Raw genomic sequence first — 288358 nt, 5'->3', positions numbered from 1 at the left:
AGCCATTTGATTAGCTGTTCAGCAGTCTTATGGCTTGGGGGTAGAAGCTGTTAAGAAGTCTTCTGGACTTAGACTTGGCGCTCTGGTACCGCTTGCCGTGCGGTAGCAAAGATAACAGTCTATGACTAGGGTGGTTGGAGTCTTTTGATCACGTTGAGGGAGAGGTTGTTGTCCTGGCACCACACTGCCAGGTCTCGGCCCTCCTCCCTATAAGCCCGTATCATCGTTGTCGGTGATCAGATCGACCACCGTTGTGTCGTCAGAGAACGTAATGATGGTGTTGGTGTTCCTTTTGTCCAGGTGGGAAAGGGCAGTTTTGAGAGCAATAGAGATTGCGTCATCTGTGGATCTGTTGGGAGGGTGTGCAAATTGAAGTGGGTCTAGGGTTTATGTGATGATGGTGTTGATATGAGCCATGACCAGCCTTTCAAAGCTCTTTGTGGCTACAGATGTGAGAGCTACGGGTCGGTAGTCATTTAGGCAGGTTACCACGACTGTCTTGGTGTGTTTGGAACGTCATAGTTTGTTTGTGATGTGGACACCAAGGATCTTGAAGCTCTCGATACGTTCCACTACAGCCCCGTCGATGTGAATGTGGGTGTCTTCGCCCCTCCTTTTCCTGTAATCCACGATCGTTGAGGGAGAGGTTGTTGTCCTGGCACCACACTGCCAGGTCTCTGACCTCCTCCCTATAGGCTGTCTCATCGTTGTCTGTGATCAGGCTTACCAACGCTGTGTCGTCTGCAAACGTAATGATGGTGTTGGAGTCATGCTTGGCCACGCAGTCGTGGGTGAACAGGGAGTACTGGAGGGGACTAAGCATGCACCGATGAACCGCCCCCATGTTGAGGATCAGCGTGGCAGATGTGTTGTTGCCTACCCTTACCACCTGGGGACGGCCCGTCAAGAAGTCCAGGATCCAGTTGCAGAGGGAGGTGTTCAGTCCCAGGGTCCTTAACTTAGTGATGAGCTTTGAGGGCACTATTGTGTTGAACGCTGAGCATTCTCACATAGTTGTTCCTTTTGTCCAGGTGGGAAAGGGCAGTGTGGAGTGCAATAGAGATTGCTTCATTGCGAATTGTAATGGGTCTAGGGTTTCTGGGATGATGGTGTTGATGTGACCCATGACCAGCCTATCAAAGCACTTCATGGCTACAGATGTGTGCTACGGGGCGATAGAAATTTAGCCAGGTTACCTTGTTGTTGGGCACTGGGGCTATGGTGGTCTGCTTGAAACATTGAAAATGTTGAAAATGTCAGTGAAGACACTTCAAATCACATTTTATTGGTCACATACACGTGTTTAGCAGATGTTATTGTGGGTTTAGCGAAATGGTTGTGTTTTCTAGCTCCGACCGTGCAGTAATATCTAACAAGTAATATCAAACAATTTCACAACATATACCCAATGCACACAAATCTAAGTAAAGTAATAGAATTAAGTATATATAATTATATGGACGAGCAATGTCAGAGCGGCATAGACAGATACAGTAGAATAGAATACAGTATATACATATGAGATGAGTAACGCAAAATGTAAACATTATTAAAGTGGCCAGTGATTTCAAGTCTATGTATATAGGCAGCAGCCTCTAATGTGCTAGGGATGGCTATTTAACAATGATGGCCTTGATAGAAGCTGTTTTTTAGTCTCTCGGTCCCAGCTTTGATGCACCTGTACTAACCTCGCCTTCTGGATGATAGTGGGGTGAATGGGCAGTGGCTTGAGTGGTTGTTGTCCTTGATCTTTTTGGACTTCCTGTGACATCGGGTGCTGTAGGTGTCCTGAAGGGCAAGTAGTTTGCCCCCGGTGATGCGTTGTGCAGTCCGCACCACCCTCTGGAGAGCCCTGTGGTTGCGGGCAGTGCAGTTGTGATACAGCTCGACAGGATGCTCTCAATTGTGCATCTATAAAAGTTTGTGAGGGTTTTAGTTGCCAAGCCACATTTATTCAGCCTCCTGAGGTTGCTGTTGCGCCTTCTTCACCACACACCTGTGTGCGTGGACCATTTCAGTTTGTCAGTGATGTGTACGCCAAGGAACTTTAAGTTGTCCACCTTCTCCACTGCAGTCCCGTCGATGTGGATAGGGGAGTGCTCCAGCAGCTGTTTCCTGAAGTCCATGATCATCTCCTTTGTTTTGTTGATGTTGAGTGAGAGGTTATTTTCCTGGCACCACACTCCCAGAGCCCTCACCTCCTCCCTGTAGGCCGTCTTGTCATTGTTGGTAATCAAGCCTACTACTGTTGTGTCGTCTGCAAACTTGATGATTGATTTGGAGGCCCGAGTGGCCACGTAATCATGGGTGAACAGGGAGTACAGGAGGGGGCTGAGCATGCACCCTTGTGGGGCCCCAGTGTTGAGGATCAGAGAAGTGGAGGTGTTGTTTCCTACCTTCACCACCTGGGTCCAGGACCCAGTTGCACAGGGCAGGGTTCAGACCCAGGGCCTCGATCTTAATGATGAGTTGAGGGTACTATGGTGTTGAATGCTGAGCTGTAGTCAATGAACAGCATTCTTACATAAGTATTCCTCTTGTCCAGATGGGATAGGGCAGGGTGCAGTGTGATGGCGATTGTATCGTCTGTGGATCTGTTGGGGCAGTAAGCAAATTGAAGTGGGTCTAGGGAGACAGGTAAGGTAGAGGTGATATGATCCTTGACTAGTCTCTCAAAGCACTTCATGATGACAGAAATGAGTGCTATGGGGCGATAGTCATTTAGTTCAGTTACCTTTGCTTTCTTGGGTATAGGAACAATGGTGGCCATCTTGAAGCATGTGGGGACAGCAGACTGGGATAGGGAGAGATTGAATATGTCCGTCAACACACCAGACATCTGGTCTGTGCATGCTTTGAGGATGCGGCTAGGGATGCCGTCTGGGCCGGCAGCCTTGCGAGGGTTAACACGCTTAAATGTCTTACTCACGTCAGCCATGGAGAAGGAGAACCCACAGTTCTTGGTGGCGGGCCGTGTCGGGGCACCGTGTTATCCTCAAAGCTGGCAAAGAAAGTGTTTAGCTTGTCCGGAAGCAAGACGTCGGTGTCCGGGACGTGGCTGGTTTTTCTTTTGTAGTCCATGATTGTCTGTAGACCCTGCCACATATGCCTGAACCGTGTCTGAGCTGTTGAATTGCGACTCCACTTTGTCTCTATACTGACATCTTGCCTGTTTGGAGGGAATAACTACACTGTTTGTATTCTGCCATGGTTAAATGCGGTGGTTTGTGCTTTCAGTTTGCGCAAATGCTGCTATCTATCCACGGTTTCTGGTTAGGGTAGGTTTTAATAGTCATATTGGGTACAACATCTCCTATACACTTCCTGATAGACTCAGTCCCTGTATCAGTATATTTGTCAGTATTATTAATCAGAGGCTACCCGGAACATATCCCAGTCCGCGTTATCAAAATAATCTTGAAGTGTGGATTCCGATTGGTCAGACCAGCGTTGAATAGTACTTAGCACAGGTACTTCCTGTTTGACTTTCTGCCTATAGGAAGGGAGGAGCAAAATGGAGTCATGGTCAGATTTCCAGAAAGGAGGGTGGGGGAGGGCCTTGTTGGCATCCCAGAAGTTGGAGTAGCAGTGGTCGAGTGTTTTAGCATTGAGTACTACAGTCAATGTGTTGATAGAACTTCAGCAGCCTTTTTCTCAAATTTGCTTTGTTAAAATCCCCAGCTACAATAAATGGAGCCTCAGGATATGTGGTTTCCAGTTTGCATAAAGTCCAGTGAATTTCTTTGAAACCGTTGTGCTATCGTCTTGAGGGGGGATATACACGGCTGTGACTATAACCGAAGAGAATTCTCTTGGGAGATAATATGATCAGCATTTGATTGTGTGGTATTCTAGGTCGGGTGAACAAAAGGACTTGAGTTCCTGTATGTTATCGCAATAACACAATGAGTCATTAACCATGAAACATACACCCCCACCCTTCTTCTCTATTTATTCCTGTTTGCGCAATGAACTGAGAACATAACTGGCTGGTCTGACTCAGACAGTATATCCCAAAAGAGCAATGTTTCCATGAAACAGAGACTGAACATTGGCGAGTATTATACTTGGAAGCGGTGGGTAGTGTGCACGCCTCCTAAGTCGGACTAGAAATCCACTCCGAGTACCTCTTCTTCACCGGCGGTGTTTTGAGTAGGCTTCTGGAATCAGTTCAATTACCCTGGGGGTTGCGAACAAAGGATCCGATTCGGGAAAGTCGTATTCCTGGTCGTAATGTCGGTCGTGCTGGCGAGTTACCGCCGCTCTGATATCAAATAGTTCTTCCCGGCTGTACATAATAAACACAAAAAAATCTGGGCTAATAATGTAAGAAATACACAAAAAACTAAATACTGCAAAGTTTCCTAAGAGCTATATGCACGGCAGCCCTCTCTGTCAGCGCCATTTTCAGTCAACAAAATGGCGCTGACAGAGAGGGCTGCCATTTCCTTGCCAGTTGGTCAGCGCAAGCTCTAGGTACTCATCCTGGATATCCATCTGGCCCTGCAGCCTTGTGAATTTTGACCTGTTTAAAGGTCTTATTCACATCGGCTACAGAGAGTGTGATAATACAGTCGTCCGGATCAGGTGGTGCTCTCATGCATGGTTCAGTGTTGCTTGCCGCGAAGCGAACATAGAAGGCATTTAGCTCATCTGGTAGGCTTGTGTCACTGGGCAGCTTGCGACTGGGTTTCCTTTAGTAATCCGTAATAGTTTGCAAGCCCTGACACATCCAAAGAGCGTCAGAGCCGATGTAGTAGGATTCAATCTTAGTCCTGTATTGACGCTTTGCCTGTTTGATGGTTCGTCGGAGGGCATAGCAGGATTTCTTATAAACGTCCAGATTAGAGTCCCATTCCTTGAAAGTGGCAGCTCTAGCCTTTAAATCAGTGCAGATGTTGCCTGTAATCCATGGCTTCTGGTTGGGATATGTACTTATGGTCACTGTGGGGACGACGTCATCGATGCACTTATTGAGGAAGCAGGTGACTGATGTGGTATACTCCTCAATGCCATCGGAAGAATCCCGGAACATATTCCCAGTGGTGGGAAACGTAACAAATTGTGATTCTTAAGTAAAAGTATAGATACCTTAATAGAAAGTCACCCAGTAAAATATTACTTGAGTAAAAGTATTTGGTTCTAAATATACTTATTATCAAATGTAAAAGTATAAATCACTTATAATTCCTTATATTAAGCAAACCAGATGGCACCATTTTATTGTTTTTAAAATGTACGGATAGCTAGGGGCACACCCAAACATGCAGACATATTTGACAAATTATGCATTTGTGTTTATTGAGCCCAGCCGATCAGAGGCAGTAGGGATGACCATGTGTTCTCTTGATAAGTGCATGAATTTTACAATTTTCCTGTCCTGCTAAACATTCAAAATGTAACGAGTACTTTGGGTGTCAGGGAAAATGTATGGAGTAAAAAGGACATTATTTTCAAGGAATGTAGTGAAGTAAAATTAAAAGTTGTCAAAAAAATAAATAGTAAAGTACAGATACCCCAAAAAACGACATAAGTAGTACTTGAAATTTACTTTACACCACTGCATATTCCAGTCTGTGCTAGCAAAACAGTCCTGTAGTCTGACCACTTCCGTATTGAGCGAGACACTGGTACTTCCTGCTTTAGTTTTTCCTTGTAAGCAGGAGTCAGGATAGAATTACGGTCAGATTTTCCAAATGGAGGGCGAGGGGGAGCTTTGTATGCGTCTCTGTGTGTGAAGTAAAGGTGGTTTAAAGTTCTTTTCCTCTGGCTGCACATGTGACATGCTCGTAGAATTTAGATAAAACTAATTGAAGTTTTCCTGCATCACATGTATATTCCATTCTTTATTATATACTCAGGGCTTTTTAAGAGGAGATTTGGCTCTAAATTATTTTGTCCATTTGTTACTTTTGTCATATCAGGACAACTGACAACATATCACACTCAACTGATGATTGATAAGAACCACAAGTGTTTAGCAATACGTCTAGATAATTCCATCTAGAAATAATTAGGATATTGACCCGTTTAGGGAACATTAAAAAACAGAAAGCAAAAATGTGCCCTATTTCACCTCCCTCCTATCCGGCACTAGTGAAGAGGTTCCAGATCCCAAAATAAAAGATCAATAGAAAACATCTAGTTCACAGTCGTTAATGTTATTTTTCTATTGTTATTATTTATTTGTTTACTTTAGTTTATTTAGTAAATACTTTAACACTTATGCACAATTGGCCCAGCGGGTTTGGGCGGGGTAGGCTGTCATTGTAAATAAAAATTTGTTCTTAACGGACTTGCCTGGTTAAATAAAATAAAAAACCTACAGAGCCTTCTAGAACTAGGTAACTTGACGCTTATTTTACTCGTCGTACTCAACGCGAACTAGCCTCTGGTTTGCTGAGATTTCCTCGATTCACTAAACTGAACCAATCATACATCGTAACGCAATATTTCAGAAATATATGGGAAGGCACTGGCGTTACGATGCATACCAGAGTGATCATAGGATTAGTGTATGAGCACAGTTTGGTTCTCAATCAAATCTATAAAAACACTTTTTATATTGATACATGTTCTAATACATAGCTACATACCATATAAATAAGACAAACCAATTAGAGGAAACTGAGACTGTTGGATAGATTTAGACAAGTAAAGATTATCTTGCAAAGAATCTGGCAACCTAGATTCATATTCTGCAGGGGGTGGAGCTCATCCTGTCGTCTCACAGTAGTTTCTGGAACCTCATGGTTACAACATGGAGAAAGTGAGTATCAATTGAGTAGCAATTGTCATCAATGTTATGGTCAAACTATTTTCTCTGCGAGATTTACAGTATTGTGGCACCGTTTATAACGGTATTGGTGGTCAATAAGTGGTGTTTGACTTATTTTAAGATTGACAGAAAGCAGTAGCTAGATATTTTACTATGCGGACTCAAGTGCTATTGTTAGCTAACGTTAGCTAACCGGTAATGTTACTATAATAGTAGCTGGCTAACAATTGAGTTCAATTGTATCTACAATCGAATCTAATTTAGACGGCAAATATTTTTGTCCAGAGCGTGTGTCATTTACAGTGAGTATAACCAGCCGATTAGATAGTTAGCTAACTAACGTTACTGATAGCTATGTATGTACCTAGCTAATATAACGTTAACTAGCTAACATAGGCCTGTTCTGTCGATCCGGTGCAGCCACGATGATTTTATGCTCTGAAATTGCTAACATTACTGCTAGCTAGGTAGCTCGCTAATTCAAGTTTACTAACGTTAACATGACTATCAAGCTAGCTAGGGTACTGGTTAGCTAGCAAGAGGACATGGCTGACAAGTTAGCTAGCTAGCTAACAGTTCGCGTTGGGCAGGACTACAAGACAGTCAGAAATCAAATTTACTAGCTAGCTATCATATAGCAGCAGTTCACCTCAGTAAATCATCTTTCAAATGTGCGTTAACCTACATGGTTTAGCTGAAACATAGCTAATATGCATCATGGTAAAGGATAGGTTTCTGCGTTCATCCTCATGGCATATAAGTGTCAGGAACAGGTGACTGGCTTGGGACGGGTTAAACCTTACAGCTAGTTCCTACAGACCTTGTCTGCTTTAGGAATCAGATTGTTTACAGATCTCAAATAGGCGTTTTTTTCACTAAACTGACAAGTAAAGAAGTACTATACCGGGCAATATGTTTACAATTTTGTTAAAGTGAATTTATCAAAGTCCATTTTTCCACTCACAGGTGTCACAGTTGAAAGATCAGGGCAACAAGGCACTGAGTGCAGGGAAAATCGACGAGGCCATACGCTGCTACACCGAAGCATTGGCCCTCGACCCCTCAAACCATGTCCTCTTCAGCAATCGCTCAGCTGCCCATGCCAAGAATGGTAACTACGAGAGGGCTCTGGAGGACGCCTGTCAGACCATCAAGATTAAACCTGACTGGGGAAAGGTGAGACGACATCACAGTTGTCCAGAGGGCGTCGTAGATTTGTATTAGCTGTTGTCAAAAGTGATATGCCTCCATTGCCATGACCTTTGTTTGCACAGGGGTACTCAAGGAAAGCAGCAGCCCAGGAGTTCCTTGGAAGGTTTGAGGATGCCAAAGCGACTTACCAAGAGGGATTCAGACAAGAACCCACTAATCAGCAGCTCAAGGAGGGACTGCAGAACATAGAAGCCCGGCTAGCAGGTAAAAACATTTGAACGGCACACTCCCTCACATGATTATAAAGAAAACAATGGGATCTTGTTTGCGCACCATTCTTTATTTGGCCTGTGGTGAATTTCACCTCATCTTGCCTCACCAGAAAAAAAGATGATGAACCCCTTTGCCATGCCCAACATGTTTGCGAAGCTGGAGAGTGACTCTCGAACCCATGCCCTGATGAAAGATCCAGAGTACAGAGCGCTACTGGAGCAGCTCAGGGATAAACCGTCTGAGCTTGGCTCGTGAGTGTTTCCATGGATACCACTGGTCTTGTTGCACTACATCTGTACATTTAGAAATATACTGCATACTTTGATGCAGTCCCCTTCCTAATGCAAAATTAATTCAGCACAAAGATCATCATGCCAGACTGTCTGACTCTAGTAATATGCCCCAGAACACTAAATTAATTTGTGGCTCCTATTACTTTTCTGTGATCTGAATCAAATACTCTTTGCCTCTGTCCCTCTTCCTGTAGGAAGCTCCAGGACCCGAGAGTAATGACCACCCTGTCAGTCCTGCTGGGGTTAGACTTGGCAGGCATGGATGAAGACGACGAGCCCACTCCACCCCCTCCTCCCAAACGCAAAGAGACTCAGCCACCTACTCCCAAGGAGGAAGACTTACCCGAGAACAAGAGACAGGTAAATAGATGGACCAGGGGTATTCAACTCCTACCCTACAAGTTCCAGAGCCTGCTGCTTTTCTGGTCTACCAGATAATTAATTGCACACACACCTGGTGTCCCAGGTCTAAAGCAGTCCCTGATTAGAGGGTAACAATTTATTTAAAAAACAACCTAGTGGAACTGGCTTCGGGGTCCAGAGTTGAGTTTGAGGGCTATAGACCTTCAGTCTGAGGGAAATAGTAATTCATGCATGCATCTCCTCTCTGCACCCAGACTGATTTGCAATATTTATTGCCCTCTCAGCACTTTGTCTTTTACAGCTTAAATGTCCATTCTGCTTTCACAGGCTCTGAAGGAGAAAGACCTGGGGAACGAGGCATACAAGAAGAAAGACTTTGCCACTGCACTGAAACATTATGAAGAAGCCCTCATGCACGACCCAACCAACATGACATATATTTCAAACCAAGCAGGTATAGAAACATCACTACACACAGACAGACCATAGTGTGCGAGTGAATTCTAGAATCTTCTACAACTCGCTCTAGCTGCCGCCTTAGGTTAAAATATGGTTTTAGGAGAGGCGTTAATATTTCATGACTTAAACTGTAGTTTTACCGTTTTAACTATCCACAGTGATGCATTTCTCTGAAGTCTGTATAGTTAAAAAAAAAATCATTTTATCCATGATAACTAATTGGCTGTGGAATTATTTGGCTTAATCAGAATCATGTGATTAACTGAGTGAACATTTCTACCCCTTAATAAAAATGTATATTTCCATACGGTCAAGGGCAGATAAAGCAGCATAACATTTAATAATGTCCTCAGCAAGTGATTTTGCAGAATAGTTTTGTCCGGTTTATACGAATTATTGTCAAAAGGCTATACAGTCTACTCAATAACACTCCAAGTGAGAGCTTTTCCTACCACGGAAATCTCATGGCAGCATCATGCAGTCAATGTAATTGACTTTGATTTCATGATCTTTAAAATCGGATTGATAATGAGCTAGTTGCATTGGTTTCTAAAGTGTCTCCTCTCTTTGTGTCCATCCCAGCTGTGTTCTTTGAGAAGGCAGAGTATGAGAAGTGTAGGGAGCTGTGTGACAAGGCCATCGAGGTGGGCAGAGAGAACCGGGAGGACTACAGACAGATTGCCAAGTGAGTTCCTTCTCAATTCACTGCAAATAATTATACATGTGAGTCACCCTCTAGGGTATAAACTGCTAGGTGTCTGCTGGGGACAAACAATCATGGGATTAGGGAAGATGAGGTCTCCTGAATAAGCAGCCAATTAAGTCGTATTCACCATTGCCAGGTCACATTTGAGTAACGTTGGGCTCTGCTACAAACCAGGGAAATGTACATGTCAGCATGAGTCATCCAGCTTTCTAATTTTAAGTGCATACACTCCATGCTTAATGTCTCTTTATCCCTATCCTCCTCTCTCAGGGCCTTGGCTAGGATTGGCAACTCGTACTTCAAGCAGGAGAAATACAAAGAAGCAGTCCAATTTTACAACAAGAGTCTGACAGAGCATCGCACCCCTGATGTCCTTAAGAAGTGCCAGCAGGTACAGAAAGTGTTGCCCGTATTGAATGAGGGCTGACGGGATACATTGTTCTGGGGTAGATGACCAATCCGACCAATCGTTGCTCACTATCCCGTCGTTGTGTCTGCAGGCGGAGAAGGTATTGAAGGAGCAGGAGAAGCTGGCCTACATCAACCCAGAGCAGGCCTTGGAAGAGAAGAACAAGGGCAACGAGTCCTTCCAGAAAGGTGTGCGTTTTGAGCTACAGTTGTTGAAAGTGTGTCATTCCTATTGGTGCGCTTATGCGAACTCTCACGCATTGGCCGTGACACACGTTTGACCGTTCTCACGCCACCTCTTATAATCGCATGCATTGGAAAGTACTGCTTTTTTATTTGTCTCATTAGTCCATTGTATATAGTGCGTTTAACTTTTCAACTGTGCTCTAAATCGTTGCGTCTGCTCCTGCAATTTAACATCACGAGCGGAACCTCATTGTCCTGTCTTGCCACAGCATTGTGAACCGCGGCACATTGAAGGATATGATTGGTCTAGTTATGTAAGGGATCAATGGGATTGGAAGCATGTTTTAAAGAAACGCCCCTCAAGATTAGAGTGCAGTTTAATGGAGAAAATGAAAACGTTCTCTGCTGAGTTTATAAAACTGTAGAAAGAACAGCACGGTAGCTCTTTTATGTACAATGTTGTAAACAAAATGAGGTTGCTGTAACTCCTGTCCCTATTGCAGAATGCAGCATGTACTAAAGCCCATTTAATACACATTTACATTAGTCCCCTCGTTTCGAGATTGGCTTTTAGACTGTGACAATGAAAAGGCATCAGACAGACCTACAGTACGTTTTAGCAGGGAAGTTTGGCAGGGTGACCTGATTTGGAACTATGAAAATAATTTTGTCAAACATTGTGAACCCAAAAGTGTAAGTTTGATTATAGAGGGAGAGGGATAAATGGACAAATAACTTGGTTAGATGTAGGGGAAGATTGGTAATCTTGTCTTCAGGAGATTTTTATCTATACTGAACAAAAACATGAACGCAACAATTTCAGTTAAAGTTCACAAGGAAATCAGTCAATTGAAATAAATCCATTAGGCCCTAATCTATGGATTTCATATGACTGGGCAGGGGCGCAGCCATGGGAGCCAGACCCACCTACTGGGGAGCCAGGCCCAGCCAATCAGAATGACTTCATCACCACAAAAGGGCTTTTTCCCCACACTTATTCCCCACACTTGTCTTATTATTCCACTACTCAATTTTGCCAGTGTATCAGCTCATACACACATCATATTTTGTCTATGTAGAGTACGATGAGGACAAGGATCTTTAACTTAAAGGCATCAGCCACCTGAATATTGATATTCATATTTTCTCGAATCAAATCAAAGTTGTCACGTGTGCCGAATACAACAGGTGTAGACCTTACAGTGAAATGCTTACTTACAGGCTCTAACCAATAGTGCAAAATAGGTATTAGGTGTACAATGGGTAAGAAGTAAAAAGACAGTGAAAAACAACAGTAGCGAGGCTACATACAGACACCGGTTAGTCGGGCTGATTGAGGTAGTATGGTGGGTGGCGGGACAATGCAGATAGCTCAGTTAGCCAATGTTCGGAGAGCACTGGTTGGTCGGGCCAATTGAGGTAGTATGTACATGAATGTATAGTAAGTGACTATGCATATGATAAACAGAGTAGCAGCAGCGTAATAGAGTTGGGGGGGGCACACAATGCAAATAGTCTGGGTAGCCATTTGATTACCTGTTCAGGAGTCTTATGGCTTGGGTAAAAACTGTTGAGAAGCCTTTTTGTCCTAGACTTGGCACTCCGGTACCGCTTGCCATGCGGTAGTAGAGAACAGTCTGTGGCTGGGGTCTTAGACAATTTTTAGGGCCTTCCTCTGACACCGCCTGGTGTAGAGGTCCTGGATGGCAGGCAGCTTAGCCCCTGTGATGTACTGGGCCCTACGCACTACCCTCTGTAGTGCCTTGCGGTCAGAGGCCGAGCAATTGCAATAACAAGCAGTGATGCAACCAATCAGGATGCTCTCAATGTTGCAGCTGTAGAACTTTGAGGATCTCAAGACCCATGCCAAATCTTTTGAGTTTCCTGAGGGGGATTAGGCTTTGTCGCACCCTCTTCACAACTGTTTTGGTGTGTTTGGGCCATTCTAGTTTGATGTGGACACCAATGAACTTGAAGCTCTCAACCAAGGTTGGGTTGAGTGATTGAGAAAGGTTGGTCTGATTGAGAAATGTATTCAAACACCCAGCACTTCAGAAACAGAGCAGGGGTGGCCAAACCTCCTGGAGAGCTAGCAGGATTTTCTTGAAGCCTGAATTTAAGAGTTCAGCCAAATTACTAAATGTTGAAGGCAGTCTATGGACAAGGAGACTGCAATCTATGATTTGGTTACCAACTGCCATCAACCATTAATGATTTTCCTGTGCAGAGCCTCAGTGTAGTGGTATTACATTCCCCAGCAAGAAAACCAAATGTCTCAAACAGAAGAGGGGACTAAGTCACAGACCAAAATGAAATAGATTTTAAGTGTAAAGAAAGTTGACTAGCAACAACTGGGAGTGGAAAGACATCCACCATGAGCACCCACTAAATCTGCCCAAGAAGAGGCAAACAAAAGAAAAATCCACACCAAACTTAGACAGGAGAATTGGGAGCAACAGAAGACATCAGATGAAGGATTTGTTTTTCTAGAAATCAAATGGGGAGAGCCAACTAAAGGTGTTAATCCTCCACATCTCTCAAGACTGGAGCACTGGCCAGCCACTCTTAAATATCCTCTGGGCCAGCGCAGGTGAAACACCTTCCCACTAATGAGATGACAAACCAGCACAGGTGTAACACATACTGACTAACGAGGTAACACCAATTGTTGAGCTCCGAGTGATAATGTCCAACCAAAGCCTGTAACAGTGGTAACACTGCCAGGACGTGTCGCATACAACTTTCCACCTGAGAACAGGGATCAATTCCTGCTTCCAACCTTCCCACTTTTTCTAGCATTTGCCGGTCTACCCCATCTCATTACTATCTGAATAAAGTGTCAAACCACCCCAAAAAATTTGGGGGGAAATTTATCCAACAAAAATCTAAAAGTAACAAGGTTGTCAAATGTTTTTTGTTCATTTATTGTTCAAAGTATCCTGAATACACCTGACCTGTGGTTAAAAATATAAACTCAGCAAAAAAGGAAGCATCCTCTCACTGTCAACTGCGTTTATTTTCAGCAAACTTAACATGTGTAAATATTTGTATGAACATAACAAGATTCAACAACTGAGACATAAACTGAACAAGTTGCACAGACATGTGACTAACAGAAATGGAATAATGTGTCCCTGAACAAAGGAGGGGTCAAAAGCAAAAGTAACAGTCAGTATCTGGTGTGGCCACCAGCTGCATTAACTACTGTAGTACATCTCCTCCTCATAGACTGCACTAGATTTGCCAGTTCTTGCTCTGAGATGTTACCCCACTCTTCCACCAAGGTACCTGCAAATTACTGGATATTTCTGGGGGGAATGGCCCTAGCCCTCACCCTCTGATCCAACAGGTCCCAGACGTGCTCAATGGGATTGAGATCCGGGCTCTTCGCTGGCCATGGTAGAACACTGACATTCCTGTCTTGCAGGAAATAACGCACAGAACGAGCAGTATGGCTGGTGGCATTGTCATGCTGGAGGGTCATATCAGGATGAGCTTGCAGGAAGGGTACCACATGAGGGAGGAGGATGTCTTCCCTGTAATGCACAGCGTTGAAATTGCCTGCAATGACAACAAGCTCAGTCCAATGATGCTGTGAAACACCGCCCCAGACCATGACGGACCCTCCACCTCCAAATCGATCCCGCTCCAGAGTACAGGCCTCGGTGTAACGCAAATCCGACCATCACCCCTGGTGAGACAAAACCGCGACTCATCAGTGAAGAGCACTTTTTGCCAGTCCTGTCTGGTCCAGCGGTGGGTTTGTGCCCATAGGCGACATTGTTGCCGGTGATGTCTGGTGAGGACCTGCCTTACAACAGGCCTACAAGCCCTCAGTCCAGCCTCTCTCAGCCTATTGCGTACAGTCTGAGCACTGATGGAGGGATTGTGCGTTCCTGGTGTAACTCGGGCAGTTGTTGTTGCCATCCTGTACCTGTCCCGCAGGTGTGATGTTTGGATGTACCAATCCTGTGCAGGTGTTGTTACACGTGGTCTACCACTGCGAGGACAATCAGATGTCTGTCCTGTCTTCCTGTAGCGCTGTCTTATGCTTCTCACAGTACGGACATGGCAATTTATTGCCCTGGCCACATCTGCAGTCCTCATGCCTCCCTGCAGCATGCCTAAGGCACATTCACGCAGGGACCCTGGGCATGTTTCTTTTGGTGTTTTTCCAGAGTCAGTAGAAAGGCCTCTTTAGCGTCCTAAGTTTTCATAACTGTGACCTTAATTGCCTACCACAAGTGCATGTTCATTAATTGTTTATGGTTCATTGAACAAGCATGGGAAACAGTGTTTAAACCCTTTACAATGAAGATCTGTGAAGTTATTTGGAATTTTACGAATTCTTTGAAAGACAGGGTCCTGAAAAAGGGACGTTTCTTTTTATGCTGAGTTTATATATATTATATTCCACCCTGGTCTTGGGCCTAAGCCATGTCAAAATACATAGCATTGCAGGAAATTAGCTTTAACACAGTAAAATATTCTGGTCTAGGGGTTGTGCCAGGGGGCAATGAAATTCACATAGCAAATCTCACTCCAAACTTTCTTCAAATGTTGGCAGCCCTGAGTTGTGTGTGTATTCCAAAGATTCCCTGGTAGTGTGAGGATATCTGACATGCTGTGTTTATCCTCTCTGTTCTACAGGAGACTATCCTTCAGCCATGAGACATTACTCAGAGGCCATCAAAAGGAACCCCAATGACGCCAAGCTCTTCAGCAACAGAGCTGCCTGCTACACGAAGCTGCTGGAGTTCCAACTTGCCCTGAAGGTACAGCACACTTCACTACAGTCGTGCCATGCATGTATGAGCTTCATCCTCGCCATTACTAATTTATAAACACCAGCTTGATTTTCTTGTATATTATATCCACTGTAGTACTTCATCAGTCAAAAAGGACTGACTGATATTTTCTTCTATCTTTTAGGATTGCGAGGACTGTATCAAACTTGACCCTGCCTTCAGTATGTATTGAGCTTTGAAACTGCTTTATATTTGTGTTAAAGATGCGTTATTAAGGTTTTGTCGACTTTCAAGCCAGTAGTTTTGAAAGTAGCACTCAAGACCCAAAAAGGGTCTCTGAAAATTGTGAATTTTGTGTAACACGTCGTGGCTCTCTAGCCCTGCCAGTGTGTGCACAATGAGATGTTTTGGGCCCACCCCACAACCTCATTGGACAATACTCGGCCGACTTTAACCTTGCAACCTCATTGGGCATGATTCCATCAGGTTAGGTTGACGTAGGGTACTAGCCAGCGAACGAGCGAGGTGACTGGGAGTTGTCAATGTGATAATGTAATTTTGTAGGCTACATTGGAAAAGGTATAGGCTACTTCTATGTTTGCATCAAATACCCTACTCTCTGCAAGTCTGGTAGCCTGTATATTATATATTATAGAAGCCTTAGGCTACATGATGGACAGCTGGGGCAATCGATAGCTGCAGTGTGTTTTGGACTACCATTGGATAGCCGTTTGGTGTTGATAAACTCACAAAGGACAAATGCAATTATTGATTTGGGTTATTGACATTACAGGAAGGTAGGCCACAATGTTATAATCTATAAAGGGGGGAAACACTTCTATAGCCAATACATCTAAATGGATGGAAGTAAGCAAAATCCTTAGTACCCAAATTCATCAAGACACGTCAGTGATACCATTTAGGAAGCAAGATTGTGACCACAATGCTTCTGATCGGGTTGAAATTATCTTTTAATGTATTTGCGGCTGAAATGCCAACTCATCTGTAGCCTACATATTTGCTGGTCCAAAAAGCATATTTTTTTTGATTGGGCTACTTTGTGTCCGGATCAATGCATTGAAAGATGAGTGACATTAACTGTCAAGGTCTACTATATCCAACTGTTAATTTGTGATGCGTTCAACTTTGGATGCATTCATATAGTTATATTGATTTTTTTATCACTTTCATTTAAAAAAGCATGCAAGCAACTCCGTTTTGCAGAGCGCGCAGCAGTAAATTAAGGAACGGGCTTAGCTAACGTGCACGAAATCCCGGAAGAATTGAATGTACAATTTTGGGGATTCATAGGCTAGGAGATGACTACAGATGGTTTATAATGCATGTATGGACCATACAGCGTCAAGTCCAAAATGGGGGGGGTTTGAAATGTACATAAGTTGATTTCAAACCTCGATAATACCTCTTTTGAAGGAGTATTTTACTCAAACTCTTGTCAGTCCACCATTCTTTTACTTTGCACATACAGGTCTCATAGCTTTTCTAATAGCAGGCCTGTTTACTTTTTTGCTCTTACTTGATTTTGGGCATCAGGAGACTGAAAGCAATAGACTGTGTCTTGAGTACTTGAATGCTGACGTGCAGTTGTTTTGAACTGTATCGAACGTGGGCCCTTTAAAAGCATAGACCTCATTTAACTTCTCTCTCCACAGTAAAGGGATACACACGGAAGGCAGCAGCTTTGGAGGCCATGAAAGATTTCACTAAAGCGATGGTTGCCTACGAGAAGGCTCTGGAGCTTGACTCTACCTCCAAGGTACAGTATGACAGATTTATATTGGTACACTAGCAGGATCTCCTTTACTCTATTTTAACAAACATAACGCAATGGTAAATCTAAGCGCTGGCAGTAGCGTTACAGGTCTGGGGGTGTGTCAGAAATATTTTAGTAGTTTTCACAGACGTTATTATGAGCACAATAGCTGTTGGTGGTGCGAAAGAGCTGGGTTTTGATGAATAAACAAGTTGTAGGTGTGACGAGGGCTTGGCCACTCACTGGCAAATCAAGGTGCTCCATGGCTTAATACTGCATGTGCTTGTCTCAAGTTCTGTAGGTTATTGACGGGCTTTGTGTTGTCATCAATTTAAATTCGGCTGGGGGCACGGAATTTTCTCGTCCTAGTCCACTGTGGACTGATATGACAGTTTATTAAATAGCATAGGTTACAGTAACAAGTGATTTAAAGTAAAAAAAAACATCCAGTGTTTGGATCACTACTGGCTGTAACCGAACGAGTAATGCGTGTTTGGAGCAATACTAGTGGCTGTATCCAAGGCTCAGCCAATCGTTCACATAACAACAGAATGCAGAGCAGCACTCGACTGAAGAAAGAAGAGACAACTAATTTACTAGTTACAGCATAAGTGCGCGCTAACTTACTTTTGTACATCACGCTGGTCCGTACAATTGACCTTTATTTTAGCGCCCAAAAAACGTAATACTTCCAGATCAACTGTAATATCAATACCATTGTAAAGCACAATTTCTCCCCTTTCCAACAAAATCAATGACGAGACCTTCATGATGCCCATCGCTTTTTAAAAATGGCGGGTGGGGAAGCGAAACTAATGCGTGATAGTGAGGAGAGATGTCCTGAAACAGCTTTTTTTCACTAGATCTGTCCAACTTATCACCTTATCGCCTCTAAAATGTAAATAAAACACTATAAAGAGTTTATATAATGTGTCGTTACATACCTATTTTAAGGTTTGTGTCGAATTTGAATCGAGTTTTTAGGGCGGTGCTAAAGTGATCTTCAGAAGTAAACGGCGGCTTTTGAGAGTCATGATAGCTTGCAGTGATGACGCAAAAAATTACTAGGTATCCCCCTTACCCTGTTCCTTTTCTGTTTTTAAACGGTGAGAGAAGTGCTACACCTGGTGGAGAGAGGCTGTAAGCAGAATTTGTTGCTTTATGCGTGCTGTACGTTACGCCATGACACGTCACGATGTAACGTACAGCGTCGGAGGGGGCAGTTTTCCCCCAAACTTTTCTCCAATACTATAGAGCCATTACCATGTCAGTCAACGCTTGAATAGAAACGTAGTTCACACCCCAGATCTTTAAGTCAACACAGTCGCTACAGTCCCATTTAGTTTTCTTTGCAGCCTCGTTTGAATGTCGCGGTTGCGCACATTTGTACGGAATGGGGTTAGCGTACGTTACGTCATGAGCTGTAACTGAAAAACAACTGGCATTTGGAAAGTTTGAGGTGAGGGAGAAAGTATGGTGGAACAAGTATTAGCATTGTTAAGTATCTTGCTAGCTGGATTGATTTATCCGTTAGCTAGTCAGAGTAATGTTGAGCAACATTAGCCAATTTAACGGATCAAATAATTGAGTTTATGGTGTGAAATTAGCTTGCTAATAAAGTCAGATGGTTCAGATGAGCTAACGTTAGTAACCTAATTTTAACTAATGTTTTCCCTCAACAGTATGTGGTTAATTTTCAATCCCGGTAATGGGATGATATGACAACAGCCAGTGAAAGTGCAGGGCGCCAAATTCAAAACAACAAATCTCATTATTAAAGTTCCTCAGACATACATGTGTCTTATACCATTTTAAAGGTAATCTTGTTGTTAATCCCACCAAAGTGTCCGATTTCAAATATGCTTTTCAGCGAAAGCACTACAAACGATTATGTTAGGTCACACCAAACCACAATAAGCACAGTCATTTTTCCAGTGAAAGATAGCAGTCACAAAAAGCACAAATAGAGATAAAATGAATCACTAACCTTTGATGATCTTCATCAGATGACACTCATAGGACTTCATGTTACACAATACATGTATGTTTTGTTTGATAAATCTGAGTTTACATTGGCGCGTTACATTCACTAGTTCCAAAAACATCTAGTAATAGTGCATAGCCACATCGTTTCAACAGAAATACTCATCATAAATGTAGATGATAATACAAGTTATACACATGGAATTATAGATATACCTCTCCTTAATGCAACCGCTGTGTCAGATTTCAATTTTTTTTTACGGAAAAAGCAAACCATGCAATAATCTGAGACGGAGCTCAGAACAATAGTCAAATTAGCCGTCATGTTGGAGTCAACAGAAACCAGAAATTACATGATAAATATTCCCTTACCTTTGATGATCTTCATCAGAATGCACTCCCAGGAATCCCAGGCCCACAATAAATGCTTGATTTGTTCGATAATGTCCGTTATTTATGTCCAATTAGCTACTTTGTTTAGCGCGTTTGGTAAACAATTCCAAAGTCACAAAGCGCGTTCACTAAAACGTGACGAAACGTCCAAAAGTTCCGTAACAGTCAGTAGAAACATGTCAAACGATGTATTGAATCAATCTTTAGAATGTTGTTAAAATAAATCTTGAATAACGTTCCAACCGGAGAATTACATTGACTTCAGATGAGCGATGGAACGGAGCTGCCTCTCGTGTGAGCGCGCGTGGTCAAAGAATGTTCACCTCATGGCAGTGGTGACTCATTCCTGTCTCATTCGGCCCCCCCTTCACAGTAGAGTCATCAGACTAAGTTCTACAGACTGTTGACATCTAGTGGAAGCCATAGGAAGTGAATACTCATTCATATCTCGCTGTGATTTCAATGGGATCTTGGTTGAAACTCGACCAGCCTCAGAATTTTCACTTCCTGTTTGGATTTTTTCTCGGGTTTTTGCCTGCCATAGGAGTTCTGTTATACTCACAGACATAATTCAAACAGTTTTAGAAACTTCAGAGTGTTTTCTATCCAATACTAATAATACTATGCATATATTAGTAACTGGGACTGTTTACTTTGGGCACCTTTCATCCAAGCTACTCAATACTGCCCCTGCAGCCATAAGAAGTTAAACAAGTGGATTCAGGGATCAAGTGTAGCTGGAGCTGGGCCTGGCTTAAGCTGGATGCCACTATAGAGGTGGAAGGAACACCACACACTTTCCCTCTTTCTCACTTCTTCAATACAGTGGCTAAAAAGGGGTATGCCAGGTGTACACTCTGCCTGAAAGAGATCAATTATGCCAGCAAAGGGTATCATGCTCTGCTGGCACATTGTAGAACAGATGTCCACAGGCAGAAAGTGTATAATGTGCAGTGTAGCCCAAAGACATTGTTTTTGTTGTGTTGAACTTGACAGTAACACGTGTGAGTGAGGGGGGATTATAATTTAAAAAACTCTGTGACCTTTATTTTTGCACACATGTAGCCTTGTGCACTTGATCGACGTCTACTATAGTGGCCACTATAATAGAGCAAAAATAGAATGCCTGTTTGTTTCATTCTATTTCTACTTTAAGATGGTTTTTTCCCAAGTGAAATATTTAGATGTGTGTGGTCACAAGCGTTCTATTATAAAGGCTGTCATGTCTAACTGCAATATTAGTGTGTTGTTTTTTCTCAAGACTCGAGTGTCATTTGCAGTAAAGTCTAGAAAACAAATAACATCGGGTTGCTTTCTTTACATTTTTTAGCTGTGAGTTAGGTTCACATTAACCACTTTTTATTTTACACACAGACTGATCATGTAGATCATATTCTTTGTTGTTTAATTAGTTAAAACCTGCATTTTCCCCCTAGCAGTTTTTTTTTTTGCATGTGCAACAAAATAGTGTCACCTTTTTTGGGCCCTCGGCAGGTTACATCCCTGTCTATTGTTCCATGTGCATATGGGTACTGTGCGTCGCGGCTGGTTAGGCTGTGCTTCTGTTGTCAAAATCCATGCGTTACCTCAAAGACCAGCTTTTGGTTGGTCTTTAAAAAAAACACCAGCGCGTACTGAAATTGGTACTTTGGCGCATGATTTTAAGGACACAACTTAGATATTTCCACCTCAGCGCAAGCGAGCTCATTATAAAACAAGTAAAAACAAATCCTGACACTAGGGTTTGAAATTAGCGAGCGCCGGCTTTAACTGGTCGAAAATTGCAAACTAACGTGCGTTTGACAATTGCGCCGACTTAACGCCAAAAGTAGAGCCCTAGAAATATCTATTAAGGGCCTCCCGGGTGGCGCAGTGGTCTAGGGCACTGGCGCAGTGGTCTAGGGCACTCCCGGCCGCGACCGGGAGGTCCGTGGGGCGACGCACAATTGTCATAGCGTCGTCCGGGTTAGGGAGGGTTTGGCCGGTAGGGATATCCTTGTCTCATCGCGCTCCAGCGACTCCTGTGGCGGGCCGGGCGCAGTGCGCGCTAACCAAGGGGGCCAGGTTCACGGTGTTTCCTCCGACACATTGGTGCGGCTGGCTTCCAGGTTGGAGGCAGTGTGTTAAGAAGCAGTGCGGCTTGGTTGGGTTGTGCTTCGGAGGACGCATGGCTTTCGACCTTCGTCTCTCCCGAGCCCGTACGGTAGTTGTAGCGATGAGACAAGATAGTAATTACTAGCGATTGGATACCACGAAAATTGGGGAGAAAATGGATATATATATATCTATTAAATATGAATCCATGGATTTTAGTTCTTCTACCTTTTTTGTTGTTGTTGGTGTCACTGACAAAGCTGAGGCTAACCGTTGAACTATCTGGCTCTCCATTCCGGGTGCAGGAGGCCACAGAGGGCATTCAGCGCTGCCTGATGAGCCAGCACGTGAGGAACGACGACAGTCCAGAGGATGTGAAGAGGAGGGCCATGGCTGACCCGGAAGTGCAGCAGATCATGAGTGACCCAGCCATGCGCATGATCCTGGAGCAGATGCAGAAGGATCCACAGGCACTCAGCGAGTAAGCGGGCCAGCTCTGTGCATCATCACACGCACATGTACACACTCACTACACAGTATACAGCACATGCACCACAATCACACACTAATTGGCGAAATTAGTTTGAAAATAAGTTAATTGGTTTTCCCTCCCTTATTTCTCCCTCTCAGTCACCTTAAGAATCCAGGCATTGCTCAGAAGATCCAGAAACTGATAGATGTGGGACTTATAGCCATCCGGTGATGAGTAAGGAGAGAACAGGCCCAGACCCATGAAGAACAGCAAGACCACAGTGGATCAAGATTCCATTCCCTCCAGTTATAACAACACTCCCCTCTCCCTTCCACCCTCAAAATTATACTGTACGCCATCTTAACGAAACTTCAACCAACAAAGGGTTTCATTTTTACTTTGTCCATCTTACGGCCTTAATGAAATTGTACTTAATCTATTCCTCATCAGAGAACTCTCTGAAACAAATAATTGAATTAGGAAAAGGTATCAAAGCCCTGTTAAAGTAGCTGAAGACAAGGCTAGAGCTTTGTTTGGTACGATGATACTGCAGCTAATAACAAAAGTACTTCAGCTAATAACAAAACAAGTAATGCTCTATTTTGTGGTCTCTGTTGGGTGTTCGAACAATGTCAAGGTGCAATATGACTGCTTCGTTTTTCACTTCCTTTGCGTATTTAAAACTGCTGGTTCCTGCTTGGATCAGATAGCCAGTCAATATCTATGTTGGGCGCCTGACTATGATGACCCACCCCCCCCATCTTTCATAACTTGAGGTCAATGTAATTTTGCTACCGGTGTACAGAGACGGGCTTACAATCTCACATTACTGTGCTTACCAGATCTTTAGAATTAAATGTTGTTCGGTCTTGTAAGTACTGATCTTGGGATCAGGTGTTCAAACTGGATTAAAGGTGATTGAACGTTGAATCTCTTCTCCCTTCATTAAACCCCTTTGACTGACAATACAGAGCTGGGGAAAGTAGCCTCTGTAGTTGGTGTTTTGTATAAAAGCTCTTCTACTTCACACGGTGCACAAAATGGTTGCCAGCCAAGAACCGCAGGACACCGTTTCCTGAAGGTCTGCGATGTCATACCCATGGATGTTTTGTCTGGTTTCAAAGAGTAATGGGGGGAGGGTTGTGTTTAAAATATATGTACTGTTCCCTTCCAAGCTTTTTTTTCTTTCATTTCTGCATCTCACCATAGCCATTGGTCTGCTGGAGTTCATGACACTGGATGCCACTAAATTGAACTAGAGTAGAAATATGGGAGATTTGATCATATTTTAGTCCTATGATTACACAACCAGCCCATTCTCAGAAGTGGCACTCTCACACATGATGTTAGTCACACACAAAGCCCAATAAGTGCAATGTACAAGTGAAATTAATCCTGTTATGCAAAATCTTTCTCAAAGGCAAAGTCAGCAAAAAAAGAAACGTCCCTTTTTCAGGACCCTGTCTTTCAAAGAATTCGTAAAATTCCAAATAACTTCACAAATCTTCATTGTAAAGGGTTTAAACACTGTTTCCCATGCTTGTTCAATGAACCATAAACAATTAATGAACATGCACCTGTGGAACGGTTGTTAAGACACTAACAGCTTACAGACAGACGGTAGTCAATTAACGTCACAGTTATGAAAACATAGGACTCTAAAGAGGCCTTTCTACTGACTGAAAAACACCAAAAGAAATATGCCCAGGGTCCCTGCTCATCTGCTTGAATGTGCCTTAGGCATGCTGCAAGGAGGCATGAGGACTGCAGATGTGGCCAGGGTAATAAATTGCCATGTCTGTACTGTGAGACGCCTAAGACAGGCGAGGGAGACAGGACGGACAGCTGATTGTCCTTGCAGTGGTAGACCACGTGTAACAACACCTGCACAGGATTGGTACATGCGAACATCACACCTGCGGGACAGGTACAGGATGGCAACAACAACTGCCCAAGTTACACCAGGAACGCACAATCCCTCCATCAGGGCTCAGACTGTCCGCAATAGGCTGAGAGAGGCTGGACTGAGGGCTTGTATGCCTGTTGTAAGGCAGGTCCTAACCAGACATCACCGGCAACAACGTTGCCTATGGGTACAAACCCACCGCTGGACCAGACAGGACTGGCGGTTTTGTCTCACCAGGGGTGATGGTCGGATTCGCGTTACACCGAGGGGTGATGGTCAGATTTGTGTTTATCATCGACGGAATGATTGTTACACCGAGGCCTGTACTTTGGAGCACGATCGATTTGGAGGTGGAGGGTCAGTCATGGTCTGGGGTGGTGTGTCAGGATCATCGGACTGAGCTTGTTGTCATTGCAGGCAATCTCAACTCTGTGCGTTACATGACCCTCCAGCATGACAATGCCACCAGCCATACTGCTCGTTCTGTGCGTGATTTCCTGCAAGACAGGAATGTCAGTGTTCTGCCATGGCCAGCGAAGAACCCGGATCTCAATCCCATTGAGCACGTCTGGGACCTATTGGATCGGAGGGTGAGGGCTAGGGCCATTCCCCCCAGAAATGTCCGGGAACTTGCAGGTGCCTTGGTGGAAGAGTGGGGTAGCATCTCACAGCAAGAACTGACAAATCTGGCGCAGTCCATGAGGAGGAGATGCACTGCAGTACTTAATGCAGCTGGTGGCCACACCAGATACTATTACTTTTGATTTTGACCCCTTTTGACCCCTCACGGGCACATTATTCCATTTCTGTTAGTCACATGTCCATGAAACTTGTTCAGTTTATGTCTCAGTTGTTGAAATCTTGTTATGTTCATACAAATATTTACACGTTAAATTTGCTGAAAATAAACACAGTTGACAGTGAGAGGACGTTTCTTTTTATGCCGAGTTTATTTCTATATTGATCTGTGTCTGTGGTTATGCATCCTTCTGCTTCTATTTTCTTCCTTTCCAAACTGGGAAAACCCTTCAAGCATGTTCCACTTTTGCTAATCAGCATGGCTTTGCATACTTTGTTTGTTAAAGTTAATGTACTTTCTAAATGTACGAAAAGTATTTCCCTACAAACCTTGCATCTCATGATTAACCTGTAATTGACCACTAGAGGGTCTTCCTCACAAGCCCTCAGGAGTGTCTAAACTCCACCGACCCATTAACAGACTACGTTAGTGATGCACTAGAGCTTTGGTATCATTTTTTGCCAGTAGTTTTGTAAGTAGTGCTCGAGTCAAAAACGTGTCCCTGAACATTGTGTACTACGCCATCCATTTTGTATGATATGTTACGTCCTGCATAGAATATGTTACAACTTCCAATTCGTACAATATTTTAAATGTATAAGCGCTTAAGATCCTGGATTGCATCTTTAACTATCCATTATTTTTTTTAAATCAATTTTTATTGTAGAATATTTTTTTTTAGACGGCAACTAATCAAGTTGTTCTTATAACTATCCCAATACCAATATGTGTTTACACATATGGAAAATGATTCTTGCATGTTTGTCAATACAATAGTTGCTCAGCAACAGTATCTGATAACTCCCCCTTTAAAACAAGCACCTACAGCCCTGATGGTATGTGAAAGAGGAACAGTGCTCCATCTCTTGACATTTACACAGGATAAGACCGCAGACACTAAGACCGAGAGGGAGATAGACAGGAGGAAGTGACTGAGATATTTCACAAGCTGCAAAGACCACCAAACAGTGGTAGAGACTGAGGGCACCTGGTGTTTGACTCTGAAGAACATTTTGTTTGCGACTACAACTAGGTAAGGGAACAACAATGTCCTCCCAGGGCAGAGACTATAGAGACACTGATAGAGATACTCTATGAAAATGGAGACAGACAGGGTGATGTTGAGGCACAGAACAGAACTAGAATTGCCCACACTGAATAGTGGCTTACTGGGGTAACGTTTTATTATTCCTATGATAATCTAACAGTCCAATTGGTCTTGTCCTAAAAGGAGGGGCAGATATAAAAGCTTGGATAGGGGGTATTGGGGTTATTGAACAGATGAATATGAAAGGGCTCATTAATTTACAGGAAGTAATATGATCTTGGTCTTATTATAATGTGTTGGTGGAGTACAATATTACAATATATTTTAATGTGGGGAATGGCCAAGACTAGGGTCAGCCTAATATTTGACCTGTAGTTTGATTCAGGGCATTACCATGTTCCCCAGATTTGTCTGTTTATAAATAACCGTACACTATCAGAGTTCAGCATTTTACTTTCCCCCAAAAGTATGAATTTTTGCTTTAATTGAAAAATGTGTTAATGTGTGTTACTATCTTAAATGTGGCATAACCCGATGGTTGTATTACCACTTTGCAGTACAGCGTCTTCAAACGAGAGTTTATTGTTAAAGCCATGATGTAGCATCACTTATCACAATTAATACCAATAATAAAAGATGAGTGATATATTTTCCCTCTGTAAGTATGGCTGCGTGGGATCTGTCTGTGACAGTGGAGGAGCTTGGCCCAGAGGCCACACCCTTCAAAGTTAGCGTGACCTCAGACCTGCACATTGGTGGTGTCGTACTCAGAATTGTGGAGAAGACACGTGAGTTCCCTACCAACGTACACTTCAACGTCCATCTTGGGACTATATTTAAGATACAGTATATTTTTAGATTGTATATGAGTATCTATTTTGTAATTTCTCAGGGTTGTTGATATCTTAATCGTGGGGTGTAGTAAGTTATTATAGACACGTACTCCACAATATCTGTAAATCAGAACATGAATATTGATTTCAAAACAAGATTCAAAGTATCTATGAGACACACCATAGATGTGTTAATATAAATCACCGGCAGACTCCTCTGTCCACCCCAGAGATAAAGAAGGACTGGTCAGACCATGCCCTGTGGTGGGAGCAGAAGCAGCAGTGGCTGCTCCAACTATCCTGGACCCTTGAGAAGTATGAGATCCATGCCGATGCTCGCCTGAGCCTCACCCCCCAGCACAAGCCCCTGAGACTGGGCCTACCCAACGGCACCACTCTGAGGCTTCAGGCCTGCTTCTCTCGTCCAGTCTTCCAAACTGTTATGGGGGTCTGTCGTCTGCTGAGTAAGTACATGTATGAGAAGTTCCTACCTAAATAAAAGTAAGAAGTTATTGTTGCAGATATTATTGTAATTGGAACACATAAAAGCGGCGCATTATCTACAGTAACAAACATAACACAACATCAGGTACAATAACTAAATTCCCCTGTTACACTTGGGCGCATCAATTAAGATTACATGGGTACTATCCTATGGAAGCGCTGGTGGAAATTAAGGACAGAAACAACACAATAGAATAAGACATGGGGGGGGGGGGGGTGCAGGGGCTACATTAAGTTCTCAGCAGAGAGGGTACTCTCAAAGTAGTCGAGGAATGGCTGCCAGACCTTATAAAACTAACTTTTGAGTGGAGCCACGGGTGAAATATTTTAGCTTTGAGATGGCCCATAACATTACATAACCCAGTGAGCTTGTGATGGCTGGGTATCGGACTTCCAATTAAAAACAATAAGGCATAAAAATTGTGGTAAAATCAATGATGTATATAAACCCTGGATTGCTGATGCTATGTATTGGCCAATTAGTTACATATAAAACATACTGGTAAACGTTTTTATACACTGAACACAAATATAAAGGCAACGTGTAACAATTTAAAAGACTTTACTGAGTTACAGTTCATATAAGGAAATCAGTCCATTAAAATAAATTCAATAGGCACTAATCTACTGTGTGGATTTCACATTTCTGGGAATACAGATATGCATCAAATAGTCACAGATACCTTTAAAAAAAAATGGCTTCAATGGCTTTGTGAAGTTGCTGGATATTGGTGGGAACAGGAACACGCTGTCATATACATCTATCCAGAGCATTCCAAACATGATCAATGGATAACATGTCTGAGTAAGCAGGCCATGAAAAAACTGGGCCATTTTCATCTTCCAGGAATTGTGCACAGATTCTCATGACATGGGGCTGTGCATTATCAAGCTGAAACGTGAGGTGATGGCGAACAGATGAATGACACGACAATGGGCCTCAGGATCTCGTCAAGGTATCTCTGTGCATTCAAATTGCCATTGATAAAATGTAATTGTGTTTGTCTGTAGCTTATGCCTGCCCATATCATAACCCCACCGCCACCATGGGGCACTCTGTTTACAATGTTGACACCAGCATACCGCACACCCACATGACACCATCTGTCCGGTACAGTTGAAACTGGGATTCATACTTGAAGAGCACACTTCTCCACCATGCCAGTGGTCATCGTAGGTGAACATTTGTCCACTGAAGTTGGTTACATTGCCGAACTTCGGTCAGGTCAAGACCCTGGGTAGGATGACGAGCACGCAGATGAGCTTCCCTGAGACGGTTTATGACAGTTTGTGCAGAAATTCTTTGGTTGTGCAAACCCACAGTTTCATCAGCTGTCCGGGTGATTGGTCTCAGACCATCCCACAGGTGAAGAAGCCGCATGTGGAGGTGCTGGGCTGGCGTGGTTACACGTGGTCTGCGGTTGTGAGGCCGGTTGGACATACTGCCAAATTTGCTGTTTAATCAGCTTCTTGATATGCCACTCCTGTCAGATGAATGGCTTGTCTTGGCAAAGGAAAAATACTCACTAACCGGGATGTAAACGAATTTGTTCACAAAATCCAAGCAAAATAAGGTTTTTGAGCATATGGAACATTTCTGGTATCTTTTATTTCAGCACATTAAACATGGGACTAACACTTTACATGTTGCGTTTATATTTTTAGCTCACATAATATAATTTGTATGTTTTTTCATGTATTATTTGTTTGTTTAATATAATGTAAAATTATGCATTAAGGTGTCTAATAGAATAAAAGTGGCAAAAACAAATAGACATTAATAAATGCATTTCCATAGCTTGATGGGGGAGTGCCAAGATGGAGGCGCGGTGGCTTCAAAACAGCGCTGTCTGTCAGAAATCTAGTGTATATATAAAACATTGGGTAAAATAGACACAATAAAAATGAACATTCTTCCACATGTTTTTTTATTTTATTTAACCAGGTAGGCCAGTTGAGAACAAGTTCTCATTTACAGCTGCAACCTGGCCAAGATAAAGCAAAGCAGTGCAATTAAAAACAACAACACAGAGTTACACATCAACAAACGTACAGTCAATAAAACAATAGAAAAATCTATGTACAGTGTGTGCAAATGTAGAAGAGTAGGGAGGTAAGGCAACAAATAGACCATAGAGGCAAAATAATTACAATTTAGTATTAACACTGGAGTGATAGATGTGCAGATGATGATGTGCAAGTAGAGATTCTGGGGTGCAAAAGAGCAAGAGGATAAATAGCAATATTGGGATGAGGTAGTTGGATGGGCTATTTACAGATTGGCTGTGTACAGGTGCAGTGATCGGTAAGCTGCTCTGACAGCTGATGCTTAAAGTTAGAGAGGGAGATATAAGACTCCAGCTTCAGTGATTTTTGCAATTCGTTCCAGTCATTGGCAGCAGAAAACTGTAAGGAAAGGCGGCCAAAGTAAGTGTTGGCTTTGGGGATGACCAGTGAAATATACCTGCTGGAGCGCGTGCTACAGGTTGGTGTTGCTATGGTGACCAGTGAGCTGCGGGGCTTTACCTAGCAAAGACTTATAGATGACCTGGAGCCAGTGGGTTTGTCGACGAATATGTAGTGAGGGCCAGCCAACGAGACCATACAGGTCGCAGTGGTGGGTAGTATATGGTGCTTTGGTGACAAAACGGATGTCACTGTTATAGACTACATCCAGTGTTGGAGGCTATTTTGTAAATGACATCACCGAAGTCAAGGATCGGTAGGATAGTCAGTTTTACGAGGGTATGTTTGGCAGCATGAGTGAAGGAGGCTTTGCTGTGAAATAGGAAGCTGATTCTAGATGTAATTTTGGATTGGAGATGCTTAATGTGAGTCTGGAAGGAGAGTTTACAGTCTTACCAGATACCTAGGTATTTGTAGTTGTCCACATATTCTAAGTCAGAACCGTCCAGAGTAGTGTTGCTAGTCGGGCGGGCGTGTGCGGGCAGCAATCGGTTGAAGAGCATGTATTTAGTTTTACTAGCATTTAAAAGCAGTTGGAGGCCACGGAAGGAGTGTTGTATGGCATTGAAGCTTTGTTAACAGTGTCCAAAGAAGGGCCAGATATATACAGAATGGTGTCGTCTGCGTAGAGTTGGATCAGAGAATCACCAACAGCAAGAGCAACATCATTGATATATACAGAGAAAAGAGTCAGCCTGAGAATTGAACCCTGTGGCACCCCATAGAGACTGCAAGAGGTCCAGACAACAGACCCTCTGATTTGACACACTGAACTCTATCTGAGATGTAGTTGGTGAACCAGGCGAGGCAGTCATTTGAAAAGCCAAGGCTATTGAGTCTGTGATTGAGTCTGTGATAGAATACGGTGATTGACAGAGTCGAAAGCCTTGGCCAGGTCGCTGAAGACGGCTGCACAGTACTGTCTTTTATCGATGGCGGTTATGATATCATTTAGGACCTTGAGCGTGGCTGAGGTGCACCAATGACCATCTCGGAAACCAGATTGCATAGTGGAGAATGTACGGTGGGATTCGAAATGGTCGGTGATCTGTTTGTTAACTTGGCTTTCGAAGATTTTATAAAGGCAGGGCAGGATGAATATACGTCTATAACAGTTTGGGTCTAGAGTGTCTCCCCTTTGAAGAGGGGGATGACCGCGGCAGCTTTCCAATCTTTGGGGATCTCAGACGATACGAGAAGTTGAACAGGCTAGTAATAACGGTTGCAACAATTTCGGTGGATAATTTTAGAACGAGAGGGTTCAGATTGTCTAACCCAGCTATAACATACCTCCTCAGTGTAATCCCTCTCTCCTTTTCGGGAGAATGGTTCAAGAAGTTCATTACTTTTTTCAGGAAGTTTCTCTGGAGAGAGAAACAAACCCCCTTGAGTCAGCCATTCAAAATGATCAATGGACAGAAATAGAGGTGGCCTGGGCCTTCCTGATATTCAGAAAAACAATTTGGTATTTAATGCAAGGTACCCTCTTAAATGGGCTTATAACAACGATCCCACTCCTTGGGAGGTCATAAAACAAGAGGTCTTTGACATTAACATATGTTCGTTGTCTCTTCGGGCCCTGTGGTACAATCCAAAATACTGGGAAGGGATAAAGAATCCCATTTTAAAATGTTCCTGTGAGATTGCTTCCAATTTGCATACAACTTTGAGCTTTGTTGGAAGCATTCATCCCAAGCCCCTCTTTGGTAAAATGGGGGTGTGTTGAATAATGGAAAACCTTGTGGTAAATAGAGAATGGGAAGCTAAATGTATTTCCATGGTCTCTGATTTGTTTGATGACAACAATATGGGATCATTTGAACAGATCAGAAATGAATAAAATTTTCCCAATAAAGACTTCCTACTCTACTTACAAATAAGGTCACATTTTTCTAAACATGTGGGAGAGAAGATCTCCAAAGTCTACTGAATTAGAAAACTGAAATGTTTAAGTACAATAGACACTTAGCCAGTCAACTTTATAAACTCCTTACTAACTCCAGATCTTGTGTATGCCACGTGTAGAATTGTGCTGGGGCAATGATTTAGGTGTCCACCTTTCTTCTGAAACATGGGAACGTATCTGGAATTAATTTTTTTGAAAAATTGTATCCATTTCAAATGTCTGTATAGAGAGTATATCTGACCAGTAGGAAATTGAAACTCATGCGACCTTCTGTGTCTGACAAATGTTGGCACTGTAGTGGGGGCAATGGACAATTTATACACATGGTCTGGAAATGCCCTAAATTAATTCGATATTGGTCCTAAGAATTGAAATAAGTTTTAGTCATTACCGGTATACAGGTATACAGTGCATTTGGAAAGTATTCAGATCCCTTGACTTTTTCCACATTTTGTTACGTTTACAGTTGTATCCCCTTGATGATTACAAAACGAAAACAGGTTTTCAGACATTTTTGCCAATATATAAAAAAACAAAACAGAAATACCTCATTTACATAAGTATTCAGACCCTTTACTCAGTACTTTGTTGAAGCACCTTTGGCAGCGATTACAGCCTCGAGTCTTATAGGGTATGACGCTACAAGCTTGGCACAACGGTATTTGGGGAGTTACTCCCATTCTTCTCTGCAGACTATGGAATAAGGATGTAACGTAAAAAAAATGTGGAAAAAGTCAAGGGGTCTGAATATTTTCCAAAATGCACTGTATCTGGATACAATCTGGCATGTATACTCCTGCTAAAGTGTAGGCAATGAAATACTTTAAACTGTAGTAACACATGTCTAATGCAGATAGAGGATGAGTGTATCCTGTCAATTGCAGAATGCCAGGTGATATCAGAAATCTCACCTCCAATGAGTGCTTTACATGGTCAAGAGTGGGGCATATCATATTCTGAATAATGTCTTACACCATAGAAAGACTGTATGTCCCTTTACATACGGATCCAGGTTCAAACATTCATCAAGCCAGCTGGTGGGTGGGAGAGATGGGAAAGAGGGGAAATCTTTTTTGTAAAGTTGCGATTCTGCAGGTACCTGGAGAAGTGCGTCTGGGCTATACCGTGCTCTCTAACTAGAGGTTCATTGTTGCAGGTGTTAATCAGTATCCCCTCACACTGCTTGTTCTCAGACATGCGTCACCCAGAGGAGCTGTCGTTGTTACGGCCAGTGGAGGAGAAGAAAAAGAAGAAAGACACAGAGGAGGAAGTAGTAGTATATGATCTAACAAGCCTTCGGATCTCATCAGGCAGGTCCAGTGGAATTGGTGGTACACTTCAAATTTCAAAATGGATGGGCAACATTAAGTACAATAGCTTTCACTGTACAGTACATACCAAATATCATGTGACATATCCTAACTGCATGTGTAATAACGACAGGTCCAGCTCACACCCTGTCCAATGGCATGCCTGTGCACTTTGCTGACTCACCCCAGACTGAGGCTGTGTATAAGATGTTGTCTGTCAGCCTACCTGCTCCTGAGACTATCACCAAGACGCCCCGTCCCACCAGCCTTGTGGACAAGGCCCAAGTTCACAGCAGGTGAGTGTCTGTGTGTTCACAACACACATAGATATGTTTAGATATGCGTATGTTACTCTGTGTATTGTTAGTGAAAAATAACGGCGTGTAATTCAATGAATTACATGTGTTTTATTGTGGACTTTAGATGGCTGGATTCGTCTCGTTCTCTGCTCCAACAGGGAGTGCAGGAGCATGACAGACTGCTGCTACGCTTCAAATACTACTGCTTCCATGACCTGCAGCCCAAGGTAGGCCTGCAACATGCTCTCTGAGGGGCTATCCATTATTTCCTTCTTCTACCTCATGGTGGCCATGAATTGTGCTATGTGTAATCGGTCACTTTATCTACCTTGTCTCCGTCTCCAGTATGATGCAGTCCGTCTGACCCAGATGTATGAGCAGGCTCGCTGGGCCATCTTGTTAGAGGATGTTGGCTGCACAGAGGAAGAGATGATGCTCTTTGCTGCCCTTCAGGTAAACAAACAAGAACTGTCCCCAAAGGTTATTCTCTGTCTATGACACATTGCTTCCCTTCTCTTTCACACTGTTATACGTTTGTGTGTGCGCTATCCTCAGCACCACATTGGTAAGGTGTCTCTGTCAGAGCCCCGGCTGATGACATCATGTCCTGCCATGGATGACCTTGACTCCGCCCTTCAGTGTTTGGAGGTGAAGATGGATGCAGAGGAGTGCAGTGCTGAAGACATGCTGGTTAGTCCCTCTGATTCTCCACCATACTGTAGCAGTCTGTAATGTGAAGATGGATGCAGAGGAGTGCAGTGCTGAAGACATGCTGGTTAGTCCCTCTGATTCTCCACCATACTGTAGCAGTCTGTAATGTGAAGATGGATGCAGAGGAGTGCAGTGCTGAAGACATGCTGGTTAGTCCCTCTGATTCTCCACCATACTGTAGCAGTCTGTAATGTGAAGATGGATGCAGAGGAGTGCAGTGCTGAAGACATGCTGGTTAGTCCCTCTGATTCTCCACCATACTGTAGCAGTCTGTAATGGTGATCAGGGCTGATTTGTAAGGAAGCAAAAAAAGTGACATGGAAAAAGTTGAATTGCAACCGCACATGACACAAAATAGACACAGGGCTTTATCTCTTCACAGGAAACAATGAGGGTAGCACCAGAGCTGCATGACTACTTGAACATCTTCAGGTAAGATGGGTTGACAACATACATCACTACTGGCTGGCTGAACGCCCTCTGACTCACATCCATCTTTCTGCCGGTGACCACCTTTTCCTGCCATGGATTTTAGATTGGATATCGATCACACAAGATATATGAGACTCTGATAGTCTGGATGAGTGTTTATAGACACACACACCCACAAGCAAACACACACTAACCGCAGCTACGGTTTTATTGACACGCTCACTCACACAGACATACAACTGCGTACCCTTTCCAATGTTGCTGAAAACCCTTAGCATTCTAGTTTGCTTCATCTCACTCTCTACTAGACCAAAGAGACTGACACTAAAGGGCTATAAGCAGTTCTGGTTCACGTTCAACAACACATCCATCTCCTACTACAAGAGTAAAGAGGAGAGCCTCAAGGAGCCCATTCAGCAGATGAATCTCAAAGGTCAAATGTACTGACGTTCACTGTGGTGAAAATGCCCACCCACATGCACATACTCTACATTCAGCCCACATTTTCACATAGAACCACAACCACACAAGTTGACACGAAGATGTGTAGTACATAGAGCATCAGAAAGGACATTCTAGATATAATGACGTTTCTTCACTGGTGACTTTAACAAGCCAAATGAGTCCAAACTGGTCCCATAAGGAAGTGCTGTGCTCCCCAGGCTGCGAGGTGGTCCCAGACATTAGTGTGGCTGGTCAGAAGTTCTGCATCAGACTGCTGATTCCTGGGCCTCAGGGCATGAATGAGGTCTACCTACGCTGTGAGAATGTAAGGAACTCAACTCTCAGCTCACTCTGTTCGAAGCACTCTTCCTATAAGTAAAAAGCTATTCGAATTTGACCACTGGTTTGTGTACATGTATATAACATGTCCCAAGGAATAGACCCAACTGCTATAAGAACAGTTTCCTCTTCAGTGTCACCCTGACCCTACATATAAATGTACTATATCCCACTATGCTATGCTATGGTTTCTTTCCATCTTTCCATATGTCCATTCCTCCCCCTTCCACTAGGAGCTGCAGTACAGCAGGTGGATGGCAGCTTGCCGTTTAGCCTCCAAGGGGAAGAGTCTAGCAGACAGCTCCTTCTCTAATGAGGTGCAGAATATCCAGTCCTTCCTGGACATGCAGCGAACCACCCCCGGGGTCAATGCTGCTCAGACTGATGACATCATCAACACACACGGCCTTGTATCCCCACGCTACCACAAAAAGTACAAGTCCAAACAGGTAAGAGTCATGTGATCTGGGCGGAACTCGAATGTATGGTAAGAGAAGCAAACAATAAGATTCAGTCTCCAGTGATTCTAACCATTCCTCTGCTCTGTCAGCTAACTCCCCGCATCCTGGAAGCCTATCAGAATGTGGCCCAGCTCCCTCTAACAGATGCTCTCCTCAGGTTTCTTCAGATCTGGCAGGCTCTACCTGAGTTCGGGGTGTGTTATTTTGTGGTGAGGTGAGTACATGTCTTTTTGTCAAATAGTCAAATCAAATTGTATTTGTCACATGCGCAGAATACAACAGACCTTACAGTGAAATGCTTACTTACAAGCCTTTAACCAACAATGCTTTAAGAAGTTAAGAAAAAAATAAGTGTTTTGTAAAAAATAGATAAGTAGAAAATAGAAAATAAAAGTAACAAATAATTAAACAGCAGCAGTAAAATAACAAGCGAGGCTATATACAGGGGGTACCAGTACAGAGTCAATGTGCAGGGGCACCGGTTAGGCGAGGTAATTGAGGTAATATGTACATGTAGGTAGAGTTAAAGTGACTATGCATAGATTATAAACAGAGAGTAGCAGCAGTGTAAAAGAGGGGTCTGGGTAGCCCTTTGATTAGCTGTTCAGGAGTCTTATGGCTTGGGGGTAGAAGCTGTTAAGAAGCCTTTTGGACCTCGACTTGGCGCTCCGGTACCGCTTGCTGTGCGGTAGCAGAGAGAACAGTCTATGACTAGGGTGGCTGGAGTCTTTGACAATTTCTAGGGCTTGATATGATACTGCCTGATTTAGAGGTCCTGGATGGCAGGAGGCTTGGCTCCAGTGATGTACTGGGCCGTACGCACTACTCTCTGTAGTGCCTTGCGGTCGGAGGCCGAGCAGTTGCCATACCAGGCAGTGATGCAACCAGTCAGGATGCTCTCGATGGTGCAGCTGTAGAACCTTTTGAGGATCTGAGGACCCATGCCAAATCTTTTCAGTCTCCTGAGGGGGAATAGTTTACAGATATCTGCCTCGTCAACATAGCACTAAATCTGATCTCACTTGAAATTACCCAAATCCGACACATTTCCTGTATAAACACAGGTTTAAGGGATGCCGTAAAGATGAGGTCCTCGGCGTCACCAACAACCGTCTCATCCGCATTGACCTCGGCACCGGAGATGTGGTGAAGACGTGGAGATACAACATCATGAAGCAGTGGAATGTCAACTGGGATATCCAGCAGGTACACGTCTCACTTTTTACCTAATTATGTTTCTTCATGTATCTGTTACTTGGTCTGTATTATATCAAATATGTAATAATAATAATATTTCATTTGTAAAGTGAATTTCCCAGGCTCAATGCGCATAAGGTATAAAACAAAACACACAAAAATGAATGTGCAGGTAGAACATTCCAGAGCTGAGAGGCCACGTGAAGGCCCTGTCACCCATGCTGCACAGATTTGTGGACTGGTGTGACCAGGGCCTGGTTTCCCGATAGCGATGGAACTTAGGCTTACGAGTATTTTAACGATGCAGCTTTCCTCTAACGGCCAAAGATGTAACACGTGTTACCCAAAACACCATGCAGAGAGGACGGTCAGTCGATACGTGCGTCATTAAGGCATGTGTCGATACTGATAGGATCGAAAGAAAAGCAGTGCTTGTGCGCTAAGCAGTGAAGAGCTTAGCGCACAAACATCGTCTGTCCTCGGTTGCAACACTCACTACCGAGTTCCAAACTGTTTCTGGAAGCAACGTCAGCACAAGAACTGTTCGTCGGAAACTTCATGAAATGGTGTTCCATGGCTGAGCAGCCGCACACAAGCCTAAGATCACCATGCGCAATGCCAAGCATCGCCTGGAGTGGTGTAAAGCTCGCCGCCATTGGTCTCTGGAGCAGTGGAAACATGTTCACTGGAGTGATGAATCACGCTTCACCATCTGGCAGTCCGACGGACAAATCTGGGTTTGGCGGATGCCAGGAGAACGCTACCTGCCCAAATGAATAGTGCCAACTGTAAAGTTTAGTGGAGGAGGAATAATGGTCTGGGGCTGTTTTTCATGATTCGGGCTAGGCCCCTTAGTTCCAGTGAAGAGACACAATAACACTACAGCATATAATGACATTCTAGATGATTCTGTGCTTCCAACTTTGTGGCAACAGTTTCACGAAGGCCCTTTCCTGTTTCAGCATGACAATACTCCCCTGCACAAAGCGAGGTCCATACAGAAATGGTTTGTCGAGATCAGTGTGGAAGAACTTCACTGGCCTGCACAGAGCCATGACCTCAACCCATCGAACACCTTTGGGTTGAATTGGAACGTCAACTGCGAGCCAGGCCTAATCGGCCAACATCAGTGCCCGATCTCACTAATGCTCCCCACAGCAATGTTCCAACATCTAGTGGAAGACCTTCCCAGAAGAGTGAAGGCTGTAATAGCAGCAAATGGGGGACCAACTCCATATTTTAATGCCCATGATTTTGGAATGAGATTTTCAATGAGCAGGTGTCCACATACTTTTCGTAATGTAGAGTATTTTTGTGTGTCATCTGCATAAATATTAAAGTTTCATCCAAATCTTCGGATTAGTATACCAAGTGCTAGCATGTATATAGAGAACAAGAGTGGCCCCCAGAACTGAGCCCTGTGGAACCCCTTGAGTGACTGTGGCAGGGTTGGATTTATAATTACCAAGAGTTACACATTCTTGTCTGTCAGTCTCTGTGCCAGAGAATCCAAGCAAGTTCTTAAGTCTGCTGATGAGAATCTCATGATTCGGTGTGTCAAATGCTGCTGTCATGCCCATAAGTAAAAGGATGCTAGTGTCTCCATCATCAGCTGCCATCAACAAGCTATTTGTTACTTTTACCAGGGCTGTCTTTGTTCTCTGCCATGCACAGAAGCCGGACTGGAAGGGTTCATGCAGATTGTTGGTTGAAAGGTAGTTATGTAGCTGTATTGAGACCACACGTTCAAGGACCTTTGATAGAAATGGCAAGTTGGAAATTGGTATGTAATTGCTTAGGGTGTTGGGGTCCAGTCCAGGTTTTTTCAATGTTAGTATAATGGAGGCAGTTTTCTGAGAAGAATGAGGCTGGATTTTATGATTGCTGTTAGAATAGGGACCAAGGGGCAGATAGTTTAACTCATATTTTGGACAATTTCAGAGACAGATGTTGGGGTTGTCAATTAGAATGTGTTTAAACTGCAGCTGTGAGGCTCAGTATGAAGAAGAGGGGCAGGTCCTAAGCAAGGTGTAGTTTGTACAGTGCAGTAGATGTCCTTGATTTTGTATTGGGGAAATTAAAGAAAACTGTTGCATTGCTCAATGGAGGGGGTAAAGGATCTGGGGTTTTAACTAATTTCTTTACAACAAAAAAATCGGGGCTTAACTAGCGTTAGCACAATGACTGGAAATCTATGTTAACTGCTAGCATGGTAGTAGATACCATATACTTCTAGTAATTGTGCTAACGCTAGTTAGCATTGGCTCGGAAAACTACCTCTAACTTCCTTCATACTGGATGCAGAGATAAACATTTTATCCATGAGTTTATATGACTCTGGTGATGTAGAGAAAGGGCTTCATTGCCAAAATCCTCTATTCTTTATTCCAGGTGGCCATCGAGTTCAATGGCAATGTGAACATTGCCTTCAGCTGTGTGACTGCTACCTGCAAGATTGTGCACGAGTACATTGGGGGCTACATCTTTATGGCCACACGCACCAGAGAACAGACAGAGGTGTTGAACCAGGAGCTCTTTTACAAGCTGACTGGTGGCCATGAAGCCCTCTAAATATCCATGAGATGAACATCTGGATCTCTCTTTATGGTTTCATGATACTGTCATAGACAGCTAGCTGGTCTGACTAGCATGGTCTAGCTGGTTATGTTTGTTGTCCAGCATAGTCTAGCTGGTCTGACCAGCTTGGTCTAGCTGGTCATGCTTGTTGTCCAGCATAGTCTAGCTGGTCTGACCAGCATGGTCTAGCTGGTTATGCTTGTTGTCCAGCATGGTCTGGCCAGCATGGTCTAGCTGGTTATGCTTGTTGTCCAGCATGGTCTAGCTGGTCTGACCAGGATGGTCTAGCTGGTTATGCTTGTTGTCCAGCATAGTCTAGCTGGTCTGACAAGCATGGTCTAGCTGGTTATGCTTGTTGTCCAGCATGGTCTAGCTGGTCTGACCAGCATGGTCTAGCTGGTTATGCTTGTTGTCCAGCATAGTCTAGCTGGTCTGACCAGCATGGTCTAGCTGGTTATGCTTGTTGTCCAGCATAGTCTAGCTGGTCTGACCAGCATGGTCTAGCTGGTCTGACTAGCATGGTCTAGCTGGTTATGCTTGTTGTCCAGCATAGTCTAGCTGGTCTGACCAGCATGGTCTAGCTGGTTATGCTTGTTGTCCAGCATGGTCTAGCTGGTTATGCTTGTTATCCAGCATGGTCTAGCTGGTCTGACCAGCATGGTCTAGCTGGTTATGCTTGTTGTCCAGCATGGTCTAGCTGGTCTGACCAGCATGGTCTAGCTGGTTATGCTTGTTGTCCAGCATGGTCTAGCTGGTCTGACCAGCATGGTCTAGCTGGTTATGCTTGTTGTCCAGCATAGTCTAGCTGGTCTGACCAGCATGGTCTAGCTGGTTATGCTTGTTGTCCAGCATGGTCTAGCTGGTCTGACCAGCATGGTCTAGCTTGTTATCCTGGTTTACCAGCATAGTCTAGCTGATTACCCATATGGAAAATAATCATGAAAATCAAATAAGAATATTGTATGGCAGAAGAAGAGTATTTGTACCAATATCTAATAAGTTATCTAGGATCTGGTAAGATTTTGTATGTTTTTCCTTATATGTCAGTGATGTACTTGTATATGTGTTATATGCCTTATATGACATACACTATTGAATACATGATTGTGGTGAATTTCCAACATAGATATGGTATGATATATTTGAGTAAAATATATTAATTATGACTCATCTATGAATATTATAAGGTGTATGCTCTACAAAATAAATGCTTTCCTTATGGGTTTCACATTGTTTTTCTTACAAGTCAACATATAAGAAAGACTGAAAATTACTATAAGAAAAATACAATATTTGTATATACATTTTCCAGTATGAGTTTCCATAGTTAAAGCTGGGCAGCACCTCCTATCCAGGGTTTTAACCAAGCCCAGCTTAGCTTTGATATTTGTCACTGACTACTACCAATGTGCTATTGTGAGAATGATAGTTGAGAGATCACCACTATCTAAGTAGATTCACTGCTGCTATCAAAGTCATTCTTTCCCTTCCTCCTCCCCCTCCTTTCCCGTGTCCCCCTTCCTCCCCCTGCTCCTCCTCTTCTCCCCCTCCTGCTTTCCTCCTTCCTCCACCTGCTCCTCCTCCCCCTCCTACTTTCCCCATCCCACTTCCTCCTCCACCTGCTCCTCCTCCTCTTCTCCCCCTCCTTCCTCCTCCTCTTCTCCCCATCCTGCTTTCCCCCGTCCCCTTCCTCCACCTGCTCCTCCTCCTCTCCTCCCCCTCCTTCCCACTCCTGCTCCTCCTCTTCTCCCCCTCCTTCCTCCTCCTCTTCTCCCCATCCTGCTTTCCCCGTCCCCTTCCTCCACCTGCTCCTCCTCCTCTTCTCCCCCTCCTTCCTCCTCGTCCTCTTCTCCCCATCCTGCTTTCCCCCCTTTCTTCCTCTTGCTCCTCCTCGCGGCGGACTCTCCATCTTTCTTGAATTAGTGTGTCGTTGCGTGCACTAGTGACGTCAGACAGTGGCATGCAAGTACTTTGAAATGTGTATGTCCCATATGTGAGACATTAGAAGGCTAAATTAAAATGTCTCTTGTATGTTTTTTATAGAATACACTTCAAATGTATGTTATGTCTAAATGTTACCCACCCATATACTGTAATTCAGATATTACAAGAATCTCCTATGAATATTGTAAGTATATTTGCTGCCATATGTATTTCTTACAAGTTCCAGGTAGAACATATAAAATATTGTTAAATTCTTCTATATCTTTTCCATATGGTTATGCTGGTATGTCATTTATTGTCTTAAGTAATTCCTCTTTTAGATGTCTTCAGCTGTGTGACTGCTACCTGCAAGATTGTGCACGTGTACATTGGGAGCTACATCTTCATTGCCACACACACCAGAGAGCAGACAGAGGTGTTGAACCAGGAGCTCTTTTACAAGCTGACTGGTGGTCATGAAGCCCTCTAAATATCCATGGGATGAACATCTGGATCTCTCTTCATGGTTTCATGATACTGTCATAGACAGCTAGCTGGTGTGTCAATCTAAGTAACATAGACAGCTAGCTGGTGCGTCAATCTAAGTAACATAATAAAAAAATCCCCATCAAAATCCTTCAGTTTAAGCTACAGATATCAGTTTTACGTGGGCTGCGTCTCAATCCACCGCGGCCTCCTATGTCAGCCTTCCGCATCTGCGGTGGAAGGTGGCCGTGTGTCACGGGACTCGTCTGAAGGTAAGCCATACAGACAAATGGAGGTAGTTTTGTGTCCCCCAAAAATGTGGGTTAAATATGTGTTCAAAAAAAATATATACAGTATATATATTTCCTGAGCATTCACAGATGTAGGAAAGACACTTCAAAAACGTATTCCTTATGATAATTTTTTCTACTGTCTATTCTGCCATTTATGTATGTGTTATTCACCATTTATGTATGTGTTTCTATGGGCTATAGTAGCACAGACCAAATTCAATATTTCATCAAATAATTTAGTCATATTATTTTTGGAAACGTACCTTTTTGGATACCCCCCCCCTCTAGAGCTCTGACTCTTAAAGGTTAAACAATGTGATGCTGGTTTTGCTGGTGGCCAGTTTATGCTGGTACGCTGCAGAATCACCAGCATACCAGCATCAAAGTGTCTAAAACACAATGAAGGCTGGTCACCAGCAAAACCAGCACATGTTAGTTACCCAGCCTGGCCTCATAGACTAGACGTAACAAAGTAAATGAAAATCCAGAACATTCAAATGAGTATGATATGTTACGTTTGGTATTGTTACATAAGACAGAAGGTTACTTACGTGAAAGTCTACCAACCCAAAGGTTGCGTGTTTGAATCTCATCACGGACAACTTTAGCATTTTAGCTAATTAGCAAAAATACCAGCATCACCAGCTTATCCAGCTAGTCGACCAGCCTAACCAATCTACCACCCAAAGGTTGTGTGTTCAAATATCATCACAGACAACTTTAACATTTGAGCTAATTAGCAACTTTGCAACCATTGTTCCCTCTAAACTGTGTGCATGTCATGACTGCCATGCAAATAAATATCAGCCCGCGCAGAGAATCACAAGAACTTCACTTAGCTTTCTAGAGTTTTCCCACTATCAACGTTTCCCTTTACTGTGGCAATTGTATCGAATCAACATTAGCCACTTTCAATGCAACATACCGAAACAAAACAAACTATGCAAGACTTAGTATGCACAACTAACTATGCAAGAGATTTTGTTGTAAGCAGAGGGCATTGGAACAGGATTCTATTGCATTGACAGGCACAACTCATGCCTATACTCTACTACACGGACTAATGCGCTATAACCAATCAGAGCTGCAGTAGGCTTATATGCAAATAGACCATTGCCATATATGGATTTGTGCCATTCACTGGACTGTCTTACAGCATGAGCTGTCGTGATTATTACGCGCTTGTTTTGAGATCAACGCGAAAGCTGCATGTAGCCACATGCGCACATTTGTTAATATTCTTTGCTAGTTAGTGAATTATTAGCCCAGATACGAACTTCTACAGATGCACCATTGAGAGCATCCTGTCGGGCTGTATCACTGCCTGGTTTGGCAATTCCACCGTCCACAACCGCAGAGGGTGGTACGGTCTGCCCAACTCATCATCGGGGGCACACTGACTGCCAGGACGTCTACAGCACCTGCTATCACAGGAAGGCCAAGAAGGTCAATCAAGGACCTCAGCCACCCAAGCCACGGCCTTTTCGTCCAGCAATGTCAGAGTCTGTAATATATATTATTCCGGACTCTGACATTGCTCGTTCTGATATTTCTTAATTTTTACTTTTTGAATTATGTGCGTATTGCTAAGAATTATTACTGCACTGTTAGAGATAGAAACGCAAGCATTTCGCTGCACCTGCGATAACATCTGCAAATCTGTGTATGTGACCAATACACTTTGATTTGACTATGCATACTGCCTAAATGCCTAAAAGAAAGGTTGCTACAGCTGCAGCATTTGTGTTAAGGACTCACTGCTTTATTTATTCGTTTTAGTTTAAAACTGGGGACATGGTTCTTGTGATTATGTACATGTAGCCAGTACTTTTAGTAGTCTTCCGATGATAGTGAAGTAAACGACCAGCATCAATGCTGCGTAAACAATTGACTCCCTCGAACATACCCAGAACCATTGAGCAGGCCATTTTCCCATAACTACTTGCGCGCTTCTACATTGTACGTTCGCAGATGACCAAAATGGCGGATTCGTCGGTGGGTACTCGATAGTCCCAAATCATTATACAACTACAACGTTTATATCCAGATGTTTACCCTCAACTTTCGTGAATATATATTTTCAATATCTTATCTTTCGACAGGTCGGTGTTGTCGAGGGCTGTAGGCTCCCTGTTCTTAGAAAAAATCAGGAAAACGAAGATGAGTGGCGTGAGTATCGTCCTCTTGGCTACCACTAGGGTAGCTGGCGCAAACGTTAATAGCTGCTTAATAAAACAACTGTCATGACTGAATGTTTGAAAACACAAGCGGCTAGTTACGGTAGTGGCACATAGTAAACAAAGGCACTGGTGACTTTTAATGGAGATTTCAATTGTTTACTAATTGTCTATCAGTTACGAAAGCATTAACGTTAGCTAGATACATATTTTGATTCTGTAGCTATGCTGAAGTTAGCTCCATTTAACGTAACGATGTTGTGTTTTGTAGACAAAAACTTTGCTAGCTAGCTTCGTAGCCAATGTATAAATTCAGATAGCGAAGAGACCCACAGATTGGATAGGTTTCTAGATCTGTCATGTCGTGTGATGTTTTTCTTGCAGCCTTGGCTGAAATTCTCAGTGTGAAAGAGATCCCAGGGAGAAAGCTCTACTATGTCCACTATATTGACTGTGAGTATCCTATACTTCATCATGTAAATGTGAGTGTAAAACTCCAACATTGCCATCAGTGATATTGACAGAAGAAGCAGATATGTGTAAATGTCAAGTTGGCAAACATTTGACTAGAGATCAACTCAGGTGTGTGTATATGTGTTTGTGCCTCTGCTTGTTTAAAGTCAACAAGCGTCTGGATGAGTGGGTTACGCCGGACAGGCTTGACGTGAAGAAGCTCCAGTTCCCTAAGAAGGAAGCTAAAACGCCCACTAAGAATGGGCTTCCGGGGTCGCGGCCCAGCTCCCCGGAGAGCGAAGTGGTAAGAGCGGCCGGAGCTGGCCCCCAACATACCCCCAGCAGGCCCCCACAGCCGCAAGCCCAGCAGAAGTCTATACCCACCAAAACTTCTCTACCAGACTTTCAAGTGTTGCAACAACAAGCTCAGGTTTGGTAGTAGTGTCTTAAGCCCAATCCTGGCAATTGTACCCTGTTGCTTGCCATCTACATTATAACCAATGTTCTTTTCCTGCAGTTGTGGTTAATACTTAATGCTGAGATGTTGGAAAAGCTATTTTTGTTAAACAACTACTCTACTGTACAACCCAATTGTTATCACCACCACCATTTGGTCTGCAGTCTTTTGGAGCTATGATATTTTAGTTAAATTAGACCAATGAACATGATGAAATGATAGACCTGGCCATTTCTGCTTCATGAATCATTTCAAAGATCTGTGAAATGCTACTTCCAGTAGCTTAATTCAAGATTTATATGAAACAACGTTTCTCTGGTCTTGCCTTCTGTTGGCTGATATACAAACGCATTTACATATGTTTTAGCCTAAGGCCAGACAAAATTGATTCACTGTTTAACGGATTTTCCCCCAGAAAAGTGAGGCGAGCAAGCAAAAAACAAAACGAAAAAATAGTTAAGGTGATAAGGAATAACAGTACTTTACCACATTGTGGTAGTCTTAACAAATTCAAGAATAATTAACCATTACATTTGTAATTAAATTAAAATGTTGATGCATAATAATGAGTTCATTACCTGAATGCATCTCTATAGCCTATAGGTGTTATCAAAATATTCATACAAATATGATTAGGCCTCTCATAGACTAGGCCTTGTAGAAAGAGGGTCAATCAAGTTAGGTCTGCCAAATGAATGTAGCATTGGAAATATATACAGAAAGCCAGCCATAGAGTATAACCTATCATCATAAAAAAAAAGTTGTTTATAACATGCACAATTGGAAGCATCAATCTATATAGATCAAGCGTGACTAAATTCGAGCCCAGTAACTTCTCACCGCATCCTCCTTCGATTGTCTCGTCTGGCTGCCACGAAAAGCCCCCACCTGGTGATCTGTGTGCGTGCCACTGGCGATGTACTTTACTGGACATGTTAGTTGTTCTCGGCGGTTCATCATCACTTCAAACGCATTCCGTCGTGGTGTTATCGGTTGGCCTACTACTACTGGTAGTACCGGTAAAATGTAAGTTATGAATCGCAAATCACCATACAGCTGACACACTTCGATTTCATCGATCATTTTGACTTCAATTTGGTTGTCCAAAATACTATCAGCTTGCACTGCGTCTTTGCTGATGAATACCCTGATCTCTAGCCAGTCAATTGGTTAAATTATATTTTTTCATCTATTAATCGCTTCCGATAGATCTGAAAAATGATGCAATAACCATGGATTTAATTGACTGTTTGTTTATAATGAGGGATGTCCCACGTTTAACCTGGACACATAAATAGTAGGACTTTGCGCTGACTTCTGTCATGAGAGAGAAATTAAACATCTATACGTCGCCTGCATGTGCCAGCGTGTGTCTTTCACTGTCCAATCCGAGGCTCGAACATCTCAGGCTGTTTGGTCTCTTGGGCATCAACTTGGGAAAGCCTCAAGGGAGAACGGACAGTGCATTATAAACAAAGAGCCGCATACAGTTGAAGTCGGAAGTTTACATACACTTAGGTTGGAGTCATTAAAACTCGTTTTTCCAACCACCCCACACATTTATTGTTAACAAACTATAGTTTTGGCAAGTCGGTTAGGACATCTACTTTGTGCATGACACAAGTAATTTTTCCAACAATTGATTACAGACAGATTATTTCACTTATAATTCACTGTATCACAATTCCAGTGGGTCAGAAGTTTACATACACTAAGTTGACTGTGCCTTTAAACTGCTTGGAATATTCCAGAAAATGATGTCATGAATTTAGAAGCTTCTGATAGGCTAATTGACATAATTTTAGTCAATTGGAGGTGTACCTGTGGATGTATTTCAAGGCCCACCTTCAAACTCAGTGCCTCTTTGCTTATTATTTTTTTATTTTGGGGGGGTGTGGAGAAAAGTGAGGCGGGGCATCCGTTAAACAGTAATTCAACTTTGTCCGGCCTAAGTTTATTCTAAAACATAAACAGGTTTGTATTGTCTTGACCTTTTATTAGGTCATTCTATTTTTAAATCATGTTCAGTCTCTATGCAAACTGTATGTTTTTGTTTTGATCTACTCAAGTGTATGCTATCTTGACTGGGTTATTGATTAGGCTTTTATTACAATGTTCAATGAATAACGTAAATTGAAGTGATAATACAGCGCATTGTTTGAGTGTGACTGTCAGTTAATCCCCCTTCTTTCTGTTCAAATTCAGAGGAAGAGTCTAGACCTCAACCTTCAAACTGCCACAGCTCCTTCCAGAGGCAAAACTCTCCCCACGCCGGTACAGCATCAATTTACCCATTCTACACAGCCATGATTAAGACCTGTTTGGTCCACAAAGTCAGAATGGGTTCATAGCTACATTTGAATAGTAACGACAACAAACACATTTATGTAAGAACTCCTACAGTTGTATAATTCTAAAATGAAGGAGAAACATCTTAAAGTAGGTGATTTCTAGTGATATTGATAACTGTGTGGGGGGGTTTGTCCCGGACCTAGTATATAACTGTCTGGTCATGTAAAATATAGCTAGAACACCTGTTATGCCTGTGGTGGGGTTGGGATTTGAAATCCCATCAACATAATCTTTAAATATTCATTATTTTCAGTTGCTCCAAAGCTTTTTCTCATGTCTGCCCATGTCTCATCTCTCATACAGAAGAGGAAAGCAGAGTCTGTGTCTCTGGCAACACAAGTGTCCCCGGCAACCCCCGTGCCATCCTTGCCAGGTTCGGTTGAAGCCTCCCAGGCGTCTGTTTACCCTGCTGTAAGGGACACCAACACCTTCAACCTCAAATCCAATGCTCGCGATGACCATGAGCAGCTTACCTCTCTCACCACGGTAAACCAACATTTGATAACTTTGTGTTTCGGTAATGATCAATCGCTAGTCTCCCACTATTACTCTGTTGGTGTTTGATTTCTTAATTCCCCCCTTTTCAAATGATCCCAGAATGGTACTGCCCGTCGCCCCATGCCCAATCAGCCAGGCAGGAAGAGGAAGCAGCCCCCCAACTGCGGGGGAACCGATGAGGTATGGAACACTTTAGGGCTTATGGGCATGGCTTCTTTAACCAAGTCATTATTTGCCCTCATTTCAACTGTAGACCACCGTATCTTCTCCCATCATTCACATTTGTAGAGTAACACACTTTAGCAACATACTGGCATCAACAAGTCATTCTTCTGTTTTCAGAAATTGCGTCAGCATCCTTTTAGCTTGAACACGTCTAAAAGAAAACTGATTTTAATACAGGACAAACTTGTTATGGATGTCACTAATACCCAGTTAGCGATAGGGCCCTTACTATGCTAGACTAGTATGAGCCGGGATACTAGATTAGAGTTGACTAACAGGATCGTACTTTCCTAGTCCTATACGTTTACCTTTCATGGTTATATGCTTTCAGTTAGACTGATCTGAGCAAGTCAATTCAATGTTGGTATCAGCACAAGCACATTTTCAACCATGTTACTTGCAGCATTGTAGCTAGTGATAGTGTGAGAAGGCGAAACTGCATTTTACGTAATTGTGTGTGAATTCTGGAATTATTAACCTTTGTGAATTATTGCCTTCCCCTTTCTGTTTTAATGTTAAGATATCCCTTCCAAATTAACAAAGAAATAAAGAACAGGTCAATATAATATATGCAGAAATCTCCCTGGTGACCTTTAACTCCTGAATCTTCCCACATTGATAAAATTAGTATAAACAATAATAATTTTCCTTCCCTCTTAAATCAGTGTCCAAAAGCCCTCGTCCGCTTGTGTTTTTCTGCTAGATAATAAAGGTTTTCCAGTATAACAACAGCCCCCGATGTGCCAATGTCTATCTGCAGCCAGGAGAGGTCCGTCTCATTTCCTTCTCATTGCCTGTTTGCCTGTCTCTCTTTGTTTATGGAATTATTTTAAAGGTTATGGCCTTCAATCAGACCTTTGGTATTTCATGTGAAAGCTTTGTAAGGAATGCTCCCTATTTTTAATCAGTTATTTCATCTTTATTAGTTGCCTTTTATTTTGACAAGATTCTAAGCGATGTATCAGATAATGGAATAATATCGTTCTCTTCCTTTCTGCTGCTCCCTTCCTACCATCTTGCATCAGGACTCGCAGGACAGCTCTGATGGCATCCCCTCCACCCCTCGCATGACTGGCAGTCTGGTGTCAGACCGTAGCCATGACGACATTGTCACGCGTATGAAGAACATTGACTGCATTGAACTGGGCCGCCACAGGCTGAAGCCCTGGTACTTCTCGCCCTACCCACAGGAACTGACCACATTGCCTATTCTCTACCTCTGTGAGTTCTGCTTGAAGTACCTCAAGAGCCTCAAGTGTCTGCAGAGGCATCTGGTGAGACACTAGATTGGAATATCTCAATGAAATGTATGTAACACCAATACAAGAGCCAGAGGGGAGAGGGTTGCTGTGCAGTCGTAGTATTGCGTTTGAGCTGCAGAACATGTCATCACGTATTATTCTCCTCCTCTCTCATCCAGACCAAGTGTAATCTTCGGCATCCCCCTGGCAATGAGATCTACCGCAAGGGCACCATCTCCTTTTTTGAAATAGATGGCAGAAAAAACAAAGTGAGTAATGTCCATGATCCTCCCTGCTGCCTGGTCACACCTCGTCACTGTAATGAGTTTCTCGCTTAACAACTCTTGTTTCTTTCATGTTTGCCAGACATACTCTCAGAACCTGTGTTTACTGGCCAAGTGTTTCCTGGACCACAAGACGCTGTACTATGACACAGACCCCTTCCTCTTCTACGTCATGACAGAGTACGACTCCAAGGGCTTCCACATAGTGGGCTACTTCTCCAAGGTACATGAAATGCTTCTTATCACCTGGTGCTTGCAGTTAAACCCGTTGCTCATGAAGATAAGCAATAATACTGTGTAATACTTGACATTACAACCAACCCTTTAGACATGTTGAAAATGCACCCGACTTACTCTCTTTTTCTGTGCGCAGGAGAAAGAGTCGACGGAAGATTACAACGTGGCCTGTATCCTCACCTTACCTCCCTACCAGCGGAGAGGCTACGGCAAATTGCTCATTGAGTTCAGTAAGTGAACCAGTAAGAAGTTATTGACTTTAAAACGTGGATTTTAAACCCACTGGCTCCAGATTATCTATAAGTCTTTGCTAGGTAAAGCCCCGCCTTATCTCAGCTCACTGGTCACCATAGCAACACCCACCCGTAGCACGCGCTCCAGCAGGTGTATTGCACTGGTCATCCCCAAAGCCGAAACTTCCTTTGGCCGCCTTTCCTTCCAGTTCTCTGCTGCCAATGACTGGAACGAACTGCAAAAATCACTGAAGCTGGAGACTTATATCTCCCTCTCTAACTTTAAGCATCAGCTGTCAGAGCAGCTTACTGATCACTGTACCTGTACACAGCCAATCTGTAATAGCACACCCAACTACCACATCCCCATATTATTACACCCTCTTGCTCTTTTGCACCCCAGTATCTCTACTTGCACATCATCATCTGCATATCTTTCAGTCCACTATTAATGCTAAATAATAAAAAAAAATTGCCTCTAGGGCCTATTTATTGCCTACCTCCCTACTCGTCTACATTTGCACACACTGTACATAGATTTTTCTATTTTTCTTTTGTGTTATTGACTGTGCGTTGGTTTGTGTAACTCTGTGTTGTTTTTGTCGCACTGCTTTGCTTTATCTTGGCCAGGTCGCAGTTGTAAATGAGAACTTGTTCTCAACTGGCCTACCTGGTTAAATAAAGGTTAAATAAATAAAAAAGAAATCTGTACAAACAGTTTATACAGTGTGTGTGTGTTAAAATGTGGCCATTCATTATGCCATAACTGAAGGTGTTGTCTTTTGGTCATCAGGTTATGAGCTGTCTAAGGTAGAGGGGAAGACGGGCACACCAGAGAAGCCTCTGTCTGACCTGGGGCTGCTCTCCTACCGCTCCTACTGGTCCCAGACCATCCTGGAGATACTCATGGACCTCAAGCCTGACAATGGGGAGCGGCCGCAGATCACCATCAAGTACGCCTCTGTCCTGTTGTTCTCCCAGCTTGTTCTCTGTTATAGCTCAAGCTGCTGTTATTTCTGTAACCTAATATCATGCGTCTTGTGTATTTCCAGTGACATCAGCGAGATCACCAGCGTGAAGAAAGAGGATGTCATATCTACACTTCAGTACCTTAACCTAATTAACTACTATAAGGTGAGGGATACTAGTGCAGGGAACAGCACTTCACTTTTTTTTTTTTAAATGAAAGGGCAATCTTGATCAGCATATTTGAACCTCTTCTCTCCCTGTGGCTTCTCAGGGCCAGTATATCCTGACTCTTTCGGAGGACATAGTGGAGGGGCATGAGAGGGCAATGCAGAAGCGTCACCTGCGCATCGACTCCAAATGCCTTCACTTCACCCCCAAGGACTGGAGCAAGAGGGGCAAGTGGTAGGACCGTATCTGGTTCTCCTGGTCTCTTTCTCTCTTACCGCATACTTTCCTGAAGCACTCCGTGTGAAGAGCACCACACAGGTCTCCTCAGAGAGGATCAAAGATTTACAAATTAACAAGAACTGTGTTTATATTCAGCCTCATTTTTCTGAATCATGTCCATCCTCCTATTGCCCTCACCAGATTCTCTCTGTCATTAGCAACAGTAGATCCATTTGCTTAGTCTCAGTAGTAGGAGTGGTCATCTATTAATGTTGGATAGATGACTCCTACCATCTGTTTCTTTGCCTTCCTGGTATTTGTCTTACTCAGCTTTCAACACTCTTGGACTAGTCAGTAATTAGTTAGTTATTTTCACCTACAGAAGCACATAATACTATTATTGTTTTGGATGTGATCTTGAATAATGACTGCACATATCCACAGTCTCATTGATCCAACGCACTATGAGAATTACAGATCTAACCCCTAACTGCTTGTGACCAGTAGTAATTGTATATACTGTGATATATTGTTTTATAAAGGATTTTTTTTAAAGGTGTGATGCATTTCTGTATGTTAAATGAGATGTGCGGGGATGCTCAGTACAGAAAATAAGCCATGTTGAACTCTTACAAGAATGTATATTTGGATACCTCTACAGTTGTCTGTCCTTTAAAAAAATGGAATGTAAACAAACACGTTTGGCACAATAGCGTGCCATTTAAGTTAATGAGAGTATTTACTGTACATTTGTGTCTGTTCATTTGTAACAAGTGATTCATACTTTGTTATTGTGTTCAATGGTTAGACAGCTATTCTATTTCCCTTCATATTTAAGTGTAAATTCTACATAGAGTCGTCTTCTCTTTGTAAGTGGTTTAGAGTTAAGGAATGGGTGATTCAAATTGTTGTATTAGATGTTTGGCTATATATTGAAAAATACTATAAATCTGACCAACAGATGAGATTTGATATAAGAGCCTTACAGAGAGATGGCTTCACACATCTAATAAACCAGGACACTTTTACTGTGTTTCATGGCTTTAATGAGTTATCAAAGGATAAAATCTGACTGAGTTGTCATCACTCACATGGAGAAATATGGTTTCCTTTAAGTTTCACCCATGTTATTTCTCTATTTGTGGTCATTCCCCTGAATGTCCTCATTTGCCTGAAAAGGAGGTCAAAACAACGTAGTTTAGGAACTGAATCAGAAGATCTATTCCTGGGCTGTTTAGACATTCTTAGGCAGCAGACACATACATTTATATGGAAGTAAAATGTATCTAGTGTGCTCTGCTGTCTTTGTGTACAAAGAAAAGAACGCTTAGTCTCTTACCTCTTTCCATACTTATTGTCACTGTAGGTCAATTTGAGGAACTCAATTTCATAGAACTCTCGTCTGTGGTTTACTGGAGCTCTATAGGCAGGTAACGTGAAGGGGAGACAGTTCGGTCTTCTGCCTATTGGTTGCATTTAGCCTCACCCACGTGCTATGGGAGCCTTTTGAAATTGTAGGACCAACCTAACTTCTTCACTGACTGCATCTCGTCCTCATATAAGCTCAGCAAAAAAAGAAACGTCCTCTCACTGTCAACTGCGTTTATTTTCAGCAAACTTAACGTGTAAATATTTGTATAAACATAAGATTCAACAACTGAGACATAAACAGAACAAGTTCCACAGACATGTGACTAACAGAAATGGAATAATGTGTTCCTGAACAAAGGAGGGGTCAAAAGTTATAGTATCGGGTGTGGCCACCAGCTGCATTAAGTACTGCAGTGCATCTCATGGACTGCACCAGATTTGCCAGTTCTTGCTGTGAGATGTTACCCCACTCTTCCACCAAGGCACCTGCAAGTTCCCGGACATTTCTGGGGGGGAATGGCCCTAGCCTTCACCCTCCAATCCAATAGGTCCCAGACGTGCTCAATGGGATTGAGATCCGGGTTCTTCGCTGGCCATGGCAGAACACTTTTTCTTGCAGGAAATCACGCACAGAACGAGCAGTCTGGCTGGTGGCATTGTCATGCTGGAGGGTCATGTAAAGCACAGAGTTGAGATTGCCTGCAATGACAACAAGCTCAGTCCGATGATGCTGTGACACACCGCCCCAGACCATGACGGACCCTCCAAATCGATCCCGCTCCACAGTACAGGTCTCAGTGTAATGCTCATTCCTTCGACGATAAACGCGAATCTGACCATCAATTTTTACTAGGATTAAATGTCAGGAATTGTGAAAAACTGAGTTTAAATGTATTTGGCTGAGGTGTATGTAAACTTTCAACTTCAACTCTAGGTTATTTACTATAGGTTATTTACATCCATTGAAGTGCTATGATGAGAAATCAAACAGGGGTGGTCGGTCTGAGTAATGAGTTAAGGCTGGAAGACACTCAGCATCCTACCGGATGGTACGCAAGACCCGGAACGCTCAGATGGTCTAAACCCCTCTTTGAGGAAGACTGTGGATGCCTGGCCTCCACTGGAGCTCCCTACTCAGACTCAATGAGTGGCAGCAGTAAGTCAACAAGGCTCATGATAATGATGAAAAAGTCAGAGGGAGAGAGAGAAAGATAGGCAGAGTTCAGAGGAGAAAAATAGAAAATAGGTGAAACAGTGGGACACTCTTGTTGTAAAACATTGGTGAGGGTTTTGCGACTGCCCCCAATGCAAACAGCTACCAACCAGGTCATATCAGGGGCTTTTGAAGTAGAGTCGACCCCAGACAAGCATTTTCAAGCTTTCAGCACACATTCCATTAAATAGATTACCAGGGAAGCAGGAACTGGCTTGTTGTGAGCCTGCATAACAGATCATGAGTGATGATGGTCGTACAGTAGACATGCAAACACAACAGTGTGAGAGGTTTTATGACAGTGTGAATTGTAAATACTGGATTCTGAAGTCATTCTTCCATGTAAAAGTAAAATGTTGTAGGTGAGTATGTAAGCTAAGTGAGTGCTCACAGGGTTATGGGGAGTCTTGACCTTTCCAGTCACTGCCTGTATGTTAGTGATGGTTGACGTTCCATCTTGCACTCCAGGCTACACACACACACACACACACAGCAGAGAAGAGTACCAGAGTATCATGAAAACATGATCAAACCTGTAATCTCTTATTGTAACAACCTCTAATGCTACTGATGCCATGACCACCAAAAGGGTCATAGTGGGGAACCTTGAGCACTTTCTGATGGCGGCACAATTATATATTGTATTGCTAGACTTAGAGGAACTTCATTTTCCCCAGGGGAACATTACTTCATGCCATTACTACTTTATTTTCACAACAATTACCAGTTTCATTACAAACACTTGTAATTAAGGCATCTGTCAAATATTCATGAATACAAACAAGAAACTAAGCATTTACCCGATTGTCTGGGGAAAAAATGAAACCTTCAGCATGGAGGTATGGTACAGAAAGCCACTGGAATACATCAGTGCTTCATCAGGATGTATTTATTCTCAACACTTCTTTGACCATTCCTTCTATTCCATGCATTCAATTCTACTCCACTATGCTCAAGGAGTAGTCTTTGCCTTTGGCAAATGACAGGAGTGGCAAGGAGTGGAATGTTAGCAAAAAAGACTGGTGTCCAGGCTACTCAAGGAGAGGGGGAGTTCCCTTTTCTGGGGCGTAAAGCAAGCGGCAGCAATTTGTTTTTGTACCACAAGGGCGCGTGATGATACCAGTGTAGCTTACAACAATTGTTTTCAGTTGATATGAGAGGATCTCTTGCGGCCAAAATGGATGAAGGACTCCTCCCTGGCTTTTTATAAGCCATTTTAATTCCAACTATTTACATTTATTTTGGAATAGCGTTAAAAAAGTAGGGCCTACTTATGTGCCAGATTTCCAACATATTTTGAAATGGTAATATGGCTACATTTTCAAATGGATAATAGGCTAATCACTACGTTTTATGAAAACGTGCGTATTTTCGTAAATATAGGCAAAATACTTATTCCTGACTTTTTTTTTTTTACCATAAGAATGCCCCTTCTGTCTGTAGAACGCTGCAACCTGGTTTCAGAGCATTTCGTATTATTCTGTTCGTAAATACGAGACACTCCATTTAGTATGATACAGTATCATATACATTTTAGTGTCCAGGATTACGTGTACTATGTTGTTTCTAGTCTATAAGACTAGGCTGAACTAAAGACTAACAGTTATCATATTGCACCTTGCCCCGCTTCCCCTGAACTTGAACCTAATGACCACTGTCAAGGTCGATGCATAAAGTTGGAAATTGATTTGTCGGTTGGGCACATTCTATATCAAATGGGGACATGGCATTGACCATGTTTTTCAATTGTCTATCTATCATATCCCAAGTAGACCTGATCCATCAACTCTAAATAAAGGGCATATTTGGGGATTTGGTGTTGGCATGTATGGAAAGTAGATGTTGCAGAAATGGATGTAGCCTAACAAAAAGTAAACACAATAAGATATTTTATATAATAAATACACAATTGCAGAGTAGATTTATACTTTATTATTTTAGGAAGAAGTCGGCATGATAGTATTGTGTTTCAAGGAAAAGTATGACAATTTGGTCAGAGGTCATTTGAAGCAATGCGTAATTGTTTTTTATGTCATTGCTCACATCAACCCAGTCAAAAGCAACATGAGTAATACAAATCTGGGCAGATAAATAAATAAACAAATACATTATTAAATGAACAAATCAATAAATATCAAATAAATAATCGATTATAGATAAATATACATTTGTAAAAAATAAAATAAAAAAAGAGAATACATTTACACAAAACTGTACTATTCAGGAGGAACATTTTTGATTTCACATCAAAGAGGTTTGTCCGTTTGCGAGGTGAAACAAATGTTTACAATAACTCTGTCCAAACGGAATGAAGTCATTAATGCCGAAGCAAAAGCCCGAGGTCATTAAATAGTTTGGGACAAAACTATCACCTGTCTGCGCTCCGTTGGGTGATACTTGTTGATGTGTCTGGTGAGGCCAGGAGAGGAGAAGAAATTATCCCCACAAAATCGACACGGAAACACCTCTCCTGTCACCTTTGTGATGCGCTCGGTCCCTGCGTATTTGGCGGAGGGCTGGGGTGATTCCCGGCCGGACTCGAGCGGGCAGCTGTGTTGTTGGTCTGTGACTATGGCCAAAGGAGAGGAAGGAGTCTGATTCTGGGGATGACTAGCTGCTTTCCTGTTGTGCAAGGCCAGGTGTTTCCTCAGGTACGCTTGTTTTCTAAATTTCTTTGAGCACTGTGGGCAGCTGAACATAATTTCTTCATCAGAGCCAGAGTCTGAGGGTGGCGTGGAGGGTGGGAGCGTATATCTGACTGTTGGTGTATGAGGTCGACTCTCCTCTCTTTGTGACGAGACTCTCTCCACTTGGAAACCCTTTGGCTTGTGCCAACGTCGGTGGGAGGCCAGGTTAGCGGGACAACTAAAAACTTTGTCACACTCGTCGCAGCGATATTCGACTCGGACGATGCGAGAGCACTTGTGGAAGGCCAAAGTTAGAGGGTCCGCGTACCGCTCCTTGCAAAGCTGACAGATGAACTCTCCAAGCGGACTACTGGTGTTGGAGCGCTGCTTCACCTCATCCTCTGCCTCCTCCGTAATGCGCAACCCGAGGACAGGAGATGTGGTTACCTCATGTCGGACGCTGGACCTCTTCTCTTGGTTTGGGGAGCTTGAGGACTTGCGCTTTTTAGAATTAGTATGGGGAGATCTGGCGTTGGAGGAGGCAGGCCGCTTCACTGCTGCATATTTAGCATCCCCGCACATGGTGTCCAGTCTGGTGGTCATCTCCGGAAGAGACGGCGACACTGGGGAGCCATCAATGGCGAAGCTTCCCAAATTTGCCTCTGGAAAGGTATCTGCTGGAGCAGGAGAAAGAGAGCTGAGCATTTGATGAGCGGCGTCCGCTGGTGGGTACTGATATCCCTCGCTGTCAGGTCGGGTCGGGCTCAGCGAGGGCGCGCAGTGAGACTCTGACATTCCACCAAAAATAACCCGGCTCGGAACTCTGATAAAGTTGTGGCACACCGAGGGCTGTGCATGAACCGGGGCATTCTCGACTAGCGGTGAACAGTTGGCGACCAGCGCCAAGTCCTCCTCGCGCATCCTGTATGAAACAGGACCAGCCTTTTTAGAACGTTTTATAAGGAAACCCTTTGGCATGGTGACTGTCAGAAAGCACACACGACGCGTTATCTTCAACCTCAATACGTTTTCACTGTTAAAGTCGAGGCCAGGGATTGTAAAGAGGCGTGCGTAATCGTAATGCGTCCTGTTCTCTCTGCGGTACTTGTCCACACTGGCCCTCTGTCGTTTGTCTCGGTCTTTATAAAGGCCCCAAGCTGTCATTGTGCGTCAGTTAGGACGCAGATGGCAGCAGTCCAGCCGTCAATAGAAAGGCCCGGCAACATGATCCACCGGGAGTCTCTGAGGAGCACAGCGGCAGATGTCAGCCTCCCCCATTGCCTAGGCCCCTGTCTTCCCCCGCCCCACTCCCACCCCGACCACTTGCCCCGTCCTTGACGGTTCCTAGCCATTATGTAGATTACACAGAGCCATACCACACTTATCCAGCCTTTATCTTCCCATGTCCTCTGAGACTCTATTCAACACACACGTGCCACAGCCGTCCGTCCATTCATCGAAACGCACGAATCAAAAGGAGGGGAAAAGTGCCTGCGGGGAGTCAGGTTTGTGTCAGTTTGGGGGCAAAGAAGCAGAGCAGACGAGGCACAGCACCAGTGAATCTAAGCAGATCAGTGTTCAATGCTCTGCTCAAATGCACCTTAGCCTACATTTAGGCGTCCAGGGGCATTCAACTATTTGAACATGTTAATTTAATTTAAAAAAAAATGTGATTCAACATTATGAGAAGAAAAAAAAGCACACACAAAATAACTCCATATGATTTGTTCAGTCCCTGGTGTGAAGGGGATCCTAATTATTTTAATAGGCGTCATCAACTCTGCTTCATCGTTGGGGCAAACAGCCCAGAACCAATATCCTCACTATCAAACGTCTCGACTCAACAATAGAAACAGTCTGTCGTGTCACTGTCAGCGAAATTAACCATTTCCATCACATGCTCACAATCTGGCGCAAAAGCACATCACATATACAGACCCACCCAACCCCCACCTTTCTAAAACTAAATATTATTAGTGATACATTTGGAATAGCTGCAGGGCTATCTACATCAGGGTTATATTGTAAAGGCCAACAAAACGGTTGAAATCAATCAACGGTAACGGTCACAGACCAAACATCTTCCTGTAAACTATGGAGAGAGGTAATGTTGGCTCTTAAACAATGCACATCATTTTAAGAAGTCAGTTGCATTGATTAATGTTTTGTAGCTTCTTTTGGGCTTAACACCAACATTTTGCGTATGCATATTGTCGCAATTCTATAAGTTCCTGAAATAAAAGGCAATAGGATATGTTATTGCAACATCCCCATTTCCTGTTTTGATAGAGATATTAGGCCTGTCAACTCAGGCAAAATAATACATTTTTACCTGTTTTCTTATAGGTCAACTTTTCTTTAGCCTACAACTTGTCACCACTGATTTAAAATAGACATCAGATAATATTGTTATGAAAAATAAGCATGTCCCATGCAGAAACAGACATTGTCTTGTCCTCCGCAGCAAACTAATTTGGAATATGCTCAAGGCGCACACCCACAAACGCACGCACGCACGAACACACACATCCCCCAGCCGTTGTGCGGTGTCGCCCAACCGGTCTGTTGTCTCCGGGGAGCGTTGATTGTTATTGGATTTTTTTTCGTCCTTTGGGGATAGGAGACAAAAAAAGTTAGAGCGCGAGAAGGATTGCGGTATGGAGGGGCGAGGGGCGTGTATTTGTATATGTGTTGGGGGTCGAAGGGGGACATTCCCAATTCTTTTACTTTCCGCCTTTGTTGGAATTGGAAGTTTGAAGCGTGTGCCTTTGGAGGCACAAGCCACGCGCCCGCCCTGACCTCTGTGACACCCTATTTGCATAAAGCTGGAGAATTGATTTCGGTCCTATTCTTTGACGTGACCTGCCTGACTTACCCCATTACTGGCGGCTCAGACGCACAGTTCAGCAGCGGCATAATTAAACGGAATCACAAATGTGGCGCTTTTAAACTAACGGAATACCTATCTCCACTGAGGCATATGAAGAATAACACGTCTTAAAAAGGCGCCATGGCCACGCACAATATAGCCTATAGACTCGTCAACCTGTTCAAACGAATCCCGTTAATTTAAATGAAATACTTCTGATACAACTAGACAATGTTTTGAACATGTAGCCTAATCAAAAAGAGCAATGCGCTGCATGGCCCCTCAGGTTGTGTTTATGAGCCATATCTTGAGCTACATTAGACATGTGAATTCAGAACACAATCACAACCAGGGAATTAAACGTCTCAGACATGAGTCACAAATAGATGAGAGCAGCACCTTTTGAGAAACAGAAGTTATGAAGATAATGACTAACCACCTCTGGAATGTTAATCGTGGTCAGAACTTGCTCCATATTAGGCTACCGACTAGACCTGTAATAATAATATCGTCATAGCAGGTTGACGTTTATTGTCATGAATCTTGCCGTGGGGGCAGATCTGAGCGACTTGACGGGCCAGCTGCAAGTCAAAATAGGCTATTCCGTCAAAATTCATGAAAATAAAATGTACTTTTTAGTCTTAATTTAAGGTTAGGTTTAGGCATTAGCAGTGTGGTTAAGGTTAGGGTTAGGTTAAAAAAAATCAGATCGTATGCCTTTGTGGCTGTGCCAGCTAGTGACCACTATTCAGAGCTACCTACATGAGTCGTCCCAATAAATGCCAACTAGCATCATGCTCACGCACATCACTGATGATTCGACATAATAATCTCAGCAATTGCATGGAAACGAATTTCGAAGAATATCCTATCCATTGCCTGGCCTACAGTAGCCTACAAGAGAGGCACGTCACCGTATAGGACTACCCTCCCTTTGTTCAGTGCGCAGCCTGGGCAAGAGGATTTCGGAATGTGTAATCTTGTTGCTATAGGGAAGGATGCAGGAACGCCAGCGATTGGCCCGTATCGCTCGTTCCTCGGCCATGTGCAGTTCGTGCTGTCTTATTTACATACAGCTGTACAGTATTTGCTGAGGACGTGAATACACAGCCTCCCAGTCCCCAATAACAATAGAATAAACAAACATGCAGCTACAGCACCATGGTTCTCCAATCCCTTTTCAACCATTCACAGTCAGATTAAATTGGGTAAAGGCGGGGTGTATAGGGTGAGTATTGGTAAAGTGGGACACTTTCTGAAAATTCGTTTTCCGGAACACCTTACGCAGAAGCATCTCATTGTCTTAACCCCCAACATACAATTCTAAATAGCTTAAGAACTCTACTACACTATACATCAAAATTATAATATTAAACACAGAGGACTCTTCAAACATAAACCGTCCTGAGCCCAAATGTTTTAAGTCAATACTGGTAAATTGCGACACCTTGATTGGCAAAGTGAGACACAAATCTTTCTCGTAAAGAATAATAAATTAAAGAGTATATGAGTAATTTCAAAATGTTATTCATAAAAATGAAATGTATTAAAACATTATTTATGTGTTTTTGTGGAACATTAAGAAGGATAATTTATCATTATTATCATTATTATTATTATTATCATTATCATCATCATACTTGATTATAATTATATGATGCAGCCTATATGTAATTGTATAGCCTATTCATACAATAAAATGAACTTCATCTAGGCCTATCAGCTCAACATTCTCAACATCAAATCAAATCAAATCAAATTGTATTTGTCACATACACATCGTTAGCAGATGTTAATGCGAGTGTAGCGAAATGCTTGTGCTTCTAGTTCCGACAATGCAGTAATAACCAACAAGTAATCTAACCTAACAATTCCACAACTACTACCTTATACACACAAGTGTAAAGGGATAAAGAATATGTACATAAAGATATATGAATGAGTGATGGTACAGAACGGCATAGGCAAGATGCAGTAGATGGTATCGAGTACAGTCTATACATATGAGATGAGTAATGTAGGGTATGTAAACATTATATTAAGTGGCATTGTTTAAAGTGGCTAGTGATACATTTTTACATAATTTCCATCAATCCCATTATTAAAGTGGCTGGAGTTGAGTCAGTATGTTGGCAGCGGCCACTAAATGTTAGTGGTGGCTGTTTAACAGTCTGATGGCCTTGAGATAGAAGCTGTTTTTCAGTCTCTCGGTCCCTGCTTTGATGCACCTGTACTGACCTCGCCTTCTGGATGATAGCGGGGTGAACAGGCAGTGGCTCGGGTGGTTGTTGTCCTTGATGATCTTTATGGCCTTCCTGTGACATCGGGTGGTGTAGGTGTCCTGGAGGGCAGGTAGTTTGCCCCCGGTGATGCGTTGTGCAGACCTCACTACCCTCTGGAGAGCCTTACGGTTGTGGGCGGAGCAGTTGCCGTACCAGGCGGTGATACAGCCCGACAGGATGCTCTCGATTGTGCATCTGTAGAAGTTTGTGAGTGCTTTTGGTGACAAGCCGAATTTCTTCACCCTCCTGAGGTTGAAGAGGCGCTGCTGCGCCTTCTTCACAACGCTGTCTGTGTGGGTGGACCAATTCAGTTTGTCCGTGATGTGTACACCGAGGAACTTAAAACTTTCCACCTTCTCCACTACTGTCCCGTCGATGTGGATAGGGGGGTGCTCCCTCTGCTGTTTCCTGAAGTCCACAATCATCTCCTTTGTTTTGTTGACGTTGAGTGTGAGGTTATTTTCCTGACACCACACTCCGAGGGCCCTCACCTCCTCCCTGTAGGCCGTCTCGTCGTTGTTGGTAATCAAGCCTACCACTGTAGTGTCGTCCGCAAACTTGATGATTGAGTTGGAGGCGTGCATGGCCACGCAGTCGTGGGTGAACAGGGAGTACAGGAGAGGGCTCAGAACGCACCCTTGTGGGGCCCCAGTGTTGAGGATCAGCGGGGTGGAGATGTTGTTACCTACCCTCACCACCTGGGGGCGGCCAGTGGACATTTTGTAGAACGAAACCAGAAAGACCTTACCTATCAAACATTTCAAAGACTGTTTTATTGTTACTATAGTCAAATACGGCAAAATAAAAAATGTTAGTCATCATATACCTTTATAGTTATGAATATAGCTTGCTAGGATGTTTAATGTTTTTTTTAGCAAGCTAGCTGATTTGCAGATTTGAGGAAAATGAAATTGAACATTTGATCCTATTTAGAAAATAGATTTCTGTTTAGAAAACATGTATTTCATAATCCCCGGAAATATTTTTTCTGCATTAAAATGGCCTAGAGGGGTGTCCCATTTTGACAGTAGACGATTGGCATACTGGCACACTGTCACAATATCACTATTCTAAAAAGTGAGAGTAGTAAGAAAACCATTTACAGTCATTTTGATTTACAATTACATCCCATTACAACATATGTTGTAATGAGACACTGAAAATCATTTCTTAGTGTTTTATAACCTTAACATTATTTACCTCAGAACCCTATGTCAATTTACTTACCATTATGCCTCGAGACACGTGTCATTACACGGGAAGCCACGCCCACAACGATGATGCCATACCGATTTTTTTATCATCACATACTTCCTCACTAACACACAGGCGTTATGTTATAGTACACATTTAATGATATCAATTACAAAGCTTAAGTGTCCCACTTTGCCAGGAGTTCCACTAACCAATGCTCACCCTACTCTAAAGCCACAAATTGCATGATTTAGGAGGAGTAGGTCACATCTATAACACCCAGGCCTTCTCGACCCTGTTGTTTAAATGTTTTTATTTTTTATTTAACTAGGCAAGTCAGTTAAGAACTAATTCTTATTTACAATGACGGCCTACCAAAAGGCAAAAGGCCTCCTGCGGGGATGGGGGCTGGGAGTAAAAATACAAATACATTTAATTAAAAAAATAGGGCAGAACACACATCACGACAAGAGAGACAACACAACACTACAAAAAGAGAGACCTAAGATGACAACATAGCATGGCAGCAACACATGAAAACACAGCATGGTAGCAACACAACATGACAACAACATGGTAGCAACACAACATGGCAGCAACACAACATGACAACAACATGGTAGCAACACAACATGGCAGCAGCACAACATGGTAGCAGCACAAAACAGGGTACAAACATTGTTGGGCACAGACAACAGCACAAAGGGCAAGAAGGTAGAGACAACAATACATCACACAACTGCCAGTAAAAGTGTCCATGATTGAGTCTTTGATTGAAGAGATTGAGATAAAACTGTCCAGTTTGAGTGTTTGTTGCTGCTCGTTCCAGTCTCTAGCTGCAGCGAACTGAAAAGACGAGTGACCCAGGGATGTGTGTGCTTTGGGGACCTGACTGGCAGAACGGGTGTTGTATGTGGAGGATGAGGGCTGCAGTATATATCTCAGATAGGGGGGGAGTGAGGCCTAAGAGGGTTTTATAAATAATCAACAACCAGTGGGTCTTGCGACAGAGATGACCAGTTTACAGAGGAGTATAGAGTGCAGTGATGTGTCCTACAAGGAGCATTGGTGGCAAATCTGATGGCCGAATGGTAAAGAACCTCTAGTCGCTCGAGAGCACCCTTACCTGCCGATATATAAATTGCGTCTCCATAATCTAGCATGGGTAGGATGGTCATCTGAATCAGGGTTAGTTTGGCAGCTGGGGTGAAAGAGGAGCGATTACGATAGAGGAAACCAAGTCTAGATTTAACCTTAGTCTGCAGCTTTGATATGTGCTGAGAGAAGGACAGTGTACCGTCTAGCCATAGTCCCAAGTACTTGTATGAGGTGACTACCTCAAGCTCTAAACCCTCAGAGGTAGTAATCACACCAGTGGGGAGAGGGGCATTCTTCTTACCAAACCACATGACCTTTGTTTAGGAGGTGTTCAGAATCATGTTAAGGGCAGAGCAAGCTTGTTGGACACTAAGAAAGCGTTGTTGTAGAGCATTGTTCTGAAATTTTTCATTTTGAATTCCTTCAAAATAGAAGCCCTTATGTCTTTGACATGTTTTTGTGTACATTTATTCCAAAATACATGTAGGCCTATTCGACTTTCATGTTATTTTCATGTCTTAAAATCATATAGCTAGCTAATAGGCCTTCAGCTCACCTCGCCCAACTTTCAGGGCCTTATTCTAAAATTGATTAAATTCATATTTTTCCTCATCAATCTACACACAATACCCCATAATGACAAAGTGAAAACAGGTTTCTAGAAATGTATGCACATTTTAAAAATGTAAACAGAAATACCTTATTTACATAATTATTCAGACCCTTTGCTATGAGACTCGAAATTGAGCTCTGGTGCATCCTGTTTCCATCCTTGAGAGCTTTCTACAACTTGATTGGAGTCCACCTGTGGTAAATTCAATTGATTGGACATGATTTGGAAAGGCACACACCTGTCTATATAAGGTCCCACAGTTCACAGTGCATGTCAGAGCAAAAACGAAGCCATGAGGTTGAAGGAATTATCCGTAGAGCTCCGAGACAGGATAGTCTCAAAGCACAGATCTGGGGAAGGGTACCAAAACATTTATGCAGCATTGAAGGTCCCCAAGAACACAGTGGCCTCCATCATTCTTAAATGGAAGAAGTTTGGAACCATCAAGACTCTTCCTAGAGCTGGCCCCCTGGCCAAACTGAGCAATTGTGGGAGAAGGGCCTTGGTCAGGGAGGCTCCAGAGTTCCTCTGTGGAGATGGGAGAACCTTCCAGAAGGACAACTATCTCTGCAGCACACCGCCAAACAGGCCTTTATGGTAGTGGCCAGACGGAAGCAACTCTTCAGTAAAAGGCACATGTTTGTCAAAAAGCACCTAAAGACTCTCAGAACATGAGAAACAAGATTCGCTGGTCTGATGAGACCAGAGAAGATCCTTGATTAAAACCTAATCCAGAGCGCTCAGGACCTCAGACTAGGACCAAGGTTCACCTTCCAACAGGACAGCTTTAAGCACACAGCCAAGACAACACAGATGTGGCTTCGGGACAGGTCTCTGAATGTCCTTGAGTGGCCCAGCCAGAGCCCGGACTTGAACCCGATTGAACATCTCTGGAGAGACCTGAAAATAGCTGTGCAGTGACGCTCCCCATCCAACCTGACAGAGCTTGAGAGGATCTGCAGAGAAGAATGGGAGAAACTCCCTAAATATAGGTGTGCCAAGCTTGTAGCATCATACCCAAGAAGACTCAAGGCTGTAATCGCTGCCAAAGGTGCTTCAACAAAGTACTGAGTAAAGGGTCTGAATACTTATGTAAATGTGATATTTCAGTTTTACATTTTTTATAAATTTACAAAAATGTCTAAAAAACAGTTTTTGCTTCATCATTATGGGATATTGTGTGTAGATTGATGAGGGGGGGAAACTATTTAATCTATTTTATAATAAGGCTGTAACGTTTAAAAAAAAATGGAAAAAGTCAAGGGGTCTAATTTCTTTCCAAAAGGCACTGTATAATATATGCCTGCCTTTTAAACTAAGCAAATATGGGACATTATAACATCCCATAAAACGAGATCACCTCAGAATAATGTAAAACAAACAACAAAAACAAATCTTACACATTATATTTTTTTGTTTAATAGAAAATCAAATGAAAGTTTATTGACACCTGCCCAGAATACAAGTGTAAAATAGTACAGTGAAATGCATACTGGCAAGCTCTCTCTTTCCCAGCAATCTGTTGAATATCAAGGTAAGAGGAAATTATATAAAGTTTAAAAAAAACGTGAAATAAGAAAAACATGAATGTAATTTCTATACTGTACATGGAAGGTCAGTACCATAGTTTCAATGTGCAGGGATACTGGAGTAGTGAGGTAAATAGGCTATGTACATGTAAGCAGGGGTAAAAAAAAAGTGACTGTTAGCAGTAAGATAAAGTATAATAATAATAACAATAATAATAAATAGTAGCAGCTGATATGGTGAGTGTTTGCATGATGGTGTGTATGTGTGTGTGTGTGTGTTTGGACGTCAGTATGTGAGTGTGTGTGTGGACGTCAGTATGTGAGTTTGAGTGTGTGTGTGCAAGAGTGTCAGTGTAGGTATGTGTGAATGGGTGGGTGGATACCAGTGAGTATGCAGTCAGTGCAGATAGAGTCAGTGCAGATAGTTTGGGGTTGAGGGTGGGCAGCAATTGATTAGCTGTTTAGCGGTCTTCTTTCTTGGGGATAGAAGCTGTCTTGGAGCCTGTTAGTCCAAGACCTGATGCTCCGGTCCCGCTTGCAGAAAGAACAGTCCATGGCTGAGGTGCCTGGAGTCTTTGTACATCTTTCTGGCCTTTCTAGGACACCTTCCTTCCACGGAACCTTCTGAGAATATAGCTAATGATGGCTAATAGGCCTAGAGAATTCAGAAAGGTCTCAAAATGGAACTTCACAAATTGACTTTCGCGATTCGTTTAAACCAATATATAAATAGCCGCGGAAAGTAGGGGTGCTCAGGGTGGAGCAGCACCCCCTGAAAAATATGAATTACAAAAAAATATGAATAATAACATTTAAAAAATAAAAAAAATCCCACAAAAGTACTGGGCCTTTGCTATACCTGTATTAGCAGACCGATATAGACATCTGTAGGGCGGGCAATTTTTATTTTTCCCACCTCACATTATTTTTTAAGCTATACAGTTTTTGTGTACAATTAGGGTACATTGTTTACAAACAATGGAGTAAAACAATCTTATATTTTTGGTTGTAATGGGGTAAGACAGTTGAACTAAGCTAATGAGGCATTTATACTATTATATAATCAATGGCTATATATCATTAATTTAAAAGTCCAAAATGGATGTACCAACCACAGACTAGCTTTAACGGTGTGTCACGCCCTGACCTTAGAGATCCTTTTTATGTCTCTATTTTGGTTTGGTCAGGGCGTGAGTTGGGGTGGGCATTCTATGTTTTTGTGTTCTATGTTTTCTTTTCTGTGTGTTTGGCCGGGTGTGGTTCTCAATCAGAGGCAGCTGTCTATCGTTGTCTCTGATTGGGAATCATACTTAGGTAGCCTTTTCCCACCTGTGTTTTGTGGGTAGTTGTTTTCTGTTTTGTGTTGCTGCACCTTACAGGACTTCTTCGTTCTTTCTCTTTGTTATTTTGTTTAGTGTTCTGTTTTAATAAATATAACATGAACACTTACCACGCTGCGCATTGGTCCGACTACTCTTCATCCGACGACGAAAATCGTTACACGGTGCTACTATTAGGCTACTTACTGTCAGTGTTTTTCATAGCTTATATTTTATAGGAAATAATTCACTAGAATTTTGGTAGTGTAGGCTATTACCTTCCATGGTCACATTTAAAATGATAAGGGATCTATTTTAACAAAACGTATGCAATGGTCAATCTTAGTGCTGGCTGTAGAGCTATAGGTTGGGGATGTGTCAGAAATATTTTTGCTATTTTCACAAACGGAATTATGGGTGCAGTAGCTGGCGGTGGCGCGAAAGACTGAACTTCCGGCGCCGACAGAGATGGCCGCCTCGCTTCGCGTTCCTAGGAAACTATGCAGTATTTTGTTTTTTTATGTGTTATTTCTTACACACAAGCATTTCGCTACACTCGCATTAACATCTGCTAACCATGTGTATGTGACAAATACAATTTGATTTGATTTGAAAGACCTGGGTATTGAGGAGTAAACAAGTTGTAGGTGTGTCGAGGCTTGACCCCTCACTGGCCAATCAGAACATGGTCCATGCATGGCTAAATATATGGTCAACTCCAAATAAAATGTTAGTCCATTATGGAATAGTTTGTTAAATAGCCTACAGAAACAAAATAACAAGATGTATGTAGGCATATCCTATCTTTGCTAAATATCTTGGAACATGTTTGCAGTCCACATTATAAGAAGCCTAATTGCATGGCTTCAATATAGAAATATATTGTTAAACAAAGCATTCACACTGATATAGGGACTATGCTACTTTAAATTGCATTATGTCTGCCATGTCTGAGCCATGGACAAGCCAGAAGTTGTCAATATGCAAGATTAAATTAATTAAAAAGAGAATGATTTGAATACAATGTAATTAAAACTAAACAAAAACTTGTTTTAAATAGGCTATGTCTAAATACAGTTACAGGCACCATACTTGCCCCCCGTGGGCATATAATATTAATGTAGACTATGGATGCTTTTACGTACATCCAAAATAACAACGGGAGCACACTGTTTTGCTGCTCCCAAACTATTTAAATCAAGCTTTGGTGATTAATATTTATTTCAAAGCAGTCTCATGAGCCAAACCCTTTATTGATACGCTGCTATTTGGCCAAAATCATTGGGCAAGACAAAAAAACTGCCTTCATTAATCCTTAAAAGTCTATTGACGCATCCGTGCTTCAATATAAATCACATAATAAAAAAATCCCCATAAAAATCCGTCAGTTTAAACTAGAGATATCAGGTGTTTTGTATGGGCTGCGTCTCAATCCACGTCATCCGCTTATGTCGGCCTTCCGCATCTGCAATGGGAGTCATCTGAAGGTAACACATACAAACAAATGGAATTATGGAGGTAGTTTCAGGCTAACAAAAATAATGGGTTAAATATGTGTACAAAAAACAAAAATGTTTCCTGAGCTTTCTTATATCTCCTAGATATATGATAGACACATCAAAACCTTATTCCTTACGATACGTTGTTTGACTATCTTTATTTAACATTTACAAATGTGTTGTAATTCGATGCGTTTATATGGGCTATAGTAGTAAAGTCCAAATTCAATACCTTTTTTTATATATTTATTTCTATATTTTATTTATATTTTTCTTTATTTCAATATTTCTAAATCGGATGGGGTCAGAGGCATGATATCAAAAATCCCATCTCTAGTTCCATGGCACTGTGCACGAACCTAGGAGTACATCTCTCTATCTATCTCTCCATTCACACGTCTATACAAAATACATGGCTCCTGTCAATTGTATTGTTGCCTGTGTGCGAGGCACATTCTCAAAAAATCTGCCGTTGATATGGCATTATAGAAGGAGTGAATAGTTTGGTGGAGCACGTCTTTGGTAATCGGACGAGGGGCGCTCTTTGAAAACGGGAATGTGTAGGCTACTTGAACAAGCAAAATGAAATTGGGAATCATGAAAAAGCACGAGGGCAAAAACCTCCAAAATATTTCAAGCCACTGTCAGTAGACCATAAAAAACCCTCTTTATTCATAGGCTACTTGGCTAATCCATGGCCAGGATGAAAATACGCACAATGCAAAGCTGCTAAGCTAGCCTTGATTAAGGGGAAGGTAGGCTTGTTTTTTTAATCAAATCAAATGAAATGGGGGGAAACCATTCCAAAAGGCACAACTCTCATTCCATGGGCACACAGCTGGATAGGCTGCGCTTCCGCTCTCAATATCCATGTCATTATCAACTGCGTTACAGTTAAGGCCTGCTTTTGGTGGTTCCTAAAACTTCCCTTTAGCGCAGCATGAAATTATCACTTTTGTGCTTGTTTATATGGACACACCTCAAATATTGCCACCCTTCCCCCTCAGCGGAAGCGAGCTGATATTAGACAGGTAAATTGCTGAACCTGGCGTAAGGGATGGAAAATAGCAGTGCGCCAGTTTATACATGGCGAAATTGCCAGCCGAAAATAGAGCCCACAGTGTTGTTATTACTGTGTAATTATTCTTATAAGTGCTGTACAACAAGTATTGGTTTTACTCACCGAGATTTGGACATGAAGCTAGGCTTAGGGTTAAGGGTTAGGGTTGAACCGGGATGTGGACATGAAGCTAGAGTTAGGATTAGGGTTATTGCTAGGGTTAGGATTGAACCGGGATGAGGACATGAAGCTAGGGTAAGATTTGAGGTTATGGTTGAGGGGTAAGGTTGAGCCTTTTTTTGTTTTTAAATAAGAAAAACAGCTAAATTGGATGTTGTAAGTCCACAACAATGCTTAGACCCCATCAGGAGGCCACGTTTGAGGTCTGAGAATGTTTTATTTTATGTTTGTGTGTAGTTACCGTTTAATTCAAGTGGCACCTAGCAAGAGACTGTTGTTTAGCGGTGTTTTTGTAGCGCACATGCTTGATAGTAGAGTTTGCAAAACAAATACCCAAAGGATTGATTCAAATACTTATTACATCATTCTGCCAGGTAAGCATAGGCTACTTTGTAGTTAACGCTTAATTGACAAGGTTTTGGGGAAAGACTTTCCACTTTTCATTAGCATCATCGCTAATGCCTACACAAAGTGGCAGACGCTCGCACAAGGGGAATTCTCATTGTCTCTTCAGCAAGTTGCAGGAAATACGAATCACCAATTCATTCTGTTAATGTTTTATGATAAACGTGTACAAACTAATTAATTTCCAATACATTTAGTTGATTCCATACTAAGTTCAGTACATTTTCAATATTGTTGAATTCCGTTTTGATGTCTGGATTCCGTGATTCTGTCCGTGTTCTCCGTATCGCGGATTTTATAGGGCTCTACAGATGCAAAGTCTGGGACCTGGTCACAATTGCACACAAGGTTGTCTACGATGCAGTTTACCACTAGATGTCGCTGTATTACTGACTATTGCTGTGAGCTAGTATTGACAATTCACCAGAACACATAACGTGATATATGACAGCGCTAAGGACGTGGAAACCTTGTGTTAACATGTATTCACATGAAATGGGTAACAACAACCTATGCCGTTTACTTCAGTTCCAGAGCTGACTTTGTTTGGGCCTATAAGATCATTTGTATTCAGCATTCGGTGGAGTGTAATTATGTTAGGCCTCTATCAATGCTAAAGCAATCCATCTACCTTTTCTTGTTCACAAAACACACTGACCAGGGTGGCGTTGTTGTTGCGTTGTTTGTTGGCAACCTTGTACTTTACATCGTTTTTGGAACAGATTCCTGTTGGAACGTTCCACAAATTATACCCACCCCACTGGCCAGGCAGCTACACTTGGTAAAGCTGATAGATGCAGTAGGTTCTATCTAGCGCCATGGTCTTAGGTTGGATAGTGTGACAGCAGTTGGAATTCCATTCAATCATTTTTTATAATAGAGATATAAAGTGAAGCATGCAGCTTCTCAGGCAGTTCATGGTTCTCTTACAAAATAGGAAGGAGAAGTAGTGCTTAGAATAAATGAACTGGGGCTAGGCTGGTCTTTGACAATGAAAACCACTCATACCAAGGAATAATAGGAACTAGAAAAAAATCTTTGTCTGATCCACAATCACTACTTACAAACTATTTTCTGTTTAACTGATTGGACTTATGTATGGTAACAGATATTTTAAATATATATTTAATCTACATTATGTAAAATATAGGAATTACTGAGGAAAAAGTTTGCATTGCCATGTGTAAAAATGGTAGTATGAACATATCTCAAATGCAAAATAATAATGAATGATGAAAAATATTAACATCAGGTGTCATTTGATGTATCCGCAATGTCATTCTAGTCTTAGGCTATACTCCATGACCTAAACTGCTATCACATGAATCTATTGTCTTGTGTATCCAAAACTATTATCATTGTTTCCTTGTTTTAATCGGTTTTAGACTCACTACCCACAACACATCCTCCTAGCCCCCACCCCCACGCCCAGCTCTGCTGTGGGCTTGACCAGAGCTGGTGACCTTTCAGGGCCATATGGTCAGGCGGGGGGGGTGACTTCATACAGTAATTAGTGGATGGAGTCGGGCCCCAGCTCCAGTGCCACATTAGCTAAAGGGTTGTTTAAAGCTGAACTGGTAAGGCAAGTAGTCAAAACAGGCAGTCTCAGGCGCCTGAGTGTAAAGAAGCACATAACTGAGTATAGAAATCATGTACCAATGCCTACAATATACAACTATTTGTATATCCCATATGTGCTATTACGCACATATGGGATATGCCTATAATGTTATGAATCATGCAGCATACACTTCCACGGTGTTGTACTGTGCTTTCAACATAAGGATGCATTTGAGCGTGATGAGAGGTGGAGAATCTGGGATTAGGTGCCCAGTCTTGTTCTAGATTGAGATCCAAAATACTGTAGTTTGTGACTCTCTGTACCCCCTATTGAGAAAATCCATCTGAAAACCATCTGAAAAAATATATAAATATTACTGTGCTGGCACAACAAAGACAAATTGAAAGGACCACAATCCTTAATGATAACGCTTTAATTTGCCACAGTAAAAGGCTCACAAAGAGCAGCAAAATTCCCCTCTTTCTCATAAACATCTCCAGTGTTCAGTCTGTGACTGACACCTGTGCTTTTGTAGGGTGTCATAATCACACCACGTCATGGCTGGACTTAGGGAGCCACGGTAATGTCTATGGAAGTGCAGAACGGTTCATAATAATGCCTGGAACGGAGCAAATGGAATGGCATCAAACACATTGGAAACCATTTTGGAAGGTTAGGTGGCAGTGAACCTACTGGGCAGGGAGGGGAGGGGAGGGGAGGGGAACAGTGATGATGGCCCTCTTTTTAAAATTTTATTTAACCTTTATTTAACTAGGCAAGTCAGTTAAAAACAAATTCTTATTTACAATGCCGGCCAATCCCGGACAATGCTGGGCCAATTGTGCGCCTCCCTACGGGACTCCCAATCACGGCCGGATCTGATACAGCCTGGATTCAAACCAGGGACTGTAGTGACACCTCTTGCACTGAGATGCAGTGCCTTAGACCGCTGCACCACCCGGGAGCCCTCTGAATGGTTAGAGTCTAGTAAACAATGTACCCTCCTTGTTGGGGAACCATTTAATTGTTTAGTGTGGCCCCCACCCATTGGTCCATGTTTGGGGAGGACACTACACATGCTCCTTTGCCCCCCAACCTTTCCTCCAACCAAACACGTAGAATGGCACGTTGTGGCTGACAGGCTAGATGCACTCATTGGTCGCTTAATCTAGTCACCCTAATCATTCAACCATTAGTCTTGAATACTGATTAGAGAGAGGGAGAGAAAGAGAGCACATCCTGCCTAGTTTGCTGTCTATTGCTGCCTCAGCCTCTCTTTGACAGAGCGAGAAAGAGAGAGAGAGAGGAGGGGGAGGAGGGAGATTGGGGATGTGCCGTGTGTGAGGGGAGGAGAAGGAGGGGTTTGGCTTCAGTGTGATGTGAATGAAATAGAATCAGAGTGAGGGAGGGAGACAGAACAAATCAACCTGCCTCTTTAGACTGAACAACGGAATGGAAGAGCTGAGCTCCTAGGCACACTGACCAGAGAGGAGTTTTATTTTGGGAGAGGGGAAGAAGGGAGCAGACGAGGGAAATCGAAGAGGGAGGAGGAGGAGAAAAAGCCTCAGCGTGGGGATAGATAGATAGCAGAAAAATGCTGTCATGGGGAGAGGGGGGAGGGAGGCTACAGAAAGGAACAGGATGATACCAGGCAGGGTGGAGCGGAGCTGAGATGTGGAGGTAAGCACTGTCTTTCTTTACTCGGAGCCTTCAGAATGCACACATTCCTAATTCCTTATATCCTATGTCTGGTGATGAGGAATGTGATTGATTTGGTCAGGACACCCTCTATGTGAGCATGCACATGCTCTTGTTTCCTGTCGATTTCACCAGAGATTCAGATCATTCTGCCGTACAGAAGTGAGAGAGCAAAGGATGTGTCAACACAATGAACGGACGCTTTGTCAGGGGTAGAAAATGATGTCTGAGCGGCATTCCGCTATCTTCACGCTCGTCCGTCCCCCCCACCACCCCACCCCTCTGGTGTTCTGGGCTCGTTTAAAAACTGTGTTATGACATTGACATGAAGTCACTGCAGACCTTGCTGTAGGGCGCTCGGGGCTGCAGGACCCAGAGATGTGGGCCAGGTGGAGGAATGGAGGGAGGGAGGAAGAGACAGAGAGCACGCCAAAGACAGGGAGAATGAAAGAGGTGAATAGACAGGAACTATAGTGACACAGAAACAAAAAGGTAAGAGAAATAGGATAGACATATATATGTACTTTTTTTTTTACAGACTAATGTCTGCAGCCCCTGCCTGTTTTTGTGTGGGGGATGATAAAGAGGACTGAGAGGATACTGCATGTAATGTGCACAGACAATGATGGAATGGAGAACCAGAGCCGGGATCAGGGTGTTGTTTTCAAGGTGGCAAAGAAAAGGAGGGATGCGGGATATCCTTTTTTTTCTCATTTTGGCAGTGAGGGGGGTTGTGCTTTTTGGGGGTTGGGGATGCAAGGGATTGAGAGGGCTGGTGTAGAAGAGAAAGGGGGAACAAGGAGGGAGATGAAGAGGAGAGGGACGAGGGACAGCTTACATAAGCTAGTGCACTAAAAGGACTGGCCATTTCATTTCTTTTGCGCCAGATGGATCCTCCTATGTGGTGTTCACTGTGGTTGTCATTAATGGACAATGGTATTCCTTATGATGATGAATGCACCGGGACTTGACATGGTGAAGTCCTTGTTCTCTGTCCTGAAGAGTGTGGTAGGCCGTGTGCTTGTCTAAATTTGATGACAGGGACTTGGTCGTGGTCTTTGTGCGTTCCTGGCCAGATTGGCAGAGGGTGTGACGTTATCGGTCCTAGACTGTTAACCTAGATGGTTGGCCAGATGTGCCCATGGATATGTGTGTGTGTGTATGTATGTATGAAAGTCAATCTTCTGAAATCAAGCTTTATGAGAATGAATATACTGTATATGTGATAGGGGGTAACTGAAGCCAGATGATAACATCAGATTTCTTGGTGCCACCATGACACACAACCACTATCATTGCACACATAGCACATGGGTACAAGAGTCTGGTGACGCTTTGAGGTCACACTGCCAACGATGCCGGTTTTATCGAGGGAAACGGACCCTACCACAGTGCTTAAATTCTCATTAAATGCTTCTAAAATATTCAAAATAATTGATCATGTAATAATAATAACAAAGTAATTACAAAATAGGATTAGAAAAGGGCATTCAACTTGGGATCAAATGTATTGTTATTTTGAGTGTTCTTTGAGAAGGTTAGGCCAGATAAAATGTCCACTCTTAACAGACATTCAACTATTTAATGCAGCAATCCCAACCCGACAGTTATTTACTTGTCAGTCAAATGTAGGTTCATGGATATACCCGCCAGTATTTTAGTGTTAAATAGACTCCAATGTACTCAAACTACGAGAAAAAAAGGTATATTGTCTATTATTTGACAACATAACAGGAAAAAGCTTTGCCCTCAGACCTTTATAGTTTGTGGACAGTAGGGAGATAGTTATATTATTGTAGGTATAGAACAATCAGATGTGTATCTGTGACAGAAATATGTCTGTTCTAGTTAAAGTCGTGAAGCACTCAGGCGCTCTCAAAGAGAACACTTTTTCTTAGAACATGTTAAAAATGTGGCGCTTTAAATATGCTGTTTTGACCCAAATGATGGGAACCTGCCGTTGGCGTCAGAGCATGTACGTGTCTATATTTGTTCATCTAGCTAGGACTAGTATTGTCACAGTAGGGAGCTATAAAAACCTGTGGGTGTCTGGGACTCTTTTTAAATATGAGAGGCTCTCTGTCAGTCAGCAGGGACCTGTGGCACAAATTCTTCAGCTGAGTGGGAGGAAAGGAGAGGCTGAACAGCTAGTCTCTGTGATCGATCAGGCCCACTTGTATTTCCTGCACAATCAAACTGCTACATCACTGTCCATTCCTACACCAGCCCCTGACCACAGAGGACAGATCTATTAAACAAAATTGTGTTCCATAGTAAGAGGCATCTGATGAATCAAGGGTGTACGTACAGAACCACTTGACCTCTTAAATGTATAGATGAAATGTAAAGGAACTGTTACATGTTTGTCCTTTGCCAGTTTAATAAGTGGAGATCCTTAAAACATTGAAGGCCAAAATGACTTATATGATGTTGATGGAAATAATAGTGAGAGCAGCGGTAGTACACATTTGTGCCGCAGGATGCTAGCAGAGCCCCGGGGCTGACAGACCCTGCTTGTCTCAGAGGTACTAAAGCTGTGTGTCACCCAGGATTTCAACTCCAGATCACACCGCTGCACTCTTTGCATACCAAATTGTATTTCAATGTCAAAAGCAACTCCTCTCCATTGGACCGCTGCAGCGTATAGCCTCTCAACAGTCAACCAACCGTCTTCACACAGCACAACATAGACAGGCGCCTGTATGACAACAACCCGAGGCTTGTAAAAATGCTATTCAATCTACGTTGAGGCCTACTGTGCTCCACGAGAGATGAAAGTCACCATGGTTCTCCCGCCGTGCCGTGACAAACTGACCTATTTCTACTCTCATCTTTTATGCAAGGACAAATGACAAATCTGAGCGAGAATGACTAAGACTATAGTAAATAGATTTCAGTGGTGTCTTAGGAGAAATAATCAATATGTCCAATCAACATGGATCAATGTTACCGGGCAGATTATACTCTCCTCTAAAACATGAGTCAGCACCCCACCATCTCCCTCATTTGGAGCCATTTTGGGTGACTAGGCCCAGTCTCTCTATCTCTCCTAGTGAGCAGTATGTCTGTGTGACTGAGGTAGGCTGGTGGCCCAGCAGTGCCACCCCCTCTGAGCAGAGCATAGGATGGTAGGATGGTGGATGGCAGTGTAAGCCACTGGGTGGATCCACTAATCGGCTTGTGCTCTCTTTTGTCACCTGTCCTCTGTGGCCATGCTCTTAATGGGAGCTCAGCCCTCTCTGGAGTGGAGTCACCCTCAGATTTATGTCCCAGGGCTCTAGCCGGCCTATAGCTCTGCTCTGCTGCACAGGACCTGACTGCACAATGAGCAGAACAGGAGAGGAGAGAAAAAGGAGAAAGAGAAAGTGATGGGAGGGAGGGAATGAAGGAAAGGAGAGAGAGGCAGAGAGGAGGATTGGAAAGAGAGATGGTGAGAAGTAAATCAAGTACTGTGTTTGTGCAACTGGAAGGAACATGTTTCAACCTGTATTGGCTTGTTGTAAAACTTCTCTAAATTAACATGTTTCAACCTGTATTGGCTTGTTGTAAAACTTCTCTAAATTAACATGTTTCAACCTGTATTGGCTTGTTGTAAAACTTCTCTAAATTAACATGTTTCAACCTGTATTGGCTTGTTGTAAAACTTCTCTAAATTAACATGTTTCAACCTGTATTGGCTTGTTGTAAAACTTCTCTAAATTAACATGTTTCAACCTGTATTGGCTTGTTGTAAAACTTCTCTAAATTAACATGTTTCAACCTGTATTGGCTTGTTGTAAAACTTCTCTAAATTAACATGTTTCAACCCGTATTGGTTTGTTGTTTAACTTCTCTATATTAAGTCGTAATGCAGGTCGAAACGTGTTCTTTCCAGTCCGACAAATGTTTGTGTTTTATTTATAATTAGGATTGTGATAAAGATAATTTTAAGATGGCATAAGTTGAATGAAAGCATAGCTTCTGTAAATTTGAATAAATTCACACTAGTGGTGGTTGGTCATGTCACATGTTGATCCCTTGATACAGATTTGCATACTGTAAATAACCCACTGGTCAGAAATAGTGTAGGCAGTGTGTGTGGAGTTTACTGTCGTCAGTATTATTAATCAACCAGTTATATCATACATACACTAAAAAACACACACAAACGCCTACTGTCCTCTTTGTTCCGATTCCCATTATAGGAGAAGTGCCCTCAGTGACATTCAGTGGTGCTGAAAAGAGATCTAACTCAATACACTCCCACAACATCACTACTTCCCCATCCTGAGCAAAGATACATCAAAAAGGTAGACAACAACCCTGCACGGAGAATCTGTCAGAGGAAAACACCACAGGAACATTACCACAATATCACATCAATGGGTAGATACATACAATATAGTGAAAATCATTACTGCTCTAGCCATGTGGAAAAAGCACTTCATAGTTTTTCTGTACGTCATGCTACAGTCAAGAAGAGGGAAATAGTCATTGTGAAACTGGCTGTGTTTGCATGTTAATGGCATTGGCAGTAAAGAGAGAGAGAGAGAAAGAAACAGAGTTACCAATGAGAAGGGTTAGCTGTGGCACTGGCAGATCTGTTTCACGCCTGTCTGTCCTGCCCTTGTGTGTGCCCCTGAGGCTCGGCTCAGACAGCCACCGCACAGGAAACACACAGACAGGATGTGACCTCACAGACTGAGGTGGGGGGCCTCATAGCTAGGTCAGAAACACTGAGCATAGTGCACTAGCAAGCTCCGATACTCTCCTTTAGTCATTATCATTACTTATCATCACTTAGTTACTACACTGATCCTCTCCTTTAGTCATTATCATTACTTATCATCACTTAGTTAACTACACCAATACTCTCCTTTAGTCCTTATCATCACTTAGTTACTACATTGATACTCATCTTTAGTCATTATCGTTACTTATCGTCACTTAGTTACTACACTGATCCTCTCCTTTAGTCATTATCATTACTTATCATCACTTAGTTACTACACTGATACTCTCCTTTAGTTAGTCATTATCATTACTTATCATCACTTAGTTACTACACTGATCCTCTCCTTTAGTCATTATCGTTACTTATCATCACTTAGTTACTACATTGATACTCATCTTTAGTCATTATCATTACTTATCATCACTTAGTTACTACACTGATCCTCTCCTTTAGTTAGTCATTATCATTACTTATCATCACTTAGTTACTGCATTGATACTCATCTTTAGTCATTATCATTACTTAGCATCACTTAGTTACTACACTGATCCTCTCCTTTAGTCATTATCGTTACTTATCATCACTTAGTTACTACATTGATACTCATCTTTAGTCATTATCATTACTTATCATCACTTAGTTACTACACTGATCCTCTCCTTTAGTCATTATCATTACTTATCATCACCTAGTTACTGCATTGATACTCATCTTTAGTCATTATCTTTACTTATCATCACTTAGTTACTACACTGATCCTCTCCTTTAGTTAGTCATTATCATTACTTATCATCACTTAGTTACTGCGTTGATACTCATCTTTAGTCATTATCATTACTTATCATCACTTAGTTACTACATTGATCCTCTCCTTTAGTTAGACATTATCATTACTTATCATCACTTAGTTACTACACTGATCCTCTCCTTTAGTCATTATCGTTACTTATCATCACTTAGTTACTACATTGATACTCATCTTTAGTCATTATCATTACTTATCATCACTTAGTTACTACACTGATCCTCTCCTTTAGTCATTATCATTACTTATCATCACCTAGTTACTGCATTGATACTCATATTTAGTCATTATCATTACTTATCATCACTTAGTTACTACACTGATCCTCTCCTTTAGTCATTATCATTACTTATCATCACTTAGTTACTACACTGATCCTCATCTTTAGTCATTATCATTACTTATCATCACTTAGTTACTACACTGATCCTCTCCTTTAGTTAGTCATTATCATTACTTATCATCACTTACTTACTACACTGATCCTCTCCTTTAGTTAGTCATTATCATTACTTATCATCACTTAGTTACTACACTGATCCTCTCCTTTAGTTAGTCATTATCATTACTTATCATCACTTAGTTACTACACTGATCCTCTCCTTTAGTTAGTCATTATCATTACTTATCATCACTTAGTTACTACACTGATCCTCTCCTTTAGTTAGTCATTATCATTACTTATCATCACTTAGTTAATACACTGATACTCATCTCCAGTTCCACTCCCAATATTATTCCAAATCCAACCAGACAGTAGCTTCTGTGTCTGTTTACTTTATTATCATACCTTACAAAAGCTCTTGCCATTGATTTCAACTAAATCAATGTGCTTGGGTTACAGTCTCTTTCTCGCTCTCCACTCCCTTTAAGAGGCATTAATGGCTTGGTGACACTCTGATGGTTGAACTATGAAGCATGACACACACAAACAGATGTAGCCTGCACATGGAAAGGAGCAAAATTAGCTTGTGTCATCAGGCACAGTTAGCATATTGGCATGTAGTTCCAGGGCAATGTAAAGAGTACATAGGGGAGACAAAGCCATACGTTGATGTTGAGGCTAGAGAGAGCAGCAGGATGGCTTGTCTGATGCCAGGTATCTACCTATGAGGTGGAAGACAGGCAACCGTAACCACTGTCCTTTCAGTCAGTCACCAGGGTAGCTGTTTAGGCCCCTTGCTTTTCTCAATCTTTACTAATGACATGCCACTGGCTTTGAGTGTGTCTATGTATGCAGATGACTCAACACTATACACGTCAGCTACTACAGCGACTGAAATGACTGCAGCACTTAACAAAGAGCTGCAGTTAGTTTTGGAATGGGTGGCAGGGAATAAGTTAGTCCTAAATATTTCCAAAACTAAAATAATTGTATTTGGGACAAATCATTCACTAAACCCTAAACCTCAACTACATCTCGTAATGAATAATGTGGAAAGTGAGCAAGTTGAGGTGACTAAACTGCTCTGAGTAACCCTGGTTTGTTAACTGTCGTGGTCTAACATGTTGATAATACAGTAGCTAAGATGGGGAGAAGTCTGTCCATAATAAAGCCCTGCTCTGCCTGCCTTTTTAACAACACTATCAACAAGGCAGGTCCTACAGGCCCTAGTTTTGTCGCATCTAGACTCCTGTTCAGTAGTGTGGTCAGGTGCCACAAAGAGGGACTTGGGAAAATTACAGTTGGCTCAGAACAGGGCAGCATGGCTGGCCCTTAAATGTACACGGAGAGCTCACATTAATGACATGCATGTCAATATCTCATGGCTCAAAGTGGATGAAAGATTGACTTCATCACTACTTGTTTTTGTAAGAATTGTTGACATGCTGAATGCACCCAGCTGTCTGTTTAAACTACTGGCACACAGCTCGGACACTCATGTATACCGCACAAGACGTACCACCAGAGGTCTCTTCACAGTCCCCAAGTCCAGAACAGACTATGGGAGGCTCACAGTACTACATAGAGCCATGACTACATAGAACTCTATTCCACATCAGGTAACTGATGCAAGCAGTAGAATCAGATTTAAAAAGCAGGTACAAATACACCTTATGGAACAACGGGGACTGTGAAGAGACACACACAAAGGTACAGACACATGCATACGCACACATTGTGATATTGTTGTATGGCGGTATTGTTGTATGGTGAACCTGTGTTGTGGATATGTGGTGGTGTAGAGATGTTAGATGATGTACTGTTTTATCTTTAGCTCATTCAGTACAAACATAGTTCACTGTTTTATCTGTAATGTGGGCGCTTTGGTGTGTTTGGCCCCCAGGAAGAGTAGCTTCTGCCTTGGATCCCTAATATACACAAATACAATGTCATGCAGAACATTGGTTACAAGAGGACAGACCCTGATGCAGCTGGTGTTGTTTTAGGGACAAAACACAAGTTAAATTATAACCAATCAACATTAGGTCTCATAGGGGTGGTTAGAGTAGAGATTCATAATTAAAGAATTTGGGGTCATACGCAGAGCTTAGCTGGGTGTGTGTGTGTGCGTGTGTGTGTGTGTCTGTGTGTGTGTGTGAGAGAGAGAGAGAGAGAGAGAGAGAGAGAGAGAGAGAGAGAGAGAGAGAGAGAGAGAGAGAGAGAGAGAGAGAGTGTAGGCGGTGCAGCCGTTTCAGGAGGACCAGGCTTAATTTCGAAGCACAATAGCGGGGATAGTGAGGAAGTGAGGGAGGCCAGTGTCTCTTCCTCTCTGAGAGGACAGGGTAGGGGTGACAGTTCAGACTGCTAGAAATGCTATTGGTGGACAGTCTCTCGGCCTCAGAGCCAGCTGCACAGATAGGAGAGGAAGAACAGTGTGCAGTTCAGCTTCACATAATAGCAGCAGTGATGAAGTGAGTGTCAGTTCCCCTCTCATTTTTGTCACACACACACACACACACACACACACACACACACACACACACACACACACACACACACACACACACACACACACACACACACACACACACACACACATACACCCCCACACACACGCCTGCACACACAAGTGCACACCCCCACACACACGCACAGAGATAGAAAGTCACAGGCAGAATCACACAGTGCAGTTGTAGAGGGACAGCTGTTCTTCCTGCCACTGTGGCGTTTACGCTCTTTCATAGAGTCAGCAAAGGCACACAAAGAACGACACAGACACATTCACTCCGACCAACTCTTGCACGCATGCCATGCACTCCCATATACCCACACAATAAAGTCCTTTGAGCATGCGAATTACCAATACCATAGTGAAAATGTTCAAATGCTTTATCACAGTGATGATTGATGGACGTACTAATGTAAGATGGCATAGAGCGAGAGAGACAAAGATGTATCATCCCCAAGGGCGTAGGAGCCGGGGGGGACAGGGGGGACATGTCTCCCCCACCCCCCCACTGTTAGAAGCAGGTAAAACACGCTAGAGAGTCACCACATTCATTGAGGGATTTTTATTTATAAATGGCCTCCGCTGCTGGAACGTGAGTTTCCCCGCCCCCACTGACTGCTTCATTCTCACTCTTGGTTGTTACAAGCAGTGTGGCAGTGTGTGAGTGATAGAAATAGCACTGTGCAGCACCACCATCATTATTCACTGCACCGGGTAAAGTAACTTTGAAATCTACTTTGAAACAAAAGTATATACCTCACACACATGGTCATGGGCTTAAGAAACCTGTACCATGTCACCTGTACCATGTCAGATATAGAGTTGAAATGTATTACATTTTGTGTTTGCATCCCAATATTAAACGTTATATACAACAAAATTGTTTGACATAGATACACCAGATTTTCAGTTTTTTTTTATTTTTTATGATGAGGCAACTAGGTCATTTTACTGCAGGAAAGGGCTATGATTTGTCTGTATCCTTTTCTCAAAAGTGACTAGAAATTACCATTTAACTTCTCTAGGGTAGGGTGCAGTATTCGGAATTTTGGATGAAAAGCATGCCCAAATTAAACTGCCTGCTTCTCGGGCCCAGAAGATAAGATATGCATATAACTGGTAGATTTGGATAGAAAATACTCTAAAGTTTCCAAAACTGTTAAAATAGTGTCTGTGAGTATAACAGAACTGATTTGGCAGGCGAAAACCTGAGAGAAATCCATTCGGGAAGTAGTTTTTTTTTTGGTTTTGTAGTTTTCTATTCAATGCCATTACAGTATCCATTGACTTAGGACTCAACTTGCAGTTCCTATGCCTTCCACTAGATGTCAACAGTCTTTAGAAATTGTTTCAGGCTTGACCGAGAGAGTGCCTTTCTTGTTAACCTTTTATATTGACGACGTTATTGTCCGGTTGAAATATGATCGATTATTTAGGCTAAAAACAACCTGAGGATTGAATATAAACATCGTTTGACATGTTTCTATGAACTTTACGGATACAATTTAGATTTTTTGTCTGACTGTTTTGACTGCGTTTGAGCCTGTGGATTACTGAAGAAAACGCGCGAACAAAACAGAGGTGTTTGGATATAAAGAGACTTTATCGAACAAAAGGAACATTTATTGAGTAAATTAATGTCTGCTGAGTGCAACCATATGAAGATCATCAAATGTAAGGGATTCATTTTATCTCTATTTCTGACTTGTGTAACTCTTCTACTTGGCTGGTTACTGTTTGTAATGATTTTTCTGCTGGGCTATGTTCTCAAATAATCGTAAGGTATGCTTTCGCCGTAAAGCATTTTTTAAATCTGACACCGTGGTTGGATTCACAAGAAGTTAATCTTTAAACCTATGTAAAATATGTTTTGTTTTCTGAATTTTTATAATGAGTATTTCTGTATTTGAATTTGGTGCCCAGCAGTTTCACTGGCTGTTGAAGAGGTGGGACGCTAACGTCTCACGTACCCAAGAGAGGTTAAAACCTTTTTATTTAATTTTTTATTTATATCCTGGAGCCTGCCCCTTTTTAAGCCCATAACCATGTGTGTGAGGTGTGAACTTATGTTTAGCTAAATGTGTCCCCATGTCAGAGTCGCTCCTACGCCCCTGATCATAACTCTTTTAGTTGGTAGTTTCAGTAAAAGAGGAAGTCAGGGTTAGATGCACAGACAATGTTATAGAAAGAGCCATTTCTGAACCAACTTCCTCTTTCTGCCTTTCACTGAAATAGGAGGTAACATCAGATTTAAACATGCTTAGTTCATGACATATTGTACATTTATATGTTTCAATAAGCATGGTAAAACACAGATGCAATATGTTTTATCAATGATCAGAATAACAGTAAAACTGGCAAATACTTTTGTTTCCACACACACACCACACACACACACACACACACACAAACGCTTCTTTGGTATCAGAGATTTCCAAAGAGGAAGGGACTCATAAGAACTGAGACTGTTTTACAGTATCGAATCCAAAACTTCAGACTTCAACTGTGAGATGACTAAATTGGAGCTTTCTCACACACGTATTTATAGAAGTCACACAGACACACACGATATGGCAGTACACAATTCCATGTACAGTTCTTTGTGATAACAAAGCTAAGGGTATGGCTGATGTTTTGGACGGCCCAGGTCCAAGTCCCATGGTCAGAGAGTGGGCTTGGGGGGCTGCCCCATGAATTATTCAACACCGTCTAACTCTAGCCCCCTCTTTTCCCCCTCATTAATAATTGATAGCACGACAGACATATGTTCCATTTCTGAAGGACAGATTTGCGGGAGGACAGCCTCCTCTCAAAATGAACCTGTTTTTAGTTGTCTTCAGCAGATGCTAACATCAGCACAGCCTAAAGGTGGGCTTGACCTCCACAGACCAACAGCAGAAACAGATGCCCAGTACACTTTGTCACAAGGTCCCCCGCTGGAGGACACACAGCCAAACACATTCTGCAAGGTGACATTAAAGGCTTAGCAAAATGACATTGGAAATGAGAGGTGACAATACATTTTTTTAAACTTCCTTTGTGTGTCCAGTGTGACATATACTTTAAACTCACGAGGGTAGGAAGGTAGGTTGGGAAGTGATAAGAAGCATGTATGGAAGGCAGGGAGGGTCGTGTATTTGCACTCCCACTGACTGCTGTGACTCAGCCTGGAGACGTGCCAGAAGCAGTCAGGGAGACTACCTGTTGTCCTCATTACCATCATGCTATCATCTGTCAATTGCCACTCCTCAGATCAACATCTGACCTCTGGGATGCGATCATGTGATCCTGTACAGGGTGGTCCTAAGAACCTTTCCACTTCCCTCCTTCCCCTCTGCCACCTTGACAGCTAACCTCTACTCTAAGTCAATCTATTGAGTAGAGGAACGATGGGTTTTTGGAGACCAACAACTCAGACAGACATCTGCTAACTCTATGAAATAAATAAAAACCGAGATAGAATGTGGGACAAAAGGAGTGTGCCAGAACCAATCACTTAGCAGTCTCTGGACCTGGCCCAGACCCTACTCAGCGGGCAGAAGCAGAGGGGAAGGATGAAGGGTGATTGGAGGAAGTGTGAGGGAGTAGCAGCATTGGGATTACTTTATTTCCTGAAACCAATTTTGTGTGCAATAACACACCCACTGGCTGTTTTTAGTCTTTGAAACCCGTTTTGTGTTTCCAATGACATGGTAGTTATGCAGTGTGAATCCAAATGTATCAGGCAGAGCTGGGATCAATAACAGGCCCTGGGATTGGCTGCTGGGCACAGTGAGAACACGGTTAATTAGCTCAATTTTCCTAAATCAATCATCCCTAATAGTCGATTTAGGCACTAACGTATCGTAATCACCAATCACTGTGATTTGGAGGACAGAGGTTGCATAGCTGGTGGCAGTACTGTGATTTGGAGGACAGAGGTTGCATAGCTGGTGGCAGTACTGTGATTTGGAGGACAGAGGTTGCAGAGCTGGTGGCAGTACTGTGATTTGGAGGACAGAGGTTGCAGAGCTGGTGGCAGTACTGTGTTTTGGAGGACAGAGGTTGCAGAGCTGGTGGCAGTACTGTGTTTTGGAGGACAGGTTGCAGAGCTGATGGCAGTACTGTGTTTTGGAGGACAGAGGTTGCAGAGCTGGTGGCAGTACTGTGTTTTGGAGGACAGAGGTTGCAGAGCTGGTGGCAGTACTGTGTTTTGGAGGACAGAGGTTGCAGAGCTGGTGGCAGTACTGTGATTTGGAGGACAGAGGTTGCAGAGCTGGTGGCAGTACTGTGATTTGGAGGACAGAGGTTGCAGAGCTGGTGGCAGTACTGTGTTTTGGAGGACAGAGGTTGCGTAGTTGGTGGCAGTACTGTGTTTTGGAGGACAGAGGTTGCAGAGCTGGTGGCAGTACTGTGTTTTGGAGGACAGAGGTTGCAGAGCTGGTGGCAGTACTGTGTTTTGGAGGACAGAGGTTGCAGAGCTGGTGGTAGTACTGTGTTTTGGAGGACAGGTTGCAGAGCTGGTGGCAGTACTGTGTTTTGGAGGACAGAGGTTGCAGAGCTGGTGGCAGTACTGTGTTTTGGAGGACAGAGGTTGCAGAGCTGGTGGCAGTACTGTGTTTTGGAGGACAGAGGTTGCAGAGCTGGTGGTAGTACTGTGTTTTGGAGGACAGGTTGCAGAGCTGGTGGCAGTACTGTGTTTTGGAGGACAGAGGTTGCAGAGCTGGTGGCAGTACTGTGTTTTGGAGGACAGAGGTTGCAGAGCTGGTGGCAGTACTGTGTTTTGGAGGACAGAGGTTGCAGAGCTGGTGGCAGTACTGTGTTTTGGAGGACAGAGGTTGCAGAGCTGGTGGCAGTACTGTGTTTTGGAGGACAGAGGTTGCAGAGCTGGTGGCAGTACTGTGTTTTGGAGGACAGAGGTTGCAGAGCTGGTGGCAGTACTGTGTTTTGGAGGACAGAGGTTGCAGAGCTGGTGGCAGTACTGTGTTTTGGAGGACAGAGGTTGCAGAGCTGGTGGCAGTACTGTGATTTGGAGGACAGAGGTTGCAGAGCTGGTGGCAGTACTGTGTTTTGGAGGACAGAGGTTGCAGAGCTGATGGCAGTACTGTGTTTTGGAGGACAGAGGTTGCAGAGCTGATGGCAGTACTGTGTTTTGGAGGACAGAGGTTGCGTAGCTGGTGGCAGTACTGTGATTTGGAGGACAGAGGTTGCAGAGCTGGTGGCAGTACTGTGTTTTGGAGGACAGAGGTTGCGTAGCTGGTGGCAGTACTGTGATTTGGAGGACAGAGGTTGCGTAGCTGGTGGCAGTACTGTGATTCAGCATAGAATACTAGTATGCAATGAGGAAAATTGTATAACACACGATGTTGCTCTGAGGTCTAGTGACACGTATGCTTGGAATCCTTGTTATCGTATCGCACTTCTCTGCAGTTCTAATGAGGGTTTTTGAAATAATTCCAGAAGTACAGAAATACATACTCTTGATGGCCTTTGGTTTGAGTTATCATAGTAATCTGTCCTGCTCCCAATTTCAAGAGATCATTTTAATCCCACATGTGCGTGGAGAACCATGAGCCAAAAACAGAAACAGATCAGGGGAGCCAGATATTTTCAACGGCAGATTGCGTCGTCAGTAACGGCATATAGCTGTTTAATAACACAGGAACCAGTTTCTATCTTCAACAGAGATAGTAACATACAATAGAATCTATGAGCCCATCAAGGATCTGTAAACCTAGACGCCTACTGAAACCCTCCATAAGGAACCAGTTTCTATCTTCAACAGAGATAGTAACATACAATAGAATCTATGAGCCCATCAAGGATCTGTAAACCTAGACGCCTACTGAAACCCTCCATAAGGAACCAGTTTCTATCTTCAACAGAGATAGTAACATACAATAGAATCTATGAGCCCATCAAGGATCTGTAAACCTAGACGCCTACTGAAACCCTCCATAAGGAACCAGTTTCTATCTTCAACAGAGATAGTAACATACAATAGAATCTATGAGCCCATCAAGGATCTGTAAACCTAGACGCCTACTGAAACCCTCCATAAGGAACCAGTTTCTATCTTCAACAGAGATAGTAACATACAATAGAATCTATGAGCCCATCAAGGATCTGTAAACCTAGACGCCTACTGAAACCTTCCATAAGGAACCAGTTTCTATCTTCAACAGAGATAGTAACATACAATAGAATCTATGAGCCCATCAAGGATCTGTAAACCTAGACGCCTACTGAAACCCTCCATAAGGAACCAGTTTCTATCTTCAACAGAGATAGTAACATACAATAGAATCTATGAGCCCATCAAGGATCTGTAAACCTAGACGTCTACTGAAACCTTCCATAAAGAAACAGTTTAGCACCTGATAGGTCTGATATGGCCATGGTTCGGATACCAATCCTGGTCATTGATCACATTGAATGACTGCCTATGGTGAGCTTTTTTCCCCAGAGCTGGGCCTGAAGGAAATACATTTCAAGCATGTACCCTACTGTAGGCTACACCAAATACAATATATCATTTCATTTATTCATAAATGCTTTTGTTGTTGCTGTTTTTCCCCCTCAAAACGATTTGCTGATGAGAAGGAGCTTAAAAACGCATCAGATGTAATCTTCATGTGAGATGTAGGTCAGGAGTTGAACAGAGACTTATGGTTGGTAGGCTGAAGGCTGCCTGGTCTCTCTCTGATACAACAGTCCAGTTAGCCATGATGGGAGGGGGAGATATGATGATGACACCCTTCCTCTGAGGGTTAATAAGGTCAGGATGCATGTGACATCACTTCCTGCTGTACAGGACGCAGTCTCGAAAGGGAGGAGGGGTCAGAGATGGTGCAAAAAGAAAAGTGTCCAGGAAACATGGCGGCCCTATGACTCCCTTTTCATAGTAACATCCGGACAGCACACACCCTGGAGCCTTGTCCTGGGTCTAGCATGTACACCAAACAGGATGGAAACCCCACTGCGCTGAACACTCATGCCTCCGAAGCACTGAGGTCAGAGCAGAGCTTGTGAAAGACACTAGAAAACATGAGCCCAACACAGACCTGTGTTCAAATAAATTATTTCAAATACCATTTTAAATACCTGGGTTAAATGAATGGGAGTGTATTTGAGTCTGCTAAAGTACCAAGGGGCTGACAGCACAGTCCTGATAGAATGACTGGTTCAACACAGGTCACACAGAGAGCCAAGATACTCGGGATAGAGGCAGAGATCTGAGATCATTAGCAGCCACTCACAGCTAGCAGTGTTTTATCAGCATGGTTAGACACTGCATCAAACACCAGTGTCCTAGCTTAATGATGTAGTGAGGCAGTGCATGCCTGGTTTGGCTTCCGGGGCACTGAGACTGCTCTGCTCTCTGGTTTCATGAGAGGATGTGTGGACTGTGAAGTGGGCCCGCTGAACTGTCACGATGAACGCTCCCAATCTTCAGAAAGTCCTGGAGAGCCCTTTAATACCCTGGCTGCCTGTTTTGGGTAATCCCTCTTTGCTTAATCTTTTGATAGAAGAGGAAAAATACTGTAATTTGTCGGTTATTGTGATTTACTGTAATATGAACTTTATACGTACAATATAGTGAAGTATGCGTATTGATCTCTTAAAGGGACATTTCACAATTTTTCAACTTCAAATTCATCATCTCCAGCACCACCCCAACATCAACATTTGTGAAATGTGCACGTTTCTAGGTTTTGTAATAAAAGATATAGAGGAACATAAGTGTTGTTGGGGTGGTGCTGGAAATTATGAATATGAAGTAGATTTTTTTTTTTTTAAATGTCCCTTTAGGTGTTTCAAATGAAAAACATTAACCAATTTTCTATAAAGTTGCAAAACTTACATCCTGTGCTCTACCTTTTGTTTGAACGAAAGCACAAATGCAGATCTAACAATAATATAGGAAGTGACAGATGTGACCGCAGAACTATGTTAGTTCACATGGCCTTTAGGGTGGGGGGACAATTCTCGCTATAACTTTGTTTTTATAACTAATACAGTCAACAGAGTCACTCGTTACCCTGTTAGACACAGAAACCACCAGACATGTTGGATAGTAGTCTGTGGAGGATGGAGAAGTGAACCTCTGCAGCTATGCACAGAAGTGACATGAGGAGGAAGCTGTGGTCACCGTAGACCCCTATTGCGTAGTTGAACCAGAAGTCTCACTGGGCAGTTAGAGAACAGCACATACAGTACTGGACTAGTTAAAGCTTCCCTTTATCAGTCTGACTCCTTACTTTAGTATACCGTATGTCCCGCCTAGGGCCCCCAAAAGGCTAGGGTAGGCCCTGATCTTTGTCGACCCACAGAACATGGGAGTAGAAGGATTTGACTGCAGGGCAGGTTCCTCTGCAGGCATTTATATGGTTTTGACTAAACCACTGCATTTCCAGCTTTACTGTAAGCTGGCAATCAATTTATAATGCATGAGACTGAAAACAGAGACTGGATTGATCAAATATTTAGCATGTGTTATTGTGTTGTTAAAAGAGATGAATTAAATGAATGGCCACTTGTTGTGGATGCATGCAGCTTTTGATATTGTTGATTGCGTGCTTACAATCAATCTGTCATTGGTTCACTAAAAGCACCAGGGAACTATCGAGTGGCTCCAGGGGGAACGCATGGCTATACAGTGGATGTACAGCCACTCCATACATGCTCAGTGTGTATTCAAAGTACACACAAATGCTGTAGTCCTTTTTCTAATTTCAGACAAAATACAGTATTTCAAAGAATTCTATCCTAAACTATTTTGCATACCCAGCTATCACCTTCAGAGTACACATTGTTTCATCTTGACTCCCACAAGTCCGGACACTATGCTGGGAGATTCAGAGACCTTGGATGGAAAGTAAGTGGCTGGGCTTGGTACCAGCAGGGAGATGGAAGCTGCTGCCTGTCATTGAACACGTCTCTTAACCTGATTTGCTTCAGTAAAAAAAGACTTTCAAAGAACTGAAGAAATTGATATTATCCAGAAAATATATCAGAGTGAGTTGCTGTGGTTAAGGACATCCAGTACATAGCTTGAGAAATGTCAGAAAGCATGTCCAAACATGTTGTCATGTTTACATGCCACCATGGTCTAAAATATTGTATCTTTGCAACCAGGCACAAGGGGATTGTTCCGTTATGGGGACAGAAGGTAAATTGCAATTCTCCAATATTCAGTCAATATCTGGAGTAACTATTTACATTCAATTGTGCAGAGGCAGAGAGAGCAAGAGAGAGAGAGAGAGAGAGAGAGAGAGAGAGAGAGAGATTTACTCCCTCACTCACCAGTCACCTCAACATCTCTGCAGCATTCTGTGCTAACGCGCACCGGGAAACATGCGTGTGAGCTGCGTCGCTGCACCTGCTCTCGAGGCTGCAAATCATCTCGAGACAGGAGATGCATGAGAAATAGCGAGACAGGAAGCTGCCTTTAGAATGAAGAAGAATCTAATATTTGTATTAAAGACCAACTGGTTTCCGATATCGTATGATTGACGTCAATTTTACCAGAGAGAAGGGAACAAAGAAAGGGGATGCCAGGAACCGAGGCAATTCATTTGAAAACAACCTATTTTCGCCTGTGAGTTAACCTGAAACAAATTGTCTGTAATGAGAAAGAATTAGGATGTTTAGAATAAGTGTAGATAATGAAATGCCACCTATGAATAGTGGCCCTCATTTAAGCAATAGACTGGCCTGTCACTTATTGACGGAAGTCTTACTCTATCATTTCCTGTAGGGTACCTTGGTTAATTTCGAGACAGAAAAAAATGTAGATATTTACGTACTGGCTATCCTACAATTGTTTTGTTATGTTATTCAATTAAAAAGCCTCCCTCTATGGGACTAAATGGCCCCTGAATATTAGTATGTTAAAATCCACTTTATACGTTTAATTTTGTTATTTTTATTTAATTGACTCTTACAAGCTAAAGTCTAGGTGTCATATTTTAATTAAATAAATCAAATATCTCACTATTAATATCCTCACTAAATTGAGGTTTTGATGTACAGACCCTCTTTTTATTTTTGCCCTTCTGGTCCAAATCATCCTAAAGTATCTCAACATTGATTGTGTAACTCAAAGGAGTTGCTTATAGATGACTTGGACATGATTTTGAAAATGCTAATATAGGTACCATTGACTTGCATTGACTTGCATTTATTGAGAGAGAGAGAGAGAGAGTTGGTGGGATATGACAATTTATGAGCAAATGTGACCATAAAATAAAATAAACAAGCAAGGCTGTGTTACAGTTGGGATGTCAGATAATGTGTGGGGTTGTGTGGATTTACAAGTCCGGTGGCGTTGAATGTTTCTGCTTTCTCTGGGGATTGTATATGATAGGAGAGGATGAACTTTAATGTCTCAGAGGGGAATATTGTCTTAGACACACAGCAGGCTACTGTATTCAAAATAGACACTGTATGAGATAGATAGAGGGAGTCTTATTCTGTTGGCAGCCTGGCTAGCATTGTTATGTTTATTACTATTTTATTCTTAACTTGTTTTAGGACAGGAAGGCCACCTCCCCCTTCCTGCAGTGTTCTATTGTGACTGTCCGTAGAGGGGATGTGCTGGGCCACATACGACTGCTTGGCAGCTATTTTTGCAAAGGGAAAAAAATCATAATGCAAGTATTGAGAGGTAAAACAATACAGAACAAAACAACACACGTCAGAGCTGCTTGTTTGCCTATTTCGATTTCTATGCGTCATTGTTGAAAAGAAATGCATTCGAATTTCAGGATAATGTTTTGACAAAGTGGCTTAAAAAACACTGGTGTATAGTTTGATTTGCAACCACTGAACACAACCTCAGTGATTGAATGAAATCTGAGGTGTCAGGAAGGATAATAGCAGTATGGGTGGGAGATGGGTGTCTGAGGTTAATGACCGTCGTTTTGTCTCTGTGCACAGGTGACCAGTGCCTCCCTGTCATCCAAAGAGAATGGATGACAGGGGATAAAGAGCTGGGCTCTTCTCATGGTTAACTCTCCTCTCCTCTGTACATTCTACCAGCAGGACCAAACCAAAACTGGACCAAACCAAAACTGGACCAAACCAAAACTGGGGCACACCAGAATCGTAGTCATCTGCAGAGCTGGAGAACGTCCTAAAATAACTTGGAATGGGTGTACGCTTTCCAGACTTAAAACATATAATTGTATCTGACTGTGGGACATAACTGTCATCTAATAGTCCTCTGCATTTTGTTATTTACTCATCCGGTTTGGGAAAGTGAGGAGAGATAGTTGGAGGATTGGAGTCAGAGTCTGAGGCACCATGCAGTCTGACGACCTCTTCCTCCGCAAGTTCTGCCGGCAAAGGCCGCGACCCCCTCTGGCAACGGTCAACTTTGACTCTAAGCGGGACGGTGGGGTACGGGCGAGGGTGCTGGCAGGGGAGTGGCCCCCGAGGAGGGACGGGGAGGGGGAAGATGGGGAGAGCCTTACTACCCCGAACCGTGTGAGTCTGAACCTGAGGTCAGTGGGCCGAGGACACATCATGCAGAGAAGCAACAGTGACGTGACGCTGGGTGACCTGGACTCTTCTGGTAAGGTGGGAGGGAAGGCCACACGGGTGGTGGGGGAGAAGGCAGGTGCCGGGGCTCAGGGGGACTCAGGGGTGGTACTGCACAGGGAGTATGGCAGCCTCTCCTCACTGGAGAGACAGACAGGTCTGTCAGGAACACAGGAGCTCAGTGCAGACGACCAGGGAGCTCTGAGCCCCAACGCCCTCCGCTTCAAAGACCCCTTCCTGCTGCTGGGTCTGCATGCAACACCCCCAGAACCAGACGGCTTCTTCAGGGCTCTTTCCGCCCCCACAGGAGAAACCCCAAAACCAGCCAAGCCCCCCAAGCCTGAGGGGCTGAGCAAGAAGGCCAAGCCTTCACCCCCACAGATCCCCCAACCAGGTCCTTATGACAACCTGGGAGGCGGAGCCTGGGTCAGGAACTTTGCTCACTATGATGTTCAGAGCATTCTGTTTGACCTCTTGGAAGCAGCCAGCAATCGAGACAGCATCGGCCGCAAAAAGAACATCACCTCAGGGGCGTCGGCCGCCTCAACGATGCGCCCCCTCACCCAGGCCACACCCTCCTCCCCCTCGCAGGGTGGGGGTAGTGGTGGTGGGGCTGTGGAGGACCCTGACCAGTGTCTGCTGGACGAGGGAGATGGGAACGACAACGAGCTGCTGCTCAGCTGCCCCCACTTCCGTAACGAGATGGGGGGTGAGGAGCGGGCGGGCCTGGGGCATACGCAGGGAAGAGGGTGCCTGTGGCTGAGCCTGAGGAACCCCAACGATGCAGTGTCAGTACTGGAGGAACCCAGAGAGAGCCACGTCCAACAGCAGGGCAAGAGCAACTACTTCATAGAACACGCAGACCTGGGAGCCCACTACTACCGCAAATACTTCTACATGAAAGGTGAGTGCTGCATCGGTGTGTGTGAAAGATCATGTTTGCTTTACCTCAATAAATGATTGAGGCTGTTTGTGTTCGTCAACAACGGTGTTACAGGGATATTTCTTTCCACTCCTCAGATCATCAGAACTTCTTTGGTATAGATGACCGACTGGGTCCAGTGGCCATCAGCTTCCGTAGAGAGGAGAAGGAGGGGTCCAGTGGAGCTCAGTATAACTACAGAATCATCTTCAGAACCACTGAGGTCAGTCTACACTACACATTCAAGGTCAATATGAGTATACAGTATTGACAGACTTCTAGATCCTTTTCTGAATACATACCGCCATTCACACATACCCATACTTACTATTATCGCACACATTTGTCCATCTACTCACACCCCTCGGGACTGTCCCTGCCTCCCAGCTGAAGACTCTGCGAGGCTCCATCCTGGAGGAGTCCGTGCCGTCAGCGGCCCGCCACACCACCCCGCGCGGCCTGTCTCCTAAGAGGCTCCTGGAGTTTATCATCCCTGAGCTCAACCTCCACTGCCTGCGTCTGGCCTCCACCTCGCCCAAGGTCCGAGACACCCTGCTCAAGCTGGACGAACAGGGGGTGAGTAGGACCCACCCTGGGTTGACCCCTCTCAGTGTCCTGCGCATGGCCAATAAGATGTCAGATCCATCAGGATACTCTTTTAGATGGTTCACGTTAACCTCTTATGGAGCAGTCTACAGAGAAATGTGTCTGATCTGTCCATTTTGATACTATCACTTGAACTTGAACAGGCATTCAGAGAGGTACAGTGCATCTATTCTAAAAGTTTTTGGCTGCCATGGTTATTAGCAAAAACACAATAGTTGATGAAAATCTCTCTCTCTCTCTCTCTCTCCAGCTGAACTTCCAGAGGAAGGTGGGGGTGATGTACTGCCGTGCAGGCCAGAGCTCTGAGGAGGACATGTACAACAACGAGAGCTCCGGGCCGGCTTTCGAGGAGTTCCTGGACCTGCTGGGGGAGCGAGTGAAGCTGAAAGGCTGGGAGAAGTACCGTGCTCAGCTGGACACCAAGAGTGAGCACTGCACATACATACTATCTACACGTTATCTACAGGCAGGATATATACTGAACAAAAATATAAATGCAACATGTAAAGTGTTGGTCCCAATATCCCCCAAATTGTTCATACGCACAAAAAGCGTATTTCTCTCAAATGTTGTGTACAAATTTGTTTACATCCCTGTTAGTGAGCATTTCTCCTTTGCCAAGATAATCCATCCACCTGACGGTGTGGCATATCAAGAAGCTGATTAAACAGCATGATCATTACCCAGGTGCACCTTGTGTTGGGACAATATAAGGCAACTCTAAAATGTGCAGTTTTGTCACACAACACAATGCCACAGATGTCTCAAGTTTTGAGGGAGTGTGCAATTGGCATGCTGACTGCAGGAATGTACACCAGAGTTGTTGCCAGAGAATGTCATGTTAATTTCTCTACCATAAGCCGCCTTCAACGTTGTTTTAGAGAATTTGGCAGTATGTCCAACCGGCCTCACAACCGCAGACCACGTGTAACCACACCAGCCCCAGGACTTCCACATCTGTCTTTTTCACCTGCGGGATGGTCTGAGACCAGCCACCTGGACACCCGATGAAACTGTGGGTTTGCACAAGCAAATAATTTCTGCACAAACTACTAGAAACTGTCTCAGGGAAGCTCATCTTCGTGCTTGTCGTTCTCCCCAGGGTCTTGACCTGGCTGCAGTTCGGCTTCTTAACCGACTTCAGTGAGCAAATGCTCACCTTCGATGGCCACTGGCACTCTGGAGAAGTGTGCTATTTACAGATGAATCCTGGTTTCAACTGTTCCGGGCAGATGGCTGACAGCGTAGCGTGTATGGCGTTGTGTGGGCAAACGGTTTGCTCATGTCAACGTTGTGAACAGAGTGCCCCATGGTGGCGGTGGGGTTATGGTATGGGCAGGCATAAGCGACGGACAACGAACACAATTGCATTTCATCGATAGCAATTTGAATGCACAGCGATACCGTGACGAGATCCAGAGGCCCATTGTCGTGTCATTCATCCTCCGTCATCACCTCATGTTTCAGCATGATAATGCACAACCCCCCCATGTCACAAGGACCTGTACACAATTCCTAGAAGCTGAAAATGTCCCAGTTCTTCCAAATCAAATCAAATCAAATGTTATTCCATGACCTGCATACTCACCAGGCATGTCACCCATTGATCGTATTTGGGATGCTCTGGATCGACGTGTACGACAGCGTTTTCCAGTTCCCACCAATATCCAGCAATTTCGCTCAGCCATTGAAGAGGAGTGGGACAACATTCCACAGGCCATAATCAACAACCTGATCAACTCTATGCGAAGGAGATGTGTCACGCAAATGGTGGACACACTAGATACTGACTGGCTTTCTGATTCATGTCCCTACCTTTTTTTAAGGTGTCTGTGACCAACAGTTGCATATCTGTATTCCCAGTCGTGAATTCCATAGATTAGGGCCTCATTTATTTATTTCAATTGACTGATTTCCTTATGTGAACTGTAACTCAGTAAAATCGTTGAAATTGTTGCATGTTGCATTACATTCTTTGTTCATTGTATATATTGAGTCACAGGGCATCAGGGGTTAGTAAGCACATAAGATTAACACTATCTAACACTGTGTAATTGTAGCAGTATTGGGAGAAGCTGTATAGTCACTGTGTGTGTCCTCTATCTTAATACTGTCTATCACTGTGTAATCTCAGCACCTAAAGTCAGACTGATAGTGTAAACACAGACTAAAAAAACGATCTGGAGACTGTCTCTCACTCTGTTAGCTACGAGGCTGATAGCGACGTGTGTAAACCTTTCTGTGCGCGCGCGCGCGTGTGTGTGCATACAGCGGACTCCACGGGGATCCAGTCCCTCTACACGCGCTACCAGGACTATGAGGTGATGTTCCATGTGTCCACCATGCTGCCCTACACGGCCAACAACACACAACAGGTAACAAACAACACACAACACATACACACTACACACTGCTTTACAGGACACTAAGGAAACGCAGTCAGACAACTTGAAGCCCTTGTAATGATAATGTGATAACATGGTTGTTTAGAAAGTCCTTTTTCATCGAAAATGATCAGAAACTGAGTTTCTTAGGCATAGTTAGGTATTTTTGGGGCAAATATTGAAGAGAATAAGCAGCATCCCTCGCGAAAATGTATGAAAAATAATCTTCTTGATTCTGTGTTTATGGTAACATTGTTCTTTGGTTTTAAAACCTACACATTTCCCCATATTCAAATGAAGGCCTCCCCGCTTGAGGAATGTCGCACAACAAGCACGGCAGGCAAATTACTTGTTCCTCTGCGTCTCTATGTCCAACTCACACTCTAAAAGCATGCTGTGTCTGCCCATACACTATAGATAGTGAGCTACTGCCACTCTGTCTGTTTGGCTGGCAGTCAGGCTGGGGAGACGCTCACATCTGTCAGCTCTTCTGGTGGAGTAGCTAACTGCACATGATCATTAGTGGATCAAATAACCAAAATGTATTAACAGCTCTCTTGACTACCTCTAACCCCCCCCCCCCCCCCCCCTCTCTCTCTCTGGTACTGTAGTTGCTGAGGAAGAGGCACATTGGGAATGACATAGTGACCATAGTGTTCCAGGAGCCAGGGGCTTTGCCCTTCACTCCTAAGGCCATTCGCTCCCATTTCCAACATGTCTTCATCATCATCCAGGTGGAAAAGTCCTGCTCTGACCACACCTACTACAGGTGAGATAAGAGCCTTCTCTCCTGCTGCACCGCTGTCCCTGGCTGCTCCACAACTGTCTCTGTTTGTCTCCTGCTGCACCGCTGTCCCTGGCTGCTCCACAACTGTCTCTGTTTGTCTCGAGCTGTACCACTGTCCCTGGCTGCTCCACAACTGTCTCTGTATGTTTATCTGCTTTCAGCATTATCAATCAGAAATGACAGGTGTAACAACATGTTTACTGTTGTCACATTGTATTTACAAGGGTATCAAAACTAGGACTGTGCTGCACGACTATGATTATGTGGTTGGATGTGTGATTTTTTTACCCTCTCTCTCCCCCAGGGTGGCGGTAACACGCTCCAAAGACATCCCGTTATTCGGGCCTCTGTTCCCTAAGGGTGCTCGATTCCCCCGTTCCCCTGCCTTCAGAGACTTCCTGCTGGCCAAGGCGGTGAACGCTGAGAACGCTGCCGAGAAGGCGGAGAAGTTCCGCTCCATGGCCACGCGTACACGACAGGAGTACCTGAAGGACCTGGCAGAGAACTACGTGACCACCACGCCAATCGACTCCTCCACCAAGTTCCCCCTGCTGTCCCTGGGGGGCAAACGCAAAGACAAACTGAAGGGGGCCAAAGGGGCAGAGCTGCACAGTGCTGGGGCGCTAGTCTGGGCTGTGAGGGCCACCAGTGGGAATGAGGAGGAGAACGGAGGACAAAAGCTGCCCTGTCTACTGGGGGTTTCAGCTGAATCAGTGGTGCTGATCGAGAGATACACACGGAGGGTGGTGTTCAACTGCTGCTGCCGCGACGTGATTGGCTGGAAGGCGTTGACAGACAGCAGGGCCTGCCTGGATATCTTCTATGAGAGGGGGGAGGCAGTGTCAATCAGTGTGATGGACAGCCAGGCAGAGGAGATACGGGAGATGGTGCAGAGACTAGAGGTGAGTGGGAAGGCTTTCAAACACCACTGCTCAATATTGTGTTATCGCATCATGGTTTCTCTTCCGATGTTACATAACTGTATTCAACTCACTGTGTCCTGTTGTTGTCTTCAGCTGGTGACGCGGGGCTGCGAGGCGCGGGAGGTGACCCCGCTGCGTGATGGGGTGGGCCAGCCAGGCTTCCTGATGAGCGAGGAGGGCTTTGTGACGGACCTGCAGCGGTTTGGCTATGCGGAGAGTGGGGGTCTGCAGCTGGGGGCGCGGGTGGTGAGGCTGTGTGGTCACGCCCTGGTGCACCTGGGGCCGGAGGAGAGGGCCAGACTGCTCCGCACTGCCCACAAGATCCACATCACCGTCATCCCTCCAGACGAGAACGGCAAGCCCCGCAGGTCAGAGAGGGGGGTGAGGGGGAGTGAGAGATGGATGGGGATAGAGGACAGTGGGGAGGGGAGGGGAGGGTAACATGGCAAGGATTAGGGGAGAGGCAGATATGGAGAGAGGGATGGGGGTCAGGGTTGTAAAGAGTTTTAGTAGTGTGGTAGGTGAAGAGTAATGTTGATGAGGGGATGAGGGGTTAAAGGAGGAGGAGGAGGGAGGGCTGAGGGGAACAGATTCATTCAGGAGGCCAGGGAGGCACCATGCCAGGGTTACAGCTGTTGTTTATGGCGTGCTGTAGTCAGTATCCCACCAACTGGCTAACCACCAATCAATGGCTCTAATGGCCTCTAATGATAGTGGCCCAGGTAGTGGCTGTTAGCTGAACCCTCTACATCCTTTTAATGTCCGCCAGATCGCCAGTGTTCCAGTGTTACTGCAGCCTGGTGAAGGAGGAACTGCTCAGATCGAGGAAAGGGAACACTTAACAGGATATTAGCTTCACAACTTTGCTTACCACATACCTGTCAAACTGGCTAGTGGAAATATCTAGAGAGATAGTGGATGCTGCTTTGACAGTCCTGTTCAACATCAGCCCCCAAAAAGTGTGGCGGCTGTTACAATGTTGTCACATCTTGTGATAGGGAATGACACTTCTTGGATTTCAAAGAGATTCCATGTTTCTTCATAAGTTTATTTATTTTTTTATCCTCCTCATCCGTCTGGCTCGGAGGTACTGCTCTAGAATACTCCCACTAAGCACGAACCGACGCAGACGTGTTTTTACATTTTTTAAACTTTTTTTGGTGTGGTCCGGACCGGCATTGATTTCAACATCCACAGACTACAGTATAGCACAGTAGAGTATAGTACAGTATAATGTATATAATGTATATGACAATATAACTTAACTGTACTCTACTGAATTAAACTTTACTCTGCTATACTCTACTGAGTTAAACGCTGCTGTCCTGTACCATACCGTGCCGTACTCTACTCTACTGTACTCTACTTTGCTCTACAGCAGTGCTTCCCAAACTGTGGGAAACACTGTCATTCAGCAGACGCTCTTATCCAGAATGACTTACAGTTAGTGCATTCTACTAAGGTATATAAACAACAACATATCACAGTCATAACAAGAAAAAAACATTTCTGTAACCGTTACTGAGAATTATATTTTAGTTAAAGTGGTCTGTTGGTTTATTATATGCAGTAGGTTGGACTACTTTAAACATCATCTTTGCCAGATTTAAAGTTTTTGAAAAAGCTAACATAAGTGCATGTGACAGGGGGAAAAAAGTATATTCTTGTGATATAACGCTTACTTCCTTTAGAATGTATGTGCAGTTGAAATTTGGCCAATCATATTTTCAACATCTGTAAATTACGCGTTTTCTACGTTCATTCAGAACAGAAAATGAACCTGATTTCAACGTCTGGGAAAAGTTGTATTTTCAACGTCCGGAAAATACGTATTTTCAATGTCCGGAAAATATGTATTTTCACCTTTCATTCAGCACCTAAAATGAACCTAACTTCAACGTCTGGCAAAGACGTCTTTTCAATGTAATTTTGCTTACTGGATTGTATCATTCCTGAACAAACTGAATGCTTAAAAAGGGAAGTATGAATATTTCCTCAGTAATAACATGTTGTCGGTGTATATTCTGTCTCTGATGGCTCCAGGAGTTTCTCAGAGTTGTACCAGAAAGCCATCCAGGATGCAGAGCGTAAGCCTGGGGAGGGCCAGTCTGGAGAGGCTTGGGTACTGGACGAGAGGGAGGAGGAGGAGGAGGAGATGGAGGAAGAGGAGCGTGAACAGGGAGAGGGAAAGGAGGCGGAGACTATGGAGGGACCAGCTGAGGGAGGAGAGGCTGAGGACAGGCCGTCAGAGATGGGACAGGGTGAGGAGGACAAGGGGGACCAGGGCTCCCTTTTCTCCACACCCAGCCTGCCTATTTTACGGGCCACCTCCCTGCATGACCACCCACCCAACCAGACCATGGAGGCGATCAGCCACTCCCAGCTAACACGCAGCTACTCCTTAGAGTACTCCCGGGACATATGTGGCGGGTACGTGACCTCCACCCTCAGTCTCATCATGGTCCTATTTTGGCTAGGCTACTTTGAAACAAGGTAAGACATGCTTCATAAAATGACATAAAACGTCCAGGTTTAAAACAATTACGTTTATGGTTAAATAGTTTCAAAATGCTGACCCCTCCGCTCAGGTTATCTCTGCTTTACTCAGAGGATTTTCTGACATCCGGGGGCTCGACATTAACGCGTGTCCTCTCATAAAAAAAATTGTTGGACTGAGTGTTCAAAACATTGGGAACACCAATCTTCCCATGACACAGACTGACCAGGTGAATCCAGGTGAAAGCAATGATCCCTTATTGATGTCAACTGTTAAATCCACTTCAATCAGTGTAGATGAAGGGGAGGAGACAGGTTGAAGAAAGATTTTTAAGCCTTGAGACAATTGAGACATGGATTGTGTATGTGTGCCATTCAGAGGGTGAATGGGCAAGACAAAAGATTTAAGTGCCTTTGAACGGGGTATGGTAGTAGGTGCCAGGCGCACCGGTTTGAGTGTGTCAAGAACTGCAACGCTGCAACACAGCCAACTTGACAACTGTGGGAAGCATTGGAGTCAACATGGGCCAGCAGCATCCCTGTGGAACGCTTTCTACACCTTGTAGTCCATTCCCCGACGATTTGAGGCTGTTCTGAGAGCAGAAGGGCGTGCAACTAAATATTAGGAAGGTGTTCCTAATGTTTATACACTCAGTGTAGATATAAGTTGTCCGAATGAACTAGTAAAAAAAATACATAAAAATCACAATATCAAACAATTACTTCGATCAGAGAGACCAATAATATTCAAATCTATTTTTCATGTACATAAATAACAAAGCCTACAGGTCAAAGTGTAGGTGATATGCATATTGGCTACAGCCTCATGTCCTAATTCCATAAATATAGGCTAAACACCAGTCATGTTTGACAAATATAATGAAGGATAATTAACATTAACCTTTAAGGGCTTGATTCTGTACTTGAGGCACGGTCTGTTCAGATCAAACGGTCCGGAGAGTAAAGGACAGTGCCTGTTGCGCACCGCACATCACCCACCTTGAATCTGAGCGGAGGGGTCAGCATTTTGAAACTATTTAACCATAAACGTAATTGTTTTAAATCTGGACGTTTTATGTCATTTTATGAAGCATGTCTTACCTTGTTTCAAAGTAGCCTAGCCAAAATAGGACCATAGAAATTTTTGGGGAATTATTTTTTACATTTATGACATTGAAACCAGCATTTTTGTCATGTTCTATTGGTTTTCAATCCACATTATTTTTTTTGTCAGGCAGCCAAAGGCATTATCCTAGTCATATTAGTAACTCATGCTAGTTGATGCATCTTTAGATCTCCCCTCTTACTTTCTAACAGATATTTTCATCTCTGTCACATAGAACCACTTGTGCATGTGGTGTGCTGTGGAGAAAGGTGTTTTACATTTTGGAACATTCGCATGTAGCCTACAGCCATGTGCGCATTGTTGAGCTTATAATATGAAGAAATAAAATAGAAACTTTATCGAAATGTTAAGCTTAATGGTCTGGTCTGTTGCATCAGCCTCATTGCTTTTTAAAATGTTTTATAAATATTTATACACATTTTTTGGGGCTGTATAAATTCGTGGTCTCTCGCCCCAGAACTGTACCAGAGTTTTCAACGTTCAACATATTGTTTGTCGTCTCAGGGACAATGGGACGACATAAATTTAGAGCCATGGAGGGAATTTATTTTATAAAGACATAAAAAGTATTTAGTTGTAAATGTAATGTTTCAATATTTTATAGGCTACCATAACGCAGGATGACTAGGATGCAGGGCTTGACAGTAACTTTTTTTGCAACTTATCCTTGTGACAAGTAGAACAGATTTTTTACTTGTCCAAAAGCTGAAGTCATTTGTCCCCCCCCCAAAAAAAAACACAATTCTGGGAGTTTGTAACACCATTTTTACATAATTGTATGATGCAAGGAACCCCTTTACAAAATAAAATGCATTCCTATCTTTTTTACGATAGAGAATCAGACAAAAATGAAGGCTACACTCTTTGCATATTCAAGTCTGTCTCAAAATACAACACAATCCTGGATGATGGTTGACCACCCTTGGTAGTAAAACATAATGGTTTTACGAGGTATTATTTTGTGCGTGTGTATTTATGGTTTCACAGTAAGCAGAAGCAGACTGCTAAACTCAAATCTTAGCCCAAATTTGAGCTATCCTGAAGATGACTAGATGAACTAGTTTGCCCTCCAGATAGGATTGGAAAGTCATTAGTATAAACAGCGGATTTATAATGTATGTCTCAATCTCCCCGTGTCTCTCTGTGACAGGCATGTGTATGACAACGTGGGTGTGAAGATGGAACATCACATCTATGACAACCCAGAGGAGCTGAGAGATGCCACGCCTGACCTCATCCTGGCTGTTAGATCCAAGGTGCCACTGGATGAGGAACAGGTACAGAGACACATATGGACAAAAATCTGGTGCGTGATCTGATGAAGGTTCCCTATTCGATAAACCTCTAACCCTCGTCTCTCTGTCTCTCTCTTTCACTCTCTCTCCATCTCTCTCTCTCTCTCTCTAGTTTGTAGGGGCTGAGTTGGGTGAGGAGAGGACGTTAGCGAGTGACCCCTCCCTATCCTCCACCCGGTTGTCGTGTCTGGACAGAACAGAGAGAAACTCCCGAGCTCTGAGCCTACACAACTCCATCACCAAGAGTGGGTATTCCGTCACACCACTCACTCTATCCTCCATAACAATCCCATTTCTCTCAAATGTCCTCGCACACCTCTATACCATCAACACATCCTCAAGTATCAACTTCTCCTAGATAGACTTCCTCTTTCTAGATGAGGTTGGGGATGTGTTATGAATCCCACTTCCTATGTATTTCTCCTGTATAAAACGGCATGCATGGACGATAGCGAAGAGGGATCTCCTCAATGATCTTGATAACACTCATAATCGATAACAAACAGACCGTTGTTCCTCTGCCACAGCAGCCAACAGCTTGAGAGGGAGAGCAGTCAAACAAAAGAAAGAAGCTGTAAAGAGTGAGAGATGAGTAGCTGTGATAAGAGGAGGAGTGTGAAGGCACGGCTAGGAGGCTGATCGGACGGACAGGCAGCTGTCTGAAACAAAAGTCCTCTGTGCAGACCCTGTACCCTGTACCAGCTGATAAGGCCAGGCGGAATGGTGCTGAAATTGAACAATTACAACTGTTAAAAAATGCTCTCCGCTTTAATTGAGCCTCAAATCCGTTTTTTAGCCTCCAGACCCTTTCTCCCCTAAACCCCTCTCCTCATTATCCTCCTTTAGCCCTGCCTTCCATCCCCTTTGTCCCTCTTCTTTCATCTTGGCTGCCCCCTATCCCCCTAACCCAATATGCCCCCCGCCCCTTTACCACCCCCTACCAGCTCCAGTCTAAAGGAGGGACAGATGGAGGGTGGGAGGGGTGGGCTTTAGGCTGCCTCAAATCAGGGATCCCTTTTGGACCATCTGCTCTCTCTCTCTCTCTGCCGTGAGGCTATGCAACTCATATTTCTATAAGAGCACACACACTCATCCTCTCAGCAAATACTTTGTTTTTTTTGGAGGAGATTGTCTCTGTTTCCCTCCCCACACTCCAGAAGCCAGTCACACACAGAGATGGAAAGAACCCACTTCTCCCTCTCGCGCTGCAGCTAGTCGGCCAGTGCCACCGAGGCGGCAAAGCATCATGATAACACCCCCTGGTGGTGGCTCTTTGTCATTGTTAAACCAGAGAATTTGCCTGCTCATAAATCCCACAATTCTATTGTGTTGTCATACTGTATTGTCCTACATACACTCATGGTCTGCTGCTCCCCTCAGAGATATGCTTTTGTGAAGAAAGCACATTGAAACTCTGTTTTCTCTCTCAGTCCTGTCCGAGAACACAGATTCCTCAGAGGAGGAGTGGCAGTCTATAGCTGATCTAGCCACCGCCTGTCGCAGCATCCTAGAGGCCTTGTCGCAGGAAGGTAAGAAAACATCTGCATGGGATTACAGCAGATTATTCTTTTATTTTTTTACTAAATACATCTACTTCTGTTATATTTTACACATTATCACTGGAAATGGCAATCGTGGCAGTGTTGAAAATAAAACACTGTACATATTCTATTCAGTCTATATGACTGTGTGGTTGAGCTCAGTGACTAACACGGTTGAGTGATGTGTCATGTTTCAGATCGTAAAGCAGGAGATGGGACCCAAGGAGCAGACTCCCTGACAGATGGCAAGCTAAAGGACATGAAGGACAGGTGGGTTTGAGTCTCCAGCTTTTTACACACACGCACGCACGCACACGCGCACACACTGAGAGTGGGTCACTGTAGACCTCTGCATATTTCTCTCTGTATGTGAACTCCAAATGGTGTCTGACTCATTGTGTGGTTCTGTGGCTGTGGGAGTTTCTGATTCAGAGATGGACTGTTGAACAGTTCTCAAAGTTCAGCCTCTGTTGCTCATCATGATACTGGCTCATTGGCATGTTGCCTGTCCTTATCTCTCTCCTCATCGTCTCTCACGCTTTTTTCTCTTTCTTGAAGAACTGACTAACACTCGTTCTCTGTTCTGTCATGTATTTTCTTTCTGATTTAGTCAGTGCATCAGCCTCCCTCCTTGATTCAGTGTGGTGGCGTTTCTCTGGCAGCCCATTCCCTCCTTATTGTCTCTCCCATTCTGACTCCATGTCTCTCTTGCTCACATACATACATGTATTTACTCACTGTCTTCTCATACACACACCAAACCAAAAGAAAGGGTCCCTACTGGTAACAGATACAGACACTACCTAAATACAGGTAACTGCCAAAATCAAAATAATGGAAACACCTGAGTAAATGAGGGATACAAAGTATTTTGAAAGCAGGTGCTTCCACACAGGGGTGGTTTTAGAGTTAATTAAGCAATGAACATCCCATCATGCTTAGGGTCATGTATACAAATGAACAGTTGCCCATTATTTTGGCTACCATGGCAAGAAGAGATCTCAGTGACTTTAAAAGAGGGGACTCACAGGGGCATGTGGGTTTAAAGTGTGTGTGTGTGTCTCAGTCACCAGATCTCAACCACTAATGGGAGATTCTGGAGTAGATCTTGAGACTGCGTTATCCACCGCCATCAACAAAACACCAAATTAGGGGGATTTCTTGTTGAAGAATGGTGTCACATCCCTCCAATAAATTTCCAGACACTTTAGAATCTATTCCAAGGCGCATTGAAGCTCTTCTGGCAGCTCAGGGTAGCCCAACGCCCTATTAAGACACTTTATGTTGGTGTTTCCTGTATTTTGGCACTTACCTGTCTGTGCATTATGCTGAGTGTGTGTCTCTCTCCCATGTCCCTGTAGTGACTCCCCGGGCCACCTGGAGGAGAAGGTTTCCCAGCTGGAGGACATGCTGAAGAGGCTGCAGGACGACCTGCAAAAGGTACTCCCCATTCAGATGGCCAACCACAGCCCCTCCCCAGACCTCCCTCACAGCATCCTGCCCACACAGTGACCCCCACCCAGACACACCCCCCCCCCCCCCTCCCTCCGCCTCCCCCAACCCCCTGACTCCTACTGCAAACACACAAACACACAGAGGGAATGTAGAGGTAGGGCGGGCAGCAGGCGGGACAAGCAAAAGAAACCTGTCTTGTCATTGGGCAGGGTGAACAGAGGAGATGAGAAGATTGGCTGGAGTGACTTTGGGCAACCATGCTCACTCTCTCAACACTAAGCGACCAAATGGCAGTAGAGGCAAGTAAAGCATGATATTTTTCCTCTGTTGTTGTGTTAAGACAACAGAACAATAACAATTGGAAATAGAACTACTAAAAAACAGGCCCCGAGTTCATTAACCCAATAACCCAAATCCACCTCTGGGGTCCTTCATGGATGTGAAAAATTGGAAGTGAAGTTCCTCCTCACAACCCTGAAAGTCTGACAGGCTGTCAGTCATTCCTGTGTGCAGCCTCTGGGTCTCTTAGCACCATTTTCCTCACCCCATTTACCGGCTCTTCTCTGGCAAACATGGGGACTTGGGGATGTCTTTTGAAGTCCTCACAACTGCTGAATGACTATTTACTCTTGCAATGTAAAAGGAAGAAGCACATTGGAGAAAGGGAGAGAGAGAAAGAGCGAAAGAAGGGGAGAGAGAGAGAGAGTTTGGAAGCCTACCGAGCGTCCTTAAACACATTCTCAATTGGGTGAAACATGATTCCCGTGTTACGGTAACGAGAGTGTTTAATCTCGAAGGTCAAATGAAACCCTATGGTATGCAATGTGCTATATCCCCTCCAACCAAGTCCTTTTCGCCACTCATATATCCAAGAGACGCCACACTGCCAGAGTTTAAAGCTGGCATCCGACTAAGTGAATGACATTCCAAGGATTTTTAGTGCAAATGCTATTCGCTCAACTTGGTTCTTGAAACATGTGAGACATAAAGCACACAAAAGAATCAAACTCAAAAGAATCAAACATAACCAAAGTCTTACCCTCTGTTTTTGTCTGTAGCTCCCTACGCTTCCTCTGAAAACTCACCATTAACACAGTATTATCATCAATTTAAACAACACAGAGACATTGACAGTCAGGGACAATGAACCAAGGAGGACGACCTAACAGGGAACTGCCACATCAGATGACCCCTTTCCACTTTTCTCTGTTGTTTACCCTCTGCCCTGGGAGAGTGAGTGAGCATGGTTGGTTCTGGGCTGTCCCAGTCCCATAGTATGGCCAGTAGAAATAGGAGTCACCGAAGACTGTGGGAGGAGCTGGTTGGGTTCCATTCAGAAGTGTGCTGTGTCACCTAGACTACTTTTGGTTAGTCTTTGGTTTCTGTCCATGACTGCCAGGAAGGGGACGGTTTACAGCTGAGCTAGTACAGTTTGAGCAATCATCTGATGTGGCGATGAGAATGTGTTCCTTTGCTTTCTGTGTGAGTTACATCTCATCAGTTTATTTTCCAATTATAAAGCTGAGTACTGGTTTTTTTCAGGTTAATTGATTTGCTTTAGGGCACAGTTGCACTATGGCCCACTAGGGAGTTGAACCAGCAAGGCCATACAGTACTGCTGCTACCAAAGAGAATTCCTATTGACCCAGATTGATGATAATAACTAACTGGTTTCAACTATCATTCATTGTTATTGTCAATGTGTTGTGAGTCCCACGACTCACAACACAGCAGACAGACAGACAGCACTGGAGTCAGTCAGGATAGAACCCACTCTCTGTATAGACAATCAAATAAATCAACACCATTACACAAGGCAATGGTGTGTGGAGGCAATATTATATTGCATTCATTCCATTTCTTTTTTTTTTTGAGATTGAGTTTGAATAAATCCAATCACCAAGCTAATTGGCCAAGCTAAGTATAGCTCGCTCGCTCATGGCACGCTGTACTTATCGAAGATTACATTACAATGAGCTTACATTTCATACCATTGCTCAAACCCCTTATCCACTGCGGCGAATCCCTTACAGAAAAACCACATGATTTCACAAAATCACGTGATTGGAACATTTCACATGTGATCACATTTTCACATGTGTAGTTTCATGTTATCACATGTCGCTTTACATGTTGTCACGTTGTCACATTAAATTCACATAAGAGCACGTGGTCACATGAGAACATGTGATTTTGTAACACTTCACGTGAAATTCATGTGTTTTTCCCGTAAAGGGATCTGGCATATTACTCTGCACTCAGTGTTGCCAACTTTCTGCAATGAAGCAATCTTTCTTTATTGATCAATGACTTTGTTCTGCAAGTGAACAGAAGATGTGGCAATGCACATTACTTTTGGAGGGTTACAAAAAGTCAGTTAAAGGTATTGTGAAAGGAATACAGTTGGCAAAACTGGTTGTAGTGGTAGTTGCCCCTGTCTGTTTGTCTACCCTGAGTCTCTGGTTTCCTGTCTCTGTTGCTACCGTGTATGACATAGCAAACAGGAAGCATTTACTATGGCAAATCACTGCTCTGAAAGTTGCAATAGCTGATTTCAAACTCAGTTCCAAGTAGTAAGGGATTAGGGTGACCCCTGCTGTTTGCTCGATTAGGAATGCAAGTCATTTTGGAGTTTGACTCTTTAGAGAAATTTCACTTGTATAACAATCAGCTACATTAAAAATGTTATGGCAATTCCTCTGCTCTCGTTTAAAGGTCCAATGTAGCTGTTTTTGTTTCAATATCAAATCCTTTCGGGGCAACAATTATGTACCTTACTGTGATTGATTTCAATTAAAAGGGTCAAAAAGGGGCCTCCCGAGTGGCGCAGTGGTCTAAGGCTCTGCAGTGCTAGCTGTGCCACTAGAGATTCTGGTTCGAGTCCAGGCTCTGTCGCAGCCGGCCACGACTGGGAGACCCATGGGGCGGTGCACAATTGGCCCAGAGTTGTCCGGGTTAGAGGAGGGTTTGGCCAGCAGGGATGCTCCTGTCCCATCGTGCCCTAGCAACTCCTGTGGCAGGACAGACGCAATGCACACTGACACGGTCACCAGGTGTACAGTGCTTCCTCTGACACATTGGTGTGGCTGGCTGGCTTCTGGGCTAAGTGGGATTTGTGTCAAGAAGAAGCAGCTGGGTTGTGTTTTGGAGGACGCACAGCTCTCGACCTTCGCCTCTCCCAAGTCCGTACGGGAGTTGCAACGATGGGACAGGACTGTAACTACCAATTGGATACCATGAAAAAGGGGTAAAATAATAAAATAAAAAAGAATGGTCATAAAGAAATAAAAATAGCTTCTTGGCAAAGAGCAATTCCTCAAGCAAGAATTTTGCTATGACTGTCTGGGCGTGGTCTGGGAGTGGGGAGAACTAAAAACTAGCTGTTATTGGCAGAGAGGTTTGGAACTCTCTTTCTTATTGGTCTATTAACTGTGATGTCACCGGGCAGGCCAAAACTCCATCCCACCAAAACAGGCTGACATTTCAGGCAGTCTTTTCAAACAGCTCTTACACTAAAAGGGCATTATCATACTTTTCACAGTATTATTCCAACCTCATAGTGTGGAAATATATATAAAACACAGGAAAGTCTAGTTGTTGTCTTTAATAAGAGATTGATTTATTCATTGGTGTATGGTCTCAAACAAGTGGTTGCCATAGTAAATCTGTCTGAACATTTCCTCCATACTCCACCTCTCCCCATGGAGTGCTTTTATGGAAGGTAATTGTTTTGTATTTGCGTGTGTGTGCGTGCAAGCATCTGGTATGTGTGTGTGCTTCTCCAGTACCCAATCTTGCACTGCCTCCACCACTATAAGGCTTGTATGTTTGTGAACCCCTCTGTCTGTGTGTGCCTGCAGTCTTGTCCACTCAATGCAGTCACCCCTCACCCACCTCCACCCATACCCATACCCAGCCCCCTCTCACCCCTCCATCCATCCCAGCCATGGTGGTCTGACAGACGGGTGTTGTTGTGTGCCGCTCCCTGGCAGGAGAAGGAGGACAAGGCGGTGCTGCAGGCCGAGGTGCAGAGCCTCAGGCAGAATAACCAGCGGCTGCAGGAGGAATCCCAGAGCACCGTGTCCCGCCTCATCAAAGTCACCGAACTGCTGTGCAATGTCAACAAGCCCTGTTAGCTCCACCACAGTACACACTGTGTACACACACACACACAGATCACACACAAACAAACACACACACACAGATCCCACACAAACAAACACACACAGATGATCGCACACTAACAAACACACACACACCCACACACACAGGCGATCACACACAGATCATAAACACACGGCGCATTCAATATTGTAAAAAACGACACCAGCACAGTACATCAACCTGCTCTACACCACGTATATAGACACATGCATAATACTCCGCATTCTGTAGGATGACATTTTACCTCTGGGCAAGCCCATGAGGGCAGAACCAACTAAAAAAAAAACATTTCTCACCATCTGATAGTCCTCTCAATAGATTGACTAATGGTTGTGCTTGAGTGTGTTTTGTACCTTGAGTGTGCGCAAGTGAGTGTGTGTGTGTGTGTGTGCCGTCACTATGGTTCTTTTATCTTGCTTCACATACTTGACAAGTTGGGCAGAATAGCAATTGCTTAAAACAACCCAGTTGATTTAGATGAAGAGGCACGTGTGCAGCTTGGTGCCTGTTCGTTTCAACAGACACAAAGCGTGTGTGTATGTCTCATGATGTACGTATGTAAACAGTAGTCTCCCTCCCCTCTCTGCTCAACCCACGCCATGGTATGCAGCGTCTCGGACCGAGAACAGTTCAGCTGGGCACCCTTAGAGTGGAGGGCCTTGGAGCTACATATTACACAGGAAAAAGGGAAAACGACAATTGCATGCCTGCAGGCAGCCTGCTGGAAAAGATGGAATGATGCATACTGACCCTGCCTCTCTCTGCCAAAATTCTCACGAAATGGTTCATTCATTGTGTAGAGACACCATTCTCTCCTCTCCATACCTACTCAGCTTAATTTCAAGGGTTGTGGACTTGAGTATTCCACGTCTGCTTCCAGTGAATGAGACACGATTTATTTATAAGGGAATTCACTCACCGAATTAATTCTGATTGAGTTGAAACAGATATTCAAGTGGATAATACCTCTGCTGAGGATGAAACAATGGGAGAGATCCTCATTATCCCTGAAAGACTGGTTGTAGAAGCTATGCTGTAGAAAGTGCACCTCCTGCTGGACTGAACCATGCGTTGCCATAAGGCAGCTCTCCTTTTAGATTTAATGTGAATGGGATTTAATGTGAACTGGACAGGATTCCTTTAGTGAACACAGCCTTCTGTGTTCCAATATATTTTGTGTTTGATGGCCACAATGACAATTCAGTGTATTTGAAATGAATTCAGAATGGAGTGGTTGCTTGTGGGTGAGGGATTCCCCCATTTCACCCTAATGTTGTTGTCTGTGTACCTACTGTATGTGTGTTTCTGCGTTGTTCTTGCACTTTTAGCATCACCTATATCGGCATGGGACAGGGCACATATTTAACCTCCTGCCCAGGTTCATGCCTTGCTTGAAACATTTAAGTGGATTTGATCTCACCACTTCACCTCACCCCACCTCACCTTCAGGTCCACTGCTGATGACGCCAATAACAATGTGAGATCAGAGGAGAACGGGATTATTCCTCCTCCAAGACTGTTCTGCCAAAAGATGCCAAGGCAGCTCTCCTACACCCAACTCAAACCACTGGACCCAGCAGTGTTGTACAGCTCTGTAAGGGATGCCAAACAATTGTCACTCAAAGCTCTTGTTTGTTGTATATACTATTTTACTTCCTCTTGTAATTTTATTTTAGAGTCACTGTGATTACCCGGTACCAGCAGATAATGATATATTCAAATTAAATTATAAATCTAAACTTTATCTATATGTGAAGACAACATGTACAGCTGAACTGCTCAGTGCTACTTAGTACATTTGGTTGTGTATGCCCTCAATTGTAGGATGGTTTAATATGGAGACTAGTGTAAATGTGCCCAAACAGGCTGTTTAAAATGGTGATGCCTTGTTGTTGGAAATGATTAGCAGAGTGGAGAAGTGTAAGAATATCTGCTGTTTTACTGTGTTCTTCTGTATAGTTCTGTAGATTGTAGGAGGTTGATGAAGCATGATAATGCACCAGGTAACTTCCTAGCTCCCCTCTCTGTGTGTGTATGTATGTAAAACAAAAAAATGTAATAACTTATTAATCTTGCAAATGTGGAATTCCCTGTTAGATGTGTTAATAAAAGGGGAGGCAGGCAGCAATTAGATGTGCTATAAAGTTAAAATGGTATGATAGGGGTTGGTTTTAAGGAAGAATCTGTTTTTATATATACATTCAAATACAAGAAGACAAGAGGTCAAATATTTCTGCAATGTTCTAGTATTTCTTGGGGAAATGATAATGGCTATCGTTATCATTCTAGTATTGAGCTATTCATTCAGAGCTCCTACGTTCACGTTCAATAAGGTCTCTAATGCCACTAGGTACGCCTTAAAGAGTGACTCTGGGACTCTCCAGAGAGGACGGGACAGACAACATGGTCAGACTGGTTCATGTGAAGGCTTCTTTCTCAGACATTGTGCCTACCTGAAATTGTAATGTACGGTAACTCAGCTTGGTGTCTTCATTTCAGTTCTTCATGGTCATTGTTTGCAGACAGTGTCAGGTTGTCCGTGTATCCTGCAGGATAGACAGGTGCGTCTGCCACCTCTCAGAGGATCTGTGGCCATTAAATAAAAAAGATGGGTTTAGGGACGCCAGGAAAGTGTCATAAAGGTTATATGAAGACGATATGAAGTTTGTGTTTGCTTTTGTTAGGTTAAAGGAAATGATCCGTATAGCGCTGGTTTAAGAGCAGTATCTCCAACCTTATTGAATCACAATCATTCCATGCATAAAAACATAACTTTCCACAATCATTTGAACCCCCATTTATGTATCACAAAAAGTATCCCTGAGTGACCCCTAACAACACCTTGTATGCCTGAGTGACCCCTAACAACACCTTGTATGCCTGAGTGACCCCTAACAACACCTTGTATGCCCGAGTGACCCCTAACAACACCTTGTATGCCTGAGTGACCCCTAACAACACCTTGTATCCCTGAGTGACTCCTAACAACACCTTGTATCCCTGAGTGACTCCTAACAACACCTTGTATGCCTGAGTGACCCCTAACAACACCTTGTATCCCTGAGTGACTCCTAACAACACCTTGTATCCCTGAGTGACCCCTAACAACACCTTGTATGCCCGAGTGACCCCTAACAACACCTTGTATGCCTGAGTGACCCCTAACAACACCTTGTATGCCTGAGTGACCCCTAACAACACCTTGTATGCCCGAGTGACCCCTAACAACACCTTGTATCCCTGAGTGACCCCTAACAACACCTTGTATGCATGAGTGACCCCTAATAACACCTTGTATGCCCGAGTGACCCCTAACAACACCTTGTATGCCTGAGTGACCCCTAACAACACCTTGTATGCCTGAGTGACCCCTAACAACACCTTGTACGCCTGAGTGACCCTTAACAACACCTTGTATCCTTGAGTGACCCTTAACAACACCTTGTATCCTTGAGTGACCCCTAACAACACCTTGTTTGCCTGAGTGACCCCTAACAACACCTTGTATGCCTGAGTGACCCCTAACAACACCTTGTATGCCTGAGTGACCCCTAACAACACCTTGTATGCCTGAGTGACCCCTAACAACACATTGCAGATGGTAACAATGCAGTAGTCCTTTCACTCACCTGCTCTAGGCTACATCAGCTGGCAAACGATCTCCACCCAGCCAATAGTAAACCTGTGAGAATGATCCCTGGTAGAGACCAGTTGTTTTTCTTTTATCCTCTTATTTGTTTGCCTTATATGTCATTGCATCATCCTTACAGGAAACCAATGCTCTCCGTACAGTGTGTGCCCTACTTCCACCTTGTCATCTCTTTGCTGCTGTTGTAGAAGGGGATGTATTCATGTGGCCATACAGTAAGGATGATAGAATACAGTACATTAGTACCAGTGGAACCACACATAACATCACATCCCCAGCGTAGGTTTATGGGAGGCCTGGCCACGCATCGCTCATGTCACAACGGTAGCACGGATTATGCACTCTGCTCAGCCAGTGAAAGAGCTGACGTTACCATAGCCAGGCAGTGGAACACTGAGGGAATGTACTGTAACAAAACATGGTTTCAGTATGATGCCACCTTCAAACCTGTCATTTCATCCATGAGAAAAGTCAAGTGACTAAATGTTGTTCATGTCGTGTGAACTGGAGGGCTCATGGCAATAAAGAATCCTCTGTACCTTTCGAAGTGGTTGGTGTGTCAATGCTATGATTGTCAATGTCTCTTTCTTTGTGAGGCCTGAGAAATGGCAGTGTTGGAAAGCTCATATCCCTTTATCGAATGTCCAACTGAGGATTGTTCTTTTGATGCGATTTAGACTAATAAAAAGCCACCTGTTGATAATAATGGGACAACAACATGATAACTCCTGATTAGTCCTGACCCCTTGCTGCAGTGTCTAACAGAGGCTGTTAGAATGTCTAACAGAGGCTGTAACCGTCGGGTTACTCAAATACAACACAACCCCGTCTGCGGTCATCCAATAACTGGACCGTTCACAGTTGAATAGCCTACATTACATTTGCATGTGATCAGCATCATTCATGCAACTGATCCATTCAGAAGTAGATATAGGACTTGCTATACGTGACTGTAGAGACTAGGCATGGAGAGCATTACCATCGGTCTGAGCAGTTTTACTGCATGTGAAACACAAGTCACAGAGTGTGTAATGACAACATGACTAAATAAAGAAAGGGAAGTGTTTATTTAATGGAACTCCTCTGGAATTTACTATATAGTGCATGCACACTCTCCTCGTGCATATGCATACACATACACACGCAGTAAACACTACAGAACACTGAGCCCTGTGTTGGACTATGTTAAATGTCTTCCTGAGTGCATGCAGTATACAGAAAGGCAAATACATGTTTCAAGTCTCGTTCCACATGGTGAATAACAAGTCAAGACAACATAACACAAACACTTCCCTGAACTGTGTCCTCTGGAAAGCTTTCCTAAACACCAGCCGCGGTGAAGCTCTTTATCTTCCCTGGCCTGACACCTGGAGAAGGGCTGATGACAACAATACCGTGGCTTATGTCTTTATTTGGGGTTGGAGCAGCGGGCAGAATCTTCACTAGGGGCCAGAGCAAAACGTGTGCCAGACATACCGTAGCTCAAGGACTTAATGCAGGTTGTACTCGTCGATGTTCTGTAAACATAGACAGCATGCACTGGTGTCTGTCTCTGTATGCTCGCGTGTGTGTTGAGAGGGGGAAGAAACGGCTTCTCTCCTGTTCAGATATAATGTCTGTGAATTTTTTTTAACCCGTCCAATTTTACACTTCGCCAACCACATCACTTTTGTTGTTTGACTACAGTAGTACATTAGTAGGCCTATTAGTGTCTATTATAAATCCAGAGGTGATGAAGAATTTCTTCCACTATATTCAGATGTCAAATTGTCACACTTGGTTGCTTGAGGAAATAGACTATCTTTGAAAATCGTCTGAGCATTGTTTTCTATGTTGTTTTGTTGCTCTATGTATTGCATGTCGCCGCCTAGTGGTTCCCACTTTTAACGGAGCGCACAACACGACGACGGACACGACTTCAGAGCCAGTCGTTTGCCACCGCCTCAACTCTTTGGTTTAAACCTGCTTCTGCTGTCACCGACCTTTCAATCTATCTACCGATCTGAACGCTGTAAGTGCTGTCGTTACTTCTACACCCACCCACTCCTCATTTGTAATCTTGTGTGATCTCAAGGCATGGATGTCACGGTGCGCCTTGGCATAATACAATATTGTAATCCGAATTGAGCACAGTCTGCGAGGATTTAGCCCTGGTTTACACAATCAGCTAACTTGACATTCAAGTTGTTGTAGGGGAAAGTGTAGCCTAGTGCAAGCTGCTTGTAGCGAAAGTGGAAACCGACCTGATCGCAAACAGATATGTTTTGACCGGTGAGGGACCGACTCCGGAATGAAGACGGCAGTACAGACTGGGAGACCGCGGCCGTTCCAGCGGTTCTGCTGCTGTGGAGTTGGGCTTCTCGCGGTCATTTGGCTCTCACAGTTCGCGCACGTGATAGGTGAGTTGTTCACAAGGATTAATGATGGGGGCAATTTTGCAGAATGTCAATTTATTAATATTCCTTGTGTGTTTGGGGTGTTTTTAGTATCATATATTTTAAACTAATCGTTTTAGAATTTTAGCACATTTTCATGTCATATATTTAATTATAATAGAATACCTAAGGTGGGAAAGGCATCTTCTCAATCAGCTCATTCTGTGTCACATTCTTCATTCATTAAATACTCAATTAAATACGTCCCTCACTAAATATGCCTGATTAACTCATTTCCTGGAGGAGATCATTATGTAACCATATTGATAAAAGGCTGTATGGGATGAAAGAGAGAAATTTGTAACCAACAGATTGGAGAATCCTCTCCCCTGCCCCCTCCCCCAATAGTATGCACCTTGAGTGTGACACCTGCTTCACATTGGGAGCGTACTTTCAGCATCACCTCTCTGATTCAGAGGGGTTGGGTTAATTGCGGAAGACAACATTTCAGTTGAATGCATTCAGTTGTACAACTGACTAGGCATCTCCCTTTCCCTGCACCAACCTGGCATACTCTCAGCCAGTAACCTGCACAGAACCCCAGAGAATCACCCGAGGGAACTCAGAGAATACGTCTCCATCAAGCACAGCATTAAGTAACACTGAAGACAGATGATTGAAATTGCACTGCAGTCAGAAAAGGGATACGCACATAAACTGTGTGCAAAAGGATGCGTGTATGAACAAAAGAGGACATTGGGATGCAGTTATTCATATCCTTTGTATGAACATCATATGGTCAATATTTACCCTATATGGGGCCTTATTCTCTACAGAGCTGGGTCTACGGTTTCCTCTTGAAAGATGGATTCACATATTCAGCTAGGAAGCAACAGACGATTAGGCTAAAACATTCAATCATGAGGTGTGTGTGCATGCGTGTGTACGTGTGTGAGATTGTGTGGGCCAGTCCCGTGATTTTGAGGTTGAGAGAGTATGAGTTAAAGTAATGATTTTCATAGCTATGTCCCACGCTCCACGCTCTTCTCAATTTACATCGACAACATAGCTCAAGCAGTACGAAGCTCTCTCATCCAGTTATATGCAGATGATACAGTCTTATACTCAGCTGTCCCCTCCCTGGATTTTGTGTTAAAAGCTCTACAACAAAGCTTTCTTAGTGTCCAACAAGCTTTCTCTACCCTTAACCTTGTTCTGAATACTTCCAAAACAAAGGTCATGTGGTTTGGTAAGAAAAATGCCCTGGTGTGACTGGTGTGATTACTACCTCTGAGGATTTAGAGCTTGAGGTAGTCACCTCATACAAGTACTTGGGAGTATGGCTAGATGGTACACTGTCCTTCTCTCAGCACATATCAAAGTTGCAGGCTAAGGTTAAATCTAGACTTGGTTTCCTCTATCGTAATCGCTCCTCTTTCACCCCAGCTGCCAAACTAACCCTGATTCAGATGACCATCCTACCCATGCTAGACTACGGAGACGTAATTTATATATCGGCAGGTAAGGGTGCTCTCGAGCGGCTAGATGTTCCTTACCATTCGGCCGTCAGATTTGCCACCAATGCTCCTTGTAGGACACATCACTGCACTCTATACTCTTCTGTAAACTGGTCATCTCTGTAAACCCGTCGCAAGACTCACTGGTTGTTGATTATTTATAAAACCCTGTTAGGCCTCACTCCCTCCTATCTGAGATATCTACTGCACACCTCATCCTCCACATAAAACACCTGTTCTGCCAGTCACATTCTGTTAAAGGTCCCCAAAGCACACACATCCCTGGGTCGCTCCTGTTTTCAGTTCGCTGCAGCCAGCGACTGGAACGAGCTGCAACAAACACTCAAACTAGACAGTTTTATCTCCATCTCCATTCAAAGACTCAATCATGGACACTCTTACTGACGATTGTGGCTGCTTTGTGTGATGTATTGTTGTCTCTACCTTCTTGCCCTTTGTGCTGTTGTCTGTGTCCAATAATGTTTGTACCATGTTTTGTGTTGCTACCATGTTGTTGTCATGTTGTGTTGCTACCATGCTGTGTTGTCATGTGTTGCTGCCTTGCTATGTTGTTGTCTTAGGTCTCTCTTTATGTAGTGTTGTGGTGTCTCTCTTGTCGTGATGTGTGTTTTGTCCTTTATATATATATTTTTTTTTACTCCCAGCCCCCGTCCCCGCAGGAGGCCTTTTGCCTTTTGGTAGGCCGTCATTGTAAATAAGAATTTGTTCTTAACTGACTTGCCTAGTTAAATAAAAAATGACACCAAGGTTCTGACAACCAGTGTTCTGATACTGTTAATATTCTGCTTTAATAGCTGTCATATCTGTTTAAGTATTCTTCAGTTTTCCCCACTATTTATACCTTCACTATCTTATAACTGCCATCATGTTATTTACCCCATAGCTTCATAAATAAGTCTAATCTGGGGAAATACAATGAGTAATTACTTAATGTATCTTTCTAATGGCAACATATTTGTATTACTCTATAAATGCATTAATTTGGCATATTCATCATACAGTATCATTCTAGTGGTAGGGCATTGGAAAATATTAAAATGCCCCAGGTCAGTGATTGGGGATTTTGCCCTTTGAAGGGTGCTGTCTTTCGGATAGGACATAAATGGGTGTCCTGACCCTCTGTGGTCACTGAAGATCCCATGGTACTTATAGTAAGAGTAGGGGTGTTAACCACGTGTCCTGGACTTCATACTAATCTGGCCCTCATACCACTATGGCCCTCATACCAATCTGGCCCTCATACCACCATGGCCCTCATACCAATCTGGCCCTCATACCACCATGGCCCTCATACCAATCTGGCCCTCATACCACCATGGCCATCATACCAATCTAGGCCTCATACCACCATGGCCCTCATATCACCATGGCCCTCATACCAATCTGTCCCTCATACCACCATGGCCTTCATACCAATCTAGGCCTCATACCACCATGGCCCTCATACCACCATGGCCCTCATACCAATCTGGCCCTCATACCACCATGGCCCTCATACCACCATGGCCTTCATACCAATCTAGGCCTCATACAACCATGGCCTTCACACCAATCTGGCCCTCATACCACCATGGCCTTCATACCAATCTGACCCTCATACCACCATGGCCTTCATACCATTCTGGCCCTCATACCACCATGGCCTTCATACCAATCTGGCCCTCATACCACCATGGCCTTTTTACCAATCTGGCCCTCATACCACCATGGCCTTTTTACCAATCTGGCCCTCATACCAATCTGGCCCTCATACCACCATGGCCTTCCTACCAATCTGGCCCTCATACCACCATGGCCTTCATACCAATCTGGCCTTCATACCACCATGGCCCTCATACCAATCTGGCCCTCATACCACCATGGCCCTCATACCAATCTGGCCCTCATACCACCATGGCCCTCATACCAATCTGGCCCTCATACCACCATTGGCCTTCATACCAATCTGGCCCTCACACCACCATGGCCTTCATACCAATCTGGCCCTCATACCATCATGGCCCTCATACCACCATGGCCTTCATACCAATCTAGGCCTCATACCACCATGGCCTTCACACCAATCTGGCCCTCATACCACCATGGCCTTCATACCAATCTGACCCTCATACCACCATGGCCTTCATACCATTCTGGCCCTCATACCACCATGGCCTTCATACCAATCTGGCCCTCATACCACCATGGCCTTTTTACCAATCTGGCCCTCATACCACCATGGCCCTCACACCAATCTGGCCCTCATACCACCATGGCCCTCTTATCAATCTGGCCCTCATACCACCATGGCCTTCATACCAATCTGGCCCTCACACCACCATGGCCTTCATACCAATCTGGCCCTCATACCACCATGGCCTTCATACCAATCTGGCCCTCATACCACCATGGCCTTCATACCAATCTGGCCCTCATACCACCATGGCCCTCATACCAATCTGGCCCTCATACCACCATGGCCCTCATACCAATCTGGCCCTCATACCACCATGGCCTTCATACCAATCTGGCCCTCACACCACCATGGCCTTCATACCAATCTGGCCCTCATACCATCATGGCCCCCACACCAATCTGGCCCTCATACCACCATGGCCTTCATACCCATCTGGCCCTCATACCACCATGGCCCTCACACCAATCTGGCCCTCATACCAATCTGGCCCTCATACCACCATGGCCCTCATACCACCATGGCCTTCATACCAATCTAGGCCTCATACCACCATGGCCTTCACACCAATCTGGCCCTCATACCACCATGGCCTTCATACCAATCTGGCCCTCATACCACCATGGCCTTCATACCAATCTGGCCCTCATACCACCATGGCCTTCATACCAATCTGGCCCTCATACCAATCTGGCCTTCATACCACCATGGCCTTCATACCAATCTGGCCCTCATACCACCATGGCCTTCATACCAATCTGGACTTCATACCAATCTAGCCCTCATACCACCATGGCCTTCACACCAATCTGGCCCTCATACCACCATGGCCCTCACACCAATCTGGCCCTCATACCACCATGGCCCTCATATCAATCTGGCCCTCATACCACCATGGCCTTCATACCAATCTGGCCCTCACACCACCATGGCCTTTATACCAATCTGGCCCTCATACCACCATGGCCTTCATACCAATCTGGCCCTCATACCACCATGGCCCTCATACCAATCTGGCCCTCATACCACCATGGCCCTCATACCAATCTGGCCCTCATACCACCATGGCCCTCATACCAATCTGGCCCTCACACCACCATGGCCTTCATACCAATCTGGCCCTCATACCACCATGGCCCTCACACCAATCTGGCCCTCATACCACCATGGCCTTCATACCCATCTGGCCCTCATACCACCATGGCCCTCACACCAATCTGGCCCTCATACCAAGCTGGCCCTCATACCACCATGGCCCTCATACCAATCTGGCCCTCATACCACCATGGCCCTCATACCAATCTGGCCCTCATACCACCATGGCCATCATACCAATCTAGGCCTCATAACACCATGGCCCTCATACCACCATGGCCCTCATACCAATCTTGCCCTCATACCACCATGGCCTTCATACCAATCTAGGCCTCATACCACCATGGCCCTCATACCAATCTGGCCCTCATACCACCATGGCCCTCATACCACCATGGCCTTCATACCAATCTAGGCCTCATACCACCATGGCCTTCACACCAATCTGGCCCTCATACCACCATGGCGTTCATACCAATCTGGCCCTCATACCACCATGGCCTTCATACCAATCTGGCCCTCATACCACCATGGCCTTCATACCAATCTGGCCCTCATACCAATCTGGCCCTCATACCACCATGGCCTTCATACCAATCTGGCCCTCATACCACCATGGCCTTCATACCAATCTGGCCCTCATACCACCATGGCCTTCATACCAATCTGGCCTTCATACCAATCTGGACTTCATACCAATCTAGCCCTCATACCACCATGGCCTTCACACCAATCTGGCCCTCATACCACCATGGCCCTCACACCAATCTGGCCCTCATACCACCATGGCCCTCATATCAATCTGGCCCTCATACCACCATGGCCTTCATACCAATCTGGCCCTCACACCACCATGGCCTTCATACCAATCTGGCCCTCATACCACCATGGCCTTCATACCAATCTGGCCCTCATACCACCATGGCATTCATACCAATCTGGCCCTCATACCACCATGGCCCTCATACCAATCTGGCCCTCATACCACCATGGCCCTCATACCAATCTGGCCCTCATACCACCATGGCCTTCATACCAATCTGGCCCTCACACCACCATGGCCTTCATACCAATCTGGCCCTCATACCACCATGGCCTTCATACCAATCTGGCCCTCATACCAATCTGGCCCTCATACCAATCTGGCCCTCATACCACCATGGCCTTCATACCCATCTGGCCCTCATACCACCATGGCCCTCACACCAATCTGTCCCTCATACCAATCTGGCCCTCATACCACCATGGCCCTCACACCAATCTGGCCCTCATACCACCATGGCCCTCATACCAATCTGGCCCTCATACCACCATGGCCTTCATACCAATCTGGCCCTCACACCACCATGGCCTTCATACCAATCTGGCCCTCACACCATCATGGCCCTCATACCACCATGGCCTTCATACCAATCTAGGCCTCATACCACCATGGCCTTCACACCAATCTGGCCCTCATACCACCATGGCCTTCATACCAATCTGACCCTCATACCACCATGGCCTTTTTACCAATCTGGCCCTCACACCACCATGGCCTTCATACCAATCTGGCCCTCACACCATCATGGCCCTCATACCACCATGGCCTTCATACCAATCTAGGCCTCATACCACCATGGCCTTCATACCAATCTAGGCCTCATACCACCATGGCCTTTTTACCAATCTGGCCCTCATACCACCATGGCCTTTTTACCAATCTGGCCCTCATACCAATCTGGCCCTCATACCACCATGGCCTTCATACCAATCTGGCCCTCATACCACCATGGCCTTCATACCAATCTGGCCTTCATACCACCATGGCCTTCACACCAATCTGGCCCTCATACCACCATGGCCCTCACACCAATCTGGCCCTCATACCACCATGGCCCTCTTATCAATCTGGCCCTCATACCACCATGGCCTTCATACCAATCTGGCCCTCACACCACCATGGCCTTTATACCAATCTGGCCCTCATACCACCATGGCCTTCATACCAATCTGGCCCTCATACCACCATGGCCTTCATACCAATCTGGCCCTCATACCACCATGGCCCTCATACCAATCTGGCCCTCATACCACCATGGCCCTCATACCAATCTGGCCCTCATACCACCATGGCCTTCATACCAATCTGGCCCTCACACCACCATGGCCTTCATACCAATCTGGCCCTCATACCATCATGGCCCTCACACCAATCTGGCCCTCATACCACCATGGCCTTCATACCCATCTGGCCCTCATACCACCATGGCCCTCACACCAATCTGGCCCTCATACCAATCTGGCCCTCATACCACCATGGCCCTCATACCACCATGGCCTTCATACCAATCTAGGCCTCATACCACCATGGCCTTCACACCAATCTGGCCCTCATACCACCATGGCCTTCATACCAATCTGGCCCTCATACCACCATGGCCTTCATACCAATCTGGCCCTCATACCACCATGGCCTTCATACCAATCTGGCCCTCATACCAATCTGGCCTTCATACCACCATGGCCTTCATACCAATCTGGCCCTCATACCACCATGGCCTTCATACCAATCTGGACTTCATACCAATCTAGCCCTCATACCACCATGGCCTTCACACCAATCTGGCCCTCATACCACCATGGCCCTCACACCAATCTGGCCCTCATACCACCATGGCCCTCATATCAATCTGGCCCTCATACCACCATGGCCTTCATACCAATCTGGCCCTCACACCACCATGGCCTTTATACCAATCTGGCCCTCATACCACCATGGCCTTCATACCAATCTGGCCCTCATACCACCATGGCCTTCATACCAATCTGGCCCTCATACCAATCTGGCCCTCATACCAATCTGGCCCTCATACCACCATGGCCCTCATACCAATCTGGCCCTCATACCACCATGGCCTTCATACCAATCTGGCCCTCACACCACCATGGCCTTCATACCAATCTGGCCCTCATACCACCATGGCCCTCACACCAATCTGGCCCTCATACCACCATGGCCTTCATACCCATCTGGCCCTCATACCACCATGGCCCTCACACCAATCTGTCCCTCATACCAAGCTGGCCCTCATACCACCATGGCCCTCATACCAATCTGGCCCTCATACCACCATGGCCCTCATACCAATCTGGCCCTCATACCACCATGGCCATCATACCAATCTAGGCCTCATAACACCATGGCCCTCATACCACCATGGCCCTCATACCAATCTGGCCCTCATACCAATCTGGCCCTCATACCACCATGGCCCTCATACCAATCTGGCCCTCATACCACCATGGCCTTCATACCAATCTGGCCCTCACACCACCATGGCCTTCATACCAATCTGGCCCTCATACCACCATGGCCCTCACACCAATCTGGCCCTCATACCACCATGGCCTTCATACCCATCTGGCCCTCATACCACCATGGCCCTCACACCAATCTGTCCCTCATACCAAGCTGGCCCTCATACCACCATGGCCCTCATACCAATCTGGCCCTCATACCACCATGGCCCTCATACCAATCTGGCCCTCATACCACCATGGCCATCATACCAATCTAGGCCTCATAACACCATGGCCCTCATACCACCATGGCCCTCATACCAATCTGGCCCTCATACCACCATGGCCTTCATACCAATCTAGGCCTCATACCACCATGGCCCTCATACCAATCTGGCCCTCATACCACCATGGCCCTCATACCACCATGGCCTTCATACCAATCTAGGCCTCATACCACCATGGCCTTCACACCAATCTGGCCCTCATACCACCATGGCGTTCATACCAATCTGGCCCTCATACCACCATGGCCTTCATACCAATCTGGCCCTCATACCACCATGGCCTTCATACCAATCTGGCCCTCATACCAATCTGGCCCTCATACCACCATGGCCTTCATACCAATCTGGACTTCATACCAATCTAGCCCTCATACCACCATGGCCTTCACACCAATCTGGCCCTCATACCACCATGGCCCTCACACCAATCTGGCCCTCATACCACCATGGCCCTCATATCAATCTGGCCCTCATACCACCATGGCCTTCATACCAATCTGGCCCTCACACCACCATGGCCTTTATACCAATCTGGCCCTCATACCACCATGGCCTTCATACCAATCTGGCCCTCATACCACCATGGCCTTCATACCAATCTGGCCCTCATACCACCATGGCCCTCATACCAATCTGGCCCTCATACCACCATGGCCCTCATACCAATCTGGCCCTCATACCACCATGGCCTTCATACCAATCTGGCCCTCACACCACCATGGCCTTCATACCAATCTGGCCCTCATACCACCATGGCCCTCACACCAATCTGGCCCTCATACCACCATGGCCTTCATACCCATCTGGCCCTCATACCACCATGGCCCTCACACCAATCTGTCCCTCATACCAAGCTGGCCCTCATACCACCATGGCCCTCATACCAATCTGGCCCTCATACCACCATGGCCCTCATACCAATCTGGCCCTCATACCACCATGGCCATCATACCAATCTAGGCCTCATAACACCATGGCCCTCATACCACCATGGCCCTCATACCAATCTGGCCCTCATACCACCATGGCCTTCATACCAATCTAGGCCTCATACCACCATGGCCCTCATACCAATCTGGCCCTCATACCACCATGGCCCTCATACCACCATGGCCTTCATACCAATCTAGGCCTCATACCACCATGGCCTTCACACCAATCTGGCCCTCATACCACCATGGCGTTCATACCAATCTGGCCCTCATACCACCATGGCCTTCATACCAATCTGGCCCTCATACCACCATGGCCTTCATACCAATCTGGCCCTCATACCAATCTGGCCCTCATACCACCATGGCCTTCATACCAATCTGGCCCTCATACCACCATGGCCTTCATACCAATCTGGCCCTCATACCACCATGGCCTTCATACCAATCTGGCCTTCATACCAATCTGGACTTCATACCAATCTAGCCCTCATACCACCATGGCCTTCACACCAATCTGGCCCTCATACCACCATGGCCCTCACACCAATCTGGCCCTCATACCACCATGGCCCTCATATCAATCTGGCCCTCATACCACCATGGCCTTCATACCAATCTGGCCCTCACACCACCATGGCCTTCATACCAATCTGGCCCTCATACCACCATGGCCTTCATACCAATCTGGCCCTCATACCACCATGGCATTCATACCAATCTGGCCCTCATACCACCATGGCCCTCATACCAATCTGGCCCTCATACCACCATGGCCCTCATACCAATCTGGCCCTCATACCACCATGGCCTTCATACCAATCTGGCCCTCACACCACCATGGCCTTCATACCAATCTGGCCCTCATACCACCATGGCCTTCATACCAATCTGGCCCTCATACCAATCTGGCCTTCATACCAATCTGGCCCTCATACCAATCTGGCCCTCATACCAATCTGGCCCTCATACCACCATGGCCTTCATACCCATCTGGCCCTCATACCACCATGGCCCTCACACCAATCTGTCCCTCATACCAATCTGGCCCTCATACCACCATGGCCCTCACACCAATCTGGCCCTCATACCACCATGGCCTTCATACCAATCTGGCCCTCATACCACCATGGCCCTCACACCAATCTGTCCCTCATACCACCATGGCCTTCATACCAATCTGGCCCTCATACCACCATGGCCTTCATACCAATCTGGCCCTCATACCAATCTGGCCCTCATACCAATCTGGCCCTCATACCACCATGGCCTTCATACCAATCTGGCCCTCATACCAATCTGGCCCTCATACCAATCTGGCCCTCATACCACCATGGCCTTCATACCAATCTGGCCCTCATACCACCATGACCCTCACACCAATCTGGCCCTCACACCACCATGGCTCTCATACCAATCTGGCTCTCACACCACCATGGCCTTCATACCAATCTGGCCCTCATACCACCATGGCCCTCACACCAATCTGGCCCTCATACCACCATGGCCCTCATACCAATCTGGCCCTCATACCACCATGGCCCTCATACCAATCTGGCCATCACACCACCATGGCCCTCATACCAATCTGGCCCTCATACCACCATGGCCACAATCATCCCAAGCTTCCAATTGGCTCATTCATTCCCCCTCCTCTCCCCTGTAACTATTCCCCAGGTCGTTGCTGTAAATAACAATGTGTTTTCAGTCAACTTACCTGGTAAAATAAGGGTAAAATAAAAAATCCTAGTCACTATAGGGTGGCAGGTAGCCTAGCGATTAAGAGCTTTGGGCCAGTAACCGAAAGGTTGCAGGTTCAAATCCCTGAGCTGGCAAGGTGGAAAAATCTGCCCCATCAACAACTGGGTGCTGTGGATGTTGATTAAGGCAGCCCCCCTGCACCTCTCTGATTTAGAGGGGTTGGGTTAAATGCAGAAGACACATTTTGGTTGAATGCATTCAGTTGTGGAACTGACTAGGTTTTCCCTTCCCAGTTGTTTTTGAAGGCTGTTTAATTTATTGCTGATTCCAGTCTAGTTCGAGGCGGACCATAGCACCAATGCCTACAATGCAGCAGACAGCTCATCCCAAGGAGTGAGGGAAGGATGTACCCATATCTGAACCCCACATCTTTGATTCTTCCCTCCTCAAAAGGACATGACCTGACGTGACAAAGTGTCTCAAAGAGACTCGACTTAGATCAGAGTGTGGTCTCAGTCTGGGTTAAAGCCCTGTGTTCTGTGATGTGTGATCTCAGTCTGGGTTAAAGCCCTGTGTTCTGTGATGTGTGATCTCAGTCTGGGTTAAAGCCCTGTGTTCTGTGATGTGTGGTCTCAGTCTGGGTTAAAGCCCTGTGTTTTGTGATGTGTAGTCTCAGTCTGGGTTAAAGCCCTGTGTTCTGTTGTCTCAGTCTGAGTTTGGGTTAAAGCCCTGTGTTCTGTGATATGTAGTCTCAGTCTGGGTTAAAGCCCTGTGTTCTGTGATGTGTAGTCTCAGTCTAGGATTGGGTTAAAGCCCTGTGTTCTGTGATGTGTAGTCTCAGTCTGGGTTAAAGCCCTGTGTTCTGTTGTCTCAGGCTGGGTATGGGTTAAAGCCCTGTGTTCTGTGATGTGTGGTCTCAGTCTGGGTTAAAGCCCTGTGTTCTGTTGTCTCGGTCTGAGTTTGGGTTAAAGCCCTGTGTTCTGTGATGTGTGGTCTCAGTTTGGGTTAAAGCCCTGTGATCTGTGATGTGTAGTCTCAGTCTGGGATTGGGTTAAAGCCCTGTGTTCTGTGATGTGTGGTCTCAGTCTGGGTTAAAGCCCTGTGTTCTGTTGTCTCAGTCTGGGATTGGGTTAAAGCCCTGTGTTCTGTGATGTGTGGCCTCAGTTTGGGTTAAAGCCCTGTGATCTGTGATGTGTAGTCTCAGTCTGGGATTGGGTTAAAGCCCTGTGTTCTGTGATGTGTGGTCTCAGTTTGGGTTAAAGCCCTGTGTTCTGTGATGTGTAGTCTCAGTCTGGGTTAAAGCCCTGTGTTCTGTTGTCTCAGGCTGGGTATGGGTTAAAGCCCTGTGTTTCGTGGTCTCAGTCTGGGTCTGGTTTAAAGCCCTGTGTTCTGTGATATGTGGTCGTGCTGTGAGAGTGTAATAATGATGGCGGTAGCGGCGCCATCTGTGACGGGCCCATTTTAGAATTTCACATTACCCAGGCTCCTCTTGACGCCTCCACATGAAAGCTGCCACACCCCCATGCTCAGGCTTAGAGCAAAGCGCTTGTGAAACACGTTGATTGGACTGTAATGTAAAACAAAGCGGACAGTGATCATGAAACAGACTGGACACAGAGAGAGAACAAGCAGTCTCATAACAACCGAGGGTAATGGCCCCCATTGGCTGGCTCTGCTCTGCTCTGCTCTGGACAGATATATCTCAGTGGTTGGTAGTGGTTACCTCTATGTGTTTCCATAGGAGACAATCACTTAGATATACACTATATATATTTTTTAAGTATGTGGACACCCTTTCAAATGAGTGGATTCGGCTATTTCAGCCATAGCCATTGCTGACAGGTGTATAAAATCTAGCACACAGCTCCATAGACAAACATTGGCAGTAGAATGGCCTGTTCCTGAACAGCTCAGTGACTTTCAACGTGGCACCGTTATAAACTCAGCAAAAAAAGAAATGTCCCTTTTTCAGGACCCTGTCTTTCAAAGATAATTCATAAAAATCCAAATAACTTCACAGATCTTCATTGTAAAGAGTTTTAACACTGTTTCCCATGTTTGTTCAATGAACCATAAATAATGAATGAACATGCACCTGTGGAACGGCTTACAGACGGTAGGGAATTAAGGTCACAGTTATGAAAACTTAGGACACTGAAGAGGCCTTTCTACTGACTCTGAAAAACACCAAAAGAAAGATGCCAAGAGTCCCTGCTCATCTGTGTGAACGTGCCTTTGGCATGCTGCAAGGAGGCATGAGGACTGCAGATGTGGCCAGGGAAATAAATTGCAATGTCCGTACTGCGAGACGCCTAAGACAGCGCTTCAGGGAGACAGGACGGACAGCTGATCGTCATCGCAGTGGCAGACCACGTGTAACAACACCTGCACAGGATTGGTACATCCGAACATCACACCTGCGGGACAGGTACAGGATGGCAACAACAACTGCCCGAGTTACACCAGGAACACACAATCCCTCCATCAGTGCTCAGACTGTCCGCAATAAGCTGAGAGAGGCTGGACTGAGGGCTTGTATGCCTGTTGTAAGGCAGGTCCTAACCAGACATCACCGGCAACAACGTCGCCTATGGGCGCAAACCCACCATCGCTTGACCAGACGGACTGGCAAAAAGTGCTCTTCTCTGACGAGTCGTGGTTTTGTCTCACCAGAGGTGATGGTCGGATTCGCGTTTATCGTCGAAGGAATGAGCATTACACCGAGGCCTGTACTCTGGAGCGGGAGCGATTTGGAGGTAGAGGGTCCGTCATGGTCTGGGGCTGTGTGTCACAGCATTATCGGACTGAGCTTGTTGTCATTGCAGGCAATTTCAACGCTGTGCGTTACAGGGAAGACATCCTCCTCCCTCATGTGGTACCCTTCCTGCAGGCTCATCCTGACATGACCCTCCAGCATGACAATGCCACCAGCCATACTGCTCGTACTGTGAGTGATTTCCTGCAAGACAGGAATGTCAGTGTTCTGCCATGGCCAGCGAAGAGCCCGGATCTCAATCCCATTGATTACGTCTGGGACCTGTTGGATCGGAGGGTGAGGGCTAGGGCTATCCCCCCCAGAAATGTTCGGGAACTTGCAGGTGCCTTGGTGGAAGAGTGGGGTAACATCTCACAGCAAGAACTGGCAAATCTGGTGCAGTCCATGAGGAGGAGATGTACTGCAGTACTTAATGCAGCAGATGACCAAACCAGATACTGACTGTTACTTTTGATTTTGACCCCCCCTTTGTTCAGGGACACATTATTCCATTTCTGTTAGTCATATGTCTGTGGAACTTGTTCAGTTTATGTCTCAGTTGTTGAATCTTGTTATGTTCATACAAATATTTACACATGTTAAGTTTGCTGAAAATAAACGCAGTTGACAGTGAGAGGACGTTTCTTTTTTTGCTGAGTTTAGGATGCCACCTTTCCAACAAGTCAGTTCGTCAAATTTCTGCCCTGCTAGAGCTTCCCCGGTCAACTGTAAGTGCTGTTATTGGTGTTCAACCCCATCGAACACCTTTTGGATGAATTGGAATACCAACTGCGAACTAGGCCTAATCACCCAACATCAGTGCCCAACCTCTCTAGCTCTTGTGGCTGAATGGAAGCAAGTCCCCGCAGCAATGTTCCAACATCTAGTGGAAAGCCTTCCAGAAGATTGGAGGCTGTTACAGCAGCAAAGGGGGGACCAACTCCATTTTAATGCCCATGATTTTGGAATGAGATGTTTGACGAGCAGGTGTCCACATAAAGTTAAATAAAGGTTCAATCAAATAGATCATGTAGTGTAGCAGTGGAGGTCCTCACTGTTGATGCTGTCCTTCCTTATATAGTGGTGCAAAGCTGAAGCCCAAATAAAGAGATTGGCTATCAGCAGAGGGATATAGAACAGGGATTTACACCGTGAAGAGATTAGAGATGAATGGTTTATGAGTGTTCGCTCATAAAAGATTACATGATCTCCTCTGCTGACCCGCTCCGGTTTCTTTCTCCAGCCTCCATAATAAGGTGTCCAAATTTCTCTTCATCTTCTGTCGGATCTGCGTTAGAACACAAGCCTTTGAATGTTGTGTCCAATAGTGTCTTTTGACCAGTCTTTTGAGGAGCCTCAGTGCAATACAATACTCAAATTACAAGCCAAATGTCTTATATTTCAACAGAGCCGGAGTCATCCGGGTCTCATTCTGGAGAGGATGGCGTTCCAGTCCGTTCCAGACGCAGGCTGATGCAGGAAGAGTGGACAGAAGACAACCAGACCCTGGACCTTTCTAGACCAGGTGAGTCAGCCTCCCAGACCCAAATCTTTCTCACTTCCACCTTGCCGCTGATGCTAACTGATCTCCCTGCTAGCCAAAAGTTTATGTTCCCAACCATGTCCTCTGGCACACAGATTTAGCTTTCCTCAGAGAATTACAACTGATGCGGACCACCTTCAAACTCAATAGTCTCTCTGTACTAATTTTACATGACATTTTAGTCATTTAGCAGATGCTCTTATACAGAGCAACTTAATAGTGTTCCACTATGCGTTAAATTATGAATGAGATTCCATAGGAGCCCTACAATTCCTGAAGACACACGTGATGCACAAACTGTCTCTTGACTAAAGATTTATTTTCCAAACTTTGTGGGACACTTGAGGGGGCTCCAAGTGTGTCTTAGCTGTGTAGATGTGACTGAGTGTGTGTTTATGTGGGTTTGGGGTAGGCAGTTGAGTCTGTGTGTGTGCTGGTGAACCCTGGCTCTCCTTCTCCCCTGCGGGTTAACTGAAAAGGTCATGTGGGCTGAGACTGCAGTGCAGTGGTTGTCAGGAATCTCTGCTCTGTAAACTGTGTCTCAAACTTGGCTGCCGGGCCAGAGGAAAGGTTCTGTCTGGAGAGGTTAGAGCAGCATGCCAGACTTGTGCAATGGAAGAATCAAGGCAATAGATAAACAGTTAGTAAACACAGTGGAGGACATGGGGGGGAGAAGACAGCTAGGGAGGAGAGCTCTGCAGCAGGACAACAGGACTGAGCAACACACAGTGCTTTGACTTCAATCTGCAGCATGAGAAATAATGAACTGCATTGGATACCACTATCTCCCTGAGGACACCTGCCAGGCTGCCACAATCATTATATTTTTTACGCTTGGCAGAGGAGAGCCATTAATGCAAGATGTCTACCTACTACACCAGTATATCAAGCACCATATGTGTTGTCTTTCTGTTACAAACAGACCTCGGTATCTTTGACAACGACACATCTCCCATATAGATGGGGTGATAAAGTCAGGGACGCAGCTTTAGTTTTAGAAGTGGGCGGGACATAATTATTATTATTCTACTTTTTTTTTGTCAGATAAACACTCCGAACAGCCTACCAAACCGCTCGGAGTCTTCCGCATGGTCCTAAAGCACACCACTGACTTGTTTGTATCACATTCCAATGATAAAACTGGGGGGGACAAACATGCAATTTCAGAATGTGGGCGGGGCATGTGGGGGGACATGAAAGTTGCACCCCTGTATAAAGTAAATACAGGTTGTAAAACAGGAGGCTGATGGATCTGCCCTCAAGAAAAAAGATTGCAGTCAGAGTGCAACATAACTGCAGTACACTGCAGTATAACTGCATTATGCTGCAAATACTGTGTCCAAAATAACAGTTTTTTCCCCCTACAGTAGTTTCAGTTCAATTGCAGTCACTGTGCAGTATACCACAGTCGACTGCAGTTACTGCACTTTTACAACAGTTTCAAAACTCATTTTTTTGTAAGGGTGTGGGCAAGTATGAGATAAACTGATGGGCTGCACTAGGCTACTCCTTTATAATACAGGCTCAGGGCAGGCTACTCCTTTATAATACAGGCTCAGGGCAGGCTACTCCTTTATAATACAGGCTCAGGGCAGGCTACTCCTTTATAATACAGGCTCAGGGCAGGCTACTCCTTTATAATACAGGCTCAGGGCAGGCTACTCCTTTATAATACAGGCTCAGGGCAGGCTACTCCTTTATAATACAGGCTCAGGGCAGGCTACTCCTTTATAATACAGGCTCAGGGCAGGCTACTCCTCTTTATCTGCAGGTCAGCCCCTGTTTACTGTAACTGGTAATAATTACAGAATCCATAGTGGGATCAAACGGCCAGCTCGGAACTCAAGGAATATTATCTTTGGGATAGCGTAAGGGAGGTCTCGCTCTCCATCCCCCTGCTTAACAAGACGGAGACGGCAACGTCTGCCTTCAGTCGTCAACCCTTTGAGGCCAGCGTTGCTAAGCAACTGAATGCTAAATGTTGAAACCCAGAAAATTCTGTCTTTCAAGCATTCAAAGTGACGAGACAGAATTAACAACCACAACGAGCTAAAAATAAACCAGCAGGAGAAGATAAGCTAATGCGTTTTTATAAGTGTCAATAACGATCGCTCATGTGTTTTTTTATGCATACGTTTGTTGGTTTTGGCAAACAACAGAGCCAGACGTTTGAGGATGATTTTTCCACAGATATATTTTAGTGGTTGACTGAAAAAGAGAATCTGGCACGAAGAGAATCTGAGTTTTGTCAGGGGAGTAATTTATTATGGCTGTCAAATAAAGCAAATGGCTATTAATGCAACCATTAAACATGGGAGTAGTTTTCTTTTTGTCTGAAGTCTTTGGGAATTGGGGGAAATATTCTTAGCTTTCCATCACTCCCTCCCGTCTCTCTAGAACCCTTGTCCTCTCTGCGTTCACATTGGTTCCTGATGGTAATTTAAAGATCAGAGGTTAAGGATGGAGGTCAGACTTCACTCACAGACAGCTCTTTGTGTGTTTGAACATAAAACAAGTTTTCAGTATATGGCTCACATATACCATCTAAATTGATATAGAATGGTGCTGCAATGGATATCTGCTGTTTTATGGGTTCCTGACCAATTCTGCTATTTTGATAGCTTTTTTGAGCTGATCATAATTTGTTTTGTACATAAAGTTTCAGCCATCTCTTCCTTTGACCAAAAAAAGCTTCTGTACATCAGAACAGCGGTCACTAACCTCCCTTTAAATGAAGATTTCTACTTCAGCGAGTCGACATACTGCTCACCCCGGGCCAGGCCCTAATCCCCGAGCCACGGAAAAGACGCCGACGGCGAGCACCCTGACAAAACTATGTTCGCAAATAAATAATCCACCTCTGCCCTCTGTTCTGTTGGTCGGACGTGAAAATCACTGGAGAACAAACTGGATGAGCTCCGTTCGAGACTATCCTATCAACGGCACCTGAAGAACTGTAATATCCTATGTCGTGGCTGAACAAGGACATGGATAATATACATCTAGCTGTTTTTTCTATTCATCGGCAGGATGAACGGCAGCATCAGAAAACTCAAGGAGGGAGGTGTGTGTCTCTTTGTTAACAACAGCTGGTGAACGATCTCTAATACTAAGGAAGTCTCGAGGTTCTGCTCGCCTGAGTTAAATTGCCTCATGACTATTGTTGACTATACTATTTACCAAGATAATTGTCATCTATTTTTTGTGGCTGTCTATTTACCACCACAAACCAATGTTGGCACTAAGACCGTACAAAACGACCTGTATAGGGCCATAAGCAAATAGGAAATGCTGATCCAGAGGCGGCGCTCCTAGTGGCCGGTGATTTAAATGCAGGGAAACTGAAATGCGTCTTACCTACTTTCTACCAGCATGTCACATGTGCAGCTAGAGGAGCCAAAACTCGAGATCACCTTTACACACAGAAATGCATAGAAAGCTCTCCCTCAACCTCCATTTGGCAAATCTGACCAAAACTATACTCCTGATTCCTGCTTACAAGCAAAAACTCAAACAGGAAGTACCAGTGACACGCTTAATATGGAAGTGGTCCGATGAAGCGGATGCTAAGCGACTGGACTGTTTCGCTAGCACAGACTGGAATATGTTCCAGGATTCATCTGATGACGTTGAGGAGTTTATGGTAGTATGCATTTTGAGAAACACCCATTGTGTATTTATTATTACTTTTATTATAACGTGTTATTACTTTTCAATTATTTCTCTCTTTTCTTTCTGCATTTTTGGGAAAGCCCCGTAAGTAAGCATTTCAATGTTATTTTACACATGTTGTTTACAAAGCATGTGACGAATAACATTATATTTGATTGATTTGATTTCAGATAGGATATTAGTGGTGTCTAATTGTTTTACTTCAGTAGCATCCTGTGTTTCCCAGCCCACCAACATGACATTGAGTCTGACTCTTTAAGATGATGGATTGTACCATGTGATGTGTCTGAAGAGGTGGAGTAAATCTCCTGTGAGGGAGTGAAGTTTATCGATTGCACTCCCACTGTAGGTCTTCTGAGGATCTCTCAAATGATTACAGCCACTGTTTTGTTGGATGAAGGATGGATATTGAGTGTTGGTGGGATTTGTATGGCTGGGTTGGCTTTGTCTATTCAGAACCGGGCCAGTATTTTTGCGTTCCAGTTAGACATTTATCTGCTCTGTTGCAGTCTACCATTGAAGACTAGACGCAGAAAAGGTGCGCTGTTTGTTTTCGAGCAATATGATTGGCCGTTTATTCAAGCACCACCAAGCTACGTTCACACAGCACACGCAAGCTGTCCTGAAGAAAAGGAAGCGCAGAGCTTATTTATTTTAGGGATAGTAGTTAAACAAAAGTAAACGTTCAATAGCGAACATACTAGCAATATGCTGGCTAATGTTAATAGTCTGCAAAAAGAAAGCTACACAAATACACTTTACAGGGCTTGACAAGCACTTTTATTTCTACTTGTCGCCCACAAAAAAATGGTCTGTAACAATTTTGACATCATTGTAAGGAACCACTTTACAACATAAGATATATTATTATCTCTTTTACGATAGAGAATCGGACAAAAATGAAGGCTACCCTCTTTGCATATTCAAGTCTGTCTCAAAATACAACACTCTCCTGGAGGATGGTTGACCACCCTTGGTAGCCTATAAAATATTACAACATTACAATAAATGACAACAAACTACTTTGTATATCTTTATACAGTACAATAATTCCCTCCAGGGCTCGAAATGAAGGATGTCCCATTCCCTCAACATTTACATGGTCATATTTTGGCTAGGCTACTTTGAAACAAGGCAAGTTAACCCACTGTTCCCCGGGCGCCGAAGACGTGGATGTCGGTTATAGCAGCCCCCCCCCCCCCCGCACCTCTTTGATTCAGGGAAGTTGGGTTAAATGCGGAAGTCACATTTCAGTTGAATGCATTCAGTTGTACAACCGACTAGGTATCCCCCTTTCCCTTTCCTTTCCCTTTCATAAAATGACATTAAACGTCCAGGTTTTAACTATCAGTCCCGAGATCCCAGCAAAAATCGACTTTTCATTAATCTGACTTGATCTGCATGTCCCTTATATTTATCCCCAATAAAACATTTTACCATTTTATTTTCAGGACAACCAGGGCTGAAAGTAGAACACAAAACAATTTGACATAAACAGTTACATTCCGCCAACGCAAAAACCTGATAAAAATGAATTTATATGAATCCTGTACATTAATTGTTTGTTCACTGGGAAATGAATATCCAACTAGTCAGTGACAACTGTGTGGAGTTTGTGACACCAACTTTGTGAGCTTATTACAGTATTATAGACTCTATGTCCTGGGATTTCAAATGGTATTCTATGTAGAAGAGTCCCTTACCTTCTAACAACTCTTGTGTAGCTTGTGAGTGTCATGTTTGTTCGTGAGAGTCTCAGCTTTTCATAGTTTTTAGCTGAAACTATTCTGATGTTTTTGTATAAAAGACCGGGACCCCTTCACAAACACCACTCTAGCTCAGCCCTCACTAATCACACAGACTAATAGACAAATCCAATGGGACAAGAAGTCTGTAACTCAAACACATAATGTTTAAAAGGGGTTAGAATTCCAAAACACGCCAGTGATACGGTGGGACTCATTGAGTTAAACAATTAGTTTCAAAATGCGGTGCGCAACAGACACTGTCCTTTACTCTCCGGACTTGTGGCCATTTGTGCTTTGAGTATGTTGACAGAATCAAGCCTTTTGAGGTTAATGTTGATTATCCTACATTATAGGTGACACGCATATTGGCTACAGCCTCATGTTCAGACCGATACATAAAATGTAGCCGAACTTTAATGAGACTTTTAATTTCATAAATATGGGCTAAACGCCAGTCATGTTTGGCAAATATAATGTAGGATAATCAACATTAGCCTCTGAAGGCTTGATTCTGTGTCTTGTAGGCTTTGTAATGTAGATGAAAATACATTTGAATATTATTCCAATGTTGGCCTCTCTTATCCAATTCTGATCAGAGTAATTGTGATTTTTGTGCGATTTTCTGTTTTGTGATTTCTGTGTTTTTACTTGTCCGGGACAAGAGGACAAGCATTAATGTCAAGCCCTGCTTTAGCATTCCTTGGCTTGCCTACAGTAGCCAGGTTGATGTCTCTTTTGAAGCCACTATGTAGCCATTATGGGCAGCGTCCTATTTAGAAACAAAAATTAAAGCTATTAATACAATGCAATTCTAAAGAATAGAGTAATGACTTACTTTGCTAATTTATATTAAAAAGCTTTGTAATGAATATCATAATTGTAACGCTCGTCTGAAGAAGAGGACCAAAGCGCAGCGTGGTAAGTTTTCATGATAATTTATTCAAACTGAACACTGAAACAAAATAACAAAACAAAACAGTTCTGTCTGGTGCAGACACAAAACATTACCCACAAAACACAGGTGGGAAAAAGGCTGCCTAAGTATGATTCCCAATCAGAGACAACGATAGACAGCTGCCTCTGATTGGGAACCACACTCGGCCAAAAACAAGGAAATATAACACATAGAATGCCCACCCTAATCACACCCTGGCCTAACCAAAATAGAGACTAAAACCCTCTCTATGGCCAGGGCGTGACAATAATAACCAAATATAACTTATTAATAGCTGCATATAGAGGGAAGTCATACCAACCTATAGCCCCTGCATAACCCCAGTGCATTTAAAAGCTACACCATGTCCGGACCAGTAGAAGTTTCGTTCGGGCCAGTCGATTTTTGGCCAACTGAGTCCGGTCAGGCAAGTGAGAAAAAAAGTTAATGTTGGACTCAGAGTTTTACCTGACCAGGTAATGAGATCAGGTAAAACTACAGGCCCCAGAAAAGGCACGTACAAATTTTGCCACACCAGTTTCGAACCTGTCTTGCCACCTTTGGGTTTGCTCTTATCTGCCTTTCTAAGAGATGACTGACTATGTCATAAAATCATAGAAGGAAAAATATGTCCATAATGAATTTTCATTACATGGATGAAAGCAAATGTTTGGATTCTTCATAAAAAATGGAAGGTTGTTGCAGTGGTTTATTCTATGTAGTGGTGCTGTTTCTGTTGCTGTGTGAGACTGCTTTCGTTTTCTGTGTTTCACTCAATACCTTAGCTTGACTCCAAGATACCCTGCAGAATCAATAACATATCTTTCTCTCCTTCCCTCTGCCTGCCATTTGGCCACAATTGCAGTCCATTTGAGTCCCCTGCAGCAGAGTGACTCAAATGGATATCTCAACTGTTCACAGCTTTAGTGGTTTCATTTAGTAGGGGTTTCACTTTCAATCAGGACTGATATGGCATTAAACACACACTCAAGCATGCTCATTGGTGTATACACACACACACACACACACACACACACACACACACACACACACACACACACACACACACACACACACACACAGAGTGATTACATCAAATGTCCATTTTGACCCCTTCTCCAGATTATTGATGGGATCAGCGGTGAAAGGAAATTAGATCAAGCCTCAGACAGTGTGAATATAAAAGGAGATCTACTGTATCTGAGAGAGATCTATAGGAGACCAGGCGATAGATGTAATTACAGCAGGGAGATGTGCCTGGCTGGCTGGGGCAGCCTGTGATGCCAGAGGAGCAACACGTGAATGCTGCTGTAGCCTCCCCCGAGGCTAGAGTGGATGGAGTCACTCAGTCCCCAGGCAGGCTGAGGCTGACGTGAACACTCACTGTCACTGCTAAGGGCACACACTGAATCTGTGATCAGAATGCTGTCAACTTCATGAGAGCTGATTATGTCCCGTGTCCTGTCCAGAATTGGAAGCCAACCTCCGATATGTAAATCAGCTTACAGCTGGTCTAGTCAATAAGCAAACCCATGCTGCATGCAGTGACAAAAGCCTGGTATATGGGAACAGAGGAAGGGCATCCTCACAAAGAAAATTCCCGGCCAACACCCTCTTGTATGCTCTCTCTCGGGCTTTCTCTCAAAGAACCTCTCCTGAGCTTTGGCAAGGAAAGATAAATATTTTTAGAAATTTCGCTCCAGAGCTGCTTGTCATTTCTCTTTTTTCATATTTCATAAGCCAAGACCATGGGAAACACACATTCCCCTCCCCCTTTCTCACCATTCACGCAGCCGTCATTGGCTTCCCACTGCCGCCTGTCAACAAACCGCTGCCCCCAGGGAGAGGGTTTCCGTGGTAACTGCTTTCACCGAAGCAACTTGTCAATACGTTCATCTGAGCCATGTGTTTCAGGACTGCATTTACAGTGCCTTCAGAAAGTATTCATACCCCTTGACTTATTCCACATTTGGTTGTGTTATGGCTTGAATTCAACATGGATTAAGTATATATTTTTTCTCACACACCTACACTCAATACCCCATAATGACAAAGTGAAAACATGTTTTTAGAAATGTTTGCAAATTTATTGAAAATGAAATACAAAAATATCTATTTTCAAAGTATTCACACCCCTGAGTCAATACATGTTACAATCACCTATGGTAGTGGTTACAACTGCTAGTCTTTCTGGGTAAGTACACCTGGATTGTAGAATATTTGCACGCTATTATTTTTTAAATTCTTCAAACTCTCAATTTTTTTTGCCGTACATTTTTGTCTCCCATTGTCTGGTGGAAAGCAGACCTGAACCAGGTTTTTGTCTGTGCTTCTCTAAAAAAGAAAAAAAAATCTCCCTAGTCCTTGCCGATGACAAGCATACCAGTAACATGATGCAGCCACAAGCATGCTTGAAAATATGAAGAGTGGTACTCAGTGATGTGTTTTGTTGGATTTGTCCCAAACAACACTTTGTATTCAGGACATAAAGTTAATTTCTTTGCCACATTTTTTTGCAGTTTTACTTTAGTGCCTTGTTGCAAACAGGGTGCATGTTTTGGAAAAACGACAATGTTGTTCTCCTTTCACAGCCATTAAACTCTGTAACTGTTTTAAAGTCACCATTGGCCTCATGGGGAAATCTCTGGGTGTTTTCCTTCCTCTCCGGCAACTGAGTTAGGAAGGACGCCTGTATCTTTGTAGTGACTGGGTGTATTGATACACCATCCAAAGTGTAATTAATAACTTCACCATGCTCAAAGAGATATTCAATGTCTGTTTTGTTTTTGTACCCTTCTACCAATAGGTGCCCTTCTTTGTGAGGCATTGGAAAACCTCCCTGGTCTTTGTGGTTGAATCTGTGCTTGAAAGTCACTGCTTGACTGAGGGACCTTACAATGATCTGTATGTGTGTGGTACAGAGATGAGGTAGTCATTCAAAAATCATTTTAAACACTATTATTGCACACAGAGTCCATGCAACTTATTATGTAACTTGTTAAGCACATTTCTACTCCTGAACTTATTTAGGCTTGCCATAACAAAGGGGTTGAATACTTACTGACTTGAGATTTCAGATTTTCATTTTTTATTAATTTGTAAACATTTCTAAAAACATAATTCCACTTTGACATTATTGGGTATTGTGTGTAGGCCAGTGACATAAAATCTAAATGTAATCCATTTGAAATTCAGGCTGTAACACAACAAAATGTGGAAAAGTCAAGGGATGTGAATATTTTCCGAATGCACTGTACATAGAAACTGGGGCATTTTGTATTGGGGCTAAATGTCTCGGGGACCTGGGGCAGGTTCCGGATCTGGCCTGCTTTCCAAAGCACAGCTATAGGATAACGAAAACAGGAAATAATAGAACTACCACATCTAGAGCACAGATGTCCTGACACTGATAGGATGCAGATGTCTACCCACCTTCTTTAGTGAGATTCTGCCTCACTCTTTCTTATGATAATCTGACGGAAAGTTTACATGCTAAACTGAGATGGTTTAGTGAACAGGTCCTGCAACAGCTGGCCAGAAAAGAAAATAAACTCCTTTCTCCACAGTTCTCTGAGAGGCGGGAATATTAAACGACCAGAGACAGAGACAGAGACCCTCACCCTCTAAGTCTCAGATCCAGTATGTTGATTACACAGTATAGAACGGCATGGCCAAGCATACTGTCAACTTCCAGCCATCTAGAGTAGACCATATGGCCCCCTGTCCTCTCCGGTTCACACTACAGATTCAAGGGTCAAAATCGAATATCCTTGATCACATGGGAGGCGTGCTCTCTTAATCCACAGGGAGACGGTTCAGAATGCTGCCGTAGACTTACAGCGCAGTACATGGCATGTAGTGTGCGTACTGTGTTGTGTAGAAAGTGTCATGAAGCCTGTGTTTGGTAGCGTGAGTCATACACCACGTGATGTGTAACATGTGCATTATAGAAAGCGCGTGTGGTGTGGAATAAATCGTGCAGCATGTGTTGTGCGGCGTCAGACAGTCTGCATTGTGGGACTGACTGTGTAGGCTACCCAGCGCTGCCTCAGAGCAACAGCGCTATTAATAGGGTTGAGCTCCCCAGTCGTTAAAGTTCATTTTCCCCTGCGTCTGAGTACTGATTTAGCAGCGCTGCCTTGTGCTCTCCAGGCTGCAGCCTCCTCTCCTCTTCTCACCACGCCGGGGGAAACGAGGGGAAGCGGGACTCTCATTAACACTCTCATTCACACCTGAGGAGCAGGAAGCAGCTGTTCCACACACCTCCTCCTCAGTGCTCTGCTCCTCTCTCTCTACCCGGCCCAGGGGGCCAGAATCTGCTAGCCTGTACAGGTGTGTGGCTGCTTGGAGGAAGCAATTCAATAGGAGATCATAGTTATTAAGCTGTGGAGTGTCAGGCGGAGAAGTGAGATTTATGGGAGTCAAATCGGGGGAAAAAATCTGAAAAACCCTCAAGGTGCCTCCTTCAGTTATATATATATATATATAGCATTCTTTCAGAAGGCCTACTCTGCCATGTCTGTGTTTTGCATCTGTCCTTTAATATACGGAGGTTGATGAGATGGAGACAGGAAAGGAATGGTATTCCTCCCAGTGTGAGGAATATAGCGTCTGTTTGTTGCCCAGTGATAGACTGCTTGTGTCCAAACCATTGTGTCAGTTTGATGTTTGTGCTCTACTTTTCTAGTTTTGATCTTGGGCAGCATTAGTGCCAGACTCTGATTTCCTTCCCTCTCTGCTGTTGTTGAATATCCTTTCCCACCTCCATCTCTCCCTCTCACTCTCTCTATGATCTGTGTCTAACTGTGATGTTTTACTGTTCTCTCTCCCTCAGCCATCCATGAGTTTCCAGAAGATATATTTACCAAGGAGGAGCTGAAAAGAGGAGCAGTGTTGTTACATGTGCTGTGTGTGAGTGTCCTGTAACACACCCCGCAGAAAACGTTCCTGTAACACACCCCGCAGAAAACGTTCCTGTAACACACCCCGCAGAAAACGTTCCTGTAACACACCCCGCAGAAAACGTTCCTGTAACACACCCCGCAGAAAACGTTCCTGTAACACACCCCGCAGAAAACGTTCCTGTAACACACCCCGCAGAAAACGTTCCTGTAACACACCCCGCAGAAAACGTTCCTGTAACACACCCCGCAGAAAACGTTCCTGTAACACACCCCGCAGAAAACGTTCCTGTAACACACCCCGCAGAAAACGTTCCTGTTTAACACACCTCACAAAAACAGCCGTGATACCCCTGATTCCGCCGTTTTACAGCCACATTCTTCGTGCAATACCATCTGTTCAGATGCGATTAGACTTCATAATAGAATTGATCTGCTAATCACACTCGTATTAATGTACGCCTGCCTGAATGACATCTGAATTACTTAAACACCTCCTTATCAAATCCTTTACAGACCGTGTCTCTTTTGTCGTCTCTCACTGTACCTCTTAGGCTATCTACATGTTCTACGCTCTTGCTATTGTCTGTGATGACTACTTTGTTCCTTCCCTGGAGAAAATATCAGAGGTGAGAGAACCAACAGCACCAATTCACTTTAATACAGGAAGACGGTGGCACCATATGCTGCTTTTTAACACTCTATTACTATTTTTAGTTGAGTCATTTCAATATAAACGTTGTTTCCTGTTCCTGTATCACGTATTTCTACAAAGATGTAGTGCTTCTTGATCATGTATTATGATTGTGTGAGAAGGTTCCCTCTTTGCTCTGGCCCTCTCAGAACCTGCAGCTCAGTGAGGATGTGGCAGGGGCAACCTTCATGGCTGCAGGAAGCTCAGCCCCAGAGCTCTTCACCTCTCTCATTGGTCAGTTCTTAATCCCTCTGTATTTCCCTTCTCTTAACAGTAGTGTTAGCAGTGGCCAATAAATTGGGTCAGTGAATGCTATACATATGCCCAACACTGACTGATACATATGACGCACGTCTTTCACCATCTTGCTATGGATCTTGCAACCCATCCCAATGATCATGTTTGCGTATCATGTAATGCCACACATATCCATCAGATGTCAGCAGAGTCAATATGAATAGTCTTTAAGTCTACATCAAATGTATAGGAACGCAATTGGAATAGCCATTGGTTTCATCCTCTAAAATGGAATTGTCACTACAACTCTCTATCTCGTGCAGGTGTGTTTATCACTAAAGGAGACGTGGGGGTCGGCACCATCGTGGGCTCGGCGGTCTTCAACATCCTGGTCATCATTGGTGTGTGTGGCATCTTTGCGGGCCAGGTATAGACCTCTGACACTACACACCTTTATGGCCTTAACAGTGTGGCTATGGCTGAAGACCTCATGAATACATGGAAACATGTTTTCCTACACACGCACTGGCTGTGAACATGAGGAGGCAGCTATGTGTTGGTTGTCTATTAGTAGTGTCTCTCTCTTACTCTCTCTCTCTTTGTCTTTCTCTCTCTCTTTGTCTTTCTCTCTCTCTCTCTGTCTCCCCTCTGCAGACGGTGGTTCTGACGTGGTGGTCTCTGTTCAGGGACTCCACCTACTACATCTTCTCTGTGCTGGCTCTCATCCTGGTGAGGCAGACAAGGGAGGGAGGAGGGGAAATGAAGACCATACAATCAAATGCTTTTAAATACAGCCGCTTACTTGTGCTCTACGATTACAGTGCTGAATATACTGCAAGCCGCTGTGACTAGTTTAACGCGTCAGCGTTCTCTTTGTAGGTTATCTTTGATGCAAAAGTTGTCTGGTGAGTTTTATCACAATTTTGAATGAACCTACACATCATTTACTTTTGTGACAACAGTCTCATTGTTACTTATGTCAGAATAAAAGTACAGTAAAATAGCAGTTTAGTGGTTTTAGGTGGTAGTTGACCAGTGTATTTCTGATTGTAGGTGGGAGGCCGTGCTTCTAATGACTATGTATGGAGTTTACATTGTTATCATGAAGTGAGTATTCTGCTTAGCCCCCTCTCACAGGAGTCCTCAATCCACAGAGCATGTACAGCAGTGTCTGTTGTGCTTGTGTTCCTCATGTGAAAGCTGTTTTGTGGTTTCAGGTTCAACTCCCAGCTCTTGGGGTGTGTGACTCGTCATTTTGGTGGTCCGGGTCAGTGTTGCCTGGGTAGTGAGGTACACCGAGACGAGGAGATGGCAGAGGACGGACCCACCTGCAACACCAACATGGTGCTGCTCAGGAAAGGTCTGTCTGGAGCTCATTACAGCTCTCACTGTCTGTCTGTCTGTCTCCCTCCTGTGGCGGTCTGAGTGTTAGAAGCTGTGACCGTTATAGATTTTTTTTAGCTCATCAAAAGTCTCACAGTTAATTATAACCGCATCATAATGCATTATACCTGCCTGCCGGCTTTAGGTAAAGTGTTACCCCTACTCCTATCACTCTCTCACCCTGCAGGCCAACCCCAGGGTCAGGCGTCTCCTCCGGTGATGATGGTGGACGAGCTCCTCATCCTCAACCCCCACCAGTTGTCCTTCTCCGAGGCTGGCCTGCGCATCATGATTACCCCCCACTTTTCCCCTCGCACCAGGCTCAGAATGGCGGGCCGAGTGCTCATCAGTGAGGTAGTCGACTGAGGCTGGAGGAACATCAGCAACGTTAGCCACTATGAGGCACTCATTTCTTTTCTCCCACACAGAGACAGAGGTTGATCAGGAGTCCTCCCAACAGCCAGCTGGACGGAGAGACCAGCGCAGGGGCAGGGGGCACCCCTCTGAAGGGTTCTGGAGGTCTGGAGAATGGGGGCAGTGTGGAGAGACAGACCCCCGAGGGGGCAGGGCTAGGGAACGCAGGGGACAAGCCAGGGGCGGAGGGTTGTCAGGCTGAGGAAGAGGAGGATGATGATGATGGCCCGTTCAGGCCTCTGCACTGGCCAGGTGAGGATGTTTTTTTTGTTGCCATGTGCCTGACTGAGGTCGGGATTAAAAAAAACACACTGTACAAACATCGCACTGCACTTGACCTTTTAAAGGCAATTTTCGCTGAAATTGCATTCGAGGGAAACACTGCATGTCAACTCTGGTATATTCTTGTTATTGTGTGTGTGGCAGATGGTTGCTGTGCACGGGTCAAGTGGCTGATCTCGTGGCCCCTGGGCCTGCTGCTGTACTGCACTGTGCCTAACTGTGTGTTCCCCCGCTGGCACCGCTGGTTCATGGTCACCTTCTTAGCCTCCACCCTGTGGATAGCCATCTTCTCCTACCTCATGGTGTGGATGGTAAGGACTAACAGCAGAGCCTTAAGGCCATATCGGAACTTCAAAGCCAGGCTTTCTGCAACGTTGTAATGTCTGTTGCCTTCCAGGAGTTATAGGACGGCATTTAAAGATGCACTATGCAGGAATCGCTCCGCCATTTCCTGGTGGCTAAAATTCTAATATTTAGCCTAATTTCTGTTTATGTGACAAAATAAGCAAGTGTAGTGTAGAGAATCAGTGTACCATCTAAACCGCTGTGAAATGTTTTGTACATAACCAAAAATATTGTATTTTCAGCTGGTGTACAAAACCGAAAGTAAAAGAGGCTAAAAATTTAACTTAAGAACGGGAAGCATAGAAATAGCGCACATAGAACATATCTACCACTTCTTAGACTTGCGTTCAATGTGACTGGCAGATCTATAACCCGTATTTCTATGTGCATTTGGTCAGTCGCTCAAAAAAGTGACATGTTGCAGCGTTAAGAAGGTGAGTGTGTGTGTGTGGTGTCTCTGTCTCTGAACTAGCTGTGTGTCCCCACCAGGTCACCATCGTCAGCTACACACTAGACATCCCAGACTACATCATGGGTATCACCTTCCTGGCAGCGGGCACCAGCGTGCCAGACTGCATGGCCAGCCTCATTGTAGCTCGGCAAGGTACCCGTCACCCTCTCTCCTCAGACTCCTGATCAGCCTTTCAACGTCCTGGTGGTGTAGTGTAGACTGTTTCAGTTTGACTTTACTCTCCCTCTCTCCTCAGGTTTGGGGGACATGGCGGTGTCTAACTCCATTGGCAGTAATATCTTTGACATCTTGTTGGGACTGGGTTTCCCCTGGGCTCTGCGCACTCTGGTGGTGGACAACGGATCATCGGTGGGCACTTATTTATTACAACTATGGACATTTAACAACCATCAGTATATTATTAAGGCGACAGGTAGCCTAGCAGGTTAGAGCGTTGGGCCAGTAACTGAAAATCTGTCGATTTATCCTTGAGCAAGGCACTTAACCCAAAATTGCTCTCAGGGTTGCCGTTGATAATGACAGACCCTGGCTGTGACCTCACTCTCCGAGGGTGTCTCGAGGAGAGTTGGCATATGCCAAAAAAAAACATTTCCAATTCACACGTGCCTGTTAATACATAATAGCCACGTGAGATAAAATATAAGCCCAGCATCTGACCCCCTCACCCTCTTCTTCCTCACAGGTCTACATTAACAACAAGGGCCTGGTGTATTCTGTTGTCCTGCTGCTGGCCTCCGTCTTCCTCACAGTAAGTGTGTGTGCGTGCCTGCATGCATGTGTCGTGCCACAATGGAGTTCACCATGAGTGACTGTTGCGCTACACATCTGGTTCCGAGCATCATTCAAGCACATAACAGGCCTTGCTGTATACATATTACAATTTTATTGCCGTTTCACTTTTTACAAGTATTTTGTTACAGACCACAAACACACAGGGCGATTATAGTTTTATTGGTATTGAACTTTTTACAATACATTTGTTATGGACCATAAGCAGGGTGGCAGAAGGCAGGGCAAGTATAGTACAGTCTTTCTGGAGACGGGTGTGGGTCCATCTACTGTTTCGGTTCGAGACACGTTTAATTGTGCGGTTCCACCAACCATCCAGTCATAGCAAAGCTATTCCTTTTTACCTCTTGCACCCTCTCGTTCCCTTTCCACTGAACCCCTCTCCATCTGCCCATCCCATTCTCTCTCCACCTCCCTTTCTGCCCCTTCACCTCCTCTCCCTCCAGGTGATGAGTGTCCATCTGAACCACTGGAAGCTGGACCGCCGGCTAGGCCTGGGGCTGATATTCCTCTATGCCATCTTCCTGCTCTGCTCCATCTTCTTTGGGCAGATGTGAGGCTGACACTGGGGGTCAACGGTCAATCCTGATTCGCTTTCCTGTAAGCTGCCACGTCCAGGAGTCCTCTGTCTCCCAGAGATCCTCTCTCCTAAAACCAAACAACAGTCTCAGCTACATTGTGCTAAAAGTTAACGTGAAGTAGCACAGACAGAATATGCTCGGATGACGTTACACACATAATACCCAAACACTCACTGTAGTCTTTTTCAGTGGTACGACCCTTTTTAATCCGGAGTGCAGTGTTTTAATACCCAACAACACAATGTTCAGCTGTCACCATGGAGAAATAATACAATAGACTAGTACTCTTGTTTGTTAACCTTAAATTTGGAACAGCCGTGTTTGTTTTGAATGTACGCCCTAGCTGATGTTACCTTGTTGTGTGGGGATTCAGTATGTACATTTGTGCAAAAGTGTAGCAGTGCTGGGGTACAGTTGAGCATAGAACAGCCAGTAAGGTACTAGGAACATGACAAATGGACAGCATAGACTTATAATGGAGAAATTATTAATAAGAGATGCAGATTATTGTGACTATAACTGACCGAGTTCCTCCAAAGAGGATTTATGAATGATTCTTTTTTTTGCCTCACCGCTTTTAAACAAGTATTGTTACAAACTAAGTAAATAATAGGCTAACGTGAAATCTATGATTTGTAGCGTTTTTAGAAGTGTTATTAGTATCGGCGACATGTTTCTATGAGTGTCACAACCTTTGATTAAATGCGTACGGGTCTGTTGTAATAGTTGACTATGTTAAAGTATGATCAATGTTTGTAAAAAAATCTTTCTGTACATTTTTGTTTTTCAGTATTACTGTATAACAATTATTAAGTCAACAAGACCATACTTTTTACTGTTTCTAAATGTTTACTAAATATTTTACATAGTTTTTCAAAAAAATGAATGTCAGACAGAGACTAGATTTGTGATGTTTTTGATATTTGTAAGAACTAGATAACATTCTTCCTATGATATTTGTGAGAATACCGTATATTGTAACTGAAAGACGATGTATATTTTTTGGTCACTTAGTAAAGTGATGCTAAAGAAGACTGACGCGTCAGATCAGCAAACTCCACCTAGATCTGATGAAAGGAGAATAAGGTTATATTGATTGTCACTTTCCATTCCACTATTAGGTTATTTAACCCAGATTAGATCCTTTTTCAGCACCTGACCCCCTTGATTTAGTATCGTTATTTATTATTTCCGAGATTTTGCATATTTCCTTTGTCAAGTGCTTGTGATTACAATAAGCATTGGTTTGCTCCTCAAAATAGTATATTCTCAAAACGTGTTATTTATTTTGAAAATGGTTTCTTTCATTACCACAATGGTAACTTCTATTAAATATAATTTAGATTTCAGATCAGATCAAATGACTCAAACTTTTTGCCAAATGAAAAGACTGCAGAAAATACTCTGTGTGTCATAGAACTAATAGTTCTGCTGTTTGCTCTCAGCCACTCATAAGCATTTTGAGCATTTTAAAAGAGGCTCACACAGAACCAGTCAAGTTCGGACACACCTACTCATCTTTATTTTTGCTATTGTCTACATTGTAGAATAGCAGCGAAGACATCGAAACGATGAAATAACACATATGGAATCGTGTAGTAACCAAAAAAGTGGTAAACAAATCAAAATATATTTATATTTGAGATTCTTCAAAGTCGCAACCCTTTGCCTTGATGACAGAGTTGCACACTCTTGGCATTCACACAGCCAGCTTCATGAGGTAGTCACCTGGAATGCATTTCAATTAACAGATGTGCCTTCTTAAAAGTTAATTTGTGTAATTTCTTTCCTTCTTAATGCGTTTGAGCCAATCAGTTGTGTTGTGACAAGGTAGGGGTGGTGTACAGAAGATAACCTTATTTGGTAAAAGGCCAAGTCCATATTATGGCAAGAACAGCTCAAATAAGCAAGGAGAAACGACAGTCCATCATTACTTTAAGACATGGTCAGTCAATTCTGAACATTTTAAGACATCTCAACATCAACTGTTCAGAGGCGACTGCGTGAATCAGGCCTTCATGGTCAAATTGCTGCAAAGAATCCACTACTAAAGGACACCAATAAGAAGAAGAGACTTGCTTGGGCCTAGAAACACGAGCAATGGACATTAGACCGGTGAAAATCTGTCCTTTGGTGTGATGAGTCCCTGTCCTTTGGTCTGATTTTTGGTTCCACCTGCCGTGTCTTGTGAGACTCAGTAGGTGAATGGATGATCTCTGCATGTGTAGTTCCCACCGTGAAGCATGGAGGAGGAGGTGTGATGGTGTGGTGGTGCTTTGATAGTGACACTGTCTTTGATTTATTTAGAATTCAAGGCACACTTAACCAGCATGGCTACCACAGCATTCTGCAGCAATACGCCATCCCGTCTGGTTTGCACTTAGAAGGACTATAATTTGTTTTTCAACATGACAATGACCCAACACACCTCCAGGCTGTGTAAGGGCTATTTGACCAAGAAGGAGAGTGATGGAGTGCTGCATCAGATGACCTGGCCTCCACAATCACCCGACCTCAACCCAATTAAGATGGTTTGGGATGAGTTGGACCACAGAGTGAAGGAAAAGCAGCCAACAAGTGCTCAGCATATGTGGAAACTCCTTCAAGACTGTTGCATTCCAGGTGAAGCTGGTTGAGAGAATGCCAAGAGTGTGCAAAGCTGTCATCAAAGCAGAGTGGCTACTTTGAAGAATCTCAAATATAAAATATATTTTGATTTGTTTAACACTTTTTTGGTCACTACATGATTCCATATGTGTTATTTCATAGTTTTGATGTCTTCACTATAATTATACAATGTAGAAAATAGTCAAACTAAAGAAAAACCCTTGAATGAGTAGGTGTGTCCAAACTATTGACTGGTACTGTATGTTGAAGAGGAGTCGGCAGACTGTTGAGTGTTGTACACACTGGTTACTGGAGCTGCTACGTATCCCAGGTGTAGTTACCTGTCGTATTTTCAGTGTAGGCCTTTAATAAGTACCTACTTAGATAGGAAGACCACCAAGGAGTCCCCACTACCAACCAACCACTCATAAATCCTGACTCTGTTAACAGAGCAGGTCAGAGCACCAAATAGAAACCTGATTTAGTTCTGTCATGAAGCAGCTGTGTTTGAAGTGTGTTCTTACTCAATGTTTTGTTCTGTTAGGTTGGAGCCACCAGCTATTCTAGCACTGAGATTAGTTTCTTTACAGATGACCTCTGATCATTGAGAACTTTTGTATGTTGTTGAATGCAATAAATACAATTTGTGCAATAACAATCCATGTCTCTCTCCCTAAGTCCTTAAAGTAAGTACAGCTGTAAAGATCTGAGAAATGATAGGTGGATGAGGACAGGGGAAACATTCCCAGTGTTTTTTTCCTCATCAAAGGGATTGTAGTCTCACAGTGGAAATGAAAAAACACTCAAAAGGGAAATGAGAGCCAAGTCTGTCTACGAGGCAACAAAAAAATGGCTCTAGGAGAAGCTACACAGACACTCACTGATCTTGTCCAGAATTGCATAGTTGAACCACCGATCGGTTATACCTCTCTCATTCTCTCTCTGTCTGCCCCATGGATCTCTCTGTCTCCTTTGCTGACTCCAGACCTGTCGTTTACTCATTAACCCGTGAAGAGCTGCAGTAAGCTTTTAAGGCCGCTACATGCTCCACTCCGTTGATCTACATGCGTGCGTGCACATCGGTGGAGTCGTTTTTTGGGGGGGCCAATGGACTTTTCGTTGCGTTCCACCCGGAGAGGAAGTCCGCCTTCTGTAGGGTATATCCACTAGGGGGCTTGGGATCTGAGCCTCTCAAAGCAAGCACCTCCTTCTGATTAGAGTCCAGAGGGAGCCATGCAGACAACAACCCATCTCTGCTTACCATATGCTGCACACTGCAATTGACACACACACACACACACACAGAATTTCCCGTCACAGTCCTAATGATGAGCATAGTGGGGACTAAAACCCCCATTTCTTTATCTTAATTCGGATCCACAGATGAGAGGCCATGGGAAGACAAAGGAAATTGAAAATAAGGAATTAATGAAGTTATCCCTTGTATAATAACAATAGCTGTTTAACAACATGTCCAGTGTGATATGGCATCATCCAATATGATACAGTGTTCCTGCCTGCTGCTGTCAGTTTTTTGTGGCAATTTCCTAAATTACTGTGTACATTACAAATACTCGACAGTCGACAGAGATGCATTTAATAGAATCATGCAGGGAAAAACAATTTCAATAAGGGGGAATTCCGACCCGAGTTAAGCGTGTGTAAATGGAACGTAATTCTCTATGCGCCTTTCTCTCTACGCATATTCTGATCTTGAACTGCTGAGGAATATTTTTGGCCACTGATACCGGAACAATAACGGCCTAGTTAAATACAGTATATATATATATATTTTTTTTTTCTTTCTATTATTATTTTTAATTTCGATTTATCACCCTCAGCTCCACAACTTCCCTCGGCTATGTAACAGCTAGGTAAATAAGTAAGTCATTTGGATAAGGGGATTGTGTTTTATATGTATATTACCTTATGATCCCTGGAGAAAAATGTGAAACCAGTCACATGGCAGTAAACTGAAGCATATCAACATATCACCTTTTCCCCAGTGAAGCTTATGAAATGCTGGCCTTGCAGATATGAAGACCCAAGCTATAGGCTTCTGTAGCCATGCACAAATGAAAGTATAGCGCCAAACTTACAGAGTTGATTTATTATTTCTATAATGTTGTAATTATTTGCCTGGACTTTTCACAGTATTTTTTACAATCTGTATGGTGTTAAATATTAGCCACTATCGATAGCCACCGTCAGTTATAGGGTACTAGGTGGTAACTAGCAATGTCTAATCGCTGACATAAAAAAGCAATGTTTGGGAAAAAATTGGTATGTGGATGAAGGTCATGCTTAGGTGAATAAACCATAAAGATAAATAAATGGCTACAGTTTACACTTTTTTAGTTATTTCATGACTCACTGCGCTCTAGCAAATCCTTGTGGAGGCCGGGCGCCTGCAGGCTGACTTCGGTTGTGAGTTGAACGGTGTTTCCTCCGACATGTTGATGCAGCAGCTGGCTTCCGGGTTAAGCGGGCGGGTGTTAAGGAGCGTGGTTTGGTGGGTCATGTTTCGGAGGATGCATGGCTTGACCTTCGCCCCTCCCGAGCCCATTGGGGAGTTGCAGTGATGAGACAAGATCGAAATTGGATATCATGAAAAAGGAGGTAAAGTACCCCAAAACAGTAACTCAAATAATTAGTCACTCATCCAACATATTACACCTTTACTACAAAGCTATCTAAATGTTTCTCTCTAAACAAGTTGATTATTTATCTTAAGGCGTTCCTACTTGTATATTTAAAAAACAATTATAGATCTAACTTCATTGGAATATATCTACACATTTTTCATTAAAAAAAAAATCAACTTAACACAAAATTGTTTTGTTTAAATATCTCCAAAAGTTGTGATGACACAGATAACATTTTTTGTTGAGCAAGAGCAGTGGCAGCCAGGGAAGTGTTGGGAAAATAATTTGGTGAAATCTTGGGGTCTTAATGTGAATTACAGGGGGGGACAGTTACCATCTAGTACCCTACTAACATACATTAATAACTGTCACTTTAGTGTATCATATTTGACTAACATTTTGCAAAATGTGCAATAATTTTGAACATGTAACCTATCTGAACCATTATGGACCACAGACCATTTGCAGCAGTTTAAACCCGGACCCATAAAGCATCTTAAGTCTTCCCCTTAAGGAATCATTTCCCCTTACCTAAAGGAATTGTTTTAAGGGTCTTTTCACTTTTTCTCAACTTGTTTATATTACTATCTATTACGTCAAGCTAGTTTACAGTGTAGCTATAGCTAACTAGCCAGCTATGGATTGTGCACCTTCCATTGTTTAGTTAAGTAGCTACAGTTGAAGTCAGAAGTTCACATACACTTAGGTTGGAGTCATTAAAACTCGTTTTTCAACCACTCCACAAATGTCTTGTTAACAAACTATAGTTTTGGCAAGTCGGTTAGGACATCTACTTTGTGCATGACACAATTTTTCCAACCATTGCGTACAGACAGATTATTTCACTTATAATTCACTGTATCACAATTCCAGTGGGTCAGAAGTTTACATACACTAAGTTGACAGTGCCGTGAAACAGCTTGGAAAATTCCAGAAAATGATGTCATGGCTTTAGAAGCTTCTGATAGGCTAATTGACATAATTTGAGTCAATTGGAGGTGTACGTGTGGATGTATTTCAAGGCCTACCTTCAAACTCAGTGCCTCTTTGCTTGACATCATGGTAAAATCCAAAGAAATCAACGAAGACCTCAGAAAAAAAATTGTAGACCTCCACAAGTCTGGTTCATCCTTGGGAGCCATTTCCAAATGCCTGAAGGTTCCACGTTCATTTGTTCAAACAATAGTACGCAAGTATAAACACCATGGGACCACACAGCTGTTATACTGCTCAGGAAGGAGACGCGTTCTGTCTCCTAGAGATGAACGTACTTTGGTGAGAAAAGTGCAAATCAATCCCAAAACAACAGCAAAGGACCTTGTGAAGACGCTGGACGAAACAGGTACAAAAGTGTCTATATCCATAGTAAAACGAGTCATATATCAACATAACCTGAAAGGCCGCTCAGCGAGGAAGAAGCCACAGCTCCAAAACCGCCATAAAAAAGCCAGACTACGGTTTGCAACTGCACATGGGGACAAAGATCGTACTTTTTGGAGAAATGTCCTCTGGTCGGATGAAACAAAAATAGAACTGTTTGGCCATAATGACCATCGTTATGTTTGGAGGAAAAAGGGGGAGGCTTGCAAGCCGAAGAACACCATCCCAAACTTGAAGCACGGGGGTGGCAGAATCATGTTGTGGGGGTGCTTTGCTGCAGGAGGGACTGGTGCACTTCACTTCATAGATGGCATTATGAGGAAGGAAAATTATGTGGATATATTGAAGCAACATCTCACGACATCAGTCAGGAAGTTAAAGCTTGGTCACAAATGGGTCTTCCAAATGGACAATGACCCCAAGCATACTTCCAAAATTGTGGCAAAATGGCTTAAGGATAACAAAGTAAAAGTATTGGAGTGGCCATCACAAAGCCTTGACCTCAATCCTATATAAAATTATTTGTGGGCAGAAGTGAAAAAGCGTGTGTGAGCAAGGAGGCCTACAAACCTGACTCAGTTACACCAGCTCTGTCAGGAAGAATGGGCCAAAATTCACCCAACTTATTGTGTGAAGCTTGGGGAAGGCTATCTGAAATGTTTGACCCAAGTTAAACAATTTAAAGGCAATGCTACCAAATACTAATTGAGTGTAGGTATACTTCTGACCCACTGGGAATGTGATGAAAGAAATAAATGCTGAAATAAATCATTCTCTCTACTATTATTCTGACATTTCACATTCTTAAAGTAAAGTGGTGATCCTAACTGACCTAAAACAGGGAATTTGTACTAGGATTAAATGTCAGGAATTGTGAAAAACTGAGTTTAAGGTATTTGCAAAAAATGTGGCAAAGGAATTTACTTTTTGTCCTACATACAGTATTTCCAAGCATAGTGGTGGCTGCATCATGTTATGGGTATGCTTGTAATCGATAAGGACTGGGGAGTTTTTAAGGATAAAAAATAAACGCAATAGAGCTAAGCACAGGCAAAATCCTAGAGAAAAACCTGGCTCTATTCACCAGACACTGTGAGATGAATTTACCTTCAGCAGGACAATAACCTGAAACACAAGGCCAAATCTACACTGGAGTTGCTTACCAAGAAGACAGTGAACGTTCCTCAGTGGTCGAGTTACAGTTTTGACTTAATAAATCTACTTGAAAGTCTATGACAAGACCTGAAAATGGATGTCTAGCAATGATCATCAACTGAATTGACAGAGCTTGAAGAATTTTGAAAAGAATAACGGACAAATGTTGCACACTCCAGGTGTGGAAAGCACTTAGAGACTTACTCAGAAAGACTAACAGATTTAATCGCTGCCAAAGGTGATTCTACAAAGTATTTACTCAGGGGTGTGAATACTTATGTAAATGTTTCTATTTCTGTATTTCATTTTCAATACATTTGCAAACATTTCTAAAAACATGTTTTCACTTTGTCATTATAGGGTATTGTCTGTGGATGGGTGATCTATCTTGAATTCAGGCTGTAGCACAACACAATGTGGAAAAAGTCAAGGGGCATGAATACCTTCTAAAGGCACTGTACTTTCCTAACCCTAAATAATATACAAGATCAGAGTATTTTTAATTCCACCAATTGGTGATGAAAAGGAGAAGAATATATGTGTATTTACATGGCTTCTTTCACTGATCCCTAAAAACGTTATTTTTATATATTTTAGTCTGTGGAGAAAATTCTAATTAAAGGTACACCAAATTAAAAGGAATGGCTTTAGATAAATGTACTGAAAACACTATTGAATGAAAACTCCACGAGAAATGGTTGGCCAGCAAATGGGAGGGTTTTCAGTGGTTGAATTCAATTTATTCAGAGCATGCAAGGGAACCGCGCCTGCAAAGCCCGTAACGCACTAGCATAAGGTACACTACATGACCAAAAGTATGTTGACACCTGCTCATGGGCATTAATGTGGAGTTGGTCCTGCCTTTGCTGCTATAACAGCTTCCACTCTTCTGGGAAGGCTTTCCTCTAGATACTGGAACATTTCTGCGGGGACTTGCTTCCATTCAGCCTAGCCCAAACCATGAAAAACAGCCCCAGACCATTATTCCTCCTCCACCAAACTTTACAGTTGGCACTATGCATTGGGACCAAAACCAGATTTGTCCATCGGACTGCCAGATGGTGATGGGTGATTCATCACTCCCGACAACGCATTTCAACTGCTCCAGAGTCCAATGGCGGCGAGATTTACACCACCCCAGCCGACGATTGGCATGTTGATCTTAGGATTTTGTGCAGCTGCTCGGCCATGGAAACTAATTTCATGAAGCTTCAGACGAACAGTAATTGTGCTGATGTTGCTTCCAGAGGCAGTTTGGAACTCGGTAGTGAGTGTTGCAATCAAGGACAGAAGCTGTCCCATTCTGTGAACTTGTGTGGCCTACCACTTCGCAGCTGAGACGTTGTTGCTCCTAGACGTTTCCACTTCACAATAGCATGTTGTTCCTAGATGTTTCCACTTCACAATAACAGCAGTTACAGTTGACCGGGGCAGCTCTAGCAGGGCAGACATTTGATGAAGTGACTTGTTGGAAAGGTGGCATTCTGTGACAGTGCCACATTGAAAGTCACTGGGCTCTTCAGTAAGGCCATTCTACCGCCAGTCTTTGTCTATGGAGATTGCATGGCTGTGCGCTCGATTTTATGCACCTATCAGCAATGGGCGTGGCTGGAATAGCCGAATCCACTAATTTGAAGGGGTGTCCACATACTTTTGTATATATTGTGTAAGTCTGAATAGGAAAAGCTTAGATTTCCTAAGTCTGAAGAGAAATGTGAGAATATATTGTGTAAATCTATTGTAGGACAGGCCTACTGTACAACAATACAACTCACTGTTCAATGTTATCAAAGTACAAGACTAAACAATCCCGTGCAGGTACGAAACAGTAGCTTAAAGTGTTGTAAAAGTCATTCCATCTCTGTCATAAGGGCCAGTCCCTGCTGTGGCTCAGTTATATAACATTCAATCCGTGCCCACTGTGCCAGCACTCACAGCTCTCAACAAAATACTGTATAACAACTGTAAGAATATGGTGTTGCAAACCACACTGCAAAAGACAAGGAGAAATAGGTGGTTTGGCAGGTGAACAGGCAGAGAGTGTGTGTGCTTGTGTGTGAGGGAGAACATAACTATGTAGACCTACAGTTTAACCCAAATATACGAAATATTCTAAATATAATGCTGTGTTTGTTCTCATGTTGTGTGTCAGTGTGCAAACCCAATCAAGATGTCCTGGGTGATTACTTTGCCCTTCAGCTTTATTAACGCCTTATTACCATCTGTAAACATTGAGAAATGTTTATCTAAATGTGTTCAATTACTGGAGTATAGGACAGGAAATAAGTTGAAGGAAATGATTGGGGAGGTGGTAGCCGAATGTCAGCTGCTTGAGTTTGTACAGTAGTCTGCCTGACACATTATTTACACCAGTTATGGCAGGAGCCCTGGTTTCATTTGTTTCTGTCCTCCTATTGCGTTTTTCTCTTCGAAGAACACACCATGTCGCACCTTATGACCAAGCCATATGAGGAGCAATAATTAATGTGCATAATAAATTAAACTACACGCACGAACAGCACAGCGGACACTATAGCACGATTGAACAAAAGAGACACCAGCGGCGAAGTTTCTCTCATTGGCTGGACCATGAGGAGTAACTCTTTTTCTTACTGTAACTTTCCTTCAGCTACATGGATGGACCATCGCATGAACTTTTCATTGCCACAAGAATGTACCGTTAAGGATGGAGAAACCTGTTGTTTTATTGTGGGCATATGGACAGCATCCAAGACAGGTTGGTAAGTGTTGAAGCATGTACTATAAACAGTTGTTTCAAGCAGTGTCGTAAATGTTGTTACTTATTGTGGCAGCAATCGTGACCATAAATAGTTTCTTTACAAGGTGTGCTGTTGCATAAAGGGGTATATTATTAGAGTGTGCAATTGAGCAGCAGCCTACGAAGTACTTGACGTCAGGCGACATCTTTTGGACTTTTTTTTTTTGCGGACCGGCCTTGATTTCAACTTCCACAGGCGTTGATTTTTGGTGCGGACCGGACCAAGTCTGTTAACGTCTATGATTGGTTCAGATATCAGGTCCGGACCAGCCGATATTTGGCCCAAACATAGGCCGGACCGGACCAAATCTGAACCAATCATAGACATCTATGTTTCACAAGTTTGGACAGCACAGTAGAGTACAGTACACAGTGCAGTAAAGTAGAGTAGTGTACTGTATTGTACTCTACTTTACTCTAATGTACTATACCCTACGGAACTAAACTGTACTGTACTCTGACTCAAACTATACTGTATGTAGTCTAATGTACTCTAATTAATTACATTTTACTGTACCATACTCTACTCTACTGAATTAAACTATACTGTACTTTACTGAATTAAACTATACTGTTCTGTTCACTGCTATAATTAAAGGGTACTGTACCATACTGTAGTGTACTCTACTGACTGTACTCCACTGAATTAAACTCTACTGTACTGTATCGTACTGTACTGAATAACTCTACTGTATTGTACCACAACTTACCGTATTGTACTGTACTCCTCTGTGTTCTACTGTTATCCAGAGTGACTTAGTCACTGCATTCAATGTAGGTAGATAAACAACAACATATCACTGTCATAGCAAGAAAAAATATCTGTAACAGTTACCTCAGAATGTTATTGTAGTTGTGGTCTATTGGTTTACTCTGTATGTTGGATTACTTAAAAAATCCTCACTGCCAGTGTTAAAGCTTTTGAAAAAGCTAACATAAGTCCATGTGATAGATGGGAGCAATAATACATATTTTGTTGTAATCTAAAATCAAAATGGTATTGGTTGTGTACACATATTTTGCAGATGTTATCGCAGGTGCAGTGAAATGCTTATGTTTCTAGCTCCAACAGTGCAGTAATACCTAACAATACAAAATAAACACACAAATCCCTGAAATAAAAATAAAGGAATTAAGAGCAAATAATGTAAGAAATTAAACACGAAAACAAATACTGCAGTATGCTAGGAACAGGGCGACCATGTCTGTTGGCGCCATCTTGTAATCTTCAGTTGGCTCCTCTTTCCTATTAAGAGGCGTGACAAATTATTATTGTGATATAATGCTTTCTTAATTGAGAAGGTATAGCTTTCTTAATTGAGAAGGTATAGCAGTTGAAATTTCGCCATATAATCAATGACTGAACTATACAGTTCCAGTCAAAAGTTGACACACCTACTCATTCCAGGGTTTTTCTTTATCTGTACTATTTTCTACATGATAGAATAATACTGTAGACATCAAAAGTAAGAAATAACACATATGGAATCATGTAGAAACCAAAAAAGTGTAAAACAAATCAAAATATACTTTAGATTCTTCAAAGTAGCCACCCTTTGCCTTGACAGCTTTGCACCCACTTTCCATTCTCTCAAACAGCTTCATGAGGTAGTCACCTGGAATCCATTTCAATTAACAGGTGTGCCTTGTTAAAAGTTAATGTGCGCAATTCCTTTCCTTCTTAATACGTTTGAGCCAATCAGGTGTATTGTGACAAGGTAGGGGTGGTATACAGAAGATAGCCCTATTTGATAAAAGACCAAGTCCACGTTATTGCAAGAACAGCTCAAATAAGCAAAGAGAAATGAGTCCATCATTACTTTAAAACGTTGAACGTTTTTTCAAATGCAGTCGCAAAAACCATCAAGCGCTATGGCGAAACTGGCTCTCATGAGGACTGCCACAGGAAAGGAAGACCCAGAGTTACCTCTGCTGCAGAGGATAAGTTCATTAGAGGTACCAGCCTCAGAAATTGCAGCCCAAATAAATGCTTCAGAGTTCAAGTAACACACACACCTCAACGGTTCAGAGGAGACTGCGTGAATCAGGCCTTCATGATCGAATTGCTGCAAAGAAACCACTACAAAAGGACAACAATAAGAAGAAGAGACTTGCTGTGGGCAAGAACCTCGAGCAATGGACATTAGACCAGTGGAAATCTGTCCTTTGGTCTGATGAGTCCAAATGTGCGGCTTTTGGGTCCAACCGCCGTGTCTTTGTGAGACGCAGTGTAGGTGCGGATGATCTCTGCATGTGGTTCCCACCGTGATGCATGGAGGAGGATGTGGAATGGTGTGGGGGTGCTTTGCTGGGGACACTGACTGTGATCTATTTAGAATTCAATGCACACTTAACCAGCATGGCTACCACAGCATTCTGGTTTGCGCTTAGTTGGACTATAATTTGTTTTTCAACAGGACAATGACCCAACAGACCTCCAGGCTGTGTAAGGGCTGTTTGACCAAGAACGAGAGTGATGCAGTGCTGCATCAGATGACCTGGCCTCCACAATCACCCGACCTAAACCGAATCGAGATGGTTTGGGATGAGTTGGACCACAGAGTGAAGGAAAAGCAGCCAACAACTGCTCAGCATATGTGGGAACTCCTTCAAGACTGCTGGAAAAGCATTCCAGGTGAAGCTGGTTGAGAGAATGCCAAGAGTGTACAAAAGCTATCATCAAGCCAAAGGGTGGCTAATTTGAAGAATCTCAAATATAAAATATATTTTGATAGGTTTAACACTTTTTTTGGTTACTACACGATTCCATGTGTGTTAATTCATAGTTTTGATGTCTTCACTATTATTCTACAATGCAATAGTAAAAATAATGAGAAACCCTTGAAAGAGTAGGTGTGTCCAAACTTTCGACTGGTACTGTATGTTCAACATCTGGAAAATACGTATTTTCGACGTCCGTATAAGATGTATTTTTCACATCCGGAAAAGACGTCTTCTAACTTTTCATTCAGCACCTGAAATGCACATGATGTTGTCTGGAAAAGACGTCTAAAGTCTTTTCAACATCATTTTGCTTACTGGGAGATTTCACACTATCGATTTTACTACGAGAGTTGCAGTAGCCCTACCTACAATCAATGCAACTCAAAGTAGTCAAAACTATGACAACTGCCACCATACCTGCACTATTTACAAAAATTATGTAAACTGATTTTCAATTTCAACACATTTCTCTCCCTTTGAATCTACAATGAACAAAAATATAAACACAACATGTAAAGTGTTGGTCCCATGTTTCATGACCTGAAATAAAACATCCCAGAAATTTTCTATATCAACAAAAAGCTTATTTCTCTCAAATATTGTGCACAAATTTGTTTACATCCCTGTTAGTGAGCATTTCTCCTTTTCCAAGATAATCCATCCACCTGACAGGTGTGGCATATCAAAAAGCTGATTAAACAGCATGGTCATTACACAGGTGCACCTTGTGCTGGGGACAATAAAAGGCCACTCTAAAACATTTACATTTACATTTAAGTCATTTAGCAGACGCTCTTATCCAGAGCGACTTACAAATTGGGTTAAAATTGGGTTAAAATGTGCAGTTTTGTCACACAACACAATGGCTAACACAATGGCTACAGATGTCTCAAGTTGAGGGAGCATGCAATTGGCATGCTGACTACATGCTGACTACAGGAATGACCACCAGAGCTGGTACCAGAGAATTGAAGGTTAATTTCTCTACCATAAGCCACCTCGAACGTTGTTTTTGAGAATTTGGCAATATGTCTAACCGGCCTCACAACTGCAGACCATGTGAATTTGGTCGTGTGTGTGATAGGTTTGCGGATGTCAACGTTGTGACCAGAGTGCCCCATGGTGGCGGTAAGGTTATGGTATGGGCAGGCATAAGCTACGGACAACGAACACAATTGTATTTAATCGATGGCCTATTTTGAATGCACAGAGATACCGTAACCAGATCCTGAGGCCCATTGTCGTGTCATTCATCCGCAGTCATCACCTCATGTTTCAGCATGCTAATACAGAGCCCCATGTCACAAGGATCTGTACACAATTCCTGGAAGCTGAAAATGTCCCAGTTCCTCCATGGCCTGCATACTCACCAGGCATGTCACCCATTGATCATGTTTGGGACACTCTAGATTGAAGTGTACGACAGAGCATTCCAGTTCCCACCAATATCCAGCAACTTCTCACAGCCATCGAAGAGGAGTGGGACAACATTCCACAGGCCACAATCAACAGCCTGGTCAACTCTATGCAAATGAGATGTGTCACACTGCATGAGGGAAATGGTGGTCACACTAGATACTGACTGGTTTTCTCTACCTTTTTGTTTTTAAAGGTATCTGTGACCAACAGATGCATATCTGTATTCCCAGTCATGTGAAATCCATAGATTAGAGCCTAAATTATTTATTTAAATTGACTGATTTCCTAATATAAACTGTAACTTAGTAAAATCTTTGAAATTGTTGCATTTATATTTTTGTTCTGTATATCCTCTTGTTTGCATTCAGCAGTAAACTCATTAAGCACTAAAAGTTATGAAAAATGTATCATAGTTACAGCATGTCACCTAGTCTGTGAGTCAACAGAAAGGCAGGATATCAAACATGGTAGGTAAACTGAACATGGTGGCTAAACTTAATGAGTTTCTCAGAACTGCCTGTACTGGAGATATGACAATGTAATTTACCGGGATGACGTTTTTCTAATTATATCAATGGACCAGTTAAACAAATTCTCTAAATTATTGACAAAATATGTGTATAAAGGTCATGATTGTTAGCAATGTGCTCCATCTCATGACTGTTCTCTTGTTCTGCAGTTGGCCCTGAGACGGTAACTCCATGCCAGATGTCAACATCAGCGATTCCCTGTTGTGAAGAAGAATGACTTTTGCTCCACCGCTTAACTCTGCGTCGCTCTGTGGAAGATGAACCACTCCTGTGTCTCCCAGACCAGTGACACCACCAATGTGACAGCAGATCCACTGGGGGGCCATGAGATATGGGAGGTGGTGGTGATCGTACTCATCACAGGGCCTCTCTCGCTGGTCACTATCATAGGTAACCTGCTGGTGGTGATCTCCTTCCGGGTCAACAGGCAGCTGCGCACCTTCAGCAATTACTTTCTGCTGAGCCTGGCGGTGGCGGACCTGATCCTGGGGGCAGTCTCTATGAACCTCTATGCTGTTTATATTATCATGGGACGCTGGACTCTGGGCAGCCTGGCCTGTGACGTCTGGCTGGCTGTGGATTATGTGGCCAGCAATGCCTCCGTCATGAACCTGCTGGTCATCAGCTTCGACCGCTTCTACTCCATCACCAGACCTCTCACCTACCGGGCCAAGCGCACCACACGCCGGGCAGCCGCAGCCATCGGCCTGGCCTGGGCCGTGTCCTTCATCCTGTGGGGGCCAGCCATCCTGTTCTGGCCCCATGTAGTGGGCAGGGCCTCACAGGGCGCGGGTGAATGCTCTATCCCGTTCCTGACCGAGCCTGCTCTCACATTCGGCACGGCCATCGCTGCCTTCTACCTTCCTGTCACCATCATGGGAATCCTGTACTGGAAGATCTACTGGGAGATCGAGAAGCGAGCCCAGGGTCTGGAGGGGCTAATGGGATCTGGGAGCAGTGGAGGGGCCTCCCAGGTGTCTGGGCGAAGGGATGTCTACTCCAGCAGCACCAAGAGCAGTGTGAGCAGCTCCAGAGAGGTGCCTGTGGGCAGGGAGCAGAGCAGTGAGGTGTCCCAGGGCTGCTTCCCTGTGAGAGAGGAGTCTAAACAGAGCAGTGGGAGGAGAATAGCAACACTGTCATTGTCTCCCACCAAGGGGGCCTACGGGGAGGGCTGCAGAGACAGCACCTGTAACGTAGATGAGGAAGAGCCTACTGTCTCCCTTTCCTCCTCAGAGGAAGAACCAGAGCAGACGCAGCAGGGGGCGAGCGCTAAGACAAGCCCTAAAGCCATGATCCCACTCAGAGACGCCCAGGGCAGAGACACCGTAGGGGCCACCAAACCCCTGACATCCAGGGCAGAGGACAGTACAGCAGGTCCACAGGGCAGGCAGCCCCCCCTAAGGGGCTCCACAGCAGACTCCAGACGCCACAAGCAGCCCAAAGCCAAGAGGAGGAGGAACACAATTGTCAGGGAGAAGAAGGCAGCCAGGACCCTGTGTGCCATCCTGCTAGCTTTCATCCTGACCTGGACGCCGTACAACATCATGGTGCTGGTGTCCGTCTCCTACTGCGTGCCCGAGAAGCTGTGGCAGCTGGGCTACTGGCTCTGCTACATCAACAGCACCGTCAACCCAGTCTGCTACGCCCTCTGCAACGAGCACTTCAGAGTCACCTTTAAGACGCTGCTGCTCTGCAGGCCGGGACAGAGGAACTGGGGAATGGCTTATAACGCCAACCATGCCTCCTTCAGGACACACAAGACCAGCAGTACAGTCTGAACTTTTTCAAAGCTAGACACTACCCTCTAGCTTAAGAAGAGTCAGACCTGCCCTAGTAAAAGACAATCCATGCAAGGGGATGATTTTTGAAGAAGGCAGAGGAATTGCTTTTTGACTGTTAGATAAAAACAAGAAACAGACAGGCTAAGTATGATGGGCATTGACATCCATAACAGTCAATAGCAGAAAACCTACCCAGGGTATTGCCTCAAAGTACATTCTTTCTTAAGAACATTACATTGCATACATCTATGATAATCATGCAGTCTGTTTTTGCCCATGACTGTCTTCAAACTTTCCTTCCTCACCCTCCCCTTCCGTTCCTCTCCACGGAGCAGTTGGTCTGCCCGTTTTGACTTCGGTCCAGAGCCATGAGGAAATGGCTTCTGTTTATGACATGTTTATTGAAACAGGGTTATGATTTGGTCCATGTGCCTTCATGTTAAATCATCACCAGGAACTTGCAATACAAAAAGGTACAAATATAAGAGACACAAAGATTCCATCACTGATACAATAGTGCTTCAGTGATCTTGAACGCACACTGCTGCAATAGAGAAAAGAGGACACGGCATTTTCCTGGAAAAAAAAGACAAAACCGTCTACCATAAAGGCAATATTCATTCACAACTCAAATAAAGTCCCAAAACTGTTCTACATCAACTGAATCAATATCATTGCTGAATATGACGGCAAAACGAAAACCGTAATGTTCCAACTGAAACCTGCCTCTAAACAAACACCCCAAAAAAGTCATGAGAAATACTTGTTTAATGCTTTAGTATTTGTTAGTTGGCTATTGATATAACATGATAGTATAGCTAAATTATATTACACAACTTCCTTACACTTTGATCAATTCAAATCTGAGCATACCATTAGCACACATTATCATGCACTTGCTTGACTGTTTTGCCTTTTTACCATGTCTGTCAATATATCCTGTGTTTTTTACTGTCACTAGTTAAGGTAAAGACATTTTAGCTAATTGTAATCTGTGCAATTTGTGTGCCAGACCTGTGGAGAGCATTGTGCCCAGCTTTGGGGGAGAAGCGCATACAGAAAATACAAGGGGGAAAAAACAGGTCTTCCCTTTCCATGAGACAAAGAACTCAGACATGCAATTGATTCAGAAATGTGCCTTTAAGTTTCACCTTAGAATCCCTTTGTGCCCATGTGCGAATTATATAAATGTAGACCTATATATGACAATGTCAATACATTTATCCTCTAAGGAAAATGCTACAGTATAGCAAATGCAGGTGCACACACCAGTCTGCAGTTTGTGTTAACACACCACTGTCTGACTAGATCCTCTGATGGCTCCCCATCATTCCAATAACATTATCCCCCTGACAGTCCCAGTAGCACTTGTATTGCTCATTACTGCCCTCCTGTGGCTATAACTGAAGGGGAGTGTAAATCATGACAGTCACGTGAGGCCCCAGTGGAGCAGGTTAGAGCAGGGTGGGATGAGACTTCCGAGCCGGTATGGGAAGGGAAACAAAGTCCTGTGCTCGGTAGCTATTTCCCAACACATAACAAGGGGTCGAGTTCAGGACTACTGCAGCTCTCTAGGACCTGTGTTGCCTACCAATGGAATATGTAACGATTGTTGGTAAAATGCTGGCTGTAGGTATACAGTCGTGGCCAAAAGTTTTGAGAATGACACAAATATAAATTTTCACAAAGTCTGCTGCCTCAGTTTGTATGATGGCAATTTGTATATACTCCAGAATGTTATGAAGAGTGATCAGATGAATTGCAATTAATTGCAAAGTCCCTCTTTGCCATGCAAATGAACTGAAACCCCAAAAAACATTTCCACTGCATTTCAGCCCTGCCACAAAAGGACCAGCTGACATCATGTCAGTGATTCTCTCGTTAACACAGGTGTGAGTGTTGTCGAGGACAAGGCTGGAGATCACTCTGTCATGCTGATTGAGTTTGAATAACAGACTGGAAGCTTCAAAAGGAGGGTGGTGCTTGGAATCATTGTTCTTCCTCTGTCAACCATGGTTACCTGCAAGGAAACATGTGCCGTCATTATTGCTTTGCAGAAAAAGGGCTTCACAGCCAAGGATATTGCTGCCAGTAAGATTGCACCTAAATCAACCATTTATCGGATCATCAAGAACTTCAAAGAGAGCTCTTCAATTGTTGTGAAGAAGGCTTCAGGGCGCCCAAGAAAGTCCAGCAAGCGCCAGGACCATCTCCTAAAGTTGATTCAGCTGCGGGATCGGGGCACCACCAGTACAGAGCTTGCTCAGGAATGGCAGCAGGCAGGTGTGAGTGCATCTGCACGCACAGTGAGGCAACGACTCTTGGAGGATGGCCTGGTGTCAAGAAGGGCAGCAAAGAAGCCACTTCTCTCCAGGAAAAACATCAGGGACAGACTGATATTCTGCAAGAGGTACAGGGTTAGAACTGGGGTAAAGTCATTTTCTCTGATGAATCCCCTTTCCGATTGTTTGGGGCATCCGGGAAAAAAGCTTGTCCGGAGAAGGTGAGTGCTACCATCAGTCCTGTGTCATGCCAACAGTAAAGCATCCTGAGATCATTCATGTGTGGGGTTGCTTCTCAGCCAAGGGAGTGAGCTCACTCACAATTTTGCCTAAGAACACCATGAATGAATAAAGAATGGTGAATAAATAAAGAATGGTACCAACACAGCCTCCGAGAGTAACTTCTCCCAACCATCCAGGAACAGTTTGGTGACGAACAATGCCTTTTCCAGCATGATGGAGCACCTTGCCATGAGGCAAAAGTGATAGCTAAGTGGCTCGGGGAACAAAACATCGATATTTTGGGTCCATGGCCAGGAAACTCCCCAGACCTTAATCCCACCGAGAACTTGTGGTCAATCCTCAAGAGGCAGGTGGACAAACATAAACCTACAAATTCTGACAAACTCCAAGCATTGATTATGCAAGAATGGGCTGCCATCAGTCAGGATGTGGCCCAGAAGTTAATTGACAGCATGCCATGGCGGATTGCAGAGGTCTTGAAAAAAAAAAGAGCCAACACTGCAAATATTGACTCTGCATCAACTTCATGTAATTGTCAATAAAAGCCTTTGACACATATGAAATGCTTGTACTTATACTTCAGTATTCTATAGTAACATTTGACAGAAATATCTAAAGACACTGAAGCAGCAAACTTTGTGGAAATTAATATTTGTGTCATTCTCAAAACTTTTGGCCACGACTAGAATACACTCAAATTAACTTCAACCAACCAGCAACCACTGACTCACTTTTCTTCAATGCAGCAAACACTCAATATCAATTCCTTAAAATAGTTACGCCAAGGTCCTTTTCCTCTCTGAGGTATAGAGATGGATGGGTACTAAGTAATGGTAAGGCCCTCTCTATGCTTTCCCAACTCGGTGTTGCCTCCACATCAGGAGCTGGAAGATTATTCATTAATATTGAAGATGGGCACTACACAAAGACTACAGAACCAACCTATTATTGCAGCTTTTAAATCATTTCACACCTTTAATATGCTATACAAATATATAAATATACAAAACCTTAAACATTTTCTTATTATGAACAAGCATTGGCATGCTAATTGATTTCAACTATTTCTCTCGTCTACACGCAAAACAGATATTTTGCAGAATAAAAGTAGGATCATTCGGAGCAGTCGTGTGCATGTGCAGTGCCTTCGGATTCTTCAGACAATTTCACTTTTTCCACATTTTGTTAAGTTACAGCTTTATTCTAAAATGTATTGTCCCCCCCACCAATCGACAACCAAATACCCCATAATGACTAAGCAAAAACAGGTTATTAGAAATGTTTGCAAATGTATTAAAAATAAAAAACTGAAATATCACATTTACATAAGTATTCAGACCCTTTACTCAGTACTTTGTTGGCAGCGATTACAGCCTCGAGTCTTCTTGGGTATGACGCTACAAGCTTGGCCCACCTGTATTTGGGTAGTTTCTCCCATTCTTTTCTGCAGATCCTCTCAGCCCTATCAGGTTGGATAGGGAGCGTCGCTACACAGCTATTTACAGGTCTATCCAGATATGTTAGATCGGGTTCAAGTCCAGGCTCTGGCTGAGCCATTCAAGGACATTCAGAGACTTGTCCTGTTGCAAGGTGAACCTTCGCCCCAATCTGAGTTCCTGAGTGCGCTGGAAGAGTTTTTCATCAAGGATCTTTGCTCTGTTCATCTTTCCCTCGATTCTAACTAGTCTCAGAGTCCCTGCCGCTGAAAAACTTCCCCACAGCATGATGCTCCAACCACCATGCTTCACCATTGGGACGTTATTGGCCAGGTGATGAGCGTTGCCTGGTTTCTTCCAGACGTGATGCTTGGCATTCAGGCCAAAGAGTTCAATCTTGGTTTCATCAGACCAGAAAATCTTGTTTCTCATGGTCTGAGTCCTTTTAGGTGACTTTTGGCAAACTCCAAGCAGGCTGTCATGTGCCTTTTACTGAGGAGTGGCTTCCGTCTGGCCATTCTACCATAAAGACCTTGATGGTGGAGTGCTGCAAAGATGGTTGTCCTTCTGGAAGCTTCTCCCATCTCCACAGAGGCGCTCTGTCGGAGTGACCATCGGGTTCCTGGTCACCTCCCTGACCAATACCCTTCTCCCCCAATTTCTCAGTATTGCCGAGCGGCCAGCTCTAAGAAGAGTCTTGGTGGTTCCAAATTTCTTCCATTTAAGAATTATGAAGGCCACTGTGTTCTTGGCGACCTTCAATGCTGGAGAAATGTTTTGGTACCCTTCCCCAGATCTGTGCCTCGACACAATCCTGTCTCGAAGCTCTATGGACAATTCCTTCGACCTCATGGCTTGGTTTTTGCTCTGACATGCACTATCAACTGTGGGACCTTATATAGACAGGTCTGTGCCTTTCCAAATCATGTCCAATCAATTGAATTTACCACAGGTGGACTCCAATCAAGGTGTAGAAACAGCTCAAGGATGATAAATGGAAACAGGATGCACCTGAGCTCAATTTCAAGTCTCATAGCAAAGGGTCTGAATACTTATGTAAATACGGTATTTCAGATGTTTTTTTACAAAATTTGCAAAAATGTCTAAAAACCTTATGCATTGTCATTATGGGGTATTGTGTGTAGATTGATGAGGAAAATGTATTTAAAAAATCTATTTTAGAATAAGGCTGTAACGTAACAAAATGTGGAAAAAGTGAAGGGGTCTGAATACTTTCCGAATGCACTGTATGTGTGTCTATGTGAGATTGTGTGTACTTTGGCTGGTAAAAGCTGTTTGTGGTTTAAGCCACTTTTAAGGAAACATACTTGATGTATTGTCAAGTTCAGGATATTACACGTTGAGTTTGATATATTGACAAATAGTTGAAAACAAAAGCCTACATGGGTCACTTGAGCTTGGAACTGTGTAACAGTCATTGAACAACCAAACCTAAGCATGTTTCAGCGGGGGGGGGGGGGGGGGGCTGGTAAGGTACGCTTCCCTTTTCACAAGTCATCTGTCCCACCCCCTCCGCTCTACTGACCAGAGAGAGAACCTCACTGTGGAGGGAGGGTTGTATGTGAGGATGGGGGTCCATCACGACGGAGGGACATTACGGGTCTGGTATATTGACGCCTTGTCTTTCAATAGGTCCAGACACAGATGGCAGCTCCAGCTCCCTGTTAGAGGACACAAGGAAACAGAGGTGAATGACTCACAGACTTTTAGTCCTATAAATATCCTCTTTCTTCCATGGACCCACCTCATGTCATTAGCCCAGTTGAAGTCAGTGGGTCTCAAGGTAGAGGCTATTTTGTGATCTAACACTTTGCACTGATGAAGCATTTCAACGCTAGCTAAGAGCTGAAAGAGGTGATTCATCAGTAAAACACCTGGCCATGCTATCGTTGTCTGGCTACGCTGCCTGAGAGCTCTACTTGGACACTCGGCTCTGCCAAATTTACTGAGATAAATCTGTCTCCCTACGGAGAGGAAACCCACAACACTCGTTACCAAAAAAGCCGTTGACTCAAATCTCCCTTATTAGACAGGCAAATGGGGCAGTGGCTGTGAAAAAGCCCATTTCAGCCAACATTGTGGAACAGACATGTTGTTCACATCCTGCTCTTACCTTCTGGAGGTTCAGCCATAGGGGGGCTGAGACAGTACATGTGATAGCCTCTATCACAGTCATCACAGAACAGAAGCTGGTCCTGGACAAAAGACCACAGGCTCATTATACAATGCACTTTTCAGTGCACCACTTAATTTTAAATATACAGTGCACTTCCTTTATCCAACAGTAATAAGCATGACGCCTGCAGGTGAACTCACGTCGTTCTCTGAGGTGCCACAGATGTTGCAGCACTTGCACTCGATGCACTGCCAGCGGTAGGTCTTCACTGCAGCCATCATCACGGGGGTGAACTGCAGGCAGGATGGGTGGCCTGGGTTGGACACAGAGAATGGGTCTCACAGGACAAACCCTGTCTGCCACTGTCATTACTGCTGGTCTTTGTAACTATGCCATCATGCGTCTGACTCTGAACACACTCAATACGGATCCTAAAGTAGAGTCTATCACTCACACGCGCCCATACAAAATCGTCTCAAATACCGAGGTTATCCTGGTCTCTCAGTGTAAAGGCCAGGGGTGGAGCAGTTACCTGAACGTCCACAGTCTGAGCAGGACTGCAGCTCCTCTGACTGGCCCGTCTTCTGGTTGAGGGCAGAGTCTCCCAGGCAGAAGTCACAGTAGTTATTGGGTATCGCCAAACCATCTGGACCTTTCTTGGGTGCTGTGAGGGAGAGACACAGAATAAAACAACGTATAAGAATGCATTCAAAGGTTATTGATTAACAAGGATCCAGTGTCATTGGCCGTGGCCGAATAACTTATACTTGCGTTCTAAATAGAAGGCATTTTCGGTATGCGAAAAAATAAAATTGTATAGTATGTGAAATTTGGAAAATATTGTATGCTTTAAATGCCAGGATGTCATTCATACTAACTTCGGCTTTTCATCTAGTAAAATTCGCTGCACACTTTTGAGGAAGAGGATCGTCTTTCCAGACTCGCGTGTGTTTGACTACAGCCGATAATGAGATAACGGGACGTACTGTACCTAAATGAACGAATGGCGGGAATCAACACAATTGCGTATTAGATGATGTATTCTCAAGATTGGAAAGCCTAGGATGTTGATATTTGTTGCTTACTGCATTATGTTGTACTAAACAGTATGTAGTACGATTATACACAGTATTTATTTTTAGTAAGTAGTAGGCAAGACAGGTTTCGGACACGGCCAACCAATGACCTATAAATGACCCCACTGGTCACCAATGACTGGTCACTTACTCTTAGGCTCCTCAGGCTGGGGCGGAGTGGGGGTGTGGACCTCAGGCACCTCCTTGTCCTCTCCCTCCTCCTCGGCCAGGTGGGAGTGGGTGTAGTGGTAACTCAGGCCCGGTCGATTCTTGTAACGCTTCCCACAGACTGCCAGAGAAACCCCCAAACACAACACGTGTGAAAACAAAAACATACGTAAACAATTAAGTAGCCTTCATACGAGGTCAGAGTACATCGTTTCCTAATCGCTCGGGTCTGACCTTGCCGTGGCATTTGCTGATGCTGAAAAATCATATCCATGCAACCGTCCTCTGCAATGGCCTGCTGTTTTGCCTATCCTCCCACTTAGTCAAACAGTTTCAGCACGTCCATAACTCTGCTACCCTCCAGTCTGCACTGGCTCATCTTGGAAGAGTGATATTACGTTTCAATTTGCACTCAATAGCTGGAGGCGAGAGACCATCTGTGGCCCTGAATGACAATTGTGCAATTCAATTTCAACTGGAGGAGAGAAGGCGAGATACGTTCGTGGGAATGAATCTTTTCAGCAGACAAAACCATTGGAGAGATCTCAATCTAGCTTCTAGAATTTAGCCTAATGGAGTCTGTTTTAATGAATGGACCAAACATCTTAGATTAGTACTAATAACTTGAATGAAGATTACTCTTCCTGTGCCAGACTAGAACTCTGGTGCTTTGGGAATGGCATGAGGAGTCTAGACTAGACTAATACCCAGGGTTATAAATAGATGGATTTGTGGTGGGATTGTCTGAGTCGTGGAAACAAAGATGTCAGTGTTTTGCCCCAGCCTCAGGTCTAGCATAAGATGTACCAGCAGACCAAACATTTCCTCCCTCCCTTCCTCTCGCTCTCCCTCCCACACTCTCTTAATCCCTCCACTCACTCAATCACCCTCTCATTTCTTCAGCTGATTTCTAGAGGGGCAAGATTACTGACTAGGTCAGCTCCCAGCCCCAGCTCCCTGTCCCTTTCCCAGCCTGCCAGTCAAAGGCCATGGTGCAGAACCCAGGTTAGTATTCTTCTGGATGGACAAGGCTCTAAACATCCCCCCCCCCCCACAGGCATTGCATAGGCACTCTCACACCAGGACCCACACAGCCCCAAGCTGGTGGTTCAAAACAAACGCAGAGGCACCATTTCACTCTAAAGAAACGGGTGAGGAGGACAGGACAGAACGTAGATGAGTTAAGAAAAAAGAAATGGAGTTAAGAAATGCAAATGAGTGTGCGGCCCTCCTTTATTTTTTTAAGAAATGCAAATGAGACATACTAAATTAAGAGACACAAAGCCAGATTATGACAAACATATTGTCAACAGTTGATTGGCTGTAGTGTGTGTAATAATAAGTGTGCCATACAGAGCCAAGACAGTCCTGAAGACAAACTACTGTTGGAGTAGCCTAAATGTCATTTAGGATAAAATAACACAAATGTACACTGCTACTTAAACTGTGGTGGAAACCAAGCACAGGAAAGGCATCTCCACGCTACACATTTACAATCCACTCTCAAGCATATCAAGTTAACTTTGACTTCAAGTCAATTGAACCTTAAATGAGGGACATTTAGTGGATGAGGGGAGGCAGCGACATTTAGCCTAGTCCACAGGTAAAACTAATCTCTAAGTGTTCTACATTTAGCCTAGTCCACAGGTAAAACTAATCTCTCAGTGTTCTACATTTAGCCTAGTCCACAGGTAAAACTAATCTCTAAGTGTTCTACATTTAGCCTGGTCTATGGGTAAAACTAATCTCTAAGTGTTCTACATTTAGCCTAGTCCACGGGTAAAACTAATCTCTAAGTGTTCTACATTTAGCCTAGTCCACAGGTAAAACTAATCTCTAAGTGTTCTACATTTAGCCTGGTCTATGGGTAAAACTAATCTCTAAGTGTTCTACATTTAGCCTAGTCCACGGGTAAAACTAATCTCTAAGTGTTCTACATTTAGCCTAGTCCACAGGTAAAACTAATCTTTAAGTGTTCTACATTTAGCCTAGTCCACAGGTAAAACTAATCTCCAGGTGTTCTACATTTAGCCTAGTCCACGGGTAAAACTAATCTCTAAGTGTTCTACATTTAGCCTAGTCTATGGGTAAAACTAATCTCAGTGTTCTACATTTAGCCTAGTCCACAGGTAAAACTAATCTCCAAGTGTTCTACATTTAGCCTAGTCCACGGGTAAAACTAATCTCTAAGTGTTCTACATTTAGCCTAGTCCACAGGTAAAACTAATCTCTAAGTGTTCTACATTTAGCCTGGTCTATGGGTAAAACTAATCTCTAAGTGTTCTACATTTAGCCTAGTCCACGGGTAAAACTAATCTCTAAGTGTTCTACATTTAGCCTGGTCTATGGGTAAAACTAATCTCAGTGTTCTACATTTAGCCTAGTCTATGGGTAAAACTAATCTCTAAGTGTTCTACATTTAGCCTAGTCCATGGGTAAAACTAACCTCAAAGTGTTCTACATTTAGCCTAGTCCATGGGTAAAACTAACCTCAAAGTGTTCTACATTTAGCCTAGTCTATGGGTAAAACTAATCTCAGTGTTCTACATTTAGCCTAGTCTATGGGTAAAACTAATCTCAGTGTTCTACATTTAGCCTAGTCCATGGGTAAAACTAATCTCAGTGTTCTACATTTAGCCTAGTCTATGGGTAAAACTAATCTCAGTGTTCTACATTTAGCCTGGTCTATGGGTAAAACTAATCTCTAAGTGTTCTACATTTAGCCTAGTCCACGGGTAAAACTAATCTCAAAGTGTTCTACATTTAGCCTAGTCTATGGGTAAAACTAATCTCAGTGTTCTACATTTAGCCTAGTCCACAGGTAAAACTAATCTCTAAGTGTTCTACATTTAGCCTAGTCTATGGGTAAAACTAATCTCAGTGTTCTACATTTAGCCTAGTCCATGGGTAAAACTAACCTCAAAGTGTTCTACATTTAGCCTAGTCTATGGGCTCAACTAATCTCAGTGTTCTACATTTAGCCAACACACACAGAGAGAGAAAAAACAAACAGGCATTAAGCAGCAGGACTGGAGGCAGAGGAAAAAGGAATGCGAGAGAAATATACCTCTTTCAGAAGGTTTTGAAATATGCTTTTGTTTGAAAGTGTCTGAAAGAGAGAAGAGAGAGAGTATAGACAGAAAGACTCAGAAGTACGGTCACAGACAGAAAGATTCAGAAAGGCATCAACAATGCGCCCGAGTGTCTGAGATTCAGCTGCAAGAGATGACAATTTCAGGAGCTAAAAGCAACAGACTTTGACTGCTTCCCAGCAACAGAGTTCCTACAGAGTAGCCCACCTCTGCAAAAGCCCATCTGTACTCCCACTGTTTCCCTCCCAGGCTCTACTGCACCCCCCTGGGACTCACTGTCACAGGAGTAGGGCTTGTCCTTGTCCTCCAGCGCAGCCGCCGCAGCGTCCAGCTTCTTCTTGGCACTGCTTACTCCACGACCCTGCGGACAAACACGCTGTCATAACACACCATCCCCAAAATCATAGTTACAGTCATTTTGCCACACTGGACACCATTTCAGATGAAATGCCCTTAACATCACTAACAATTATTGGTTTAAAAGAGCTTCGCACACCTTTCCCTTTCCTTTGCCTCTTCTTTTTGGGGTGTCCTCCTCATAGTCCTCATCCTCCAAGTCATCCAGGAAGTCATCTGGCTCCAGGACTCTCTGTGTTGACAGAGGAAAGCATGCAGCTGTAGTAGCTAGTGTCACTGGAGAAGTAGTAAACGAGCTAGGTATCACACACGGTCCATCCAACCACAGCAGGCTACGGTACCTTTCTGACACGTGCTGCAGGGGTGACCGCCCCACCAGTGTAGTCTGTCAGACTGGACTCCTCCTCAGGCCCTCGGAGCTCCGGAGGAACCCGTTTGTCCAGGGGTTCTCCCTTCAGCAGGGCCTCCAGACTGCTGCCATCAGAGGACAGGGAATCCTTCTTTAACCCCAAGTCCAGCTCTACAGACAGGGAGAACCACAAACAACCTTTACAAATGAGTAAAGAACAAACAGGAAAATGATGCACAGAGGGGCACACAAACGTGTCAACACAGCTTTAGTATTATTAAGCAGAGCAGCATGCCATGATAAGGACGTACCTGACTTTAGAGGAGGGAAGACGAGCTGGGGATCCTCTGGGGGGTGGGCTCGTCGTTTCTTCCTCCACCTGCGGGATGGGTAGGTGTACAACTGTCCTGGAGCCACGCCTGAGAGAGGACAGATAGTTGCATGTTAGTGAGCACCCTATGTCCCCACAGTGACAGCACATACATACAGTGCCTTCTGAAAGTATTCAGAACCCTTGATTTCCCCCCACATTTTGTTACGTTACAGCCGTGTTCTAAAATATATGAAATAAAAAAATCTTTGTCAATCTACAGACAATACACCAAATGACAGAGCTTGAGAGGCTCTGCAGAGAAGAATGGGAGAAACTCCCCAAATACAGGCGTGCCAAGCTTGTAGTGGCATACCCAAGAAGACTCAAGGCTGTAATCGCTGCCAAAGGTGCTTCAACAAAGTACTGAGTAAAGGGTCTAAATACTTATATAAATGTGATTTCTGTTTTAATTTTTAATACATTTGCAAACATTTCTAAAAACCTGTTTCTTTAAAAATGGGGTATTGTGTGTAGATTGATGAGGTGGAAAACTATTTAATCCATTTTAGAATGAGGCTGTAACGTAATAAAAAGTGGTAAAAGTCAAGGGGTATGAAAACTTTCCGAATGCACTGTATATAGCCATGTTATCGTTACTCATTGTGTATTTACTACTTGTGTTATTATTTTTCTATATTTTTGTTTCTGCATTGTTGGGAAGGGCCGTAAGTAAGCATTTCACTCTTACATGCTGACCACACCGCTCGCGTCGCAAAATAAATTTAAACATGCATGTTATTGAATTATTGCACCCACACTGCTCGCGCGCACCAACAAGAGTCTGCGTTGCCAAGCGCTAAAATACAGTGCCTTGCAAAAGTATTCATCCCCCTTGGCATTTTTCCTATTTTGTTGCATTACAACCTGTAATTTAAATGGATTTTTATTTGGATTTCATGTAATGGACATACACAAAATAGTCCAATTTGGTGAAGTAAAAAAAATGACTTGTTTCAAAAAATTCTCAAAGATATATAGCGGAAAAGTGGTGCATGCATATGTATGCACCCCCTTTGCTATGAAGCCCCTAAATAAGATCTGGTGCAACCAATTACCTTCAGAAGTCACATAATTAGTTAAATAAAGTCCACCTGTGTACAATCTAAGTGTCACATGATCTGTTAGATGATCTCTGTGTATACACACACACACCTGTTCTGAAAGGCCCCAGAATCTGTCACACCACTAAGCAAGGGGCACCACCAAGCAAGCGGCATCATGAAGACCAAGGAGCTCTCCAAACAGGCCAGGGACAAAGTTGTGGAGAAGTACAGATCAGGGTTGGGTTATAAAAAAAATATCAGCAACTTTGAACATCCCACAGAACACCATTAAATCCATTACAAAAAAATGGAAAGAATATGGCACCGCAACAAGCCTGCCAAAAGAGGGCCGCCCATCAAAACTCACGGACCAGGCAAGGAGGGCATTAATCAGACAGGCAACAAAAGAGACCAAAGATAACCCTGAAGGAGCTGCAAAGCTCCACAGCGGAGATGGGAGTATCTGTCCATAGGACCACTTTAAGCCGTACACTCCACAGAGCTGGGCTTTACGGAAGAGTGGCCAGAAAAATGCCATTGCTTAAAGAAAGAAATACAAACACGTTTGGTTTCACCAAAAGGTATGTGGGAGACTCCCCAAACATTTGGAAGAAGGTACTCTGGTCAGATGAGACTAAAATTGAGCTTTTTGGCCATCAAGGAAAACGCTATGTCTAGCGCAAACCCAGCACCTCTCATCATCCCGAGAACAACATCCCCACAGTGAAGCATGGTGGTGGCAGCATCATGCTGTGGGGATGTTTTTCCATCGGCAGGGACTGGGAAACTGGTCAGAATTGAAAGAATGATGGATGGCGCTAAATACAGGGAAATTCTTGAGGGAAACCTGTTTCAGTCTTCCAGAGATTTGAGACTGGGATGGAGGTTCACCTTCCAGCAGGACAATGACCCTAGGCATACTGCTAAAGCAACACTCGAGTGGTATAAGGGGAAACATTTTAATGTCTTGGAATGGCCTAGTCAAAACCCAGACCTCAATCCAATTGAGAATCTGTGGTATGACTTAGACTGCTGTACACCAGCGGAACTCATCCAACTTGAAGGGGCTGGAGCAGTATTGCCTTGAAGAATGGACAAAAATCCCAGTGGCTAGATGTGCCAAGCTTATAGAGACATACCCCAAGAAACTTGCAGCTGTAACTGCTTCAAAAGGTAGCACTACAAAGTATTGACTTCGGGGGGGTGAATAGTTATGCACGCTCAAGTACTGTTTTTTTTGTCTTATTTGTTGTTTGTTTCACAAAAAAATATATTTAGCATCTTCAAAGTGGTAGGCATGTTGTGTAAATCAAATGATACAAACCCCCAAACAATACATTTTAATTCCAGGTTGTAAGGCAACAAAGTAGGAAAAATGCCAAGGGGGGTGAATACTTCCGCAAGCCACTGTAGAAGTCAGTTCTATTTGTGACGCTGAACGCCGTGCAAGTCCTGCCTCTCCCATCGCCTCATTGGTACCCACATGCCATCTCCTCATTGGTTATACCCACATGGGTGAATAAAAGATGAACTGAGGTCGGTCGTGGTTATGGTAATACTATTAGATGCCAATCGCCATATAAAGTCCAAAGAAGAAAAGGCCTGGAAGGAGGAGATGACTAGAAACGATTCAGTTGACCGTTTTGTTTTTGGATTAATTGTCGGGAGTAGAGGACCTTGTGCAATTCAGGTAAAATAACTCAACGTTTATATCCCAGGACAAATTAGCTAGCAACAGCAAGCTAGCTAAATAGGACAAATTAGCTAGCAACTGCAAGCTAGCTAGCTAAATTGCCAGAAATGTTTCATGCTTTTTGACCTGTCCCCAAATACATTTTATTGGTTCAGAGTTTGTTTTGATATTTTAACCTGCGTGTCATGATCGCATTTGGTGTGGGGGGGGACAAAATCAATTTGCGTGGACGGTTTGGGTATGGTGTTAGTCTACAACTGTTGTTTACGAAGCATCTGAAAATAAAACATTTGAAGTGTACCTACAACTAAATACGTTCTAGACTTTTATGTGGACCTATCAAAAGGCATTAACTGTGACATATCTAAAAGACTTGTTTTAATGTTTCAGCTTACATAGCTCAACCCAAGTTCTCCAGAGGGCTTGCACTACAGTGCTCTCTCTTGTTCTCATCTCCAGATCATGAGAAGGTGGTGAATGACATAGCCTACTACACGAATCTGTGAACTCAGTAGTTCTGAAAGAAAACTCCTTTGCGACTTCAGTTAGTGTGTATGCGTACTGTATTTCTAACCTGGTCCCCTGTGTCTCTTCTCCATCCAAATGTAACAGTTGCTCTGCGCCACTCCAGTCTGAGAGTCCAGGAAGGGCATTCGAACACTCCTCTCGGCACATAGCCGGGCGTTGTAGTTATGGCACTGCTCCATGGCATCTCTGTAGTACTGCTCTCCCAGCCTGCACCCACACACAGAGAGGAGCAGCCAGGAACAAGTTAGCACTAGGAAACAGACTGCCTGTGTATACTGTGATAAGAAGTATACATTCATGCATCAGTTCAACAACTGACAGTACCTGGTGCGCTTCTCTACCATAGATGTAGGTGTGGTATGTGGTCCTACCACCACTTTAAGCCAAATCATGCTGTCTGAATTCTAGGCTACCTCTCTACTATGCCGTAAAATAGGCTTAAAATAATTAAAACTTCAAAGACTTTATTACAGCCTCAGATAAAAACCTTTTTGTTCCTTTTATGCTGGCACCTCGGAGCAGCAGGCAAGCAAACTATGTAATTGTGTCCCTGGACTTAGTAACTGGTGAGAATGTGTCAGCAGGTGCTCTTTTGTTGGCTTGGCAACGGCGTCTGCCTGGTAGGAAGCACAGCCTCTGCTGGTTCAGATTTTCAACAGGATCAGCATGAGTGAAACCCATTTTTTTTTACTTACGTAAATGCTCTGTGGGGTGTCCTGAAAGCTTCGTAGTACTATCATTTTAAATCTATTTATGCAAAGTGATACGAAAGCTTTAGGGAAATATGCATAATAACTGTTCTCGTGTTTTAAACTACATTTGTTTCATGGAAATTTTCTGAAATTGGTTGTATTGTCTTGATGAAACCCACATCTGATTCATATCACCAAACTCCTTCGGCAAAAATGATTTTTAACACTGCCCCAAAGACATGACTTTTATAGTGACTAATGCATTGTGGTGATTAGTCACCTGTTGGAAAGCGCAACAAAACATGCACTCCGCATAAAAGCATGCCAGGACAACATCTGCAGACAGTGTAAGCTGATAAATTCAGAACACATGTTGTACAAGACCTGGACTAATTTCTAACTAGTAGGCCTAACCTTACATACTACAACAACAGCCTCTATGCACTCTAACTAAGAAGCTAAACGTAACAACCAAATTGCTAACGGGATATCCGCAACTCCCTATCCGTAATCCGACTAATTCCAAGGGGAGTTTGAAAACACCCACCGTGAGAGTAAACCGGGACAGTGACGTGCTAGCTATCTAGTTTACAATCATTTTAGCTAACAACATTAGCTCGCTACCACAATGACTGCAATTCTTCATGTACATTTGCTAACTTGTGCCCGACGTTTGGTTACATAATGACATTTGGTTCCTTTCAATGTGTTCATTAACCACAACTATTGACAAAACGTTAGCTAGCTGACCTGCTGAGTGTTGACTCTGTGCTGACACAGATGGTTGGCTAGCTGGGGTTTATTCATTACGGATAACGTTCGCCGTTTAAGAACGAAACGGGGAGGGACATACCTATATTTTTCCAATATAAACTCTCGTTTGCGTTTTCCGTTTGGAGTAAACGGTTTCTGTTGCAACAGACAAAACATTTTGCAAGATAATCAGCGTATTACACCACAGGCTAGCCATTTCCTACAGTCCGCAAAGCTCAACTACTTAGTTTGATAACTGAGTTACTCGATTCCTTTAACGAACATGTTCGGCAATTTACCATAACATATACATGTTTCTGCTACCACCGACCTTTATTATATTTAAACGTAAAACACATTCGCGTACTTTAACTAGGTGGAAAGAAACAGTACTTACAGTTTAACAACATTCTCAACAACAGCCGCCATCTTGGTTTGCTTTGTCGTGGATAGTTTGCGACTGCGCGGGGGGGGGGGTTTACAATAGCCAGCTATGGGTTTTAGGCACTATGCAATTTCAGGCAACATGATTAAATCTTGTCTTGTGTAATGTAATGTAGACTTCAGTGTTACTATTATAACTGATTCATGTACTACTTCTAGTGATATACTAAAATGTCCAGCAGATGGAGATGTAACCAAGTGGAAGGAAAGGATCATTCTGGCCAAAGATTTCAGGTAGCTCTTCTGACATGTAAACTGTCAAACTCACTGAATGCTAACCAATTTCAGACCTGTCGGTGCACCTATATTGCATCTTTCATGTTAAAACCTTTCCTCTATTCATGACAACCTCATCCCGCTATACCACCCCAGCGGAGGTCCAAACTCAGGCCAGGGAGAAAGAGGCTGACATGGGCACTCAGCAGGCCTTTCCATCATCCTTATCACCTCAACACATCTGTGTATACCATGCTTCTAGACCTAGACACACAGCTGTTCTTCCTAGCCAATGAGGGAGACGGTGGAAAAACAACACTTGTTTGATTGTGAAACTTACCAGGGGTCTCCTTCGAATGCCACTGGTGTTTTTGTTTTGCAGTTACATAATTTATCCAGGCCAGTGGGGACACATTCCACTTATACTGTAGCGTGAGGTTTTGAGTATGATTAATTTACAAAGGAATAGATTGTGCGGTTCAAGAATCAACACAAGTATATTCTGGAGGTCACCTTGGAAATCTCCTGGCATGTCTTTGCTGGTGCACCAATCGCTGTGTTTCGCTTTCTCTGTAGAGAAACAAAAGAGCTTGTGTAGAAGATCTGGATCAGTGCATATAGGGACATCCAGGCATTCCCAAAATGGCACAAAAGCGTCTTGTTTGCGCCACTCCATCAAACCCAACTCCTGTCATGGTTATAATTTACAAAACTATTACAGTATAACGAAGGTCAAATAACATGTGACCCCTGCACTAGAATATTATTATTTATTTTTAAATGTAACCTTTATTTAACTAGGCAAGTCAGTTAAGAACAAATTCCTATTTACAATGACGGCCTACACCGGCCAAACCTGGACCAACTGTGCGCCGCCCTATGGAACTCCCAATCACGGGCGGTTGTGATACAGTCTGGAATCGAACCAGGGTGTCTGTAGTGACGTCTCAAGCACTGAGATGCAGTGCCTTAGACCGCTGCGCCACTCGGGAGCCCAATGTCTTTCCATCTCTGAAGTTCCTTGAAGATTCAAGCACAAAGGGGCAGAAAAAAATATCAAGATGAAAACAAATTTACAACAAGCTTTTTGAAAACACAGTTGAAACAGTGTTGTTTTTAACTTGTTTGCTGCAACTATTTGCTCTGATCAGAAATACACCATGAGAGAAAAGGTTACAAATAAATATCTTTGGTCTCTCCGTCTCCTCATCTGCCCCGGCGGTTTCACCCCCGTCTCCTCGGAGAACCTCCCCCTGCAGGGCCCATCTCAGTGGTGTTCCCAGAGCTATTAAAGAACTGGATGGGCCATGGCAAACAACAGAAAAGACAAAACATGGACGTCGTTTTTCTTCTAACCATAATATTGCATTTATTCATTTACAGCTTGTAATCAATTCTGTGACGCCAGTAAATAATTTGTCCCAGCATGTAAAATACACCAATTGATAGCAGCATAAGTCATCATCAAACACATCATTATTGTGCAAAAATGGAAGATCAGCTAAGGTTATGATGTAAGACATCTACAAAACATTGATAAGTTTGGTGCCTATAGTTCCCTGTGTGTAGCCTCATATCTGGTGATTCCGATATGTGTTTGGTTCTGTATGCTGCAATCCCTTTCTAAAACAACCAACAGCTACTTGGAGGTCAGGACAAGTAGATACAGTGGGGAGAACAAGTATTTGATACACTGCCGATTTTGCAGGTTTTCCTACTTACAAAGCATGTAGAGGTCTGTAATTTTTATCATAGGTACACTTCAACTGTGAGAGACGGAATCTAAAACAAAAATCCTGAAAATCACATTGTATGATTTTTAACTAATTAATTTGCATTTTATTGCATGACATAAGTATTTGATCACCTACCAACCAGTAAGAATTCCGTCTCTCACAGACCTGTTAGTTTTTCTTTAAGAAGCCCTCCTGTTCTCCACTCATTACCTGTATTAACTGCACCTGTTTGAACTCGTTACCTGTATAAAAGACACCTGTCCACACACTCAATCAAACAGACTCCAACCTCTCCACAATGGCCAAGACCAGAGAGCTGTGTAAGGACATCAGGGATAAAATTGTAGACCTGCACAAGGCTGGGATGGGCTACAGGACAATAGGCAAGCAGCTTGGGGAGAAGGCAACAACTGTTGGCGCAATTATTAGAAAATGGAAGAAGTTGAAGATGACGGTCAATCACCCTCGGTCTGGGGCTCCATGCAAGATCTCACCTCGTGGGGCATCAATGATCATGAGGAAGGTGAGGGATCAGCCCAGAACTACACGGCAGGACCTGGTCAATGACCTGAAGAGAGCTGGGACCACAGTCTAAAAGAAAACCATTAGTAACACACTACGCCGTCATGGATTAAAATCCTGCAGCGCACGCAAGGTCCCCCTGCTCAAGCCAGCGCATGTCCAGGCCCGTCTGAAGTTTGCCAATGACCATCTGGATGATCCAGAGGAGGAATGGGAGAAGGTCATGTGGTCTGATGAGACAAAAATAGAGATTTTTGGTCTAAACTCCACTCGCCGTGTTTGGAAGAAGAAGAAGGATGAGTACAACCCCAAGAACACCATCCCAACCGTGAAGCATGGAGGTGGAAACATCATTCTTTGGGGATGCTTTTCTGCAAAGGGGACAGGACGACTGCACCGTATTGAGGGGAGGATGGATGGGGCCATGTATCGCGAGATCTTGGCCAACAACCTCCTTCCCTCAGTAAGAGCATTGAAGATGGGTCGTAGCTGGGTCTTCCAGCATGACAACGACCCGAAACACACAGCCAGGGCAACTAAGGAGTGGCTCCGTAAGAAGCATCTCAAGGTCCTGGAGTGGCCTAGCCAGTCTCCAGATCTGAACCCAATAGAAAATCTTTGGAGGGAGCTGAAAGTCCGTATTGCCCAGCGACAGCCCCGAAACCTGAAGGATCTGGAGAAGGTCTGTATGGAGGAGTGGGCCAAAATCCCTGCTGCAGTGTGTGCAAACCTGGTCAAGAACTACAGGAAACGTATGATCTCTGTAATTGCAAACAAAGGTTTCTGTACCAAATATTAAGTTCTGCTTTTCTGATGTATCAAATACTTATGTCATGCAATAAAATGCAAATTAATTACTTAAAAATCATACAATGTGATTTTCTGGATTTTTGTTTTAGATTCCGTCTCTCACAGTTGAAGTGTACCTATGATCAAAATTACAGACCTCTACATGCTTTGTAAGTAGGAAAACCTGCAAAATCGGCAGTGTATCAAATACTTGTTCTCCCCACTGTAGATACAATGTGAAACATGCCAAAATAACTTGAGTTCAATTATCGTAGGAGGCATAGCATATTTCACAGCTTTAAAAAAAGGAAGACCAAAGTATGTTCACATAGTCGTATACTGTACATAACGACTTTAACTAGATTGTAAAAGCCAGTGAAGGTTATTAGTGTCAACATTAGTCCATCAACAGTCTTTCACGATGCAGGAGAGGCTGGTGTACTGTACTGAGGAGTTGGCTGCATGTCTGTCAGCAGAGCTCCAGGGTAAACAGACACAGTCTTACGTAACACCATCCTGGCCTGGCCACGGTCAGCAGGACAGCTCCAGTATCTGGACCAGGCTCGGGCTACGGACAGACTGTGCTGCAGTACAACTTATCACATCCTCTCTCTCTCTCTGAGTTGAAGCATATGTCTACTAATACAGTCCTCTTCCCAAAATGTCAGCTATGGAGTCCAAGTGCTTTTCCAGCTGATTTAGAAATCACATAAACGTTGCACAGGGTGGATTTTATGGAATGAGAACATTATATGTTGATAGATATGGCCTGATGAGTTGATATCCAAAAGTAAACATAGAAATTAGAGCAGTTTAAAAGCTATAATTCATGGAACAATGCTGGAACTATGCTGTTACAATGCTTGCCAACAGGTTTATTGTAAATGTTAACATTTTATTGTGCAGGAAAGGGTTTATAGTGCTTTAGTGAGTTTGTCAAAGTATCAAGAAATGTAATCTGAGACTATAATGATATTGTTAAGCGTTATGCACAAATGTAGTCTGTTTTCCTACAATATGGTATAATGTGTTAACAGGGAATCCAACGTTTTGTGCCATTGGTCCATCCTCAAGGTAAACCTAACCATCATTGGTCCACCGTTATCAAAGAACCAATGTATGTTCTATATTATATATCATCCAAAATATTTTCTACAATGTTAAAGTGAATCCGTGCACCTCTGGGTGCAAATAATCATGCATTTATTGTTGGGTTTATGAAGAATCAATAACCTGTTATCATTTTCTAGTTGATTGCTACATTCTAATTAATATAATATTGAAAACAAATATACAGTACCAATCAAAAGTTGACACACCTACTCATTCAAGGGTTTTCCTTTATTTTTACTATTTTCTACATTGTAGAATAATAGTGAAGAATTCAAAAATATGAAATAACACATGGAATCATGTATTAACCAAACAAAGTGTTAAAACAAATCAAAATATATTTTATATTTGAGATTCTTCAAACAGCCACCCTTTGTCTTGACGACAGCTTTGCACACTCTTGGCATTCTCTCAACCAGCTTCACCTGGAATGCTTTTCCAACAGTCTTGAAGGAGTTCCCACATTTGCTGAGCACTTGTTGGCTGCTTTTTCTTCACTCCGCGGTCCAACTCATCCCAAACCATCTCAATTGGGTTGAAGTCGGGTGATTGTGGAAGCCAGGTCATCTGATGCAGCACTCCATCACTCTCCTTCTTGGTCAAATAGCCCTTACACAGCCTGGAAGTGGGTTGTTGTCATTGTCCTGTTGAAAAACAAATGATAGTCCCACTAAACGCAAACCAGATGGGATGGCGTATTGCTGCAGAATGCTGTGGTAGCCATGCCGGTTAAGTGTGCCTAAATAAACCACAGACACTGTCACCAGCAAAGCACCCCCACACCTCCTCCATGCTTTAGGGTGGGAACCACACATGCGGAGATCATCCGTTCACCTACTCTGCGTCTCACAAAGACACGACGGTTGGAACCAAAAATCTCACATTTAGACTCATCAGACCAAAAGACCAGTTCCACCGGTCTAATGTCCATTGCTCGTGCTTCTTGACCCAAGCAAGTCTCTTCTTATTGGTGTCCTTTAGTAGTGGTTTCTTTGCAGAAATTCGACCATGAACGCCTGATTCATGCAGTCTCCTCTGAACAGTTGATGTTGAGCTGTGTATGTTACTTGAACTCTCTGAAGCATTTATTTGGGCTGCAATCTGTGGCGGTCCTCATGAGATCCAGTTTCATCAAGGCGCATGGTGGTTTTTGCGACTGCACTTGAAGAAACTTTCTAAATTCTTTTAATCTTCCAGATTGACTGACCTTCATGTTTTAAAGTAAAGTAATGATGGACTGTCATTTCTCTTTGCTCATTTGAGCTGTTCATGCCATAATATGGACTTGGTCTTTTACCAAATGGGGCTATCTTCTGTATACCACCCCTACTGTGTCACAACACAACTGATTGGCTCAAACTCATTAAGGAAAGAAATTCCACAAATGAACTTAACAAGGCACACCTGTTAATTGGAATGCATTCCAGGTGACTACCTCATTAAGCTGGTTGAGAGAATGCCAAGAGTGTGCAAAGCTGTCAACAAGGCAAAGGGTGGCTACTTTGAAGAATCTCAAATATATTTTTTGTTACACTACATGATTCCATGTGTTATTTCATAGTTTTGATGTCTTCACTATTATTCCACAATGTATAAAATAGTCAAAATAAAGAAAAACCCTTGAATGAGTAGGTGTGTCCAAACTTTTGATTGGTACTGTATACCCCATGAAGCAAACTGTGATCTGGCAACTCTACCTTGTACTGTATTCATTTGTAATTTACACAAATATCAGACTTAAAATGTATCAACCCCTACAAGAATGTCCATGAATTATGATCCACATAATAATGCACATTTCCTGTTGCTGCAGTATTATTTTCCTGCTGTAGCAAACTGGCTCAAATTAAAACCCTCTCTCTGTATCTTGTAACAAGAATTCCAAATAACATTGGTAAAAGTCTGATTCAGAACTTCTCTGTGTTGGTACAGAGATAGTTTGAGCAACACAAAGACTTGGAGGGCTACAGCGGTGAGATAATCTCCAAATGTGTCCAACATCTCAATTACCAGAGTTTGAGGGCCAGTTTGAGCAGCTCTCTGTAGATCTGCTGAAATGTCAAAAGATATGGAACTGAGCTCTCCAAAACTCATTGTCTCTCCTGATACAAACGTTACAGCTTTCACATTCTTGCATTAAAAATAACAAAAGCTGGAAAATGACACATCTGACTCAGGGATGTGACCTCCTCCACCACTCTGGATCTTTGTCCTTGCAGACATTTAAAACAAATATATGTAACCTTTATTTAACTAGGCAAGTCTGTTAAGAATAAATTCTTATTTACAATGACGGCCTACACCGGCCAAACCCGGACGATGCTGGGCCAATTGTGTGCCGCCCTATGGTACTCCCAATCACGGCCGGTTGTGATACAGCCTGAAATCGAACCAGGGTCTGTAGTGATGCCTCTTGCACTGAGATGCAGTGCCTCATACCGCTGCGCCACACACCCTCCCTGTTGTACAGTTCCTCTTTCCATAAGCGTGTCTTTGATAATGTATATCCAACCATGAATAGAATGTCAGTTCCAGAACAGCTTTGTAAGCTGGATAAATCTGTGTGACACAGACACCAAACTGTGATCTCAGGAGCACGGACAGTAGTCTACAGCTTAGGTGCAGTAAAAAAAATTAAAACTGTGACCTTCAGGTTTTACAATACCATTTCACTCCCACTGACAAATATGATCCCAGTCAGATACATGCTGACCTCAGTTCCTGACCAGCAGTATATTCTTTCACCGGTTTCTTCATATCCTCTTTGGAGGACGGGGAGAGGAGATTTAACAGTGTCAGCTTTTGGCTCATGGTCACTTCATTTCGTACTTACTATATTAAGTAATTTGCATGGAAAAGTGTAGAAAGATATTCAATATCAATTAAAACACTAACAGCAACTGAAGTTAAGTTCCAGGGGGAAAAAGCACTTCATATGAGCGTACTACTGTACAAATCCAGCCTTGTAATCCAGCAAGGCTTGGTTGAGGTCAGAACCTCCTCTTATACACTAAGGAGGTCAGTCAGAGGACAGAGGGCTTCTCATGGTCAGGTGTAGAGCTCCTGCCGCCCTCCCTGCAGACAGGTTCCGTTGAGGCCACTGAGGCGCTGGCTATCCATAATCTGCAGCACGTCGTCCAGGATGGAGGGGCCCAGGTCCAGGTGCAGGGAGAGCAGGGAGCCTGCGTGGGACAGGTAGGGGCGCTCCTGGCCCCCATCATCCAGATAAGGGTCCTGGATACACACATCCTCGCCTGATGACAACCTGGGGGAGGACGGGCTGAACTGGGACGTCTTGCTGGGAGCCTGTGCTGAGGGAGAAGACGAGTCCAGGCCTGGGTGACGGGGCGTCAGGATCTCGTCATCCAGGTGCAGTCGGGGAGGCTTGGGTGGAGGGGGCGCGTTCTGAGGCGGATGGGGGCGGGCGGAGGAGGGTGCAGAGGTGACTGGTAGGGTGATGGCCTGCACCCCTTCGATGACGGGCAGCGAGAGGGCGTTCTTCAGCAGGGGGGAGCTCTCTGAGGAGGGTGTGTGTCCGCTGTCGCTGGCAGTACGGCTGAACTGGAAGGGCTCTGCGTACATGGAGGAGCGCTGAGACAGGTTGTGGCCCTGCTGCCCAGGGAGAAGGTGGAACTTCCCCTGCAGGAAGGACAGGTCCCCGAACAGGTCGTCATCCCCCCCGCCGCTCCCGATATGGATGGTGTGGCGGAAGTCCCCCAGCGGAGGACTGATCATGTCAGAGGAAAGGATGTCCCGCAGCTTCTCCTTCTTCCCCTTCCTGCTTCGCCGCTTCAGATAGATGGGCGCCTTGGTGGACATGTCGGGAGCCCTCCCTGGGCAGCAGAGACTCAGCTTCTGCAACAATGTGAGGGGAGGTGGTGGGGAGAGGAGGACGGGCAGGGCTCCTCTCTGAATCAGACACAGGGAGAAGGAATCAAGCTGGCTGGCTGAGCTAAACTATTAATGGTCAAATCAGGTCTGGTGATTAGGGAGGACTGCTACTTCTGCAGTCAGCTTTAAAATGATGAATAGTACCAAACAAAGTCCAGATCACTCTCTTGGAATAGAGCTTCAATGAGCAGGATGTAGGGTTGACACTTTGGCTGCGGAGGAGGTTTCTTGGTGAGGTAAAAGGATTATGTCCACAGTTTTAATCAACTGCAGAAAGAAGCAGAAGAAACCATTAGAATAGAAAACTATTACAAAACCTGTGTTATAAAATGCATGATTTATAAACATGCAGGAATAATCCTCCGCCATGAGAGAACTTCATTTCATATGTTCTGAAACATAATCTATAGGGAAAATAAACACTCAAGCGTTGATACAGGAGGGGGAAACCTCTAGCATGAAACAACCGTGACATGTAAAAACCCAGGGACCCCTTAAGCCTAATTTGATTAGCATCTTGGAAAAGGTTATTTACACTGACCAAACACACTGAGTTGAATAAGTTGAGATAAAAATAAACCCATAGTTCCGTCGTATCATTTGAGGACAGGACATAAAATAATGACTCGGTCTATTGTTGTTGGCAACGCAGCGCGGGAATAAAGGCTTTTCTAGTTTTGATGAATCCTGGAATGAATTAATCCTGATCCACTGCGGAGGAGTGGTAGGGAGATGTGTGAGGGTGTGAATAAGGGAGGACACTTTTAGTAGCATGTCTAGAGGACGAGAGAGAGGTTAACCTGGTTTAAACCTATTTAGGGAGCTTTAGTGAAGCAGGTGTGTGTATCAGGCTGGTGTCTGATGGAGGCAGATTAAAGTGCTGCTGCTCAGTGAGGGCCTTGGCCCTGAGGACACAGGAGATAGACAGGGCCAAGGCCAAGCAGAGCAGGAGAATGAGAGAGAGGGCATGACTTGCATGCCGCTGACATTAACTCAAGCTTCTTAGGTTTTAGTTATGAGCAGCTATACAGTAGCACCACTGCGTGCACAGGAGGAGCCTGAGCATCAGTCACTCACAGAGGATTTGCTTTAACGTTTGCTGTCAGCTACTGTGCATAGATCACTCTGCAACAAAAACAAAACAACGCCTCCCCTCTGCCAGCGTACGGAACACAATAACTGACCTCAACGTGCATACAAAGTATACAATGGTAGAGTAATACTGAATTGAAGCCACAAAAGGCACCAGCGGGACAATATAATGTCACATGACGTCAGGGTTGCAGAGCGAGAGGAGCTGGTCCAACCAACTTGATCGGGGCTCTGCTGGGCATGAACAGAGTGCATTCTGGGTGGTGACAGATGCCTCTCACAATAGCACAGACACACATTGTTAACTAACACAGAGAGAGAGAGAGAGAGAGAGACAGAGAAGAGGAAAGGAAGGAGAGAGGAGGGGAGAGAGAAAGAAAGAGGGGAAAGCAGTGCCAACTGAATGACTGGTGTGTGGAGATAATGACTGACAGAGAGAAAGAGAGGGAGAGAGCAGCGCCTCATCTCCTAGCTGCGCTCTGCTCTATTTGGCCATAGTGAGGAAGCCTCTCTCAGGGGCACCATTGTGGACCCAGACTGTGTACGTGAATACTATACAACGGTCTAAAGCACACGATCAATCTAGTTAATTAAAATGAGAAGGGTAAACGAAGCATCAGGACCATTAGAATTTAATAATGTAGTAGGATACTATCTAATCACTTAAAAGGTTTGGACAAAACATTGTAATGAGATTCTAGCCTTGTCTTAGATCCTCTGTTGTGTTTGTATGGAACAGCTATACATATGCCTACCAGACTAATGAAATGCCTTTGGCTCCATAAAATCCATTTGTCAGAGTTAACAGATCACCATTATCGGAGGTCAATAGTATTTAACCCTGGTCACAGCAGGTTATAATGACTTACACATACTGCATTTAAACTTAATGTACATTTAACATGCTCAAAAACACATTCGCTCTTCCCCTTTCATATAGGCCTATTCACTCAAACACACAGCACACATTCACATTCACATTGTAAGCAGTTTCCAAGGCCTGTCCTTCCCCAAACTGGAGTGTTAAACATATTTTAAAGAATGCTTTGCCTACATAACAAAGGTACAAGATCTTGGTAGAGCCCTGGGTTTAAAGATACTGGTCACATGATATTAATTAGGTCATTTTGCTCCGGTTCTGCTGAACTGCAACCGTCTGGGGGGCAGGCTGACCATTATAAAGCCCAACCACAGATACAGCAACTGGCACAGCTAAGGTCAAAGTTAAGGGACAGCTTCCCTGAGCCATTACTTCACACACAATGGCCATCTGAGTTGTGAGAGACGCCACTTATCAAGTTGATAGGAGCCAAGGTTGTGGAGACAATCTTGTGACATGTCTTGGATATCTCCAAAAAAAAAGTAGCCAGAGTTGCTTTTTTGTGTGTGTGTGTGGGGGGGGGGGGGGGTATGTAAAAAGTATGTGTCAGAAGCTGGGTCATTGTACAACATGGGTGTCAAACTCATTCTACAGAGGGCCTAGTGACTGCCTGTTTCTCTTTTCAATTAAGACCTAGACAACCAGGTGAGGGGAGTTCCTTACTAATTACTGACCTTAATTCAATCAAGTACAAGGGAGGAGCGAGAACCGGCAGACACTCGGCGCTCCGTGGAATGAGTTTGACACGTGTTATACAATATGTTGACACATACATCTTTGTTTCCTGCCATTTTATCATGCATTGTATTTTCCTCAAGTTCAGTTCCAGTTGAGAAACGTAATAATCACTTTCAAGCAGGTTCAACTATACACAGGAAAAATAAACACAGGAATCTGAAGGGTCTGTTTTGACACGCCCCTTTCATATTGTCCAAAAGTGGAGCTTCTTGAGTCTCAACTTGTTTCCTCAACACACAAGATGTGAGCTTAATCCATAAAATTACCAGGCTTTATCAGACAGTTTTAACTGCCACAGCTGAGATTGCACAACACTTGGTGAAGCGCTTGAAAAGCTTGTTCATTTGTTAGATAATGTATGAAACATACTGTCACAACGTTTTTGGCCCAGGCTGCCATTGCGAGTTCACACAAAGAGCACTGTCAGAGGTCTAAGAAGGACATTGTTCACCCAGCACATACTGTTAACTGCAACCAAGCGCTTTTTGGAACAATGCTCACAGTGTCACCATTCAAACTGTTCTGTCACAGGAGGCCAGTGAAAGACAACAGGCCTCAACAGCTGAAGGGATAACTTCATTCTGCGTTTAAAATAATTTTACTGCTGCAGGGCGGGAGAATTGTGGTATGCTTGAAAGGAGTCAGGTGTTATGTCTTGATCACACCGAAGGTGTCATCTGGATATGTGCGCAACAAAAGTTAAACATTCACCTTCTGCCACCATTTCTGTCAAGCCGTCTACACCTACAATTTGATGCAGGTGTTCGATGTATGCACCACACAGAACGCACCGCAACGCAATGCTGCAGGGCAAACGCAGCGTTCTATTGGAAATGAATTTACTTCTGGTGTACAAAAACGTAACCACTGCCGGTGTGATGGAGGCGTTAGTGAAAAACATCTGCTTTCACGAGCCTTTCAAGGAAAGTGGAGCTGAAGGATTTTTGGATGGTAACATTTTTAGATTCCTTTCTCATGATACAAACAGAACCCTGCCGACAATTACTTAAAAAATCCTCACCTATTAAGGAGAAATTAGGGAATACTCCTCTAGCGCTCGAAAGTAGTGTGAAAGTGTGAGGTTTGGTAAACAATAGAGAAGCAGAATTTGCATAAACATATACAACTAATTGATTTGAGGGTCGTAGCACATTACCCAAAATCCACCTCTGTCCCAGGAAGAGAGAGCAAAGGGAACAGGATCGATATTCTCAATGTTTCATCACCCCAACACATTAATAATTTCCTATATTGTTAGAAATGTCCACTAATCTAGATAGAATAGAGATATGCTGCAGTATGACAAAACACACTCCCAAAAGGGTTGACTAATGGGCTAACAGAAATGTGGAATCCTCATAATAAGATACACGAGTCCCATTTGGTCAGATTCAACATTGTCACTAAAACTGAAAGTAGGCCACTTAGTTTCTTAGAAAGTAGGCCACTTAGAAATTTAAATGCGCGTTTGAGTCAGGAAAGTTTCCTCTCATGACCTCAACAAACCAATGTTGCATAAAATTACATTTTAAAAGGTACTTTACCGGTTGTCCATGCAGTTGGTCCTCTTGGCGGTAGGAATATGAGACAATATATCCACAGGAAAGTATAATTACATACAATTTTAAAAGCACTCTTAGTGCATTTAGATTTCTATCACCTGAGGCAAAACCAAGTAAACATGTACACGAGCATGTATTTTTATCTTGTGCGCATGGTGTAGGTGATACAAATCGGAATGTACTACCAGTGCTTTGAAAAGTTGATGTAGCCTAGTTATACTTACCTGTTGATATATTGTATCACATTCCTACCGCCAAAAAGGGAACACCGCATTGACAACCGGTAAAATATGTTGAAATATAATTGTATTCAACATTATGGCATGTAGAGGAAACTTATCTGATTCAAACGCTAATTTTTGCCCGACATAGAATCTATGCAGTTCAACGTCTGGTTTCCAGGCAAGATGACATAACCGTCGCCCGACAGTCTTTCCGCAGTACACCTCCTATTCACCTTCTTCTATGATAATTTAGGCTACCTTTTATCTAATTTATACTGGATACATGTCGGTTTATCATAGGCGCTCTGCGCAACATTCAAGAAGGTAGAATAGATCCAAAGACCCGCTTACCTCCCAGCTTCCCGATATCCTTTATGACAGCCCTGACTTTCACCAAAAATATTTCATCTGCCCAGAGCAGGGGTCGGCTATTCAAGGTTGCGTAAATAGCCTAAAAAAATCCCACTGCTTGGCGATGCGTATGTGCCTGCATCACAAAACGTAACCACTTCACTTGATCGCGTGTTCCATAGGCTGCTATAGCGATGATGTGCAGCAGATATGGTAGAATCCGAAAGATGCGCTACACCCCTTGTCGTTCTCGTCCTCATACCGGAAACTCCGGCACTGGATTTCGCGTATTACAATTTTGAGGTATAGCTAGCCCAAAGGCGGGCAGATGGCGATATTGATCTGATATTGATGGTTTCATCTTACCGTCCAAACACATTGTATGCAGCAAGCAATACACTCCTAACCCCCGTGGACCGGTTCGTACATAAACAACTGTCCATTCGGGCTGCAAGGCCTCGATTTCCTCAATAACTAAATTTAACAGCGAGAATGCAGAAAAAAACTGAAAATGTGTACTTCCTGTATGAAACACAATTTCCCACCACCAATAACAGCTTATTCTACTAACTGGTGTTGTGCCCTGCATGCAGCCAGGGGTAAACAAGACTGCTGCAACCTGATTGGCTGAAGGCTATACCCAACATCTGGGGCTAGAATTCCTAGGTATTAGCTACTTTAGCATGGTGGTTTAAAATGGTGTTTCGTTAAAAAAGTATTCATATTTTCCCTGCTTTTTTCTGCCTTCTAACCATTAAATCTAGCTAAGGATTAAATTGATACCTATGCAGCCTGAATGGAGATTGTTTTAGGTATGAACCGGTCCACGGGTTAACGAGTGTATTGCCAGCTGCATACAATGCGTTGGGACGGTAAAATGGAAACGACTGAATATCGCTATCTGCTGGCCTTTGGGTTAAGGGATGGCGCAGGGCCCACCATGCGCATATCACCTTACCAAACGGCCGATGATTAGAAAAGCGAAAACTCTCAGAGAACAATCCCCGAAAGAGATGTACTCCAGACAGGGTTTATACTTCTCTGTTGGATTATATGGCTACTTTGTTGCTGCAAATTCAAACACATCATATGTGCTTCCGTCACCATTCACATGTACAAGCACAGCAGCGTGCACACTGACTAGCGGTTACACCCTGTTATTATCTATGGAACATCCCACCCCTTTCTGGCAGAGGGGACTTGGCTTTGGAGAGCTATTAATTAACACATATTTGTCCCCAGGGCCGTTTCTAGCTTTTTCTGGGACCGGTCCCTAAGAGAGATTTGGTTGGGGTGCCCCCTCACCTCGTGGGCAAAACATTTTAGTGGCACCCCTCTTGGCTGTGGAGAGAAAAATGTGCAGCTTAAAGTTAGTGATGCTAGAGGTTTTGTATAATTTCAGTCATTAGTTCTGAAAGTAGTGCTCAAGAGCCAAACAGGTCCCTGAAAATTGTGCACAATTGTGTTGGCCTACTACGTCATCCATTTCGTCATCCATTTCGTATGATATGTTGCGAATTCCAATTTGTACAATATTTTATGAATTTGTAAGTGCTTAAGAGCACGGACTGCATCTTTAACGTCCTGCAATTCTACACACTTGCCATGGGCCATACAGAAAATGTTGAGTTTTAAAGCAATTCTTCTGGAATTCTACCAATTTTTCCATGGACCAGAGAGATTTTTGCAGTTTTAAAACTAATTTCCTGCAATTGTACACATTTTGCCATAACTTATGCCATGTTAATATGATATCTGAGTGGGAGTGAATAACACAATCAACCGGCACTCTCTAGAGATCAGGGCCCCTGGGCACGTGCCTTGTGTGCCCGGTTAGTAATGCGGCCATGAATACTACAAGGTTTACATTGCTAGGTAAGTTAGTCTAGCCAGCTATCTATAAAATGTTAACTGACATGGGCTAATCGAGTGACTGTCAGTGACTGACATAACAAGAAGATAACTGCTGATGGACTACCACATTTCAAAATGGTGTATTCTACTACCCTAACAGTAACAGTAAGTTGAGACCCCGACTGACTTACATTTTTGGGGCGTTGGGGGCCCCCTAGCAGCCGCAGGGCCCTAAGCAGCTGCTTATGTCGCTTATGCCTAGAAACGGCACTGCCTGTGCCAATCACACATGAAACCATAAAAGACTCCCCCACAAAAGGTATCAGTCTATACTATGTCATTCTAAAATCTGATGTGGTCAGCAGCTAAGATGTTCCTAGAAAAGCCCGGCCTCGAACCATCCCGTTCTGAGCCAATGACCAATCATTTTGACATTCTAACAGTCTAATAGCCAACATTTCATAATAATTTGGTGTTTATGAAGGTCATGGGTAACATTAGAATACACTTTTTTTTATATTATCTTACTAGTCGTAGTAGACAGGGGTATATAGTGCTGTGTGCTCATCACTTGTGGGGGCACATGGAACAGCAGTTATTCTTGTAGAAAGTTATATTTTGAAATCATCTCTTGAATTTTGAGAGTTAGGTCTGTTTGGCAAAATGGAAGTGTTTTGGAAACCTCAGAATCTGCTGATACTACATAAAAATCTAAACGTCTTACCTGCATGTGACTGTAGGAAGATTTGAAAAAGTCACTTTTTGGTGATCTGTTTCCCCTTCCTCTGTGTCAATTCCAAGCTGTCCTGGCCCATCTCTTCATACAGTTGAAGTCGGACGTTTACATACACCTTAGCCAAATACATTTAAACTCAGTTTTTCACAATTCCTGACATTTAATCCTAGCAAAATTTCCTGTCTTATGTCAGTTAGGATCACCACTTTATTTTAAGAATGTGAAATGTCAGAATAATAGTAGAGAGAATTATTTATTTATTTCATCACATTCCCAGTGGGTCAGAAGTTTACATACACTCAATTAGTATTTGGTAGCATTGCCTTTAAATTGTTTAACTTGGGTCAAACATTTCGGGTTGCCTTCCACAAGCTTCAGACAATAAGTTGGGTGAATTTTGGCCCATTCCTCCTGACAGAGCTGGTGTAACTGAGTCAGGTTTGTAATGGCCTCCTTGCTCGCACACGCTTTTTCAGTTCTGCCCACACATTTTCTATAGGATTGAGGTCAGGGCTTTGTGATGGCCACTTCAATTTTACATTTACATTTAAGTCATTTAGCAGACACTCTTATTCAATACCTTGACTTTGTTGTCCTTAAGCCATTTTGCCACAACTTTGGAAGTATGCTTGGGGTCATTGTCCATTTGGAAGACCCATTTTTAGACCAAGCTTTAACTTCCTGACTGATGTCTTGAGATGTTGCTTCAATATATCCACATCATTTTCATTCCTCATAATGCCATCTATTTTGTGAAGTGGACCAGTCCCTCCTGCAGCAAAGCACTCCCACAACATGATGCTGCCACCCCGTGCTTCACAGTTGGGATGGTGTTCTTCAGCTTGCAAGCCTCCCCCTTTTTCCTCCGAACATAACGATGGTCATTGTGGCCAAACAGTTTTATTTTTGTTTCATCTGACCAGAGGACATTTCTCCAAAAACTGACTTGCCAAAACTATAGTTTGTTCACAAGAAATTTGTGGAGTAGTAAACAAGTTTTAATGACTCCAACCTAAGTGTATGTAAACTTCCGACTTCAACTGTATATGATTTCACAATTAATATTGTCACCCAGCAGACAATTGTCAATTTAATCTAGTCTGTAGACTAACTCTATAATTATACGTGTGAAATTTGTTTCAATAGAGTTTAGCGTGCAGTTGCGATTTGATGGGCCATCATCAGCTGTACAGTGAATGAGGGGCAGAGGGTGGAATGACATGTCCTTTTCAAACTGCTTATAATTCAAATTCTGTTTATGATATTGAAATTCTAACAACATGTCCCACTGGGCACAGATGAAATGACATGGAAACAATGTTTGTGCCCAGCAAGATGTGTGTTAAATAGACTTATTTAGGGAAAGTAAAGGACAGAGGGGGGGGGGGGGAGGCATGACTTTAATAATTGGCAGAGATAATGCAATTCTAATACAGTCACAATGTCTGCATTGGCACTTCTATTATTAACACAAGGTAATATCTAGTCCCACAGGCCTACAATAATCACATTTCTTTGATTATAAAGCAGCTGATTATAACAATATCTAGGCTCCCACCGGAGTAAATGAACTACCTGCTCCCTTTGAATCTCGACCCGATGTAGGCCTACAGTATGCAACCCAACGATTGGTTATGGTCATGTGAATACATCGATACAGCCAATTATAAACTTCTTTAAAACGTCTCACCCGGGGGTAGGTGCTATCAGCATGTGACGGGTAAACAAAACATTGTCCGTGATATGAGAAAAGAAAAGTGATCAATACTCTGTACTCTTCTAGAAGGGACAGCAAACGTGGTGAACATAAGAGGCGCATAGTGCAATTACACTCATTCATTTATTTTTTATTTTTTATTATTTAACCTTTATTTAACTAGGCAAGTCGGTTAAGAACAAATTCTTGTTTACAATGACGGCCTACCCCGGCCGAACCCGGCCAACACTGGGCCAATTGTGCGCCGCCCTATGGGACTCCCAATCACAACCGGATGTGATACATCCTGGATTCGAAACAGGGACTGTAGTGACTCCTCTTGCGCTGAGATGCAGTGACTTAGACCGCTGCGCCACTCGGGAGCCCTGAATGACATCTGAACTTCTACCAAAGCATGTGCAGGCCATTTTTGAAAGATTTCATAATGTGTAAAAACAAAGCTGTCCATACAATATGAGGGTAGCCTACACATGGTTTAGTTAAAGAGTCTGAGAAGAGGCCTACTAACAAGGCTGTAGAGAGGGAACAGCTCTTTTCCGGATAAGGGCAGACTACCTATTGTATTTTCCCCTTCCTCCTTTCCATACAGCTCTAAATACAGCCCAGATGTTAGGAATGTTCACCAATCTGTGTTCAAGAGGTAGCCTGAGCTTCAGTCCTCTCAGGATCTATCTTTTCTGATCAGTAGGCTAACATGCCAAAGACAATTTTCTTGGGAGCGCTGAATGCTTCGAAAGCACTGTGACCTCCTTGTCTTTTCTCTAGGAGCTTTAACGGTCGCTGGGTAACAGGCTATTGATAGGTTTATAAAGTGGGGAGCTAAATGAAGGGGGGCTGTGCTCTTTTAAATGTCCCTCAGTATATTGTAGCTAGTTTCCAAGGCACTTGATTATTTGAGGTCGTTATGGCCATTGACACGTCTTTAACAGAAAGAATGAAGATGGAAAAGCGACCGTTACTATTTAGATTAGTTTATATCATGCCCGTAAGCTCTTACAACACACCATGTACACGCCGTTAAGCCTCCTCTTTGCATTAGAGTTATGAAGCAGAGAATGCTTTCTATTTTGCTTAATCAAAATAGAAATCGTCCAATTAATGAACACTGGTCTATTGGTAGAGTTAAAGAAGATATCAACTGAGCAAGCTGACATCTTATACAGACCCCTACTACTACTGTAACTATGATCAAACAAACTCAGCTCCTGCTCTTCCCCACAAACACCTGCAGTAGGACGTTTCTATTGGAGGTTTTTGTGGAGAAGACCGCGAAGAGCAACAGTTCAGCTGATAAAGACCTCTAACCTGGGACTCTGACGTGCATTGAAAATGATCTGAGTGCTCCAGACACCACTACAAGAGTACACGGAGCAGGGAATGTGCAGCCAAGTTAAAGAAAATCAAGAGTAATAAGTACTTTAAAAAAAAATTTTTTTTACAGAGCTGTTTGTTCCAGTCCAGCCAACGTAAAACAGGATATATCCCAAATCCCTTTCCTCCCTCTGCTGTCTGCGTCATACGCTTAAAGGATATGACTATTTTTCCAGGTCTGCACCTTAAAAGCACACGGACAACTTTGGTTTTACCAAAGTCCAATCAGAAGAAATACATGGTGAGCTAAAAAAGTATTGGGACAGTGACCCATTTTATTTGTATTTTTTTTTTTATACAGTAGATTTGGCTTTCTATTCCAGTACTTTGGATTTGAAATGATACAATGACCAGGAGGTTAAAGTGTAGAATGTCAGATTTAATTTGAGGTGAACTGTTTACAAATTACCACACTTTTTGTACATAGACCCCCTCATTTTAGGGGACCAAAAGTATTGGAACAAATTCAGTTATGTGTATTAAAGTACTAAAAAGTTAAGAATTTGGTCCCATATTCAAAGCAAACAATGACTACATCAAGCTTGTGACTTGATGCATTTGCTGTTTGTTTTGGTTGTGTTTCAGATAATTCTGTGGCCAAAAGAAGTTAAAGGTAAATAATGTAGTGTCATTTTGTAGCGACTTCTATTGTAAATAAGAATATCATGTTTCTAAACACTTCTACATTAATGTGGATGCTGCCATGAATATGGATAATCCTGAACGAAATCGTGAATAATGATGAGTGATAAAGTTAGATGCACAAATATCATACCCCCACCAAAAATGCTAACCTCCCGTTATGTATTGAGAGGTTAGCATGTCTTGTGGGTATGATATTTGTGCTGAAGTACAGAGCCACAACAACAACAAAATAGGTCACTGTCCCAATACTTTGAGCTTGTATATAGCACAGAATGCACACCCAATCAAAAATAACTGCTATTTCGGTTACAGAAGTTGTCAGCCTCACCTGGGCACTATGCATCTCCACACAGACCCTGTCCACCCCTTTCCACACAGGCTGGTCACGGAAGAGCTCAGGGACTATAACTCCACGAACACAATTGTATAGAATACATTCGCTTTTTACACGTGGATAACTTTTGAGAAATCTACTACCATCAAAACACCGTGATGATCACCGACAACAAAATGACAGAAATAAGAAATAACACCACAGCTGTACTTCGTTGTTTTCTTTTAAACCATGTTTTATTATTCCTAATATGAAGATACAAGTCAACAAACATTATTTTCAATCTGTAATGAAAATGCTCCACTGCACACTGACATCTTGTGGAAGGGTCTGGTATTACAGACACATACCTGAAAAATGGACAGCAGTTCTAGTTAAAGTAATAAGTAACAGGAGTAACAGTAGTAGTAATAACAGTAGCAATAATAATAAATCATAGCAGTGGTATTAACTCGGAATTAGTTAAGTCACAGAAGAAGGAACTTAGATTCTTCAAAGAAATTCGAAATGAGAGTGGGTGAACAGGCTTATCAAACGCTGCAGAACAGATCAGACCACTGGATGAGAAAGTACAAGAACCCCGCGAGACAGCACATCTGCTGTCTAACTCTAGAAAAAGGAAGCTCAAATTTGCCATCAGTCCTCTGGTTAATTTATACTGCATTTCGTTTCCTCTTCAAATAAGAGACCACGATAACTTTTTAGTTGTTCCACTTTAACTTTTAAAACCCCCCAAAACCCTCTCTCAACACCCTCAATAATACAATCCTTTTCTGGTCAAAGCTCACCAGTAACACACGGAGACTGAACAACAACCCAAGTCTGGAACCAACTCACAACCAGCTCCACATATTTCTGCTTGGCTGGAAGGCCAGAGTCATTCTACCTTTGTATATCAGAGTGTGTGTGTGTGTGTGTGTGAGAGCGAGACAGACAGAGAGAGGAGAGAAAGGTAGTGTGTATGTTTGTAAAGTATGTGAAATAGTGGCTCCAAGTAACATGTCCTTTTGCATCACATGACCAATTTGGCCAACTCACCTTCTGAGCCATAAACATTCATAAGAAGTTATACTAGAACATACAGCGCTAGACTCATCTTCAGAGACCTCAAATGGGCCTGGGGAACCTGCTCGTGTCTTCAACTGGGTCACTGTGGGAGCAGTGCGCCCAGTAGAGGGCTACACAAGCTACTTGTTGAAGTGCTGTGGCCGATCCAGCACTGGCTGCCCTGGTAGTAGTTTGTCACAGTGAATATTGACAGAGCAAGGCTCACTCCGTTCTACTCGGAGCATCGCTGACCTTTTTCATTTGTTGCCTCATTGAACAGGTCAGAGGGCTTTGAACTGTGATTAAGGAGCCAGAGGTTCAGCTCAGTGCATTCGGCTGAGACCAATAGCTCAGGCTCACAGCTGGGATACAAATCAAGGCAGACAAAGCAGTCAACTGCATATTCTACAGCCTCAGGTATTATGGGTCAACTCTTACTTATTTACCCCAAATCACACCAACTGTATTGGACTGAAAGGCCAATAGTTCAATAGTCTTGCCTGTTGGAAAGCTGCACATTTCTGACACTTAGCCAGCCACCTGTTCTTTCCATCTCTGGTTTAGGGTGAGCCATCGGTCATACAATAACCTAACAGGGCTTTGATACGCCACACCCTCACCCCAGATAAGCCTATCATTGAGTAACAGACCATTGCCCGCAAGAATTGAGGCTCCAGGATTCTGCCATGTTTAGAGCCGTCTTATACAGGAAAAACTTCCACTCGTCTCAGACAAGGAAATAAAATCACTCACTGTGCCAGGACTCCCTATCTACGTATCAAAGTCATCTTTACTGTCATTTAATATCATTTAACCATTTTCTTTTTGCCCATTTGTGAATTCTTTCCAAACTGCTAATGATACACCTGTGCATTCCTGTGTAATACTCCACCCTCCACAGCATGGGCTTCATGGTATCATGCCATACAACGCTTACGGGGAAATCTCATGTACCTAGAAAATCTAACTAGGTGAGAATTGGAGACAACAATGAGACACATACAGGTACAATCCTACATGAGGTCATGCCACACACGGAGGAGCTCAAAGCTCTCCGGCAAAACACCTTAAGTCTATTCTCTCTATCGTTTACCATCAAGTGAGGAAAGCGATCCATGGTTACGCCTCTTCCAATCCAACCGAGCTTTGCCTGCATTTCACTTCCTTCAATCGCTGTTGCGGCTGGGCCTGTCTCCATGTGCCCTACGGTACCTGGGTACAGAATCCATAGACGTACGCCGCGTCAACGCCAAGGGGCACATTCGGAGATTTGTTACGTGAGTGAAAAAGCTCCCTTTGTGATTAGGCGCTATTCAAGGAACGACTGGGCTAATAAAGGGTTCTTAAGTCTGTGGGCTGCAGTAAGGCTCAGTACTCGTCCTCTCCCTCGTCCAGCACATCACCTTCTGATCCTCTACTCTCATCATCCCCCCTCAGCGCCCCGACCCTAACCCACCTGTAATGACCCCCCATGCCACATGGATGTGCTTCTGCTTACAATCCTCTCTAGTGTTTGGCACTGGCAGTGTTAACGTGCCCCTCTGCCATCACATACCAAAACAACAGACAGGAGGTGGTGAGGGAAGAGTGAAACGGAAGTCTTGAAACCATCTAGGAGGAACGTTTAATTCATTCATTAGCATATTGTCATCTACATTTTAAGAATACTTCTAGAAAGCCATCCCAACAACTTATTTAAGTGAGTGTTTATCTGTGTGTGTGTGTGTTTACCTGTGTGTGAAGTCAGAAAAGCAGCATCCAACTGGACACGTCTGATTTAGAACAGAAACGTGCAAAACCCACAGCACCACAACTCTCACTAGAAAACTAAACCTCTCTGCTTCAAAAAGAAACAAGGAAACTCACAATCAAAGGAGAAATAATCCCGCAGAAGAACAAAATCAAACAGGTACAATTCCAAGTTAAAATAAAACCACCACACAAATATATCTATCATTCTGCACTGGTGAAAATCACTTAACTGCACACTGCTAAAATTTACTGAGCTTTCTTAAAAAGAAAAAACCCACCTCAAACTGAAAACGATACAAACAGAAACGAGACCAACGTGGTCCCGTGAATTAAACCAAATTGTTGTTTCGCAACATGACTCAATACATCCACTGACATACTCTTTAAATAACTTCCTTTTTATCCCCCTCAAGCTTGCAACAGCAAAAAGATAAATAATAATTATAATAACAATAATTATTGGTAACGTTAATAACGCCAACGTCCCAAAAATGATGTGGTCCTTCCCAAGGAGGGGGGGAGAGAGAGACTGGGAGAGGGGACGTGAGGGGACAGCACCCTCTACCGTGGTCCATGGGCTCTCTTTTATTGGTAAAACAGCATTAGAGCATATTACCCATCTAAAAACTGGTTGAGGAAGAACTAATTTTAAAACAGAATCCAATGTGGGTGAATGGAAGAGAATTGACTCTTAGGGGCCTCATAGCCTCTTGGCTCTGCCAATGCTAACCACCCCTGCCTCTCATCTCCCCACAAACACCTTGGTTCCCCCCAGCGATGAGGTCAAAGAGTTCTTATTAGTGTGACTGATCAACAAACCCAGCTTCTTGTCTGAAAATGCCATTGACGCTATAGACAATGGCTTACATTGGTAGGATGAATCTAATGTGAGAAAGGGAAAGAGCGATAGAGGGAAAGAGAAGACAAATGGAAAAAGAGAGGGAGAAAGAGCAAGCTCTGTGTGTGCCACATAGTTGTTGACAAACTCCTCAGGACCAAGGCTGAGAGCGATGCGTTTATGCCACAAGACTGTTTTCCTTTCTGCCCGTTTCAGTTTGGTGGAATTTCGACAAATATCATTTTCCTTGATGTTGTTATTCTCCAGACGTTTTATTTCTTCTTGCCAAAGAAGCTGAACCTCTTTTCGCGGTCCTTCTCCTTGCCCTCCTTGTTGCGCATGGTGACCCCTGCAGCCTCCGCTGAGCTAGGGGAGATGGGGGGCATAGTCATGGCTCGGCTCAGGACCCTGGGGCCTCCGGGGGAGCGGTCTCCTGACCCCCCTGCTGGGATGGAGCTATGAATGGAGTGGATCCACGAGGCCATCTCCGGCTGGGACAGACAAACGCAGGGTTAGTCCTCAGGAGGAGGAAAACACCAGAGGAGCATCAGAATCTTGTTTGGGTTGAAATGTGACACTCACCTCATCTTTAGCTTGGAACAGGAACTCCTTACCATCCCCTAGCCTGCACAAGAGAAAAGCCGGGTCAGTATAGATGCACATCACAATTTTATTTACAAGACTATTCTCTATTCAAACCGTCGTGTTTCCTCTCTCTCACCGTAGCTTGAAGACGTGTTTCCTCTTCTTGTAGCCGTGCGCCACCTCACACACAGCCTCTCCCAGGCTGATGGGGACTTCTCCGTGGTAGGGGATCCCGTTGGAGGCGCTCTTCTGGTCCTTGTAGAAGCCAAGGCTGCCCTTACGCAGAACGCAGTACACATTCTGCCAGGACCTATGGGAAGAGAGAGAGAAGCTGTTGGCGGAAGGCATGCAGGCATGCGCCTGAAAAGGTTAGGGACATCAAAGAGTTCATGGCGACACACAAAAGGCTATTTTCTTCATCAAAAGAATAGACACTCCAAAAATCCTACATCTAACTTATGTTGTTGGTGTTGTTTTTGATCGTATTAATCCCAAACTTCAACAGACGGAGTCTATATAACCTAGAGCTCTCCATTTACCCTTCAGGGTACACGCTCACTCCAAGACGCCCCTCCATGCCCCCTTGCCCAACTCCCGTCGCGGTATCTCACCTGCTAGCTGCCCTCTTGGCGTGGGTCTCCATCTCCTGCTTGCGGTAGAGCAGGCCTTCCATGGCGTCTGTGCCAGCGTCATCTCCCTTGCTGGGTAGCGTGGCAGACGGGTCCAGGCGTGAAGACGCCAGCCCGCTGTCTCTCCCCGGACCATTCACAGAGTCGGACTCAGAACCCTGTCATCCAAGACACAGGGCAGTCAGGACACATGGCCACAACGATTCCTAGAAGCCATGCATGTATTGCGCCAACTTGACAAAACGCCAACTTGACAAAACGAGACCACAGCTAAATGTCCATATCCACATGCACTAGACGGTAGCTTTGAAAAGGATGGACAAAAAACACATACAGGACTTCACAGACACACGTTAACAGACGACAGACACATGGAGAACAGCTTCAACCCCACAGGAGGAGGGTCATCGTCTGAATGTCACTCACAGCCTTACTGGAACATGGCAAACGCAGCAGAAAGCCTTCTCATACTGTTGCTAAGATACACGCTTGCTTTTTATAGAGGGGGTGTGGCATTGTTATCTTTGTTTCCTGGCAAAACATCAAATTCAATTTGAAAGGAAATCAACATTTCCTCTCGTAATTTTTAAAAACTTTTCCTACTAACACCCCATTCAAAACAACCCCACCAAGCTAGGCACAGCCCACCCAGGGACCTGCCAGCTAGGGACAACCCTCATCACCTCATACTAACAATAGCTTGGAACTGAAACTACCCTTACAAACACTCATGTGCTGGTCATTTTGAAGATGGGTACAAATGGAACAGCACCCAAGAAAGGTTTGAGAGCCTCTGACACCAAATGATATCATGAATCTGTGTGAGGCATGACTGCCTCAACAGCTGCGGGGACTGTATATCTTCAAAATCAAATAAAGCAATGGCAGTGACAGGACGATGGCGCCCTCTAGTAGGTCATGCTGAGGTACTGCAGGAGCTGAGCGCAGGCGGTGATGGGGGGGATGGGATGAGGAAGCTAGGCTAGGGCTAGGATAGGTACTCACGCGCAGCGGATGCTTTGGCTTAGACACAGGTTTAGAGACAGGTTCACACTTCTCTTTCTTTTCCACTGACACTGATGATACTGATAACGACTGCAGGTAAAGACGCAACAAGTCATTGTTAAGAAGTCCTTGTGCTAGGAGATAGCATGCTACCCTGTGCTAACGCGTTTGAAACAGACCCTGACGCACGCACGACAAAGGGACACAATCACATCATAAACGGGGAAACGGACTCACGTTGAACATATACAGGCTTGGTTTCAGTCATGTCAAAGACGTAACATTCTCTCACACTTAGAACATTTAAAATCTTTCATTCAAATCTCCTCAAACATATGAACAGGACAACACGAAGAGGAACAAGACATAAAACATGGAAAAATTATTTCAGTCAGTAGTTTAATTTGAGTGTATTAAACAGGAAGTAAGAACCTTTGATTAGATACAGTATGTCTCAATGTCCTCTCTCACCTGGGAGGTGTCCTGGTAGCTGTGGACTCCATTCACTGATACTGACTGGTTCAGTGTGGTCTGGTCTAGGCTGGTCCTGGGTTACACAGAAGGGGAAATGAGCTTTAGAACGAGGGGGGGATGTGGGGGGGGGGGCTTCAAATTTCTCTGGTTACTAGGAGTCCCTCCAGTCTTACCTGGCATCATGTGTTTCGGCCTCAGACGGGGCCACCTCTTCTGTCGGGGGTGGTGTGGGGGTTCGCCTCGCCCTCTCCTCCTCCTCCCTCCTCTGGATCTCCTGCTCCTCCAGCTGAAATGGAAGCCCAGGTTAGTGGCTGTTCAGGAGACGTTACCCTACCTTCCTAACAACGCCAAGTACATGCATTCTCCCAACTCCTGCCAACCCACCATCTTCCCATTTGCAACCCCCCCATCCTCCTCACCGTGGTGAGTTTCTCCAGCAGGGTGAAGCGCTCCTCCCAGCCGGCGGCCAGCTTCTCGAAGGCCTCGTGGCGTTTGATCAGGCTCTCCACCTCGTCCACGTTAGAGCCCAGCTCGGCCCCCCGCACCAGGGGCTCCTGGCCTGCCAGCCATGTCTCTGCCACGCACGCATCCCGGCCAAACTGCAGCACCTCCAGAACTGAGACAGAAACCAGAAAATAAATGAGTAACCATGAAAAGATCACGAGCAAACACCCTAACTAACACACGTGTTAAAACAGACAAACGCAAAATAAATAAATACATTTAAAAAACACCCTGAAGTCCACATACCTATCAGGAGGTGGTCCATCTTGTCCTGCCACTTGTTGCTGATCTCATCTCTCTTGCCCTGGAGCTGGTCCAGTTTCTCCAGGATCTATGGGATAGCCAACAGGCATGTCAGTAACATTACATGAACAAGCTGCAATACACACTCTGGGACAACGCCGACACGACGGTGGTAGGCCTGGTCAGTGTGGGGCCGGAACAACCGCTCCCTCAACGTCAGTAAGACTAACAACTTCAAATGGTCCTCGCGCAGTTGTGAAGAAACCTCAGGAGTTTGAACAGGTTTGGCATGGGCCCTCAAATCCTCAAAAAGTTCTACAGCTGTACCATTGAGAGCATCTTGACTGGCTGCATCACTGCTTGGTATGGGAATATCACCGCCCTCGATTACATGGTGCTACAGAGGGTGGTGCGGACAGTCGAGTACATCAGTGGGGCTGAGCTCCCGGCCATCCAGGACCTCTATATCAGGCGGTGTGAAAGGAAGGCCCGGAAAAAGACTCCAACCACCCAAGCCACAGACTGTTCTCTCGGCTTCCGCCTGGCAAGCGGTACCCTTTTTGCCCCAACTCTTTACTCGTCACATACGCTGCTGCTACGGTTTATTATCTATCCTGTTGCCTAGTCGTCCCTTTACCCCTCCCTATATGTACATATCTACCCCAATTACCTCGTACCCCTGCACATCGACTCGGTACTGGTACCAAGAGTATATAGCCATGTTATCATTACTTATTGTGTATTTATTCCTCGTGTTATTATTTTTCTATATTTTTCTTTCTGCATCATTGGGAAGGGTTCGTCAGTAAGCATTTCACCGTTAGCCTACACCTGTCGTTCACGTAGCATTTTTTTTAATTTGATTTGCATAAACACACCTTTTACATTTGCTTTTGTCCTAATCCCTAAATCCAAATGTGGGTGTCCAGTATGTGACGTAACGGTGACATGGCCCATACCTCATCAGCTGCATAGTGGTTGTTGTTGATGAGAGAGTGTCCCATCTCATTGCAGGTGGTGAAGCTGTCTGCCCGGGTCTCGATCTCAGACTTGATGTCCTGATGGTTGGCTATGACCAACCCTGCAGAGGACACGTCCCTGACAGAGAGAGAGAGGATGGGGACGACGACGACGACAGAAATTCAGCGTAAAACCTTAATAAAAACATTGAGAACAACGATGACAGAACAGAGGCAAGGTCAGGTCTCACCTGGGGCTGTCGTGGGCGTCGATCTGCAGGTTGACCCCGTCCATCCACAGCATGAGGTCACGCACCATGTTGACGAAACGGAACTTCTCCACGGTGTCCAGCAGGACGTGTCGGCGAGCCTGGCCGGCCCCCAGCAGACCCTCCCAGGCCTCAGTGACAGAGCGCTCACTCCGGTGGATCTCCTCGGCCTTCTCCCCGGCGTAGGCCTTCTGCAGCCGCGCCGCGTCGTCCTGCACCTGGTTCACCTGGGGTTGGAGGAGGCAGCCGGCTCAGAAGGGATCCTGAAAACCATGAACCTGCCACCTCATGTGCTCTGACACATTTCTGATAGCCCCCAGTACGAGTCTGAAAAGCAGCCCTCACAATGCACTAAATCTAATATTCCACTGTGGGATGGTGTGCAAAAGTGTGTGTAATGACATTATTTCTCCCACTGGTGTTCCTGTAAGTATCCCTGTACACTGGTGGTATGGTGCCGAGTTCATCCAATTGAATTCAATATCTTTATTGTCCCGAAGGGAAATTCATTGTGCAGCCAGGAGTTTAAAAGAGCAGCGGCCTACCTGTCCGCTGAGGGCCTGGATGTCATGCTCGTAGGCGGTGTGCTGTCGGTGGAGGTGCTGGACGGTGTTGAGGTCACGCCCCAGGTCAGAGGGCAGCGCCTCCTTCTTCTCCCGGACCCTCCCCAGCGCCTCGCGGGCGTCCTGGTGGAAGCGGTGCAGCTCGTAGGAGGCGGACAGCATCTGGGTGCGCGTGTCGATCAGCTCCAGCAGGTCGGCCCACGCCTCGTTCAGACCGTCCTTCCACTCCGCCACGCTGGCGTTCTCAGGGTGACCCGACTCGATGAGGTCATCGGCCAGCCCGTTAACGCCGTCCACGCGCTCCTGGCCGATGGTGCTGGTGTCCCGAGCAAACTCGCGGAACTTGTCCCGCAGCATCTGAGAGGAGAAGAGGTTTAAATATGGATAATAATCCCAGGTTATCGTCATACTTCTTAAAAAGGTAGCTGACAGAAGAAAGAAAAAGTTGTCGGTGAGCAATTAGTGCCTGTGTGTTGTGTTACTAAGTGTGTGTGTGTGTTGTGTTACTAAGTGTGTGTGTGTGTGTGTTGTGTTAGTACATAATTGAACGTATGAGGAAGTGAAAGGAAAGCCACTCACGGTGACATGTTCGTAGTCCTGTCCCAGCTCATGGGATCCAGCCACCACCTCCCTCTCTGCGATCCACTGCTCCAGGTCGTCCACCTCTCTCTTCAGCTGGGTCAGCCTCAGCCTCTCCTGCAGACGCCCACGCCGCTCCTCAGCCAGGTCCTTCAGCCCTGCGTACAGCTTGTCCACCTGGGCTTGCCGTAGGTTGATACGCTCGCTAACAGCAGGGAATATATATGTGAGTGAGTCAGGCCAGTTGTAATGACTGAGACATTGTGGCTGTAGTTAAATCCTATTGTGAAGTGGCATTAGTTTAATGTACTTAGCTTTTAACTGCCCTCCCCCCACCCCCTCGTTAACCCCTGTGCCCTTCACCTCTCTGGGTGTTCGCTGGTCATCATGGTGCGGCTGCTGTTGGCCAGCTGGTGGATGGGCTGGGCGTAGTCCTCCAGGGTCTGCTCTAACGTCTGGTGCTTCTTCACCATCACCAGAGCACTCTGCTCATCCTGGGTCACACACACACACATTACAGAGATGGAGTTAGCACCATTAAGCCAGGGACACAGCACTAGAGAGCGCACAATAGACGCCATTATGACAGACAGAGCTCAACTTCCGCCTGTCTCTCCTCTCACCTTGGCCTTCTCCTCTGACATCATGTGTAGCTCCTGCTCTCCCATCCAGGCCTCGGCCTCGGCAGCGTCGGTGTAGAACTGCTGGGCGCGGTTGGCCTCCACCAGCCGGGCGTGGCGCTCGTCCGTCTCAGCGATGAGCTGGGCCCAGGAGTCTCGGAGCTCCGCCAGACGGCCCTCCAGAGCAGACTGCCTCTCCCCGTCCATCTCCTCCTGCCCTGGGGACATCCCCCTGCGGTGGGTCTGGATGTCATCAATACGGGGCTGGTGGCCCTGGATCTCCTTCTGCAAAGTCTGGAAAACAAAACAAAAAAGGTGTTGCAGTGTTGCATTATTTTTCCCTCCTACTGTCCAGACTCTTCCCTAAAATTCCTCTCTCGTCTGTGTACCTGGTTCTTCTTGATGAGCAGCTGCACACTGGACAGGTCCTTCCCATGGTCGGTGGATGTGGCCAGGGGCATCCTCTCCTTCACCCATAGCTAATTGACCGACAGACATGAGGAAGTGCATTAAAAGACGACGATGATGATTCTGTACAACATCTCTGTATTTAGAGTCAGGTGGGTCCCACTCACAATCTCATCCTCCAGGTCTCTGTTGAACTGGTGGCCCTCCTTGGAAGCCAGCAGTAGCTGCCGCCTCTGGTTGAGGGGGTCCTGGAGCTGGGAGAAGCTGTCAGTGACACGTCTCTGCTGGCAGTCCACCTCCACCACGGCCCCACCAGCATCTTCCTGGGACAACGCCAGCGCCTGGGACTGCAGCGACTGCACCTCCTTCTCACGCACCTCCATCTGGTGCTCCAGCATCTACACACACACACAGGGATGTTTGTTATTACGCTTTCATTTCGATACGGACACTTCTCCACGCAAATGGTCACAGGAGTAAGGAGTATGACAACTGAGAACTGTCTTCGGCGGTGTAATGTCACCCACCTGGTGCTTCTTGAGCAGGATGTTGACGGAGGTCAGGTCCTTGCCGAAGTCGTCGCTCTGAAGCTGCCCTGACAGGTTCTTCAGCCACACGTCCAGAGCAGAGCAGCTCTGGGTGAAGAGCTCCGCCCTGTTGGCATCGAAGAGGCACTGAGCCTTGGTGCGTGTAGTGTTCTCTAGCTCTTCCCATTGGCTCTGCAGGCCCTCCAGAGTTTGCTGGACTACAGGCTGTAGCTCTGGCTTCTCTGTCACCAGGGCCTGGCCCTCCTAACAGGGGCATGGGGAAAGGGGTCAGAAAAAGCATAAATACTGGCACCCACATCTTTCGGACTGCTTTTTCCACTTATTATTTTCGTCGTATAATAGTTTTATGATCCTACCTTATCGATCTTATCCAGCCAGTCTTTGTTGGAGGCCAGCTCAGCCATGAAGGCCTGGTGTTTCTGCCACTTGCTGTGGAGGTTCCTGGCCTCGTCGTACGACATGTCCTGAGCAGTCAGCATCTTCTCATTGATCCACAGAGTCAGCTGCAGAGAGAGAGAGGAGAATGATATTACTCAATGCATGTGCCTCAGGATAACTGCTTTGACTGCGGTTTTATATATTTTTACTACAAGACAAACAGTGTCAATAAAATGACACCATCATTATTGTAACAGTTGGCGATTCGTACCTCTTGTCCGTCCTGCAGGAAATGCTGAAGTTCGCGGTTGTCCTTCAGTTTAGACAGGAGTTCATTTGCAGCTTCCCTATTCTTCTGATGTCTCTCCTGGATGGAGTCGGCCTTCTCCTGGATCTTGTCAGAGTTGGCGTTAAGGTCGTTGACCAGGCGGCGTCCGGCCTCTACCACGCCCGTGATTTTCTCCTCGCTGGCCTCCATGGTGGTCAGGAAGTCCTCGTGCTTCTTGATGGCCTCCTCTGCCCCCTGCAGGCTGGAGGGCATCTCAGTGTGGGACAGCACATACTCCTACAGAAGGAGAGAGAACTATTAGTAACATCATCGAGATAGACAATAGATGTGTTTGATTCTTCTCCACTGGTGTCCTGGTCCTCACCTGGCTGTTGAGGAAACCCTCAGCCTGCTTGACGTCCCTCAGGAAGCTCTGGAAGTCGAAGGCTTGGGCCAGAAGGCTGTGGCGGTTCTCCCACATCCGGCGCAGATCTTGCCAGCCGGTGTCCAGCGCCTGCAGCCTCTGGGCCAGGAACATGTACTGGGCGTCCGTCTGGCCCTGGGTCACCTCGTCACCCACCGCCCGCATCTTCTCATAGTCCTCCTTGTAGTTGTCCACCTCGTTCTTGATGCTCTCGTGCTGGGAGAGCAGGCCCTCAGCCTCTGGCAGCGAGGTGGGGATGTCCTCGGACGCCACGGCGGTCTGCGTGCGGGACAGCCAGGACTGGAAGTCATCCAGGTCCCGGAGGAAGCCCTGCAGCTTGCTGGCCTCGCCCAGAGACTCCTCACGCCGCTTCATGGTGGCGTTGAGCTCCTGCCACACCTCCTGGATCTCCCCCAGGTGGGCATGGATCTCCTCTGCCTGGTCCGGGTGCTCCTCAGCCAGCTTCTCTGCCTCCTTCTTCAGGTCGTCCAACTTACCCTGAAAAGATATAGAAAATAAACAAATGGTGTCACCAACATCATATGGCATAAAATGATACAAAAGTATTGACGTGAACCAGTTAATGACTCAACTGATCGCTATAAAACATTATCTGATGCTGTGGTTTAACTTTGTCCACCTCCATAACCTTTGACCCGTCTCCCCGCCGTACCTGAATGGCCTCCAGGTCTCTCTCCATGCCGGTGAGTTTGCGCTGCAGGGCCATGACACCAGCCAGGTCGTTGCCCAGGCTCTCGGTGGACTCGATCACCTTGGTCTTCTCTCTCATCCAGCTCTGGATCTCGTTACACTCCAGGTGGTAGTTCTGGATGTTGAGGGCCGACTCCAGGGCATGTTTCCTCTGGTCCGCCAGACGCTGGAACTCCTTCCACCTGGGGACCAGAGCAAGGGGAAGTCTCAATGACCTGTTTCCAGTGCTCACTTCATACAATGTATTGGCTATGCATCAGAGGGTATTATGTGTTTTTCATGTGAGTATCAGACATAGGTTCAAATACTATTTCAAATATCTTGAAGTATTCAGATATATTTTATTTGAAAAGAAATACACCGAGTCAAAAACACTCCCAGGTATTTGAAAATACTCTCAAATACAATTTGGTAGCCTATTTGGTTCTTACAAATAACCATTCAAATAAAAGTACTTGTTTTGGGCTGTGTATTTGGATGTCTGAGAGGCATCATGTTGAGTACTACTAACCTGTTGTTGAGCTGGTCTTGCGTCTGGTGGATCTGCTCTTTGCTGCGGTTGTCTGATCCCAGCAGCTGTTGGGCCACCTGGTTGACATCAGAGATACGAGTCCCCAGGTTGTTCATCTCAGGCTCCAGGGTCTCGAACCTGCAGACACACACAGGGACGTACATTCAACACTCTGTCCCATGTTCCCACTCATATTTCCATTGCTTAGTCTCTACAATGGAGATTAGAAGGGAAATATTATCATAGGAAGAGCTTCTATCCCCCAAACGTTGTTCTGCCATTCCACAAAAAAATGACCAGAATTTACATCTGTACTGTAAAAAAGGAGAGATTCAGTTTGATATCCACTCCACTTAACGAAGCACAATGATCAGAGTACACAGATCAATACCAAATGAAAAGGCTATTTAAATCACTGCCTAAAGACCACCTCTTCCTTCCTAACCCATCGTTGGAACACTCCTCCCTTCCCCAGCTCACCTCTGCTGCACCACCTCCAGGTCTTCCAGTTTGGTGGGGATCTGCATGCCGTCCAGCCACTGTTCCTTCTCCCCCACCCACAGCTGGCAGGCGCCCGCCTCGCTGTACATGCGGTAGAGGGCCAGCGCCCCCTCCAGGGCCTGACGCCGCGACGCAGACAGGGCCTCCAGCTCGTGGTAACGCTGCTCTATGGCAGGCAGACGTCCCTCTACCTACACACAGCCAGACGGCAACAACCACTCAGTCAGAGGACGCCCCTCCGAGCAGAGTCAATAACAAGTCAAGGAATACAAAATGGGAGCGATAAATAAAATATGTCTCACTTAAAATCGGAGACATGGAGAGTCTTTATGTAATATGTATGGACCAGTGTTTGTGTGTGTCAGAGAGAGAGAGAGAGAGAGAGCGCAATAGAGGGAGAAACAGCACGGTGCACTAGCCTAATGAGTGTTGGTTGATATGCTGTTCCAGGGGTAACTGACCTGAGGGGAGTTTGCATGGACCGGGGGCAGGCTGAGGGCCTGCTCGTGCAGGGAGTCGATGAGGGTGCGGTGGCTCTGGATCTCCTCCTCCACCTCCCTCTGCTTGCGGGCCAAGGTCTGGGTGGAGAACTCGTCGTGGCCCACCTCCTGGCTGGACACCTGGCGCAGCGTCTCCAGGATCCAGGCCTCCATGTCGTTGGCGTCCGTCTGGAACTGGTGCAGGGCCACCGCCTCCTTCAGCTGCTGCTCCCTCAGCTGGGACGTCTGGGGACGGAGGGGGAGAGAAGGAATCAGCATATAAAACAAGAGGAACCACTTCTGAAATCGATCAATTCATTCGCTCTTTCCAGAACGGTCTACCTCCTTTCCCCTGCCTGCTCACCTCCTCCAGGTGTGCCCACTGAGCGCGGACGTCCCCGATCCTCTCAGTGCACTCTGGGGCTCCAATGTGTCCCTCCTCCACCAGGGTCTGTCCGGCAGCGATGCTGTTGCCCAGAGGGCCGTAGCGGGCTGCCATCTCGTCCCTGAAGGCCTCGTGCTTGCTGAGGAGGTGCAGGGCGGAGGCGAGGTCGCGGCCACAGTCTCCTCCAGCCAGGATCTGCTCCTGCTCTCTGATCCAGGCCGCCTCCTCTCCCAGCTCCCACAGGAACTGCCAGAGGCGCCGTGACTCCTCGAGGCGCACCCTCCGCTCCCCAGCCAGCTGGCCCAGCTCCTCATAGGCCCGGCCCAGCAGAGACACCTTCTCTCCCACCAGCGCCGGCTCACACGGTTTGTAGACTGAGAGAGATAAGGAGAATTAGCTAAATGGTTATTGGTGAAGAGGCATCCAAATAAATGTATAAATTCCTTCCTCCTCATAAGTTACGTGATGCATGAAAGCTGCAGAGTGCATAGTCGTTGAACGCCATCGTTACCATAATCACACGTACACAGTAACTGACTGTCGAGTGTATATTAGTGAGGGGTCTGTAGTCTCACCCTGTTGGTCCGAGGTGAAGCGCTGAGCGGCTCCCTGGACCCCGCGGACCCCCTCTGCCTGGGCTGAGATGTCTGCCTCCACCAGGTTGTGAGTCTGCAGCAGGTCCTCCACATCATGCAGGTGCTTCCCACTGTCCTGGGACTGCAGACGACCCTGAGAGAGCACAGAGCAGGAAGAGGTTAGAAACACATTCACTCACCATGTCTGGATTGCAAGTAGTTATCTACTTCGCCAGAGTCAGACGAACTCGTCGATACCATTTTTGTCTCTGTGTCCAGTATGAAGGAAGTTAGAGGTAGTTTCGCGAGCCAATGCTAACTGGCGTTACCCATAGACTTCGTCATTGCGCTATCTACTAGCAGTCACTGCGCCTCAGAGAGATGGTAATGGGATTCAGAGAGCCTCACCTCATCAAACCCAAATGAGCGCTCTGTTTTCTAAAGATGAAGTCTCACTTATCAGTCGGCACAAAAGCTGGCCCCTCATTTACGTTTTTGACGCCTTGACTTAATCTATATCTCTTAGTGACTGCTGCAGCTATGTCTTTTACTAATGCTCCCTGCCATTAGCATCTCATTAGCGGCATTTAATAAAGGGCCTCATTGCCCAAATTCCCGAAGTATCCCCTTTACGGTAGGCAGGGGAAAGGGAATCAGCTGAGGCCAAGAGCTAAGAATATACTGTCAGACTCTCCTAGTCAGGACCACCTCAGTCAACCTCTGTAACCCATCACACCCAGGAGTAGCCGCCATTTTGAAAGGAGTCATTTGAGTTTGGACTGGCATGCAGGGTTGATAGTGTGAGATGTACAGCATGACCAAGTGTGCATTTTCTACACCGGGAGAATATCGGGTGTGTTGCTATGTTCCAATACCTTCATCTCTCCCATCCAGTCCATGATGGATCTCATCTCCTGCAGCAGTCTCTGCAGGTCTCGGTGTGCGTTGAGTCTCTCCCTGCGAGCGGCTAACAGCTCCTTCAGGTACTCCCACAGCCGCAGCACGTTGTCCCTCCTCGCCAGCACACGGCGCACGTCGTGGTAGTTCTCTGCCTCCAGCTCCCTGGCCACCGCCTCCACGGCCGCCACGCGCTCCCCATACGCCCCGATGTCCGTCTCGATGGCCTCGTGTTTACGAGTCGCGGCGTCCACCGCTCCCAGGTCCACGCCAAAGTTGTCCTGAGGGACAAGAGGACAGATTGAGGTTAGAAGAGGTCAACGTGTGCATTGGTCATGAAATTATCTGTGATCGAAATGGTCAGCGTGTTCAAATGCATACAACGGTAGCCTGTTTAATAACCTCATGACAGTAGCAATTATGACAGTGATAAAGCTACTGAATAAGCGTAGATAATCCCCCCCCCTGCCTCACTGAGATAATTAGAGTGGCTTGTCTGCAGGACAGCAGGACGCTAAGCCTGTCCACTCCATCAAAATAAAGTCATCACAACCATCACCTACGATTACTGTTATCTCTGGGCTGTGGACAACTGACAGACAGACAATATAACCGCCATCCTTTGTCACCTGCCTTCCCAGTTTGAACACATTGCCAATTCAAGGTCAAGGGTGTGTGTGTGTGTCACCTGAGAGACGAGCCGCTGGTTCTCGCTCAGCCAGGTCTCCCTCATGGCGGCCTTGCGGTCGAAACGAGCGGCGAGCATCTCCAGCTTCTCCTGGCGAATCAGCTCGTTCCTCAGCGCCAGCTCCCGCTCGTGCTCCGCCTTCTCCAGGCGCTCCCACGCCTGCAGAGCCAATCAGAACACAGCAAGTCGGAGGTGTCTCTTAAACCAGGGGTGTTATTCATGATCCTAGACGGCTGTAGGGTCAACTGGTGTTTATTAAACGTTCTACTCTAGTCATGCATTTAAACAGGGAGTAACTGCACCTTGATACAAGGCATCAGTGTCACCAGAGGGTGTATTCATTAGGAACCAAACAGAACCACAAACGGAAGCAAATGGAACAAACGGGGAGGGGCCTAACAATTTGATCTGTAGAAACTTCTTGCCATTGGACTAAAGGTGTGTGGGGGCGTGTCTGTCCCCAGGTGCCGTGTGCCCCCCCCATCGCCCTGTGGGTGGACAATAGAGTGACAGTGATACCTTGTTTATGTCAGAGATGAGCTTGCCCTCTCTGGGCATGTACACCTTCTGGTTGTTGGCTCTCATCTTGCTCTGGATGGTGAACAGCAGCACTTCCAGGTTGCCTTTCTCTGTGAACCTGAGGAACACCAACACAGCCAGGTCAGACACCTAACCTACCATGGAATACGTGCAGTTATGATTCCAACCTGCTGGAAAATGTATATCTGTTCACTTGAGATTTATGTTCTAATCTAGAACATCATCCCAGTTCTTAAATTCCCCCCAGCGGTGTATCCCCGTCTTACTTAGGGGGTTTCTCCACGGTGCGGTAGGTGTTGAAGGCTTGCAGCTGGTTCTGCACGGCGCTCAGGGAGTTGGCCAGCTGACGGTCGTTCAGGGTCAGAATGGTCTGCTCGATCCACTGCAGCAGCTCTGACGCCAGGCTCTCATAGTTCCCAACCAGCTGGTCAGCCTCAATGGCATAGTCCAGCACCTGGGAGGGAGAGAAGGGGTAAGATGGGCCCCAAGAACAGTAACAGGCCCACACACACAGCCGTTGTACCCCACCTTGCCAACCCTCTTGCCCTCCACAGCCAGGGCCTTCATCTTGGAGAAGTAGTGGTAGTAGGTGGCCACGTAGGTGATGATGGACTTCTCATCCGGCTGGTCAACGTTGACATCTGGAAAGAGAGACAGCCAATACTTCAGCACTGAAGTACATTTACACTTGATCCTTTCACTGTGCTCCACATTTCCTCTCACACACTTCTGCATGCACATACAGACAGACACGCCCCCACACACACAGACAGACACGCCCCCACACACACAGACAGACACGCCCCCACACACAGACACGCCCCCACACACACAGACAGACACGCCCCCACACACACACACAGACAGACACGCCCCCACACACACAGACAGACACGCCCCCACACACACAGACAGACCCGCCCCCACACACAGACAGACACGCCCCCACACACACAGACAGACACGCCCCCACACACACAGACAGACACGCCCACACACAGGCACGCCCCCACACACACACACACAGGCACGCCCACACAGACACACACACAGTCGCCCACACAGACACACAGTCGCTCACACACAGACATGCCCACACAGTCGCCCACACACAGACACGCCCACACACAGACAGACACGCCCACGCACAGACAGACACGCCCACGCACAGACAGACACGCCCACGCACAGACAGACACGCCCACGCACAGACAGACACGCCCACACACACACACACAGACAGACACACCCACACAGTCGCCCACACACAGACAGACACGCCCACACACAGACACCCATACAAGCTCCCATCTCAACCCAGTCAATTAAAACTTAAACACAAGGTGCTCTTCTCTAAATCTGCCCTGATTGATGGCCCTGGAGCGTTGCCAACCCCTCACCATGTATGGACTTCCTCTGTGATGTCAGAGGGCATCATTAAGCCCTGCCCCGTGTCCAGCCAGACCACACGGCACCTATTCTCACTTAAGCTTTAATTCATTCCAGTAATCCTCCCTCCCCACACACCACGTCCAGCTATCCCGGTACAGGACAGGAGCACAGTCTTGGTGGCCATTAGCCATTGGGGGAAGGCAGAGGGCACACACAACTCAACCCATGTCTCAGAGCTCTGACCATACTCACCTTCTGGGTCCAGGAGTTTGGTGAGGCCCAGCTTATTCTCTGCTATGTTGAAGGCATTCTGGAGGTTGTAGTGGGCGTTGGACCGCTTCAGGCTGTCAAACTCAATCACGTCCGGTCTGGAAGGGAACACAGGTGTCGCTTTTAATGAAAGGAATCGCATATTTTCTGAACAAAAATATAAAACCCAACAAGTGTTGGTCTCATGTCATTTTAGAGAATTTGGCAGTACGTCCAACCGGCCTCACTACCACGTGTAACCGCACCAGCCCAGGACCGCCACATCCGGCTTCTTCACTTGGCGGGATCGCCTGGGGGGGGGGGGGTATTTCTGTCTGTAATAAAGCCCTTTTGTGGGGAAAAACTCAATCTGATTGGCTGGGCCTGGCTCTGCAGTGGGTAGGCCTGGCTGCCAAGTCAGTGGGCCTATGCCCTCCAACACCCACCCATGGCTGCGCCTCTGCCCAGTCATATGAAATCCATAGATTAGGGCCTAATGAATGTATTTCAATTGACTGATAGATAGCATCTTTATCAACATGTCACCATGATTCTGTGAGTTCTACGGTAAGTGTGGACCATGTCAACGTCGACATTGTTTCTTCAGAGCAGTTCTAATCATCCCTTCCACTCCCTCAGCTCCACTTTGAATAGGATCAGATATGAAAAAAGGGCAGTGACAGAATTTACATGATTGCCTTGTAGCACATTCAGAGAATATTTCAAATCTGCTCGTACTTTGAGCCTCAGGTGAGAAATAAAGAGTCAATGATGAGAATAATACATTGTCTTCCATTTGTTATAGAGTTGTAGTCATGTTAAGGCCAGACGCTCTCGAGGCCCGACGCTCTAGAGGCCTGTCTCCCACTGTAACGCAGTAGGAGCCACCAGCAGTGGGCAGCGTTGAGTCACCCAGGCATGGCCTTGCATGCTAAACCAGTGGGGTTTTATTTCTGTTATCTAGGTCAACTTATTCCAATTTATTTGTATCCACTTATCCAAACTGTAGTGGGTTTGAAAAGAGGGTCAAACCCAAATAGAGAACGGGGACACAGTCACCCCAGGGAGGTTGTGTGCCATAACAGGTAGCCTCTTTCTCAAACGCACTGCAAGTAAAACAGGCTACGGTATTGGACAGACTGATTATATCACAACACACACAAAGCGTGTCAGGTGATGGACAATGTCAGCGCCTACTGTTGAAATGAGTGACTGAAGCATTTCATACAGTGCGACAGGCCACATTGACAAAGGGGAAGGGCGTTGACCTGTGTTTGTGCACGATGGCGTTGAAAGCCAGGCCGTCTCTCCAGCTGGTGGTGAAGTTGTGAACGTTGACGTTGGGGTACCTGCAGGGACATGGTCACAACTCATTAATCATCGACACAGTACCTAGGCTATTTTGATGTTGACAAACCGAGAACATGGGACGATAAGGTTCCATATGCAAAAATATGATTCTGAGATAATTGGCTTTAAAATCGCCGAACCCTAATTCATTTGAACGGTGTCAGAAATGTTTCTTGTATTCTTTTGAACTGAACATGAATTGTGGTAGTTCGAGTACTATATAAAGTGGACAACACTGAACAAAACAAGGCTATGTCAATATCTACATTTTGAACCTTATAGTCCCAAGCTCTCGAAACCCAACGTTCTTCAAATCTCTAATCATTTCACTTCTATCATACATTCACATTGCTTGCACATCCTTGAACATGTCTCGCTCCCCCCTCTCACTCTCCCCCTTCTCACCCAGCGGTCTTCATCTGGCACCAGAGAAGCAGGGCCTCTTTGGCAGACTTCTTCTCCTTGTTATCCCCAGTCTCCACACTGATGTCCTGGATCTGTTAGCAGAGCAGAGTACCCTCAGACACACTGCCTACTGAACACTTCAGCCAGCTCTCTCTCTCTCTCTGGGTAATTCAAACTTCACTGAAATCAGTCTCACATGCAGCTTTGTATTAGGTTTGATGATAAATCTCAATCCAATCAGTCTAACAAGAGAGCAGAGATTAGGGCCGATTCATTAGAATTTTTTTTGTAATTATGTAATTATTATGTCTTTCTTTTTTTTTAAGGAGAAGAAAAAAATTGAGCGCTGAAATATCATTAGAATATTTACATAATCTGAAACCACAGTCGTCCCAGAATACTACAGAATGGTGGTTTAGTTACGTTTCTTAGGGTCCCCATTAACTCCACATAAATTGTACAAATACATGACAAAGTATGGAACAGTAAGAACGATTCCATTAAATTAAACAGAGTAATAAAGGAAAGACACCAAGAGACAACAAAAATACGATTTACACATTAGTCATATACAGTTGAAGTCGGAGGTTTACATACACCTTAGCCAAATACATTTAAACTCAGTTTTTCCCAATTCCTGACATTTAATCCTAGTAATAATTCCCTGTTTAGGTCAGTTAGGATCACCACTTTATTTTAAGAATGTGAAATGTCAGAATAATAGTAGAGAGAATGATTTATTTCAGCTTTTATTTCCTTCATTACATTCCCAGTGGGTCAGAAGTTTACATATACTCAATTAGTATTCGGTAGCATTGCTTTTAAATTGTTTAACTTGGGTCAAATGTTTCAGGTAGCCTTCCACAAGCTTCCCACAATAAGTTGGGTGAATTTTGGCCCATTCCTCCTGACAGAGCTGGTCTGAGTCAGGTTTGTAGGCCTCCTTGCTCTCACACGCTTTTTCAGTTCTGCCCACAAATTTTCTATAGGGTTGAGGTCAGGGCTTTGTGATGGCCACTCCAATACCTTGACTTTGTTGTTCTTCAGCCATTTTGCCACAACTTTGGAAGTATGTTTGGGGTCATTGTCCATTTAGAAGACCCATTTGAGACCAAGCTTTATCTTCCTGACTGATGTCTTGAGATGTTGCTTCAATATATCCACATAATTTTCCTTCCTCATAATGCAATCTATTTTGTGAAGTGCACCAGTCCCTCCTGCAGCAAAGCACCCCCACAACATGAAGCTGCCACCCCCATGCTTCACGGTTGGTATGGTGTTCTTCGGCTTGCAAGCCTCCCCATTTTTCCTCCAAACATAACAATGGTCATTATGGCCAAACAGTTCTATTTTTGTTTCATCCGACCAGAGGACATTTCTCCAAAAAGTACGATCTTTGTCCCCATGTGCAGTTGCAAACCGTAGCCTGGCTTTTTTATGGCGGTTTTGGAGCAGTGGCTTCTTCCTTGCTGAGCGGCCTTTCAGGTTGTCGATATAGGACTCGTTTTACTGTGGATATAGATACTTTTGTCATCTTCACAAGGTCCTTTGCTGTTGTTCTGGGATTGATTTGCACTTTTCACACCAAAGTACGTTCATCTCTAGGAGACAGAACGCGTCTCCTTCCTGAGTGGTATGAAGGCTGCATGGTCCCATGGTGTTTATACTTGCGTACTATTGTTTGTACAGCTGAACGTGGTACCTTCAGGCATTTGGAAATTGCTCCCAAGGATGAACCAGACTTGTAAGGATGAACCTGACTTGTGGAGGTCTACAATTTCTTTCTGAGGTCTTGGCTGATTTCTTTTGATTTCCCCATGATGTCAAGCAAAGAGGCACTGAGTTTGAAGGTAGACCTTGAAATACATCCACAGGTACACCTCCAATTGACTCAAATGATGTCAATTAGCCCATCAGAAGCTTCTAAAGCCATGACATCCTTTTCTGTAATTTTCCAAGCTGTTTAAAGACACTGTCAACTTAGTGTATGTAAACTTCTGACCCACTGGAATTGTGATACAGTGAATTATAAGTGAAATAATCTGTCTGTAAACAATTGTTGGAAAAATTACTTGTGTTATGCACAAAGTAGATGTCCTAACCAACTTGCCAAAACTATAGTTTGTTAACAAGAAATTTGTGGAAAAACGAGTTAATGACTCCAACCTGAGTGTATGTAAACTTCTGACTTCAACTGTATACATATTCATATTTTCAGTACAGTTAAATTAGATCTTTAGATAGAGGAGAGACGCTGTGTTCAGCAGTTGTTTTAAGTTAAACTTGCTTTTTGCCTGAGTAACCTTTGGTGGCAGAGCATTCCATAACAGGTGGGGTTGAGGAATAAAACAGGACTGGGCAGGGATGGGTGACCCAGGTGGGGTAGAGGAATAGGACAGGACTGGGCAGGGTGGGGTGACCCAGGTGGGGGTGAGGAATAGGACAGGACTGGGCAGGGTGGGGTGACCCAGGTGGGGGTGAGGAATAGGACAGGACTGGGCAGGGTGGGGTGACCCAGGTGGGGGTGAGGAATAGGACAGGACTGGGCAGGGTGGGGTGACCCAGGTGGGGGTGAGGAATAGGACAGGACTGGGCAGGGTGACCCAGGTGGGGGTGAGGAATAGGACAGGACTGGGCAGGGTGACCCAGGTGGGGGTGAGGAATAGGACAGGACTGGGCAGGGTGACCCAGGTGGGGGTGAGGAATAGGACAGGACTGGGCAGGGTGACCCAGGTGGGGGTGAGGAACATGATAGGACTAGGAAGAGTGGTGGAGGTGAGGAACAGGGCAGTACTGGCCAGGGGGTAATATTCACATGCACCCTCTACTCTCTAGCATATAGAAAGGCATTGTATAGAACATTACAAGGATTCACACGGTACCTGGAAGCGAAGGATGATGGTCCAGATGAGACCCAGGGTGAGGCGGTGGTTCCCATCCACGATGTCGTGGGAGCCCATGTTCTCCAGGTGGACCTTCTGCTCCTTGAGGAACTGCAGGGCCTTGTCCACGTTCTCCAGGCAGTGGATACGCATACGCCCCTTGGTGGGCTTCGGCTGGAGAGAGACGGGAGAGAGTCAGATTGTGTGAGAGAGTGCTGGAAAGAGACATGGATAACAGAGAGGGAGAGGAAGGGCGTACAGGAATGAAGACAGATTTCATGTTCAGCACGGTGGAAGGCTCAAAGGAGGAAAAGAATGAAGGTATGAGAGAGGGGTTTGTTCAGGACCAACAAGGTGAGTGATGGGTCAGGGTTAAGGTCAGGGTCGGGAGTCAGGAGGACAGAGGAAGTGTGAGTTACTGACCAGCTGTTCTCCTGACAGCACCTCCAGCAGGCGGATGAGCATGCGTCCATCTCTCAGGTCAGTGTACAGGTCCCCGATGCGGCATGTCACACGGCCCAGGTGAGAGTTCACCCACTTAGTGAAGGTTTTCTTCTGCACCGCTTCGCGCTCATCTGGAGAGGAGAGCAGAGGGGAAAGGTGGGTTACAGCAAGGGTAAACCAATCGTAAGCCAGCTCATAGTGACTGGGAAGCAAGTGGGAAGTCATTCATTGCTTCGTAATAACCTACGTCCAATACGGTCAGCCAAATACATAGAGGGGATGCAATTTTTCGCAAGACAAACACTGATGTAGTCGTATAAGGCCATTCAAAAGCCTGAATCACCCCTCAGACTGAGACTGATGACAGGGTCAGTAACTCATGGGGACCTGAGCTCCGGTACGCAGCACTTCATTTCACAGATAAGCTATGCCATTAGGTCATTGGGATCGTTGAGTTGACAGCTTTAGCAGAAGGTTCTTTAGGCCCCTAACTGAACCTACGTGTCTGGGCCGCCTCCGCCAGTCGCCTGGGAGAGTCTGGATGGGAGACCGGCCTGGGAAAGCCACGCTAACGGCTCACAATGATGCTAAACAAACACACGCCCTGGGTGAAGGAGGGTCAAGGAAGACAAGATGAAATGCGTTGGGTTTAAAAAAGGAGAACACGTCACTATAACGTTTCGGGAAGATAAAAGGGGACACCATGAAGCAGTGGCAGAGATATGGAGCAGGAGGAGTAAGACGCTGAACCTGCCTCCAAACAAGGTGACCTCAATTCTAGGTCACATGGTCTGTGTGAGCTAGATCTAGTCTAGGGCAGAAAATATCATTACAGTCTAGTAGCTATGGCACCCCACACACGTAATAAACAAGGCAACGCCCACCCCCCTTGGGTCAACAGATATTGCGTGTGACTAACACATTCCAGGCAATTACTATAGCTCCCGCCTAGGGCCGATCATTGCAAATAAATGCCGGATCTCTATGGAAAGATGCATAATTCAAGTTTCGTCAAAATTGGGCCAGCTGTGTCTGAGATATCGCGGGTGACTTAGGTAAGAAACGAACAGACGGAAACAGATCCACAATCCCTTTTCCGATTTCATCATGGGACATAAAATAAACTATAAAATGTAGATACAACGGAATAAAATCAGATGAACTATCCTGCGGCTGCGAGGTAAAAAAGCAGATGATTTCTGAAGCGGTGTGAAATTGGCTGTAGTAATTAAGGTGAAGATTAAAGCCTCTTCAAATCCTAACAGAAAAAAAGTAATGGCTTCACAATCTTAAAATTCGCCATGTATAAAAACCAAAGCCACGCTGCTGCGTTTCATGTTGTTACGGAAAGCGTCACACTATCTCCAAGACCCAGTGAAATGGATCTCCATGTGAGAGAGAATTTGTGTGAGATACAGAAGGGAAAGCTCCGGGTGAGATGTCCCACGTGTGATATACGCAACACTCCTCATGCTATTGGACTATATTCCTTGTGACCTAGGCTCAGGTTGTCTGGCAGAAAATCTCTCCTCAAGGCAAAGTTACGTCACATTGTGACTAGGGGCTAAATGACTAGGAAGCCAGTTCTCCATCTGGCCAGGACGCTACCCTGCTGTCTCACACCTCACCCACCCCTGGAGCAGGAGGTCCATTAGGCTGAGCCGGGCACCACCTGGGTCCAGGCTAACAGCTCCCTACGCTGGGGCGAGGGACAGAGATAGGCAGCACCACGTCGCCTGGCCAGTGGCCTGCTGGTGTCCTGCCCGATGACGGGCACAGCGACCGGGCCGGGGAGCAGCTGGCTGCTTGGCAGAGCGATGGTAATCCTGAGCTGATTTATGGCAGTACTTGAAGGATTAGGTGGCCACTTTACAAGGTTTAAGGAAGCCCCCCTATCCCTGCTGAGGATCCCTTCAATCAAACGCTAATGGATTTTTTCAGGAGAGGAGGGTGGCGGCGGGAGGGAGGGACATTGACAGGGAGGCAGAGAGGGCCAGCAGCAGGTCACTCCGAGATGACAGCCTGCAGACTTGCCAGCTCCCTTTGGGTGACGCTAGGATGGAGTGAGGCATGGGTGTACCCTTTTAGGGAAGGAGGCGAGTTTTCAACTTGAAACGCTCTACATGTATTCATCAAATACCATCTCAGAGAGTCTGGCTGTGGCAGCCGTTTTATTTATGTAGGGTATAAGAGGTTGGCATAATGAGTTAGGCCTGGCTAACTCTATAAACATGACTCTACACTCTTACAAACTTCAAAAAGACCACACGTCAAATATTACAAACTTATCTTTTAAACCATTTCATAGTAGATATATATTTAATATGCCCAAAGGCTCTACTGTGGAGTATAATGTAAGCTCCTCGCCAGTCTAAGCAGCAGCCTATTGTTGGATGAAATTGTTGGGTTCTACAGTAAGCAGGATTACTTCTAATGAGACGGACTGAGGTTTGCTCTCATCAGACCAGATACAGGAAAGCCCAAGCGATAATGGCGGACCATTAAATCTAACTGAACCCCTATTTAAAGAGCACGTCCCATGACATGCTAAACGTCTTATCTGAGGGGGAGAGCTTAGTAAGAAACCTGTTCAGCGAGTTGCTGCCCTGAAGTCACGCATGACAAAACACAACTAAAACGTTGACTGTCCCATGTCAACTTGAACCCAGGACACCAAATAAAAATGGACCCATTCTGGAATATATCTATTTTTCTTTCAATACAAAGTAATAAGCAAAAATCCCCAGCGTGACCACTCTGCCCTTCTGGTTGTTGACGAGGAAATCTGCTCCAGCTCACCCAAATTAAATTCCGCTAAACCCCTCTGAGCTTGACCTGTGACCCCTTTGAAGCAGCTCTGACCTCCCCTGTACCCCTCTACTACACCTGACAAGGACTGAAATGTTACTTCTCCCTCTAGAAACATGGCTAGGGGGTACAGGCGCTGCAGTATGTCACTGTTTGACGGGCTGGGATTATAATGGGATGTTTGACATCCATAAATTGTTAAACAAGAGATAAAGAGAGCAATTAACAATTAATGGAATTCCATGGCTGTGAATCTGGCTGCTCATGCAACAGAACACTTGCTCAAGTTATCTGGGACTCGGGAAGAGATCTTCGGGAGGCTCGAGTGTGTGTGTGCGTGCGCTTGCGTGTGTGTGACAGGAACCAGTGGTTGTTATCTAGCACAAAAAGGAGAGGATAACCTCCCCCTCCTGGACTGAGTCTGTGCCTGGATCCTGGCAAACTTGACAGCTTCAGGGTCCCGGGCCAAGCCTGGCTGGAGTGGAACAGACAGACAGTGGCCTTCACTTCACCTCAGTACATGATCATCGGCTGTTCCAAGTGCCATTCCTATAAATCCCCATGATGCGTGTTGATAGAACAAACAATCCACAGCTGAGAAGGTGAAAACTTGAAATGGCGGAAATGAATGTACTCTGCAGAGAGATCTAAACAAGGTCACTGTGAAATACAACTGTCAGGTGGGGGCCGAAAACACTCAGTCGGAGCACAGAGCGAGAGAAGGGCCACGTGTGCAATGCAGTGCCAGTGGTGACCTGTTTCATCAGGATAGGGCTGCTTTGCAATGCAAAACTGGGCACAGTACTATACACACACTCAAAGGGAACAATCAGTTCAAATAAATGGTCCTCATAGGCTAATCACCTCCAAACAAAGTGAGGAAGAGCCTTTCTTCACATTTCTATTTTGTTGGTATTTCACCCCCTTTTTCTCCCCAATTTCGATCTTGTTGAAATCAGACTGCAGGCGCCCGGCCAGCCACAAGGAGTCGCTAGAGCGCGATGAGCCAAGTAAAGCCCCCCCCCCCCGGCCAAACCCTCCCCTAACGACACTGGGCCAATTGTGTGCCACCCTATGGGATTCCCAGTCACGGCCGGATGTGACACAGCCTGGGATCGAACCTGGGTCTGTAGTGATGCCTCAAGCACTGCGATGTAGTGCCTTAGACCACTTTCAGAATTGAATTATTCACAGGAGTGTTCCTGTAGAATGGCCATCATAAATGAATATGTTCCATGGTCTGGGTGGATAATATATTACTGTCTAACTGTGATACTGATACATAAGTCATATCCAAACAGCTAAAACATACTAAAAGTGCTGCCCAGAGGTGTGCTGCAGTAGAGTGAGTGGTAACTGAATGTTATAAAGTGTTATAGAAAGAAGGAAATTAAAAACATGAATCATTCCAGCCAACAGCATTACAGCCTCTCTCAGGGGGATGGGTCAGAAACAACGACTGTCTGAATAACAAAACACAGAGGATGGCCACTCCATCTGGACTCAGTGCACTGCTGGCCAGTTAAGGGGGGCAATGTAAATAGTCAGGTGGCCATTTGATTAATTGTTCAGCAGTCTTATGACTTGGGGGTAGAAGCTGTTAAGGAGCCTTTTGGTCCTAGACTTGGCGCTCTGGTACCGCTTGCTGTGTGGTAGCAGAGAAAACAGTCTATGACTTGGGTGACTGCAGTCTCCAGTATTTATGGTGCAGTAGTTTATGTGTCGGGGGGGCTAGGGTCAGTCTGTTATATCTGGAGTATTTGTCCTGTCTTATCCGGTGTCGTGTGAATTTAAGTATGCTCTCTCTAATTCTCTATTTTTTTTCTCTCGGAGGACCTGATCCCTAGGACCATGCCTCAGGACTACCTGGCCTGAATACTCCTTGCTGTCCCCAGTCCACCTGGTCGTGCTGCTGCTCCAGTTTCAACTGTTCTGCCTGCGGCTATGGAACCCTGACCTGTTCACCGGACGTGCTACCTGTCCCAAACCTGCTGTTTTCAACTCTCTAGAGACAGCAGGAGCGGTAGAGATACTCTGAATGATGAAAAGCCAACTGACATTTACTCCTGAGGTGCTGACCTGTTTCACCCTCTACAACCACTGTGATTATTATTTGACCCTGCTGGTCATCTATGAACATTTGAACAACTTGGCCACGTTCTGTTATAATCTCTACCCAGCACAGCCAGAAGAGGACTGGCCACTCCTCATAGCCTGGTTCCTCTCTAGGTTTCTTCCTAGGTTCTGGCCTTTCTAGGGAGTTTTTCCTAGCCCCCGTGCTTCTACACCTACATTGCTTGCTGTTTGGGGTTTTAGGCTGGGTTTCTGTACAGCACTTTGTGACATCAGCTGATGTAAGAAGGGCTTTATAAATACATTTGATTGATTGATTCTGACACCGCCTAGTATATAGGTCCTGGGTGTCAGGAAGCTTGGCCGCAGTGATGTGCTGGGCCGTACGCACTACCCTCTGTAGCGCCTTACGGTCAGATGCTGAGCAGTTGCCATACCAGGCGGTGATGCAACCGGCCAGGATGTTCTCGATGGTGCAGCTGTAGAACTTTTTGAGGATCTGGGGACCCATGCCAAATCTTTTCAGTCACCCGAGGGGGAAAAGTGCAGTGATTTTTGCGATAACATTGATGATTTGACTGTTTTATGCAGTGATTGGTCAAATTTGCAAGCTCTTGCATAATATGCGGGGAATGACAAAATAAAAATGCCATCGCAGAATCCTAGACGGACTGAGTAGGTTCTTGTCAAGGCTCTATACTGAATGACACGAGACCGTTGCTGTTGTGAAAGGAAGTTGCACCTTTTCCTGCGTTACAGACTTTGCAATAAACAAGCTGAAGGGACAACAACAGAAATACTGTTTCATCATCACCATCTACCAACAAACACAGTGTTCCTCCAAGGAGCTCATGACTGTGGAAAGAAGATGGCAGTGGCAGCCACACCCTTCAGCTAGATTGCAGAGACAGATAGCCAGTAACAAATTATAGTGTCTCGTGAGCACACCCCCCTAAAAACTAAAACAATTGGTGGTAAAAGCATCTCTATAGTTGAATGACTATTCAGCCAGAAAAACAATGACAAGGATGAGTAACAGGAGTGTGATACGTTTGGGATTGAATCTGGATAAAAACCATTATAAATGCTAGTCATCACGTCCACTACCTCCTCATCTCCCGGGGCACCAGAAGCAAAGACACAGGAATGACAGAATATGAGACATGTCCACAGCTACACATCAGTCTAAAAACCCTCCGGCTGCTATAACTCGCTCTAATTCAGGTGTGAATAATGACAGTTCGAGGTGACATTTTACAGCCGCAAAAGCATTTTCTTTCCTCTCCTTTTTTTGGACCCTTGAGAAGCCCCTGGCTTAGGTGAATGAGTGTTGGGTTTCATAGGCTTGTGTAACAATGGAGGTATAACTTACTCTCCTGCTCGGTCTCCCCCCCCGTCTTCTGCGTGTCTGAAGGCTTGACAAAGATTGAGAGGAGTAGGACAGTGGGCTCCCGAGTGGCGCAGCGGTCTAAGGCACTGCTAGAGGCTTCACTACAGACCCTGGTTCGATTCTAGGCAGTATCACAACCGGCCGTGATTGGGAGTCCCACAGGGCGCCACAATTGGCCCAGCGTCGTCCGGATTAGGGTTTGGCCGGGGTAGGCCGTCATTGTAAATAAGAATTTGTTCTTAACTGACTTGCCTAGTTAAATGAAGGTTAAATAAAAAATAAAAGATAGGCTTGGCTGTGTGTTTGTCAGTCAGACAGTCAGCAGAAGCCCATTAAACACACAGATCAAATATCTGCGGCTTAAGGACGGTTATGGCCTGGACTTGACACACAAACAAGCATTTGTGAGTGCACTTACACACGTATGCATATACGCACAAACACAGGAAAATAGTCAAATTCCCGCTCTTATCAACCGAACATCCCTGGTCATCCTTACTGCCTCTGATCTGGCAGACTCACTAAACACACATGCTTCATTTGTAAATGATGTCTGAATCTGGAAAGTCACATATTAACATTAGAACAGAAAGACTTATCTCCCGACACTATTCCCGACTCAGAAACAGATGAGGTTCAGTAGATACTAGCTGTACTGGGAGACTTGGAGTCAGGAATAGAGAAGTCTTCCTCAAGGCCCAGCCACAAGGTTCTTAACCCTCACCGTTGTCATGGACACACACACACTTCCTAATGACTCAAGGTAAACACTGATAGGATAGAAATATATGGCATTACACCACAATAATGGCTTCCACAGTTCAGAAATGTCAGAAAATATCATTTCCTCCTCATAGGACACCACAGCCTCACTGACAGTGCTTTTTTGTCATGGGTCTTTGTGAGAACATCTGCCATGTCACATACCCCCCACCTCCTCTAGGGATCATACCTGCCCTGGCGCTCCCAAAAAACAAACCAGTAATAATAGCCGCTTCACTCTCGGTGCTGCTTCTCTCTCACACAACAAGAGCCAGACAATAGAGTGTGGTTTTCCCTCATAGCTGAGCGTGCGGTTACCTTTCCAGAGGTAAGCCGGGGCGCTGCAGAGGGAGCCTGGTCAATGAGCCACCTGAGGTGGATTACACTGCTGGGAGGGAGGGTGAAGGGGGGGCACATTCCTCCTGATGCTGGTCATGTTGTGACAGCACCCAGCCCTGCGGAGGAGGAGGTAACAGGGTGCAAACAGAAACCAGGCTCAACCCTTCCCTGTCCCACTTCTCCTAATAGCAGACCCAGTCAGGAGGATACAGACATCTCTGCTGTGTTTGCTCATCATACACAAACACTTAATCAGCTGTGTAAAATGCTTTAACTTAAAAGCATAGTGTATTAGAACAAACTGTACCACAATCCTGTCTTAATGACTCAAAATCATCTGCATTAAAGTGTGTATGGGTATTCACACGCACTATAAAGTGTGTATGGCATTCACACGCACTATAAAGTGTGTATGGGTATTCACACGCACTATAAAGTGTGTATGGGTATTAACACGCACTATAAAGTGTGTATGGGTATTAACACGCACTATAAAGTGTGTATGGGTATTAACACGCACTATAAAGTGTGTATGGGTATTAACACGCACTATAAAGTGTGTATGGGTATTAACATGCATTATAAAGTGTGTATGGCATTCACACGCACTATAAAGTGTATATGGTATTAACACGCACTATAAAGTGTGTATGGGTATTAACACGCACTATAAAGTGTGTATGGGTATTAACACGCACTATAAAGTGTGTCTGGGTATTAACACGCATTATAAAGTGTGTATGGCATTCACACGCACTATAAAGTGTGTATGGTATTAACACGCACTATAAAGTGTGTATGGTATTCACATGCATTAAAAAGTGTGTATGGCATTCACATGCAATATGAAGTGTGTATGGTATTCACATGCAATATAAAGTGTGTATGGTATTCACATGCAATATAAAGTGTGTATGGTATTCACATGCATTATAAAGTGTGTATGTAAACAATGTACAAAACGTTAAAAACACCTTGATTTTGAGTTGCGCGTACACAGATTTGCAGATGTTATCGCAGGTCCAGCGAAAATGTTGTGTTTCTAGCACAAACAGTGCAGTAATACTTGGTCTGTGGTTGTGAGGCCGGTTGGACGTACTGCCAAATTCTCTAAAACGATGTTGGAGGCGGCTTACGGTAGAGAAATGAACATTCAACTCTGGCAACAGCTCTAGTGGACATTCCTGCAGTCAGCATGCCAATTGCACGCTCCCTCAAAACTTGAGACATCTGTGGCATTGTATTGTGACAAAACTGTACATTTTAGAGTGGCCTTTTATTGTCCACAGCACAAGGTGCACATGTGTAATGATCATGCTGTTTAATCAGCTTCTTGATATGCCACACCTGTCAGGTGGATGGATTATCTTGGCAAATAAATACATTTGTGCACAAAATGAGAGAAATAATGTTTTTGTGCATATGGAACATTTCTGGGCTCTTTTATTTCAGCTCATGAAACATGGGACCAACACTTTAAATGTCGCGTTTATTTTTGTTCAGTGTATTTACACTGAGTATGCAAAACTTAACACCTGCTCTTTCCATGAAAGACTGACCAGGTTAAAGCTATGATCCCTTATTGATGAAACTTGTTAAACCCACTTCAAATCAGTGTAGATGAAGGGGAGGCGTTGAAGAAGGATTTTTAAGCCTTGAGACAATTGAGACATGGATTGTGTATGTGAGGGTGAATGGGCAAGACAAAATATTTAAGTGCCTTTGAACGGGGTATGGTAGTAGGTGCCAGGCACACCGATTTGTTGTCAAGAAATGCAACATTGCTGGGTTTTTCACGCTCAACAGTTTCCTGTGTGTATCAAGAATGGTCCACCACCCAAAGTACATCCAGCCAATGACACAACTGTGGGAAGCATTGGAGTCAACATGGGCCGGCATCCCTGTGGAATGCTTTAGACACCTTGTGGAGTCCATGCCCTGACAAATTGAGTCTGTTCTGAGGCGAAAAATGGGGGGAGGGGTGCAACTCAATATTAGGAAGGTGTTCCTAATGTTTAGTATACTCAGTGTACTGCAAAGTTGTCTCGGAGCTAGAAACAGTGCTACCTTGTTTATCAGCGCCATCTTGTCATACAAAAACAAAATTCTTGGGTCCGACCTGCTACCCTCCAATTTAACCCCAACAACATCTGATGGCATCTGTGCTGAAACACTGATAAGAACGGTGATCTGAAGGTAATCCATGCAGAAATGCAGCCAGTGTTAATCTTGTGTCTGTGAGGCCCATGCAGGCTTAGCCTGGGCTTGAGCCTTCAGTTCAGATGGGCAGATAGTGAACCTCCCTGGCAGGTAGCTACAGTAGACTGCATTGTAACATGTAGCCTACATAACATAGTTTGACTTCTTTGAGTATGCCATGACATCTCACTACTGTATGCCATCTACTGTCAGAGCAATGGTGGAAGGGGGAAATAATGACAAGCCTTGACAAGGACAGTGGACGGTTATAGAAGAGGGCAACAGGTCCTTTGATGGCTTGTTGAGGAAGTGGGTCCACTTGAAAACATGATGCTTGACTGCACTGATACGGTATATCATTTCAGAGAAAATGTCCCTGCCCCCTGTTTCCTTGGCACGGAACATGAAGCGGTCTCTCTTTAGGAACACCTTCATGGCGAATTACATGCTGGGTCTGGATGCAGCTCTACTAACTAACTGATCTCTAGCATCTTCATCAAGGGCATACACTTCAGGGTCTGCTATTATCATGACTGTCTAAGATGGTGTCATTTCAAAAATATCTTCACACCATATTGACAGCAAACTTGAGGCACTGTATACACAACACGCTCTCTGTGTTAGTACTGGCACAGGGATAAAGGACTGTTCTGATGATTACGTCACGTCTACCAGAGACAGAGAGATGATTGATGCGTTTATTTCCCTTGTGCCTCTAATTGAACATGTCCACCTTTGCCCCGTCATACAGTATCCTCCTGTATTCTACAGTCTGCTCCATGTCATGGCATATCAGTTCTAGACTCTCCAGTCGGTCAGTCATGCAGTGGCAGGTGCAGTAGAACATATAGTGGTACAGTCCTGTGCCAGGTATCTCTGCTGACTGATGTGTTGCTCCAGACCTGGCACCTCTCACCACTTCATGACTCCCACAGGGCTAACTTGAGGACAGGACACAGAATGGGCTTTGGTCAGAGGGAGATGTAGGATTACTAATGTGGTGCAATAGATATCAGGAGCATTTCGTCAGAACTGAACACATCCTGTGTGTATGCGTTTCCTGGGTACTGTTTTCCTCCTACCACAGTGCGCTCTGCAGATGAATTGGTTCACAACATTCCCCACCGCACATAATCAAGGGTTTATGAACAAGCATCTGGCCAGGCTACCTGGTGTTGACCGTCTGCTAATCATTACTTGAGTCCTCTTCTCCTCCTTTCATCTCCCCCCGCTCCTGTCATCTCTTCCCCTCTCCAGTGTTTCAGCTGCAGTCATTTAGCTGTGGCGATGCTCCACGGCAAATGCATTGTCGCCATGCAAAAAAATATATTTCTAACAAGGCGCAATTTGAAAACGCTGGAACAGTCCACATTTACTTTTCCTCCGCAAACAAAACAAGTACTGACTAGAAAACTAATCTGAGAACCCCATAGAATAATAGTTTTATCTATTTACCATAGGGCTGTCCCTGACTAAAAACAAATCTTGGTCGACCGAGTCATCCTGTTCTTTCGACCAATTGATAGTTTGAAACGTTTCACCTTATTTTTCCATATTTAGACAGACACACCCTATGTGTTTCAATAAAATGAACTAAATATGCATTGAGCTTGTCTGATGCTTTAAGCACACTGTTTGATTAAATAATTACGACACAAAAATTACTCAAGAAAGAGACTGACGTCCACACTATCTTAAAAAAAATGACAGCGAGTGCCTATGTGGCTGGCGCACGTTGTCTCTCTCTCCTCCCTACTGCAGTGAAAAGGCACCACAGCACAACACGTGTTGATTGTGCTGTCCGTGCTGAAGCTGCAACATTACAGTCATTTAGTTTCTTACTGGTTTCTGACTGAAAAGTTCTGTTACCAAAATCCCTCATTTGTTTAGGAAGAACATTCCCTATTTCCTCAACCCTTGTTCTCTTTACGTGAAACATGTAAGCATCGCATGCATGTGAACAATATGGCCTGACCTATTGACTATCATAATCACATCAATAAATTGGTTATAACATACTCCGAAAACAGTAACACTTGACAGCAAAATGTGAAAAAGAAACACGAAGCAGGTGAATGTTTACTGGTTGCTCAGGAGGTAAAGGGGAAGTCAGATCTGTGGAAGACATTTTGACTTAGTTGTGGAAACTACTGCAGATATATACTGTAGGAGCAAGCATTTCCTGAGTATTATGTGTGCCAAACAGTTGCTGTTAGATTACAAAACTATATATTTTTCTGACCATTTGGAACAGTGTAAACCATCCCACAACTGTCCCAGACTATGTTTGGAATATTTATTTCTTGCACAGAATAGATAGTCTTTTGTACTATGGGGGATAGTAGATTGACATAGGCTAGTGCTTTTGCTGTTCGTTAGGCCTACTCATCTTGTTGGCTGATGAAAAGTAAACGTGGACAGCTCTTCCAATATCTTCAATATGCACCTTGGAATTGGATAAGGACGCACACAGTTGCGTCCCCGATGTGTCCTTCTTCACTTGTAGCCTGTGAGAAAGACCCAATCTTTTTAAGGGTGCATTACGTTCACACAAATGGGATGCCGCCATGAAATTCGAGGCATTATCAAGTGCTTGTCAAATTGTGAATTGCGAGACTGATAAAGTGTTAACATCCTGCGCAAAAAAACTAAGCAGAGCTTTTTCAAATCATCATTAGGGGTCGCATCATGCAGCCTTACAATGTATTCAAAATCCAAACATAGCCCAACTTTTGTAGAACAACTAAAGTTACATTAATAACTCCAAATTAAGCATAAAAAACGTATTTCTTTGTTAACCGAACACCACAAGAATAGCCGCACGTGCGCACTCCCTCAAATCGTTTGTTCAATTGTATTCTTCATACTATAAAATAATAATAAATTCTAAGCAAATCTTATCTGCTAAATTAACTAGTGTAGCCCACAGCCATTTGGTATAGCCAGATCAAGACAACTCAAAGTATGCTATTCTGTTCTTCTGAAATAAACTACATTGTCTTCATATCATCTTTCTTTAGACCTGTCTAAAATAAATAATGGATTCATTGTGAAGGTGTAGGCTTTACTACATGGATTTATTAGACTTTTTAACATGGAGATGTTCCAAAAGTCAGCATCAGTGGCTTGTAGGCTGCGTGGAAGCCAGGAAACGCTAAATGTGTTTATGTCAATTAACGGTCAATTACCGGCTGACAAAATTTTATGACCGCCACAGCACTACCCCTGACCCTGTGAAGTCTGCCCTCCCTCGTATCACCACCACTGGGCTGCCTGCTTGAGTAACCACCACCAGCGCCTCCAGTCACCTCGTCCTGAGAAAGAATGAGGAAACTACCAGCATCAGTCAGTCAGTCTGCCTTTACGGCCTTTTGTTACACACTCACCACTGATACAGGATTATTATGGGGATCCTGCCCGAGGCCCAAGGGCACTACAAAGGCCCTCACTACCTGACAGCCCTCTCTGAGCCAGACTTATAAATTCAGCTCTAGTACCTAGAGAGAAAGAATCTGTCTATTATTTATGTAGACAGATACGACCACAACATAATGTTACACTGAAGCAATCGGTTTGCTAGAGGCTTTATTCTGGTGGAATTTATTTGAATTTCAATTCTGTTTATTGTAATGATGTTCGGTGTAGTGACATTTACTTTCGGATGCGTTTGCTTGTTATTCTGTATTCATGTAGATGTTCAACTCGGAATAAAAATGTACCTTCACTTGTAATCTGCTCTGGATAACAGTGTAATGTAAACGGAGCATAAACGTGATGAATACCTACTGTAGGAAGAGTTTTTATTGGGCCAGGAGTGTGAATGTGTGAGAGGAGTAAGCACTGTGACAATTGGCCTACCGTATGTTGGTTTGTTTATCAGTGTGTGCGCCTGCGCGTGAGTAATACCCTCATCAGAAGGGCACTATTAGTGCAGTCAGACGCTGCTCCTTCAGCTCTGTAATTGAACGCTGAACTGGGCTTAAGGATCCATTTCTAAGCCAGCACACTCAAGCAGCTTCAATACAGCCTGTGATTAGAGTCTAGAGCCAGGGTAATCATTAACACTGGCCCAGCCACCCACCCACCCACCCACACGCAGGAAATAAGACTATAAAATAAGTAAGGGATAATGAAGAGGCTACGCGTTCTATGGAAAATAAGGAATGACGTGGAAGGTGTGTTCCAAGACACGCTAGCGGAGTTGAACTGACCTTCCACGGAGTTGCATTATTTTCCAGAGAATGCAATGAGCCACAAGTTGACTATCCATTTTATACCATGGCCATAACTTAAACACATAGCCGCTAGAAATGTGTTCAACGTCCACTGAAGTAGCTAGCAAGTTTACTAGATAGTGACAGTAGTTGCCTTGGTAACCAACCAGACTTGCTAGTTTAGCTAACTAAACCATCAGCCCTAGCTTGCTTTTATGAAAATCGAATTCAACAATGTCAATAATGTTTTAAATTCGACTTTTGCTTTCAAAAGCAGCTCAAACATAGAACATGTAAGAATGAACTATAGCTACTGAATTCTACCATGCTGGTATGCTGTGCATGCTCTCGAATGTCCTTCAAGCCAATCAGACTCTAGTATTCAACAGTGCCATGGTATAAGTAAGGGATAAACGCCGATGTCCTGTAGATTACCTTGGAAATAAGAATGACCTATGTTTACCTTTGATGTAAAATTACATTATGCTTATCCTTGTAAATCTGATCATAACGATTTTATTAACATTATTATTCTCTTAGCCAAATAATATATTCACAAATGTAAATGGGGTGGAAAAATTAATTATTTTCTAGTTTCTTTCATTGAACTGTTACAATTTTATAAATCTCTCAAACTTGTGAAACTTTAAAAGTTGGAAAAGTCATGTCTCAATGTCTGTTAATGGCTGATTGCCTTATCACATTAATGATGTCCTGAATTATTCTTATTTTTTGTATTAAACACATTTTCTTTGTGGGGGGGGGGGGGGGTCACCTGGTGTTCTATATGATTTTGTTCATTGTATTCACAGGAATGTCCCTGTATTGATGTGTAATATTGTTATTATTGTTGCAATATTTTTTTTTTTAATAATCAACGCCGCAGCCTAGGTAATGTACAGAACGGAGGCGTTTATCCTGCTTATACCACAGTTGCCAAAGAAAACAATACTAAAGAACACATTTCCTAGAAGAAATAAATGAAACATTTGTGATATTTTCATTTTTGTAAGAGAATCCACACTTTCTCATCTTTTGATTGCTAGAGAATATATGGAGGTTCTATATTGGCAACGTTATTGTCCCTTGCTTGCTAGCTAGCCAACTAGCTACGGCTAACACAGTCATGGTCTCTGCAGCCAAAAGAACAGCAAAGTAGATACATTTGCATTTGTTCAGCCTGTGTTCTATTGACATTCATTTGGATAAATCCATAGCAATGAGTTGATGATGCCCAATTTTGCCTGGAATAGCTAGAAAAGCTTTGCCTTCTCGTCAGGACACTCGATACTGTTCATTACAAGGAGATCACATTGCATATCAAACGCTAGGCTAGAAGCTAGCTAAATAGTATGTTGCTAGCTAACCTGCCAGTATGGCAACCGAATTTTAAAATACCAGTTGCTTAAGACAGCTGGTCAAACTAGAAACATGTTGGAAGGATTTGACAGCATAGCGCCACTTGCGTCATGACTGCAACATAGATACTTGAGAAATTAATGTCAATCCCTCACGCTATTAGGTCATCAGACGCTCCCCCAAAAAATGTGTCTAGCTACGTTTTTTCTCCTTGGACCTGCGTTTACAATGTAACCAATTTCGGGTTGTGTGGTTGTTGGCATAGCTTTCAGTACTTTGTAGTAAGTACCGTCTGCATGTGCAGGCGCATATTGCAAGGTGTCCAGTCCCCTTGGTTAGGGGGTCCGGGGTCCTCCTTGGGAAAATGTTTATGTAAAGGACTGAGAATCTCACTTCTGGTGACTTTTTAAAAAGGAAATTCTACACACAAATTATTTAAAATAAAATAAAATTGACACCATCTAAAATATAATTTCCAGCTCCAGATATGGGCCCAATAACATATTGGTCAAATTATGTTAAAAAAAAGTACCAAAAAAAGTACATATTGGACCATGCGTATATTGGACCAGCCTTATGCATGGTCTATATTATCAGATGTGCTATTAGCAAGAAGCATTATCACCCGTAGCTCAACTAATGAAGCGAAGTGGCTATATATACGTTTTTAACTCGCATAGAACACAAGCCGACTAGCTAAATAGGTAAACTATTCTACTATGGGGATGTCTGATTTTGTTTTAATAACAACATTGCATGGCAAAAATATTAGCACTGGAAAGTTACATCCTGAGTGATAAAGTAGAGACTTTGAATTATTCTGCCAGCAGCTACAGTACGCTACACACCGCTGTCTGAGTCGGGCGCTATGGTGGTGCTCATTATAGACTATTTCATTCCCTTCATCGGAACATCGGAGTGTCATCAACAATCATGCGTGTCAGTTCAGTGCGCACAGCGTAACAGAAAACAACATACAGGGTATTTGAGTATACAAAACATTATGAACACCGGCTATTTCCAGGAAATTGATTAAATAAGGATTTGTAAGCCTTGAGACATGGATTGTGTATTTGTGCCATTCAGAGAGTGAATGGGCAAGACAAAGGATTTAAGCGCCTTTGAACGGGTTATGGTAGTAGGTGCCAGGCGCACCGGTTTGTGTCAAGATCTGCAACGCTCCTGGGTTTCTTCACACTCAACAGTTTCCCTGTGTGTATCAAGAATGGTCCACCACCCAAAGGACATCCAAACAACTTGACAACTGTGGGAAGCTTGAGACACCTTGTAGAGTTCATGCCCGACGAATTCAGGCTGTTCCGAGGGCAAATCATGTTTTTCATCGTCACAGGTAGATGCAGTGAAATGTGTTGTTTTACAGGGTCAGCCATAGTAGTACGGTGCCCCAGGAGCAAATGAGGGTTAAGTGCCTTGCTCAAGGGCCCATTGACAGAGCCTTATCCACTCAGGTATTCAAACCTGCAACTTTTCAGTTACTGACCCAACGCTCTAACCACTAGGCTACCCTGCCGGCCTATTAGGAAGGTGTTCTTAATGTTTTGTACAGTGTTACGGAGGACTTTAAACCCTGAGAAAACATGGTTGAATCGAATTGGAGGGTCCTTGACTTAGACCATTCTTCCATACAGAATCTTTTCAGATCCTTGATATTCTACATCTGCGCATATTAGGGGTGTGCCTACCTGAACATACTCATTTTCGTAACTGTATCCGTAGACTGACAGTTGATAGTCAGATTGGATCGGAAAAAAGGAAGCGTTTTAATATGCCTAAATAGGCTAGATGTTGGCAAAATACTGCACGTTTATAGACCATAAAAGCTGCAGATTAGGAGCAGCACGCAAAGTGTGTGTGAGACTGTCATCAATTTGCAGTGGGTAGAGAAGTCGGCTGTCACTGAGTCAGAATGCCCATCAGCATTTAATATTTTTACCCTACACTAACCCTGCGTGTTTGATGCTAAGCACATTGATACAGTTTGAGTCATTAAAACTTGTTTTTCAACCACTTCAAATTTCTTGTTAACAAACTAGTTTTGGCAAGTCGGTTAGAACATCTACTTTGTGCATGACACAAGTCATTTTTCCAACAATTGTTTACAGACAGATTATTTCACTTATAATTCACTGTATCACAATTACAGTGGGTCAGAAGTTTACATACATGAAGTTGACTGTGCCTTGAAACAGCTTGGAAAATTCCTGAAATTTATTTCATGGCTTTAGAAGCTTCAGATAGGCTAATTGACATAATTTGAGTCAATTGGAGGTGTACCCGTGGATGTATTTCAAGGCCTACCTTCATGGGAAAATCAAAAGAAATCAACGAAGACCTCAAAGAAATTGTAGACCTCCACAAGTCTGGTTCATCCTTGGGATCAATTTCCAAACGCCTGAATGTACCACGTTCATCTGTACAAACAATAGTACGCAAGTATAAACACCATGGGACCACACAGCAGTCATACCGCTCAGGAAGGAGACGCGTTCTGTCTCCTAGAGATGAACGTACTTTGGTGCGAAAAGTGCAAATCAATCCCAAAACAACAGCAAAGGACCTTGTGAGGATGATGTTGGAGGAAACCGGTACAAAAATATCTATATCCACAGTAAAATGAGTCCTATATCGACATAACCTGAAAGGCCGCTCAGCAAGGAAGAAGCCACTTCCATAAAAAAGCCAGAATACGGTTTGCAACTGCACATGGGGACAAAGATCGTACTTTTTGGAGAAATGGTCTGATGAAACAAAAATAGAACTGTTTGGCCATAATGACCATTGTTATGTTTGGAGGAAAAAGGGGGATGCTTGCAAGCCGAAGAACACCATACCAACCGTGAAGCACGGGGGTGGCAGCATCATGTTGTGGGGGTGCTTTGCTGCAGGAGGGACTGGTGGACTTCCTGACATTAGTCAGGAAGTTAAAGCTTGGTCACAAATGGGTCTTCCAAATGGACAATGACCCCAAGCATACTTCCAAAGTTGTGGCAAAATGGCTTAAGGACAACAAAGTCAAGGTATTGGAGTGGCCATTACAAAGCCCTGATCTCAATCCTATAGAAGATTTGTGGGCAGAACTGAAAAAGCACATGCGAGCAAGGGGGCCTACAAACCTGACTCAGTTACACCAGCTCTGTCAGGAGGAATGGGCCAAATTCACCCAACTGATCGTGGGAAGCTTGTGGAAGGCTACCCGAAACATTTGACCCAAGTTAAACAATTTAAAGACAATGCTACCAAATACTAATTGAGTGTATGTAAACTTCTGACCCACTGGGAATGTTATGAAAGAAATAAAAGCTGAAATAAATCTACTTTTTTCCCTGACATTTCACATTCTTAAAATATAGTGGTGATCCTAACTGACCTAAGACAGGGAATTTTTACTAGGATTAAATGTCAGGAATTGTGAAAAACTGAGTTTAAATGTATTTGGCTAAGGTGTATGTAAACTTCCGACTTCAACTGTACCTTGTAGCAAACATCCTCAGCATTTGATTTATCATAGTAGCAGGCTAACTGGAGCCAGCAGCAATCTAAAACAACCCAACCGAAACATGCAAGGATAAGTGATCGGGTGAATGAAGCAAAGCGAGTGAAAGGAGAAATACGGCTTCACTCTATCCAATCAGAGCCGCAGGGTCAACGTACAACCCACCCTACAGCCCAAGACAAACTAGTTGAGTTACTTAGACCACATAGCACCTCACACTTGATTGAAAGATGCGTGCTGGCACCGGGAAAAAAATATCATTATATCAAACAAAAAATTACTCTGACCATAATCGTATCAGGACAATTGTCCATATCTGTTACGATACTTGTTTTGTCCGACAACTTGGCACACCCCTAGCGCATATACAGTAGACTGCCCTCTTCAGTTCAAACCACAGGTTTTCAATGGGGTTCAAGTCCGGAGACTGAGATGGCCATTGCAAAATGTTGATTTTGTGGTCAATTACCAATTTCTTTGTGGATTTTGATGTGTGCTTGGGGTTATTGTCTTGCTGGAAGATCCACTTGCAGCCCAGGTTCAGCCTCCTAACAGAGGCAATCAGGTTTCTGACTAAAATGTCCTGGTTCTGGGAAAGTTCATGATGCCGTTGACCTTAACAAGGGCCCCAGGACCAGTGGAAGCAAAATAGTTCCATAACATCAAAGATCCACCACCATATTTTACAGTAGGTATGGGGTTCTTTTCTGCTTATGCATCCTTATGTCGATGCCAAACCCACCACTGGTGTGCGAGGCCAAATAGCTTTATATTTTTTGCTCATCTTTGTCATTTTGGATGTGAATGTATATAAAAATTTGTCATGCATGATGTCACCAACACACAAGTGTCTTGTATCACTCACTTCCTTATCTAACAGATGTAACCTTCATATTGTCCATTTTAATTCCGACACCTATAATAATGCAAATTTTTTTTTTTAAAGGCTGTGAAGTGGAAACGCATTTGAAAATGCAAAGTTAGGTTTGTTTCGCATAGCCAGTTTAGGCTAAAATTGGAATTGAGTTACCCTTTCAAAAAAAAAAAATTTACAATGTTTTCTCTGCCCCATGGCAAAATGTGTAAAATTGCAGGAAATTAGCAAAATGTTGTCTCTGCTGCCAAGAGGGCCACTAAGACCAGCCACTACCATGCAACCCCCCTTTAAATGTATGTTTTATTAGCTGCCTCATCACAGCAGTTGCACGTTCAATAATAGGCTTGCTATTGTTGAATGTTTTCATTAAGCTCTTAATGAAATATGTCTGTTCGCTGTATGCATGCATGCTTTCTGTTGGTCACATCATTTTACTGTTTGTTTACCGGTTAATGTGACTTGGTTAATCGGCAGCAAAAATGACCGAAATTTGCATCTCTAATCCATAAAGACGCCAGAGCAAAAGCAGGTCAGACCACAAACAGCTTCAGAAGGAAACACGCAGCTGCCACACAGGCAACATCAAAACAGAGTCTCTGAGCAAGACTGGTTGTAACAAATTCAAAAGCAAAATCGGATTGGTACAGGGGATCAATTCAACTGAGCGTGTTTCTTCGGCAACCATTTATAGTAGGCCGTCAGTACAATGCTACATCTTTGTTAGCCACAGCTCACCTGTCCTCTGTGCCAAGGACAGCACAGCAAGATGGCTGGCTGCACAGCCACAGTGTGTGCTGCTGTCATATTTATCCTACAAGCGCCAGGGCAAGGATTCCCCCTGACATGACTGCTCCTGTCATGTCTGCAGAAGGACAGCGAGCTGAAGGACAAAACGCAGAAGGACACAAAACCACACATGCAAACTTTGCTCTACAATAACATAACCGCCCAAGCAGCTTTAGACTTCAGAGAACAGGGCTGATGTGACCCAACCCTCAGTGCTGCTCAACCACAGACTAGCCACGTGTGACGCCGGTTATTCTGTATTCTTTACAGCTTATGGGCACAGGCATAAAAACAAATGGAGTGTGTCGCCTGGTCTGGTGCCAGCTCGGTCCATGTAAACCTCAATAAATACACTGAAAGGGAAACAGAAAAGGGCAATTTACAGGAAGTGCTACGTTTTGACTTCTAAAGAACACCTTTATCAGTGGGTAACCGGTAACGTATGGATGGGTCTCTAAGCCTGTCTCCCGCTGACTGTGGAAGGTGGAGGTAAGGACCCTACCCAGGCCTCTCTCGCTCTCTGTGCAGCTGCTGCGGGGAGAAGATGAGGACGGCCAAGGCCAGTCCCCTGGGATGGAGGCAGAGCAGAGACACCCCTCAGTCATAACATCTGGACACAGAATGGGCGTCAACAGGCAGCAGCAAATAGCCCTCAAGACCCCAAAGCTGGAGTCTTCTGCTACTTCCCCAAGTAGGAAACTGTAAATAAAAACTGTGTCAACAAAACATAACCGTCCTTGTTAAGGTATCATTTGTGTGTGTAGGGTAAATCCCAACCGTGGAAATGTGAATCTAAGCCGGAAGCCTCTAGGACTAGGTTTAGTAAATCGAGAGATAGGCCTACTATAGAGCCTTCTACTACACCTGTAATGTGACCGAGAAATGAGAAATAGATCTCCTCATGTGCCTATTCACTTCTTAAATAAAAGTAAAGGAACAAAATGCTGAGGAAATGGAGCCCAAGCGTGTCAATGACCTGGGGAAGGAAGACTGGACCAGGTCTTCTATTCCCTCAACACTTACACCTACTTCACAGGGCTCAAACGCTCCAAATGGGAACAATCACTATTGGGTGACAACAACGTGACCTGCATCTAAATTAGAATAACACTACTACAGTGCAACAGGCTGCCTGTGAACAAAGTAAACCACAATAATGGCTTCTCTCTGCCCTACCAACTAGGGATGTGACAAATCGCCAATTTTGTAAAAAGGTTTAATAGCAGTAAGGCCAAATTCAATGGTTTCAAATTATTTTTTAAATATATTTTTGTAATACTTCAAGGGGTCTTAAAATTCAAAATCAAATAGCAAAATGATCCTTGGTATGACCTTAACCCCCCCCCCCACGGATTTAGACAGGGCTTAGACACCAAGGGGTTAACCATTACATTCTACCCTATAGGAACTAGCATACCGCCGTTATCCTATTTCGCAATCAAAACCTCACATTTTGTCAGACTAAGTCACTGTGACAGTGCAAGATCATTATTCAAATCAATTCCACAGGGTGTGGAATGACCCTTATCACCTGTCTAACTGACATTCTCTGATTCCCCTTATCTGGTCAACAGCTGGGCAGATCATGATGTTCAGCCTAATCAAATGGTTTTCAAGGATGGTACACACGTCCAATGAAATGCATATTCGCTGGTTCCTTCAACAATAAGAAATAAAAGATGAGAATACAAAACCAAGTACATGGCTCAGTAGAACAGAATAAACATTGTATCTTAAGTATAATACAGGAAGGCACAAATTATAGTCCAATATTTACAGGTGTTTTTTGGGGAAGGTGGATTTGGGGGGCAAGTGTTTAAATTGTGCACTCAATTGTATTTAGCACTCATAGTAAGAGTCTGGAGCAGGAGTTTTTGTGTGCGTAGCATGAATGAATGTGTGTGTTAAGGTGTGGAGAATCAGAGCAGGTGGTCAGTCCAGTTCAAGTGTTCAGCAGTCTGATGGCTTGTAGATAGAAACTGTCTCTGAGCCTGTTGGTTCCAGACCTCACGCTCCGATAACGTCTGCCTGACGTGTGGCTCGTGTGTGTTTAAAATCAGGTAGGCCTGATCCAGCCTATAGACAAAGATGGCACAATGAGACAGACATTTTACCAGATGTGTAAATGTGAAACATTCGCTTGGCGTTTCAACTCACTACCAAATGGGGTGGGAGAAGATGAAACGAGATGGATTTTGCCCGGCATTCTGGACATTTTCTCATCGATGAAACGTTTGATGTCAATACAGTTTTCTGTTGCCAAAACTCAAATCTGTTATGAACTTTACCCATCACAAGCAAGTTGTTTAGAAGGAGTGTAAAGGCAAATTGAGTTATTGCACATGCGCACCTCAGAGGTGGTGTCCCCTAACGGAAATATGCAGATCTGTCACGCCCCCCTCAAAACAACAGATGTGTCTTGGTGTGTAAAATGGTTGAGTGTACATGTTATTTTTCTTCTGGTTGAATAGAGGCACACTACTAATGACTACTGAGAAGTCCCTCCTAAAGCACACATCAGTATTTACTCAGAAGTGCAGGCAGAGGTGACTGGCACCAGGGACAGTGACCCTTTGGACCCGGACACACTACCTAACCAAATTCACCATGCCTATCAACATGGCAACATGTGATAGGCAGTGATGATGGACTGTATCCTTTAGCCTGTGTGTTTGCATTGAAACCATTAGATGCCCAGACTGGCATCTCCAGTTGAACAGGGCTTAAGGCTGACTTACTGCTGGTTACAGTACAGCTTTTAACTGGATGATTTTGTTTGCCAAATAAAGAAGACGTGTTTGCCATGTAAATTATGATGAACACACAGTTCACCAGATTTGTGCTGTACTGTGGTGAGAAACAGCTGCAAATAAGGCCCTATAAAATCAGTTTATCTTTTACCTGATTCCGTTTGAGTTTCTTCCCAAATTCCGTTTTTTGCCTTCTATATAGAAAAACAACAGCATTTGAGGTTCTAAGTCCACAACTTTTGAGATCTGGGAGAAAAAACAACTAAAAGAAGTGTAGTAACCCTTTAATGCAAGTGCGCACCAGCAAGAGACGGTTGTTGGTTAGCGATGTTTATGTAGCGCTCATGTTATTGCAGAGTTTGCAAGAATACATAGCCACTGGATTCATGCAAATAATCATGACATCATTCTGCAGGTAGGCATAGGCTACTTTGTAGTTAACGTTTAATTAAAAAGGTTTTTGGAAAAATCTTTAGATCTCTACCACAAGAAGGTTATCATTAGCATCATCGCTAACGGCTACACAAAGTGTAGACACACACACACTAACCTAACGTTTCAGGCGTAAAATAAACACCTGAAACTAGATCGTCTACATACTGGTCTTGACGAGAAGATTATTATAATAATTTGTTATAACTGTCGAGCGAGGTTCCTCTCTGCGCTGTTCAATCAATGTGAATGTGGAGGAGGAGTTAAGATGGAGTGACGCCTTCTTAACGTCCAAAATAGGAAGTCGAGTCACAGGCTCTCTTACCATTTCTCCGGAAAACCGGAACATCTGGTTGTTGGGGACTGGGCAGTGGCTACACACGCCCAGGTAGGGGCATTTTCTGTACCGTTTCAGAAAGCTGCAGGAAAATACGAATCAGAGATGCATTTTGTTCACATCTTATGAGTGACTTGGACAAAGGAATTAATTTTCCAATAAGGTCAATACATAGTTGATTTCCTATCATTTTTTAATATTGTTGAACTCCGTTTTAATGTCAGGATTCCGTATACGAAGCTGATTTTATGGCGCCCTAAACAATCACACAGCAACAGTACCTTCAACCTGACAACGTCACACATTCACACAGTGTTGGTGGTTTAACTTTATCCACATTCTTTTACATTCCAGCCTTATTCTAAAATGGATTAAATCGATTCCCCCCCTCATTAATCTACACACAATACCTGTTAATGATGAAGCAAAAACAGTTGACATTTTTGCTAATAATAAAAATAAAATAAAAAAACAGAAATATCACATTTAGATAAGCATTTAGACCCTTTACTCTGTACATCGTTGTAGCACCTTTGGCAGCTATTACAGCCTCGAGTCTTCTTGGGTATGACGCTACGAGCTTCGCACACCTGTATTTGGGGAGTTTCTCTGCAGATCCTCTCAAGCTCTGTCAGGTCGCATGGGGAGTGTTGCTGCACAGCTATTTTCAGGTCTCTCCAGAGATGTTCGATCGGGTTCAAGTCCGGGCTCTGCCTGGGTCACTCAAGGATATTCAGAGACTTGTCCCGAAGCCACTCCTGCATCGTCTTGGCTGTGTGCTTAGGGTCGTTGTCCTTTTGGAAGGTGAAACTTCACCCCAGTCTGAGGTCCTGAGCAGGTTTTCATCAAGGATCTCTGTATTTTGCTCTGTTCATCTTTGCCTCAATCCTGACTAGTCTCTCCCAGTCCCTGCCACTGAAAAACATCCCCACAACATGATGCTGCCACCACCATGCTTCACCATAGTGATGGTGCCAGGTTTTCTCCAGACGTGATACTTGGCATTCAGGCCAAAGAGTTCAATCTTTGTTTTATCAGACCAGAGAATCTTGTTTCTCATGATCTGAGAGTCTAAGTGCCTTTTGGCAAACCCCAAGCGGGCTGTCATGTGCCTTTTATTGAAGAGTGGCTTCTGTCTGGCAACTACTATAAAGGCCTGATTGGTGGAGTGCTGCAGAGATGGTTGTCCTTCTGGAAGGTTCTCCCATCTCCACAGAGGAACTCTGGAGCTCTGTCAGTGACCATCGAACTCTTGGTCACCTCCCTCACCAAGGGCCTTCTCCCCAGATTTTTCAGTTTGGCCAGGCAGCCAGCCCTAGGAAGAGTCTTGGTGGTTTCAAACTTCTTCCATTTAAGAATGATGGAGGCCACTGTGTTCTTGGGGACCTTCAATGCTGCAGACATTTTTGGGTACCCTTCCCCAGATCTGTGCCTCGACACAATCCTGTCTCGGAGCTCTACGGACAATTCCTTCAACCTCATGGCTTGGTTTTTGCTCTGACATGCACTGTCAACTGTGGGACCTTATATAGACAGGTGTGTGCCTTTCCAAATCATGTCCAATCAATTGAATTTACCACAGGTGGACTCCAATCAAGTTGTAGAAACATCTCAAGGATGATCAATGGAAACAGGATGCACCTGAGCTCAATTTCGAGTCTCATAGCAAAGGGTATGAATACTTATGTGAATAAGGTTTCTGTTACTTATGTTTAATACATTTGTAAAAAATATATATATTTTTCGCTTTGTCATTATGGGGTATTGTGTGTGAGGAAAATGTTTTGTTTAATCAATGTTAGAATAAGGCTGTAACGTAACAATATGTGGAAAAAGTCGAGGGGTCTGAATATTTTCCGAAGGTACCGTACGTGCCCTGCTATATTGGCTAATGACGACGGTGGCACAAAGAAGTCTCAAATGACTGGCTAACCAGGAGAAGACCATCACTGGTTCGAACATTCCTGTCCTGTGTGACCTTCGGCCTACTGATTGATCGCCATGTTCAAACGCAAACACACCGCCTGAGGGACGGTGACGCAACAAGAATGAGGAAACATTCCGTTTCTTTAGCATACCAACATATCACTTCAGTGACGCCTTTATTAACACGATAACTATGTGTACCGATATCAATCAAATATATCGCTATGTCTTATCACACTGCTGCGGTCCCAGCAGACAGGCCAGTTTTCCTGTCCCCAGTCAGGGAGGAACAGAGGGAGGAAGAAGAAGCATAAGCCTCAAGTGCAGTCAGACCGGAATTACTAGTGTGGTGCCTAAGGGTGTCTACAGGGGGTGGGGTGGTGGCGATGCCATGGACAGAGACAGGACTGGTGAGGTGGGATCGGGAGGCAGAATGGGAAGGATCGGGACAATGCAAAAAACCCATTCATACATTTTGTCAGAAAGACAGGGGGGGCTGATCTTCCTTGCTATAGGCCTAGACTGCAGGCTGCTCTGTTAAGAGATTAAATGTTTTGTCAACAGTTGACTTAAATGCTGTCACCTCATAACTTTGGGTATGTGAGTGAAGTGAATGCGAGCGGTATGCGAGTGATGTGTACATCTTGTCTGGCATCAGCAGACTGAGCTCCTGTTTGGAGATGAGATGATTGACAAAAAGGTCAGAGTCGGAGGCAAATTTCAGACTGTACACAAGCCGTCTGAAAGAGAGTCGGATCCTGCTAAGCGCAGAGCTACCACTCCTTAACGCTGAACTTCACACTGATTGGTGGGATTTAGGCTCCCTCTTTTCAAGTGAAGGGACATGTAAGATAGTATACCCCCACCGTGCACTACATAACTCTTATCTCCACCGAAGTCATTGTGTAGACCCTGTACCTAAAGCTTAGCTTGGATACACCAGCACACCTACCAGCAGATGGACTGAGTGTCACAGACACACACACAAATAAAACTTTCTTTGAACACGAGAAGCTAACAGATAAACAGGTTTATCATGGAGAAAGATCCTACTGACTGGTAAAGGGGGGGGAACCTCAGACTGAACAGTGGAAGGAGGTCAAGGAGGTTATGAAACTCTGGGGGATTTCAAGTCAAATAAAACAAAACCCTGCGCGTCTGCCTTAGTGACACTGGACAGATTGCCCAACCCGGGAGGTGAAATATCATCAGAGCACACAAAGAATTTCAAACATGTAGGGTGTGTGGACTTGCACCACAAGTCAACTCCTTGAAAATGCTCCATCCCAGACGGCGTTTCTTAAAATCTTTAAGACGGCGAGGAGGCAGAGAGAAAAAAACGATAAAACACAATGCTCTTTAGTGATAACTTCATTGACTGACTGCATCGCACTTCTGCTAATCTAACCCTGCCTAATGGTCCCATGCTAGGGAGGTGTGCAGCTCAAAGAAGCCAGGCACACCTGGTCTCACACACACACACACACCCCAGATAGACAAAATAAACAAACCAAATACCGAGTAACGCATACCCACACTGCTCCTTACTGCTAGTCTGCTACAGCACCTCAACCTTATAACGGCTCTATTGAAAAGGGGGATCACCAGATGTACGTAAGGGGAGGCCCCATGGAATGGATCGTTGCTGGGTAAACACTTCAAACCTTTACCCTGAACAATTTCAACCAGCTATTGGGTTGTATTCATCTGACTGTGTTTCTTACTATGGCAACGGTGACTTCCGTGCCCAGGACCACGCATGGCTTAGGCCACTGACGGAGGCCTGTAATTGGATATGGAGGGCCAGGTGGCCTGGTGATCAGTTGGAGCTGATCTGTCGGGCCAGCCAGTGTTTCTAACCCCCCTGAACAGGCCAGACCTGGGACAGGAGCCTGGAGCTACACAGCCCCCTGCGCTATACTCTAAAACACAGGCCACACAAAACGGAGACACGGTGTGGGGCCAGAGCTGACCACGCACACCAGGAATAAACGGGGGGGAAAAAATGTTTGGGGGAGTCATTTCTTCATCTCTCTGAACTGGGGACTTCTGGATGGACTTTCTGCACTCTAACCCAACAACATATATTACATCAGGAGCCAAAAAGCTCTACAGATTATCCATTTCTTTTTCCAGCAGGTTTAGGAGCCACCAGAATAAGTGTTAATCCAGCCTGCCCCAGGCAGGGGCCAGACTATTAGTAAGCTCTTACCTTGCAGCTGTTTGAATCTCCCCTCCAGGATGTTGGAGTACTGCACCTGGTTAACAAACGCCGCCGGGGAGAGACAGGGCTCCCTGTTTCGCTGGTGGTCCAGCTCCATGTTGCAGCGCTCTCTCTCTCTCTCACAGCCTAAATCAACCTCAGGTATGGAGCTCTGCAGCGTGGCTGGGCCAGTGGGCTCTCCAGCATAGCACAGGGCCAGCAGGGCTGTCCACAGGACAGGAGCTAGCTATCTACCTGTAGATTCTACTAAAGAAGCTACAGGCTTTAGTTGAAGAAAGTTCCGTTAGATCCAAAACGTGCTTTTTATGGATCTTTTTCCCTCGTAAAATCCCAGTCCTTCGCCTCTAGCAGAGATTATGAGCAGAGCACGCCATGCTATCCTCCACTTCAAAAAAATATATCCTCCTTTCACTTCTTCACAGAGGTGCAGGAGTTTTTCCAAACAAAACTCAGAACAGAATGTTCTCTTCTCTTTCACCTCTTCTGGAATCTGTGCCACACACCTTTTCTCTGAGCAAAGTAGAAACTTTTAGAGCAGTAGAAGTTCTCTTCACATTCACAGTCAAATGAACACTGGCTCTTCCCTCCAAAACATTGAGCGCGCATTCAGCCTCATACACACACTACACACACCTTGTTTGAGCACAACAGGAGAACCGGCTGTGGTCGGATGGCTGTGTAAACAAAGCCTGCTGCTCACGGAAAGCTGGGTCATTTGCATAAGGTGTGTTTTAGGGAGGAGCCTGAGAAAAGAGCGGGTGGATGGGCTGGATCAGTGGAGGGGGGTGGGGGGGACGGCTGGAGGAGTGGTGAGGTGGACTTAACCATTCAGCAAGGTACAGTAGGGAGAGGCAGAAGATGGATCATTCCAATCCTTTACAATGCCACAGTGGCAGTGTAGGAGGTGTGGTCAGCCAGTGTCTAGTCTTGTTGTTCTCCCATCCTCTGTCTCAGTCTTACATGATCTCTCTCTTCTCTTTCCGCCCCACGGGACTAAAATAAGGCGTTAAGACAGGAAGGAAGTAGTTGAGAAACTGGCAGCAGCAGCAACACGCTCTTTCCTGCCTGAGCAGCGGAGTGTGATGAGTGAATGTGTGTGTGTGTGTGTGTGTGTGTGTGCGTGCTCAATCACTGTACACTGAGGCCCACCTAATCAAAAACGCCTAAGCATCGATTTCCCGCATGTCTTCATACACACAAACACAACGATTTAACGCTACTAAAATAAAAATGTCAATGCATTCCTCAGAAATAAGTCAACTTAACAGCCGTTTGCATGGCTCTGTGCTGTGCTCAACACTTCGCTGCAGCAGCAGAAAGGCCTCCAGTGACCTGGATATGACACACCACAGCCGCGTTGTTCACTAGAAACAAATTAAATGAGCTTTCTTACAGGAAATGTTGGGGGTAAACCCTTCTCTTTTTCACACAAGTCAGGTCAGAGCCAGTGGCTGTGCTAAATCATACAGGAGCCCCTAGGATACAAGTTTGAACTTTTGTATTAGTCATATACATGTACAGGATACAAGTGGCATTCACCGTCTCACTAAATGCTTACTTGCGGGTTCCTTCTCGACAACGCAACAATAAGAAATGATAACAGATAAGAATATGAACATGAAGTCAATGGCTCAGTAGAATAGAATAAACCATTGTATCTTAAGTATAATACAGGAAGGTCGAATTTATAGTTCAATATTTACAAGTGTTTTGGGAAAGGGGTGGGATCGGGGTTCAAGTGTTTATAGCTGTGCGGTATTTAGCAATCAGAATCAGAGTCCGGTCGCAGCGGTTGTGATGTGTGTGTAGCATGAATGTGTGCGCGCTAAGGTGTGGGGGATAAGATAAGGGTACATACAGCTTGCCCTGTCCATGGGGCACGTGTTCAGATCTGTTGTTTTGCAGGCTGTGTTTGGGCTACTTTGGTTGTACAGTACAGGAGCCCTGCGGCCTGCTGGCATTAGAAGATCTAGGGGGCCAGGGTTTTCAGAGTGACCAGCACTTTATAGAAGGAAGAGGCTTAATGAGGCCCAGAGAACAGACGCAGGCCTCTCACTGGGGGGGGTAAGGGGTTCTGTCGCCAGGGGCGATGAGAGGAGAGCAGAGCTCGGTGGTGCGCTCACTGCTGTCCTGACCAAATACCAAACATCCCTGTTAACATGCAGGTCTCTGTGTGTGTGTGTGTGTGTGTGTGTAACTGTGCTCACACCTCGGGATTAAGAAGCTTCCTTCCTCTAGAAAACAGCTCGTCCGCTTGCTGTACAGAGGGCTGGATAAACAACCCTTTTCTGCAACTTGTGAAAACAAAAAAAGATGGGAGAGTATACAAGGAAGCATTTGGCAGGAGCTCCTGTATGAAGCACGGTGCAATTACAGATAATGGCCCGGTCTACGGACATAAGCAAGACAGTGGAGCAGAGAGGATGGGGGAGTGAACCATGTGAGAGGGGGGGGGGGGAGCGAGAGGAGATGGGGAGTGAAGCATGTGAGGGGGGGGGGAGAGAGGAGCGATCCACTGGCGGGGCTGAAAGTAAACATCTCCACATCCTGCAACTCCTCCGCAAAGACCCAGGCAAGGAGAGGCGCCCGGGAACATTCCCCACACGCAGCTCAGCACACTCCTGCCCCTGCAAAAGGCACACAGAGGTCATACTAAAACCCCAGAATGGAGGACAGAGGAGGATGTAGAGTATCACTCAGACAGGCCTGTACACTGATGGTGCTAGAGGGTCTATTATGTTCGTCTTCTGCACATTCCTCTCAGTGAGGATATGTGGTGGGGGGGGGGGGGGGGGGCAAGAGATAGAGAAAGAACAACCAGATGCCTCTCTCCGCAGGCCAGAGCGAGGCACGGTGTTAGAGTTGAGGCTGTCATGGTGCTTTCCCAACGACACTTAACCCCACACCGGTGGGCCGGCAGTGTTTTATGCTAATGTGGCTCCAGTGTTGTGTTTCCATCAGGAGTGTGACACTAAAGACTTGAGGCGAGCAGAATCAACAACCTCCGTATCATTCAGGACTGTTGCTTTGTGAGAAGGTGATCTAGTTCAGTCAGCCATTGTTCTGTCAATACCAGCTGAAAAGTACTTAAGGCCTTGCCTTGGCTTCAAGTCAGAGCAGGGTCCGCCAGGGCCATGGCCCGGTGAGACACGGGTGCCGGCCGCGTCTCACTGGGTTAAATCGGCAGTGGAAATGCGGCATCAGTTTTCTGGCTCCGCACGGAGGGCCTCATTACATGCACTTTCACACCCTCTGTGTTCCCTTCTCCCCGTCCCTCTGACGGCTCACTCAGCCCGAGTCTGTCAGTGTGTCGTAACCCTGGTTCCTACCTGCCATGTTACCTTCCAGGCATTTCACACTGCAGACAGGTGTGTGAAGACGTCGCGGGACGCCAGAGCTTACTAGGCCACACACACACACACACACAGTTGGATGAGTCACACCAACACACAAGGAGGAAGTATTCAAATGAACAGCTGAGGGAAGGAGGCACTCCTAGGCCATGGCAGGAATCAGACAGGTAACCTGAGTGCTGCTGAAGGAAGTCACAGTGCTGTTGTGCTCTGGTAGTCCGTAGATACAGACTACGCATGACATATAGGACTCTAATCCTCAGACTACGGAGGCCTGGACGTGACAGTTTGAGCTAGCTGTGCATAGATGAGTCTATACAAATGAGGGAGAAACCCATGCAAATGATCCTGAGCACAGGGGATGTTCGCACCTCCTTCGCTGTGTAGGGGGGAGCAGAGGATGAGTCAACAGATAGGAACACAAGAGGGGAATCCCATGAATGGAGTGAGTGAATGAAAGAACAGAACACAAGTGTAGAAGGAGAGAGACAGAGAGCGAGATCGAGAGAGCGAGCGAGCAAGCCAGAGAGAGATAACTGCTGCAGCATGTCAAAGAATGTGCACATCAAGCTCCTACTTGTCAAAAGGAGATGGTATCAGTGGCATTCCCAGGAGATGAGTAAAGAGCACGCACACACACACACCTTGTCAAATACTATATGAAAAGACACACACACCTCCACTAACCACACACACATCCACTACTCAGGTCCCACTAGTTTGTTAGTCAGTTCAGTGTGACCTACTGTAGATGACAAACAGCCAACAGTCTGAATGAGTCTGTTACCACAAGGAGAAGGGTTGCTTTTCAATGTGTGATGAGGCTAAACTTTAAACAGCACTTTCTCTTCAGCACTATACTATCACACACCACAGCTGGAAGTCGTGGTGTCAGTTTCTCCCTCCAGCGTTGAGGGGTGGGTTGTGTGTGTGTGTGACCACAGAGATATTTTGTCTGTTTAAAATGGCAGAGTGAGAACAGAGGTGCCCGATGCTGCTGCCTCTGGCTGCAGAGCTGCCTGGTGCTTCCCTCTGCTGGGCCTCCACATTACTGCAACCAGCGTGGCTGGTCATGTTCCACAACAGGACGGTGGACTGGGAACACACACTCGTCATACACCCCGACATTCACACACACACACACACACGCAGAAGCCGGCGCTAACACCTGGGGCCTTGTCCTACCTGCCAGAGCTTTGATGCGCGAGCGCTCAAAGAGGCGTGCCGAGCTGTTCTCATTGTCCCAGTCGGTCTCTGCGGCCAGGTCCCAGCGGTTGTTGATGTCATTGTACTGCTGCTGGATCTCCTGGCTGTCGAAGTCGGTGGGAGAGATGGTGCTCATGGTGACCGGGGCTGGGGGAAAACCATCCAACCTGCAGGGGGACAGAGGGGGGGGGGTCAGTTGAGGTGCCTTGAAACCGCGTGGAGTTACTTTCGCACACCAACAAGCGTTTTTTTATTTATATATATTTTTTTAGATCTGCCCGTCCCTCGTAGACTTTGGAGAACCCTTAATTCTACCTCTAACACCTCCCGCAGTAAGCTGCAGTCTGATAGTCTCACACTTTCATTTGCCACATTTTCTAGCGTGATATGACAAGGCCGATGCAAATATCAGCTGGGACAGATAGTGAAGCCAAGCAGAGACGGAGAAAGGTGAGGGACGGCTTGGTACAAACTGCACCTGTTGTAGTTCAACTGCCATGCAACTGGCCGTTTACTTAAGATACATATTTTAAAATGCCATTGTTCTCATATACCAGAGAAACTGATTGTATTATCTCGACTTGGCAAGAGGAGCAGCTTCATGAGAAAGTCCGATGGTTTCGTATGCGCACAAAAACGTACACACCCACACACGTACCCAAATGCATAGCGTGAGGAGCAGATACTCAACCGTGATGTCTCTCATAGTGAAATCCGTCTGAAGGACGCAGGCAAAACTGCTTTATTAAAGGACGCACACGTCTCACAAACACACACACCAATTTCTGATGCCACTCTGGCCTGGTGCCAAGGGTCAATGTCACCTAGAACTGGGACAGTAAACCGAAAATTACCGGCTCCGCCTTCTGCTTACCGAAGCATTTTGCGTACGTAGGACATTTTTCTACACAACGTTCCTGTAGATTGTTCTAAGATCATTATTTTGGTCAACAGTAATAGCCTATGCATTATGTCGATTAATGCTATGAAAGTATCTGCCTGTCCCCTTTTGGCTGTTGAGTGAACGAGCCACTATCACGCCCTCTCTCCCACTGTGACATGGAAGAGGGAGAGATGCATTCTGAGAAGCACAAGCATATGACCGTTGCTTAAAAATGCTATTTCGGGACAAATACAGTTTTCAAAGCAAATAACGTTACTGTTCTAGTTACAGAGGGGAGAGAAGCAGCGTTCTCTGAGTAGATCATTTATTTCTCACCTCTTAGAGGTCAAGGCCGTAGTATGGTTTTGATGGGCGGCATTTACAAATCTAGCTAGGTGTTTTCAATTCCCTTTTCCTCATGTGGTGTATAATATAGCGTATAGGGCAATATGTACAAAGATGTGGTCAAATTCTCAGAAGAGCCAAAAATAAATCTGATAATTCTGCATCCTATTTTGACAGGTCGCACATCAAAAATATCAATCATGCATTCTCTGAATATGTTAGATGAAATAGCTTACTTTTTTAAAATCATAGGCTACCATCTCAGTTGTCTTACTTGACACTGCAGAAAATTCTAGAGCCCTACCATGAATGTAAAGTAACTGCCCATAAAGAATATAAATAGTTGTATTTATTGTCAGAGCAAAATAGTTATCACAATATAAAACTTTGTCCATATCGCCCCAGCTCAAGCACCTCCCCCAAAACATTATCTTAATTTATTTCAGATTTATCGTTACAGAAAGAAAAAAATAGGTACATTTGTGTAATATGGATTTTTGTCTATCGCACAGCTCTGTCACCTGACATGTCCAATATGCCTCTGCAGAACATACATCCCTGACCATCACCAACAGCTTCAGAATCCAAGTGGGAAAAACTGCTCATGCCTTCGAGTGGCGCAGCGGTATAAGGCGCTGCATCGCAGTGCTATAGGAGCCTCTCCCGAGTCCATACAGGAGTTGCAGCGATGGCACAAGACTAACTACCAATTGGATATCATGAAATTGGGGAGAAAAATGGGTAAAAAGTACAACAACAAAAAGGGATCTGAAATCCAGACATCAAATACTGTGTTTGATACAGTGGGTTGGGTGGGTAAGTAAGTTGCTTTGCACCAGCCTTGGGTTGTGCGAGCTGGAACAGCTCATAGGAGCAAGAGTCTATCTCCTGTTTCTGTAGCGTGAGGCAGCTTGATGTACAAGTACACCCGCCCGGACAGGACCGCTAGTCTATCACAGTGCCTTACCCCAAATCTGTGTCAAGCGGAGACTGCACTAGACTAACTCGTCCATGTACTGGCCAGAAGTAGATCTCTGGGTAATGCCTGAACTCAGGAGCCAGGAGAGGACAGAGACGTGTCACGGCCATGATCCTTCTCAGAACCTCTCCTTCCCTGTGTTCTGACTAAGCTGTGGCACAGCCTCTCCCACCATGGAGAGGGGAAAGGGAGATACCTAGTCAGTTGCACATCTGAATGCATTCAACTGACATGTGTCTTCCGCATTTTTTTTTTTTAAATTTTTTTTTTAACCGTTATTTTACCAGGTAAGTTGACTGAGAACACGTTCTCATTTGCAGCAACGACCTGGGGAATAGTTACAGGGGAGAGGAGGGGGATGAATGAGCCAATTATAAACTTGGGATTATTAGGTGACCATGATGGTTTGAGGGCCAGATTGGGAATTTAGCCAGGACACCGGGGTTAACACCCCTACTCTTACGATAAGTGCCATGGGATCTTTAATGACCTCAGAGAGTCAGGACACCCGTTTAACGTCCCATCCGAAAGACGGCACCCTACACAGGGCAGTGTCCCCAATCACTGCCCTGGGGCATTGGGATATTTTTTAGACCAGAGGAAAGAGTGCCTCCTACTGGCCCTCCAACACCACTTCCAGCAGCATCTGGTCTCCCATCCAGGGACTGACCAGGACCGACCCTGCTTAGCTTCAGAAGCAAGCCAACAGTGGTATGCAGGGTGGTATGCTGCTGGCAATTTAACCCAACCCCTCTGAATCAGAGAGGTGCAGGGGGGGGGGGGGCTGCCATAATCGACATCAACGTATTTGGTGCCCGTTGAACAGTGGGTTAACTGTGGGGGGGAAAGAGTTTTCAGGTTTCTCCCTGGCTAAAGTGACTACCATCCTCTATCTTCTCTGACAGCTATACGACCTCCCCTCCCCGTGGGGGATCTATTCAGATTGAAACCCACAGACCGTTAACTAAAAAGGCCCATTAGCTGACATGGCCTGTTTGTTTATGAGGACAGATAACAGATCGGATCTGTCTGTTTATCAAGGCCTTGTTTGTTTGTTCTGTTGTGTCTGGCTTTGTGTCTGTCGTAAGGCTCTTAGTGGGATCTAGGAGTGGGGGTTGAGTAGTGGGGCTGTTGTGGTAAAGGCCGTCCACATGCTTCGGTTCAGCTCGGCGAAGCAAACGAGTGTACTCGCATACTCTCTTAAAAAGACCTAGGCTTGAAAAACCAAGACAAAAGCACCAATAGCCCGTTTGTCCATCTTGAGACGCCGTAAATAACTCAAGACGTCGGTCACAAATCTTTACGTTTTTTGCAGAGGAGATCTTAGTTGCACAACTTGACATCTAAACTAAGATGTTTGGTGCATTATTTCACAAGTGAAAAATGTGCGCAAAAAACGTGCCGTCTACCGTTAAATGACAACAAACACATCATTGAAGAATCCCTACTGTTGACCAATCACCGACAAAAGGGCGTAGACTTCGGTTTCCCGAAAGGCCAAAAGTTGGGGGGAAAAACCACCTTGCCGAAGGCCAAAATGAACAAAAACGTCACAAAATCTATTCATAATATATGCACAAACTGTTCCGAACTGTTTCGAATGGGAAGCATGTGGACACCTTAAGGCTTGGGGTCTTTATGTCAGAGCGATAGCGAGGCTGCTCCCCTGTCCTCAAATCAGGCTGACCGGCAGGTCTTCTGCTCCAGGCTCCATCTCTCCCTGCCCTGCAGGAGGCTGTCTTAATCCAGAAGGCTGGGGCAGAGCATGCTGCCTCTCTCCCTCCACCAGGATAGACAGCTCCTGCTGTTCCATGCTCTGCTATAGGAGACCACTCATCCGCTGAGCTAGTGTCAGCACTACTCTACCACATGAACTGGGAAATAGGGAAGAGTAGACCTGCTAGAGGAGAGTTGACCTGCTACGAAAGCCATTTTCAAATAGTGGTAAATATGCATGCAGGCAAGTATACACACACTGACTCACCCACTAATTTAGACATATCAATTAGGCCTAGCTAAATCCATACTCCAAGAATGAACCCTTTAATACACAGACGGATCCGTGTCTGAGCGGCTGATAAAAACTGGGAAAAACAGAGGAACTTAAGCCTCATATATATTCAGCAGATCCAGCAGAATGTGATGTCTTACAGTATTGAGCATCCACAGTCTCACATGGAGTATTCAGTCTCTTCTCCCGAGTCTGTCTTCCCTCAGCTATATAAAAAAGGTTTCCCTCTAATAAGCAGGAAGCATCATGGTAAGAAATGTGGACATATTCCAATGAAAGAACATTTGTCAAATAAACAGACATTAGATAGAGTCCAGGAATGATGGAGAGAACGGAAAGAGTTCATATAAGGGGACACCTTGTGGAGGAGGATGGGGTGTTAAAACAAGAGATAGTATATGTGAGACAGGGCAGGATGTCTGTAGGGGCTCAGAGAACACTCCTATGGCACATTTCCATTAAGGATTTACCCTAGTGTTTTACCCAAAAGGGTGAGACTTGTCTGTTTCCATCTATGCGGTCCGGCACCCGTGTCTCACTGGTCCATGGCTCCAGCGGACCTGCTTTTACCTGGGGCCAAAGCCAGGCCACTGGTACTTTAACACCGTCTTACAAAGCAACAGTCTTGACAAAGCAGAGGTGTGTTGATTTTGCTCTCCCGAGTTCTTATAGCTCAGAGACACCGGTAGGATTGTCAAACTGTACTTAGCACGTCTGAACAGTGTCGGCAGTCAATCCCTTTTGTGTTCACACAGCTAAGACCTTGATGTCGTCAGCTACTCAGCAGTGTTAAAATACTCCAAACCAGAAGGTGGCAGTAGCATTGTTTGGCAATGCATGTCCGTGTGTGTTGCTTAGTGGTCTAGATTCCAATGTTGGTCTAGCTAGCTGCGCTAATGTTGCTATTTTGTAGAAATCCCTTGTTGATACTAGCCAGATGGCCACAGCTAGATAACTACCTAGCAAGAGAACAAAGAAACAATGTAATTCTCTCTCCATCATCCAATACTGACAGTACCAGCACACAGCCAAATGTTTAGCTAGCTAGCTAAAATTAGCATATTCTCTAGTTAGCTAGCTAGCTATGTTGCGCTAAGGACACTGCACTAATTCGGCAGCTGTTTCATGGAATCTAATCTATTGTGTTGCACGGTATATCGAAACTTGTGTACTTTTTCGATACAGAAAAAAAAAGTTAGGTACTTCTGTCAAATGTGTCTCACATGATTGAGAGGATCCAAGTCTGCCCATCGGGGTCATCACTAGTTACCACAGCCACAAAGTCATAATTATGCTAAACCTCACCTATTTCTACAATAGTGTTGTGTGCATTGCATTTGTGCAATTAGCCATCTACCACCCCATAGCCTAAATTGCATATGAAGTGTGACTGGCAGTGACTGGAAGTCTATGGGTATCTGCCAGCATGATAGTAGATAGCACAATGACTGGAAGTCTATGGGTAACGCTATTTATAAAACGCAACATGCAACAATTTTGAAGATTTTACTGAGTTAGGTCATAGTAGGAAATCAGTCAATTGAAATAAATGAATTAGGCCCTAATCTATGGATTTCACATGACTGGGCAAGGGCCCACCCACTGGGGAGCCAGGCCCACCCACTCAGAATGAGTTTTTCCCCACAAAAGGGCTTTATTACAGGCAGAAATACTCCTCAGCACCCCTCCCCCACAGACGATCTCACAGGTGAAGAAGCCGGATGTGGAGGTCCTGGGCTGGTATGGTTACACATGGTCTGCGGTTGTGAGGACGGTTGGATGTACTGCAAAATTCTCTAAAAACGACAGAGGTGACTTATGGTAAAGAAATTCACATTCAATTCTCTGGCAACGGCTCTGTTGGACATTCCTGCAGTCAGCATGCCAATTGCACGCTACCACAAAACATGAGACATCTTTGGCATTGGGTTCTGTGACAAAACTGCACATTTCAGAGTGGCCTTTTATTGTCCCCAGCACAAGGTGCACCTGTGTAATGACCATGCTGTTTAATCAACTTCTTGATATGCCACACCTGTCAGGTGGATGGATAATCTTGGTAAAGGAGAAATGCTCACTAACAGGGACACATGCACAACATTTGAGAGAAATAAGCTTTGTATGCGCATGGGAAATGTCTGGGATCTTCTACAAGAACAAATGGCAGGTTCGTCGCAACCGGGTCGGCACGCAGCAGGTACCGCTTTTGTTCTAGGAATAAAAGGAACGGCCTCCCACTGTGATAAATACCTATCGGCAGTCTATCGGCAGTGAGATTCTCAGTGGGTTTCATGTCACACGCCTAATGGATACACAACGACACTAGAGCTTATATTAAAACACTGGCAACACACTGATGTGGGGGTAAGTCTCCATGGAAATGCGGCACTAGTGAGGTGAAGGAGGAAGAAAGTGTGTCATACAGGGCCAGCCAATACAGTCCATCCAGTACAGTTATGCCTTCATGGGACTCTTAGCTAGCTACCTGGTGATGTAATATGTTCGATGAACATGGACCAGGGTAGTGAGTCTTTGTGACAGAGATTGAGGGGACTGAATAAAGCTGTCTCTAATAACATCTCACAGGACCATCTATTCCACTGCCTAAACGAACCTCATCAAGGGCCTCTTGGTGAAATCACATTTCAAAATCTAATTCAGGAAATCAATGAGTCAGCCTACAAGGGGACGGAACACACACAGACGCCTTGCTACAGCACATAATGTAACACAGGCGCGTGCGTCGCTCCGCTCCTCACACATGTAAATATCAAAACAACGAGAAGAAGAAGCAGGGTAAATCCCATTAGTCAGATTAGGAAGTGGCTCAGAATAGAAACTCAGTCATTATCCTTGGATTAAAGCAAGACAGGAGGAACAGTTGGCAACGCCTCCCTCCAGTCCACCCCCGCGACCAGCCGACCCCGTTACCTCCCCACAGACAGACAGGCAGCCATGATGGGCCCTCTGGGGATGACTGACTGACTGACCAGGCCCCTGCTAGAGCCTGGAAGAGCTTCGGTCCTTGGTACCTGGAGCCAACGCAACAAGAGGAGGACATCACGTTCCCCGGACGAACGGGCGGCCATGGCGACCACCACTTCCTGTACTTGGAGCAGGGGTATGACGGGAATGGTGATGGGTGGGTGGGGTGGAGAGGGGAATAGGGGGAAGGATATGGTACTAGGGAAGTAAGGGGGTGTATCCCTGCTATGGCTAGGAGGAGCTGGGGCTCAGTGTCTGGACTAATCACTCCTGATTGGATCAGACACACAATCCCCTGACCCACTATGACACAGACCCTCACACTTCCACAGCCTCCAATACAGGGCACAGGGTACAACACACATGCTACAATACACCCAGCCTATGACGTAGCCTACGACACACAGCCTCCGTCTGACACAACGTAGCCAAGACACAGCTTCGAACCTAGCCAATAGACACAGCTTCGAACCTAGCCAATACACAGCTTCGAACCTAGCCAATAGACACAGCTTCGAACCTAGCCAATAGACACAGCTTCGAACCTAGCCAATAGACACAGCTTCGAACCTAGCCAATAGACACAGCTTCGAACCTAGCCAGCCTCCCACTCTGAGCCTAGAATACACACACAACCTCTGAACACAGCCTACGACACAGCCTCCTCCGAAACAGCATCCCACAATTTTGTTCTACAAAGTTAATGAGGCAAAAAGAAGACCTTTATGTCTGACATTTTTCATCATGATACCTGGCTGTCACCACCACCTCTATCCTCCAAAATGCGTCATCACACTAGTCATATCAACAGCGCGTGCCTTAGAAAAGTACAATTCATAAAGTAGAAAATGACAGTTTAAAAAGGCCTTCTCTGATATCTAATGAGTGAATTACAATATTCCCCTGGTCACTGATAAAGGTGATGAATTGGAGGGGACATAAATCAATAGGGCTTAGAGCTGGGGAGGGAGGGCCAGACACAGGACCCAGGAGGAGTGTGTCTGCCTGCAGGGGATGAGATGACAGGGCTTTGTTAGGACTGTCTGCTCCATACACACAAGCCAAAAATAGGGAGCCGACAGCTTTCTCACACATGCAGTCTTTTAATACACTAACTACATACCAACAAATAACCTCCTTTATGCACATATTCATTCCCGTCACACACACACACACCCACCAACCCCATCTAAGCAAATTAACCCCTTACACTCGTGGAAACTGGCCTATATGGATAGGGCTAAATTGAAATGTTTCTTAATGAAGAAATGTGTAATGCATAATTAGTGGACCCCAGGAAGAGTTAAAGGGAATTAAAAAGGGAACAGTTGAGATTATGGGAAAATTATTCAACTAATAAAAGGTGAAGACAACAGTTCACCTGACAAGACTGAATGCAAACATTACAATCTTGATTTTATGAGCAGTTTACATTTACTGTACTTTTCGTCGCATTTGTTGTTAACAAAATCTGAAAATATTCTAGATACATTCAGTAACATAAGAATATTCTTGGAAAAACGTGGGTCGGTGCAACATAAGACAAAAAAAATGACAAGGGTTTGAGTGTGAGGTCTAACTGGTGTTTCCAAGTGGCCACACACCTCTCCAAAGTGTGCACAGTTCCTAAGTCATTTCAATGCACTTTTATGACTCAAAGAAGAGTCTTCAACTAGAAGTAGCTTCCTGAGCTCTCATAGCTGTGCTGTTGAGGAACTAGTGCAAGCACACTTGTGGTTGTTTTGTTTGGAACACAGCCCTGAATCCCTGCCTTTACACAATTACTGTTGTCGTTTACGCAATCCAAAAATGGTCTATTATAAATCGCAATCTGGAGCAGGTGGGAATAATTCGAAAGCTTGTTCTATTGCCAACACGACTAGCTAAATTATAAAATACCATTCTTACAGTGTTAGGCTTTCACAAGGCAATTCAGAAAAGCATGAGTCATGAGTGCATTCAGATGTGTGGCCCATGGCAAATTTCCTTCACAATACAACAAACGGGCTCATTCTGGTCAGGACATCCCAGGGTATGACGCCATGTCATCTTGTAACTGTACGTCAAACATAGTGATCATAAACGTTGACACTATATTACATATGAAAATGTGAAGTGCAACTTTGGACTCACAGGTGTTTGACTTCCTCTATATGCCGTCAAAGCAGTATTTATTATAATCCTCAACGCCTCATCTTTCAAAATACATTGAGTCCTCGTAATTTATAGCTTCCCACCCCCCCTCACTCAGACGACAAAAGAAATGTGCCAAATTAGCAGGAGGGATGGGGGCAACATTTTGTCGCACGGTGCTCAAGTTCAGAACCGCTGTCAGACAAAAACCCATACAGCGCTGTGAAGTGGAGACCCTGAGCTCTTGACGTCACGTATAGCACGTTACTGTACAGCCACTGCGTCCCAATTAAAGCTCTTATCAGTGTCCAAATCTGCCATTGTCAACCCGTATATAAGGGTACAAGTGTAAAGCGCTACCACCTCCCTAATCACCCTTAATGTATGTTGTACAGCTCTATAGAGAATTTGGGTGACTCTCCTCCCTGCAGTGCAGCCGACCCTGTAATAACCAGATCAGCTTTATTGCCCCCCTCCTCTGGTCCCCCTCTCCCCGTCATCGTGCGCCTGCCTCGTGTTGACAGCCGTTATGGTGGAAGAGCATGTTGACGTCTGCCGAGCTGTTGCAGTGGACTTACGGGGCAAACCTATGACCCTCAACCCAAAATGGATGATGTACTAAAATGTGCCACGGTTGTCCTGGATAAAAATCGCCTTGTGCCCCTTTAACAGAGACAGAGGGAAAACAAAAAACACAGAGTGTGGCGGTCATAAACCAACAAGACGTCACAGCTAGAATGGGCTGCTAAAATGGTGGAGTGCGTAGACACTGAACACTGTGGACCTCTTCCTATACACGCCATTCATCACCATGAAAAACTGTCAACCGGGCTTTTGTCTCAAGAGTGTGCGTGTGTGAGAGAGAGAGTGAGGGATCACAACAGATCAGTGTGTCTTCAGGTCACTACAGATTAGCATGACATCTTGGTTACTTTTGGGGGACATTAGCTTTCTTATCTTGAGATGGAAAAAAACTGACTGAAATATGCAGGGGTCGCATTGGCTTTCAGAAATCAGCATTTGCAAAACGCAGACAATCAATCTGCATTTTAAACCACTTCACCTGTGTTTTATATTGAAAGTCAGTGGGGTTTTTTCTTCAAGCGATAAGAGGCGTGCAACTATAGTTTCTCTTCACACAAAATACATTAGTGCAATACATTCGGCAGAAACAACAGACAGAAGGGCAACGCTATTCGGCTAGCAACCACACGAGTAAATTAGCTTAAAAATAACTATTTTTCACAAAAACGATTCATGGCCATCACATTTTGAATATGTATCATTAAAAATATATATATATGTAGCCAGCTACATTGCCTAATGTTCCCAAACCTCTCATCCTGCTCTGCTGCCAGCAAGAAAACCACCAGATTAAAACCCTGCTTCAACAGTTATGAGAGGATACTATTTTGCAATGCTATGATGATGCAAAGGGGAAGTGACAGAACACCTGTTCTCTTAAATTAGCTATTAGCTAGATCTAGGACAGGCTATTCTTTCCAGAATTGGAGGAAGGTAGAGCTAGGACGATAAACCAAAGATTATCGACACCGACTATACTGATCACTTAACGCAGGCATTTTGCTGATAACAACACATGCGCAACGCTGATCCTCAACACGGGGGCCCCTCAGGGGTGCGTGCTCAGTCCACTCCTGTACTCCCTGTTCACTCATGACTGCGCGGCCAGGCACTACTCCAAAACAATCATTGCGTTTTCTGATGAAACCACAGTGGTAGGCCTGATCACCGACAACGATGAGACAGCCTATAGGGAGATCAGAGACCTGACCGTGTGGTGCAAGGACAACAACTTTCCTCAACGTGATCAAGACAAAGGAGATTATTGTGGACTACAGGAAAAGGAGGACCGAGCACACCCCCATTCTCATCGACAGGGCTGTAGTGGAGCAGATTGAGAGCTTCAAGTTCCTTGGCGTCCACGTAACCAACAAACTAACATGGTCCAAGCACACCAAGACAGTCGTGAAGAGGGCACGACAAAACCTATTCCTTCTCAGGAGTGAAAAGATTTGGCATGGGTCCTCAGATCCTCAAAAGGTTTTACAGCTGCACCATCGAAAGCATCCTGCCTGGTATGGCAACTGCTCTGCCTCCGACCGCAAGGCACTACAGAGGGTAGTGCGTATGGCTCAGTACATCACTGGGGCCAAGCTTCCTGCCACCCAGGACCTCTATACCAGGCGGTGTCAGAGGAAGGCCCTAAGAATTGTCAAAGACTCCAGCCACCCTAGTAATAGACTGTTCTCTCTGCTACCGCGCAACAAGCGGTACCAGAGTGCCAAGTCTAGGACAAAAAGGCTTCTTAACAGCTTCTATCCCCAAGCCATAAGACTCTTGAACAGTTAATCAAATGGCTACCCGGACTATTTGCATTGTCCCCACCCCACCCCCAGCTGCTACTCTGTTTATTATCCATGCATAGTCACTTTACCTCTACCTACATGAACATATTACCTCGACACCGATGCCCCCCACACATTGACTCTGTACCGGTACCGCCTGTATATAGCCCCACTACTGTTATTTACTGCTGCTCTTTAATTATTTGTTATTCTTGTCTCTTACTTTTCTTTTGTTTGGGTATTTTCTTTAAACTGCATTGTTGGTTAAGGGCTTGTAAGTAAGCATTTCACTGTAAGGTCTACACCTATTGTATTCGGGACATGACAAATTTTGATTTGATATCGTTCATTACAATAAGTAGCCTATTCAAGAGAAATGTGATGTTTGAAATTAAATACGTTTTCTAATATGGCTGATTGTTAATGAGACAATGGATGGCTACAACCATCAAATTAGTAGTAGTAGTAAAAAAAACTGGTCCACATTAATGCTATAAACATATGGTTGTATTTATCATTATCGCATCAATTAAGGCAATTTATCGCGATATTTGTCCATATGGCACAGCTCTAGAAGGAAGACTAGTGTTGGTGGCTATTCTGGCACGAAGAGGGCATCACCTTCAGGAGAACGATGGGAGCGTGGAAGAACGAGGGAAAGCAGGACAGAGCAAGCAGCATCACAGGCAGCATCACCACCCCTCTTTCCTCGCTCTCCATTCTCTCCATCCCTCCCTGACCTGCTTTCCTCTCCGCTAGCTGGTCTGTTTTTCACTGCACCAGTTAATCAGGGAGACATGGAGCCCAGCACAGTCGCCAGGAGGGAATTACCCCAGCGCACAACAAGCCAGATGAGCACACGCGTCACTCTACGCCCGGGGGATGGGGCCACACTTCACTCCCTCACCCAGACAGACAGACAGACGGGCTGTAAGCCTGGCCATGCATCCGATCCCCCCAACACCACAACAATACTTAAGCTTGCTTTGTCAGACAGAGAATACAGTCTTATAGGAACCACACACACACCCCTCATCAAATCATTTAGTTCTGCCAGTCACAGAGCTGAACTGTGGAAAATAAGGATGGAGGCTGCATGACCGCCCAGACAAACCCCCCACAGCACTGGATAATATTTCTCTATAGCTATATGCCAGGTGTATTCCACTCTGACCCTACGAGGACCAGAGCCTGATAGTTTTCTGTTCTACCTGATCATTAATTGCACCTACCTGGTGTCCCAGGTCTAAATCAGTCCCTGATTAGAGGGGCACAATGAAAGAATGCAGTGAAACTGTCTTCTAGGTCCAGAGTTGAGTTGTAGGCCTATATGCTAATAATCAGGAATTATAAATCACTGCAGCAAGACCCCTCTACCCACAGCCTCTCCTCTCCTGGGGGGGGGGTAACCCCTCTCTGGCTCCATGTCCAACTGTCAGTCAAGCTCAGATGGGGTAGGACAGGAGTAGGGGCGAGATCCCCAAAAAGCCCAGCACAAAGCCCATCTCGCCAGTGGCCCGACACAATGGCGGAGTCAGCAGAGCAAGGGGCCAGCAGCTCGCGCCTTTCCTGTTTGCAGAAATGAGGTGGCCAGAGACACACATGTATCAGAGGGCCACGATCCAGCCCTGAATGCTTTTCTGAATAGAACAGCGGCGGCCCATTGTGAGCCTGTAGCGTCGCATTCATCAAACGCTCCAACGCCCCCCCCAGAATGCTCGCAAACACGGAGTCCTCCAGAGAGAGAACGCCCTCTCCATGACACACTCTCCTATTTCTCTCTCCATCACTTCAACACCTCTACCACCCCCACATCTCTCCAAGAAACGTCTGTTTCGTTTTCCCCATCAGTGGCCATTCAAACCCACTCTCATTAGCCAGATTGATTCACTCATACACCGACACTCAGCATGCCATTGCTGCGCTCACCCACGTCATGCATTCACCCGCGGAACACACGTACCAGGCGCTCAAGGCTTTTATCCATATAAAAACACCCACACAAACCTCTACAGGAACAATCTACTACATGCTTAATCTAGTGGAACACTCACACAGAGACATAGCTTCACACTCACAGACACACTAAAGACAGTTTCTTATAGGCATACATGTAATGTAATGTGACACACCAGAGACTTTAGGCCTATTCTCTCATTTGTGGCTAGCTCAAATTCAGTTGTGTTTAAAACTGAACACCTTTTTAGCAAAAATGTGACCGACAGGTTGGATTCTGTCTTACGTAGCAAAATTTGAATGTTTAAAAAAAATAAACATTTATACATTGGATAAAAGTAGAGACTCAGAGCTAGAAAATGGTATATCATGCACTAGAGTCAAGGAACAATGGGAAAGTAATTCTGCTTTGAAAGTTGATAAACTTGTAGCTTCACTTTTGAAAAAATGACTCTTGAATGTTTTGGTACCTAATGAAGAGCTCTTCTTAGTCTACACCCATTCAACATCGCTCACACGCTCTTAAGCTTTAGCCCCAACCATCTCTTTAAAGATTCACATGTGAGGCCATGTACTAAACAACCAAAGATTTCAAGACTAAAGGCTGGCGTATACTACGGTTGTGATCGTAAATTTAATCTGGAGTGATAGTGTGTGCTCTCGGGCGTTCGTAAACTCAGAACATTGTCAGATTGTCTGTTCGGAAATTGAGAGCGTTTCGCTCTCGGAGCGTTCACAGCGCACACTGGATGCTCTGGCGACTGCAACTGTGCTGCTGGCAATGATTTAATTAGGCTTTTTTGTATATTCAGCGGGTGTTCAGTGTTTGTAAATTTGTCAATTATTCTGCGCTCTGGCACACTCAGACGAGATTGCTCTGAAATCGGCATAGATAGACGTAGCTGGTAAATTCGCTCTGGCTATCGACAGTTGTCGCAGTGACATCATTAACATTCTATTGAAATGGATACTTGCATAGTGGAGTCTTTTGTTAAGACATGTAGGTAGCTAGCTAGCTAATCAATGAACCATAATCCCAACTCATAGCATTACTACCCTGCATGAATCTGCAGGTAGCTAACCAGCCAGGTTAAATGTTAGCTAGCTAACATTAGGCTATAACTAGCAATGCAAATGGCTCTGAGATACGAATAATATTACTACACTGATCATATACGTTACGTCAGCTAGATAGCTAGCTCCCTAGCGTTAGCTGGCTCGCTAACAGTACACTAACTTGAAATGAAAACAACTTTCTGACAAAATTAGAAGCATATCTGAAAATGTATCTAGCTAGACTCTTACCCATATACATGGATGGACGCTTCTCCCCCTCTGTCATGGATGCCATGGTTGCCCTTCGTTTGAAGATGTAATATGCATGTTTTATACAAAATCCTTGTGTGTTCTCTTTTCGACTCAGTCTGCATATTTCCTATCAAAACGCAAGAATGTGTGTGAAGTAGTGACGCGTGACATACGCCTAGTTTCCTGGGACGAGTCACAAATGTGAAAAGACCATGACGGCTACAGCCACAGAACATCAACTGCAACGTATTAAAATGCCCAGAGAAGGCAGACCGGAGCAAATCGATATTGTACAGGATGGGCCTGGCTATACATAGACAAATCGCACAAGCTATTTCTCCACATGGGACAAGCAATAAGAACACTATACTAAAGCTAGGTTTCATTACTCAACACTGGGTAACAGAAATGGCATGACTGTGCAATAGGCTAATTATGGCGTGACTGGCCAGGAATAAGGGCAACATCTGTGTGTTATCTCCATCTAGGCTACATTCTAACACAAGAGTCAAGTTTAGTATGAAGCTATGAGCGCAGAAACTCTCATCCTCTCCATTCTCCTCCTTTTTATTATGCTCGGTTTGAATTTGTAATTTAGCCAAACTGGCAGAAGTGAGCCATCCAATGTACTCCATTGCACTCATGACCTGTAGCACAAACGCCACCCACAGGGCCTGGGTCATGAGGCGTAGGAGAAAGGTCAGGGTCGGCGCTCTCCTTGGGTAACAGAGACCTTCAGCCTAATCACGGTCACGGAAAACCTCACAGATCCCAACATAGGGTTCTTTCAGCAGATTTCCTTACAGTCAATCATTCCCAGCCTAAACTCTGAACCTTAAACCCTTCTCCATTTAAGGTAATGGATGGACGCCCGATCAGTTCAACAGATTGTTGCTTCTTTACTTGAGATGGCTCAAAAAGGAGCTCTGGCAGACTTGTGTGAAGCCCATTCTCTAAGCTGCAGTAAACCTGGGGGGGAATTTAGGAAGAATTCCAAAAGCCCAGCATGGACTCCACAGGGAAAAATTAGGAACACATGGTCAAATGTTGGACTCACAAGGCCAGAGGAGGCGTGAGGGCAAACGGATGTGTCCACAACTTGCAAAACATCCCCCACCCCCTCTATCCTGGGCGGCAAAACTCCTGCCTGCCTTGGATAACTGGACGGATGATGTGGGGGACAAACTTATCACCATATCCAAAACAGAGCAAATTGCCAGGGGACTGCATTTCCCAATACAAGAGAAACATTGCAAAACAACAACGTAATACAATCTAACTTAGGGCAACATCTATGAATTGCTTAAACCTAACAATTCCATCTCTAAATACTGAGTTAATATAATAACAGCCAATTCCTGCTCTCTCCCCTAAGGCAGCAGACTTCAATATAAGTTATGTTTCAGCTCTACTAATTAAAGAAAGGAGGATCTCACTCACAGCCTATGAGATCAAACATACAGTCTATTTGGGAAGTATTCAGACCCCTTGACTTTTTCCACATTTTGTTAGGGATGCACGATACATCGGTGAACATATCGGAATCGGCCGATATTAGCTAAAAATGCCAACATCGGTATCGGCCCGATGTCTAGTTTAACGCCGATGTGAAAAACCGAACGTAGGTACATGACGTAATGACGCCACGTAAAACTTTGCGTTACACGTGCAACACAGCATTCCTAACTTAGTCCACAATGTCTGCTGTGTGGATTGAGCAGTCAAAAAGTCGAGCAGTCATTCGAAAGAGTAAAAAAAAATTCAGCGAGACAACTCAAAGGCGAAATCCATTAACGCCAAGATAATGGAATTCATTGCCCTTGACAATCAACCGTTCTCTGTCGTGGGTGATGTTGGCTTTCGCGACTTGTCGAGCACCGGTACACATTAACGTTACCAAGTGCGCTATTGTTCAGATGTTGCCCTACCAGAGTTATAGAGTAATAGCGTCACTTCACGACATACTATAGAACGCAGCTTGGGTCTTTGCGTGGCAAAAGAGACACGTCAAATAACACAGTTCTATTATAGAATGTTGTGTGTTCTGAATTTGCACGTCCAAGCCAAGCGCCACCACTGCTATCAGTAGCACTGTTAAAGCTGTACAAAAAAAGTCTGCAAACAAGCAAACACCGGCCACGAACAATGTGTTTACAATACCGTGTTGGTAATAAAGCATTATTTTTTCGACCGCAACTTCTGGGAGAAGTAGCTAGCACCAATACAACCAGCCTGAAAACAATGACCAGTAAAACCTGCAGTCATTTTCATTATTCTTAGCAATGATTTAGGAATCCTTGTGAGTAAGTATTAACTAGGTAGCCACTTGTTGTTCGCCTACTGAAATTGAACTTCAGTTCATGAAAATAAATAGCTAGCCAGCTACTTAACCCTGTCGCCCAAAGCTAACGTTATAAGCAGCCAGCTAGCTTCATCTGGCTAGTGAGGCTTGACCGGACCGGGTTATGTTGTGAAGGAATTTGCGGCTTGCCTTCAAAATAAAAGTACCTATTTGAAAGTGATGCAGAAGGTTACAATTGGTGGAATCATGCCATATTTAGACTAGATAAATTATTTTGCTCTGTTCATCTTTGCCTTGATCCTGACTAGACTCCCAGTCCCTGCCGCTGAAAAACATCCCCACAGCATGATGCTGCCACCAACATGCTTCACCGTAGGGATGTTGCCAGGTTTCCTCCAGATGTAACACTTGGCATTCAGGCCAAAGAGTTCAATCTTGGTTTCATCAGAACAGTTGTCCTTCTGGAAGGTTCTCCAATCTCCACAGAGGAACTCTGGAGCTATGTCAGATTGACCATTAGGTTCTTAGTCAGGGAGGTGACCAAGAACCTAATGGTCAAAGGCCCTTCTTCCCCGATTGTTCAGTTTGGCCGGGTGCCCAGCTCTAGGAAGTGTCTTGGTGGTTCCAAAATTCTTCCGTTGAAGAATGGAGGAAACTGTTCTTGAGGACCTTCAAGGCTGCAGAAATGTTTTGGTACCCTTGTTTAACACTTTTTTCGTTACAACATGATTCCATGTGTCATGTCACACTTTTGATGTCTTCACTATTATTCTACAATGTAGAAAATTGGAGTGTGTAGGTATTTGGAGTGTGTAGGTATTTGTTGACGAAATTCGTGCTAATGTTGGGTTTTGCGCTAGCGCCCAAAGGACTCCCATTCACTCCTTGAAGGAGAGCTCTCATTGTCCTAGAATCGCCCATGACAAACGTTTCCCATCTCCTCAAAAGTATATCCGCCGTTGTGAATGACTCCACTTGGAGGCAAATCGATCTGCAGGTTGAACATGGTGAGATTGCAGACTACTAAATTGATAGTGCAGTTTGTTAGGTGAGTTTACAGCCAACTAGCTATGTTACATGCTGATATTGTCTTTGGTATTGTGTGTAGCTACGTTTGCTAGCTAGCCAGCCAGCCCGCCCATAGAGAGAGCATTGCGAATTTTGTATTAGACTTGAGCTGCAACAGACTTTCCCAAAACATTAATATGTGAGAACAATATTTATCTAAACACTGTATATTAAGGGAATGAGTGGTTTTGGGTGGATTTTTCCTTCAGGTTCAAGGTCCGAATATGCAGAGATAGAAAATGGCATAAAAAAGGGAATTATGTTCCATTTATACACGCTTAACTTGGGTCGGAATTCCCCCAAGTGATTAAAATGTGAAATTCTGTTACCAAATCTAACAGAATTTCTGCTATAGAATTGGCTGTAGTTCAATAACGAAAAGCATTGTTTTCCATTAGCGCTAGCAGTTGGCTAATCAGCCGGTTAGAGACTAATTTTAGCCGCCTACTTGTTACACTTAATATTAACTAGGTTACTTTTAAATTTAAAAGTGTCAATTCGCTAGTCCGTCGAGCCCTCTTCCGTTAGAATGAACGATATGCATCTTCTAGAGATCTATTGAGAGCAGAGGCGCCTGTCAATCACAAAGCGAGCCCGCATCCCGGTACAATGTGTGCGCTGTGGTTGGTTGCAATCAAATTTCTTTACACAGTGGAGGGAGAGAGAGCATGATGCTTGTGAATTTGCACGTCCCATGTAATGTATGTCCATGGTATCATATGTCGGGGTTTGCCAGACAGTGGCGCTAAAATGAGTGACTCCTCTCATCAGTCAATGTAGACTACCGAATCGGTGAGAGACATTCATTTGGCTACCTAATTTGCATAGGTTACATGTAGGCCTAGGCAGATAAACTTCATGGAATGTTTTCATAAGTTGTGAATCACCACTACAGAAACAATAGGTAGTGGAGAGCCTCATTCTGGTCCAAATATGATAATTAGGGCCTTCACAAAATCCAGACATTAAAACCGAATTCAACAATATTCAAAAATGTATTGACGTTAGGGAATCAACTAAACGTTTATAAAATGTTTTATTAATGTAATGAATTTGCTCAAGTTTATCATAAGACATGAACTCAATGAATCAGTGATTCGTAGTTCGTGCAACTTTCTGAAGAAGCAACGAGAACGCCCCCGTCTGCGTGTGTGGTGCGCGCGTCTTCCACTTTGTGAAGCCGTTAGCGACGATGCTAATGAAAACAGTCTTCTGGTAGATGGATAGCCTTCCCCAAAAACCTTCTCAATTAAATACCAACCACAAAGTAGCCTATGCTTACCTGGCAGAATGATATCATGATTATTTTCATCAATCCAGTGGGTATATGTTTTGCAAACTACAATGACAAGTGCGCTACAAATAAACTGCTAAACAACTGTCTCTTGCTAGGTGCACACTTGAATTTAATGGTAATTACACCCCAAAATGAATTTTTCCCCCAGACATCATGTGGTCTCCTAACATGGCTTAAGCATTGGTGTGGACTTAGAAAAACAACAAGATTGGATGTTTTATTTAAAAAATTGATTGAATTTGGGAAAGAACAAAATGAAATCAGGCAAAAATGATTACGGGTTTTATAGGGCCCTCCCTAACAATACTTTTTCATTAATTGGGGCTATGTAAAATCAGAAAGATAATGATATAACCCTTACATTGTTTCAATATAACGTTTCATTTCTTTTCCATGATAATGTGGGCTATTTACTTCATTTTTCTGTTTTAATAAAAAAAAAAATGTGAACAAACATCAGCGGCAATTCATATCATGTAGTAAAACTGTAAATATGACTTTAATCTCAAGAGAAGACAGGTTAAATGTAAAAAGGTCCCATATCCACAAAACGTCTCATAATAGGAGTGCTGATCTAGGATCAGTTTAATATTTTAGATCATAATGAATACGATTATATGGACAGATGTGGACCTGATCCTAGTCCAGCACTCCTAAGCTGAGATGCTTTATGGATCGGGCCCAGATAATATAGGCCAAGACGATATCCAAAACAACAATACACTGAATTCATAAATGTTCAGTCATTTAAAAAATTGTAAAGGCATGTCTTTCTAGACAATACAACACATTTTTCCAACCTGGGAGGTAAAGAAAATAATTATTAAATCATTTCACTGTGTATTTCAGATGGAATCAAGTCATTATTTTGGTGGCCTCTGGAACATTCTAGAGTGCATTTTCTGTTTGGCTGGCTACTCTATGTACTTGTGGAAAACACTGAAAAATAGATTTATTTCAAATTTAAAGGTGTCATGTCATAGCTGACACCCCATTGTTTCAGCCAAATAGGTGAATCTTAATTCGGAGCAGATGGTTAAGAGTTTTTGGAAAATGTGGTCACATCAACTGACGGAGATTTTACCGAAATTCAGTTACCACGCTTTGCATCGGTTTATTTAAAATGTTCAGTGTAAATTGTTACAGGGCTCTACACTTACCTTTTATTTTTTTTATTTTTTACAAGGAACACAAGTTGAAAAATGTTGGCGCACACAAAATAACAAAGAAAATAGAGGTATTAATGCTAGAATCCTTAAAATGGTCTCACTGTAGAGCCCCGAGTTAAAAGTAGTCATTGTGCATAGTTCTATGGTTTGTTACACTTTGAAATCAAGTTTTTTTAAATACCTTTTAAGTGAAAAACCTGAGTCCGTTAACGTGGAATTGCCCAGAGGACAATTTATTGAAGCACTATAAAACAGCCCAGCAATTCAAATACTCCATACAAAACCCAGACAATGAGGAAATCACTCTGTCCTCAAGTATCTTAAGCATGCAGGTAGACCATGGCATTCATTTTAGTCCATCGCAACATTTCAATTAGCTGTGTGGGCTAATGACAACACATTGGAACTTTCATATTCAACCTTGTAAAAAAAAAAAAAAAAAAAAATTAAGTGAATATTGAGATGTCATAACATGAATCTTCATTGGGCAGATCAAATGATTCCTGCTGAAGAGGCTGAGAGCAATACTGAAATATGAAGAGGTGCTCGAGTTGTACAACCACCAAACAAATAATAGGCAGAAACAGAAAGGTAAAAAACTGAAGGCTATTTGCCTTTTATCTCAATGGCAGAATAAAGTTTCAATGAGTTGCTGCATCAGGACCTGCACATCTGATAAGAACAATAACACTGTTAGTGATAATGGCATGACTTAGCTTAACTGACATGGATGACTGCAGCACAATGATCCTGTGAGAGTGGCCGGAGTTGAAACAAGCGTGTATGGGAGGGATTCTGAGCATCAGCACTATGGGCGGCCCCACAGGCGCATTCCCCAGCCTCCATAACTTGCGCTCTCCAATCATCCATCCATTCCTCATCCACCTAGGGTAGACAACACCTGAGGACACTCGCTAACCCGTCCAATAGTCTATCCATAGATTTGAAGTAGTCTATACTAGAGGTCGACGATTATGATTTTTCAACGCCGATACCGATTATTGGGAGGACCAAAAAAAGCAGATACAAATATATAAAATCGGTAATAATGACAATTACAACAATACTGAATTAACACTTATTTTAACTTAATATAATACATAAATAAAATCAATTTAGTCTCAAATAAGGAAACATGTTACATTTGGTTTAAATAATGCAAAAACAAAGTGTTGGAGAAGAAAGTAAAAGTGCAATATGTGCCATGTAAAAAAGCTAACGTTTAAGTTCCTTACTCAAAACATATGAAAGCTGGTGGTTCCTTTAACATGAGCCTTCAATATTCCCAGTTAAGAAGTTTTAGGTTGTAGTTATTATAGGAATCTCTCTATACCATTTGTATTTCATATACCTTTGACTATTGGATGTTCTTATAGGCACTATAGTATTGCCAGCCTAATCTCGGGAGTTGATAGGCTTGAAGTCATAAACAGCGCTGTGCTTCAAGCATTGCGAAGAGCTGCTGACAAACGCAGGAAAGTGCTGTTTGAATGAATGCTTACGAGCCTGCTGCTGCCTATCACCGCTCAGTCAGACTACTATCAAATCAAAGACTCAATTATAATATAATAAACACACAGAAATACGAGCCTTAGGTTATTAATATGGTCAAATCTGGAAACTATAATTTCAAAAACAAAACGTTTATTCTTTCAGTGAAATACGGAACCGTTCCGTATTTTATCGAACGGGTGGCAACCCTAAGTCTAAATATTGCTGTTACATTGCACAACCTTCAATGTTATGTCAATTATGTCAAATGAATTACGGTCTTTGTTAGGAAGAAATGGTCTTCACACAGTTCGCAACGAGCCAGGCGGCCATATATACCCCGACTCTGCTTGCACTGCACTGAACGCAAGAAGTGACAATTTCCATAGTTAATATTGCCTGCTAACATGAATTTCTTTTAACTAAATATGCAGGTTTAAAAAAATATATAGTTGTGTATTGATTTTAAGAAAGGCATTGATGTTTATGGTTAGCTACATTGGTGCAACGATTGTGCATTTTTTTTTGCTTTTGTTAAATCATCACCCATTTGGCGAAGTAGGCTGTGATTCGATGATAAATTAACAGGCACCGCATTGATTATATGCAATGCAGGACAAGCTAGTTAAACTAGTAATATCAACCATGTGTAGTTAACTAGTGATTATGTTAAGATTGATTGTTTTTTATAAGATACGTTTCATGCTAGCTAGCAACTTACCTTGGCTCCTTGCTGCACTCGCGTAACAGGTGGTCAGCCTGCCACGCAGTCTCCTCGTGGATTGCAATGTAATCGGCCATGCCGATTAATAGGTCGACCTTTAGTCAATACCCCTCTCAACGGCATATACTGTACATGTAAAGGATAAACAGGTTCCCAACAGCATGACTAATAGCCTACGTCCAAGACGGTAATACAGTCAAACATGCAAATAAAATAAATATCGGCAATTAGGCTGATGCACCATGCAAAGGTTTAAATTTCACAAATCCTGTTGATTAACACGCCAGTACACCAATGGATGGACTACAACCATCTAGAGCTCGCAATACGGAACTCATAAAAATGTTAGTGGAAAATAGTGGGTCTGTCTAGGGTGGGGGAGCCCAAGGGTGGGTATGGTTTTGAAAGATATAAGACAGCTTTGCGATAGGATCGTTTTTGTCATTGGCCCATAAAGGTTCTCCGTAAGTAGTCATTCAGTCATAATCAGTGGCAATTTTAGCATGTAAATCTTGGTGTGGCAAACGTAACAATTTCTTTAGATTCATGCCAGCAAAGCCACTACACAACACTAAACAATACATGAATTGAACTATAATGGTGGCAAACGGTGCCCACATAAAGCTGTCCCAACAGCAGAGCTTTGTTTTCAGCACCATGAAGTGAATCCTTACCACTGCTACACCTGGCTATCAGCAGAGCCTTGTCTGGCAGCGAAACAGTTCATTCAGCCTCATTTACTGCCTTTTAAAAAACCATAGCTGATACGGCTGACTTGCTTAAGAAAATATGGCTTCTACTGACTCCTTGTGGATTTTTAACTCGATAAAAACCGCATCCTTCAATAATAACGAACGCTGACATGAGAAGTACAAACCACGACATAAGGGAACGATGAGGGGATCTGAGGCAAGCCGTAATTTCGATTAAGACATTAATGAGCGAGCTAAGACGGACGTAGTCAATATAACTATTTGTTCAGCACTTTGAAATGTACAGCGACAGAATTCAGAACATTTGCGGATTCTTACAGTATTCTCCCTGTACACCAAGTTAGAAACGTATGATAAATAACTGGGGCAAATAAGGAGACAATGAAAGCTTTTACAATATTCAATGATTACATTAATCCAAGACTGCCTATAGGCTACAGAATAGGCGGCAAAATTAAGAGGTGCAAATAGACCAAATTGGCATGGGCTACTAACAGCTTACTACACAACATACACATAGTATTACTTAGCTACAGTATACATAGATCCCTGGCATATTACATCATTTATACAGCAGCATACTGTTCCCGACTTGGAATTCTATGTTGGATGACCATTCAAAATGTATTTTCCCAGTCGGAGCTCATTTATTTCCTTAGTTCCCAGTTGTCTTGAACGCACCGAAGTCGGAGATTTCCCAGTTCTGAGTTCCCAGTTGTTTTGAACCCAGAAGTCATGCTGGATTGACAGCATTGCCAATGTATTCTACATTTTCTGGCCCATGGTGTGCGAGTGTGAATGTTTATCCTTTTAAGCTTGGAAAATAGACCCCTTCAGACAGACATTTTAAATCCTTAAACCCAGACTTGGACCAAACACCCTTCCCACCAAATAGCAGGCAGGGGAAGCAAAATAGTGATTGCAGTTAACCACTGATTCCTTCCAAACCACTCATGGGTGAATTCGCGATTTACGACTCATTGTGTAATGTTTATGTCCAATGGCCAATACATTTAATCTAGTAGAAAGAGGAGGAAGGGAAGCGCTACTAAGGTACACTATAGTATATTTTGGTAGATAGAAGGTGCTCTTTGGTAAAAGGTGTAAATTGGTCATCAAAAAGAAAGGAGGACCAAGGCACTCTTCATATCATTAATTAAAATGCCTTTATTAGTATGGCATGTTCAATAGAAACAAAGTTGTTTAAAAACCGACGCGTTTCGGCTGCATGGCCTTCGTCAGGGAGTACAGAAAAAGGAGAATACAATGTCCTCTTTTGAAAGGCTTTTCCAATTAGCCCTAATTAGAAGAGGGAGTGGTTACCAAATTGGACACACCTAGTAAGCAATAATATACACATGAAAAGGTGAAATACTGTAGCTATGTTATCATGAGCATACAACTCCAAGCTAGAAGCATCAGAACACCCAGAGAGGCAGTTCCAACCCTAACCATGACTGGGAGAAGTGTCCAGAACAAGAAAGCAATATATTCCACAGTACTCCAGACCACAGCAAAACATGAACAACAGTCCAAACATAGCTAGAGGGCAATTGAGCAAAATGTCCACTAGATGACAGACCCTACAGGAAGACTGAGTGCAAAGCTGTCATTAAGGCAAAGGGTGGCTACTTTGAAAAATCTCAAATATATTTTGATTTGTTTAACACTTTTTTGGTTACTACATGATTCCATATGTGTTATTTCATCGTGTTGACGTCATCACTATTATTCTACAACGTAGAAAATAGTAAAAATAAAGAAAAACCCTTGAATGAGTAGGTGTGTCCAAACTTTTGACTGGTACTTATACTGTATATACACACCACCATTCAAAAGTTTGCAGTCACTTAGAAATGTCCTTGTTTTTGAAAGAAAACAACATTTTTGTCCATTAAAAAATCAAATTGATCAGAAGTACAGTGTAGACATTGTTAATGTTGTAAATGACTATTGTAGCTGGAAATGGCTGATTTTTAATGGAATAGCTACATAAGCGTACAGAGGCCCATTATCAGCAACCATCACTAATGTATTCCAATGGCACGTTGTGTTAGCTAATCCAAGTTTATAATTTTAAAAAGGTTAATTGATCATTAGAAAACCCTTTATCAATTATGTTAACACAGCTGAAAACTGTTGTACTGATTAAAGACGCAAGAAAACTGGCCTTCTTTAGACTAGTTGAGTATCTGGAGCATCAGCATGTGTAGGTTCGATTACAGGCTCAAAAAAAGGCCAGAAACACCAGTCTCAACATCAACAGTGAAGAGGCGACTCCAGGATGCTGGCCTTCTAGACAGAGTTGCAAAGAAAAATATACAACTCAGATAAATAAATAAAAAGAAAAGATTAAGATGGGCAAAAGAACACAGACATTGGACAGAGGAACCCTGTCTAGAAGGCCAGCATCCCAGAGTCGCCTCCTCACTGTTGACTTTGAGACTGGTGTTTTGCAGGTACTATTTAATGAAGCTGCCAGTTGAGGACTTGAGGCATCTGTTTCTCAAACTAGACACTAATGTACTTGTCCTCTTGCTCAGTTGTGCACCGGGGCCTCCCACTCCCCTTTCTATTCTGGTTAGAGACAGTTTGCACTGTTCTATGAAGGATGTAGTACACAGCGGTGTACCAGATCTTCAGTTTCTTGGCAATTTCTCACATGGAATAGCCTTCATTTCTCAGAACAATAATAGACTGACGAGTTTCAGAAGAAAGTTCTTTGTTTCTGGACATTTTGAACCTGTAATCGAACCCACAAATGCTGATGCTCCAGATACTCAACTAGTCTAAAGGCGGCCAGTTTTATTGCTTCTTTAAATCAGAACAGTTTTCAGCTGTGCTAACAATTGCAAAAGGGTTTTCTAATTATCAATTAGCCTTTTAAAATGATAAACCTGGATTAGCTAACACAGCGTGCCACTGGAACACAGGAGTGATGGTTGCTGATAATGGGCCTCTGTATGCTTATGTAGATATTATTTTTTTTTTAAATCAGCCGTTTCCAGCTACAATAGTCATTTACAACATTAACAATATCTACACTGTATTTCTGATCAATTGTATGTTATTTTAATGGACAAAAAAGGGCTTTTCTTTCAAAAACAAGGACATTTCTAAGTGACCCCAAACTTTTGAACAAGACATATATATACACTAAACGGGTAGGGCTCAAAACCTGCCCTGAATGACAGGTCTCCACTGGTCATAATCATACCTCAAATGGTGACTAAACCGTAGCTGACAAAACACAGGTTTAGTTTCCTACTAAATCATATACAATGTGGTGTTTTCATCTAAGTTATCTAAACGGATCCTACTCGTACAGGCCACACAGGCTCTGTCCAGGAAGAAAGAAAAAAAACACTTGAAGGAGGTGGACATCAATAAACCACTTAGCTAGCTATGCATTACAGATATGATCTTAACAAACAGGCCAGCCATCTTAAATTATAACGGTTGTAGTTTATATCCACAGGCTATTAACATTGCAATGGTGAGCAAGCAGCAGATGATGCTGGCTACCTCCGTGTCCCCAGAGAAGAATAATCGTGTTGTTTCCTTGGTCTCATCGTGAGACAGCGCAACAGCCAGGTTTACCCATAGCTACGATGACATATCAAAACTCCTATGAAGCTCGCCCAGCTGAACATTTACAAAGCTGTGCAAACAAACATTTGATGAAGATGCTTAATATAATTTGAGTCGGGTATGCATACACAATTTATTGAGGGCGAGATACCTTGCCCAACGCTAATGTCATGTTCAGTGGGACGTCGGGTATAGTCACACAGCGCCTGGTTGGACAATATGGTCAGGTTGGATGGCTGGCGGACTCGACAGAGAAGATGAGGGGCGCTATCAAGCTAGTAGCTAACTGGCGAACATCGACTCAAACAAAGGCAACACAGCATGGCGAGGTAGCCAATAGAATATACATTAAATAGCCAAGTTGAGAGCAAATGCTTTATTAATGTATGGCTCATATTTTTAGACAATGATCGATTTTAAAATGACAAAGGGTACCCCAATAACATCTTTACCTGAATATTAGGATTAGCCCACGTTTGCTAGCTAGCTGGTTCTGGTTGGCGGAGGTGATGCTGTGTTGGAGAGAGAAAAAAAAGCACGCTTACCCGTTCTCGTGGTTTATCTTCGTTGGTGGTTGGCTCTCGATATTTTTACCGCGTCACTGATCAAATATAAAACGAACATAAAGAGTATCTGGTTACTGGCATTAGTGACTTAATTCAATGCTAATGTTTAAAATTCCAGTTGGCAGCGTATTTCTGTTAAATCCGCATCCTTGAATCAGATCTTTTCACGCTGCTTGTGCAGCACGGCGTGATACGAAACATAAGCAGTTCTCTACATTTGACAGAATAAAGGCAAAGCAATGGTGGTAGGCTACTCGCAAGGATATACGAAATCGTTTATAAGTTAGCATCTGAGAGATGTCCGCAGTTTCCTAGATAACCTCCAACCGTCGTCCCCTAATTCCGTTCGTTCAACAGGGAGATAGAAAGAATGAATGATACGGGGGGGGGGGGGTGGACTGAATACGCTCAGTCAATCACATTCATACCGCGGAGACACGCAAAGCCTCCAGAGTGGTGCTGTCCCTGGTTCATAATTCCAGCCTGATTCCAACCCAACAATTTCCGTTTATTAGTCGAAATATTCATACACGGTATCCTTTCTGCAAATGTGAACAGAGAAACGTTTTTCTTTTTATGGGGGCGGATGAATATTGTACATTGTGCGTAATGAGTCAGGTAGGCCTATACCAGTGACTAAATTGATCAAATTACTCATGTGAATCACGTGTTGGAACTATCCCAAAACGTGTCATTCTGACGCGTCTACATCGATATGATCCTCCTGGCAAATCGATTTTTTTATTCTTTTTTAAAAATCGGACCATAGGCTATTTATCTATCCTTCCATCCTCCATAGAAATAACAACTGATCAATATAGTGTGATTATAGCGGCACACTCCCCAATAGTGTGTGAATGTACAGTAGCCTAAACACAAACCTGTTGCATTTCAGT

The 288358-nt window shown here is 44.3% G+C and overlaps 9 protein-coding genes and 1 pseudogene across 27 annotated transcripts; 6 read left to right on the top strand and 4 right to left on the bottom strand.

Moving 5' to 3' along the window:
* The first annotated feature begins 6500 nt into the window (after nucleotides 1-6500).
* On the top strand, nucleotides 6501-23012 carry LOC139537077 (stress-induced-phosphoprotein 1-like). The gene is made up of 14 exons (XM_071337956.1): nucleotides 6501-6769; nucleotides 7745-7954; nucleotides 8053-8194; nucleotides 8313-8454; nucleotides 8691-8856; nucleotides 9187-9313; nucleotides 9901-10003; nucleotides 10295-10415; nucleotides 10525-10621; nucleotides 15269-15393; nucleotides 15551-15587; nucleotides 17040-17143; nucleotides 21916-22091; nucleotides 22241-23012. The coding sequence occupies exons 1-14, from the start codon at nucleotides 6761-6763 to the stop codon at nucleotides 22311-22313; spliced, it is 1632 nt and encodes a 543-aa protein (XP_071194057.1). The 5' UTR covers nucleotides 6501-6760; the 3' UTR covers nucleotides 22314-23012.
* A 142-nt stretch (nucleotides 23013-23154) lies between these two features.
* On the top strand, nucleotides 23155-40539 carry LOC139537078 (fermitin family homolog 3-like). The gene is made up of 14 exons (XM_071337957.1): nucleotides 23155-26623; nucleotides 26899-27132; nucleotides 32738-32854; nucleotides 32988-33150; nucleotides 33278-33380; nucleotides 33499-33606; nucleotides 33709-33843; nucleotides 34247-34296; nucleotides 34605-34729; nucleotides 34959-35065; nucleotides 35313-35528; nucleotides 35630-35754; nucleotides 36605-36746; nucleotides 39129-40539. Exons 1-14 carry the CDS (start codon nucleotides 26500-26502, stop codon nucleotides 39306-39308), a joined length of 1929 nt encoding a protein of 642 aa, XP_071194058.1. The 5' UTR covers nucleotides 23155-26499; the 3' UTR covers nucleotides 39309-40539.
* Nucleotides 40540-43140: 2601 nt separating this feature from the next.
* kat5b (K(lysine) acetyltransferase 5b) lies at nucleotides 43141-52557 on the top strand. 3 transcript variants are annotated; one of them, XM_071337953.1, is made up of 15 exons: nucleotides 43141-44011; nucleotides 44119-44185; nucleotides 44578-44646; nucleotides 44814-45076; nucleotides 47309-47377; nucleotides 47759-47941; nucleotides 48053-48133; nucleotides 48882-48947; nucleotides 49204-49452; nucleotides 49599-49688; nucleotides 49786-49926; nucleotides 50077-50170; nucleotides 50967-51126; nucleotides 51226-51307; nucleotides 51414-52557. In XM_071337953.1, the coding sequence occupies exons 1-15, from the start codon at nucleotides 43988-43990 to the stop codon at nucleotides 51546-51548; spliced, it is 1773 nt and encodes a 590-aa protein (XP_071194054.1). In that variant the 5' UTR covers nucleotides 43141-43987; the 3' UTR covers nucleotides 51549-52557. The 3 variants fall into 3 exon arrangements, with proteins under 3 accessions (XP_071194054.1, XP_071194055.1, XP_071194056.1); XM_071337955.1 differs by having other exon boundaries at nucleotides 43873-44011; nucleotides 44814-44950; XM_071337954.1 differs by lacking the exon at nucleotides 48882-48947 and having other exon boundaries at nucleotides 43872-44011.
* A 3465-nt stretch (nucleotides 52558-56022) lies between these two features.
* On the bottom strand, nucleotides 56023-57984 carry LOC139537075 (insulinoma-associated protein 1a pseudogene; annotated as a pseudogene).
* A 15678-nt stretch (nucleotides 57985-73662) lies between these two features.
* Nucleotides 73663-115874, top strand: LOC139537073 (signal-induced proliferation-associated protein 1-like). 11 transcript variants are annotated; one of them, XM_071337943.1, is made up of 17 exons: nucleotides 73663-74029; nucleotides 78232-78336; nucleotides 93486-94887; nucleotides 95004-95128; nucleotides 95293-95481; nucleotides 95762-95936; nucleotides 97783-97886; nucleotides 98507-98664; nucleotides 98987-99584; nucleotides 99699-99973; nucleotides 101649-102035; nucleotides 104378-104504; nucleotides 104635-104767; nucleotides 105953-106051; nucleotides 106261-106333; nucleotides 107425-107503; nucleotides 111379-115874. In XM_071337943.1, the coding sequence occupies exons 3-17, from the start codon at nucleotides 93747-93749 to the stop codon at nucleotides 111652-111654; spliced, it is 3939 nt and encodes a 1312-aa protein (XP_071194044.1). In that variant the 5' UTR covers nucleotides 73663-74029; nucleotides 78232-78336; nucleotides 93486-93746; the 3' UTR covers nucleotides 111655-115874. The 11 variants fall into 11 exon arrangements, with proteins under 11 accessions (XP_071194044.1, XP_071194043.1, XP_071194047.1 ...); XM_071337942.1 differs by having other exon boundaries at nucleotides 93483-94887; XM_071337946.1 differs by lacking the exon at nucleotides 78232-78336.
* A 1247-nt stretch (nucleotides 115875-117121) lies between these two features.
* On the top strand, nucleotides 117122-152729 carry LOC139537070 (sodium/potassium/calcium exchanger 3-like). Its single transcript, XM_071337937.1, has 17 exons — nucleotides 117122-117730; nucleotides 132878-132994; nucleotides 144201-144277; nucleotides 144822-144896; nucleotides 145111-145195; nucleotides 145522-145625; nucleotides 145853-145927; nucleotides 146078-146103; nucleotides 146252-146305; nucleotides 146416-146558; nucleotides 146769-146935; nucleotides 147010-147247; nucleotides 147422-147588; nucleotides 148112-148226; nucleotides 148330-148442; nucleotides 148777-148842; nucleotides 149330-152729. Exons 1-17 carry the CDS (start codon nucleotides 117622-117624, stop codon nucleotides 149438-149440), a joined length of 1842 nt encoding a protein of 613 aa, XP_071194038.1. The 5' UTR covers nucleotides 117122-117621; the 3' UTR covers nucleotides 149441-152729.
* Nucleotides 148955-183151, bottom strand: LOC139537072 (zinc finger protein ubi-d4-like). Of its 3 annotated transcripts, XR_011667460.1 has the most exons (13): nucleotides 183104-183151; nucleotides 181308-181468; nucleotides 177936-178043; nucleotides 177617-177795; nucleotides 177415-177507; nucleotides 177195-177279; nucleotides 176894-176935; nucleotides 173810-173947; nucleotides 173115-173246; nucleotides 172783-172895; nucleotides 172580-172661; nucleotides 171992-172127; nucleotides 148955-149531 (listed from the first exon to the last, which is right to left on the bottom strand). XR_011667460.1 is itself a non-coding variant. In XM_071337939.1 (12 exons), exons 1-12 carry the CDS (start codon nucleotides 183133-183135, stop codon nucleotides 172045-172047), a joined length of 1248 nt encoding a protein of 415 aa, XP_071194040.1. In that variant the 5' UTR covers nucleotides 183136-183151; the 3' UTR covers nucleotides 167235-172044. The 3 variants fall into 3 exon arrangements, 2 of the variants coding, with proteins under 2 accessions (XP_071194040.1, XP_071194041.1); XM_071337939.1 differs by lacking the exon at nucleotides 148955-149531 and having other exon boundaries at nucleotides 167235-172127; XM_071337940.1 differs by lacking the exons at nucleotides 148955-149531; nucleotides 176894-176935 and having other exon boundaries at nucleotides 167235-172127.
* Nucleotides 164865-166744, top strand: chrm1b (cholinergic receptor, muscarinic 1b). The gene has a single exon (XM_071337938.1). The coding sequence runs from the start codon at nucleotides 164961-164963 to the stop codon at nucleotides 166479-166481; it is 1521 nt and encodes a 506-aa protein (XP_071194039.1). The 5' UTR covers nucleotides 164865-164960; the 3' UTR covers nucleotides 166482-166744.
* A 3430-nt stretch (nucleotides 183152-186581) lies between the features above and the next one.
* On the bottom strand, nucleotides 186582-196851 carry LOC139537069 (cdc42 effector protein 2-like). The gene is made up of 2 exons (XM_071337934.1): nucleotides 196265-196851; nucleotides 186582-191684 (listed from the first exon to the last, which is right to left on the bottom strand). Exon 2 carries the CDS (start codon nucleotides 191343-191345, stop codon nucleotides 190575-190577), a length of 771 nt encoding a protein of 256 aa, XP_071194035.1. The 5' UTR covers nucleotides 191346-191684; nucleotides 196265-196851; the 3' UTR covers nucleotides 186582-190574.
* Nucleotides 196852-203138: 6287 nt separating this feature from the next.
* Nucleotides 203139-287857, bottom strand: LOC139537068 (spectrin beta chain, non-erythrocytic 1-like). 5 transcript variants are annotated; one of them, XM_071337929.1, is made up of 39 exons: nucleotides 287442-287857; nucleotides 259552-259739; nucleotides 227003-227154; nucleotides 226580-226753; nucleotides 223698-223789; nucleotides 223211-223291; nucleotides 221946-222061; nucleotides 220830-220942; nucleotides 220568-220755; nucleotides 220281-220398; nucleotides 219762-219920; nucleotides 219052-219354; nucleotides 218177-218330; nucleotides 217581-217975; nucleotides 217199-217462; nucleotides 216717-216928; nucleotides 216237-216374; nucleotides 215688-215907; nucleotides 214976-215512; nucleotides 214594-214887; nucleotides 214301-214447; nucleotides 213924-214187; nucleotides 213564-213794; nucleotides 213378-213467; nucleotides 212992-213282; nucleotides 212732-212862; nucleotides 212369-212573; nucleotides 211772-212146; nucleotides 211209-211453; nucleotides 210958-211096; nucleotides 210002-210086; nucleotides 209671-209867; nucleotides 209425-209537; nucleotides 209249-209324; nucleotides 208778-208867; nucleotides 207755-207930; nucleotides 207280-207474; nucleotides 207141-207183; nucleotides 203139-207049 (listed from the first exon to the last, which is right to left on the bottom strand). In XM_071337929.1, exons 2-39 carry the CDS (start codon nucleotides 259706-259708, stop codon nucleotides 206831-206833), a joined length of 7179 nt encoding a protein of 2392 aa, XP_071194030.1. In that variant the 5' UTR covers nucleotides 259709-259739; nucleotides 287442-287857; the 3' UTR covers nucleotides 203139-206830. The 5 variants fall into 5 exon arrangements, with proteins under 5 accessions (XP_071194030.1, XP_071194031.1, XP_071194033.1 ...); XM_071337930.1 differs by having other exon boundaries at nucleotides 207280-207453; XM_071337932.1 differs by lacking the exon at nucleotides 208778-208867 and having other exon boundaries at nucleotides 287442-287856.
* Between the last annotated feature and the right edge of the window lie 501 nt (nucleotides 287858-288358).

The sequence above is a fragment of the Salvelinus alpinus genome, chromosome 13 (genome assembly GCF_045679555.1).
Source record: "Salvelinus alpinus chromosome 13, SLU_Salpinus.1, whole genome shotgun sequence".
NCBI classification, from domain to species: domain Eukaryota; kingdom Metazoa; phylum Chordata; class Actinopteri; order Salmoniformes; family Salmonidae; genus Salvelinus; species Salvelinus alpinus.
The sequence above is the reverse complement of the archived record's forward strand: the minus strand, read 5'-3'. Positions and strand labels throughout refer to the sequence as shown.

Excerpts from the sequence above, each read along its gene's own strand:
- LOC139537072 (XM_071337939.1), bottom strand. The coding sequence starts at position 183,135 with ATGGCGGCTGTTGTTGAGAATGTTGTTAAACT. Across the intron at positions 173,948-176,893 it reads TTCAAAACCTTCTGAAAGAG|TCTGTGGGAAGCGTTACAAG; the intron begins GTATATTTCTCT and ends TTTCTCTGGCAG. Across the intron at positions 172,128-172,579 it reads TATGGCTGAACCTCCAGAAG|GGAGCTGGAGCTGCCATCTG; the intron begins GTAAGAGCAGGA and ends GTCCTCTAACAG.
- LOC139537073 (XM_071337946.1), top strand. The coding sequence starts at position 93,747 with ATGCAGTCTGACGACCTCTTCCTCCGCAAGTTCTGCCGGCAAAGGCCG. Across the intron at positions 104,505-104,634 it reads TGCCACTGGATGAGGAACAG|TTTGTAGGGGCTGAGTTGGG; the intron begins GTACAGAGACAC and ends CTCTCTCTCTAG. Across the intron at positions 106,334-107,424 it reads CTAAAGGACATGAAGGACAG|TGACTCCCCGGGCCACCTGG; the intron begins GTGGGTTTGAGT and ends ATGTCCCTGTAG.
- LOC139537068 (XM_071337929.1), bottom strand. The coding sequence starts at position 259,708 with ATGAGCACCATCTCTCCCACCGACTTCGACAGCCAGGAGATCCAGCAG. Across the intron at positions 216,929-217,198 it reads TCCATGCAAACTCCCCTCAG|GTAGAGGGACGTCTGCCTGC; the intron begins GTCAGTTACCCC and ends GGCTGTGTGTAG. Across the intron at positions 213,468-213,563 it reads GAGACCTGGAGGATGAGATT|CTATGGGTGAAGGAGAGGAT; the intron begins GTGAGTGGGACC and ends TCGGTCAATTAG.
- LOC139537078 (XM_071337957.1), top strand. The coding sequence starts at position 26,500 with ATGGCTGCGTGGGATCTGTCTGTGACAGTGGAGGAGCTTGGCCCAGAG. Across the intron at positions 33,381-33,498 it reads TCCATGACCTGCAGCCCAAG|TATGATGCAGTCCGTCTGAC; the intron begins GTAGGCCTGCAA and ends CTCCGTCTCCAG. Across the intron at positions 34,297-34,604 it reads GACTACTTGAACATCTTCAG|ACCAAAGAGACTGACACTAA; the intron begins GTAAGATGGGTT and ends ACTCTCTACTAG.
- kat5b (XM_071337953.1), top strand. The coding sequence starts at position 43,988 with ATGACCAAAATGGCGGATTCGTCG. Across the intron at positions 48,134-48,881 it reads ACTGCGGGGGAACCGATGAG|ATAATAAAGGTTTTCCAGTA; the intron begins GTATGGAACACT and ends TTTTTCTGCTAG. Across the intron at positions 48,948-49,203 it reads TCTATCTGCAGCCAGGAGAG|GACTCGCAGGACAGCTCTGA; the intron begins GTCCGTCTCATT and ends ATCTTGCATCAG.
- LOC139537077 (XM_071337956.1), top strand. Across the intron at positions 10,004-10,294 it reads GACTACAGACAGATTGCCAA|GGCCTTGGCTAGGATTGGCA; the intron begins GTGAGTTCCTTC and ends CTCCTCTCTCAG. Across the intron at positions 15,394-15,550 it reads AGTTCCAACTTGCCCTGAAG|GATTGCGAGGACTGTATCAA; the intron begins GTACAGCACACT and ends TCTATCTTTTAG.
- LOC139537069 (XM_071337934.1), bottom strand. The coding sequence starts at position 191,345 with ATGTCCACCAAGGCGCCCATCTATCTGAAGCGGCGAAGCAGGAAGGGG.
- chrm1b (XM_071337938.1), top strand. The coding sequence starts at position 164,961 with ATGAACCACTCCTGTGTCTCCCAGACCAGTGACACCACCAATGTGACA.
- LOC139537070 (XM_071337937.1), top strand. The coding sequence starts at position 117,622 with ATGAAGACGGCAGTACAGACTGGGAGACCGCGGCCGTTCCAGCGGTTC. Across the intron at positions 132,995-144,200 it reads CCTGGACCTTTCTAGACCAG|CCATCCATGAGTTTCCAGAA; the intron begins GTGAGTCAGCCT and ends TCTCTCCCTCAG. Across the intron at positions 144,278-144,821 it reads TGTTGTTACATGTGCTGTGT|GCTATCTACATGTTCTACGC; the intron begins GTGAGTGTCCTG and ends TGTACCTCTTAG.